A 288,358-nucleotide genomic window follows, 5' to 3' on the forward strand; every position below is an offset into this window, starting at 1 on the left:
ACTTCATGAAAATAAAAAATTTCTGCCCTGTGAAACGCACTGTCAGGAGAAAGAAAAGACCAGTCACAAAATGAGAGAAAATATTTGGTTTTTTTTTTCTATTTTAGAATTATTTTAATTTTATATTATGTTGTGAAATTTTTCTATATTATTTTTTTAAATTTATTTTTTTGTTCAAATACATTTGTCTCTGCCTTCCCCCTACCACTTTCCCCTGCCCCTCCCCTATCTCCCTCCCTCAATCCTTCCCCACTTTGGCTTTGTCCACGAGTCCTTGAAATATGTTCCTTGACTTAACCCTTCCCTTCCTTTTCCCTGCCCACCCCTCTCTCCTTCCCTCTTGACTCTGTTGGTTTCTTTTTTCTTTCAGTGTTGCTGGTCATATTTTCCTTGCATCTTTGCATTGTTGGTTAGGTTCCGTTTATAGGTGAGATCATATGGTATTTGTCTTTCACCCCCTGGCTTACTTCGCTTAGCATAATGCTCTCGAGTTCCATACATGCTGTTGCAAAGTGTAGTAGTTCTTTTTTTCTTTCTGCTGCGTAGTATTCCATTGTGTAAATGTACCATAATTTTTTGATCCAATCATCTACTGATGGACACTTAGGTTGCTTCCAACACTTGGCTATTGTAAATTGTGCTGCTATGAACACTGGGGTGCATAGGTTCTTTTGTATTGGCGTTTTGGTGTTCTTAGGGTATAGTCCCAGCAGGGGAATCACTGGATCAAAAGGCAGTTCCATTTTCAGCTTTCTGAGGACATTCCACACTGCTTTCCACAGTGGCTGCACCAGTCTGCATTCCCACCAACAGTGGACTAGGGTTCCCTTTTCTCCACAGCCTCGCCAGCACCTGTTGTTTGTGGATCTGTTTATGATGGCCATTCTGACCGGTGTGAGGTGGTACCTCATGGTGGTTTTGATCTGCATTTCTATGATGGCTAGTGATGCCGAGTATTTGAAAAAGACATACCTGATAAAGGACTGATATACAAAGTATACAAAGAATATTTAAAACTTAATAGTGGAAGAGAAAAAACCCCAAAATGGGACAAAAATCTTAGACACCTCACTAAAGAAAATAAACAGATGGTGAATAAGCATATGAAAAGATGCTCCACGTTGTATGTCACTAGGGAAATGCAAATGAAAACAACAGTGAGATACCCTACACACCGATTAGAATGGCCAAAATCTAGAACACAAAATCTAGAATTCTGTCAAAGATGTGTGGCAAAGGGACACCCATTCATTGCTGATGGGAATGCAAAATGGTATGATCACTTTGGAAGACTGTTTGGCAGTTTCTTACTACAAATAGTCTTAACATACCATCCAGCAATTGTTTGCCTTGGTATTTACCCAAAGGAATTTGAAAACTATGTCTACACTAAAATTTGCTCATGGATGTTTGTAGCAGCTTTATTCATAATTGTGCTGACTTGGAAGCCACCAAAATGTCCTTCAGATGGGCAGTGGTGATGGATAAATAAACTGTAGTATATCCAGACAATTGAATATTAATCAGTGCTAAATAGGAATGAGCCATCAAGCCATGAAAATACGTGGAGGAACTTTAAATGCATATTATTAAGTAAAAGAAGCTAACCTGAAAAAGCTATATACTGTATTATTCCAATTGTATGACATTTTCAAAAAGACAAAACAATGGATACAGTAATAAGATCAGTGGTTTCTAGGGGGAGAGATGTATAAGCAGAGCACGGAGAATTTTTAGGGCAGTGAAACTACTCCGTATAATACTGTAATGAATACATGACATTACACATTTGTCCAAACCAATAGAATTTGCAACTCATACAGTGAACTTTAATGTCAAATATAGATTTTGGGTGATTATGATGTCTCAATGTAGGTTCATCAATTGTTAACAAATGTACCACTCTGGTGCAGGATGTTGAAAATGGGGGAGGCTATGCATGTGGAGGCAGGAGGCATATGGGAAATCTCTGTACCTTCTGCTCAATTTTGTTATGAACTTAAAACTGCTTTAAAAAATAAAGTCTAGCTCTGACTGGTGTGCCTCAGTTGGTTGGGCAACATCCTGCAAAGTGAAAGGTCACCACCAGTTCGATTCCCGGTAAGGGCACATGCTTGCATTGCAGGTTCGGTCCCTGGTCAAGATACGTATGAGAGGCAACTGATTGATGTTTTGCTCTTACATCGATGTTTCTCTTATTCTCTTTCTTCCTGCCTTCCCCTCTTTCTCAAATAAATAAATAAATAAATAAATAAATAATAAAGTCTAATTTAAAAGCAGACAAAGACTTGACTTAGGGTGGTGAACACACAATATAGAGTACAGCTGATGTATAGTAGAATTGTGCACCTGAAACCTGTATAATTTTGTTAACCATTGTCACCCCAATAAATTCAAGTAAAAATAAATGAATAAATAAATAAACAAAACCAGACCAAGATATTACAAGGAAACTACAGCTTAACTATCTATCTCTCATAAACATAGATATATGAGGTTTTTTTTTTAAATTTGAGCAAATCAAATCCAACACAGTATATAAAAAGTATACTGCATTATGACCAAGTGGGGTTTAATACCAGGAATACATGGTTGTTTTAACATTTGAAAATCAATCATTGTAATTCACCATATTATCAAACTAATCAAGAAAAACTATATGATCATCTAAATTGATTTCAGTTATGCATTTGACAAAATCCAGCATCCATTTCTCATTAAAGAAAAAGAAACAAAAATAATCTCTTAGAAAATTAAAAATTGGGGGGTTTCCTCAATCTGATAAAGGGCACCTACATAAAATTACAGCTTATTTCATTTTTAAAGGTAAAAGACAGAATGTTTTCACACTAAGATCAGGAAAAAGGCAAGGATGCCTACTCCCACCATTTCTGTTTAACACTGCATTAGAGGGTCTAGCCAGGACAACAGGGCAAGAAAAAGAAATAAAAAGCAGACTGACCAAAAAAGAAGGAGTAAAACTATCTTTACTTGCACAAAATATGATTGTCTATGTAGAAAATTCTATGGAATCTACAAAAAGTTATTACATCTAATGAATTTAGCTAGATTGCAGGATAGATGCATGTTTAATAAAAATCAATTATATTTCTTTTTACTTATTTATTATTTTTATTTTTTAAAGTTAAAAAAAGATTTTATTTATTTATTTTCAGAGAGGGAAAAGGGATGGAGAAGAAAGGGAAGGAAACATCAATGTGTGGTTGCCTTTTGTGTGCCCCCCACTGGGAACCTGGCCAACAACCCGGGCATGTATGCACCCTAGACTGGGAATCGAACTGGCAACTCTTTGGTTCGCAGGCCTGCAGTCAATCCACTGAGCTACACCAGCCAGGGCTATTTTTTATTTTTTTAAATTTTATTTATTGATTTTACAGAGAGAGAGGAAAGGAAAGAGGGAGAGAGAAACATCAGTTTGTTGTCCCACTTATTGATGCATTCATTGGCTGATTCTTCTATGTGCCCTGACCAGGGATTGAACATGCAATCTTGGCATATCAGGATGACGCTCTAACTGAGCTATCCAACCAGGGCTGTATTTCTTTTTAAATTGTTTTTCAATTACACTTTACAATTCAATTACAATTACAGTTTACAATATTATTCTGTATTAGTTTCAGATGCATAGTCGTTAGACAACCGTGTACTTTACAGAGTGGTCCCCTGACTTTTCCCAGTACCATGCTGTTTTGATTACTATAGTCTTGTAGTATAGTTTGATATCAGGTAGTGAGATACCTCCCACTTTGTTCTTCTTTTCAAGAGTATTTCTATATAGTATCAATAGTTGGAAGTTGAAATTAAAAATACGCTGTAAAAAAGATGAAATACTTTGGGAAACATTTAGCCAAAACCTTTGTAGTGTATGCACTGACAGTTTTTTTTCTTTTTTGTAACGCAAATGCCTGACTTCAGCTTTGATTGCTGAGGCACCCATTTCAAAGATGCATCCACTTCAGAGACAGCTGTCTCCAGTAAACACAGTGCCAGCCACAGGACTGGATAAAAAAGCCAGGCGTCTTGCCCCTACCGCCAAGCCAGGCTCTTCTGTTTTAGAGATCTTGGTTGATTTCAATAGCTGACTATTTGGGCCACTTGTTTGTCGTCTCTTGCTGTGTTTTAAATTCCCGCTCTTATGTTTTAAATTCACCAATAAAGAGTGAGCCTGCAAAACCCTAGGCCTCCACCTTCAATCCCAGTAAGTGCAGAACTCCGGGACCATTTCTCTCTCTCCCTCTCCCTCCCTTCCTTTCTTTCTGTCTCTCTGTGTGTGTCTCTCTCTGACATCACTGTGTGGCCCTAGGTGTGCTGTGTCACTTCCAGGACTTGTAAGTAATAAACCTGTATTTAAAAAAAAGTTTCCTGATGGTAATTGTTGAAGAATATCTTGCGATCACAGTAAGAAACACAAGGGCCATTTCCAGGAGGAGGCCGGGTCGGGTCGGCCAGGCCCTAGATTGGGCCTCAGGCAGAGCTGCTCTGGACAGCCGCAGTGCGTCCCGCGCTGGGGTTGCTGGGCAGAGCTCTTTTAGGCGCTACGTCGCCATCTGCCATTGGCTGGAGGCCCTGCACGCTGGGGAAGTCCCGTGCCCCTACTCTCCCAGTCCTAGAGGAGCAAGGCGGCTCGCAGAGGGGAATGGTTTTCCTGAGACGTGGGACTTTCCCTACTAAAACCCGGGAGGCCCCGGGTAAACCAGGACAAATGGGGCGAGGCTGCACTGCGGATAGGCGTGGAGGGCTGGGCGGGATGCCTGTAGTTCCTAAATATTGCGTCTAGGAGGGGAGGAAGGGCAGGGTGTGTCCACTGAAACCAGGCTATTTATTTTTAATTGCAGAAATATGTGCCTACAGTGAAAAAACAGACAGCGAAACCGTCCAGCACCATCATCATCCAGATAACTCAGGCATCAGGGTGAGATTCTGGTTCACCTCAGGTCCTTAGTTCCCTTCCCCTTTATATGTTTATTTTTAGAGAGAGGGGAAGGGAGGGAGAGAAATATCAGTGTATGGTTGCCTCTCGCGCGCCCCCTACTGAGGAACCTGGCCGCAACCCAGGCATGCGCAATCTTGGGAATCGAACCAGCAACCCTTTGGTTGGCAGGCTGGCGGTCAATCCAGTGAGCCACACCAGCCAGGTCTACCTATTCCTTTAATAATGCCTATGCTGGTTAGAGAGAGGGAAAGGGAGATAAATCAGTTGCCTCTTGCTTGCTCCCAACTGAGGACATGGCCCACAACCAACGCGTGTGCCCTGACCGGGAATTGAACCCATGACCTTTTGGTTGGCAAGCTGACCAGGTTACTTATGTCCTAGCTGGAAGAAGGCAGCAGCAGCCTCCTCAGGCTTTCGGGCCTACACGCTGGCCCCTCCCACCCGCTCTTTAGGAGCAGCTACAGAGGTTTCTGATCAGTGTCTCTGCACAGCAGTCTTTGGTAGTTTCCACCTCACCCAGAATAAAAGCCCCGGTACCTTGCCCCTGTTTACTTCTCTGACCTCACTCCTATGATAGTTCTCACTACTCACCTCTCTAGAGCTCCACTGGTCTTCCTTCTTTCTACATGTCACATGCATGGGAGCCTTTATACTGGCTGTTCCCTGCTGCCTGGAACATTTTTCCTTGAGACCTCCTATCCTGGCCCCCAGTGGCTTCTACCCTCACTTCTTCCAACCATGTCTTCCAAGCTCAACTGTGACCTCCTTGGAGGTGCCTTCCTCTACCACCCCAGCTAAAACAGGCTCCTCCATCAACTCTCTTTTTACTTTATTTTTCTTCAGAGAAGAAAATATGTCATTTACTCTTTTATATATTTATTGTCTGCCTTCCCCATTAGAATATCAGCTTCTTGATGGAAGGAATTTATGCCTGGCACACAGTAGGTGCTCAATAAATGTTTCTCGAATGAATGGTGAACAAAGCAGGAGGATATAAGTAATAAAAAAGAGCGGTGGGGGCTGTGGGTCTTGGAGAAGGCATATCCACCTCAAACCATTCTCATTAGCGTACATGCACACACATACAATGTTGTGCCTGGACGACAAAACGTTTGGGCTGCCAGACTCTGTCAGATTTTTGTGAATATTAGAAAGCATTAACAAAAGTGCAGGATACATACCATTTGTCATCTTACTATGTGTGTTTGAAGCAGACTAAGGCCAGGAGCACAAACCTGCTCTTGAGTACACAAAGTTTGGCAGTGGAAGAGAGCCCACAGCATGGAGAACTGCCAGCGGATCTGGGCTTGTGTTAGGTGATTTGGAGACAGTTTAAGGAAGTGAGGTTTTGTTCTAGATTGAATACTATCTGGAAGATGGAAGATGGGGTAATTTTCCCAGCTGGTGTGGCTCAGTAGATTGCGTGCTGGCCTGCGAACCAAAGGGCTGCTGGTTTGATTCCCAGTCAGGGCACATGCCTGGGTTGTGGGCCAGGTCCCCGGTAGGGGGCACCTGAGAGGCAACCACACATTGATATTTTTCTCCCTTTCTCCGTCCCTTCCCCTCTCTCTAAAAATAAATAAATAAAATCTTGAAAAGAAGCTGGGGTAATTTTCTGATTGAGTATACTAATGCATCTTCTCTATAGAGGGGACAGGCTAGAGAGATGCTAAAGCTGTAATTGGTAAACAAAAAAAAAAAAGTAGCAGCCCCTCATATTAATCAGGTTGCGGGGTGTTAGGTTAATTTTTGTGATCCGGACAATGTTTATGTTTTGTCTGTGTTCAGACATTATTATCAAGTCATTTTAGTTGTCTTAATCTGTCACTGTCACAGAGTGACCTTGGCTGATGTTGATCTGTGAAATATTTATGTCCAGCAGGAGAACGCCAAGTTGTAACTGCGAATGCCAAGCCAGCCCCTGGAAGTCAGGGGGTTCTTTTCCCTTTGTCAGTAGATACTACAAAATTGCACTTCAGAAGGGTGGTATCAGCTTCTCAGCAGTGTATGACCGTGGCTGTGTCTTCACATTCTCTCCTATGTGTTAACACTCACACAGATATATTTCAATTTGGTAAGTGGTTTTCACTGAGATTTAATGGAATGGATCTTTGATTATTACATAATTATCACAGAGGTAAGAACTTCATATGCTTATTGCTCATACTCTTTTGTGAACTACCTTTTTATGTCCTTGTAGGGTTTTTTTTTTTATTGGAGAGTTCATTTCTTAGTGATTTGTAAGTTATATATATACACATATATTTAAGGATTAACCTATTGCCTGTTAGATGCATGTTTTCCTAGATTGCTATTGCTTTTTAATTCTGTTCATGGCATTGCCAAGGTTTAGTAGTCAAGTATATGTCTTTTCCATTATGCTGTTCAGTTTTTAGCCTTAATTTCCCCATATCCAGATTATTTGCCCATATTTTTATTTCATGCTTAAATAAGTTTACATTTTCCATGCTCAAACCTTCTGTTTGGAATTTATTTAATATGAAGTGCAGAGCAAACTTTTTATTTTCCCTCCTTCCAATACTTAGGTGGCCTTAACATGGACAAAGCTATTCCTTCCCCAACTGGCTCTTGCTTTCTTTTTACAGTACACCAAGCACACCTAATTTCTGCTTCTGCTTCGCTTATGTAGCATATCAATTTGTTCCCCAAAGTCCCAAGGCCAACTATATTTGTATTTTTATGCAAACACAGTAAATCTCTTATTTGCCTCTTTTCACCCTTTTCTCAAGAGTTTTGTAGTTTTCTTCTTCACATGGGTCCCAAACACTGCTTCTCCAGGTTATTCTTAGGTATTTTGTTACTGTTCTGAAGGGAATCTATTTCCTGTTATGTTTTTCTAACTGGTTAGTGAGGGAATGTTTAATCCTGCTACTTGTGCCTGTTAAGTCTCTTTGACTACCCATTGTCCTCTGCACTTTCCTATTAACATCTGCCTCTTTCCCTTCAGTGAATTTCTGGAAAGCAGACTTCTGTTTTCAGTACATGGTAAGTACTCAATAAAATTCTTTGTTTACAATGGGTAGTAATTGTTTACCCAGCCAAGACAGATATGCATCATATAGAACATCTGTGGCCCAGTGTAATTATTAATGGCACTATTTGTATTTTGGATAAATTATGTGATCACCCTAATTATAAGACAGGAATAATTTAGTTAAGGAGATAACCTGTGGCAATCAATGCACATACAATCAGTGGAGATTATTAGGGGACATGAACAGACATGTTTAATCTGATCATGAAAGCTGCTAGTAGCCTCAATGTAGAATTAGGTCTGCCTGTTAATGACTCCCTGCTACCCACCTCAAATACATTGTGAAATTTAACAAACTGTATCAAATTTATTATGAATTATTTCAATGTATAAAAGTTATAAAGTATTATAGTAGGTACTATTATAAGGAACAGCCATATTCCCAGCACCATCCAGCTTTATAAAATGCCACCAATGTAGTTGAAGCTGTGTAATGACCTCTTCCCAGTTGCTTCCCCATGTGGGCCCCATAGCTCATCCTGAACAGCACACACTACTGTTATACTCATGCATGGGTTTTCATACTCTTCATACATACGGATGTGGTTTTTCATGGTCTTGGTACATAGGTATGTAGTATTGTTTGTAGTTTTTAAACAGATCTTACACTTTTTGCTTACCATTGAGATTATACAGGTTGGTACATGCAATGGATACATTTTTACAGCTGTATAGGATTCCACTGTATGAGTTTATTACAATTTACTTACACCTGTTGGACAATAAATGCTTACATGAGTATTTTGTTCATTATAACCAAACCTCTTGGTAGACTGCTTTAAGTTCTAATAACTTGATTCTCTTGGTTTAACAAATAGTTAATAGTTCTATTTGTTTCTTGCTTTACTTCATGGCTAGAACTAGCAGAACAGGGCTAATGCTGATAATTGGCCACCTTAAGCTTCCAGTGTGTTGTTGGCTGATGGTCTGAGACTACCTTATCAAGGCAGTGTCTTTAAGTTACTAGGAATAGTTATCAAGTGTTTGCAAATGCCTTGCATCTATTTGACAGGATTTTGCCCATTTCACATTGAGGTGATTGATATTATACCATCACAAAGACAAATTGTACTTGGTCACGTTGTATTTGCAGTATGCCACTCGATTAGATTAATTTTCTTCAGGGTTATTCCACCTGTGTGTGCCCCACTTCCACACCCACCTCCCAACCCTTGCACCCCCTCTTCATTAAATGTGGGATTTCCCCCACATTTGATTTTTCAGAGAACCAGTTCTTTAGTTTATCAAGCAATTCTACTGTATTTCTGCTAATTTATTCATTTTAAAGCCTTGCTGGACTGACTCCCAGTCTCATCTCAGGCCACAACCCTTTGCTCAAACCCTGCCATAGCAGATAACTGGACTCCTGTTGCCTTAGATTACTTTCCCTCCCTTAACTCCCACACAGCCTTACAATTCAATCCAAGTGCCACTGACAATGGAAAGTCTTCCCTCGTCTTCTGCTCTGGATGCCCAGAGACCCCCTTTCTCCAGTCACAGAACCGACCAGTCTCCTCCCCTTGACTGGAAGCTCAGTGGCAGAGACAGGGTTGATTCATCTGTCTTTTCAGTCATGAGCAGGGCCAGACACAGACAAGTTCAAATTTTGAAAAACAAAGGAGAAAATGTCCAGTAGCCATTTGCATCAGGACCAAGGGATCAGGTTAAGGACACATCACTGCTTTCCTAGATCCACACCCTGTGACATGATCAAGGGGAAAATCTTTTAAGAAGCAGAGCCCCAGAGAATAAGAAAAACTGCACAAAGCAAGCAATACTTGGGGTTATTTTTCTGACTAAATTTTTATTATTTTTTTCTAAAGAACTGAGGTCCTTAGATTGGCTTTAAGGGCTGGATGGAATAAAAGCCACAAGAGACTATTGGGTGATCTGTGAACAGACTGGCAGACAGACAGGCAGACAACAAAACAAAGACAAAAAGATGGTAAGGCTGTTCTTCTGGAGAGCTTGTCAAATTATTTGAAATTTGTTAGGAATAAAGTAAAACATTAATCAAAAAATTTAAACTGAGCTCCCAGATTTGAGCTGTTGTAAAAACAGTACGTTGTGTTGAGTTCTCAGAACATTTCTTACAACTTACTGGTTTGTTCCCCTCAAGCAAGACACTTTTGTCTTTGGCTGCAATCTTTTAACGCTATCACCACCCCCAAGTGCAGATCCCATTCTAAAAAACTGACTTGCCTCAGTTCGTGGTGGCTCTCCCTCTCTCCCGACTACAGGAAAACCAACTTCAAAAGAGGGTGTGCACCAGTGGTGGTGGCAGAGATAGTTTTCTGGAGAGTCCATTTGGACCTTTTTTCTACATGTCTAGCATGCGCTCAAGGGTTTTTTCTTTTCTTTTAGTTTGAAAAAAACTCCACTGTGAAGAGTGAGTTATGAAGAGTGCTCTTTATTTGAAACCTCCACAACACAGACGCCAATCTTGTCTCGCATTGAATCATTAGCTGTGCACATCAACACATTCCAAGCACAAATTAAGAAATGCAAACAGAACAAAAAAATATATATATATATAATTTTTTCCCCTATCCAAAGGTTTCAAGTCTCAATGCAGCAAATCCTTCTGAACACAGACTCTGAGGAGCACACTGTTCAAACAGTTGGGACAAACAGGTCCCTGCAAAGGCTACTGCCTTTTTAACACATGGGCTGGGGATCATGGACGGCATGGAACAGGGAGAGGAGGTGAGAAAAAGGAGGGGGGAGAAAGAATGAGCAGGAGAAAGGGAACAGGTATGCACTGGAGGAGATTGGGGCAGCTGGGACACACACATGGTGAGTTGGTGGATTTCATTTATTGGTATCAACATTTTCTTTCTGGTTCATTTGTTTTTATTTCCCCCATTCCCAGGTCCAACAATGGTAGAAAAACCCCACAGTGGTGGGGGTGGGGCTTATTAGGCCAGCCCAAAGCCTTCAGAGCACTCCTGGATGGCCAATAGTAGCATGTGGCGGAGCTTCTCAAAGCTCTCATAGGCAGGCAGGTCCAACTGATTAAAACTAGGGAAAGAAGAAAGATCAGTACATAATGAAAAAATAACCAAATCCCTGGGTTCCCACAATGCCCACGTGACTTCTCCCTGAGGGAACCTACTCCTTGCTTCTTGTGGACTCCCAATCTTGTCCTAGCCCAGTTTGCCCTCTAATGTGGCCCCATTACTGGCCGTCAGGCATCTAAAACATAAATCTGACCCTGTCACTTCTTAAACACCATGGCCTTGTCTATGGGCTAGAATGCAAGCTCCAAGGAGCCATTCAGGGTCACTGGTGATTTGACTCCTGCCAAGTTCATTGCGACCTGCAACTCTAATTCCTTACTCCAGCCACACTGAGAGGCCGGGAATATATGTGCTCTCGTGTGGCAGTGTTCATCTGCACTGTCTCCCCGGCCTCAACTGTGAGTCTGGGCCAGCTTCACATCTCAGACATTAGCCTCTCCAAAAAAAATCAGTGAACTTGAGCTACCCCAGGACCAGGGTAGCCAGGGCCAGATTGAAGTTGCCAACCTTGGGTAGGTGCCTAAAAGTGGTATATATGCAAGCTCAACTTGAATGCTGAAAAGGAGAACAAACCCTCTTACCATGTGTGAGCTGAAGGCAGGCGATCTGTGGACCTGTCATCTCGATGGATCTGAAACTTCTGAATGCCATTCATGCCTTCAAGGGCAGCAAAGCCTTGCAGGGGCACCTTGGAAGTACCTGTGACAAACTGTAGGAACTTGGCACGGTCAGCTTGGTCAAAAGAACGCAATGCTCTCCAGAACCACTGGATCTGCAGGAAGGGACGTTAAGAAACCAGCATTAGATAGAGAGCTCCTACAAAAGGCGGGGGGATGGGACTTGGAATCTAGACAATTCTCTTTTGTGAGAAGGGCTTCAGTTCATTTATAGGATGAGCAAGAACATCACCTGAAAATGTGATCCAGAAGAATAAAGAGTTACATACAGGTAAGTGGTCATACGTAACGCCCTTCCCGTCAGAGTACTGGCTTATTTGGTAACATGCAAACTAGCACTGCTTAGGGATGAAGGGGGTGGGGGGAATGCTGGCAGCAGCTCACCTGAATAGAGTTGGACTGGTACTTGTGGTATTCAGTGTTGGATTTCAAATCATCAATGTCAATTGTAGGCAGTCCTGATATGAGCAGCTCTAACTCCTGCTCAGTGAAGATGGAAATGAGGCGCTTTGGAATGATCTCATAGAAGCCTTCTAAGAAAGCCGCCAGCTGTTTGCGGATGGCTCCTGGAGAGGGAACCAACATGCCATATGACATCTGAACTCACGTAACTGTTACAGGTCAGAGATCCCTCCAATCTAGCTCCTGTTGCTACTAGGATGGTGACTGGTCTGCCTGCCTCACCTGCCACTCTGTCTCTGGGCCCCCCATGGATGGTAGGTGAAGAGAAATATTTTTGGTTCAGTTTTTGGATTCCTTTTGTGCAAGGCATTTGTGACTGGCATAGGGGTAAGACAGAAAATAATGTCTATGAAATGAAGTGAGACCTGATCTCTTCCCATACTGAGCAACATGGGGGTCCAAGGGACATTTCCCCTACCTGTCATTCTCATCTGGCACACCAGGTGTACATACTCCTTCTTATTCTCCTCTGTTACCAAGATGTTGGCCCCATTGGGTTTGAGGTCACGAACTTCACAGACTCCAAACTCTTGGACCTAAAACACCCAAAATCGTATGTATCAGGCTTGGTCTAGGATGGGATTTACATAGATACCTGGGAACACACCCTACATTTTTTTACCATGTCCTGGGCAGAGAGACAAAGCAAGGTCATAAAAAAAGTGACTTTTCTCATGAGCTCGTAACTCCCTAATAGGAAAAGACCAAGGGTAAAAGAGGGGGAAAAGGCACAGCTAACATACGTAACACAACATAATCTTGATAGAAAACAATTTGGTGGAAGAGTTTACCGTAAAAACATTTTGTTTTCATGTATATCATTTTTCTACAAGGACCCTCCTTTGGGAATGAAGAATAGTGTAGCAGAGCATGCACTGGAGCATTGCTTTTTTATAAAGGGGGAAACTAGGAAACAGCCTGGATCGTTTCACAAATTCTGGGTTTTCTGTTTGTGATGTCTCATACAAATACCCACTGCTCTCTGCCAGATGGGAAATGGGGCACGGGGCTTTAAGAAGTCAAGATACTTCCTTAAAACCATGAGGTTATCCAATGCCAATTCAAGGGTGATCCTAGAACGGGTCTCCTAGGCTAGCTGCAATGTGCTGCAGTCAGGATTTCCTGACGTACCTCAGTGCTGAAGGTGAGGTCATAGCCTAGAGTGGAGACATCATTTTCCAGCAGATAAACCAGGCCCTGGTAGAAGTGGTAATCTTCGCTTTCCATATCTGTATATCTAGAAAAACACAGTTAGACAAGATCATGGGTTGGGATGGAGGAGAGGCGGCATAGAGGTGCAAACACAAAAAGGACCTGATTCCCAAGACTGACGACAGCCCCAAGACTGTGTCACATCCTCACCTGACAGACTTGCCCAAGATGTGTTTGTAGAAGGACCGAGTAAAGTAGCACTCTAGGAGGCGGTTGTCATATACAGCTTTGGCCACGATGCGTCCGACAAACTTGAAGTAGCTGAGGTGGTTGGGGTTGCAGTGGGAAGATGGATTGATGGTGTAGGTGACCCGGTCACCAGGTGAGGTACGGAACAAGGCATACATAGGGTTAAACATCTCCCGAGAGATGATCATATACCACTCCCGCAGGAGCCCTCCAGCATCCTGCCCTTCTTCTCCTTCAAACACTATATACCTGCGTAAGAGAGCAGAAACAGAGATGGGCAGAAAGCCCAGGACAAACCCACTCATTTACACAGCAGGACCCAAGTCAGCAAGTGATTGATGCTGTAGATAGGGAGTGCAAGGTCACAGGACAGAGGTGAATGCAGTGTCGGGACAGCCTGGAGGAGGGCTCTGGGACAAAAAGGGCATCACTAATAGAACACCAGTAGGAACGGTAGAGAGGCCTAAATGAGGTGTCATTTAGGGAAAGCAGGGGTCAAGTGGTGTCAGAGAGTACTGAGCACAGAGTGCAATGTCTATTAACGATTTGGTTGTGGAGGAGCAGGGCCCAGTCTGTCTCAGAAGTCCCTCTCACTTCCTGTGCGATTACATGGATAGCAAGTCCATGCCATGAGGGAGGGGAGGAATCAAGTTTCTCAATTTAGGGGCATTTAAACTGCTCCAGTAGGTCTATCATCTCATTGCTCCCATGACCTCTGGTATTACAAAGAGTCAATCTCCTCTAGGAAATTAAAAACACCAGAGAACAGCCCTGGCTGGTGTGGCTCAGTGGACTGAATGCCAGCCTGTGAACCGAAAGGTCATCAGTTCTATTCCCAGCCAGGGCACATGCCTGGGATGTGGGCCAGGTCCCCAGTGGGGGCGATCGACACATTGATGTTTCTCTCCCTCTTTCTCCCTCCCTTCCTCTCAGGTAAATAAAATCTTTAAACTAAAAAAAGCAAACAAACAAACAAAAAAAACGCAACAAAACCTCACCAGAGAGCAATTACCAATTCAGTGGGGGTCGACTAGTGGAAGTGTGGTCTCCCCCACCCCAAGGTACCCTTTGCCCAGCAGGCTTTCTGTTCCTTGTATAGCAACAGAAAAAATCTCGCTCTGCAAAGCCAGAAGGTCTATCTTTGTAAATGCCAAAGACTCTTCTGTCTGATACTTGTTGGGTAGCCTCAGCCAAAGGTTAGCCAGCCAGCCAACCAGCCAGCAGAAAACTAGTCTTATGAGACCCGGCTGAGAAGATGGGAGGCAGGTCAGTGAGATGATGTAAGCGAGATTCCAACTGTGAATTCCTACTGGGGAGAGCAGCACCTCCCTAAGTTCCCTTGTACATCTGGTGCCTGAATAAGCCTTCGCTATGACAGAGGAATGGACCCCACCCTCCCATCTTGTCTGTTTTCTGCTATGGGCTCTTACAAGCGATTCTTCATTTCTTCAGGGGATTTTCGATGGAGCTCACGGTAAGAGTCTTCAAACACATGGTCACGGCGGACATGCACAGCCATGTCTTCTTTCCGGAGCCCTTCGTCCAAACGCTCCAGCTCTTGGCGGAAATATCTTGGGAGGTAGGGAGGGAAGGAAAACAGGATTGGGGGTGGCGGAGCAAACTTCTGTTTGCCTGATTAGAATGAAGACTCACAATGATGCTTTCCCCACCCTCTAACCACTCTGATCCCTGCTCCCTACTTGTACCCCTTGCGAAATGCCCAGGAGTTGGGAGAGATATGTCATTCACTGCCAACTCTCAATTTTTCCCATCTCTGCCAAATAAGGGCTCACAGGGATTATGGCATAGAATTTCTGTAACAAGCAGGTAAGCATGTGCCAGTGCAAAGGAAGGAAGAGTAGAGAAGACAGGAATGTTGTGGAGGTCCCTTGAACCCTGCTGTTAGGTATACTATGGCTACATGTACTTCCTGTATTACCCCAAAGTATGGAATGGGACTTTAGTCTCTCCCTCCAATCCAGCACCCTCCCAAGGGTTGCCAGCGAGGGGAACTTCGGCTCCCTTCTCGAAGGGGAGATGTCACTTGGGAGAGTTCCCACCCCCACCAACATCCAGGGCACATACTTGCGCTTGACATCAAAGTCCAGGACACGAATGTAGTCTACCAGAACAGCAAAGGGCCCATCAGCGAGGTGGGTGGTGGACTGCCGTAGGATCTGGTTTAACACAGTGCGATGAGTCTCTGGGATGAGAAAGGACAGCAGGAATCAGCCATCATGGGTCCCAAAAGACTGGATGACAGCCATCCAGCCAGCAACTTTCTTGTTTCAGAAAAAAAAGGTAGCATGGTACACAAGGGCTTCCAGACAGTCCCTACCACACTAGCCTCACTCCCCCCACCCCTACACACGTGTGCACGTGCGCGAGCACCAGCTAAGGATAAAATGTATGAAATGGCCTTGTAAAAAAAATGAAGCCCTATACACCTGGGGGCCTAAGAGTTCCCTGTACCTGCAAAGCGAAGGAACTTCTGTGTGTCAGGGGGCAGGCTTGAGGAGATGTGCATAGATGAGGGCTCCCGGGAGAAGAATGGGTCAAGGGAGGAAGGAGTGGCTGGGGTCAAGGGGGCCGGGGAGAGTGGAGGAGGCTCGTCCTTGATGTGTGCCAGCTGGCTCTCACGGGTGTCTCGGACAGGAGGCTTGCTCTCCCGCTCTGTGGCATGGACCAGAAAGAAGGCCTCGACGGCAGGCTGTAGCACTGGGGGGCAATGATAGGGAGGTGATGTTTTACAAACTTCAACATATAAACCTCTTCTTCATAATCAAATTACAGAAGTACAATGTGGAAGAAGAAATAATGAAAACTTGTAGAAGAAATATAATGGTAGCATAGAAAAATGAAGCCAAAGAGGAGGTCAGAACTTCATTAAAGTCAAAGGAAAATGGGATAGGTAACCAGTTGTATAAAGATTCCCCTGGTCTAGAAAGTAAAAGATACCAGCCATGAGAAGAGAAGGAAAGTATTTTTTTTCTTTCTTTCTGACACAGGAGTCAGAGGGGGGGGGGGAACCCAAAACCCTCTCCTTTGAATTCTTGTTACAGAGACACTGATAAAGATGAGTGACACCTAGAGGAAGAAAATTTGGTGAGCAGAAGCAGCCCGGAAGCAGACTAGTGGGTTGGGACCTGGGCCCTCAGGCCGTGACTCACCTAGCACCGCATGCTGGTCATGGGATTCCTCCAGTTCCTTTAGACACTCTCCCAGCATGTCCCACAGCTCATCTAAGCTCAGCTGCTCACTGAGCAGGGGTAACTCAGGTGGCCTCTCTTCCTTCTCCTTCTCCCCCTGTGAGTTGCCATCTGAGCCTACAGGGCACACAGAGGAGAGAGTCAGAAAGCCTTCAAAGTTTTCTCTTCATTTAGATTTCCCCCAGACCAAACGCGCAGGCCATCAGACAAATCAAGTAGACCGGCCCACTGGCCCCTAAGTAATACTGAGTGACATCTGAAAGCAAGCTCTAGTCCTACACTGAATGGCATTTAAGTCTAAATAAGATAGATAGAATAAAAAAATTGGTTTCTTAGTTACACTAGCCACATTTCAAGTGCAGGCTGCCAAGCACCTGAAATGTGGCTAGTGCAAGTGAAATAGTGGCTATTGCAGGAAAGTTGTACCAGACAGTGCTGGTCTTCTTACTGCCTCATTAATTCCCAGTATACCTATGGATTATTAAATGATCTAGTATACTGGTAGCTCAAAAATGGATGTCCTATGACAACACCATCCCAAAGGAATGTGTTAAAGGGGTACCAAAATGTACCCTGATTGGTGTGGCTCAGTGGGTTGGCCATCATCTCGCAAACTGAAGGGTCGCTGGTTCAATTCTTGGTCAGGGCACATACCTGGGTTGCACGCCAGGTCCCCAGTTGGGGGAGTGCAAGAGGCAACAGACTGATGTTTCTCTTTCTTTCCCTCCATTCCCCTCTCTCTAAAAAAAATAAGATCTGTTTAAAAAAGGGGGTACCAAAAGGTATTCTATGTACAGTTAACTTTGAGAAATGCTGTTTATAACAGCATCCCCTGTGTGCTAAGTACTGCTCTAAGCACTATACATATGCATTAATTCATTCAGTCCTAACTGAATGCCCCTATTTTTAAAAAAAGATTTTTATGTATTTTTAGAGAGGAAGGGAGGGAGAAAGAGAACGAGAGAAACATCCATGTGAGAGAGATACACTGATCAGTTGCCTCTTGCACAACCACATATGGGGCCCTGGCCTGCAACCCAGGCATGTGCCCCGACTGGGAATTGAACAGGTGACCTTTCAGTTCGCAGGCTGGCACTCAATCCACTGAGCCACATCAGCCAGGGCTGAACACCCCTATTTTAAAGGAGTAAACTTAAGCACAGAGAAGTCTGCCTCAGGTCCCAGGGCTAGTAAACCAGGGAGCCAAGACTCAAATACATGTTGTCTCTATGCACATCATATCATAGTTTCTTTACTACAGGATTCACAATGTGTGCCACAAATCTGCACCGAGGGCGAGGTGGTTGACGATTAGTGATCTTGGTTAGTAAACGCCTATTAACACTGAGCTTATGTTATGATGAGAGCAGGGGCTCCAGCAAACATTCCATGAAGGCTGACTCTTCCTTTTGCTGGGCTTGAAACAAGAAGCAGTACTGACCAATGGACTGAGTGTCGTGGGTACTGGGAGATGGCTGGTCCACATCCATGGGTGACTCCTCCCTCCGGACAGATGCTTCTGACTGGCTTCCCTCCGACTGGATAAAAGGGAGACAAAGTCACTTAAAGGGTGCAACTCTGCATTCCTCAGGGACAGGCTAGGAGCCGGCCCTACTGCTTCTCACACATCCTAAGTTTAGAAAGAAGCTTTCCATATCCGGTCAGGAAACTCTGGTAGTTCTCTTAGCTCTCCAGGACAAAAGAACGACCTTCCCACAAAGTTTGCTGTCCTGAGCTAGCAAGCTCCCTCCCTGGATGCCTGCATTGCCTCCACTCCATTCCAGACCTGTATCTAGTCACACACCAGCCTCTTGCATACAGAATTCAAGGTTTCTGGGGACAGTTTAAATGTGTACACAAATATAAAGCCAAGATGGGCAGAAGGGAGGTTTGCTCTTTGTTCGCAAAAGGTAAAACAGGGGAATCAGTGCAACCTTTGATGGGTGGGATTATTAAAAAAAAAAAAAAAATTCTGTCCTATCAGCTGTGGGAAAGAGGCTGGGCAGGGAAGAGGCTGGACCAAAAAAAAAAAAAAACAAAAAAAAAAAACAAAAAAAAAAACAAAAAACAAACCAAAAAAAAAACAAACAAACCAAAAAACCAAACCAAACCAAACCAAACCAAAAAAAAAAAAAAAAAAAACCAAATAAAACCAAAACAAAAAACCAACCAAAAAAACCCAAAACGAAACCAAAACTCCAGAATAATAGCTCTCTATTTTCCCTTTCTACCTTGCTGGAGTCAAGGCTCTCAGGTTCTAGGCTGTTCCCAGCATGCTCAATGAAATGCTACTGTATAATAGGAATTACAGAAAGCAAAACCAGACCTCAGGATACCTTTTATCCTGGATCTTGGGAAGGTGACTTGTATGTTGCAAGGACAGGAAAACCATGAGAGTGCCACAGCATAAATACACGATGCCAGGCTTTTGCCAAAGCCACACTCTGTGCTGGGATCCCAACAATGAGCTGGCTACCTAGGAACCTGAAGGTTTCCTCCTAAAAGTACCCGAGTGCCTAAGTGCCAAAGGAGTATGAAGAACAGAGGCAGAGGCCAGGGTGGAGGGAACAGCCATAGCCGGAAGAGGCTGCGTGGGATGTGTACCAAGCTTGGGGGATTTTCAAGAGTAGAATTCCTAAGATGTCTCTAATGTACCTGAACTGTTCCATGAGACTGAAAAATCTTCAACCCACATCCCCTCAGAACCCAGACACTTAGCATAATGTAGTTTGCAAAAGCGCCATTGTTGACGGGATAGCTGGGAGTGGGGTATGATGGCCAAGCTTTAAAATCAAACCAAACCAAACCAAACCAAACCAAACCAAACCAAACCAAACCAAACCAACAAATCAATCAACAAACAATTAAAAAAAAAGAAACACCAACAGAAAGTAACCCTGTTGCCCAGAGCATTCATATAGCAAACTTAATGCAAAAGCATACAAGGTAAGGGCAGTGAAACCCCACTGATGATGTGGTGGGGGAGAGACAAATGAATGAGGGGCCACAGGCATCATGCTAACCGTTGCTGCTTGTTGCTGTCTCCGCGCCCTTTGACCCTCACGTACCATTTGTATAATGGCATCAGCCTCAGCCTCCAGCTGCCGAACAGCTGCCTGGATGCTGCTAGCTGAGCCTAAACCGGAGGAACCTGGGAGAAAGAAAGAAGGCAAGACATGAAATGTAAAAAGAGGGAATGCCCAATACTTTCCCATTTCCTGGGCTGCCACGGGGCATCTTGCTGAGGTCTCTGAGCTTTAGCTCAGGCAGCTTCAGAGTGCTTGTATCACGCACTAAGAGCTACTGTTACAGACAAGGGCAGGGGACATGGTGCTAGGCAGATGGATGGTGGCAGGTGACAGGATTTTGTGGGACAGGAAGAAAGAGGTAGGATTTGGCAGGCCATGATTGAGGCGACATGGCTGTAATGTTTTAGTCAGAAGTGATCAAGGAAACAGAAAGGAGGTACACTCAGTGAGTTAAAATCTTGTTTAGCAGAAGATCCGCCCTCAATTTCCTTGCCAGATTTCCACTCCCCCTTAATTCCTACTTGCACTAATGAATTTCCTATGCAGGCAGCTTGAGTGAGATACAGAATGCAGCCATCAATATTTTAAGAAAGATTCGTCACTTCCTTTTGGAAAGGTCAAACAGGAAGGAGACATGACATTAAGTCTTGCCCTCCGGGGACTCTGGGTTCTCCACCACCAACCCTGCCCCTCAACTGGACACTCCAATTTCATACCTAGCCTGCCTGTCTGCTTGGCTTTCTTGTTAGCTCGGCGTGTGTCGTCCCGGAGCTGGATGATGACCTGCAGTACTCTCAAGAAGAACTTCTGGGTAGATGTCTTGGATGTCAACATGGACATAGAAGGCAGCTGGAGCTCCCGGCCACCCAGAGGTCGCTTCTGAGATGCCACAATTACCACATTCTCAGCCATGTCAAACCTGGATAGTGTAGAGGTCGCTTGCGTATATTGACAGCATCAAAGCATAAACACTCAGCAAGCAGGGCTTTCTGGTGTCAATCAGAGGAGTAAGAAATCTCACAAGGAAATCTCGCAAGTAGGCAAAAACAAAAAAATAAGGTCAAATGTGTATAAGACAGATAAGAAAATCTGCCCAGAGAGAGGGGAAACCAGCAAGAGCCACCTTTCAGAATGTCCAAGATTCTAGTGCGACAGCCAGATGGGCAGCTACCACCCACCTGCTCTGCATTTTGCCTTTCAGCTTGGTGGTCTGTGGCTGTTCCTCAGGAAGGCCATCAGGAGAGAGGGTCTCACACTGGGCTCGCCGCTGCTGTTCCAGGTTGTATTCCCGTAGCTCGGCCAGAAGGGTACCTGGTAGGCAGAGGAGCCAGGAAGTGTTCAGAGACTTTGCTAGTGAAGCAACTGAAAGGGAAACCTTTCCAAGAAACCTGCCCAGGTCACCCTTTTTGCTCAGCTACAGAGAACCTGGAGCAAGCAGGAATTTTGCTTTGTGTGTCTTGCTGTGTGTGCTCTGGATCAATCAACCACCCAGGGACTATCAGTTTACCTGGCCTCAAGAATCTGTTGAAACTGCACAAAACACAGGTCAGTGCAGAGAGGAAAATGACCTGTTTTGGAGTCTGTATACCTTTTGAAATTCTGAGTTTTCTGTGGTGATTTTAGGCAAATTGCTTACCTATCTTAATAGGACTAATACTGCCTAACCTCACAAGGCTGCTTTGAGAATTAGGCGGTAACTATGGGGGAGTGCCTAGGTTGTTGCCTGGCCCATAGGTGTTGAGTAAATGGTAGCAGTCAAGGTCAGAGGCCTCTTCCAGAAGAACCTCACAATTCTGATGCGGCAAAGAATGCCTTGGGTCCTACAGTCCAGTCAACTCTCTTATCACCTTAGCTCCAGGGACATTTATGACAAGTAGATAACTAAACATGTAGCTGATATCTAGGGAGACCCATGATTGGGATGGGGATGGAAGAGAGCAAAGAGACTAAACAGAAAGATCTGGCTCTATTCCTTTATTCAATCACTTTATCACCTGTATTTTAGCTTTCTTCTTGGTAAGACGGGAAGGAAGACAACTGAAACTAGAGGATTTCCAAGTGTTCTTAGAATTTTTGTACCCTCAAAACTGCACAAAGGCAGATGGTATTATTTTAACTCTTAATTCCTGAGCCTGAACACAGTGTAGGCGCACCTCTGAGGCGCCAAAGCTGCCTCAGCAGGCTTGTCAAAAGGCTCTTGTAAGTGTCCAGAATGGAGAAACAAGAGGGCACTGCCAGTCCTATGCATGCTCATTTGCCTTTACCTACCATGTGCCAGGCACTCGGGATACAGAGAGGAGCCCAGTCTTGCTTTTTAAAAACTGAGCAGAACTAGATGGTAACCCAGTATTTTCAGTGCTATGACAGAAGAGAGCTTGGGGGCTATGCTATAGAAGCATAGGAATTTGATTCAGCTTGCAGATTCAAGACTTCCTGAAAGAGGTAATACGTAAGGGGAAGGTTTCAGAAAAAAACCTTCTGAAATGATGCTTTACCATTGTTATTACCTATTTGTTTACAAAGGGTATAACCCAGATGGCGGGCTCCATTCAGTAGCAGCTTGAGAACAGTGTCCCGAGTCCCAGGGTCCCCCCGAGAGAGCTGTAGTAACACATTGGCTGCATCCTCTAAGCCTTCTTCAGAACAAGAGTGGGATGTTAACACCTGGGAAAAAGAAGGGAAAAGGAGTAAACCCCAACTTCAGGATTAAAACCTTATCCACCCGTCTACCCTTTCTCCCCCAGCCTTGGGAGACAGGAAGAGCTTGGACTCACCTCCACAGAGAGCTGTAGCTGGTTTTCAGTGAGGCCCGATGATACCATCTTGAAGTCTGCACTGCTGCTGCCCCCATCACCCCCCTTCGCTGGAGATTTGCTGGCCTTAGTAGTAGCTTTGAGGAAACAGACGGAACACTGTAAGCCCCTGAGACTCAACATACCAAAGGCTTAAGCAGCAGAACCAAGGAATCATTGAACTGTTCAGGGCCTCAAAAAGGGAAAGTCGTTAGAATGAAGAACCACCCGCCAAAGCCAAATGATTTGGGATGCCAAGGACTCTTATACCTGTACCTTTTAAAGTGACAAAGAATCCCAGATGTTTTTCTCAATTGTTGCCCCACTATCAGAGTCCTCTCTCAAAGCCTCCTCTTCCAAACCTACGTCTCCATGTAGTTCATACTAGTCTGCTGCAGGACTCTTTCTCTTCGCTTCCTGGAACAGCCTGGCTACTTTATTCTAACATGATTCACATTGTATCCTGCTTGCTTTTCAACTCTTTCCTCTGAGAAATGGCTTCCTCAACCAGGCTGGAAAGGCTGGGAGTTCTTTGAAAACAAGAACCTTCTAGCTCTCTTCTTTTTGGTGCTTAGCCACATTCAATGAATGCCGGCTGGTCTTCACAGGAGAGTGTGTGTATGTGGGGGAGGGGAGAGGAGGAAGGAGGAGGAGAAAAAGAACTGGGATTGATGAGGACAAGACTGAACACCTTTGGGTCTCACAAACAAACCCAGCCGATCACTATCATTTAGGGAAGAATAACTGGATGGAGAGTGGGGGGTGAGATGGTATACACCCCCACAGCTCCCAGCCTGCATCCACACTTACTTGAAACAGTAGTGGTAGCAGTTGTGGGGGTAGTCACTGTGGTTGAGGCAGCTACGGTAACGGTGGAAATAGCCGTGGCACCAACCAGGGCTGGAGCAGAAGTGACAGGGGTGGTTGTAGCAGGGGGCGTGGGCATGTTGGAAGTGGCAGTGATGGTAGATGTGGTTGAGGTGGCTACAGTGGTAGAGGAAGTACCGCTGCCAGAATTAGCCTGTGTTTCCGACACTTTGTTTTCTGGGAGAGCAATTGAGATGAGAGAAAGGAGTCTGAGGAGTTTCTCAGTTAAGAGCGAGCTCCGGCGGATGACTGGGTGTGACAACATGTTCATGAGCTGCCCCAGTGGGGAGGCCTCCAGGCTGTATGGGGAGGATTCCCCCTCACTACCAGTGCTCACTGGCACTGACTTCACGGAGTTCTTGCCTTTCCGGCTGACATTCATGTTGTCCAGTTTCACCAGTAAGTCCCAGAAGTCTGTGCAAATGCCACTGCTAGTGGACTGTGAAGAACATGGGCTGCAGGCCTGCTTACTGCCCCTTTCCCGATCGCTCTCACAGTTTGTTTCTTTGGTCCGCTGCTGTGTGAAGTGGCTGGGAAACACCTGCAGGGAATAGAAGAACAAGTTTGGTCTAGGGGGTCTACATAGAAAATATGTCTTCCTGACAAGGAATAACAACTGGTTCCTAGGCTCTCCAATCCTTTGGACAGCTTTGGTAACATAGGAGAGCCGTCATACAGTTTTATCCAACTGATGGCAAAGCAGCCTAGAAAGAAACGAGGGCTTTGTAGGGAGAGACAATTAGCGAACTTTTTGAGCATCAATCTCTGTATTTACAAAATGGGAGGACACTTACACCACCTTGTGAAATTAAAGGAAATTAAAGGATATTATATATTTGGCGTAGTTCCTGGCACAAGGCAGGCCTTTAACAAATGGCAGCAATGCTTATTAAAAAGAGGACTAAACTAAGTTCTAGGTCCAGTCAGCTCCATCACTTACTAGCCACACGACAGAGCCACTAAAACTTTCTGTATCCCAGCTTCTTTATCTGTAAAATGGAAATAATACAGACTGCTGAAGGTTGTTTTGATGACTGAATGAGATAATGCATAAAAACTGTACAGTGAAAATTAAAAATCCACAAAGTTATTTACTGGACAATAGCAATTTCCAGAAATAATAATACAGGCTTTAGTAATGAGAGCTAATAAAGACTTGCTAGCTCCCTCAGAGTTCAGATTTCACGTAGACTGTTCCTTTAAGCTCCTCACCTTGGCCAATTGAATGAGTGTGTCCAGAACATGTCTGCAGACAACAGGAGCAGCCTGGGGGTGGATGTGGACAGTGGAGCCACTGCTTGCATGCTTCTCAGTATGTTTGCGCCCACCTGAACGCTGGATCTGGAATATATTAGTTCTGCATCCTAGGGCTGCATCCATGGATACTGAGAGCCAGGAAAGCTGGTTGGAGCTCTTAGACTCCATCTTGTGCAGCAGGTCCAAGGGCCGGTTCTCATGGCTGCTTGACCCACAGCTCTTGCTTGACTTTTTGCCCTTTTCTTCACTTGAGGATAGCTTGGGCGTTTCAATGCATAGCTCACTCTCACTGCTGCGCTGTAAGATGGACAGCAGGCTGCGTATGACCCAGTGGCGGGTCTGGGCATGGTAGCAGAGATTTCTCAGTACTCGGTGTAGACGACTAGTATTTAGCTTTGGTTCATCCACAAAAAGCAGGACCAGGAGACAAGACAGGGCTTCATGGTCCAGAAGGAGTCGTCCTCGGAGGCGGAGGAGAGTGTCCACGTTACTGCCAGAGGGCCTGGAAAAGAGCATAGTTTCTGGGTTAACACTTTAGCTAGAACTCTAGATCGGCCTCTGAGGAGGCTGGAGAATGGAGGGTGTCCAGTCCAAGGGCTCTCAACAGTAAATAAGAGTTGCCCTTGAGTTCCTACTATGTACCAGGCACTCTACAATGTCTATTAACAGCTTCTTCAAGTTACTGCTTGTAAAGACTAGAGAATCACCCATTTTTGAGATGAACAAGAGGCTCCAACAGGTTAATGACTTGCCCTACATCACACAACAACCAAGAAGGGAGTAGAGATTCTAGCCCAGGTCTGTATCATCAATTGGTAAAATCAGACTGCACCTACAGTCTTAGGAGATGATGCTCATTTCTGCATTCTCTAGACTATTGGGGTGGGGGGGGGGCGGGCTGCCTGCCTTACATAGGAACTGATCACTCCCTTCACATTTGACTCGACTCTACTTCAGCCTGGTTAATAACGAATTCCTCTCTATATCTGCAGCCTAGACACTACAGTCTCAAAGGCAAGTAGCTCATTGTTTTATTATTTGTATGGGAGGCAGGTGACTTTCCTTGTTGCAATCACAGCTAGTGCCAGCTTGGATTCCTTTGTGATTATGATCTATAGTAGCTACACTAAATCAAAAGTGTGGCTTTCTGAAGGGGGAGTCCAAAGATCTGGCTCCTCCACTTCAAGAAACACCCTAGAGACGTCATCCAGCCTCTCCACCTATAAATTATGGGAGATGGCCTAGTTGTAGATGTGATAGATCATATGGCAAGGTGATAAAAGACAAAGGTACCTGTTATGGCTGCTGCTACCCCCCATCTGGAAGGTACCACCCCTCTGTACTGCAAGGCGAGTATACTGGACCCCACGGTTGCCACTGAGGCGACTGGTGAAAGCTGGAAGAAAAGGAGGAGGAAACTGAAATTGGGAAGCAGGGTGGTGAGCTAGGTCCTGGTAATACCAAGGGGAACAACAGAGCCTCATGTGGCTGAGGTGTGACATTCCAGGGCCCATCCACTGCTTCCCCTCCATACCTGGGCTTCGGAGAATGGCAGAGAGTGCAGAGGTGCTGCTGTGCCCAAAGAGCCGCTCATGCATGAGCTGCCGCTGCCGGGCTTCCTGCTCTCGCCTCAGAGCTTGAGCCTCGGCTGCAATGTCAGGTGGCATCACAGCCAATACACTGTCCTCCATGTCCTCCAAGACACTGCGGCGCAGGTCTGAGGGCAGAGTCTGGATGAAGGTCACAGGGTCCATGGGGGTGTCTGAGCTGGCATTCTGTGCCAGTTCCCGTCGCTGCTGCTCAGCCCTCTGCTGTGCCAGCACCTTTGGAGCAGAAGAAGTCAATGGGGGAATACTTACGGCCAGGCAGCCTGGCCCCACCAGCTTCCCGCTCACATACTTCCTCCTGGATAGCTGGAGGCAGGGCGGCCAGGAACTCAGGGCTCACTTCGGTCACACCTGGATTTGCCACCACTGCAGGAGTTGAGCTATTTGTGGAGGGGGCAGTCCGGGTTGGCGGACGGATGCCTAGCTGGTTCTGCAGCACTTCCCGGCGAATGTCATCAGGCAGAGCAGCCAGAAAAGAGGGGTCTACACCTTCAGGGAGACTGATACCTGAAGGGAGATGCAAGATATGAAGGAACTCACACCTCTACTGATGTCTAAGATGTAAATGAAGTAAAGAAACCCATGGCCTTATTTGAGGAAACCAGCTTTCTATCCTCGCTGCATGCAGAGGACACACAGGACTCGCCCACCAACCCCAGGTTCAGAATAGCTCATTATGTGTCAGGTTCTGTGCGCACACTGTCACTTAACTTGCATCGAGACTCCACCATGTAGCTATTATCGCCTCCTCAGTATCAAGAAGATCAGACGGGTTAGGTAATGGCCCTCGGTGCTAAGGCAGGAGGTGGCGGAGGGGCACTTGAGCAAAAACCAGTCTGACTGCAAAGCCTGTGCTCATTCCATCACGTAGCGTCAGCATACCCTTACTGCCTCCTCTCCATCTGAATAGAACTATTTGACTGGTGGGCATTTCCACGCCAAGAGCTACAATAAGCCTAAACAGTTACTTCAAGATGGCCTGAGCACACATGTAGCTCACCTGCAAGGGGATCTTCCTCTTCACTGCTTGTTGAAGGCAGTGGCTCCTCTAGGATTCCCCGGGAATCTGCTCCAGAAATGGCCACAGCAGACTCTCTGGTGGAAGAACTCTCAGAGGACGCAGGAGTAGAGCTGAAGGAAATCATTTTCACATTGCTCTCTGTGTTATGTTTTCCCATTCATAAAGTACTCCTACAATACCCCCTTCTCACAGAAGTCAGGTTGATTTTCCCCAGTGCGCAAAGCACGTGCATCAGTTAAGAAGTATGAACATGGCTTGAAATACCCACCAACACATCTCGCCCTCCTCTTGCTCACACAATACTCACCCATTCTCAGGGGCCTGGGCAGGTTCCCCTGACCTATCACCCCTGCCTTGCACTTCTGTCACAACTGGTGGGGCATCCCCAGGAGTAGAGCTGCCTGCTGTGGGCTGCTCAGAACTGCCAGCTGCTGAGGTGTCACCCACAGCCTCCTCCAGGGTACAGGAAGCCAGGCTGCTGGTGTCCATGGGAGAGCCTTCCAGTTGACTGCTGACAGCTGTCAGTGCATCAGAATCTTCAGCTCTCTCTGGGGAAAGAGAGGCTAGGAGGAAGTCACATGGAGAGGTTAGATCTCTGCCTGGAATTAAGAAGCAGCCAGATTAGACTTCTCACTTCTCTACTTTTAACACCACACTAGCCTGATGTCCTCTCTCAATGCCACCTACTTTAAAAGGCTCAGCCCAAGTCCTTTCTATCATCTGTTGAACATTTATGGTGTTCCAGGCATGCCTATGACACACATTCCCTGGGCACACCAGGTAAGGGATCCAGTCACTTGTATATCTCCTGCAGGTACCAACTGTACATGCATGTTGGTTCTATTTATCTCAACAAACAAGGTCCCTTGAAGGGAAAGAACCCCTATATCTTAAGGTTTCTCCCCAGAGCACAATCATAGACAGCATGGTATAGAGCAGCAATGGCAAACAGGTTTAGTTTACCCTGTCAGAACACTGCTGAGAATTCTGAGGCCCCATTTGAGACCAATGGGAAATAGTGCCACGAGATAAATGTCTGCTGACATGGGAGAGAGAGCTGTATGTGTGGGTCATGTGCTTGCCATTCCTTGAACTACTGATGGAGAACAAGCTTTAGTCACATAAATCTGAATTTTAATCCCAGCTCACCCACTTAGTGGCCTTGGGCTAATTATTTCACTTCTAAGTTTCAATTTATTCATGGAGATAACACCATGTACTTTAGAGGGTTGTTTTGGAAGAAGTTAAATAATAAGCCCAGGAACAGAGTGATCACCTCAATAAACTGTTAACATAAATCACTAGAGGACACAGAAGAAATCTCAACTTTAGCTAAGAAAGTTAATGTGAGAGCTGAGATCCTACTACTTGAGGACTTGAGCTTCTACTATTTCATTGGAGAGAGGAAAGAGAAACTACAAGAATGTCTATTTTCCCCTCCTGTACTACCCCTTCCACCCCACCAAACCCTGAAACTACTCACTTATAGTGGGAGCTGGAGATAACTCCATTTGAGTTGTTTCCGTTTCTCCACTTGGCCGTGTAGAACCCAATTCCTCTGGTTCTACAGGCATCAACAGCTGTGCAGAGTTCCCCCCTTCTCCAGATGGGGACTGTAACTCTTGAGGAATTTCTCCCAAGGCTGGTGGGGGTGGGAGTGTTGGTTGCTGTTGTGAGGGCTGTAGAGTGACAAGGGTGTCCTTGGACTCAGATGTAGCTGCATCAGTTGAAGATGGGGTTGTTGGGTAGCTGTCAGGCATAGGAGTCCCATCTTTCTCGGAAAGAATGACAATAGGTGTGTTAAGGGGCAATGAGCCAAGGACCTGGAAAGCCACTCAATCAGCACATGTGGCTTGACAAGTATCCCACCCAGCTAGTGATACAGGGTTCCCCCTGACCACCAAATGCTCTTAAGGAACAGCTGGTGGCTGGTCTGGTATACCCAGTATAAGGGCTGAGGCACAGTGCTATCTTAGTCCCAAGAATTGGAGATTCCTTTGTAGATCCTAAAAATTAAATCCTTTCTGTGCCCCAGAAAGAAGAGGGAAAGTTAAAATCACTTTATATTTGCCCCACTCTATAAATATCACCTGCCCCCTTCCACCACCCTTTTCTTCCAGTCTTGATCAAAAAACATCTACAATTCTTCCGGATGGAAGCAACTTTGCAAAGACTAACTGTGAATATGCCACATACCAGGGAAAGTAGTAAGTTGTATAGTTATCTTCTAATTGGGGCCTAAAATCCCTACCCCACAACAATACAACTTACTACCTCACCCCGGCATAAGCAGAATCCTCTAGCAAGGGCGGTGGGCAAGAGGTCACATTATTGGATGACAGACCCTTTCAAAGACCTTTTGCTAAGATTAAGGGCACCAGGGCACCTACCCTCTTTCACTGCTTTAAAAAAAGATTGTGTAGGCTTTTGTACAATCATTTTCCAACTCAAGTGCCAAAGGAGACAGAAGGTATAGGGAAGTAGAAGTTCTGAGGAAATAGGGGTGGGGGAGACATACAATACCACATGGACCTCAGACTCACAAAATGGCTATTGATATTTAAAGGAATAGAAAGCATATGGCAGTAAGACCATTTAGCCCACAGAGCTACCTTCCCCAATAGCAGGTTGCTCAAGATAATGTTCCTACACTTTTAGATTCCACAGAACCATGAAATTTATATAGAAAGTAAAAAGTAAAAAGAGATAAGTTGAGTTAGCCACTTTTAGTTTAGTCAAGTAAGAAACAAAATCCCATCACCATCATTTCATAGAAATAATTTTGAAACTCAACCAGAAAGGACATAATTGCTATAAAAAATAGTCCTTTAAAAGTTGAATAAATTCAGCTTTCTGAAAAACTCATTAAACCTCCCTTATTTTGTTCATTTTCATTGCGGACTGGCATTTGGGGAACCACTGTCACCAAGTGTTCTCATGAAGCAGCACACCGTGGTAATCACCAAAGGGGACAGGACACATGGACTCACTACACATGCCATAAGGCAGCATAGTACAGTCAGAACGAGAAGTTGAACAGAGCACGTCGGAGGGGAAGTGTACCACCGTGGGAAAGACAGTAGACTGTATAGTTATCTCCAAGATGGGGTATGACCCTAAAACTATACAATCTACTACCTCATCCCACAGAGCACTGGTGTTCATCTTCAGCCCATGTGGGCCAGCTGCTTCGAAGGGTCAGGAGAAAGAACCAACCAAATAGCAAGAAGGGGAAGAGGAAGGGAGAGTTACCTGAGAGGTTCTGTTCAGTGGAGTCGTTTGTCTTAGATGCAGTACACTGCAAAGAAAGGGACAGACAATTGTGGGATTCTGCAAGCACGCAAGATAGAGGTCGACCGTAATCGTCACCACCCCCTACACATGCCATCTATGTATTCAATGACCGGAATGGAAGATGAGCACTTCAGTGTGCAAATGTCTTTCATTTCTCACACACATACTCATGTCTCATGTTCAAAGATGGCTTGGGGACAAGGGGGAAACTGCCAGGTAGCTGACTGAAGAATGAGAAGAAAGGATAGTAAAAACCACTTTAGAGCTGGGCTGGACATAGCACATGACCTGAACGCAACATGAGACCAGCAGAAATTTCTGAAAGTTTTACCTATATACATTTCCCTTCCCTGGGTTCATTTTTGTCTACTCCAGCTTTTTCAATCACATTCCAGGCTTGCTTATTTTCTATCCCTTTTCACATGTTTAAAACAATTATTACTGTTTATTAGGTAAAAGGTCTATACAAATGTGTTTGTTAGATAAGGCTTGTTATCATAACCAAACATTTCAATATCCTTATTTTTAATCTATTGGATATCCTAATTGCAGAGTGGGATATAATAAAGTGTTTAAAGTCTTTTAATTTCTTTGTATTTCTAATAGCTTTTACTCATGTATTTTAAAGCTATACTGTTCGAGGTTCTAGAAGTTTCAGAAAAAGGTAGGTAGATAGCTTCTTTCTAAACCAAAATCATGGTAGAGATTTTGAGAAAATGACATATGGTGATGGGGTTCTGGGTAGAAACGTTTTCTCTGCTCTGATGTCTAGGCAGATAAGGAACAGGGTTATCTTGGTAAGGCCCCCGGCCCCCCGCAACCTGCCACACACTTGGTAAGGCCGTCTACTGAGAGAAACAGAACTGAACCACCAAGAGCATGGTTGAGTCAAGGTCATTATTCTTGTCTAGCTGCAGCCACTGAAGGTAGAGAATACACAGTGTGACTGGTGAGTCAGGAGCCGCTCTGGTTCTGGATCATTTTCCCCAGCAAGACGTTAGAGAAATTATTTTCCCTCTGGGTTTGAATTCTCTCGCCGCTCCCCGCCACAACCATGTGAATATACAGCAACTTTGGAATGGATCGTTTCTCAGGTTCAACGTGAATGTTCAAGGATTTTTCAATGGCCCTTGGTGCCGTATGTATATCAAAATCATAGAAAGTTAAGGCAGACATAGCCAAAGACGAATCCTCCCAGCCCTTAGGAATCACCTGTGCACTCTGATCCCTGTTCTCCTTATCTTCTTTGCCTTTGTCAGTTATTTTTGTTTCTTCCTCAGCCAGTTGTTTCCTGCGTTTCTCCCGCCTTTCTTCCAGCTCCTCATCCCTCAGGAATTCCAGATGATTGACAATGGGCACTTTAACAACTGGATCAAAGAAGCAAAGATCAGGAGCTACTCAGGGGAGGTAGCGGGGAGAACCCAAGAGGGAGAGCTTGTGGCCACAGACAACCAAGGAAACAACTTTCCAGGTATTTCTTCCAGCATTGGAGGTCTCACTGCCTTGATAACCAAGCTGTTACCACACACCTGAAACACAGTCGTGCATACTCTCAGCATCGAGAACTTTACATTCTTCTGTCCAGCGGGTCAGGGCTGTGGGGATGCTGGACAAGGTCCCTGCAGAGGAACAAAGGAGAGTGAGACTCTGTCCTGCCATGCATCAACAGACCCCAAAATCGCACTATTTCCCTAACAGGACCCAGTAGCTATCACAAGGTATGGCATATCACAGGTACCCAGACATAAAGTTTTTGTTGCCTTTGGGGTAAGTCACTGAGTGGTTCTGGCTTGTATTATAAGATGGGGTTTTCTCCAGGCACTGTTCTGCTTTCCCTCAGCAGGGAAAAAGTAGAATCTGACAAAAGTGCACCCTCCCCTTTCACCACACACACTTGCCTGCTTGGCTGGTAGCTGTGCTCTGGTCATGGAAAAAGTCATCCAGCAGTTCATCGTCAGACCGGGCAATAATGTGGACGTCATCGTTACCCACCAGGAGGCGGGCTCGGCCACGGCTTTGTAAGGGAAGGCTGCTGCTCAGCTGAAGGATGTCAGCAGCAGCAGAGGGACCGAGCAACCTGTAGGGTGATGGCAGGGTGCCATGGTTATGATACATAGCAGTCCTGCAACTTGTTACTTTGAGGCCCTTTCTGTATCCTCTTGAAATGTGTAACACTATTAAGGGCTGATCATATTACACTAAGTCTTAGTTACTTTTGTAACTACTTCGTCACGTTTGCAAACTTTATTCTGCCTGAGGTTGCATATTACTACAGAGTCCGTGGAACAGAGTGTCACTGATGATGCCAGGCACTCTGTTACGATATAATGACTCCGTTACACACCCACTGTAGTTTGTACAATGACCATTATGACACCTGTATCCCTTTCTTTCACTTAAAGTTACTTTTAAGTAATTTTAGAAATGAAAGAAGCACTAAACACTAAGCCTTAGGGCATCAGTCCTGCTCTGCCTATATCCAAAGTTTTAAGTGCTTGGTATATGAGATGCTTAATGATTGCTGAATACACAGGACACTTAAGCAAAAGAACACCATTATATAATTTGGCATTCCCCAAAAGGCTGCACATATAGTCCACAAAGACATGCGACAAATATATTATTTGTGTGTGATGAGAGCATTAAGTGACGAACTGCTTCCCCTAGGTGGAGACAATGCTGAAGTCCAGTGAGCCCAAGAGCCTTTGTAACTCACCTCTGCAGTATGAGAGGAGGGTTGGGCTGGCGATTCCCAGGGTAGTGAACGTGAATGGTGTGGCCTGTATTGGCTGTCAGCTGCCTTAGGGTCCTCTGACTGCGCCCGATGCCCTGGGTAAGACGCGTTGTAGAGGAGCCACTGCCCAATGTCAGGGAACTGTGGTCTGCATGGCGTACCATCAGTGGGTGGGTGGTAGGGATATTTCCTGGGGATGGGGGGATGTCTGCTGCAAGGACAATATGCAAAGGGGTCAGTGCCAAAAAGAAATCTCTTCCATGGTTGTTCAAGCAAAACCATGTCTCCTGGGCCTTACTTCCTCACACGGAAACCTGAGCTTTGTCCTTTCTCCCTCATTCCCACACCTCATCTACATTCACTGATGCTACCATAGCTCATGCTACCATCTCTCACCTAGATACTGGAATAGCCTCCTAACTAGTACCTTCTCCCAATCCATTCTCCACACTATAGCCACAGTGATGCTTCTAGGCCCCTCAGAAACATGCTGCTCCCTCTGCCTTGAAGACTCTTCTCCCCTTCTTCACCTGCTCTTTTGTTCTTGGCTTAGATTTCACTTCCTCTAATTCTACAGATTGGCTTACTAACCTTTACTCTTTGTTTTCTTACCATACAATGGAGTTCCTGTTTATTTATAATTCCTAATAGACCATATGCTCCAATGAGGGAAAAGGGCTGTTTTCTTTTTTTCCACTAGTCTTCCCAGTATATAGGACACAGTAGGCACTCCTTAAATATTTGTTCAATTTGTTGAATTGACAGAGGCTCAACGTAAGGAAGACTGATGGAAATCACAAAAATGCAAAGAAAATCACAGAATAAAAGGTATCTTAATAACTATGTAATCCAACCCATTTTTTTTCCTTTTCCAACTTTTCATTTACAGGTGACAAACTGAGGCTCAAAGAGGTAAGAGACTACTTGGCCAAGACAACCCACCAGAACAGTTCAGTGTTTCCTGCTATATCATGCTTGTGATTTAGGGTCAAGACCTGCCTTCTCAAGACAGGCTGATTTTAAGAACTCGATGCTAAAAGGGAACTTTGACGTTGAAGGGGAAGGAAGGAGGAGATTCACTCTCTCCTCCGAAAGACGCATCCTTGATGAACAGAGTGAATGTGCTCAAATGTACTCCCCAATGCCAAGCTCAAAAGTGTCCATCCAAACTCTCAAGATCCAGTGTTACAGACATAGGGATTATTGATTGCCCCGTTACTGTAGCGTGCACATGGGTGCCTGACGTAGTCAGCCTTGATATTTCATTTTTTAAAAAATTCAAGCAAATCATCAAGCTGTCCAGGCTCTAAAATGGCTGCCTGTTTACTGAAGTGGAGAGAACAAGAGCAGCCTCTCAATTCTTTCTTCTAAGTATACATTTATCGAGAGAGATGGATTCAGATATCCCTTGCCCCAGGAAGTCGGCATAGGAAAAGAAGTGCTGTCTGTATTAGATTGATAGCTGCTGTTTCATTCACTGCTTGGCTTACCCTAGAGAAGGGTATAAGGATCAAGAGATAAAACCCAGCTGAGCCCCTGTATCTTACTAGCACTGGAGAACATGTTGTCAAACTCAATGATGAGATCATCCTCCCGGTCAAAGCGCTCAAATCGGACCAAGGGAGAAGCGTTCATATCAGGGTAATCCTCATCCAATTCCATTTCAGAGCCATCGTCGTCATCATCTTCATCTCCCTCTTCACCTTCATCATCCTCCTTAAGGGGAAAATAGGATATGGAGAATTGCTGGAGGTAAGGATTTTCTGAAGTCTGGTGTCATGGCCACATTTGCACATGAGGGAGAGAGGCGCTGAGGCTAGCAACCCAGACTGTTGGCTTTTTCCAGCTCTGTGTTCCCATGGAAGAGGTTGTCTGAACCAACCCCAAACACAGTCCCCCCTCACCTGATCATCTTCCTCATCTTCCTCCTCCTCCTCCTCTTCATCCTGACTATCATCCTCATCCTCGTTACTGCCACTGCTGTCCTCTTCCTGAGTGTGCTCCTCCTCATCCTCAGGGTCCAGGATATTCATGGAATCTAAAACAAAGGGAGCACATTGGAGGACTATACTGAGTAGCTAGAAAACAGGCTACTGTGTAGGCCAGCAGATTGAGTGGGAAGGCGATGTGGTATCTGACTCTAGGAGAGGAAGAACCAGGTCTGGGGTGATATACAGACTTAGTGAGCCAGCCCCAATTTCCTGAAAGTGCCAATCAGTGCATCAACACGCTGAGCAGGGTGGCTAAATGTGGAGGCTTGAGGAGCCATGGTCTAGGACTTGGCCAAGTCTGCTGGTGCCCCCTTGCCTTTCCAGCCCTACTTTGCTATTGACTGCATCCTGTTGGTAAGAGGGAATCTGGAGCGATGATAGCAGGTGGGTGAGAAGAAAGCGAACCAAGTAAGAAGTGACAAAATTTTTGGGCAAGCAGTAGTAACATGTTATTTGAAAAACTGGCTGAGGATAAAGTGGATGGTGTATGTCAGCGCATGCAGACAGATGCTTCCTTATTCTGCACATTTGGGCAGCTGCCTCCAGGAAAACCCTAGTGTAGTATCTGTCAGACGTGCAGGGCAAGAAGGGAGGCCTTTTTGGCCTCGGCACTCTCACCTTCTCGGTTGGCCTGCAAGGTGGAAGCTTGGCTGAGGTTGGAAGGAGCTTCATCCATCAGCACGTCCTCTTGTGATTCATCCTCTCCACTTCTGCTCACTGAAGGTTACAGAGCAGAGCCTTCACTGAACAACAGAGGACTTCCCTTTCCAGATTGGGTGTGCCTAAAGTAGCTACATACACCCAGCAGATATCCATTTTTTTTTTTTTGGATGAGGGAGAAGACCTGGGTTCTGCTGTTGACTAGCTACTTGAGCTTGGCCAGTTATTTTACCTGTCTGAGTCTCAGTTTCCTCATCTGTAAAATGGGATGATCACATCTGCCCTGCCAATTCCACTAATTGTGAAACCACAGAGAATAATGGGTGTGAAAAAGCCTTGTCAAATTTAAGAATACTTGTCTACTTCCATCAATCCTTTGATTTCCTTCGTCAGTAAAATAAAAACAAGTAACACATAGACCCTTGGAGCCAGGTGATAATAGGTTCCCTTTGCCGTTTTCCCTCTCAGTTGTAAAAAGGGCCACCCTAAGTTACTGACCACTCTTTTTACACTACTGAGACTCAGAGGCAGAAAGCCCCTGAATTTTGAACTGAAAGGAAAGCACTTTCTCGCCCTATAGCACTACAACCTTCTCTAGGCCTCCATGAATAATAAACAATGTGCCTGATGTTATCATCTATACTGTTGGCCACCCCCACCACCTCCCCCACATAGGCAACATTTCAGACCCACCACAGGTCTGTAGATGGATTGTGAGTTTCTCATCTGTAAGACAGTCAATATCAAGACAAGCAGCAATCTAGGCTGGCTATGAGCCCTTAGGCAGAGCTGAGCAAGCAGATGATGAGAAAAAGGGTCCTCCCAAGAGAGACTGAGGCAAAGGAAGAGGCTATACTCAGTTCTGGGGCTCTCACCTATAATTGTACTGTTCCCAGATCCGCCATCCCTCTCAAGCAACTCATCTATCAGGTCCTCCAGCTCATTCTCAACCTGGAGAGAAATAGAACATATATAGATGCACACAAGTCTGTATCATTATGCTAGCACTGAAACCCTAAAAAAAGCCAGCAAGGGAGCATGTATTTCTTAGTATAATGTGTGACAGAGGGTGTCATATAAATACCACACATTTGGTGATATTAAGAGCACAGAAACTACGATGTGCTGCCAATTCACACTCAGACTGTCCTTCAAATGGGTCCATCCCAGTTATCTGAGAGCAGGTTAGTCTTTATACCATCCAGGATACATGCAAATCTCCTTAGAGCTAGCAGCTTAGGACTGTAGGCCCCATTTCTTACCACTCCTGCCAGCTCCAGAAATTGCAATGCTTTCTTTAGGGTTGTTATAAGACCGCTCTTTGAATGCCCCAGTGAGACCTGATGTTATAGGCACAGCAGTAATGTTTAGGAGCTTCCATTAATACCAGAGCCAAGTAAAGCAAAGACCCTGGGCCCAAAGGGCTCAAAAGCTAGCTTTCTACATCAACAGTTCACCTGTCCTTAGTTTTCCTGTTGGGATTGATTCCGTATCATAGTACATTGCATCCTGACCCTACCCCCACCCATCATTTAATACAGTACAAATACATTTACTGAGCATATAGTAAGCACATCATCTGTGCTCCTCTACAAAGCAGACAGCATGGCAGCAAGGATCTAAAGTACTCACCCACCCACGTTACTTTGGGGGTCTAGTTCAGCGCCGCAAAAGGGGTATGCTGGGTGATCTGCCTCCCTACCTGCATCTCTTGTGAACTGAGCACCTCAGGCTGCCCAGCAATCACCACTGAGTCGGTTTCAGCCTCCCCATCCATGATATCCCCATCTGCCACCTCTGTCTGAGTGACATCATGATCCTCCTCCTGCACTTCTGCTTCCCCAGGCTCGCCTGAAACAATCAACCAACCAGCAAAATAATCAAAGGGTGCCTATGGGCAGGGCACCATGAGGCAAGCATGAAGACAATAAGGTTCCTTCCCTGGGCAAGTTTACGAGTTCTCAGAGAATAAATGAATGGGTGACAAAGGAAAAGACAAGGCTGCGTGTGAGGATTGCCAAATAAGGCTGCAATTTCAAGCAATTCTTTGTGGGGTAGATTCCCATGCCACTACGACAGATCTCTGGAAGGCCAGTAAGTTCCCAGGGAAACAATACCAAGCCAGAACAGCTGTGATGCCATGCCCATAAAATAACTATGTCCACCCGGCCAGTGCTCCTGTCCACTGGCTCTGATTCCCTACCTGGATCCTGTTGGTTGCTATTGGAGTCCTGAGAGGCTCCTTGAGCATCCTGCTCAGCCTTGCTCTTGTTAGAAGCACTCTTGCTCCCAAATAGGCTACTGGGCTGGTTCACAATCCGGGAAAGTGTTTCCAAAGGCTTCAGAGCAGCGTTGACTGTGTTGGCCATGTTGGGGCTGAGATAAAGGAAGACAACAAAGATGGACTGAACACACAAATCCACACTAAAAGGCAACAAAAGGCTCATCAGAGTACAAATGATCCCAAAAATAGGGCATGGAAGGTACAAGGTAAGCTCAGGACATACTGTTGCACTAGAAGTCTTTCAAAAGCAAGAAGGCTTAAAAAAAAAATTAATGTGGTCATTACCATAGGCCAAATTTGAGATAATTTGAGCAACAAAAAGAACAATGATCATAATTATAACACATTAAATATAAAAGGAACCTACAAGAATGCCACCTAATACAACGGAATGAAAATGAGAACACCATCACTTTGCAACCAGCAATGTAAACGATCCAGGCAAGGATCACCAATGAATGTTCAAACCATTGAGTTAAAAATCTTCAGGCCCTGGCTAGTGTGGCTCAGTGGGTTGAGTGCTGGACTGCGAACCAAAAGGTTGCTGGTTCGATGACTAGGTTGTGGGCCAGGTACCCACTTGGGGGTATGTGAGAGTCAGCCAATCGAGGTCTCTCTCACACATGGATGTTTCTTCTCTTTCTCCTGAAGTGTAAATAAAATCTTAAAAAAATATTCAGGGCACAGGGTATTCACATGATCTTCATAAGTTCAAAGCACCACCTCACAAATAACTTACTGATGCAAAGGTGGAAATCTAACCTTTAAGTATGTGATCAAACTTAGCATCAGCAATAATTGGACAAACTGGCATTAGATGTCTCCTGATGTGATACACTGAGAAGGGCAAACGTACTACTATGTACTGCTCTTGCCATAAAAACTTTAGGCTGATTCTAACCATAAGAAAGATTATGGGAGATTATTATAAGATATCTGGCTTTCTAGATTCTTCAAAATATTCAAGTATTAAAAAAAAAAACCCCAAATAACAAGAGACCTATGACAACCAAATGCAATGAATGATGCTCACTGATCAAAACCCTCTCCCCTAGGCTATGAAGATACACTTGGAATAATTGAGGATATCTGAATATGAAATATATATTTAGTACTATCATATTAAAAAAAACAGAATGATCACATTTCAATACACAACTTCTTTACAACCAAAAAATAGAACAGCACAGTAAAATAACAAAAACATGGTATTTTATTTGCAATGCATGCAACATAGTTAACATTTTAGTTATAAATGAGCTCTTAAGAAACCAGTTATAAAGACACTAAAAATCCAAGGGACTAGAAAAATAGAAAATGAAATAATACGAATGACAATTAAGAATTAAGAATATGATGACTGAACTGAACAATGACTAAAGAATAATTTCTTTGAAGCATCACACTGTCAAAGAACAAAAATGGTGTGTTGTATAGCCTGAACTCTCATAAATGAGTACTATCATATTAATGGTAAATTTCTTAGATGTGATGATGGTAACTGTAGCCACATAAGAGAACGTTTGTTCTTAGGAGAACATGCTAAAATATTCAGAGGTTAAGCATCAAGTAGTTTGTAACAAATTTCAAATGATTCAACTCACATTCACCTCTTGAAAAGGGTAGTGGAGAAGGTAACTAAAGCAAATAGGACAGAATGTTAACCATTGGTTAGTCTAGGTGAGACATATGGTGCTCCTTATACTACTGTGAGTGTAAAACTTTTAAATGTTTTTAAAAATGGATGAGGCTGTGTCAAAAGGACAAAGAAGTCAGCTTGAAGATGCCCCACGGGCCAAAGAACATGAAAAAGGATAACTGTAGTGATCGAAATAATTCAAGAATTGATTTTAAGAATCAATGAAAATTCACAAGTCCATAATCCTACTTAAAGATAGGAAACCAGAGAAAACTCACACACATCTGAGGTGGTGATTTAACCTATTTTTAAAATTTAACTCTGAAAATTGGTGACTTAAGGGAAAAAATGGAGTTTTTATTCTGCCTTTTCAGCAAGAACTGTATTTCACAATAACCAGACTTTCCTTCTTGAACTGGGGCTAATCACAGAAAAATCCTCACTAATAATGAAGAAGGAATGACAGAAATTAGAAAGTTAACACTGATAACTCCCAAAGAAATTAACTGATGCACGCAAGGATTATCAATGGGCATTAAGACTATTAGTAAGTATATGGTTGATAGGGAACTAGATATTTGTACAGTGCCAAAGAAATAACACAGATTACTTTCTAGTAAGAGGGGGTGAAATACAACAGTACAGTGATGATTATCATTCTACTCTAGTGGTCAATCTTATCATGATTAAAATGGTAGTTCAGAGGTCTTCCCATTATACAATAGGAGACATACATCATCTATGATATATCCTACCCAATAATGTTTAAATTGCTCCATTAAGCCTCTAGTTCTAAAAATAAGTTTACAGAGACAGAGTAAAGAAACAAGTTAAACTATACTGCAAGGTATCAAATACACCAAATCCAGAAGGTGAAACACCCTGCAGAACAGTAGGCCTGGTCACATCAACAAGTTAGTTGTCATGATCAGCAGCAATAAAATGAAGATTTAAAAAAATTAAATTAAGGATCTTTGTTAGAACAGAGATGCATAGGACAAAATCAGGTGTAATGCAAGGCCAATAACTAGATTCTGGTTTGCACAAAAATTTTTGAATAGAGATTTGGATAGGATAAAGCTTGATTTACACAGAAAGGTAGAGACTAGTAACTGAAAAAAACCTGAGAAAAACAAAACAAAAAACAAACCCACCCCAGGTTACACAATAGCATATATACTGTTTTATTTACATATGTGAAAAGTTCATTTGTTTTTTTTTCTGTAAGATGGCTCTAGTAGTGCTTAGTTGTCTTTAACTTCATTTGAAACAATTTTGTTAGATTTTATTGTGATAGCTGGTATATCAGCCTGCGTATAAAAAAAACTTAGCAAAATTGTTGAATTTTTGTGTAGCCATTTCAATACTGAAGATGGGAGAAAATAAGCAACATTTTAAGCATATTATATGCTTTATTATTTCAAGAAAGGTAAAAACACGACTGAAATGCAAAAGAGGATTTGTGCAGTGTACGGAGAAAGTGCTGTGACTGACTGAATGTGTCAAGAGTGGTATGCGAAGTTTCCTGGAGATTTCTCCTTGGGTGATGCTCCATGGTTGGATAGATGAGTTGAAATTGATAGTGATCAAATTGAGACATTAACTGAGAAAATCAACGTTATACCACATGGGAGACGGCCAACATACTCAAAATATCCAAATCAATACAGTTATTGGTAAGAATGAAAAAATGTGCATTTTACTTTATGAAAAAAAAATGGACTTTTTGGGCAACCCAATACAATTAACAGTGGTATCTGAGTGGTAGGAATATGGTGTCTATTTTTGCTCATTTATATTCTTATGATACACACAGAATCTTGCAATAAAAGGTTATTTTTAATTAAAGGGGGGGAAACTTAGAAAACAATTAATTAGTGATATAGTTCAACTCTTGAGTTTGCAGCAAATGAGAAAACTAACACCTAAAGAAAAGAAAGTGTCTTTCTTAAAAGCCCCAATACTAGAACTCAGGTTCCCACCTAAATCCAAACTCTTCCTTATCACACTGTTTGCTCATTACTCATCTGGCAAGAAAACATGACATATTAGGCAAATGGAGAAATAGGCAGCATGATTAAAGAGAAAGCAAAAGCCTGGGGCTGGGGCTTGGGAAGGATTTTACCTGGACAGGTCCAGGCTGTGAGGCACTCTGGCCAGGTCATTAACCAGTCCCTTCTTCAGGAAGAGTCGAATGATATTGTTCATGCCATTGTGCTGGGTCTTGGCCGTGGCACTGCTATAGAAGCTGGAGGTGGAGGGGCAGGACTCCATGATAGTACTGATGATACACATCACCGCCTGAAGCCTGGGAGAGAAGTTTGACACCTCTATCATTTGAATACAGCCTGCTCTTCAGCCATATTTTACTAACTTGCCTCAGATAACTGTCTTGTACACTGTTTCCTCCTAAAAGTAACAATTAAAGAGGTGATAACTCACTCCTTGGGTGGTAGTATTTTTTACTTCCTTTAAACATAGTTCGAAATATAAGACTGAATAATCAACCTCCTGCTTGATGAAAACAATCCTTTGTTTTCTCTAAGCTGTTTACCTATCTTTTCCAAATGTAATCAGTTTGAGAGGACCAGAGGATGTAGTGTTGGTATAACCAAAACTCTTGTTCAAACCAAGAAATCCCATGGGCCTAGAATGAAGTTATAAGGGGATGCTACTGGTTATCAGCAGTAGGTCAGGCATGAATTTTACCTGGCATGTTTCTCTGTACTCTCAGCCATAGCCAGTGCCCGTCCCAGGGCTGCTTTTACTTCATTCACAAGGGCCACCTGGGCATCTGTGCCACTCCCGGCAGCAGCAAGGCTTGCGAGGAATAGGCGGGCAAGGGCAGGTGTGTCCTTGTCTTCTGCATTCTGGGTATGCGGCAGGAGGTGGTCCAGAACAAAAGCTAGCACACTGCAGTCCTGAAAAGTCATTAATCATGACATTTACTCACAAGTACAATTATGCTATATTGTTTGCACATCAATGACGTGCACATACGCAGATGATCCTTGAAGTCACCTAGTCAGTGATTACCAGGTCCACTCCATAGGTGAGAAAAACAAGGCTTAAAGGTACAAGCTAAGTGGGTAGCAAATCCAGATTCTATGCTTCCAAATCTCATTCATTTCCTAGTAAACATTTTTTGTATCTTCTTTTGGATGTTACTTGGCATTTTTAAAGACATTTTTTATATGTGATATTTAAATAGAACTGTTAACAGCAGATCTATGAAAGAGTTAAGACAGTTCAATATTTTCCCCATCTAAGAGATGGGTAATATGAAGCCCAAAGAAATGTGGCCTTGCACAAAGAACTTAGTGAATGGCAAGGATTCAAATCTTGATTCCTAATCAAGTGCTATAATCCCTTCAGTATTCGATTAAATTGTAATATTACTTACATCTACAATGTGCCCAGGACCCTGGGCTAGAAATTGGCAGGGGATGAATGAAAAGCAGCACAGTCATAGATACGGATACCCAAAAACATTCAATGCAGGGTTACTTAAAATAGCAAGAGGCCCAACAGGTACGAAAATTAAGTCAGACCTTTTCCCTCTAACAATGATCTGTGCCCTGATACTTCCTTATCTTAAAAAGAAAACTTAGTTCTGTTGCCATTCAAGCAGATTTTGGATCAAAATGCTCTGATGATTTTGCAACTAGACAGAGATGATGGCTGCACAACTGAATGTACTAAATGCCACTATACTCTGCACTTTAAAATTGGAAAAAAAAAAACAAACTTTGTAATTTGGGAAAGCAATATGACCAAGTAAAAAGGATTTGGAACCAGAGATCTAGGTTTCAGTTTCTAGTCCTGCTACTCTGAAGTATGGCCTTGTGCAAGGTATTGATCTCTGAGCCTTTTCCCTTCTCTATTAAGGAGCAACACCAACAACCTTTCAGTGCTGAGGTGAGGATTACCAAGAGTATTTGCAATGCATTTCTGAATACCCAGAACCAATGGGTCACTTGACAGATATCAAGCAGATACTTAGCCAAGTTTGCATTTGTCTTATTCCACAAGTAATGCTTCTATACATTGTAACTACAACTCACGTAAGTGTCAAAAACTTTGAAATAAATGCCCAATGTATATTTAATAAATATACTCTACAAAGGACTTATAACTAGGACATAAAAAGAACTCAACAGAAAACAAAGAGACTGAAATACTTCACATCCAAATGGCCAACAAAGGGAAATTTTAACAACACAGTATCATTAAAAACCCACTAGAATGACTAAAAAAATATGAGGCACCTGCAGGTCTGAGCCACGGGTGAGCACAGGTCCTTGAAGGTGCACCACTGCAAACCAGACAGAAAGAAATTTTGGGGCACTGGGAGTGCCGGCTGGCAGGGTGTTTGGTTGGCTTTTCATGCGTGGTCTATAGTATCAGCTGCACCAGGAAGCGAGATGTTGAAGTCACAACCCAAACAGGTCAGACCAGAAAATAACATTGAGACTTCCAGTCAAGATGGAGGCATAGGTAAATACACTTTGCCTCCTCACACAACTACAGAAACAATTACATTTAGACTACAAAACAAATAATCACTCAGAGCTGTCAGAAAACCGAGCTGTATGGAAGTCTGACAACCAAGGACTTAAAGAAGCCACATTCATCCAGATGGATAGGAAGGGCTGAGAGGTGGAGAGGGGTGGAGAGAGGTGGAAAGGCGCAGAGCTGTGGGAGTGGAACAGAGAGGCGGCGGAATGGGTGGTCCCACATTCATATGTGGTGGATAAAAATCAGGAGGGATGCCTTGGGGAGCAAGGGATCCCAGCCTCAAACCAGACCACCCAGCAGCCCAGGAAGATAAATTCCCATAATTTCTGGCTGTAAGAACCAGTGTGGGTTGGGGCTGCAGAAGAAACAGGTGGGTTATCAGGAGACTCCTCTTAAAGGGCCTGCATCGGTTTGGACTTACGCAGACCCACCCCACCCCACCTGAGATTCAGTACTAGGGCAACAGCTGGAAGGGGACAAGTGGCATACGGGGAGAGAGTGAAGAGACTGGAAACAGGGAGAGTGCTGGGAGACAGCTTCCTCCTGGGAAAACCTCCAGAAGCCAGGCAGCGGCACTGTCCTCTCTCCAAGCCTTTCCCTCCGCCACAGAGCCACAAAGTGGTGAAATGGGTTGCTCCGCCCTGGTGGTCACTTAACGCTCCACCCCACACAATTTACAGGTCGGTTCTTCTACAATAGCCAACACTGCTAGGACAGGGAGTCAAAGCATCTCTACCTAATGCACAGAAACAAACACAGGGCGGCTGCCAAATTGAGAAGACAAAGAAATACAGCCCAATCGAAAGAACAAAACAAAACTCCAGAAAAAGAATTAAATGAAACAGAGATAACCAATCTATAAGATGCAGAGTTCAAAACAATGGTTATCAGGATGCTCAAAGAACTCATTTTAGGCAATATAAAAAAGACCCTAGAAGAAATGAAGGTTACATTAAGTAAAATAAAGAAAAATCTACAGGGAACCAACAGTGGATAGATGGAACTGAGTATCAAATTAACAATTTGGAACATAAGGAAGAAAATAGCATTTAATCAGAATAGCAAGAGAAAAAAGAATTAAAAAAAAAAAAAACAAACAAAACACAAGGACGCAACAAGAAACCTCTGAGACATCTCCAAATGTACCAACATCTGAATTATAGGGACGTCAGAAGGAAAAGAGGAAGAGCAAGAAATTGAAAACTTATTTGAAAAAATAATGAAAAAAAACTTCCCTAATTTGGTGAAGGAAATAGACATACAAGTCCAGAAAACACAGAGGGTCGCAAAAAAGATGGATGTCAAGAGGCCCACTCCAAGATATACCATAATTAAAATGCTAAAGGTTAAAGATAAAGAGAGAATCTTAAAAGCAGCAAGAGAAAAGCAGAAAGTTACCTATGAAGAAGTTCCCATAAGACTTTGCAGGCTAGAAGGGAATGGCAAGAAGTACTCAAAGTGATGAAAAGCAACGACCTACAACCTAGATTACTCTATCCAGCAAAGCTATCATTTAGAATGGAAGGGCAGATAAAGTGCTTTCCAGAAAAGGTAAAGCTAAAGGAGTTCATCATTACCAAGCCATTATTATATGAAATCGTAAAGAGACTTATTTAAGAAAAAGATGATGATCAAAACTATGAACACTAACATGGCAATAAATTTATAACTATCAACAACTGAATCCAAAAAAACAAACCAAACAACCAACCAGAACAGGAACAGAATCACAGATATGGAGATCACTTGGAGGGTTATCAGCTGGGGGCGGGGGAAGGGGGAGAATAGGGGAAAAGGTGCAGGGATTAAGAAACAAATTGGTAGGTACAGAATAGACAGGGGGATGTTAAGAATAGTATAGGAAATGTGAAGCAAAAGAACTTACATGCACAATCCATGGACATGAACTAAGGAGGGGGGAATTGCTGTAGGGAATGGGGGTACTGGGTGGAGAGGTGCAAAGGGGGAAAAATTGAGACAACTGTAATAGCATAATCAATAAAATCTATTCAAAATTATGAAAAATACTGAATGATGGCAAGGAGGTGAAATAATATGAACTTTCATCATCTGTGCTAGTGATAATATAAACTGACACAACCACTGAAAAACTTTCGGTATCATTCGATAAAGCTCAACAGACTAGCAATTCAAATCCTAGGCATATACCATCCAACAGAAATGCTTACACAATGGAATTCTATACAGCACTGAAAACAAACTAAAAGTACACACACACACAAAAGAATCCTGCAAACATATTAAGCAAAAGAAGCCAGACAGAAATGAGTATGCATTGTTAAGATTCCATTCACATAAAGTGCAAAGCCAACGTAAGACAACAGAACTCAAGACAATGGTGACATTATGGAAGCTCAAAGTAGAGAGGGAGATGTTAGAAGATTTGAGGGGGTAGCTTTTGTGGAATTTGTAATGTTTTACTTAATTTGGGTAGTGGTCATCCAAGAAAGAGCAAATGATAAATCACTTAGGGTTGTGTATTTTTATACACTTTAAAAACCGGAATTAAAGTAAAAATAGCTTAAAAATGACAACTACTTTCATAGATTGTGTCTGCAACATTATTGCTCCTGCTCCACTCTCAGATCCTTTACTGATTACTGTGACCCCCCAAAACAAAGTCTTCTTTATGAAAAAACCTCCTTGGGTACCCCTCCTTTTACATATATGGGAACATGAGATGGTTTTTAAAAGTGCTCTTGCACTTACAAAATCTAACCTGAAGGTAATTCTGTATTAGGACATATAAAATATGACTTTTATTACTAATACTGTTACATCTGGTATCTTTGCACAGGCTTGAGCACATCTGGAAGATAAACATTAATGTTTTTCAGTATTTGGTTTAATCTACTGTCCTCTAGACACCTTTACTTAGGTGACCCAAAGATAGCTCTCAAATTCTACATTTTCTCTTCAAAGTTTCCTCTTATAACATAAAAGGAATAAAAAAACATAAAATGTCTGAGCCCTTGATTTCACTTTCATCCCCCAAATCCAATTCTTATCCATTTCTACCGTTACAACATCTCTTCAATGAACTCCACCCACCCCACTGGCCTCCAAACTTCACCAAGATCCTGTATTAGGTTACTAGGTCAGATTTCTAATTTATTTCTCTGATTCCAGTCTTGCGTTTTTGAGTCTCTACTCTGCAGGCCAAGCAACTTTCTACAAAACAAATTAACAAACTGCATTCCCTGTAGTATGCCTAATGGCTTCACTTTATGAGAAAAAGGCCTTGCTCTTTAATGTGTCTTAAGAGGCCTCTGCCTCTCTCATCATTGGGTTAACATGCATGGGTTCCTAGCAAAGCATCTAACACATAGTAGGTCTCAAATGACAACAGTATAAAATCTTAAGCAGAAGCTGAAAATATTACCTCTTTGATCAGCTCAGACTGGCCCACAGTGTAGCTGTAGTTGGCAATCAGGGTAGCAATACCAACATAGGACCTCACCAACTCTGCCAGAAGACGGAGAATAGTGGAGGTGGGCATTAAAGGTTTGCTGCCCTTGCCTTTCTGTTTGCCTTCCTCTGAGGCCCGGTCCCCTTCTTTATCTTTCTTCCCATCTCGAGACTCCTCTGGAGTTGAAACTGTTGAGAAAGAGCCAAATAGTGGTTCGATTCCACACTGGAATATTGGCGAAATCAAGACTTAGGCAGAAAGAAAACCCCTTTTCCACTTAGGCCACTGGTACAAATTGACTGCCCTCCTCCCACTGCAGTGGAAGGACAGACAGGTAGGACGACTCAGGTCTCAGACATAGTCTGTGGATATAGTATATCAGGGAGCTTTGCCCACCTGTTCATACATCTCCTGCCATTTCCCTTCTCTTATTTACTTGTCTAGCTCAGCTAAAATGCTGATCGCCTCTATAAATGCTATCCTGTCTTATCCAGGCATACTGAGATGCTATTGTATCACGTGCCCACAATACCTTCTCCCAGTGTGTCTCCATTCCAGCAGTTACCTTGCATTGTAATGGCTGCAGGTTTCCCTCACTGGGCAACATTCTTTAAGGGCAGGAGCAAATCTGATTCATTTTGGTGTCTTCTATAGTTTGCTACACAAAGGGCCTAATGCTTCCCTTGGCTGATACTGCTATCACCCATGCTATATACTGCAGATGGGTGGTAAGTCCATCAAAGTGGGCTAACTATTATTTTACCAATTAATAGCCTTTTTGATTTATTTCCAGGGACTAGTCTGACATTAAGTACAATGTCTCCTAACTTAGATCTCAAAGATCTTACCTATCTAAGGAAAAGCTGCTCTTGAAAGTTGTCATTAGAATTGCTTCCACATGACATTTCTCTAATTCTTGGTGAGTAGCCAATGGGCTCTGCTGACACTGATGGAGGCAAAAATCCATCATGTAAACCTTAAAGCTAGAATACTGTCATTGGCACCAAAGCTCTATAAAACCAGCATGGAAGCCATCAAAATAAATATATGGGGTGGTTTAAAGAGTACAACTAAAGGATATTACCATAGCAACCATTACTGGGCTAGTTAAGTCACATTTCCATTAACTTTAGCATATAGAAGCCTTTTACTTAAAGAACACTGAGCTCAATGTTGAGAAAGTTCATTTAAACAACTAAACCTGACAATTATGCCTGTATCTCCCTACTCCCTGTCCAGAGCACCCAGTTACTTCCAGTAGTCCTCAAGAAATCAGAACAGAAGAGGGAGAAAAGCAAACTGTTACCTTCTCCTTGGGATGTCCCAGGTGTGGATGTCTCAGTGGAGGCACTATCTGCAGCAAAGACCTGACTCTATGGAAGAAGAAAATACCTGAGCCATTATTAATTTCAAAGACAGTTGTCCCAAATGGTAGGACTCCTTCCCAGGGTTGTGAGTGCTACATCACTGTCTGGCCAATCTTTTAACCTCCTGCCACCTGTCTCCCATACACCACAATCTCTGTGAAGTCATCATTATAAGTAGTGACTGGGAGATTGGGGGAAAAGGGGGAAGATAATGAAAAATGAATTAAGGAAACATTTCCAACACAAGGAGAGAACACACAATCCCAGGAACAGCCTAATTTTACCTTAATTTTTAGGCAACATGTACTGTACAGATACATCAAAATTAACACCTATGAAATTTCCCTGGCATAACCCTAAATACTGAGAACACACAAGACTTGGAAAGAGAGAAGGAAGATAGGAGGTTGGAACTGACTTACATTAATGGCAAAACCTGACTGTGTATCAAAGTCACTGCTCTGACGAGTAAGTGACCGGTACTGCTGGTATACATCATCGCCCATGTCTTGCAGGAGCTGGCCAACCTCTTGAGTCATACCCCCAGGTTTAGGATCAGATTTGTCTGCTAGAAAAACAAAACAAAACAAAACTTCTATAACTGTGCAATGTTAATGCCTATTTGGCAGCTTGGACAACTTCACCTCACGTTGCTACAACTGTTTGCATAGTCCTATTGCTAGGCTTTCACTCAAGAATGAGGAAAAATGTAGTACAATAAGTCCTCACTTAATGTTGTTGATAGGTTCTGTGAGTTTAAGCAAAAATGATGTTAATGCAACCAATTTTATCACAGGCAAATTGATATAAACAAGAGTCAAATTCCTAAGACATTTCATCAATCTTGTAACAAAATGACTTCATTCAAGGACCTGCTGTGTAACCAAGACAGCATGGTTGGAAGCTTCATTCTATCACTAACTAGTTGTGTGACCAGAGGCAATTTACCTAGTCTCCTCACTCTCCTTGGCTGTCACTACACTAAGCTTAAATGAACATACCTGGGTATTATGCCTAGTGCAGTGGGAAGGTCAATTAATGGTTACTATAGCTAAATATAGCTAAATTATTGTTTTTGTGGGGGGATATAGAAGGTTAGTTATATATAAAGATTCTGTGGTTGTAGAAGCTCGGAGTTCTATATAAGAGTGCTGTATGGATACAAACAACAAAGTAAATGGCTCACATTTTCTTGACTTACTAAAGGCAGTATTCATCAATTTTTGGCATCCTGTGGTACCTATCAAATAAGTGTGTCCTGAATAAAACCCAAAAGGATCTTACTGGAATGGAACCTTGGGTTCCAACCAATTCATTCATGAACTTCCCAGTACTTACAGGCAGCATCTTAACTAGGAATAAGGGTAGACTGAGATAGTGATCCCAAAGGTCAAGAAGTCTAGCTACATCTTCTAATATTGTTCCCAGCTCTTTGGGAAATAAAGATGTTTTGTTTCTGAGAGTGAAAATATAAGAGACCGCATGGTATTTTATTTTCCACCGGCTAACGAGATGGTATTAATCATTGTTCATTCTTCCTACTGAATAGGGTGTATTCTCATATGACAGAACTCTGGCGACCTCCTTATTCTTATCATTCAAGACTTCTTTCAGAAAATACTTATTCTAAGAAACTCTCCTACAGGCCCAACCTCCACTAGGTCAGGTGCCTTGCTCTGGGACTTGCAACTACTCTGCTATATGTCATGCTATATTACTATTAGCTTTTTTAGAGAAGGGTACTGTGTGGCTTATTCTTCTTGACTCCCAAAGCATGGGCACACAGTGAGTGCTCATGAGTTAGCTGAAGTGATCCAGGCAAAGTGTTCAGCCTCCTGTGGTGGGCTAGCTACATACCTTCCTCTGGAGCATGGTATGCAGCCAGGGCATTCAGCATGTCGTAGATCACTTCCTTGATAGTATCAGGAATAACAGGCAGAGGTGAGGGTTTCAAAGGGGTTGTTTTCACCAGCTGTACAGCATTAGGGCCTTTAATTCTAAGATTCTCAAATTCATCATCTGAAGCTAAGCCAAAGTTAGATAGAAAAATCAGTCAATAGTGAACTGGTACCTACCCTTGTTTACTGATACAAACTTAGAAGGGGGCTTACATAATATACAAGCCTGGGACAGGGGGCCATTTCCAATGATCAAATAGCCTATCAGAAATCTGACTTTTACCTTCCCTGAATCCCACAGGATTTACCAAATGGTAAAAAGAGTACAGGCTTTGTAGTTAGGGAGACTTTGTTTTTAAATCCAGTTATAGCACAGGATCAAGGCCAAATTACTGTCAACAAAGCTCAAATTTCTAATTCTTGAAATAGGAGGATTAAACGAGACCACACATGCCCAGCACAGGGTCAGGCACACTGAGGCTCTCAAAATAACTAGCCTCCCCTAACTTTTTATTAAAAATCCCCATAACCCTGTAGATATGTCTACCCACACCCAACACCAAGGATATTTTTCTACATAACCACAATACCATCGTTAACACCCCCAAAGTTTAACACGGATACAATTATATTATCTAGTATATAGTCAGTATTCAAATTTTTCCAAATCTCCTTTATTTGAATCCAAAATCCCATCAAGATTGATGGCAGATATCTCTCTCTAGTCTCCTTTTATCTAGGAGACCCTTGCATTTTTTCCCTCTAACTACATTAATATTTTTGAAGAATCTAGGCTGGTTTTCTTACAAGATGTCTCACAATTCATTTATATCACTACTTCCTCATAATTAAATATAGGCCAAACACTTCTGGCAAAAATATACTGATACTGTATACTTTATACTGTATCACAAGTCATTTGTCCATTTGTCCATTTGTTCCTCAATTATCATTCAATCTGTAAACCATCTACTGTATGTAAGCCCTGCTGCCACACTGAGATGAGTTCTTGGAAAGCAAGGACTAGAGTGGGTGAATCCTTGGTATCTCTCGCAGGGATTAACAAAGGGAAAGAGTGTAGAAGTTATGGAAGTACTTCTAAAAACTGACCCACATGATCAACCAGTCAATGTCCCAATACTTGCCTCAGTAGGCTTTCCAAGTTATAGATCTCTTCACAGAAAATCTCTGGAGTTACACTAGGCCACAGACTTCAATGTCTCCAGGGACAGGAGAAGGGGAAACTTACCAGTTCCTGAGCCACGAGGGGCTGGAAGGGCAATGCGGATACAGCAATTGGCCACTTCTGTGAAAATATCTGGATTGCGGCATGCAGCTGGCCCAAGGACACGAAGGATGTAGTTTATCTCCCGAGAGCCGAGGCTGCCAGACACAACACCAGAGGTAGTGCTACCAGCTCCACTTGTAGCTGCTGAGCGAACAACCTGGTGAAGAGAGGGAGAAACACTGCTGATTAATGACTACTTTCTAAAAATTCACTTGCATTCAAGGAAGTTTCCAAAAATTAAAATACTAACCAAGCTCTTCCTCCAAGACAGTGGATGGCAGCTTTAGATTTCTGGGAGAAAGATAAACTTGGTCTCTCAAGTCCTATCCCTTCCCGATTAAAAAATGTGGCTTGTAAAAGTTACAGCACTCAGCATATCCCAAAATGATCAATTATTAGACCAGATGGCATATGATCTTTAGAGAAATTGGGGAATGTATCTAGACCATTGATCATTCATCCAAATTAGGGCTCCCACATTTAAGTGCCAGCTTCTAATCTTCCCAAATGCTGTCCTAATTTTAAACCAGAATGGTTCAAGCTCTAAAAAATATGTAATATTGATATCCACTCAATTTAGAAGAACAAAATTAAACATTTTATTTATGCTTCAAAACCAATCATCAGTTTCAGATAATGATAGCCACAGGAGATATCAAACTATTTGTGGATTGTTTGCTTTGATACCACAGGGCTTAGATATCCATTATGGTTTTGCTCTTCTCACAAAATAACTTGTCAATCATGGAAAATACAAGAAAGTATAAAGAAAACAACTTCACATTGTATTTTCCATTATCTATTCCTTCAAGAACTATGTTCACAAAAATAAACATCTTTTGGAATCTTAATGCTTTCTCTTACCAAACCAGCCATGCTCTTTAGTTTGGCATATTAATCCCTATATCTTGCCTGTCAAGCTGCAATTATAAAGTAACTCTCCACCCTGGCCGGGTGGCTCAGTAGGTTAGAGTATCGTCCTAATACGCCAAGGTTGCAGGTTTGATTCCTGGTCAGGGCACATACAAGAATCAATCAATAAATGCATAAATGAGTGAGGGGAAAAAAAAATCAATGCTTTTCTCTCTCTCCCCCAAAAAATCAATTTAAAAACACACGAAACTCTCACTTTTTAAATTCAGAAAAGTGTAATTTCACTATAAAAATGTGTCACAATTTATTTATCCAGACTTCTCCCGGACATTAGATCTCTAGTTTCTTGTTATTACAAGCAAGTCTATAGTGAACATTCTTGTATATGTACCTTGGCATACTTGACTTTAGTTATAAATTCTTAGCCATAGAATTTCTAGGTCAAAGGATATCTTAAACTGACAGTACCAAATTGCCCTCCAATGTGGCTGCACCAATTTCCACTCCTACCAAAAGTAAGAGTATGCCTGGTTCTCCACACCCGTACCTGCAATGGATATTATCAAGCATTTACATTTTGCCAACTTGGTATGTTAAAATTGCCACTGACCTTCTTTTGCTCCCAACACCCCCAAGTATAATTTCCTTTAATTTTAGAGTTTTCTCTCATCCAACAAGAACTTGTATTTTCCCTTGCACTTTAAAAGTTGTGTAAACTTTTAACATTTAAACTATTTTGTTTTTCTTCCTTGTTGGGCTGTCTCCTGACCTTGGATCAGTACACATGCTGCCTTTAACAACTCTCCTCCTTTGGATTTTGCTCATGTCAGATGAAATCAAACAGGCTGGGTAAAAAAGAACTATGTGAAGAATGTGAGATGTACACTCATATATGTATATATGTATATGTATGTATGAAGTACCAGCTTTCTGGCAAACAAGTTAAAGAAATGTAACTTTTGAATCAATTTCTAGGAAGTTCCAAGAAAAATCTTAAATGTGACAAAGCTATGTGTAAAAATGCATACTGTAATATTTATTCATATGTGTGGGAAACAATGTTCCAAGAGAGGAAAGCAGAAGCGAAGTCTAGTAACATTCACATGACTGCTGACAATTAGCAGGAGGAAGCCTTACTAGTAAGATATTTGCTCCCTACCCCTCTATTTATGTCTTAATGATGTTATAAATGTTTTTATTTTTTCTAATTACTTTGTCATTTCTTCCACTGCCTAATAGGTTCCTAAGATAAACATGTCAGTCTCAATTTACTGATCTGCACAATGCGTATTTGTGTAAAGAGCTTATCAGTGTCTGGCAATCATAAACATTCCAAAAACTTCACTACTTTTATAACCCCAAAAGACAATGTTTGGAAAATGGCTCTTAGGTGAACACATGAGAAGTACTCCTACATGGGGATGATCTTTAAGATATGAACTTGGTGGAAGCTATTCTAATTCCTTATTAACTGTTTTTGGTTCATGAAACCTATACTGCTGGAGAGAACTTACCAGATAAGAGCTATTACTACAGTAAATTTAAGGGTAGAAAATCTATTTTCTAGTTCTTTTTTTCATGTCATTCTATGCGATTATCTACCATATCTGAACAAGCACCTAAGTATACACTGGGAAATTTTGCTGGGCAGGGCATATAGTCTACATATCTAGCTACAGACCCTAAGAAGAACCAAAAGTCTATCTGTTCTGAGACCAAGGAAAACAAAGGTATGATATAAAGCTAAAGCAGCATCTGACACCAAAAGACTCACCTTTTCCATGGTATGACGGAGGGTGCAGGGGTCCTCAATAATGTGTCTTAAGAGAAGGGTGACCAGGGGAGTAAACCCATTGAAGCCTGAGCTCTGGGTCAAATTCAAGATCATGCGGGTGCTCTTCAGCTCTGCAAACATCATGGCATATTTGTGGTCTCGGGTGAGCCTCAGACAGAGGCGAAGGGTGGCATGCAAAGTATCTGGGTCCACAGGGACTCCTAGCATGCTCACGCAGGCCCGGATTAAAACAGTCACCATATCCTCTGTCAGGCCCTGGATCAAGATGTCCCCCATTTTTGTTTCTTCCAGGCTTGTCTCCTTTTCGGCATTTGTACTCTCTGGAGCCAATGGTGTATCTACAAATGGGAAAGTAAGAGTTTAGACAGTTTAACTTGACATTTCCGCCCACATCTCTCCTTCCTAACTAACCAGTCAGGCACTTGGGCCCTGGGAGGAGAAACACACCAAACACCAATTCTAAGACCAGATGAAAACACATAAAAAGGAGGACTCTGTATCTTTAAGTCACCAAGCAATCTGACTGATAACAAATGACAACGAAATTAGCCAGAACTTAAGCCGTATAGGCACACTAGTTTCATGTAAAACACTCCTTGAAAGATTCAAAACTATGTCCATACCATTGGCTTTATTTTCTTTACGCTTGATATCCATTTCTTTGCTTTCTTCTAGTGTCTTCTCTAGTTCCTGTCCATTGTTGTTTTTAGAGTTTTTATTCAGCCGTGGTACCCTCAGAAGAGTTAGCATCACAGGGCGCCGGTTCCCGGTTTCTTCATTAACCTAATAATTAAAGCAGACCAAAATAGGAAAAAAGTATCTATGGGGGGGGGGCGCGGTATTAGAACTCCCAGGTAAACTGCTTCAACAGAAAGGAGCCCTGGCAATTTATACCATCCCTATTATTTAGAGAGAAAGCGTGAAAGTTCCCAGGAAGGAAAGAGGCATACACACGGCCCTAAATGAATTGTAAACTTTCTAATAGAGCAGACACCATCACTATCCATTCCCTAATCCTTGACTAAACAATTAAAATCATTCCCAGGTGGGACAGTATCAAATTGTCACAGACCCATGGTCTAGCTGATCACCATAGTAAGACTCAGTTCTCTGAAAACTATACCCAATTTAGTAGTGGTATGGTAATACTGCTTTTTATAACATGTCAGGACTGCTGGTTCAGGAAGAGGGAAACCGAAAAGCATATTTAGCTACTTCCTTTCTTTTTAATAAAGTTTACAGCACTGAATGAGCACGTACCTGAACCATCGTAGTGAACTGGACAGTGTATCTTCTTCTGCCTGCAGTGAAACGAACACTTGTCTCTCCAGACTTCCAGGCAGAATCAATAGTGCTATTGTTGCTTGCACTGTAACTACACCAACGCCCAGAGCGGTCATCAAACCAGCGCCAGTTGTTGTTGTTGGACTGTAAGTACTAAATATAAGAGCAAAAAATTTCTTTTTATTTTCTGCAAGGTTGGTTGTAAGAATAAATATTAACTTCATCAATGTTCATTGCTAAAGCTAATCCAGGAAAAAGAAATATATTCAACATTTAGTATATTTTGAGAAACAAGAGAGGTATTTTTGTATACATTAACCCTCCTATTCCTGAGCCTTTCCAGAGGCACAAAACCCTCTATACCCTTGTCCTGTGATTCCTCTGCTTTCCTTTTGTTTCCAACTCTTTTCCACAAAAGGGGAATATTATTTTAGATGTACTAGAACAAAATTTCTGTTTCTGAGAAGGTACTGAGGTAGCTGACACATGTGATCTTCATATAAGGAGCATTCCCTTTTGGAGGAATTGCTGTACACTCAGACCTTTATGTAACAGAAGAGCCACTCCTCTGGACTTTAACTTTTACTTCCAGGATATGCTCTTGGGCCCTTTAGCAAGATGTTCCATAAAAATAATTCTAACGCCTCATTCAGAAGAGAAGTCTAGCTACCAATATCCCTCAGGAGATTTATTCCTTGATCAGAGACCTTTACATTCTTTACCACTCTCTTATACTCTCTGCTGACCTACTCTTGCTTCAAGAAGTTAAGCAGTTGTGCCAACCATACACTATATTGTGTACCTTAGTCATTTGGGCTCTCCTTTTTGAGGAGATTGCTGTCTTTTCATAGAAATCAATCAGGAGCAACACTGGGGTGATCCACCTACAAATGGAGAAATGAATTACTCTGAGCAAGCCAGAAACCTATACACAACAAGGGAAAATTTTCTCTATTTCATCGGGCACCTCACAATTTTCAAACCACAAAAGGTACCCAAAATTTGTCCCATATATGCCCAAGAAAAACAGAAGTGGAACCAAGATACAGGGTCACTCACTTTGGGGTCTGGACTTCCTTTTGCTCCTTGGCGGCCTGTAGGCAGGGCTGAACCACTTCCAAGAGTTTGATTAGGACATTAAGGATGCCACTAGATTCAACCACCCAAGCACAAGGTAGCTTCAACTCCTGATTGATTAATCAAAGGAAAAATATAAAACAAATACCAACTTCTATCCAGTAATCACAAGGGCGAACATAGAATTAAGTTCAAATTCCACCTCTACATGTACCAGCTATGTGATCTGAGGTGAGTTAAACTTTCTATGCCTTTGTTTCCTCATGGATCAAAGGAATTAATAATTTCTCCCTCCAGGGTAATTGTGTTGATTAAATGAAGCTATACAGTCAAAATGCCCAACACAGTGCTTGACACATTAGTATGTGCTTATTATGGAAACTGTTAATAGTATTACTAATATCATTAAGGATTATGACCTAGGCTATACAGCGTTAACTATGCTGAAGTTGAAAAGCTTCTGATTGACACAGAATCTTTATAATCTTTCAAGGAAGATGGAATAATTAAACACAGCAACCCAGTAAAAGGTTCCCCCTACAGGGGCTATACTAAAATGTTACTTAGAACAGGAAATCACTGGAAGTAATTTAAATGTCCAACAATGGGAAATTTCTTAAATAAACTAGAAGATGACCAAAAGATGGAGTAATATATACATGACATGGAAAAATGTTCATAATATAATACAGAGAGAAAATACAACACTTTTAATAGTATGAAATGGGCTCTGTGGTGCAATGGATAGCGCATTGGACTTCTAGTGATAAAACAGTCTGATTCCAATTTTTTAAATACATAGAAGGACTAGAAGAATATATGGGACTGTTACTTGTGATATTCTCTTTATATTATAATGTTATGAGGGCCCCCTAGCATTCCATACTTTGCAACCTATCTATAATAAAAACCACCACTTCCGCCATTAAGGGAAAGCCCCCAAGGCTGCAGATTATACATAGTTTGACACATATATTGAACTTTTCTCCCAAGTTACTGTAAAGGGTTTACTCCAGTAAGTTCAGGTTTTACCATTAAACATGATGACAAAGAGTTATTTGTTCAAAATCAATTGCCTACTAGTTCCTATGTTGGCTGGAACAAAACATATCCTGGCCAAATTACTCTTTTCCCTCAATCTGTTGACTGACCAGATTTAAAAAACGAGCCAGATTAGCTCTGGCTGGTGCGGCTCAGTGGACTGAGTGCCGGCCTGCAAACCAAAGGGCTGCTGGTTCGATTCCCAGTCAGGGCACATGCCTGGGGTGCGGGCCAGGTCCCCAGTAGGGGGCGCGCAAGAGGAAACCACACATTGCTGTTTCTTGCCCTCTCTTTCTTGCTCCCTTCCCCTCTCTCTAAAAATAAATTAAAAAAAAAAAGATAAGTCAGATTCTATCTAATGCCTCTTACCCAATTCTCACCAGCTACCTCACTCTAGGTGCCATTGAGGTTTCCTCAGAGAGACCAAATGTATTCCACAACAGAACTACAATACCTTTTTTAATGACTACCCTCAAATCCTCTAAGACTCAATTCAATTAAGATTTGTTCTGAGAAGCCTGTCTTTCATCTAGAAGCAATGTGTATATGCCCTCCCCAAACTCATCATTTATGCCATTCATAAGCAGAATACTGTATTTTGCACTTGGTTATGTGCATTACAGCCTATTAGAAACTGTAGGCTCATGAAATGCAGAGACCATGCCTTACGTTTCTCTCTAACTTCTTCAACGTCTCAAATAATAGGTGTTCAATAATTCTCTGATGAATGAATCAGAGAGATGAAAAGATCAGAATCTTACCTCGAAAAGCAGTGTTAAAAGCAAGATTCTAGTAGCCAAATTGGATGCCTGGGGCAAGGTGGCCATCTGACTGATCCACTCTGACACAGTTTTTGTGTCGCTTGTTGTCAGAGGAAGAGCAGCTTTGATTAACACATCAGCAGCTTCCCACACCTAGAAAAGCAGAGTGGCCAAGTCAGATAACTGTAGATAGAGTATGATAAGGTTTATCATGACATTCTCAACCCTGTAAAATACCCCATCCTCAACACACTTGCCAAAGGAAGGTGGGTAAATAATAATGTATTTACTATTGATGTTTAATGTCTGTATCAGAAGAAGATGTATACTACTACAGGACAATCTCTAATGATTATTTTCTTAGGCTAGATTATAAGAAGCTTAAATTCTAAGTTAAAGGAAACAAATATTTAAAAAATTTCTGACACATATAGTCAAACCCACAGAGTCTACCAACTTACACTTCCATCAGTGATCTTTTTCTATATGCTGCCTCAGAATTAAAAACAGAAATCTAGAATGTTAGCTTGCCTGTTAAATTTCTTGCAATGAATTTTATATAATTGCTCTCTTAAGTTTTTAGTTTTCTTAAAATTGTTTCTATGTGCTTTTAATATTGATTAAAGATAACTAAACCTTGGTCATAGCTTATGAAAAAATGGCTTATCCAGTTTGTATTACTTTTATGCTTCCATACACTGAAGTTATGATTATTCATATCACTTTTTGATTTCTTTCTCTGCTTCTTGACTTTAATATGAATACATGAATAGTAAAAAATAGTAAAGAATGTATAACTGAAATATTAACTGGCTATCTGTGTGGGGATTTAGAGAATTTATTTCTTATCCTCGTTCTACAACCAGAATACATTAATTTCATAATGAGAAAAAACGCTGCTTAGAAAAGATAGCCCTAGCTGGTGTGGCTCAGTGGACTGAATGCTAACCTGTGAACCAAAGGGTCACCGGTTCGATTCCCAGTCAGGGTACACACCTGGGTTGTGGACCAGGTCCCCAGGGGGGGGTGCATGAGAGGCAACCACACATTGATGTTTCTCTCCCTCCTTTCCCCCGCCCCGAAAGAAAGGAAGGAAGGAAGGAAGGAAGAAAGGAAGAAAGAAAGGAAGGAAGAAAGAAAGAAAGAAAGAAAGAAGGAAGGAAGGAAGGAAGGAAGGAAAGAAGAAAAGAAAAGACAAGACGATAAACACCAGGTCACAACTATTCATCAGGATGGGGACTCATTTGTCAAAGTGGTTGTTGCATAAGGGGAGAAAAAAACCCCCCCACATTTATTGACTGTTAGTCCAGGGGGCCTAACTTGGTTCAGGAGTAAGACACATTTTGGACATTTAAGATGACTCTAAGAAGAAATGCCCAGAAATAGAAAGCTTTGGTTTTTCCTTTCAAAGACATTTTTGTGAAGTAGTTAATTTTACTTTTTGCAAGAACACTCTCAAAGAGCTACATTATCAAATCTAAAGAATTCAAAGAGAAAATACATTGAGATTGGGTAAAATACAAAAATATTTTTTTAAAGAAATCAGGTTTTGATAGATGGCAGGAAAACCACTTTATATACTCCCCTTTTTTGGCCCCTGGAGAGCTTACCTGATTGACTACTTGCTTCAGAATCATGTCTCGATAGTCTGCTCCATTACGTTTTATTGCTGTCATAATCAGGTCACACACCCGGTACACTGTGTCCGGCAGCTCATCAAGAAGGTGGAAGCAACCTGGTAACATGGTATCTGTGAAAGTGTGGAGCTCGTCTTGCTCCAATGGATCAGCGTCCTGGAACTTCTCTAGACATTTAGCCTCTTCTTCTTCTTGCTTTTCCCGAGCTTTCCGTTCCTCCTCCTCCTTCCGGCAAGCAACGTCCTGGAGGCAAGGAAGAGTGATAGCAGAGTTGAAGGAAGAAAGAAGAGGAAGACTCTAAGAATGTATTTGCCCTATGATATGAGTACCCTCTACCTTATCCTCAAGCAGGTGATATGCTCATTAGTGTGTGACACTGAGTATGAAGGCAGCCACAAAGGCTAAGGCAAGACAAGGAAAAGCAGAGGAGAAGGACACCTCTAATCCCCAAAGTATTGCCAATTTATTCACAGTATCCTACATTATACCCTACAAAATGATTTGCAGACATTCTCCTGGATTGTCTGCCAGTATAGCAAACAGAGCAACTGCTACCTAGAAAGAGATAGCCAAGTTTGGCCTAACAGGTACTACTAAGTACATTTTGAGCTTCCTATCTGACAATAAAGAGCAATGCCTCCTCTGTCCTGCTTAAGGCTTTAGGTCAATGCAATGTAGCTCAGTGATGGTGAGGTTGGGATAAATGAGTACTCCCATGTCTTTCTTTAGATTTTAATTTTATCAATTACTTTGCAATAGTGGCCAAATATTCATAGAAATGCTAAGATTAATGTGTCAGACCCTTTTGGATGCCCTATATTCTAGTTACCTCAGGTGACTCCGCCCTTTGATCCATTGGGATATCCTGTCCCAGGGACATGGCAATAGCTCTCATCATCTGGTCCTCTTCGGACATACTCAGGTCCTACAGAGTAACAACAGAAAATCCAGCAATATACATACCCCAACTCATAAGCAATCAAGACATCCTGTGCTCAAGCTTTGGAGAAGGGGCTCTGAATCCTGCTCTCTAGAATTAAACCCAACTAGGCTTACCTGGTGGTTGTGAGAACAGAGAAAAAAATATCACAATGAAAGTAAGTATAGGAAGGAGGCTTTAACGTGACCACTTTTTCTGCAACTTAGAAAAAAGTCTCTTCTATGGCTTTCTGACTGTGGATAATTTAAGAATTTTTCTGCAAATGAAGTCCAGTGATTTGCATGGCTGGGAGATAGGAAACTTCTGCTCATTACATTCTAGAGGTAGAAGAGTTATTGTGAAAAGAAAACATTGGTACAGAGAAGTCTGAAAATTAGAGGCAGTTTATAGAAGGGATGACCAGTGATGAAAGCACGAGAGGAGAAAAGTATGTCAGAAGCCAAACCAATGACCTAGAAGTTTAGAGCCCGTAAGCCAACTTACCCGAACAACTCCTCCCATGATCGGGGGAGGGTGGGTTAGAAGGTACTCTGTGGCCTGCTCCATGGTACTGGTGTTTAACAGGGCCTCCATGGCATGTTCCCTTGTGAAGCCCATGTCCATGAGCTGTAAGAAGAATGAAGGATCTCAGAGCCACAGCAAAAAAGAAACCCAAATGCATTTTAAAAAGAAAGAACCCTTTCAAGATGGAAACAAGTTTTTCTAACCTCATATGAACTGAGAACATGTGCAAGTTAAGACAGGTAACGTGAAGGGACCTATTTGGTGCTTCCACAGAATTTGAACATTAGAGCTACACATGAGGTAGATGATTCTCAAATTCCATCCTCTAAGAAAATGGGGTTAGATGGTTACTATCATTAACAAGATTATCCTAATTTGAAAATCACACATAAGCAAAAATTAGTTCCACTTTTCTGGAAAACAAACTGTCGACAGAACAAGAGCCTGAAAAAATAACCCAGGTTTTCTACCAACAGTAAATAATCATGAAATGTACAGAAAAGTTTGTACAAAAACTATATACCACAGCTTGACAACATCGATAAGCAAATTAGCATCCAGCAATAAAAGAATGACTAAGACATTAAAAATACCCATTTTCTTAATGACAGCAGTAGAATTCTACGTTATCACATGTTAACTATGTAAGAATTAGGCACAGAACTAATAAAAAAGAACAAAATAATTACCTTGTGTGGTGACATTATGAAATCCTTTTAAAAATATTTTGCTATATATATAAATTTTCTTAAAGTGAGCATTTATTACTGTTATAATAAAAAATGTAGCATGTATATATAGAAGACTTATTTGAACAGGATGCTGGACATAAGGAGAATACACATACATACAAATTCCTGGGGGAATATGCTAAATATTCTTTCAAGATCGAATTGTCAGGTTTATAAGTGCTCCCCCCAACCTTCCATCCCCCCATTGCTTCTAGCTTACAACTTTCAAAATGTGGTTTGTGTTTATTTAAAGATGAAAAAATAAACATTAAGGGAAAGAGTAAATTTAAGTCTATCTCCTGGCTAACAGGACCAGGCACTTAGTGGCATGTAAACTTAGAAAACACACAAGCATCGCATTCTATCAGGTGCAAAATCTGGGACCTGGAGCATCAAGCCAGCATTCTACCTGTTGCAGCTGTTGCTGATTGACTTGAGGATCTCGGCGGGAGCCACCTTCCTCTTGTCCTGTGTCCTCTTCTCCTCGAGACCCCTCCTTCTCTTTGCTTAGTCTCTCTCGAATTACAGGCTCTCCTCGGAGGATGTGGCACAGGATGGCCAGCATGGACTCAGCCATTCGCCCACCATATACCTTCAGGGGTTTCCGATTCCACAGGTTCTTGATGCAAGTAAATGCTGCCTATAAATCATTTGAAAAGATGTGTGAAAGTCTTTTTGCCTCACTTCAGAGTCCTGTGAGGAATAAGCCAAAGACCTATGGGGATAGTCCTTCCATTATCAGTTCCTGCCAACAAAATCCTAGGTCAGTAGGAAGGGGGCCTAAGGAAGCCCCATTAGGGGCATTTACTAACCTGGAAGCGCCAATCTGAAATTTAGAGTTCAAACTACAGAAAATTTTCAAATCATCTCTATCCCCAACTGTAATGCAGCCCTATCTGTGAGTAGAATCTAATGGCTTTCCAATAATCATGTTATTTCGTTAAGGAGGACAGAACAGAATGGGAGCTACCTAATCAGCACGAGAAATTCCCCTTGGTTTTAGAATGCCGAATACTCACTTTCTGAGTTACCACAAGGAAACGAAGGGCACTGAATTGTGGAAAGTTCTGGACACTCCCGGGCAATTTGGCAGGCAGTGAATGTGGAGATTCAAGCACCGTGGTGGGATTCACCATCTTCTCCACCAGCATAAGCCAGGCATCTAGGAATTCTCCTGTGCCATCAGGTAAGTCTGAATGTTCTAATCCTTCAGCAACAGGAACTTTGCCACCCATGGAGAGAGCCCAATTGAAAGTTCTAAATTCAGGCAAGAAAAAGTAGGGACAAGAGAACATTAGTATTTTAAATGGGGTGGTGGTGGAAAGGACATTTGATAGATTCCCAGTCTTTATATTGGCACTACATGTCCCTCCTCTTGGAGCTCCTGCTTCCATTCTGTCTGTTATATATTAGCTTTACCTTTTGTTGGTCTTAACTCTAGCTTTATTGAGATACTGTTGACATATAACATGTAAGCTTAAAACGCAGAATGTCATAATTTGATGCACATACATACTGCAAAATGATTACCATTTCTAGGATTACTTTTTAAAGCCAAAACAAACAAAAATGTGAAACTTAGCTTAAAATTCTGACCAAGAGAAGCAAAACAATTATATTCAGAAAAACAACAGAAAAGGACAAGCCCATTAGAAAAATATGTACCAAGCACTGGAAACCAAATGAGGGAAAGTGAAGACCCTTGCAAACATTTCTAAGAAAGGCTGAAAATCCCACACCCTCCCAGAAAGATGGAGACAAATATGACTAGTGCTTAGAATGTGAAAGAGTAAAACCAACGGGTCTCTATGTATCCCACTGTCACGGGATAGGTGACTTAGAAAACTGTGCGCTGCTAAGACACACGGAAAAGACCAAACTCCAAGAAATGCTTCTCGGTGAAGCAACTTGATCCTTACTCAAAAAGAGCATTGTGGCCTCCAGAGCAGAGAAATTTCTGCAGCATGAGATGGTAGGGATACTTCCTCTCATCAAACAGCATTGGGGATGTAAAACCAACTGAACAGATGAAGAATGTTAGCCTGAAAGTGGGAAAAAGAAAAAAAAATTACTATTTTTGGAGGCATACACAGGAACGATGGAAAATTTGTGTGGAAGCCAAGGGTAAAATTTAAACATTGTACTGAAATGACTGGCAGACTGACTGGAATGCAGGTGGGTGGTTAGACTGCTTAATAAAATTTCTAAAGTTTCTATGTAGGTTCCCACCTACTAAAACTACAAGGTTATTGAAATGCAATTTGATTATAATGCTTTAAAGATCTCTATATTCTAGACTAAGCAGTACCAAAACAAGTACCTTAAACTGTATTTGGGTAACAGAGTAAACAATGGACCACCAAATCCTCTAATTTAGTGGTTCACTCGCCATTTAAGTAGAGAAGGAATCAATTTGATTCTGTATCTTAAGCAGAACCTCACCTGAAGCGGGGAGTAGGTGTATATGGTGGAGGCTGCCAAGACAAGCCCTTTGTGAGGAGCTTAGTGAGGGCTGAGGCTGTTGATCGAGCAGCAGGCGTTGGTGCTGTGGTGGTACTGGCAGCATGATGGCTCCTTCTCTGGCGGACAGGAGACCCCACACAAAGTTTAACAAGGAGTCCAAAAAGCTCAGCAAGTGCTCGGCCTAATCTGGAAGAGGCTAGAATCCAGAAGTTAGAATAAGGCTGACAGTATTCTCGGAATTAGTTTTATTTATAACAGACACATTGTCATCAATAGATTTTTATGGCTGACCACTTCCACACAACACCTAGGAAACACTTGGACTTGTCTCTACACATGATAATCCAAAAAGGAAGTTCCACAGGGAATAAACGCCTCTTTTAAGGGCAGGAGACAGAGAAGTGTCTTGGTATGCAATATACAGGGTACTGCAGAAATAACACCGGCTTGAGTGTGGTTGGTAGGGTAATAATATGGGTGTAATAATTCATAGTTTTAATTTGAACATTTCACCTAAAATGTCATAGGGTGTGCTTGAGTGTGATGTTACAGAATTACATGCTTATGATTTTGTAATAAAAGAATCTGTAATAAAAAAGGGTGTTATTTGTGCCAGACCCTCTATAGCACATGTGGAAAGTCAAAACAAGGTAAGCATTCACACTGTTAGAAGAGGTATAAACTGAAACCACCTCTGTAGAGAGCAATATAGCAGGAAGAACTACTTAAGTAAATGACACATTTAACTGGGTTATGAAGTCACTTAAAATGCCTACAGAAAACTTTAAAAATGGCAAAAATGTCAATGACCTAGACCAGAAAAGATTACATATACTGTATATTGTCCCATCACAGCATTACATATATAGGCCCCAAAGGAAAAAAGGTTGCTAGGAAAAGCATAAAAAATTTTAAGTGGCTTTCTTAAGGTGTTAGGAAGGTTATAAATATTTCAAATTTTCATTTTTGGAAGATGCTTTTTGGTATATATCAGTGATTTTCAACCACCGTGCCACAAGAATTTAAAACACACAATGCCTGACTGTTTAGGAGCACTGACCTCTTTTCCCTTAGACTGTCAAATAAAAAAAATGACAACAGCAAAACAACAATAGCTGTCCAGTGTGACTGAATCAAAATCATACTTTTTTTTTTTTGGTCAGATCAGCAAAATATTTATTTTTTGGTGTGCTGCAGAATGATGGTAAGTAGTTTATGTATGCCATGAGATGGAAAAGGTTGAAAATCACTAGTATATATTGCTGAACCAAAAAAAGCAGAATCCAAATAAACACGTAAAAGGAAATGTATAGAAAAAAGAAAATATGGATAAATACAGTGGCTCAAAGTTAGTCAACAGGGACAGCAACCACAAAGAAACAGACACCAAAAGCACCAGCTGGACCTACACAGAAAACCCAAAAGGTTCCAAAGTCATAGTAGAGTAAGAGGTCTAACAAAGAAAGGGGAGATACCCATGAGCTATCTTCTCTATTTTCCTTTGATTTGGGGTAGTAGTGGTAGGCTTTCAAATTAAAATGAAAGTGGAATTAAACAAATTAGAACAGAATGTAAAATTTAAGGCTTTTTAAGATAACAAATAGAAATGCCAAAGGCCATTTTTTGCTTGCTTTTGGGCAGAGCTCTAGATTCCCAGGAGTGACGTCTTCTTTCCTCTACATTAAGGGCCAGAAACTGGCAAATACTGAGGAAGATAAAAATAGACCCCCCAAACTGATATTACATTTAGGGGCAAAAGATGGCAAAGACAAATTAGTGTGCATCTTTAATGTGGTCTTGTATCATGTTAATGTAATCTCCCGAGTTGCCAAAGTGACTTTATTAAAACACAAATTAACCACATCACTTGCTATGTTTAAGGGACAGGGAAAGGAAGAGGAGACTGTGAAACAGCAAGACAGGTAACTGGAAAACAGGAGAGCTTAACATCACAAAAATCAAGAAAAGAGCATTTCGAGAAGGAGGTGGTAGGTCAACTGTCATGCTCTAAAGAAGTGACAAGGGGAACGAAACACATACAATAAATTTAGCAACAAGGAGGTTGTAGGTACTGTTGTAAGACAGTGGAACTGGTGGAAGCAGAAGCTTTGCAGTCAAACAATGAATAGGAGGAAAGGAATTAAATAGGAAGGGAGCAGATTCAGGAAGTGATTCTCTTACCTCTGTATCCCTAGCAGTTAGTACAGAGCCTGTTGCATAGTAGACACTCAATAAAGTACACCTAAAAATGAGCCACCAAAGCTTTCAACTTCCTGAAAGAAACTACGCAGCCATACCAACTTAATTTATTTCATGATTGGTTAAGGCTGTGAAAGCCAGGAAAGGGAGTAGCAAAGAGTCACTCACCTGACAATAAAGGCTTGATTTGCTTAATTCTGGCAGCCATGGCAGGTGTGATTTTAGATTTGCCCTTAGAGTCTGAAGCAGTAGGTTCATCTGTCTCCATAGGAGCCAATGTGTCACCATCAAGCCCAATGCCTTCCAACAAGCCCTGTGTAGAAGCATCCATACTTCCAGCTGCTGCATCCTGTTCCCCATCTGTACACATAAGAGGGGAACAATAAGACCATGCTGAGCCAGCACTTACCTGGAACCATTCCTTGTGCTGAAGAGTCCCAAGAAAAAGCTACCTATGGTGCTTGTTACTCTTTAAATGTCTTCGACTTCCTAAATCTAAAAACAAAACACACAAAAAAATCCAAAACTGTACTGATACACCCTTCTCCTTGGAGCCCTTTATAGCTAATACTGATATCTTTCAATGAGAATTTATGAACAACTTTAACCCAGGGCTACTCTGGAAGGCTGTAGGCACTGTATGACGCAGGGGGTACCATTCACATAGACTACAATGTGCATGGGTGCCCCCATATGGTCAAGGAGCATGCCCTGCTATAATTTTGTATCTTGTTAGCAAACTCAAATTGGACATCATTGGAAATGTAGAAATACATTTCCTAAATCGTAGCATTTAAGATTTTTGTATATAAATGTGAGATACATATCTTTATTTTTGGTGTGTGTGTTCTAAGATGCAAGAATTGGCTTTAAGCACACATTATAACACACATCATCTAATTTTCTGGAAAACCCTTGTGAAAATGGAATCATTTTTGTTCAATGTGTAAAAAAGCACTGCTTTGTTCAATGGGAAAAAAATATATCTGGATTGTTAGTTGAGGCAATTCTTTGACAGCGATCTAATTTTGTTCTAAGTTCTTAGTAAATTATTCTTTCTTTGAGTTAAATTTGATATATTTTGACTAAATTTAATATTTTAATTTTTGGTTTGGTCCATTTTCTCCAAAATTAAACTTGTTAGAGGTGTGATATATTTTATTAATTCTGTTCCCATTTCTATACTGTCACATCAGTCCTTATTTTTTTTCACAAGTTATGTCTGCTCTCTTATTAATCTTTACCTTTAGTAATTTCAGTACAATTTTTAAGCATATCTGATAGGTTCTTATACGTAAAATTATCTCATTTTAATGGTTTATCAAAAGTATTTCTTCCCCAATGCAGAATATAGGAGGAAAAAAATACTTTCTAAAAAAGCTGCTTTTATTAATTTTAGGTTTGTCAGAGTCAGAAAATTGTGCATAATTTTTGCTTATTGAAATTTGGAATTTTTATTATGGAAAAACATTTAAAAGCTATGTTCTAAAATAGCACTGTTCAACAGAAATAAAACGGGAGCCACATATATTTTAAATATTCTATTATCCACATTAAAATGTAAAAAGAAACAGGTACACTTCTAAAATATACTGTTTAATCCAATATAATGAAAACTGTTACTTCATCATGTAATCAAATATAAATCATTAAGATTTTACATTTTATACTAAATATTTTTAAAAGGTAATCTATTTTATACTTTATAGCACATCTCCATCAAGACATTAAATTGTCATTAAAATAACTCATCTATGTTTATATTTCATACAATTTAGTTGAAAAAAGATTCACATACCTAAGTTGTTCCATACTTAAAAGTCTTCCAACAACTGAGTAATAGCTGTTATATTTAAATTAATAAAAATTAAAAATTCAGTTTTCTCCACCCAGCCTATGACCTCATGTTTACTACTTCTGCTACAACTTTATTTCCAAGTAAGGTTATATTCTAAGGTGCTGGGGGAGCACATTTCAACCGATAACACTTTCCCCTTAAGAAAAAAAGAAAAAGATAAGGAGGCACTGAGGGTGAAAAAGGAAGAGGAAGGAGGGTGGGAGAGAATCAGGGAGGAAGAAAAAAGTTGTTTTTTAGTTGTATTAGCCACATTAAAGGATCCAAGAGTCACACATGGCTAGTGGCTATCATACTGGACAATAAGGTTCTAAAATGTCCCATAGCCACTTGAAATAATTATTTACCATTTTTAACCTATAAAATTAAACTCCTGAAAAATAAGGACACAAAAAAATTAAAGTCCTATCATACCCTTTGATACAGTAATTTATAGGAATTAATCTTAGACTTGCATAAAACTATATACAGTGATGTTTATTTTTCAAATTAGTACATTAGAAACTTAACAGGGAATAATTAATTCATTGTACCTTTACATGGCGAGAAAAAATACGGATAATTTTTCTTTCTACCACGTCTTCTAATTCTTACAATTATGTGTATATATTTTTATACAAAAATGAGTAAAAAGTCGAAAGGAAAAAAGTTGAGGACTATAGATGATAGAGAGCTAACTAACTTTCAAAACAGACCTATAAAGACAGATAGAACTTAAGAGAATGACTGAGATTTTAGTTTCTTGGAGTTACCTGATCTTTTTCCGCCCTGGGTCGTACCTGCCTTCTCATCCTTTGGAACCAGTTTCTGCATGTCTGCCTGGCCAAATTCACACCCAGATGGTAGGCTGCAACAAGAGAAACAGTAAGCCAAAACACTTGGATAGTTCATCTCTTATGTTGTGCTTGGTCTCTAACCTGCTTGGCTGACACTAACCCTTCCTGTAGCAGGTAAGTTAACCTAATAAAGACATCTGCAATGATTGAATTCCTGAGGTAGCACTCACCATGGTTTCCAACTCAACTTTTTAAACCTGGCTAACAGGGCCAAACTTTAAAAACCCACCATGGTGACACACCATAATTGGGATATCAAATCAAAGATGACTTTTGTGCCCTGGTTGGTGTGGCTCAGTGGACTGAGTGCCGGCCTATGAACCAAAGAGTCACCAGTCCAATTCCTAGTCAGGGCACATGCCTGGGTTGCGGGCCAGGTCCCCAGTAGGGGGTGTACGAGAGGCAACCACACACTGGTCTTTCCCTCCCTTTCTCCCTCCCATCCCCTCTCTTAAAATAAATAAATAACACCTTAAAAAAGAAAAAAGATAACTTTCATAATCAAGTTCCTAGGCTGGTAAGTGGGAAGGACAATGCTACGGATTGAATGTGCTCCCCCGCCCCCAAAATTTGTATGTGAAATCCTAATGCCGGATGTGATGGTGTTAATAGGGAAGGCCTTTGGGAGGTGCTTAAGTCATGAGAGTGGAGCCCTCACAAATGGGACTACTGTCTTTAATTCCTGCCATGCAAGGACACAGTAAGTCTATGACCTGGAAGGGCAACCCTCATCCAACCATGAAGTCTGGCACCATGATCTCAGACTTCCAGCCTCCAGAACACTGAGCAATACATTTCTGCTGTTGATAAGAACCCAGTCTGTGGTTATTTTGTTACAGCAGCTAGAATGGACTAACACAAGGAAGCCTCCTTTCTATTCTTAACTAAAGCCAATATTCCATGTTCACTGAGCTTAGTTTTTCTGTTAGGAAAGAAAACAGGTAACAAAAGAGATGATCACTCCCTTACCTGTTTGGGGTACACAGGGAGAGGAGGACAGTGCTTTCCCACACTAGGGAACAATATAGCTGGCTCAGCTTGCTCAGAACACTCAGACCCAACTGAGAGCCCCACTGGTTTACGGAGATGGAACGAATTTCACTCTGCAACCAAAGTTAAAAAAAAGTTAATCTTTGGAATGCCCTTTGAATAATTATATTCAAAATCAAATTTTAGCTGTTTAAAAAGGGTGAGGCATTCTATTTTCCTTTCCATGTTCTTTTCACAGTTGTCTTATTTCATCAAAATTTCCAATTACTATCACAGTTCCACATGTTATTCTCTTACAATATTAATAATCTGCCTCTAACATATCTTCTCATTGCTTTCTGTAAAGTTAAAGACAGGAGTCATTGGCAACTCTGTTTTTCTAAATCAAAGAAACAGTTTTATAGATTTATCGACAGCTTTCTAATTTTTTTTGGTGGTTGTGGGCATGCTATTTCCCTCTTATTTCTTTATTTCAATAAGTAGATTTATTTAATTCCTTGAATTAAACATTCCAATTTTATTTCTCATTTAATAAAAAAGTAATAAAAATAAATTCCTAAGCTTTGTCAAGTAGACTATTTTCTAAATAGTTTATAACTGCTTTTCATTTGATTTGATTCAATGAATATACTCCTGCTCAACAGCATAAAACAGGACTGATAAAATATTATACCATTAATCTTTAGAATTGATTACTTGAGAACAAAAGGTAGTGAAACTGTGAGCACACAAATAAACCCACCTTTTGGAACCAAAAGAGGAACCTCACATGGATTGCAGGCATAGGGTTTGACTTTTAGGAAATCTTTAGTAGTCTGTTAATTACCATTGACTTAAATGTTCTGTGGTCAAACTTCCTTCTTGCCATCCCATTATCAGGCCTTCATGCATTTGTAGAAAGGTTAGGAAGTAATAGCCCAGATGAGCACCCCATTGAGGCTTGCCTGCTAAAAAGGTTAACTATATATCTCAGTTGGCCTATATGAATGCTACATATCTATCTGTTATTAATACCAACCTCTTTTACTCTCAAGAAGGTCCAAATCACAAAACAAATTATATGATCACTCAACTTCTAATGAAAAAAAAATACTTAGGGAAAGTGAAACTAGACAGCACCTTGAAGCATAAACCTAAGTCACCCATAGGAAAAATCTCCCCCTAGGGCTGCTCTTTCAGTAGCTAGCCCAGGTAGAATTGCTAGGTATAGTAAAGTACCAGATATACGCCCTAGGTATTTCACTGGCTTTAAAACAACATGTTCACCCCTACGATAACTCTTACCTGTCCAACTCTGCAAGTATGAACAAACATCATGATGTAGGCGTGCGCAGCAGTGAGTGCATGTAGCAGAGGGGTGGCCTGAGCTGAGAGGGTAGCATCAGCAACATTGCCAGCACAAGCCAGCTCTCGCAACAGCACTGAGCCCCCAGGAGATTCAATTGGGCGGTGTAAGGGCTCCAAAGAGGAGAGGATGGAGTCCAACTGAAGGAGACCCTCCTGAAGGACTTTGGGTTCATGTGACAGTGTCTAAAACAAGAAGAATAATTAAAGCATTACTGTACAACGAACTTCATATTCTTCACGTCTTTAACAGTAATAAAAAGAATTAGAAGACAAATCTCACAATTTCAGACTTGGTCATGGTCTCTTACTCGGTAAATGATGAAGCCAAATGTGAATGCAGGTATACATACCTCAACACCTCCTTCTAAAACAACACATTACTTTTCTCAAAAGACAGACTTTCAAATGTGATAAGCCAATCATATTTAAAAGCTTGTGATGGCCAAATAAGAGTACTGTTGTAGAAAGAACTCCATGCTGTAAGATGAATTCCAAACTGTGCTCAAGAGGGCGCTATATTAGGCAAGGTTCCAAAACATGGAAGGTAAACCACTATTACAAATGTTCTTTTCTTCCCACAATAAGAAAAACTACTCTAGGACAGGCATCAGCTAATCAATTTATTTGTTTTATGAGACAATTCAAGGATTATATGGCCTTTGTAATTTCTTTTTGAGTCCTATCACTTGTCATTTAAAGATGTGAGAACTTAAGTGTATTTCCCATGGCTTTAAATAAATCTATCCACTCCCACATAGTATCTTAGAAGTAGGATAAAGATCAAGCAGCTTTTCCATTTTCTTAGTTATGAAATAGCACTTAATTAAACATTTACAAAAAGGTAAAATGAAATATTAAATGCAGACATGCTATAATTATGGATCGATCCACAATTTTAATGGAAAATAAAGCAGAAATTACATATTACAGCACAACCCACCTAATAAAAGAGCTTCATAGATTTAATGCAATCCCTATAAAAATCCCAATGGTGTTTTTTAAAAAGAAATAGAAAAATCTCTCTTTAAATTCATATAAGAACCTTAAGGGACCCTGAATGAGATGTAACTACCTTGAAAAAGAACTAAGTTGGAGGTTTCACACTTCCTGATTTCCAAAATTATCACCACAAAGCTACAGTAATCAAAAGTGTGCTTCTGACATAAAGGCAGACATCAAGGCCAGTGGAATAGAAAAGAAAGCACATAAATAAACTCTCATGTATACGGTTGAACGATTTCTGACAAGGGTGCAATAGGGAAAAGGACAGACCTTTTCAACAGTGTTAGGAAAACTGGGTATTGACAGGCAAAAGAATGAAGTTCTATACTATATAAAAAATTAACTCAAAATAGACCAAAGACCTAAGTTTAAGAGCTAAAACCATGAAACACCTAGAAGAAGCTGTAGGATAGGTAAAAGCTGCACAACACTGGATTTGGCAATGATTTCTTAGATATGACACCAAAAGCACAGGCAACAAAAGTAAAAAAAGATAAACCAGATTGCTTCAAAATTAAAACCTTTTGTGCACCAAACTAAACTATCAACAGAATGAAAAGGTAACCCACAGAATGGGAGAAAATATTTGCAAATCATTTATCTGATAAGGGACTAATATAAAAAATTACAATTCAACAACAAAAAACAACCCCATTAAACAATGGACAAAGGACCTAAACAAACATTTCTCCAAAGAAGATACTCAGCCAATAAGCAAATGAAAAGATGCTCAACATCATTAATTAGGGAGAAACAAATCAAAACCATGAGATCTCATTTCACACCTGCTAGTTTGGCTACTATCAAAAGCCCAGAAAAAAGTTAAGTATTGGTGAGGATGTGAAGAAATCGGAATCCTTGCGTATTGCTGGTTGAAGCATGAAATGTGGTGCTGCTGTGGAAAACAATACATATAGTTCCTCAAAAAATTAGAACGAAAACTACCATATAATTCAGAAATCCTACTTCTGAGTATATAACCAAAACAACTGAAAGTGGGGTCTCAAATATGATCTCACTTATTATGTTAAAGTAGTCAAACTTATAGAACTAGAGAATAGAACGATAGCTGCCAGGGACTGGAGGGAAACATGGAGATATTAGTCAAAGGATATAAACTTGCAGTTGTAAGATGAATAACTGCTGGGGAGCTAATGTACAGCATGGTGACTATAGTTAATAATAATGTTATCATATACTTCAAATTTGCTAAAAGTAGATCTTAAGTGTTCTCACCACAGACAAAAGCAGAGCCTTGAAATATTTACACACCCATGTTCATAGCAGTATTAATTCATTAATAAGAGCCAAGAGGTGGAAGCAACCCAAATGTTTACAAATGAATTAATATCCACAAACTATCAGATACTGAGTTCCAAACAACGGTTCTAAGGAAGCTCAATGAGCTCAGTGAGCTCGGAGAGAATTACCAAAACCTACAGGGAAACTATGAGAAACTTACTGCAAACTATATGAGCATGAAAAAGGACATAGAAACTATCAATAAGAGACAAGAGGAAATGAAGAATACAATTTCTCAATTAAAGAACACGGTAGAAGGAATCCAAAGCAGGCTAGATGAAGCTGAGGACCGAATCAGCTAGCTGGAGGACAAGGTAGAAAAAAGCCCCCAGAAAGAGCAAGAAAATGAAGAGACTCAAAAAGAATGAAGAGGCATTGAGGGAAATGCAGGACAACCTGAAACATATTAATATCCATATAATCCCTATTATACCAGAAGGAGAGGAGGAGGAGGAAGGGATAGAGAACCTGTTTGAAAAAGTAATGATGGAAAACTTCCCTAATTGGAGGAGAGAAAAAGTCACACAAGTCCAGGAAGCATAGAGGGTCCCATTCAAGAGGAACCCAATGAGGCCCACTCCAAGACACATCATCATTAAAATGGCAAATAGCAAAGACAAACAGAGAATCCTAAAGCAAGTAAGGGAGAAAGAAGTAGTAACATACAAGGGAGCCCCAATACGGCTAGCAGCTGACTTCTCAACACAAACACTGCAAGCCAGAAGGGCAAGAAATATTCCAAGTCATGAAAAGCAAAGGTCTGCAACCAAGACAGGTCTATCCAGCAAGGCTCTCCATTAAAATGGAAGGTGAAATAAGGAGTTTCCCAGACAAAAGAAGGCTAAAAGAACACACCTCCACCAAACCAGCACTGCAAAATATGCTAAAGGGACTGCTTTAAGATGAAGAAAGTTTCTATGAATACCCAGTTCCTTTCACAGTCGCCAAGACTTGATATTACCAGTATTTTTAATACTCATTAATCTGATTGGGACAATGATGTTATTTTAATTGTTCCTTCATTATTTGTTGAAACTAAACTTGTTTTAGTATATTTCTTGTCTATTTCTATTTTTTTTTTTTTTAAAAAAAGCTTTAAATGACTTTTTGGTATTCTTTATCCATTTATTGATTAAAGGTGTGTATAACTCTATTCCCTCCCCCCCCAAAAACAAACAAACCCTATTAACCATATTTTAGATGTGTTGCAAGTACTCTTCTATTCTATTCCTTGTCCTTTAACTTTTTAAATATATATATAACTATATATTTAGATGTTTAATATAGTCATATTGTCAATATTTATAGCTTCTGGGTTTGAACATTTTACTGCAGGTCATGAAAAATATTACTTCTATTTTCTTCTAAAACTCCTTAGATTCTACATATTGATTTTTAACTCACCTGAATATTTCTTGTATAATGTGTGAAATAGGGCTCTATATTTGTTTTATTTCAAGTAATAGTGGTGCATATCTGTGGAAGAAGCCTTATTTTCCCCATTGATTTGGAATATCAACTTAATCATATATTATATTGTTAGATATATACGTTTGACTCTAGAATGCTCATTATATTTCACTGATCTACTTGATTATTTCTGTTCTGGTGTCATGTTGTTTTAACTGCTGAGACTTTATAATGGTTTTAACTTTTTTATTATTTTATAATTAACTTTGACTTCTAAGAAAATAAATAAAATCAATCTGCATTTAAAAAAATGTGGTTTATATAAGAATGGAGTAAACTCAGCCTTAAAAAGGAAATTATGGCATATACTACAACATGGGTGAATCTTAAATTATGCTAAGCAAAATAAGCCAGACACAGAAAGACAAACACCTTCTGAAGTGCATTTTACAGGAGGTACTGAGAACAGTGAAATTCATAGAGATGGAAAATAGAATGGTGGTTACCAGGAGCTGGGAGGGAGAGGGGGATGGGGAGTTGCTTAATGAGTATAGAATTTCAGTTTTCCAAGATGAAAGGAGTTCTGTAGATGGGCTGCACCACAACGTGAATATACTTAACACTACTGAACTATATACTTAAAAATGATTTAAGTGGTAAATACATGTTATGTGTAGTTTTCCACTTTTATAATAAACAAACTTCACATTTTGGCAAAATTTCAGCAATAAACTACAGGTGAACTGTGCTTAAAATTCATGACTATAAAGTTTGAAAAAGGAAAATAAAAGGCTAAATAATACCAGATTGTGTTAAAAGCATCCATGGCAAAGGATGACATACTAATAAAGCCCAGTTCCAAAGCTTTCTTGAAGATGGTCCCTTCCAATAAACTTAAAAGTTAGAACTATATACCTAACTCCAGGAACAAATAACAAATACTTCAACTTTTTCATGAGAAATAATGTGGCACACTATTTATTAGTCATAAAATTCATTTGTAGTACATAACAAATTTCATGACTATTTTTTAGTTGAAGGTAAAGGGAAACCACAGTAGTAACATAGATAAAAGTGTTGCAATAGACTTCTAAAAAGAAGTGAAAATGTTCAGCCAGATGTTTCTTACCAATATGGATTTGCAGACACCTGCAACAGCCTGACAGGCTGCAGATGTGGGAAAGTCAATGGGCAGATTGGGAAGACCCAAAATGGTAACCAAAGGCAAAAGTCCTTTTTGATTCACAAATTCCTGGCAGTGATCATCTGTTGTATTGTTGCTCAGAATAGATTCCACAAATTTCATCTAGATAAGAAAAAATTTTAAAATAGTTAGAGCTTGACACTTGGAACTAAAAGACCAGGACAGGTGCAAAATCAGTACTTTCTAGAATACTAAAACCACAGGTAAGTAGGGAGAGAGAGATATAGACCCTAAACATTCAGAAAATAAAAAATAATTACAACTTCTTCCCAATTTACCTTTTTGGTCACAAGTCATATAATTTGAGAGCACAGAGAGGTTAAATGACCTGCTCAGGGCCACACAATAAACTAGCGGCAGAATCAAGTCTAATTTCTTAATTTCCTCATTGAGTGTTCCTTGCATGATAATGTGTTGCCTCTCCCCTAAAGCAAACATTATGGATACTTTTCCTCAAATATGCTCATAATGCAAATTAAGCCTAGAACTCTGCAAGAGAGATTTGGACCAAATAAAGCATTTTGTAAGTGTAAGAAAGGAAAATGTGGGCAACACCATATGGGCACAAGAGAAACCATCTCTGGAAGTCTTGGAAGTGCTTAATGGGCTAGAACAAATGCTAAGTGGGCTTCCCCTTACAGGTAAACAATTCTGAGAAAATTCAAACTCTTCACTTTTCCCTGCGAGACACACAGAAAGTTAAAAAAAAAAAAGGCCACATTAATTTTTAAAAATAAGTCAATGGAAAAAAGGGCAAGTAACAGCGAAAAATATATGTGGACACATTCGAGGAACATAATACTGAACTGGTCTAACAAATCTCATTCTTCTGTTTGGATCCCAACAGGAAGGCAGGGAATGGTAACAACCAACAGAAAATTGGGAATATCCAAAAAAGGAAGAATGTTGGCGAGTTTTTGGCAAACCAGTCTCAAAGAACAAGGTTTGTACATCTTTTCACACTTCTCTGCATTTTAAAGGCCCTAGTTAAATAAAAACATAGAAATCACTGGACTAACATCACACATTTCCCAGAAAAATCACAAACCTTTACTCATTTGGCCCCTACCATAAATCTTACCACATTAAGGATGTAATCCATGAGTGGAATAGGAATACGTTCCTCTGTACCAACAACCCTGTTAAAGGAGAAAAGAGTGAGTTACACAGAAATTCACAATACCAGTGCAAGAGAACAAAGTGAGGGAAGAGAAACAACATGAAATTCTAGGAACTTCTCTACATAAGACTTAAAGCCTTTAGTATGCATATTACCCTATTTTAGGCAAGCTACCATAGGAGGAATTTATCAATATGAAAATATTGAAAATAAGTTCAAGTAAGAGACTATTTAAAAATTTGCTTGAAGAAGCTACCATATTTTCCTGTGTATAATGTACTTCTTTGCCCAAATTTTTGAGGGAAAAATAAGGATGCACATTATACATGGGCAGTACTAATTCTGTACCATTATAAATGTTTTTTAATTCTTTTATTTATGCTTATGTGTTACAAGTATAACTCTAGAAAACAGTAACAATATCCGTATGCAAAAATAATACCCTGGAATATGATAATCGGTTTCGTCTCTAAATATAAATAAATAAATAAATGAATGAATTAAAAAATTAAAGATTTTTTTTCCTGGAAGTTTTAGCCAAAAGCATGGTTGTGCATTTTACATGGGAGCACATTATACACGGCAAAATATGGTAGATAAAGAAACAAATTCACAAACTTCTTACCAAGCTGTTGCATCAGGTTTGAAGTTAGAGAATAGGAAATGGAATTTAATTTTGCTAAAAATCCCATGCTTAGATTGACAAACCATTCAGAACAGTCAAAGCTGGTCAAAGATGAAGCCAACATCCAAGGCTTCCTTCTCTAACAATTGGTGCTTTTGTCACAACAGTTCTGAACTATCCAAAAATTGCAATCAGGTCTTTTGTTTCAGATACTTCAATGCTGCACTCCACAAGAAAAGGCTGCAATAATGCCATAGCCACAGAAAATGCAGCCTTTAGCCCAGTGGCTATCTTAGAATTTGCAAGGAATAAACAGGGGGGAAACACCCACAATCTACCTCAAAGATAAACCCCTAGGTAGAGACAAAACTTGAGTCAAATAAGGAGTACTCTGGCTATATATGCCCTTGGAACATATTTTGGGGGAAAAGGTAGAGATGGAAGAAGGGTAAAGTAGTTGGAAAGAGAAGGCCAAAAAAGTTGGCAAGAAGCTAGTAGTTCTCATCTCTGAACAAGATAAAATGTGAATAAAAGGTTTACCAGCCACAAAGACATTTGGCAGCCAAATCTAAACTAAACTAGGCAAAACGAGTTGAAAGGCATCACAAACGGCTCCACTGATGAAATATCCAGAGCTAGGGTTTGGGTAGGATGTTGTGAACATGCTCAGCGAGGAATGTGAGAAGGAACTTTGTACAAAGGGAGAACCCAAAACCCAGGAGTGAAATGATTCCATGGGAAAAATGCAAGCCTTTCTTTAACTGTACGTTCCCTCTGCAGAACCACTGTAGTATTCCCTGTTACTTATGCCAATATATCTACCCAAGTTGGGTTGCACCTCCTTGCAAAGAATCCAGAGATCCATCTCCACAGCTAAAGGGCACAGGTGTGGCTTTAGCCTATTGAGACACCTGCCCCTTTGCTGAAGCCATATATAATGGCAAAGAGCCAAAGTATTACCATAAAATAGAACTCAGGTACTTCCTTCATTTGCTAAATGGAAGTTCGAGAGGAGAACAAGAGAGAACACAAACCAACAGTTTTTAATCCAACTCCAGGAACAAATTAGTTCAGAAACCACTTTTCTTCCTCCTCTCAACTTTTGGCTTCCAGGCTCAGGATGTCATATAGGAATAGGAAGAAATGATCAGCTCTCTCCAGTAGAAAACCCCCTACCAATCAGCTTTAAGAAAAGTCTTTCTAATCTTAACCTTGTGTCAAACTTTGACTCAGCATTTTGAAACAAGACAAGACTGTATTCCCAAAATGAACGAAACACTTTACCTTAACTGTCAAATTAAACTTCCTGTCATTTACCTCTCTCCGAAACATGGACACATTCCCAAACTCAATTTTACTCTGGCCAGTTTTACATGTGTTATTTATGGTGCTGAAGCCCTTAATCAGAAATAAAGTAGGATCCAATTGAGTGTCATAGTACAGTGTATAATACAACTGACCTCACTGGGTTTTTTGAAGAGGTGAATAGGGGAACTAGGTGTCTTCCAGCTCTTGAGGAAACACAGCTGCCTTTAAAGCCCAGATAGCTGCTAATCACATTCCCAAGACTACAAGGATTTATATAACCTCTCTCTCTCTCAAGTTGCTTGGGATAAGATTAGGTTAGATCATGCAAAGTAAAAAGAGTTGACTTTTTACTTTTACACACACACACACACACACACACACACACACACACGTAACACCAATTAAAACTCCTGTTAATTACTGGCAAGTATATTCATTCCTAGCAGTACAGTTTTGCTGAGATCAAATGATTTAGAAGGCAGAAGAGGCCAAAGGACAAGTATTTAGAACCATTTGTAATAAATGCCTTCAACTGTATTGTTAAAAGAACTCTATGCATGTGGGGAATTCAGTGGTGCCTAAGTTTCCTTATTCCAGATCTCTAGCAAAGAACCATTGTGTCTCAAGGTCAAATACAAACATCATTTTCAAATATTAGCTGTAGATTTTGGGGGGAAAAAGGGATAAGAACACTGTCTTAGCCTGGGGGAAAAAAGGAAACTCGGAAGTCGACAGGAGAATGGATAAACACTGCAGTATATTCATATAATAGAATACTACTCAACAACTAAAAGGATGCTCACAACAACATGAATCTCAAAAACATAATGAGCAACAGAAACTAGGTAAATTAAAGTACAGATGTCATGTTATACACATTTAAGACTCCAGTTATCCTATTTATATGATATTCTAGTATAGGCTAACTTATTTCATGATAGAAACAAGGTTAGCTTCCTCCTTTTAGGGTGGGGGAACAGAAAACTTAAAATCTGTGCAGTTTACTGTATAGAAATTATACCTAAATAAAAACATTGGAAAAATGTACTCATATGTATTTCAGGCACTGGAAAACAGACTAGGGCGTGGGAGACAGGAATTTGTTTGAGAGTCCCACTGAAGAATTTTGTGTTTGCGGGCAAATACAAATAAATAAGACTTTTGGGGAAGGGCTGGCATACACTGCAAATTTTTCTAAGCCTCTTCCTATAGAGGTAGACAGCATATAGGAACTCCTACCATAACAGCTGCCTGGGATAACCCTTTAATATATTTTATCTTTCAAAATGGAGGTTGATTTATTAGATAGCTTCTTGCTTTTCCTTCCAGCCCTAATAATTCATGTCGTGACCCAACTGAGATTTCTAAAGGTGGCAGAAGTGGAAAAGTATCTACGTATAAACATTTGCGAAACTTTTAGGTATGTTATGTGAATAAGGTACTGACAAACATCCAGACCATGCAGAATAGAGAAAAACATCGATACTATGGAACAGCAACTATTAGAGTCCTTTGCAGCTTAAAAGCTACATAAAATTAACACTCTGGTAGAGTATTAATGCTGTGGTCTAGAGTTTTTTCCCTATCTCTTCGTTCTCATTCATGTTTCATTAGGGCCAGATCTCTTGGCACTTAAGACTCAGGAAAATCATTAATGTAATGCTCTTGATTCATTTCATCAACCCACTAAGTAAACATTTACTGACTGATTATCTACTATATATAAAGTGACTGACATACACTGTCCCTGAATATATACAAAGTGACTGAGATACACTGTTGAATGAGACACTGTTCCTGCCCTGAAGGAGCATACAGATTAGTGGAAGGAAACTATTAGAATACATGAGTAATTTTAATAAAACTGCTGGGAGATTACAAAAGACCCACTTCCTATTTGGAGGTAAAAGGAAAAGCTCCTTTAAGAATGAGGCATCTGAGCTGGCAGTGCAGAATTTAGTAGATTAAAAAGAAGATAATTAGGGATAGAGTTTGGCAGATTAAAAAGAAGATAATTGAGGGGTAGGGGATAAATACGGATGGAACACAGAACACATGATATTCCCCCAAAATCATTGAGAGTGAAGACATGGAAGGCTTGAGAAAATGCCAATATACCATGAGATTTGAAATCTGGGCATGTTAGATCTAAGGTATCTGCAAGATATCCAGGTAGAAAAGAAGTTGTATGTAGATGAAAGTACACAGCTTGACTCAAAACCAGCACCTGCCCCCATCATGTTTAAGAAATCTTTCCTTTACTTGTAGCAAGGAAAGGGCACCCTATCCCAATGGGCTGGCTGAGAGTCAAGGGTATGGCAAGGAAGCACTAAGATTCTGACTCCTTTGCAAATAGTCTTGCTTTCTTTTAGAGTGCTCCTGTTCCAGAAACATTTTAATCAAAACAGAAGATGCCACTAGAATGAAGGTAAAGTCGCCCACTCAGACAAGGGTAAGATGTCTACTCAATAAGGCAATGTATTTAGTTAATGTCTCTCTTCCAAACATACATACAAACAAACAAACACACCTCATACCAACAGGCTCAATACTATCACTATCCAGAGCGCCAATAGGGCAACAATGGTTTTGAAGTCTAGGCCTTTACTCCAACTGTCTATTCCACACAGTCTTCTCTTAGTCCCAAGCTCAAACCCATTCATATTCATGCCCAAAATGCTCCTGCTTCTTTCAGAACTACTTACCTATATACCAAAAGAACACTACTAAATGAATGAATGCATTGTTGTCCAGAGAGATAACACCTACTTCTAGCAAGAAGGCTATACCTTGAATTAAGTTATACCTTCAATATCAGGTAGACTATCCACTACAAGCCAGCAGTCTTTAAAGCCCACCCTCATCTCACTATCTAGACAGCCATTCTGAATGTTAAAAAACCCCTCAAATAAATAGAAAATAAAGAAAATCTACTATGCCTAGTTATATCATACAGTACATTCCAAAACCTTCAGATTTATCTGGAATAAACAGATAGTGATCAAACAAAAACAAAGTCCAACCAACAACACATCCCCATAACTCTTAAGGATTTCTTAGGAGACAGGCTTAAAAATGCACCGTGTTTCATATGTGCTCACTGATAAAAATAATCAAACAGTCAATGATGTGGAATACTAAATCAACAAAAAGAAAGTAATACCTCTGAGGAAAGTCCGCTAACTTGGTATACTGAATTGATTCAATTTCATGAACAGTTTTAATAAAGATAGCTTGCTAAGGTGACCAATACAATTAAATACCAAAACACAAATGACACACAAAGGTCAAAGAATTTAAACCCTATAGACTCTCAGGGCCAGAAGAACCTTATAATGAATGATCTAATCCAACTCCCTCACCTTTATAGATGAAAACAACATGCCCAAGATCACAAGGCTAGCGAACCTATCTTGCAAACACTCACTGCTGATTAGGCTCGGTTTCATTCTGCTGGGCAGAATTAAAGCTCTGCATGGCCTGTACTTCCTCTTCCTCCTCATCCTCACTAGAGGCCTCTTCTGCAGCATGATTAGACCTTGGGGGAGGAGCAGTGGCAGTGCCATCTGCCTTCTGGATTGATGGCTTCTGACAGATGTATTTAGGGTCTCTCCCAAGGTTACAGATTTCTTCAAGTAACTGAAAGGTATAGGAAATAAGATTACTTATTAGTAATTATGGAGTGGGAAGGGTGACTAACAGTTTTTGGACCATTTTCTATGTGCTATACACAGAAGTGCCAAAACACTGTATGTCTGTTATATGTACTATTCCTGAAATGTAGTCACTAAGCCCATTTTACAAACCAGGGAAGTGAAGTTCTGTGAAGTTAAATAACTTGGTCAGGGTCACATGGCTGTTAAGTGACTGACTTATCTGACTCCATGTCCTAATTCACCAGGAACTCATATATTAGTTTCAACAATCCTGATAGGGAACTGGCAGGGCTAGTAAATGTGGGGGAAAAAATCAAGAAAGAAAGATGAGGGAGGGTAATATGCTTTTACAAACAGAAGCTAAGTCTTGGCAACTCATTACCATATTTCTGCCTTGTATAATGCACTCCCGTGTATAATGTGTACCCATGGTTTTGTATGCATTATACATGGGATTATTATAGCCATGGTATGTAACCATCATACCCATGTATAATGCGCATCCTTATTTTTCCCTCAAAAAATTGGGCAATAAAGTGCACATTACACATGGCAAAAATATGGTAATATTCTATACAGGATGGGGCAAAAGTAGGTTTACAGTTGTTTGTATGGAAAACAATGCAATAAATAATAATACAAAAATAAACTGTTTTGCATACTTATAAGTGTAAATCTACTTTTGCCCCACCTCATATAAGAAAGCAATACTGACTTTTTTCAACAGGGGATGGGCAAAGGACCAACCCAAGGACATGGAGAAAATGAGGCAGACATAGTCCTCTTATAGGCAAAGTCTAAGAATCCAAATAATCTCCACTAGGCCAAGCTTTTTTCTAACCTCCCCCCTTACTGTTGTCTCATGCCCAAGGTCACAACCTTTTATCACTTCCCACCTTAATGATCGCAGTCGTTGCATCCGTTTTGAGGGTGGGCTGATGTCTCATGAGCTCATCAACAGCACTCCCCAGGTTGGATGCAGTATCCCCTTAAAACAAAACAAACAAACAAACAAACAAAAAACGGTTAGAATGACTGAAGAAAATAGAGCTTGAGCTATTTTTCTATGCCAATATAAGGAGGAAAGAAGAAAATGAGCTGGCTGTTGCAATTTTCTAATGTTATGCTTTCTCAAATGAATTCACACCTACTACAGCAACCAAGTCACTGGGGAGGAGGATGGAATTGTTATCAGGTTAACAAACTTATTTTATAATATCATGTATGTAACATTCTACCCTGGCAATCTCTATCAAGATCTGCACTACTGCTACAGAGTAAAGAGAGAGAAAAGAAAAAGGCACAACCATTAACCCCCTGACTCCTCCAGGAAACAATGATAACAGGTAGAATGCTACAGTGGCAGCTGGAAGCTTAAAAGTATTTTTGAAACTGGATTCTTTCTGGAACCCTATCTTCTTTCTATTCTTCAATGATCTAGTCTCAAATACACTGAGAACGAAATCTATTCATTTGTAACTATTTTAGGAACTTGGATATTAGAACAGAAGATTACCAAGATCAACACCTTGAAACTCCATATCTCCTTTTGCTACATACTAGATAGTGGACCTGGAAATCTGCTGCTAACACTCATTTCTCACCAGCACCATAATGATAGATTTAACAGTGAACTGTTGAGGAGCATGGAAATATTATGAGCAGAAACTAAGAATGAAGTGTTCCTTTCTATCTGCAGTTCAATGTATGGTGATATTTCCCATTAAGCTTAAGCACACCTAGCCAGAGAAATGATGTGAGGTCAAGGAAGGGTTTCCTTGCCAACTAGTAACTTTTAATCATCTAAAATCTTGGCACAATAGCAAACCAATTGTTTTTTAAAAAGATTTTATTTATTTTCATTTCTTTATTTTTATATAGAGGGTAAGGGAAGGAGAAAGAGAGGGAGAGAAACATCAATGTGTGGTTGCTTCTCATGCAACCCCTACTGGAGACCTGGCCTGCACCCGGGCATGTGCCCTGACTGGGAATCGAACCAAAGACCCTTTGGTTCGCAGGCTGGCACTCAATCCACTGAGCCACACCAGTCACGGCAGCAAACCAATTATTTATTTTAAGATAAATCCTGGTGACTTACCAAGGGGATCAGAACTCCTCCTCCTCCGCATAGCTGGGAGGTAATCTGGAGACAGAAGAACCTTGAAGAGACGTTCAAAAGGCTGACACTGTACAAATGACTGAAGACCTCGTGCATTCAAGCAGAGTGCACTGAATACATTTGGGAGGGAACCAAGGACTTCACGGGTAGCAGGAACCTAGAGAGAACGTAAAGTGAGTCTGAAGACATATAAAGAGGTCAGGTGTAGATGCTAAGAAAACTTTGGCTAGGGGTATAACAAAGAGTTAGAAGGGATATTGATCAGGTCCCAATTAGTTTCAATACTACATATAGAAAACATGAAGTAAGATTCTCATTCCGTAAGACCACTTTTCAAGTATATGTTTGTGAGAGACTGAGAGAGAGAGAGAGAGAGAGAGAGAGAGAGAGAGAGAGAAAGAGAAAGAAGAGACTGAGATTTGCGGGGAGGGGTATACATGGAATATTCTTTACAGAACAGTAGAAAGGACTCACATCTTTGATAAGTAGTGCATGCAGCATGACATCTGTCAATCCGTTGTCCTGGAGTGAGGAGAGCAGTGATGGTTCTTGAAATACAAACACAGTCACCACTTCAGTAGCTTAAAAAAACAAAACAGAACAGAAATATGAGAAACTGATTCTTCACAGGTAAAAGCAAAACTCCAAAGGCTTAAATAAAAAAAACCACAAACACACTAAATGCACAATTGACATTCTTGTTCCTACCATGAAATGAAAGTTGCTAATACTACTCATCAGAGATTAATTATTGTTAAGAATTTAGTGACTACCCTTAAGATTTTTACGAGCAATGTATAGGCATGACAACTATAGTAAATAATATATTAGTGAATATCAGAAATATGCTAACAGATTTTAGGTGTTCTCATCACATTAAAAAAAGGTAACTATATGAAGAGAGATGTTAATTAGCTTGACTATAGAAATCATTTCACTATGTATATCAGATCATGTTGTACCCCTTAAATACATACATTTTATTTAAAAACATAAAAGTTAGGATTTTACAGGCATATTTTTACACAAATGAGGTTGTATTTATTGTTATATAACATTTATATTTCCGTCACTACAACTCATTTAATTTGAATGACTGCATATTATTCCACTAAATACATGTATTGCCATGTATATAAATCAGGACAAAATTGTGAGAATTGATAAACCAAATAAATATCCATTTCTGTCAGTTTAAGCAGGAAAGAAATCTAAGATGAACCAGGGGATGATGTTCTGGGTGAAAGTTAACACAAACTTAATTGATAAAAATAGACAAAATGTGGGCTGGGTTGGGGTAGGTAGAGAGATTGAGCAAAAAAAGAGAGTGAAAACTCATGGACAACAGTGTGGTAACTGCTGGGGGCAGGGAGGAGTGGAGGGAAGTGATGGAGGGTATGAGGGGGGATAAATGGTGATGGATGGAGACTTGACTTGGAATGGTGAACACACAATACAGTACAGATGATGTGTTGTAGAATCACGCACCTGAAACCCATATAATTTTGTTAACCAGTGTCATCCCAATAAATTCAATAAAAAGGAAAAAAAAATCACTAAAAAAAGGAAAATCCAAGGGTAAAGAGAAAATAAATATTCCAACAAAGGAACAAGAAAAAGTTCAACATCATTGTTATCTACAATATGCAATATCAGAAGACAATGGAAAAACATCAGAAAAATTTTGAAAGAAAAGGAAGTGGAACACCTTAAGAATTATGCAAAGATGTACTCTAACAAAATTAATGACTCAAGGAGAGGGAAAGTCTAGGGCTACTATAAAAGAAAAGAAAACGGTGAGAAAGGAGTGAAGAAAAAAGACAGGTCCTTTTTTGTCCAGTTTGGCAGAAGACATAGTAAGAATTTTAAGTTTAGGTGTCAATAAAACAGTATAGAGATAACCATTCTAAAAAAGAATAAGAAAATTAATATAAAATTCAGAATATGAAAAAAATTTACGTAAAACATAAGACTTTAGGAAAATGAAAAACACACTGGAGATCACTAAATCTGTTCAATGTATAAAGTTCTTCCTTTGAGATAAAAAGACACAATACCTTAATAAATCACTCTGCTGAAAACAACTAAAAGCTGAATATTTGAAACATCTTTTAAAATGTGAAGAGCAGACAAAATAAATTATAGTAAAGGTCCAAACTAAGTTAAAATGGGAATTCAGAGCTTCAGGCTTTTGTCTTTAGGGTGTTTTACCTAACCAAGTGACCTTCATTTTTAAGACCAGTTAGGGCACTGGAATAGGACATAAAAGCACAGGACATACCTCCACTGACTAGGAAATCCAGTAAAAACGGAGTCTGTTTATATTACAGATGGCAGTACATCAATCACATGTAATGGAGCCTGCTGGAGAGTTGTTGCTTTCCACCCCATGACTGGGTTACTCCTAATAAAGGATGGGACTTAAGAGTCAACCTAATTCGAGAGTTGACTGCAGTCGTGTTGGCACTGGAGTGCTCCTCAATAAAGGTATGCCCATTGTTCATATCTTTATAGACTCTTGGGTAGTAGCTAATGGCTCATTGCTTTTTTTTCTGGTCAAAGGGCTCAAAATAGTTGTCACATTCAGGATCATACCCTATGTGGAGCCTTCCACATTGGGAATAAATTGCTGATCAGGCTTGGCATATTATAATTAAAGTCTCTAATGTCTCAACTCATGCCAAGGCTGCCACAGAGGAAGCTAATTTTTATGCCATAGCTGATTAGCTCGCTCAGGCTTTTTAAATTAAGTTCAGATATTACTCTCTGCCCAGGGCTCAATGGGTTCATCAAACTTCCAGTCATTAGTCTCTGGACCTTTAAAACTTGGACTAAATGCCATGGCATCCCCATGCCTCTAGCTCTAGTCCAAACTCAATGTGATCTTTGCACCCTGTCCTGCCATTGGCATAATGACTAACAGGAATCCATACAAAGGGTTGAACGCACCTTCTCTAACTGGCAAATTCATTTGATTGAGCCACTGCCCCCTCACAAAGATTGTTATATAAGTCTGCTCTTGGTTTATAGAGAAGATAAGAAGTCTGATCCTTCCTATCATGCTACTGCCATCGCCACTATTATAGGCCTCACTAAATAAATGTTAGTCCTCTTTGGGCTTCCAGATAACACTGACTTGGACCAGGGTACACATTATTCTGTTCATTCAGTCTGGGTGTAAGCCGTTAAAAACAAAGCATCACTTAGAACTTCCAATTTGTCTGTCTGCAGACAGTAGGCCTAATAGAGACATAATGGCCTCCTCAAGGATGCTGACTTAAGCTTACAAAATGGACAATGGTCTCCCTAAGTGGGTCTCCTTTTGCCCACTTTCTTAGTTATCCTGAACTCTCAACCTTTTAAGTCATAAGACATCCTAACGAAATGCAACTACGACTTCTCTATTCCCTTTTCTAGCTACAAAAGGAGACACTTCCCATGTAAGAATCTATGATACCAAACAGAAATCCTCCTCATTTAAAGATGTCTCCACTTTTTGATTCTGATACAATGTGTGATAGATCAGTGCCTGTACTGAAAGTAGAGAGTAAAACTGACTCACTGAAAATTGAGGGCCCTCACCCTCCCAAACAAACTGTTCTGTATGCTACAAGAAAGGTCTCTATCAAAGCCCTTTCTCAATATGACAGTTTAAAATTTCACTAATTGGAGGTCTCTCTCTGCATGAAATGGAGGTCTTAGTGCCTGCCTGGTCCCCTGCCTACAACTTTATGGTTCTTCCACAGGGGAAGGAAGTTCTTAAATTAGTTCCCAGTACCAACATTCTTAAACAGGATGGTAGTTCTGGATCCACCCTATTAGAGAGATATTGAATGGGGAGCCACTACTAGATCTGGGATAACAATGCCTGTGACTCCCATAATAAATGAGCACTTACAGCATGAAAAGACCAACAGACCACAGGTCTGAAAATATTATGGAACATTTTGGCTCTGGTTGGCCTTGGCAATGCCTCATTTGGCTCATGGCTTGGGCCTGGGATTCTACAGCTCCAGTTCAATGTCAAACTCCTTGGGTTCCTTTGGCCCATACTATGACCTCACCTGTTTGGGGTATTCAAATCAATCTACAATTCTCCACAGGAAATTACTCTATAACCCCTGGAGAAAAACGGAATACTGATCTTCAGTCACTTTTATAATAATTTCTCAAATGCATGAAACTTTCCATCAAAGTTTTGGAGCCAGGCCAGGACTCCCATCAACCCAGCATCCTTGATGACAATTATAGCACAATTGATCATCCAGCCTCAATGCTGACACCCCCAAATGTTAACTGCCTTTACTGTTGCCACCACATCACTCATCACAACTCCACAGCACCATCAACTGACTTCCCCTCATCTGAGTGACAGTCCCACGTATCACTCTCCATTATTCCACCATCACTACCCACATTTCTTATCTTCCTTGACCTGATGGACAATATTCCTGTAACAGTAACAGAAAATGTCACCAGAGTGCTAAACCCCCAACAACGTTATCAGGTACCCTAGGTCATGCAACCACTTATACAAATAACTTGCTTCCTTGGGGGTGTTCAATATTTGTAATGACTACTTGTCATCCTCTCTGGTTAACTGGTCCACAATATTCATGAGAGTTCTAGTATCAGCTAGACTAGGAATAGAGTAAAAGCAGACTTAAAGGGATTAAAATGTGGCAGGGCTAAAACAGAAGACAAGAGAGAAGAAAAGGCAGTTGGGAAGTTAAAAGGAATATAGTTGGACAGGTATCAATAAGTGTGGTAGCAGAGCCAGAGATAGGATCAGGGAAGGATGAAAATTGTTTTTAAATCTTCACCCTCATGAGGACATTTTTTCATTGCTTTTAGAGAGAGAAAGGAAAGGAGAGACAGAAACATCAATGTGAAAGAAAAGCGTTGATTGGTTGTCTTCCTTCCGTACGTGCCTGGACCAGGGACCGAACCCACAACCTTTCAATTACAGGATGATGCCGCTCCAACCAACTGAGCCACACTGACCAGAGTTGGATGAAAATCTTTATTTGGTGGGTTTCAGCATGGAATTGTTGCAGTAAGCACCTGGTACTTCCTTACTGACTTGCTTGTCCTAGCCTCCCCAACCAACTGAGAGTCTACACTATGATTTCCCCTTCTGAGACTATTTTGCTCTCACACGCCTGGCCTGATATAATTTGGGCAGTAGAAACTCCACTCTCCAAGCCCCTTGGGCTACTAGTTCTCCTGTCACACAACACCTGCTCAGAAAGGTCATATACTCTATTACACAAATTACTCCTTTCTAACCCCAACGTCCTGACCTGTTCCTATAAATATTTAACACCCAAGGCACTCTAGATCTAACTAGAAAGTCTAGCTCTCTTTCACCAAGTCTTAACACAAAAGGGAGCAATGGGCTATCTTTTTACCTATTATACTGGGCCTCATCACCTCTGGTATAACAGGCATAAGTTTAGGTATTTTCAGTTCTGTAAGAGACTCATCTCATAGAGGCTACTCAGGCAATGGCACAACTCCTAGCTGATCACATAAATCATAAACCAAACAGCTCAGGCTGTAGAAGCCCTTAATGAGGGACAAAGCAGTCTAGCTGCTCTGACAGTTGGTAACAGATTGGCGTTAAACTAGCCACCTGTATGTCAAGGTAGAGTTTGTACCTTAAAGAGGACCTCCTGCTGCATTTGGCTCAATAATACAGGAAAGATAGACACAATAGTTCAACAAATAAAGCAAAAAACTGAAACAGCCAATTATATTACTAAAATACCCCAAGAGATTCTCAGACCCTCTCTACTAATTTCTTTTCTTGGCCATCTCCTTTTGCCCGGGGCAAAAGGCTCTACATTATTATATATGGACCTAAAATAGTAATTGCTGGCCTAATTATTTGCTTTGGCTTTGCAAATTTGGTCTCTCTGAAGTACAAACTTTTTAATAAGAAACCTGGGAAGTACTATACTAATTCAAATGTCAGCGATGAATTAAGACTCTAGATAAGGAATTTTTGACTTCCACTGACTTTTGTTTTAGTGCTTTCAGTCTCATTTCCCATTTCCTACATCATCCTGAGAGGGCTCACCTGCTTTCCATCCCTAAGCCACAAGCACTTATGTCCTCCTGCAGTCTCTTTTAAACTTCCTTTTTATATATATATAAAAAAAGGCCTGTGCACTTGTCTCTCTCTGTTAGGGACTTTCTTCCAGACAAATCATTCTTTTGTCCTCCTTGACCTGAAACGTCAGCAGTATAACAAATCTTTTTTTTTTTTAATTCATCCCAAAGGAATACTGTTAGGAGTGTTGCCATCTGAACCTAACCTTGGGAAGGAGCCTCCCTTCCCTATGTCAAGGTGGAGTTGCTATAACACAAGGGAATACTTCCTCAATGTGATAAAGAGGAATAAGACCTTCAACTCAAAACCTTCTGCTAACCTCAAACTTACTGGTGATATACTAAATGCTTTGCCCCATCAACAACAAAGCAAAGACATTCATTTTCACTACTTCCATTTAGCCCTGTATCAGAAATCTTTGCCAATTTATTAACATAACAACAAAAAGATTATAAGTGAAAATATTATAAAGAAGCAAAACTGTCTATTTGCAGATGATAAGACTATGTAGACTATCTTAAGACATCAACAAAACAATTATGAAGTACTAAGTGAATTCAGCAATGTCACAGGATACAAAGTTAATATACTAAAATCTTATTGTTTCAGCAAGGAAGTATCTAAATTGTGGTAATCAAAACTACTCCCTCCAGACACCCCAAAGTATTTAAAAACGTCTACTACTGGTACAAGGTAGTTTCCCTATTTCTACATCTCCCACTAAATTCCTTTACAGTTTTAAGGAATATTCTAAAAACCAATGCAGTACGCGTACTGCCCTGAATATGTGTGTCACTGAATAAATGCCAGTTAATAAAAATGAGCAATACTGGAAGTAGTGCCAATATCAAATTCCAAATGATTGCAAAGTACCCACAGCATCTTAAACTGCATTTTCTTTCATCAAGCAGCAATGAGAAACAATTTTCTATAGCTGGCAGGTCTGACATTCAGCTTCGAGAATGGAAACCATTCTAACTGGATTTTCCAGACCAAGGTTAGGGACTAACCACTCAATATAGACAGACACATTTCTTGTCACACTTGCAGTGTAAGTGTAGCACAAGAAGCCAAATGTACACTACTACTTGTTACAAATGATTCACAATACATTGCTTATAGAAGGTATATTTGGCATTTAAGAAATGGATATTTGAAACTGAATTCTGACCTTTCTATATTTCATCACCAACTAGAAAGACACATAACCACACAGTGGACAAATGTAGATAGTAAATCCTGTAAGGATAGAAAACACAGAGAACTCTGCCAGGTTATTCCAACTTGCTGTAACAAAATATCAATTCTACTTACCTAGGAGAAAAAGTGATGGGCCATAGTATTCTGCATTGCTGATGATGTGTTTCAGGGAGGTAGGCAGAGAACCATCCATCACTAAGACAAAGGGGAACATTAAGGAGAATATGATCAGTGCAGTAGTATTTTGATAGGTGGGGATGATGAAGCAATACATTATATGTAACAGTCTGTGGTAAACAATTTTGTGTTAATTCCAATCTAACAGCTTTACTTGTCTATCCTCTCCATCTCCTATTATTTATTCCTTGTCCACACAATAGCCTTTCACTGGGAGTCAAAGAATAAAATACAGACACAGAGAGTTGGAAGTGAGTACAGAGCCAAAAGCTGGAAAAGGAAAAACAGGTGAAATTGTTATGAAAATTGCTAAATGATCCTTAGGTTTGGGGAAAGTGACACTACAACAACTAAAAACTATTCAAGATGGCACGGCCTTTTCCTAAGCCTGCCCTGTAAAACAAGAGTAGCTTCAGAAGGCACAAAAAGAACCAATCTTTGAGAGAGTCAAACATATTTCAAGAAGGTATCTAGAATCAAATACCATGTCTTATGCCATCTGAGAAAGCTGGGTCTTGAATGGCCTTCTTGAGGAAATTCAACATGGATTTGAGGAGCGCTGCTCGTTGTGGAATACACTGGACTCCTGACAAGGGAGAAAGAGGATTACTTTATATTCACCATTAGACAAAGGTAAGCAGGCACATAAAACAAATTTTTATAGAGACCCATATAACACTACAGCAACACTAACAGACATGTGAAGTGAAACTTCTGGATGTTAGAAAGAATACTTACCTAACCTTTAACACTGAAAAAAATACATCATCAAGGACTGAATAAAACTAATACTAAAGTTAAAATCCCAAAGTAAAAGAAAAATGACCAAGTAAAAAGATTAACTCTGATCCTCAGTTCCTGTTTTACATATTACGTACCCTCCAACATGGCTGTTGTGATAAAATAATCTATGTATGATCTTTAGAAAGCTATAACATGCTATGAAATATTAATATGAGAAAACAAATGCCAGAATGGCAAAGTAACACGCTAGTCATAATAAGCAAGCCTTCAAATGTACCACTCAAGCTCCCCGCAGAGCACCTTCTTCACTAGTAATTCAGTGTGAAAGACTGTGTATCTCTGTGTCTACATACCAGGACGGGGGCCAGGGCAGATAGCACTGCTGCTGGAACTCGTTGCCCTTAATTCAACATCTAGGCGGTGCTCCATAGAGGTGGATGATCCGGGACTATTTTCCATAGTCACATCTGCAACTAAGTAAAAGTTACGATAAAAAAAAAACAAAAACCTAGTTAAGAATAAAAGTTACCACCAAAAGAAAGATTGTTGGAGAAAATTTTTTTCTGTTAAGGTGAGATGAATGATATCAAAATGGAGAAGAATTAGAATACTGAAATCCAATGTGAAAATGCTGCCTTTCCACAAATAGAAAAGTATCTAACAACATTCGTTATTCAAGACATGAAAATTAAAAACAATCAAAAAGGAAGTCCATCAATTCTTCTCAACTACAAAATTTGGGAGGAAAACAGGTGGTTTAAGTAAAACATGCAATTTCATATACTACTGGTGAGTAATAGACTGTAGGTAGAGCTTGTTGGGAGGATAACTTAGTAAATACAAAAAGCATTAAGAAGTTAATGCTCGATATACTTCTATGAAAGGATGTCTATGATACAGTGAAAAAAATGTTGACTATGTTAATAGTCTCATCTTTCCATTTAAAAAACTATATACTTAAGGAAAAATACAGTAAAAAAACTATTTATGTCAACGTGTAAATGCATATGCATTAAAAAACTGGGGGAAAAAAACCACACCAAAATAGTACCTATGGTGGGTAGGGAGTGAGCATTCGTTTTCACTTGATAGACTTGAATAGAGTAATTTTGATTAATGGAATACAAAATACACAATTACTGCTTACAACTTATAAAATATAATAAAGCTCCATTAGTGATAGACCATTGTTTACATTTTAAAACACTTTCTTCCCACCTTTTTTATATACAAACATACATAAATGTGCCTACTTCTATACAGGAAGTACAAACTCAGGGTTTTATAACCTGATTTTCATTGAATATAAAATTTTCTGAACAAGAACATCAGAATCATGTGGATTGGTTGTTAAAAATTCAGATTTCCTGCTCTTCACTTGCAAACTTAATGAATTACTATATTTTGCAGTGTATAATGCACTCCTGTATATAAGTGTGTACCCATGTTTTTGGCCCAAACCTTCATGGAAAATAATCTTTTGCTTTAATTTTTCAATTTATTTATTTATTTTAAAAACAAAACTGATTATCATATTCCAGGGTATTGTTCAGCATATGGATATCGTTACTGCTTTCTAGTTACACTTCTAATGTATAAGCATAAATAAAAGAATTAAAAACATTTATATGGATACGGAATTAGTACTACCCATGTATAATGCTCATCCTTATTTTTCCCTCAAAAATTTGGGCAAAGAAGTGCATTATACATGGCAAAATATGGTAATAAGCACTGTAGATAGGGGTCTAAATCTTTAGCAATCACTTTTCACTTATTCCTATGCTTACTAAAGTTTGATAACCACTGATTTATAATGAACAGTGATTCTTTAAATAGTTTTCTATGCTGCACCATTTAAATCTCACACTCTGGAATCTTACCCATTAACTCAAACACCATCTTGCTCAGTAATAGACTAGAGACAGAAATTGGGTAAAGGGGCTTCTAGGGACAGCAATGCACACAGGTAATTATGTTCAGGAAAAAAGGGACGGTGACCTATGGATATTTAATGTCAAGAATGAAAGCATCGTAAATTCTAATAACTTTACTATAATAGATACATGTAATGATAACTTGGATCATCAAGTTAAGATTAAATTCTGAGAACGCTATTTTGGGTAATTTTTTATTTTTGGTAATATGATTATGAACTACGCATGTAGGTGCAGGGAGGTTTAAAAAAAGTTATACATGATGCAGATTAAGAATATTTGGTCTTCTAGCTTTCTCATTTAATGGTTTAAAAGTTGTTCCCTATTAAACAACTTGTTCATCACCTCTCCTTTCCCTTCTCGAAATAGCCAGATAGTTTTGCAAGGCCCCATTTTAGAGTCTACCTTTTCCTTATCTTTCCCAAACACATTTTAAACACCTACACTTTATCAGGCATTGCTAGATATACAGTAATGAAAAAAAAAAAGTACCCTGATCTTGTGGAGCTTACATTTTAGTGGGAATAAGAAGATAGGAACTAATACTTAAGAAAGCAGCTATTAAGTCTTGAAATCAAAACAGGTTTAGCATTACAGAGTGACTATAAGACTCGACAGCAGTCTTACCATCTGTACCATCTGCTTCACCTTCCTTCTCTGTTCCCAACAACTTGTGTCTGCCTCCCTTTTCTAATTATCCTCATGAAAATGTGCAAATAATAGATGTTGAAAAACTGTTTCGTTTTGTTTTGAAAATGTATACTCAAGTCAGTTGTGCACTTCAGAATTTATAAGGAAGAATAAAAATTGGGGTTGGATGACAGCTAAATATTAAGCACAAAAATATTGACTTAGTAACTGTTAATTACCATCCATATCAGTTTCCATTTCTTCTCCTTCTTGTGTAGTACTGGGTCTCTGGATCTTTGGCTTGATCACAAAGGGACATTCTTTTCGGCACAAATCTACTTCATGCTATGATCAAGGGAAAAGTAGTAAGAAAATCCTACATATATACCAGGGATTTAAAAATAATTATAATGTCACATGCAGATAAAAAAATGGTTTCTAAAACAGAAGAGGAATAAGATGGCTCTTTAGGGTTTATAAGGGTAGTTCCTAGGCTCAGGTCTCACTGGGTATAAGTCCACACAAAGTGCTCCTTGTATAATAATACCTCAAGTCTATAAATGAAGATAGAAAGTCCACTATGGGATTGAAATGCTGCCATATCTAGGTTGGTGATGAGGTCAACCACTCTGACAGCTCTGGTAACAAACGTAATCTGGTCTTGTTCATCGCCAAGAAACTTTATGACCTATCAGGGAGAGAAAGAGAGGCAAAACCAATCAAACAAAGAGACACAAAGCTGTAAATAATGTAATCTTTTGTAAACATGCACTCTAGAGTCTCCGGGAGGCATTGGGTACAGGAGGGAAAAACACGTGTTTGAATTTTGACGCTTGCCAAATGATAAGATAGCTCTACCACTTCTGGGACTCAGACTCCTGAGGTAATGGGGACATACGTTACTTTCCAAAATTAAATAAAATATTCAGAAGAAAAAAAAGCTGATGCCCAGTGCCCAATACCTAGTAAAGCTTATTAACAGAACAACTTACAACATACCTTTATGTATATTTTCTTCAGTGTCACACCTAAGGTCACAGGATGTAGCAATGCCTTCACTACTCCTGAGGCCTACTATCACACCATCTGGACTAGGGTCAATTCTTAGTAATGGAGATAGTTGCTCTTAAAAGTTGTTAATGAGATAACTAGAAGGCTAAACTATAAAATTTAAGTATGACATTTTCTAGTTAAGCTTTCTTATGCTATTTGCACTCACTGTGAACCATTTCAAACTTGCAACTTTACCCTTCTCTTAGCTGATCCCCCCACCACGTATTTTTTTTAAAAAGTACAGCACCTTCAGTAAGGCTTCCATCATTCCACAGGAGACCAAGGCTTCACCACCAGCATCATAGCTGGCCAGATGGTATAAAAAAGAGAAGAGAGCAGTGGCAAACTGGTGGGGGTATGGATCCATGGAAGGATCTATAAAGGTGGTTGGGAGAGGGAGAGAAAGAATAAGTTCAGATTGGTATTAAGCTGACAGAACGGTAAACAAAGGCAGACAAGTAAAGGGTGGGATTCCTCTTGTTACCTAAGATTAAGAACCACAAAAATTTACCAATCATGGCCTGGATACAGTTCCGTACAAGTACAGGCAAAAATCCATGATAAGATGCAGTTCCAGTACAGTCAATAATACTGCTGAGTTTGGGAGTTCTCTCCAAGTGTACAATTGATGTTAATGTTCGTAAAGAAGCAGCTTTAATCTCCTATGAAAACAGAAGGTAAACATGGTATGTGTTTTAAATAAGTAGATGACTAAAACAAATTGATAACACTCAAACTCTAAAAATTTAGGTCATTCTACTAGTAACTGCTTGGGGAAGGTGGAACTCTGTTGAAATGGTACCTTTGTAGCTAAACATCCAGAGGAAGAAGTAAAAGGGCCAAGATTCTCTCTTGGGGTTCATTCTAAACCCCTGGGAAACATCAAAAGGCAAATAAATACATACGAGTCTAAAATACACAGGAGAATATTAATACTTACCATAAGCTGCTTATCTGTTATCTGAAGGACATCTACCAACTCCTCTATCAACCCATTATATAAGATACTATTTGCTGACTCCTGCAAGGCATTGGAATACACTGCAAAAGGAGAAATAAACACTTTAGGCAAGAAGGCAGTGGTCAAGCCACTGCCCAGTGACATCCGTTTGGCCCCTACTGGTTCTGGGTAAGATTTCCCTTCAAACCAGCACTGGAGGACAGAATCTCTGCATTCTAGAGGATTAGATCAAATGTGATGATAAGCTCTAAATACCCATCCAAAGAACAGATTCTCCTATTAATGGTATTGGTTGTCTTGACCAAGGATTTTGGGAATGGAAGTATGAAGAGAGAATAAAGAGTTAATTTTTAACAACATCACTACTTGATATCATAACTCTATGATGCCTTGGACACAGACTTCCACTTTAGTTTCTTCATATACTTGTTTTCACTGGAAACACAAGCTGTAAAGAACAGAATTTATGGACTATTGCAGAAAAAGCCAGAATCTTATATGACATTGGAGTAAAACTTGAGAATGCATGTAATGCATCTCCCCACACAGAGATAAGACTGGACCAGTCTCCTGAAGTGCAAACTAGTGGGATTAAGTACTTTTGGTTTTCAACAAACATTTCCTGAGCACTAACACATCAAAAGTTATGCTAGGTATGAGTACAATGAGAAGAGTAGGAATTTCACTTCAAGGAACCCATATTTTAAAAGAGCAGATGAGTAATAACACAATGAAAGTGATTATATTAACAGCAGATATCATTTTATACCTTCTAAGTGCCTAGCCTGTACTAGTTACTTTACAGGCTTTTGTTTAACTCTTGTATCGGCCTATAAAATACAAGGTCTGTCCAGAAAAAGTTCAGCCATTGTTAATATAATGAGAATGGCTTGCACGATATCTACGTAACCTGGTAGCAAGGAGGGTGGAGTGGAATGCACATGCATGAACAATAAGGACTTTGAGTGAGCCTGTGTACTGTGTGACTGTCACATTAAAAATGACTGAGTGAGTAGAGCTATGAATCTGCATCAAATTTTGTGTTAAGCTTGAACATTCCTCTGTGGAAACTATTCGGATGATTCAGAAGGCCGCAGCTATGGGCAACTGGTGATTGGCAGCTTTATCACAACAATGCGCCTGCTCATGCGTCACATTTCACACAGTTTCTTAGTGAAACATTAATCACCCAGGTGACTCAGCGCCCCCTACAGCCCAGATTTGGTGCTCTGAGACTTCTGGCTTTTCCTAAAACTAAATTCACCTTTTGAAAGGGAAGAGATTTCAGACCACTGATGAGATTCACAAAAATATGACCAGGAAGCTGATGGCAATTGGGAGAATTGTGTTAGGTCCCAAGATGCCTACACTTTGAAGGGGACTGAAGTGTCATTGTCCTATGTACAATGTTTCTCGTGTCTCTATTTTTCATATTACATGGCTGGATACCTTCTGGACAGACCTTATAAATATTGTCCCAATATTAAATGAGGAAACTAAACCCGAAAAGGTAAACATGTGGCAAATAATTTGCAGAGTCAAGGTGAAAGCCCAGGATTGATTCCAAAACCAATGTACTTTCTACTCTACCCTCCTACAGTAAAAGTAAAATGCACAGTAGTGAACTACCTAACAAATAGTTTCTGATATATTTCAAAATTAAACTCCTTAAGGGCACAGAAGAGGAAGATAAAATGGCAACAGGAGGGCCAGGGGAGACGACTACCTGAAAACTCAAAAAAGATCGAAATCAAAATTGAACCCATGTAGTGTATCAATAACCATCTGATCCAACATTAAGGAACTTAGGAATGGTAAATACGGTGAACATTAGGAATGCTAGCAATTTTACAATTTAACTTGCCACCCAGGTAACTACAAAAAGTCTCACAGCAACAAAGACAGATCAAGTTCAAAGGAAATCAAGTCTAAATTCCCCAATTGGGGCCTGTTAATTATAGTGTTGTTTTCTTACCTAATATAGATATTGCATGCAGCCTAGCCTGAACAGCTTGCAATCGCTTCCTGTGATTAGAAAAGCCATGGGCCAGCCGTATGTGTGTAAATAACAGCATCTGTAGAGACATAAGACCTAAATTAGAAAATCAACAGAAAAGGCGACTATGCTTTCTGAGGGTTAAATCATACCTATCGATCTATTTGTAAAATGTTTACCGTTGCTATTTGTTAAGGTTCCAAAGAGAACAGTTCTACTCTGAGGTTAGCTGACAAAATGGGAGCGAGAAAACAGAAGCACACAGAATTCTATTATCCTGACATAAGCCAACGGTTAGTCAACTAACTGGAGACATTTGGCAAGAGTTCTGATTGTTATGAATCAAATTAAGTATTTTATCACCATCACAATGAGCAGAAAAAAAAATAATACAACTTGAATCTTTTCTCCTCTGGTATCCAAAGTGTTGCGCTACCACCACTTAACTGTCATACAAACCCTTGAAAGTGTTGGCCTCATAAAAAAAAAAAAATGAAGCAACTAAGGCTCAGGGAGGCTAATTTGACATGGTCTGATTACATTTTTTTTCTAATATGGTGTCTCCCAGTCAATTATATATCATTAATCTCTATGAATATCATCCACACTCTTTAATATTTTTAGGATATATCATACCTGTTTATCCTTGGGAATGCTGTACATTTTGGTAAGAGATTCCATGATTTCAGAAGGGCTTTCTGAAATCTACATTAGAAAAAAAATAGTTAGGAACAAAAAGTAAACCAAATGTTAAGAAACTGTCAGTAGTCAAAGATTCCTCTTACCTTGTCAAGTTGCTCTATGTGAATATAATGTAGTGTGTTACTAGTTGTCTGAAATTAAAAAGATAGGAGAGTTGTTAGGAGTCATGATATACCTTAGCTCTCCCTGACATAAGACTGCAAGAGCTGTCTGAAAACCAAGATGTCACCCTAGGTTGAAGCCTGACTGAGTGCTCCTAAAATCAAGTTAATTTTAGAGTCTCCCAAAATACCCAATTTATATACTGACTATTCTCAAGGAAACCTTCTTTGAAACTAGTAGCATGAAAATATAATGCACATAACCAGACACATTTCATATTCTTCACTGTCCCCTTTTAACCTTTATTGCCTTAATCCCCACAGCCTCTGTATTTATAGCAAAGACTGAATCTGCACTGTTTTCAAGGTGCCATTAATCTAGAAAGTTTATTTTTGTTATTCTATATTGCAGGCAAAAAAAAAATTGTATTCACTAGACCACTTCTAAGCCAAACTGAATTTTAGTATCTCCTCAAAGAATATGGAATGACCAGATAATTGAAGCAGGACCCTGGTAAGAAATATACAGACTTCTTTGTAGTCTGGCTTAAGTAGAGAAATTCGAGCCATCGCTATCCAGACTATTATACTGCATGTTGGAACTGAGACTGAGAAAAATATACAAGTTATAGCAGTGCCCCATATAAAGAGTCCTGCTTTGGTAGCTCCAACGTAAGATCCAAACCTATCAGAGCTGGGCGGGCATACAATGAATACTTATTCTTGAGAAGCTATTAGGTATGTTTAGCTTGGGAAGGCAGCAATGTAGCTCAAAACCATTCCCTCATTTAACTGAGGAGTTCTAGAAAAGTTAACCCCAGTTACAGTAGATCACAGACTCTATCAGAACAAGTCTGATTGAGACTCACCCTTTTCTCGATTTTGACCTCGGCCCCAGGGTCTGCATAGAATTCAAAGTGTAGTGTAGTTGCACTGGGTGGGTATTTCTGTGTATAAAGCACATGAAAGAATCAGATACCATTTTCTCCCAAGTCTTCCCTCAAAGTCCTAGCCACCTGTGCAACTTATAATGAGCAATGTAGTCAGCAGCTACAGTGCCTTCACTCCTTATCTTAGCAGAGCTCAGATGTCTTAAAACAACACAGAATCATGACGATGGAGTCCAGAACTCCAAAAGCTTTCATATTTCTCAATTTTAAGTTACCAAGTTGCCCTTTCTTTCAAGAAATCAATTTAGACTGTAGGTATTCTCAAGAGGGAAAAGAGGGGCAAGGTCTGCTAAGCAGTAATGAATAAAGAATCCAAGAAAGGATGGAAGACAAGTAAAAGGGTCTATGCACCAGCTCAACAATGGAAAATAAACATTCTTATGGAAACCTTAGTGTGTACAGCTGCCTTTTGAAATATTTTTTATCCAAACTATCCTCATGCGTATACCTTCACAATTCTTCATTACTCCCTTTCATACCATTTTATAAACACTTCTCATAATATCCACCTGCTTTTCTGTATAGGCAGATACCAAATCAATATAATTCAGACCCTGACAACAAATCTTTAACTCTAGCAAAGCAACATGAAAAACAAAGTAAGATCACAACAGCATGTCCATTAAAATGTATCCTTGAAAAAAACCATGCTCTGGCCAGGTAGCTCAGTTGGTTAGAGTATCACCCCTCTATGCCAAAGTTGCGGGTTCAATGCCCCAGTCATGGCACATACAAGAATCAACCAATGAATGCATTAATAAGTGGAACAACAAGTTGGTGTTTCTCTTTCCCCATTCCTCTCTCTAAAATCAATAAATAAAACTTTTTTTTTTAACAAAGAAAGAAACCAATAGCAGTGGTTGTCTCTGGGGATGGAGAATTATTGTATACACCTTTATACTTAGAATTTTAAAAACATGTTTATGTATTCCTTTCAAAGTACACATATTTTTCAAAGTCTCATAACATGCCAAATATCAATAAATAAAAAGGTATGTGATTTCTTAACATAGGCAGGGACCAAAATGGGTAATAGACATCATGCAATCTCAGCACAATGTATCTTACTATTTTGACATGGTGCAAAAAACAAACTTCTTATGCATAAGGAGGCTCAGAATTAACCAACTAAGATGAAAACTTTGAATTCCAAACTAAATACACTATAAGATTTATGTAGTTTTGATTATTAAGCAGACAACACTCACCTCCCATATTATCCAATATTCATTAATATAATGCACACTAAATAAAATATACCAGCTAAGATGGGGAAGTAATTTGTTCTAATTTGTCATTTTCTGTGACCAAAAAAAAGGTCACTCTCCAAGGGGAAAAAGGCTTGCTAAAATTCACTAAATTTCATCACAGCCATTTGTTCTATACACGACAAACTGACAAAAGCACTTCTGTTGGAAATTATAGTTGCTTCTAGGCACAGAATTTTATAACAGATCCAGCTGTGCATTGTGGTTCCACAGTAACTTATCAAACCAGAGGGTAGATGGTCTAAGCTCATAATGGGTGAAAGGTACGAGCAAGACAGGGCATGAGGGGTAAACATGGAAAGCACACAGAACATGTTAAGTTCTTAACCCTAATGGTAGAAGTGTTTTTTAAATAGCCATTTTTAAATCATGCCAGACTGTCCAGAGCTCTGACAGTTCCAGTGAGAGAATGCAAGCAAATGCACTTTCAGGGATTTTTCATCATTTTCAAACTTTCATCCAATGCAGTTTTCTATGAAAGAGCTGGGTATCAAAAGACACTGTGCTTCAGATTATTCATCTATTGCCAACACACAGGGCCCAAGCATTTCTAGACAAGGCTTACTCTGTCTCAATTGGTCTTAGGTTTCTAACTTGAAGTAGCAACTTTATATACCATATATTCACTGTAAAGTAAGGCTTAAAGTGAGCATACACAGTTATGCCAAAGACACTCACATCTCAAAGAGTGACTTACCATCATATGCAAGTCTCTGCAACATTCTGCAAGTCCGAAGCCATTCTCCTTTCCACCCCAGCTCTTGGAAAATAAAAAAAAAAAACTGTTTAAACAGTGCTTAAGGCTTTGTTTAAAACATTTAAGAGTATGTAGCCATCTGTAACACAGTGTTGAGAAGACATATAATGTGAAAGTCAAATAAAAAGAGAGAGCATATGAAAGCAAAGACTTAAGACTTAAGCCAAGATGGTCTGCCTATTGGTAATTTCTCCCAAGAGACCAGTTTCACTGTTCTGTGAGGATATTACTGGGAGAACATAAGTGGCTATTGCAAGCAATTCCATTCTATATGCCTGCTGTCCTTCTTGCTGACAGGTGAAATCTTGTCCCATCAGACCCTTAGTACTATACTCAGCCTGCTCACTTCCCTCACTAGGGTGAAATCACATGACCTCCAGGTTCCTCAATTTTTTATAAGAGACAAGTTGCAAAGCAAAAGATTCTGCATTACTCACCACTTCTGCCACCACAAAGTCAAAAAACTCATTAAAAAGTACTAGTCCATAAAGTAATGGGAGAGAATGGCTCAACTATACTCTATTATTGGCTTCCAAATCTCAACCTTATAACTAGCCTGCATTTTTAACAAGTTTTGAGCTGACAATTTTATTTTATTTTTTTGCCTAATTTGTAACTCTTCCAAGGGTAAATTGGATATCAGTTGAAAACATTTAAGAATAAACGCATTAGTCCCTGTTTTCTGGGAGAAGACATACAATTGGGATAAATAACCAACTGAAAAGCTTGGGAAGAAAAGCTGGGGAGTGAAATGCTTTGGAGAATAAAGGATTTTTTATTTGTGGGAATCTGGAAGGCCAAGGATACACACATTCTCAGAAAAGATCTGAGACAGTCCAAGTTCACACACCTCTGGCTGCCCATCAGACTCTGCACAAGCCATAAGTGAAGACTAAGGCAGAGCTGTAAACTTTTAGTTGAGTACTGAAATTGAAGACACCAAAATACACACAGAGTCCACCTGCAAAGGCTGTTTTTTTGTTTGCATTTTTATTTTTGGTTCTAGGAGTTTAAAGCAAATCACTAGTAAACCACTAAGCTAACAGAACAGAGACTTCAATGACAACATAAAACAACGAATTATGAAATCAGATCAGAAAAGTCTAAACAAACAACAAGCCATAGCAACAAACTCTGGGAAGGGGTGACAACCTAATTTCCAGAGTGACATTATAGGAGTAAAAAAATAAATTAGAGCAACATGAGACTTGACATAGGCAAGATTAAGATGTCTCTTGCTCCCTACCCCTACCTAACAATTTGGCATCCATCCAGACAAAAATGCTTTTGTGTAAATTGTAGAATCCAACATCATATGTCAAAAGATCCATGATAAGCACATGTAGACTTTGGTCCCAGTTGTGGACCCTGCAGTGGCCTGTGAACTGGCCACAGCCACTCTCAGCAGCTGTTTGAGAGCTCCAGCAGAACAGCCTTAAACAATCACCCATGAGTAATAAAAGTGAAAGCACAAAAGCATCAAAAATACTAAGGGCTAAAATAATATGTTAATGAATCCACAATGTAAAAAGAAGTTATACCAAAATAAATAAATAAATAAAATGGAGAGGAAGTGTAGAAAGAGGGTAGAGTTTTGTATGTAAAGTTATCAGCTTAAAATGAACTGTTATGATATTTTACATAAAGCTCATGGAAACCACAAAGCAACAATCTAGGCTAGGTACACAAAAAATATAGAGAAGGAAATCAAAGCATATTACTAGGGAAAACCATCAATTCACAAAGGAAGGCTGAAAGAAAGGACAAAGGAAATACAAAACAGCCACAAAACTATTACTAAAATGACATTACTAAGTCCATGGCTATCAATAATTACTCTAAATGTATTGACAGATGAGCTGATATTTCCAATCAAAAGGCACAGAGTGGCTGGATTGATTTAAAACCCCCCGAGGTATCATTGGCAAATATGCTCTCTCATATGGTCAGTTCCCATTTCATTTTGGTGATGGTTTCTTTAGCTGTGCAGGAGCCTTTTAATTTGATGTAGTCCTATTTGTTTATTTTTTTCCTTTGTTTCCCTTGCTGTAGGAGATACAGAGGCAGAAATATGGTTACATGGGATTTCTGAAATTTTACTGCCTGTTTTCCTCTAGGACTTTTATGGTGTCACAATGTATACTTAGGTCTTTTATTCATTTTGAGTTTATTCTGGCGTATGGTCTAAGTTAGCAGTCTAGTTTCATTTCCCCCCTCCATATATGACTACAGTTCTCACAATACCATTTATTTAAGAGGCTATTTTTACTCCACTGCATCCTCCTGCTCCTTTGTCAAATATTAATTGAATATGGAGACATAGGATTATTTCTGGGCTTTCGATTCTGTTCCACTGCCAGTAACAGACTGTTTTGATGACAGTGGCCTTGTAATATAGTTTGGTATCAGGTATTGCGATTCCTCCTACTTTGTTGCTCTTTCTCAAGATTTCTGAGGGCATTCGGGATCTTTTCTGGTTCCATATAAATTTTTGAAACATTTGCTCCAGACCTGTGAAATATACCATTGGTATTTTAATAGGAATTGCACCAAATCTATAGATTGCTTTGGGTATGGGCATTTTAATGATGTTAATTCTTCCAATCCATGAACATGGTATATGCTTCCATTTATCTGTATCTTTCTTAATTTCTTCAGTGTTCTATAGTTTTCTGAGTATAGGTCTTTTACCACTTTGGTTAAGTTTATTCCTAGGTACTTTATTTTTCTTGTTGCTATAGTAAATGGGATTTCCCCCCTAGTTTCTTTTTCTGACATTTCATTATTGGTGTACAAAAATGTCCTCCAAAATATATGAAGAACTCATATGACTCAATACCATGAAGAAAAACAATCCAGTTAAAAAAATGGATGAAGGACCTGAATACACACTTCTCCAAGGGAGACATACAGATGGCCCATAGACGTATGGAAAGATGCTCAACATCACTAGCCATCAGAAAGATGCAAATTAAAGCCACAATGAGATACCATTTCACACTGGTCAGAATGGCCATCATAAACAAACAAGTGCTGGTGAGGTTGTGGAGAGAAGGGAACCCTAGTACACTGTTGGTGGGAATGCAGACTGGTGCAGCCACTGTGGAAAACAGTATGAAAGTTCCTCAAAAATTAAAAATGGAACTGTCTTTTGACCCAGTATTCCGCTGCTTGGAATATACCCTAAGAATCCCACATCACTAATTCAAAAGAACTTATGCACCCCTATGTTCACAGCAGCACTATTTACATAGCCAAGTGCTAGGAACAGCCTAAACGCCCATCTGTAGATGAATGGATCAAAAATTGCGGTACATTTACACAATAGAATCCTACGCAGCAGAAAGAACACCTATCTTTTGCAACAGCATGAAACTGGAGAATATTATGCTAAATGAAATAAGCCAGTCTGTGAAAGACAACTACCATATGATATCACCTGTAAGAGAAACCTTATGAACAAAAATAAACAAGCAAAACAGAACCAGACGCTTGGAAACATGAAACAGATTGACAGCAAGCAGAGCGGAGTGGAGAGGGAGATAATGGTGGAAAGAAAGGGAAGGGACTAGTCAAAGAACATGTATAAATGACCCATGGACATGGACAAGGGCATGGAGACTGACTGTGAGAGTGGTGGGTGGGCTGGGTGGAGGAGGGAAAAGGGGAAAAAATGGGATAACTGTAATAGAATAAAAAATGTACAAAAAACCCGACTATATGCTGGCTACAAGAGATGTATTTCAGCTTTAAGGACACACACAGGTCAAAGGAATAGAAAATGATATCTTGTGCAAGTGGAAACAGAACGAGCAGGGGTGCTATACTTAGACAAGATAAGACTTTCAACATTTGTAAAAACAAAGAACATCATTATTCAATGATAAAGGGGTCAATTCATCATGAGGATATAGCAAAATATGTATGCACCCAACATTGACATACCTAAATATATTAAGCAAATACTAACAGACCTCAAGGGACAAATAGACGATCCAGCAATAGGGGATGTTAATACCTCACTTTCAACAATGGATAATTGACCAGACAAAAAAACCAGTAAGGAAACACCAGGCTTGAACTATACTTTATACCAATGGACCTACCAAACATATACAGATTTCATCCACCAACAGCAAAATACACACTCTTCTCAAACGCACATGGAACATTTCCCCAGATATAATATGATAGGTCACAAAACAAAGTCTTAGCTCATTTAAGACCAAAATTACACCAAGTACGAAAGATATGAAACCAGAAATCAGTAACAGGAGAAAAACTGGAAAATTCACAAACATGTAAATCAAACAATATGTTCCTAAACAACCAATGGGTCAAACTGAGAAATCAAAAGGGAACATAAGAAAACATCTTGAGACAAATGAAAAAGGAAATAATGTATGGGATGCACCAAAAGCAATCCTAAGAGGGAATTTTATAGGAATAAGTACCTACATTAAGAAACAAGAAAGGCAGGAGGGGTGGGGGGCGGAAACAACAAGGAAGACCTCAAATAAACAACCTAACTTTATACCTGAAGGAACTAGGAAAAGAACTAAGCCCAAAGTTAGTAGAAGGAAGTTATGAAATAACAAAGATAACAAAGATCAGACCATAAATGAAATAGAGACCGCAAAAAATAGAAAAGATCAATGAAAATAAGCTGTTTTTTTAAAAAACGATAAACAAAATAGAGAAAAATTTAACTATGCCAAGAAAAAAGCGAAGTCAAATAAAATGAGAAAGAAAAGACATTACAATTCATATCACAGAGATACAAAGGTTCTAAGAGACAACTATGAATGAATTGCCCACAAACTGGATAACAGTCAATAAATTGGATAACCTAGGATAACTGGATAAATCCCTAGAGATATATGACCTACCAAGACTGAACCATGAAGAATTAGAAAATATAAGTATATTTATATTTAAAATATAAATATAAATCAGTAATCAAAATACACTCCCAAAAAGCACAGAGCCAGATGGTTTTCCTGGTGAATTGTACCATATATTTAAAGAAGAATTAATATCAATTCTTCTCAAGTTCTTACCAAAAAATAAAAGAGGAAGGAATACTTCTAAACTTATTTTACGAGGCTAGAATTCCTGTGATACCAAAGCCAGAAAGGACAGTGAAAGAAAACTATAGGACAATATCCCTCATGAAAATAAGATGTAAAAAACATTATTAAAAAAAACAACAACACACTAGCAACCTGATTGAACAGGAAAATTAAAGGATCACAAACCATGACCAAGTGGGATTTATCCCTGGGATACAAGGATGGTTCAACATAAACAAATCAATAAATGTGATACACACATTACTAGATGGAAAGACAAAAATCACGTGATCTTGACATATACAAAAAGTATTTAACAAAATTCAACATCATTTCATGATAAAAACTAAAAATAGAGGTACGAAAGAAACACACATCAACATAAGAAAAGCCACATATGACAAGTCTACAGCTAACACCATACTCAACAGTTAAAGACTGAAAGATTTCCCTCTAAGACTAGAACAAGACAAGGGTACCCACTTTTACCTCTCCTATTCAACGTAGTTCTGCAAGTCCTACCCAGAGTAATTATGCAAGAAAAACAAATAAAAGGTATCCAATGAGGAAAGGAGTAAGTAAACTGTCTGTTTGCAAATAAAATAATTGTGTATAGAAAACCCTAAAGATTACCAAAAACCTGTTAGAATAAATTCAGTGAAGTTGTAGTATACAAAATTAACACACAGAAATCAGTCACATTTCTATACACTACCAATGAGCTATGTGAAAAAAAATAAAGGAAATAAGCCTATTTATAACAGTATCAAAAACAGTAAAATTCTTAGAAATAAATTTTACCAAGGTGGTAAAAGATCTGTACACAGCCAACTATTGGGTTAGCCAAAAAGTTTGTTTAGTTTTTTTTTAACCCTGTATGATAGCTCTAGTAGTGCTTAGTTGTCTTTAAATTCATTTGAAACAATTTTAGTAGATTGTATTATGAGAGCCGTCATATGAACATGCATTAAAAAAAAAAAAGAAATTGGTGAATTTTTGTGTAGCCATTTTAATACTGAAGATGGAAGAAAATATGCAACATTTTTGGCATATTATGATTTATTATTTCAAGAAAGGTAAAAACACAACCGAAACCTAAAAAACATTTGTGTAGTGTATGGAGAAGGTGCTGTGACTGATCGAATGTGTCAAAAGTGGTTTGTGAAGTTTAATGCTTGGAGATGTCTGATTGGTCAATGCTCCATGGTTGGGTAGACCAGTTGAAGTTGATAGCAATCAAATTGAGACATTAATTGAGAACAATCAACATAATAGCATGCAGAAGATAGCTGACATACTCACAATATCCAATATCCAAATCAAAAATGTTATAGATGACAATGAAAACCGCTTCTATTATTTTATGGGAAAAACCGGATGTTTTGGCCAACCCAATATAAATCACTAATGAAAGAAATTAAATATACAAACCAATGGTCGGATATCCAGTGTTTATGAATTGGAAGAATACTGTTAAAATGTCCATATTATCCATAGCCATCTACAGATTCAATGTAATTGCTATAAAATGCAAATGACATTTTCCACAGAAACAGAAAGAAATCCTGAGAAAAAACAAAAAACCTGAAGATAGGCATCACACTTCCTGTTACCAAACATAGCTACAAAGCCACCATAATCAAAACAGTATGGTATTGGCATAAAAACAAATAATCCAATGGAACAGAATCAAGACCCCAGAAATAAACCCTCACATATATGGTCAACTAATACTTGAAAGGGAGCCAAGAATGATCAATGAGGAAAACATAGTATCTTCAATACATGGTGCTTAGAAAACTGGAATAACTACATGCATAAAAAATGAAATTGGACTCTTACACGACTCAAAAGAAAACAAACAAAATTAACTTCAAGTGGATTAAAAACTTCACCAGAGCCCTGACCAGTGTGGCTCAGTTGGTTAGCCATCCTCCCACAAAGCAAAAGACTATTTGTTCAATTCCGGGTCAGGGCACATGCCTATGCTGCAGGTTTGGTCTCTGGCTGGGGCACATACGAGAAGCAATTGATCAGTGTTTCTCTCCCACACTGATACTTCTCTCTCTCTCTTTCTTTCTCCTCTCACCTCTCTCTAAAAATAAATTAAAAAAAAAAAGATTTTGACATAGAACCCGAAACTCTAAAACTTCTAAAAGAAAACATAGATGGTTTAGGTAACAAATTTTTTGGATATGACACCAAAAACCCTAGCAACAAAGGCAAATATAAATAATTGAGACTACAAACTAAAAGCTTCTGCATAGAAAAAAATCAATAAAATGAAAATGTAACCTATGTAATAGGAGAAAGTAACTGCAAACCAAATAACTGATAAGGAATTACTATGCAAAAAATAAGAAACACACACAACTCAAAAACAAAAAATATGATTAAAAAAATGGACAGAAGAATCAAGATGACGGAGGAGTGAATGGAAGTCACACTGATCTCCCAGGACCAATCTGGAATTACAACTAAACTGTGGAGAAATCACGTGGAACAAACAACTGAACAATAGCGAGAACACATAAATTTTTTATTTGCAGCCACTAGCCCTTTACTCTGGCAAATACGGCGGCAGAGTGGGCTAGAGACACCTGAGGACAGACTGTGGAAGGAGGTTTTGGGGAGACAACTGAGAGTACCGGCAGGATCCTGGTGCTAACATCTCCTCCATGCGGCACCAGCCATCTTGCTAAGGCAGACCACTGTGCCCAGCAGCAGCAGCATGAGTGGACCCCATAACTCCACTCACAGGAAAGATTCTGCCCCGCCCTGTGGTGCCTAAGCCTGACTGCTGAGTGCAGAAGGACTAGATTAACAGCTGAAGGAGATAGCCACAGACAGTAGATTACTGGAAGTCTCAAACAGACTGCCTAAGATCAGACAGGATCAACATCTAACATAATTAGAGGCAGATCCAGAAAGGAATAAAAGCAGTCTCCTACCACAGTTCACACCACAAAGTCAGGTATTCAAGAGAGATCAATTTAAGAAGCAGAGACAAAAAAGAAGAGTCTCACAAACAAAATGAAATACAGGCAAGTAAACTATGAGATACTGAGTTCAAAACAATGGTTCTAAGGAAGCTCAATGAGCTCAGTGAGCTCAGAGAGAACTACCAAAAACTACAAGGAAACTATGAGGAACGTACTGCAAACTATATCAGCATGAAAAAGGACACAGAAATTATCAATAAGAGACAAGAAGAAATGAAGAATACAATTTCTGAATTGAGGAACACAATAGAAGGAATCAAAAGCAGGCTAGATGAAGCAAAAGAATGAATCAGCGAGTGGGGGGATAAAGTAGAAAAAGTTCCCAGGAAGAGCAAGAAAATGAAAAAAGACTCAAAAAGAAGGAAGAGGCGTTGAGGGAAATGCAGGACAACCTGAAACGTAATAATATCCGTATACTAGGGATACCAGAAGGAGAAGAGGAGGAGGAAGGGATAGAGAACCTGTTTGAAAAAGTCATGATGGAAAATTTCCCTAATTGGAGGAGAGAAAAAGTCACACAAATCCAGGAAGCACAGAGGGTCCCATTCAAGAGGAACCCAATGAGGCCCACTCCAAGATACATCATTAAAATGGCAAATAGCAAAGACAAACAGAGAATCCTAAAGGAAGCAAGGGAGAAAGAGGTAGTAACATACAAGGGAGCCCTGATACAGCCAGCAGCTGACTTCTCAACAGAAACACTGCAAGCCAGAAGGGAATGGCAAGAAATACTCCAAGTCCTGAAAAGCAAGGGCCTGCAACCAAGACTGCTCTACCCAGCAAGGCTCTCAATTCAAATGGAAGGCAAAATAAGGAGTTTCCTAGACAAAAGAAGGCTAAAAGAATACACCTCTATCAAACCAGCACTGCAAGATATGCTAAAGGGACTGCTTTAAGAAGATGAAGAAAAAGAGTCTATGAATACCCAGTTCCTCTCACAGTCCCCAATACTTGATATTACCAATATTTTAATACTTATTAATCTGATTGTGACAATGATGTTATTATGCTACCTTATTAATTGTTGAAACTAAACCTGTTTTTGTCTATTTCTTGCCTTCTTATATTATTTTTAAAAAGCTTTAAATGACTGGTATTCTTTATTTTTTGATTAAAGGTTTGTAGAATTTTTTTTCTTTAAAAAACCTATTAACCCTTGTTTCGATGTGTTGCAGATACTTTCCTATTCTATTACTTGTCCTTTAACTTTTTTTATATGTATATTACTGTACAGTCTTAAATTTTTAATATAGTCATATTGTCAATATTTTATTTATAGCTTCTGGGTTTGAATATGTTACTTCAGGGTAAGAAAAATATTATTTCGAATTTTCTCCGTAAACTCCTCAGATTTTACATATTGATTTTTGGTTTGTAGGCCGACACTCAGTCCACTGAGCCACACCAGCCAGGGCTCGATTTTTAACTCACCTGAATATTTCTTGTATAATGTGTGACATAGGGCTCTACATTCGTTTTATTTCAAGTAATAGTGGTCCATGCACCTTATTTGTTGAATGATCCTTATTTTCCCCATTGTCTTGAAATATCAATTTAATCATCTATTACATGGTAAGACAGATATATACGTTTGTTTCTAGAATGTTCATTATATTTCATTGATCTACTCGATTATTTCTGTGCTGGTGTCATGTTTTAATTGCTGAGACTTTATAATGGATTTAAATTTTTTAATATTTAATAATGGATTTTGACATTGAAAAAATAAAATGAAACTACGTTTAAAACACACACACACACACACACACACACACACAGAAGGAACCAGTGAAAAGGCAAAGATTTAAGACACCAGAATATTATGTTTCTCTTCTATAACACTCAGAACAAATTACTTGATTTCTTTGCTGTTTACCTCAAAATTGAGCCCATAAACAAAACTGAGATGGTGCTTGCAGCATCTTTCCAAAAATTCAATGAGACAAGAATGTGTGAAGCAGAAGGTCCTACATTCAGTAAGAACTTAATAAAAAATATTTGTTGCTAAGGCCAAATATTGATTCATTATTCACAGTGGCAATGAGAAACATTACATAAACTGAGATAATCATATAATGTCACAATATGACAGCATTTAAAATATTCACAAATAGCCGTGGCTGGTGTGGCTCAGTAGATTGAGTGTGGGCCTGCGAACCAAAGGTCTCTGGTTCAATTTCCAGTCAGGGCACATGCCTGGGTTGCAGGCGAAGTCCCCAGAGGGGTGCATGAGAGGCAACCACACATTGATGTTTCTCTCCCTCTTTGTCCCTCCCTTCCCCTCTCTAAAAATAAATAATGTCTTTAAAAATATATTTATAAAAAATATTCACATACAAAATATAACATTAATTTCTTCTTGGATGGCATTAGTTTTATTCCCGAAAAGACCATACTCACCCCAAACAACATAAAAACATAGAGTTGTACTTTCTTTCATTGCTTTTAGCTTCATGCTTTTAATATTCAACTTAATACATCTCAATTTTACTTTGATGAGGCAGGATCTACCTTAAATGATCTTGCAAATAGCTAGCCAGTTTTTATAATATCATTTATTCAATAATTTCCCTTTTTTCTGCTAATCTGAAATGCCATCTTTCCTATAAATTCTATTATGTGTTGGTTCTCTTTCTAAAAACTTTCAACTGGTCAATTCCACTGTTATTACCATACTATTTTAATTTCTACTGCTTTATTTTAAAAAGTTTTAATACTTAATAGGAAAAGTACTTCCTCATTATGTTTACAATATTTTCTTGGCTATTGAGAAGACTTCAAGTGAAGAAACATGGAATTTGCTGAAAACCTTAAGGGTAAAGCAAATTAACCCTTGATGCCACATAGAAGAAAGGGCCATTCAATCCAAGGAACTCAATTTGCAAGGCAGAATAAGCTTGAAAAGGCTACATCTTCACAACTTTCCTTTTGTTGTCGCAGTTGTTTTTAGAATACTTCTACTATTATTATTTTTCCACAAAATCTCTTTCCATATTTTGTGATCTAATAAAAATCAAGTACCTACAATTAGAAAGTTGTGGTAAGCTGGGATCCTTAAAAGAACATGTTCAAGCTAAACTCGATTCATGAAAGTCTCTGATGTTGTGACGTTTATGAAATATTACCATAATAGTAAACACAAAGAAACATTTCTGACAAAATTATGTAAAGTTGATAACAGAAAACACTGATGTTATTATGGTAAGTAGGATATAAAATTATATATATCATACGCATTTAGATATGTAAAGAAATATTTGTAAAATGAAGACTAAGTGTACCAAAACACTAAGAGTATACACATTATGATAAATTTTCTTATATATAGTTTTTAATTTTTAAAATGCTGGGCACAGATTTTTAATATGAAGAAAAGTTTGTTTTGCAGCCAACAAGATAAATCTATGGAGTGTTAGAGATTCTAGGGTACTTATTAGTCAGTACTACTTAGAATAACTAGTTGTCCTTTTTATTATGGATGTAATCTGCTTTCTCAACTACCATGTGAACTTTTTAAAGAAAAGAATATGTTTTATGCTATGTTCAGTACAGGGTTGGTCATATACATCTTGAATGGTATCAACTGGAAGGTTTGCATGTGGATTCAGAACTAGGTCTCAGGCTGGCACTCACATTTAGAATAAAAACCATACTCAAGCAACTTCAAATATCTAAGGCAAAACAGCTGATTCACCCTGGCTGGTGTGGCTCAGTGGATTGAGTGCTGGCCTGCAAACCAAAGGGTCACCGGTTTGATTCCCAGTCAGGACATATGCTTGAATTGTGATCCAGGCCCCCAGTAGAGGGTGCGTGAGAGGCAACCACACACTGATGTTTCTCTCCCTCTTTGTCCCTCTCTTCCCTTCTCTCTAAAGATAAATAAATAAAATCTTAAAAAAACTCAGCAGATATAATAACATTTCACATTTTATCAGTGAGAAAAAGCCCACTGGTTTAATCTCAAATAATATAACTCTGAGGCTCACTGTCTGCACCTATACCCAATACTGCTACCATATGGTCCTGGCAATTAAGTAGACACTCAATAAATAACTACTAACATCAATAATGTCAGAAAGGCATATTTGACACCACGTCACTAGATGAGATTTGCTAAAAAAAATAAGAATTCAGACATCAGGAAAAAGACCCAATGTTCTTTGAGATGGAACTACAGTGGAACTTCATTTCTTGAACTTAATTCATTCCAGAAGACTGTTCGAGAAACAATTTATTAGAAAACCGAATCTCTTGTCTGTCACCTGAGAGATATCTGACTGATCATACAGGTATCAGCACTAATGGGTTCTCATGTTGAAACCGAAGTTTTGTTCAACAACCGAGTCACTTTTCTTTGAACAACATGGTTGAGAACCAAATTATTTGAGATGGGAGACGTTCTAAGAACCAAAGTTAGACTGTATAAGAATTTGTTAAAATTCTGTAACTTTACCCCAGTAGGACAGATAAGACCAGTTGTTCTCCAAGTGTGGCCCCAGGACCAGCAGCCTTCATATCACCTGGAAACTTGTTAGCAATGCATATTACCAGTCCCTGCCCTAAGCCTACTGAACCAAACTGGAAGGGATGTGAGCAGGGGAGGGAGATCAATCTATGCTTTAATAAAGTGATTCTGGTGCATGCCAAAGTTTGAGAATCTGTGTACTAGACCTTAACAAAAACCAACCAACTGGCTTTTAATGGATTCAACTAGTTTTCCTGAAGAACTTCCCCTACATTTACAGTTCGTATTTACTGTCAGCCCACACCACTGGGTTGAGTCACTAAAACTTCCATGAGAAAAGATTCCATATACAAGTAATTTTTCATGAAGATGAAAACATGCTATTAAACACTTTTAAAAGCCATAAAATACTTTTTCTGAACCACTTTTGAAAAACACTATGTACACAAATGCAACAAAGAAAACTAATATTAAGGAATAACATACTTTTAACAGATGACAAAGGGCTAATGTATCCAATAGTTTTTATAGTTCAAAAACACTAAAGCAGTAGAAAAGTGGGTAAAATATATGAGCTGACAATTCACAAGAGCAAATCCTAATGGTCAAACGTGAAAAGATGCTCAAATTCATTATTCATCACCTAAGTGCCAATTAAAGTAACAAAGATCTCTGGGATTCTATCATAGAGTCAAAAGTATCAGTATGTAAGGGCATATATACCAGATTACTAAATGTAGAAATCATTGTTCATAACAGGAAAAACATGAATATGAGTTACTAGAGAAATACCTGAATTATGGAATATCCTAACTGTGGAGTGTGTAGCCATTAAAAGAAAATGACTTACAGCTATACAAAGTGACTTAGAAGTTACTTTTTTAAACAAAGTATTAAATAAGAAATTGAGATGTAAGTATCTTGTATTTATAATTTAATGACAAAAATACCCTAAACATGTCACTATAATATAAAGATAAAAATACATACAAAAAGTTACTTTTTAGGTTGTAGGAAGATGATCCAGGGGGAGAAAAAAGCCTGCACTGAAAAAAGTCATGTGATCATATGTATGTATTTATATAAAATAATGTATACAATTGAAAAAGAAAGTAAAAATAAGAGAATGTCACATAATTTATGTGCTCATAGCCATCTTCAATGATAGCTCCCATTTATTAAGTACTTTTGACATGATCAGCATTAAACCTAGGAGTTTTATTTATGACCATGTTTAGTTTAATTCTAAGAACAATGAGGTACATATCAAAACCCCCAATTTACAGATATATAGGCTGAGACTTAATGACTTGTTGACAGAACTAGGACTGATTCCTAAACCTAGGTTCTTAACTACATGCAAGTGAATGTATTTGTTTGTTGCACAGAGCAGAGATAAACAAAAGAAATTAAGATTCGGGAAGGTTTTTAAATAATCAAGAGACATGAACCAAAATGTCTATAATGACCACTGTTACAAGAACCAAAGTTACATATCAAAAGGTAGACGTAGGGTAAAGCAGCCCACATCAACAAGTTATATTTTTATAGAAATTTTACAGTTTAGAGAAAATGTCTTAAAATTATAAATTTTCTTTTATTGATTCTAGAGAGGGGTAAGGACAGAGAAACAGAGGGAGAGAAATGTCAATGGGAAAGAGAAACACTGGTTGCCCACGCACACGCCCTTGAAGACCAAACCCACAACCCAGATATGTGCCCTGACCTGGAACCACACCTGCAACCATTTGGTTTGCAGAATGACTCCCAACCAACTGAGCCACATTGGCCAGGGTAACGTTTTAAAATTTTAATTGGGGGGCTATTAGTAATGGCAGCTATTATTACTAAACACCTAGCATATTATCTCTAACCTTCAAAAATCTGTAAGATTCTTTTACTTGTAACAGCAAAGAATCAAGCACAAAATAAATTTGCAAAACCAGTAATGTACTGCACCCGTCAAGATTCTAAATTGTCCAGGACTAGAAAGCAACCTTCAATCTATAGCTTCTATGTCAGCCCAATTCAGAACACAAAGAAGTAAATCTATCAAAGTTAAAAGGAGTCCAAAATAAGAAGGAACATAACAGTAAACTTTTAAGCAATTCTTCCTGGTGATAGAATGATCCAAGGGAAAAAAAGAAGACGATAATCCTGACTTACAAAACAACAAAAGAAATATTGCACACTTTGCATGTATGTGTCATGTAAAAGTACAGCCTGCATCTTAATTTTTAGTTTCTAAGTGGTCAGAACGTTTAATTTAATTACATATGACCTATATGAAATAACAAAATAAATTAACAAACATAAGAGAAACAGACTCATAGATGCAGAGAACAGACTGATGGCTGCCAGAGGGGAGAGGGATTGGGGGGTTGGGTGAAAAAGATATAGGGATTAAGAAGTACAAATTGGAAGTTACAAAACAGACATGGGGGTGCAAAGTAGAGCTTAGGGAATATATTCATTAATATAATCAATATTATTAATAATTAATATTATTAATAACTACATACGGTGTGAGGTGGGTGCAAGGCTTATCATGGGATCACTTATAAATGTCTGACCATTAAAGTTGTACACCTTAAACTAACAATATTGAATGTCAACTGTAAATAAAAAAATTAAATAAAGAACTCCGAATATTTTAATAAAATATATATAAAAGAATTCCTACCCTCAGGTATTAAGGATTACATATAATAGGTATTAAATCAGGTAACAACTAAACTACAGTACATACAAATAACAGTCACTAGAAATACATCTGCAAAGAGTCATTAACAATTCTCACATTTAATTATACAAGTAATATATATTATGACTATAAAATATTTGTAGAGAACAAAAAAGTAAAATTTACCCAGCTTATCCCCAAATTCAATTCCCTTTGTCTACAATTAGATATGTAACTCACAGGACTTTATTAATATAGTTTTACTTTTGGACTTTTGAAAAACTGTAATTGGGGATCTTCAACTAGCTTTTTTTGCTAAGGGATCATTTCATTGCTATCTTTCAGGGTCATACATAGGCTTATGGCATGTTAAGTATAATGTTTCAAAATTTTTACCAAACAATGGTACCCTGAGTAAAATCATGCATACATTTTCCTGCCCATTCCAATTTGCTTATAACGTAATTTCAAATGAAAAGTGATGCCAAATGACCCTACAAAAGGGTATTAATACACCAACAGTCTGTAAGTACCTGTTTCCCCACAACCTAGCCAATCTACCTCACTTTAATGTACATTTCCCCTGCGTACTCCTAGTGCAATCTTTTCATGGTTTAGTGGCCAATTTAGAGAGAGGGAAAGGGAGCGGGAAAGAGAGGGAGAGAAATATCAATGTGTGGTTGCCGGTCACAAGCCCCCAACTGTGGACCTGGCCCACAACCTAGGCATGTGACCTGAATGGGAATTGAACCAGTGACCCTTCGGTGCGCAGGCCAGCATTCAATCCACTGAGCCATATCAGGTGGGGCTTAGTGGCCAATTAAAAAAAAAAATTGTATTCTTCTGCGAATTGTCTACTTACGTGCTTTTGCATATTTTTCTACTGGGTTACTTACATTTTTGTTCATTTGTAGAAGTTACTTACATATTATTCCTTTGTTGTATATACTGCAATTTTTTTTCAGTTTAAGAAGTCATCTTTTATTTACAATTATGTTATACAGAAGTTTTAATATTTTTACGTGCTAAAATATCAATTTTTAAAATAGCCTCTAGGTTTCTTCACTTTCTTAAAAAATAGTTCCTCACGAATGATGTTATAAGTTGCCTACATTTACCTCTAAATATGTTTCTAGGATTTATGTGAATAATGTGAAGAAATGATCTAAACACATTTTTCCCCTCAGCCAACTGCTCCACTGTTTTGATCTTCAGAAAAATAAGGCTTACTATTTCATTCTGCAGACATACGTGCCTATTCCAGTGCTAATTAAAGAACTTAAAATTACTATGGCTTCATATTTTATTTGGTACAGCAAATGACCCTGACTCTTAATCACAGTGTTTTCTCAGATACTTTTGTGCATTTCCGCTTTCAGTTGATGCTATTAACAGGCCTACACTTAACCAATCTGACAGATTCACTGCATTCTCCAAGCCTTCTGTAAAGCATATTGGCTGATGCAGCCTGTGCAGGCAGTCCTTTGCTCCCACCAGCTATCTGTATGTGTGCTAAGACAGGCATATTTGTCCCCAAGCTCATTTATGACAACTATGTATTATAATTATGTAACTTAAATACTATGTAATTATATAAACTGAAAAGGGAATTATTTTATAAAAAGTAAGCTGAATACTTTGCAGAGTCTAAAAGGCAAGGTGCTACAGTAAAAATACTGTCAAATTAGGGAAAAGAGATTCAGGGGCAAATTACAAAAATGTATAATTCTGCATTCAGGTTCCTTTACAAACTAAAGTCTTTACACTGTTCCTCTACTTTAAAGAAATCACAGATAATAGTTGTAGTTTATATAAGATAACAGACTGTCTCTTACTCAAATTCAAGTCCTTGGTTATACACTAGAAAGACAGGTAAGGGAATTGACACTTGTGTGTTTTAGTTTTCAAAAAAATGGTATGCATTAATCACTTTTTCAAAAAAGGTCCTGCTTTAACAAGATTTTAAAAATTAACCTAGCAATTACTGGCCCTAACTTCATCAAAGAGAGCCTCTACCATACTACTGAGTCTTTGCATGAGAAGATGACACCTGTCTCTGTTGACAAATTTAGGTCATCTTTTAGATCTGTAAGTAAAGGTTTAATTTTATCAGATCTTAAATATTGCTGGTTAGGTTTATTTTCTTTTACTTATTTATATAAACCATCTGACCCACTATTGCCATTTGCATTGCTTTCTCTTTGCCAAAGTTAACGCTTTTTACTGATATCTATCCTTTTATTTCTGTTTTCTCAAAACTAGATTTTGCTTTTGTGTATACATTTTTAAGTTTCAGAAGTGGTACTGAACAATAAATATTTTTTTAACTCTCCCCCCTCCCACTCAGGACTTTTATTCCATAGTATGCATGCACCATATTTTACTTTTCAATCTACTAATAATGGACACCTAGATTGCCTCCAACCTCAACCTACCACAGTGATGCAATATTCTCACAGATGCCACTTTATGGAATACTGTGATTATCTTTGGGATACATACCCAGGAGTACCAGTCTACACCCTTATCCACAATACATAGGGTTCCTATAGCCTCAGATGCCTGGGTAGCACTTACCATAATACAGTTTTCTAATTTCTGCTCATCTGATACAGCTTGTTTTATTTGTATTTCTATAATTATTGAGTATGAGCATCTATTCAACAAGCTGAATTCTGGGTGTGTGAATTATCTATTCATATCCTTTGTCTGTTTACCCTTGTCGATTTGGAGGCACTCCTTGGATATTCTACGTTAACAGTTCCTTGTCAGTTTTAAAACATTGCTTAAAAACCTCTCAATCTATTACCAGTCTGTTAACTTTTGTCTTTGACGGTGCTGCTTGATGTTGTCCCCAGATTAGCTGCTATTCCATCAATTGTTTGAATGTTACACGTCCATGACAAAATGAGGTTGCACCAGAATGTTATTCAACCACATCAGTAAGTACACCGTTCAACTGAGTATTTTTCTTCATGAACAAAGTAGTGTGCTGATTTACATTCCAGTGCAAGCACCTTGAGAGTTGCACTTGCGAGTTATGACATCTTCCACTGAAAAGTCTTCATTTTGTATTATAAAATTCAAGTTTTTACCATATGGTTTATGCATTGGCATTTTTAAGAATTCCCTCTTCTCCAGTAGATCACAATATATAACCTTCACATTATCTTCTCTTAAATTTAGCTTTACCCAATATGGATATTTTAGAGACTCTATGTTTGTTGATGCTATAAATAGGGTATTTTTTCTAAGTTGGTTATTACTAATGTATAGAGGAGCTATTTGTTTCTGTATATTACTTGCTTACTTGGTTACTTCACTGTACTTTCATTAGTTCTAATAATTTTATATTGTCTCCCCAGAAAACCAAGATTCTCAATCCCATCACCTATAAATAACGAGTTTCATTTTCTTATTTGTAATCATCATTTCTTTCTTTCTTCTTGTTGTGTTGGTTAGGACCTCTACTAAAAATTAAGTGGCAAAAGTTAATAGGCGGCATTTTTGTGTGACCTTTGAATCAATGGAAATGCTTTAGTTTTTCCATTATGACTTTTAGTAAATAATTTATAAACTTAAAAGTTTCTTTTCCAAGTTTCCTACAAGTTTATATTAGTTTTTATTAATGTGCTGAATTTTATCACATGTTTTTGAAGCATCTATTGAGATACGGTTTCTTTATCCTTTTAACTGTTACTTGGGGATCCAATATTGAACTGTCTTACATTTTTTTAATAGCAAAATATTTACAACATGTTAAGGGAAGAGGTTGCAAACCTTTTTGTACATTTGTAAATGCAAGAATATGCTGAAATCTTAAAGGAAGCATCATTTGGATGAATTACAGGTGGTTAATACTCTCTTTATACTTTCCTATATGTCCTAGAGAATTTTCACAATATGTGTTACATTTGTAATCATACAAAAATATTTTTAAGTAATCATGCACTTAGTAACAGCTTGAAACTTGAGGTATTATTTGTGAGTTAACTATTAATCAACTTTTTAAAATCGGCCTTATCAATTTTCTTCCAAGAAAGCTCTCTGGCAATGGCTACCTCTCTCAAACCTGAGTATGTATTATCAATTTGCCTCTAGGAACACTGGACAATAGTTTGGTTGGGCTAAACGTCTACGAGAGCTTTTGCCTTTAATTATAATCACTACCACCACAAACCAATTACTGAGCAGAGCACCAAGTACCTTAAATTTTTTTACCCTGAAACTACTCTTATGGTAGATATACTAAATTCCTGGGTGAAAACTCCTATCAGAGCTAATAAGCAGGGCCAGGACACAAATTCAGATATTTTATTGTACCATATTTCCTTCCAAAGTAGAATCTGATTCTGAACTTTCTTTGCAGAGAAAGTTGCCATTTTTTAAACAAAGAGAGATTCTGCTTTGTGAGCAGAGATTTGTTAAATCCCTTAAAATTACTCCATTATTTGAGAATACTTCTTAGGTTTTTTTTGGGACCTAGCTAAGTGGATTCTAATAGTTCTACTCAGTTAGACTAGTAAAGCTAACTTAGAGACTCCTATACATTTTGACAATGCAAGAAACACCTGTGAAAAGGTACTTCATGGTCCAATTTTTGTGTCCTTCCAATTCTTCTTCGGCCATGACTCACCTCTGCCAAATGTTGCAACCGGGTTAGCAGTGGGGTTCTCTTGTCAGATCCAAGGCGTGTGATGTAATTTGATCTTTTGCTAAATACATACAGAAGGTTGAGGACTGCCAGCACCACTTGCATATCAGAGGAAGCCAATAAAGTTGTCAAATGCTACAGGGGACAAAAAAAAGGGCAAGTTCATGGCATCAAGCATGCCAGGTCTTGAAAACTTAAAATGCCAATGTAGATTTGTCGACATTTACAAAGCTATCAAGAACTTTAAGAATACATACAAAAAACATCCATAACTACTTGAGTACCTACAACACAAGAGACTTACAATCTGGCAGTAAGCCAGAAAGTCCAATAAAAGTTATAATATTGAACAGTTCAAAATTGCACAGGTGTCTCCACAGGAAAAAACAGATTACAAAAAAAAAAAAAAATCCCAAATGTGGTAATTTAATACATAGTGGAACTCAAGAACACTTCCCAACTACATTAAAAATATTGTAAAAGATAATTTCATGCTCCTTCTGTATTCTCTATGACACATAAAACTGGAATTAATTAAAACACAGGACCCTTCATATAGAAGCTAAAGATATCAACACCTGGTAGCATGAGTGTTACAGTACAGTGTATGTAACAGTATATACTGTACAGTCCAAACAGTGTCTATTTTGGTTTTTTAATACAATCAAAACTCACCAATATATTGAAGCATTTGGTCAGCATTAAAATCAGTAGTATGTACCACATTTTGCCACGTATAATGCATTCCTGTGCATAATGCGCCCCCACATTCTGGTGCGCATTATGCACAGGATTATTATACTCCATGGTATGTAATTATTATACCCATGTATAATGTGCATCCTTGTTTTTACCTCAAAAATTTGGGCAAAAAGTGCATATTATACACAGCAAAAATATGGTAATGCAACGGAAAATGAACCCAGGTATTTCCCATTGCTGATTATCCCAAAGGCCATGGACTTTCGATTGCAGCTAATATGTTTCATCTTCAACAGACTGCTTATCCATTCCCTACTTAAAACTCTGGGTGCTAGGTATTCAGTTCAGTTGTTCCACTTCTTTTCCTAAGCTATTTCTTTCTGCTTGTTCTGATTCTGTTTTGTTTTTTTAAACTAGAGACTTAGGACAATTAACAAACAACCTTGGGCACCTAAACAATAGTGATAGAAAAGTCTAAAGCTAGGTTAAGGAAAAAGAGTTTCTTCTCATAGTGATTTTGACTAATTCAAAAGCTCATGAATTCCTGTGCCCACTTTATAGTGATTTTTAACCAATTCAAAAGCTCACAGATTCCTATGCCCACTGTTATATTGCTGTGCACAGGATATTCCTATGTAATATCCTGTGACATTAATAGTTTTAAAGTAATTTGAGGCTGCTCTAATAACATGGGACAAAGATCAACTCCTGCAAATTCCCAAGAATGCTTCAATACATGTACTACAGTCTCATTAGTTTCTTGAATCTTAAAAGGTACGGTGATTGTATAGAATTCTCCCATCGATCCTGTGAAGAGAGTCTATATCCCAGAAACATTCTACTATTGCCTTTGACATGGAAAATCTCAGAGTTCCATAATGAAAAGGAAAGAAGTAATTCTCAGAGAGAAATAGCAATTTCCTTATTTCTGGACATGAACAGTTCTAGTTAAGAACAGACCACCAAGGCCTGAACCTCTCCTACCTCTATGGAACTGTACAGATGCCGGGAAAAGCTGTACTCAATGAGTAAGGCTGTGAAGTTCAACACAGCTAAGAGAAGCATTTTCAGTTGTTCTCTTTCTGGACGATCACACACAAGCATCCACGACATATTCTCCACTGTCTGTCCAGCATCTGCCAGAATTCCATCAAAGCGGTCCAACAGATCCACCCAGTGATATAACTCACACTGGAGAACAAGAAAGAAGATGATTAAGAATAAGGTGTTTGTGTGGGTGCATTGTCATAATGAATTGCTGCACATGACACCTAGACAAATTCACTTCCCATCTTTGCTTCTCAACCCCCACCCATCAATAAATAAACCCATATGAGAGTGTATTTTGAGCTATGTGGACATGAATTTATTGTTATATCCAAAGTCTCTCTCTCTATATAGATACTAACACCAGTAGATGCCACAAAATCCCCTTTGCTAATCTTCAGAGGGAGAATTCTGGTTACCTTCTGATGTCTACAAACACAGGGACTCTCCCCACCAGAAACCATTTCATTTGAAGTTCTCATTTGTAGTTAAAAAAGATTCTTTTAAACTAAAAGTAAAAATCCTAAGACTATTTCAAACTTGTACCGTCAGGAATTTTGCAGTTGAGATTCTTTATCATCACCCATGTAAATGTTCCTCTTCCTCAGCTAGCAAAATTTTCCTCTCATTTCTTTTCTTTCAGAATTTCCTTGGCAACCATTCACAGGCTAAAAGTGACTGAACTAAAGCTGTACTAGACATACACTAAATGCTTATTAAGCAATTGCTTAATGAGGTACCTCATTATGGTTCCTCTTTCCAAATCAGAGCATAAAAAAAGATGTACTAGTCCAGGAAGCCCTGTCTTTTGAGAGTGTGGGTTCACATACCTTTCCAATGTTCCATGTTTTGATCTGCTGCAGTTCCAAGAGGAGTTGCTCATCGTTACAAACTTTGAGTTTGTCTATTAAGGCTCTGCAGTCTGCAGGCTGAGAAAAACAGATACTCACAAAGGGTGTTTTGGAATATAAGGGAGGCACAAAACAGGAAAATAAATCCTTACGCCAATACACTCACAACTATAACTTTTGATAGAATAACTACTTAAGAAAAGTGGAAATTTACCAGATGATCCCTTGGGATTAAAATGGAAATCTTGTAATGAAACAATTTGTCTGCATTTTCAAAACCCAGATGAACAAAAGATGTATAGACAAACTACTTGGAAGGATACAGACAACAGACTAAAGGAACCAAGCTAAACATCAATGAAAACAAAATGAAGAAATCTGTACCACAGTGTGAAAGTGAACCAGAATGTCTGATAAGGAATGGTGAACCAGAGGAACACTGAAAAGCCCTAGTGAATTCACTAAATGCGAAGATTAGCATTAGCTGTATTTTTCTGTAACATAAAACCCTCCAGTTATAGGAGGGCAAAGAGCTTCTGAACTTCAGGATCCCCATTCCCATATATTCCAGCTCTCTTTTACTGATGAAAGAGCCTATCTGTCAGGTAAACAAGGTGTGGATTGAAAATTTATAGTAAAGTTTCTGAAAGTGAAGCAGGGGAGAGAGACTGGGACAGAGAAGCCTCCTATTAATGGATGGCAGGTGGAAGTGCTTCCATTTGCACTCCAATTCTGCAAAAGCAGTAGAGTATCCTGGAATGAGCCTAGATTTGGAACCAAACACATCTGGGTTCAGTTTTTACTTTGAAGTTTACTATGTTGTTTGTTTATGAGCAAGTTCAACCTCTAAGCCACAGTTTTCTTACCAGGAAAACAGACCTAATGAATACCTCAGAAATATGAAGCTCAAATATTTGCCACATACATAAAGTGCTTATCTCATGTAATAGGAGCTTAAATATTGTGAGACAGAATACTATTACAAAGAGCATGGGCTTTGGAATTAGGGAGCTGGTAAGCTACCTCTTTGAATCTCACTCAGTATCCTCTTCTGCAAAATGAACAGACATAATCTATTTATCCAGCAATGCTGCTCTGAGATTTAAACCAGGAATATTTTTAGCACTCAAAATAGAACATGGAACAATAAGGGCTTAAAGGTAATGGTTTTCTTTAAGCTAAGTCCCCAAACTTTTCTTCCTCTAAAGTGAGCATTATTAAAGAGCTACCTCAAATTTTTGTGGTAATAATGTATATGTAGAGTGCCTAGCAAAAAAAAATCTTTCCCTAAACCAGGCATGCATTTTTTCTTCCTCTTCTTGAAGTCATATAGTTGAGGGGAGGTAGTAAGCAGTTGAAACTGGAAACATGGGAGCCTGAACCATCTGCTCATGAAGTTCACTTATGCCTAGTATCAAATATATCACTTCAATTCTAATGGAATGCAGCTATGCAGATCCAATTTTATGAATCTGTGGGTTAAATAACACCCAGTTCATAATAAACATTTGGGTCTTGTAATCACTTATTTTATATATATATATATATTTTTTATATATATATATATAAAATATATATATATAAAATAATCAGGCATCCAATCTTTATCAAGGTCCTGTATCAAGCCAGAAGCTGCTTTTTTGAATGCTAGAATAGTTGTTGGCAGAGGATAGCATGGATAAAACTGTAGTGGTCTTAGCTGTGACTCTCCTATATGGGTTTGCCAGAGGCAACCACATAACATCTTGCATCTAGCATAGCATGGCATTACATAGCATATTGGCTGACACCTAAGCCAGACATCTGGATCTACTAGGTCATAACGTCCATATAGAAGGGCATCTTGCAACATAGTCTGAACCTTTTGCGGTCTTTTCTAGATCCTCACTTCACTATCACTTTAAATGTGATCCAGTAAATGGCTCAAAACTGCATACTCAAACGTGGTATGTTAGCACCAAAATCCAAAGAGGCACCCCATACACTGTTCCTTTCTCTTCATGGCATGTGGTACAAGGTACAACAACATGTTGCTCACTTTAGGAGGGAAATCTTAACACTACCCAGACCTCTCCACGCTTGGAAACTTTCCTGATGTGGCAGGCACCTTAAACTTCAAAGGCACCCTCTGGAACACATATGTTTAAGGCATCTAAGTTGCTTGTGTTTTCTGTTCACAAGATCCAGATACAAAAACATCATGGCATCAATTTAACATGCTACCATGATGCTCTCTTTTATCAGGAGTATCTGAGTGCCTCTGGACCTTACAGTTTACAGAATGCACCAGGGATGAAAGTTTATCTTTAGGATCTTGTCTCTGCTATGTAAATGCAAACTGAGTGTGAATTTCCTTACTCATGGTAATGTAAAAGAAAGCACTCGCCAGTTTGATGGCTGCATACCAACTGCCACGGTTAATACTGGACTTGCTCCTATAAAGATATCAAATCAAGGGGAAAAATCCTTTGCACAGCTGCTGATACACAAAGTGATTAATAAATATCTTTCTTATGTAACCATTACGGAAAACAGTGTGGAGGCACCTCGAAAGATTAAAAAAAAAACAGAACTACTCCATGATCCAGCAATTGCACTTCTGGGTACTTTTATCCGATAAAAATGAAAATACTAAGTCAAAATAATATATGCACCGCTATGTTCACTGCAGTATTACTTACCATAGCCAAGATATAGAAACAATCTAAGTGTCCACCGATGGACAAATGGATAAAAAAGATTTGACATACAATGAAATACTACTCAGCCATAAATGATATCTTGCCGTTTGTGACAACATGCTATGCTTAACTGAAATAAGTCTAAGTGTCCACTGATAGACAAATGGATAAAAAAGATTTGGGGTGTGCCTGTCTGTGTGTGCATATTACTAGTCAACCATAAATTAAATCTTGCCATTTGTGACAACATGCTAAGTGAAATAAGTCAGAGAGATAAAGACAAATACTATATGATCTCACTTACATATGGAATTTTAAAACTAAAAAGCTATTCAAAACCCAAGCTCATAGATACAGAGAACAGACTGGTTGCTGCCAGAGGTGGGGAGTGGATGAAATGGGTAAAGGAGTCAAAGGTAAAAAATTAAAATTTAATTTAAAAACATAAATGTCATGCCCTGACTGGTATGGCTGAGTGGGTTGGATGTCTTCCTGCAAAGTGAAGGGTCACCAGTTCAATTTCCAGTCAGGGCACATGCCTGGATTGCAGGCCAGGTCCCCAGCTGGGGTCGTGCGAGAGGCAACCGATTGATGTGTCTCTCACACATCGATATTTCTCTCCCTCTCTTCCCCTCTCTCTAAAAATAAATAAATAAATAAATAAATAAATAAATAAATAAAAAATAGAAATAAACACATAAATGTCTTTCTTAAAAGTAATACCTAGTATTGACCACAGCAAGGAGAAACTGGGTATGCTGCTAGAGAAAGTAGACATTTTCAAGTCTTAAAAACATACATGATCAATGATCTAAAAATTCCACTTTGAGTTTATCCTAAGTAATTTGCTAGTAGCTAGCAAATGTTCTGAACCAGGAATTTATATACAGCTGTGACTCAAAGAACAAATCCTAAAAATCCACAAGAGAAAAGCAAAAAATTTTAACTTGCATTTCTCTGATTATCTACAAAGTTTAATCATTCTGAAATGGCTATATACATTTTGTCATTGGGATATTTCTCTTTCCTACTGATTTAGCTACTAAAGTATTAACTACATTGGGTTACAAATATTTTCCTGAGCTTGTTATGTGTCTTTTTATTTTGGATATAGTACTTCACATTTCCATTATTTGTATAGTTTTTTAAGAAGCTTTCTTTCTATTCTTCAGTTTCCAAAAATATTTGAATATGTAATTGTCAAAAACTCTAGATGCCAGAGCACGTCAAAAACAAAATCAAAAGGGAATGAAATATTTGCAACAAATATGAAAAATGAATATATCCACTATGACATTAAATAAGAAACAAACTGACATAGGATCAATAAATTTGGAAATATATGTATTAAAGCATGCAAATTAGAACAGTGAAATATTTCTTCACCACCTAGTAACAAAAATTTAAGATACTCTATAATGCTGGAGAGGGTATGGGAAGACAGCACCTTTCACACTCATTAGTATAATACTGAGTGAAAAGGTCAAGGCAACTACCCATTCAACAATCTTTTAAAGACTGGAAGAAATACAGCAAAATGTTAATAGTGATATCTGTAAGTAATACTTGCTAGGTAGGTAGTTTTTTTTAAAAAACCAAGTGGCCTGTATTTAGAAAATGAACTGATTATGTACCAGATACTTTGCTAAGCAACTGCCTCACATCAATGAGGGAGGAATTATCAACTCTGTTTTACAGATGTGGAAACCCAGGTAAGTTAAGGAACTCTCAGTCACAAAGATCTGGTAAGACTCAAACCCATGTCTAATTCCAAAGCTTGTGCTCCTTAAACTACACAGCACGAGGGTCTGTAAGAGCATCATAACAATTCAATACTTTCTTAACCTCAAACAATTTAGGCTAGCTGACAGGGTATTAGACTGAAGCTGGGATTTCTACTGCTGACATGGCCAACCAATACACAGGTTAAGCTGAAATCTATGATTAAGGGTGGGAGATGGGATGGGGAGGAAAGAATCAGTAGTACAGAAAGCTAAAACACTGGTCTTTCAAGAAATCCAGTAAGAAACATGTTACTACTTTAATTTTCTAGAAAACAAAATTCAGAAATGTCCTACAAGTATGGAAAGAATTTTAACCCACATCTGCTCTTTCCATTATACCACATAGCCTTTCAATGCATAGAAAACAGCAGCCAAAAAGCCTATTCAGGTATATACAGCTACAAACTGTAAAGGGTTTACTTTTCACTGGCCACTAGCTTATTCACTTTGTTAATCAAGGAAAGTTCAAAAGAAAATTTGACTGCTTCAAAACAAGTTACTCATTTACTGCACTTTGTATGTATAAGTGATGATATATTTGGAAGACCAGTATGGGTGAAAAGATTCCAAGGATTTTTTCTGAAATGAAAACAACTGAGCGAACTTTTAGATACTTACAGCCTCAGTAGGTGTCTTTTTCAGTTTAGTCCTGTCTACTTTCATGTTTTCGATTTTCTATTTTATGATCTGAAAAAGTAAATCCCAAAATAAGTGAGAATTAAAGTTGCAATCTTGAACTCTACAGGTTTGGACATAGACAATGTAGAATGAAAAGCATGCAAAATGCTTAAGGTACAAATTCTGGAGTTACAATGCCATGCCAATGGAGAGGCACAGCTATGAGGTTTGGGCGGGGGACGGTAAAGAATCTCTCCAGACAAAACTGGCCCACATCCATATGTTGCAAAAGTCTATAATCAATTTAAGCCAAAATTAAACATCATTTTTTTTTTTACAAACCTCTTATACTCATAAATGGCAATAAAGTTCAGTGTTTTCAACACTTTAGGATAGAAAATTCACCATATCCCTGCAGCTTTCTGGAATACTTAGAAATTCCATTTCTGGGAATTTAGCCAAAGAAAACCAGAAGGATGTACACAAATACTTAACCACCAGAATCCATACTGAATGTCCATGTATTATAGTGAAAAATTGGAAAGGATCATATGCCTAAAACATAATTGTTTTAAAACAAAACATTACACAACTGTTAAAAAATATTGCACACAATTATATAACAGCACACAAAGATGTTCATGGTGAAATAAAAAGTTACAAAACAGAATGAACAGTATAAACCTATGTCTAAAGAATATAGCTAGAAATGCATCAAAATGTTAAATAACTCATTGCTAACCAAAAGGATTATATTTGATTGTTTTATCTATGCATCTCTGTATCTTTTACTGTTTTAACCAATAAAAATATATTAATTCTATTATAAAAACAAAGGCAATACAATACTCTAATTTTTTAATTAGAAAATGAGGACTAAGACTCACTAGAAATGTCCTGAGCACAGAACTAAGGCCATGTAACTTGGAAGGCTCACACGTGAATGAACAATAGCTTAATTAGACCCATAGTATAATCTAGGTGATCTTTGATGGCAGACAGGTGCTTCAAGATGTTCTGGCCAAGGCTAAGGAAGAAATGAATGTTTCTCCTATTAGCAACTAGGACACATGAAGAGAGGTAGCGGTGAACTGCAAACTCTTTACACACCAAAGATTCTGTTGCCAATAACATATTTGGTATACAGCAGTCACTGGAGGCCAATCTCCTTCCCCCAAGAAGGCTGTCATAATATAAAGATGACCAAGCAAAAGTATAAATTTTAGGCAACTTTTGGCCTAGATTTAGTCCAACATACTCAGTACTGTGGAAATAACATATGTTTTCCTGTGTTGCTGGCATCCATTCAATCAATGGGCATTCAGCAACAGTTGGAGAAAATCCAGAATATGTTCTAATGTTTCTAGAGATCATTCCTGAAGGAAAAAAAAGATGTTTTCCTTTTATGGTTCACATTTAAGGTACGTGATGCCAGAATGCTTTATAAAAAATTACCTCAGCATCTAACAGAAAATGAACAAAATGCTTGCTTCCAATAACTTCCAAATATCTAAAATGAGGCCAACAGGATTCTGGCAACAATCCAATCCATGCGATGGAACTATAAGTGAGTTTTTTATACACTTACTTACTTTCAGTCTTGTTTTTTCTCATACACATTACTTAGAGCAAACATTTGCTGGGAGGCTACTGACTCTGCTGCATGCAACACCATACAACCCAAATCGCTGAATGCTTTCCCTCTAAAGTTAGGAACAAGGTAAGGCGGCTCATTTTCACCACTTTTTTCAACATGTATTGAAAGTTCTAGCCACTGCAACAAGGTAAGAAAAGGAAATATCATGTATATACATCAGAAAGATAAACAGTCCTTATTTGCAGAAGACAAAAGATTATCTAAGTAGAAATCCCAAGGAATCTATAAAAACTTCCCAGAACTAATAAGTAATCTCAGCAAATTTGCAGGATACAAGATAAACATACACAAATCAATCACAATTCTATGTACTGGCAATGGAGATGTTGACCCTAAACTTAAAAGTACAACAGGACTCACAACTGCACAAAAAAACTGAAATACTTATGTTTATGGAAAGGTAAAGGACTGCCACAGCTAAAGCAATCTTGAAAAAGAAAAGGGAGGAATCACTCTATCCAATTTTAAGATTTGTTATACGAAGTCTGTCCAGAGAAAGTCCAGCCATTGTCAATGTAATGAGAACTCTTTGCACGACACTGATGTAACCTGGTAGCCAAGGAGAGTGGACTGGAATGCGCATGTGTGAACGACAACTTCACTGTAATAGTCAGTGGGGTTGGTAGACACCTTTGAGTGAGGCATGTGTACTGTACAGCCATTGCATTCAAAATGACTGAGTAGAGCAACAAACTGGCATCAAATTTTGCGTTAAGCTTGAACATTCTTCTGTGGAAACTATTTGGATGATTCAGAAGCCCACAGCTATGGGCAACTGGTAATCGCCAGCTTCATCATAACAACGCGCCTGTTCGTGCATCATGACTCATGCAGTTTTTTGGCAAAACATCAAATCATCCAGGCGACTCAGCCCTCATACAGCCTAGATGTGGCACCCTGCAAATTCTGGCTTTTCCTAAAATGAAAATCACCTTTGAAAGGGAAGAGATTTCAGACCACTGACGAGATTTTGGAAAATACAACAGGACAGCTGATGGTGATTTGGAGAACTGTGTGAGGTTCCAAGGTGCCTACTTTGAAGGGGACTGAGGCATCATTGTCCTATATATAATGTCTTTTATATCTTTATCTTGTTCGATAAATGTATTTTTTATATTACATGGCCGGATACCTTCTGGACAGACCTCATATGTATCTGTATCTATATCCAGATATATCTACAGTAATCATGTCTGTATATATAGTATTGGAGGAGGTATACACACATAGTGTACCAGAAACCCCTACAAATAGACCCAACTCATTTTTGACAAAGGAAAAACAACTCAATCAAAGATTGTTTCATTAACAAATGGTGCAAGAGCAAGTAGACATCTATAGGCAAAAAAATGCACTTTAGACTAAGTCTCATACTTTATATAAAAATTAATTCAAAAGAAATCGTGTGACGAAGATGTAGAGAGTCTACAGCCATACCACCCTGAATGCGCCCGATCACGTCTGAAGATGTAGAAAAAAGAAAACCCTTGTATACTTGTTGGTGAGGATGTACACTAGTGCAGCCACTATGGAAAACAGTATGGAGGTTCTTCAAAAAGTTAAAAAAATATGATCTAGCAATTCCACTCCTGGGTATTTATCCAAAAGAAATGAGATCATTAACTTGAAAAGACATATGCACCCCCATGTTTATTACAGCAGTATTTAGAATAGCTAAGACACAGAAAATGTGACACACAGAGAGAAAATGGAATACTATTCAACCATAAAAAATAAGAAAACCTTGCCATCTGCAACAACACAGATGGGAATTATGCTATGTACAATAAGTCACACAGAGGGAAAGACAAATATTGTTATGATCTCACTTCTATATGGAATCACAAAATAAATAAATAAAACAAAAAAAGTCCAAAACTCACAGATACAGAAAACAGATCAGTAGTTGCCAAAAGTAGCGGTGGGTGAAATGGGTGAAGGTAGTCAAAAGGTTAAACTGCCAGTTTTACTGAATTATGTTGTATACCTGAAATTAGTATAACGTTGTATGTAATTATATCTCAATTTAAAAAAAGCAAAGTAAAAAAAAAGAATCATGGACCTAAATGTAAAACTATAAAACTTACCAGAAAAAATTAGAAAAACACATATAGTATCTAGAATATATAAAGAACTCTCAAAACTCAAGAGGGGTCAGGAATCAAGATGGCGGAGGAATGAGTGGAAGTCACACTGACCTCCTCCCAGGACCAACTGGAATTACAACAAAATTGTGGAGAAATCACTTGGAACAAACAACTGAACAACAGCGAGAGGAACCTTTTAACCTCGGAGACAGAAGAATCAGCTTTAGTGCAATCTAACTGGTAAGGAGTGCAGTATAGACCTGAGAAGGCAGATGGAGTGCCCACGGGTGGCAGCGCCAGAAGGACATTGAAACAGCCAGTTGGATCCCCCTGAGAAGAGTGGGGTCTAAACCACAAGTGGGGATCTCTAGCCCACAGCACCACAGCCCAAAAAGTACAGATAACAGCCAGCTGTGAAAAGCGGCAGGGTTGCTCTCTGCCAGAGACAGGTGGCTGGAGATGGAAAGAACTGTTTAAAGGGCCAATGCATAAATTTGTATTTGCAGCCACTTACACCCTGGTCTCCGGCAAAAGCGGGTGCAGAGTGGGATAGAGACGCCTGAGGAGAGACTGGGGAAAGAGGTTTTGGGGAGAGAACTGAGAGAATGGATGGCAGGATCTTGGTGCTGAATCATCTCCCATGTGGCAGCAGCCATCTTGCTCAGGCAGAGACCACTCCTCTGAGCAGCACCAGTGTCAAAGGACCCAATAGCCCTGCCTCCAGGAGGGACTCTGCCCTGCCCTGAGCTGTCTAAGGTGGCCTGCTGAGTGCAGAGTGAATAGATTAACAGCCGAAGGAGACAGCCACAAACAGTAGATTCCTGGAAGTCTAGAACAGACTGTCTAAGATCAGACAGGGTCAACATCTGACATCAGAGGCAGATCCAGAAAGTGAAAACAGCGGTCTCAAACCATAGAAGTTCACATCACAAAGTCAGGAACTCAGGACAGATCAACTTAAGAATCAGAAGTAAAAGAGGAGTCTCACAAATGATGGGAAGACAAAGAAATATGCCCGACTCAAAGGGAAAGGAAGAATCCCCACAAAGAGAACTAAATGAAATAGAGGCAAGTAAACTATCAGGTATTGAGTTCCAAACAACGGTCCTAAGGAAGCTCAATGAGCTCAGAGAGAATTACCAAAAACTACATGGAAACTATGAGAAACTTACTGCAAACTATATCAGCATGAAAAAGGACACAGAAACTATCAATGAGACGAGAGGAAATGAAGAATACAATTTCTGAATTGAAGAACACAGTAGAAGGAATCAAAAGCAGGCTAGATGAAGCTGAGGACCAAATCAGCGAACTAGAAGACAAGGTAGAAAAAAGCTCCCAGAAAGAGCAAGAAAATGAAGAGAGACTCAAAAAGAATGAAGAGGCATTGAGGGAAATGCAGGACAACCTGAAACATATTAATATCTGTATAATCCCAATTATACCAGAAGGAGAGGAGGAGGAGGAAGGGATAGAGAACCTGTTTGAAAAAGTCATGATGGAAAACTTCCCTAATTGGAGAAGAGAAAAAGTCACACCAGTCCAGGAAGGACAGAGGGTCCCATTCAAGACGAACACAATGAGGCCCACTCCAAGACACATCATCATTAAAATGGCAAATAGGAAAGACAAACACAGAATCCTAAAGCAAGCAAGAGAGAAAGAGGTAGTAACATACAAGGGAGACCCAATATGGCTAGCAGCTGACTTCTCAACAGAAACACTGCAAGCCAAAAGGGAATGGAAAGAAATATTCCAAGTCATGAAAAGCAAAGGCCTGCAACCAAGACTGCTCTATCCAGCAAGGCTCTTCATTAAAATAGAAGGTGAAATAGCGAGTTTTCCCAGACAAAAGAAGGCTGAAAGAATACACCTCCACCAAATCAGCACTACAAAATATGCTAAAGGGACTGCTTTAAGATGAAGAAAAAGTTTCTATGAATAACCAGTTCCTTTCAGAGCTGCCAATACTTGATATTACCAATATTTTTAATACTCATTAATCTGATTGTGACAATGATGTTATTTTCATTCTTCCTTTACTATTTGTTGAAACTAAACCAGTTTTAGTATATTTCTTTCCTATTTCTATTATTTTTTTAAAAAAGTTTTAAATGACTTTTTGGTATTCTTTATCCATTTATTGATTAAAGGTTTGTAGAACCCCCCCCAAAAAACCTATTAACCATATTTTAGATGTGTTGCAAATACTTTCCTATTCTATTCCCTGTCTTTTAACTTTTTTTACATGTATATTACTATATAGTTAAATGTTTAATATAGTCATATTTCAATATTTACTCTATAGCCTCTGAGTTTGAATATTTTACTTCAGGTCATGAAAAATATTAGTTCTATTTTCTTCTAAAACTCCTTAGATTCTACATATTGATTTTTAACTCACCAGAATATTTCTGGTATAATGTATGAAATAGGGCTCTATATTTGTTTTATTTCAAGTAATAGTGGTCCATGCACCTTATTTGTGGAGTAAGCCTTATTTTACCCATTGATATGAAATATCAAGTTAATCATATATTATATTGTTAGACAGATATATATGTTTGTCTCTAGAATGCTCATTTCATTGATCTACTTGATTATTTCTGTGCTGGTGTCATGTTGGTTTAATTGCTGAGACTTTATAATGGTTTTAAATTTTTAAAATATTTTATTATTAACCTTGACATTTAAAAAATAAATAAAATCAATCTGCATCTGAGAGAGAGAGAGAGAGAGAGAGAGAGAGAGGGAACTCCTACCTTTCGACAACATAGACGGAACTGGAGAATATTAAGCTAAGTGAAATAAGCCAGTTGACAAAGACAAATACCATATGACCTCACCTATAAGTGGGTTCTATTCAACAAAATAAACTAACAAAATAAACCACAGGCACGGAAACATGGAGCAGAGTGAAAGTGATCAGAGGAAATGGGGAAAGAGGACAATAGTGGAAAGAAGGGGAAGGGACTAGACAAAGAACATGTATGAATGACCCCTGGACATGGACAACAGAGTGGGAACTGACTGTGACAGTGGGGGGTGGGGGTGGGATGGGTGGAGGGGGTAAAAGGGTAAGAAATTGAGACAACTGTAATAGAATAAACATGATTTATAAATTTAAAAAAAAATTAAAATAAAAATCTTGAAAAAAAAAACCCTCAACAGTAAAGAAAAAATCCTCCAAAACACGAGCACTGAGTAACCTGTGCAAATAAACTGACAACTTTTTTATTGGTTTAAAAAAATGTAAATGAGATAATCTGTACACCATCACACAAATGTCTAAATAAAGCTGTTTTAACCTAGGATTCTGTACTCATAAACGGTCTGGGTTGAAAACAATAGACCTTGGCTTAGAAGTGATTTATTTAGAAGAGTAACAGCTCATGGAACCAACAGGAAGGCTTAGACATTCAGTAAAGAAGAGGAATCAAGGATGCTATGCAGCCTGGAACTACAGCAAAGGACGCCCCACAGACACAGCTGGGTGTACCCACACTGTCAACCTCAGATTCTGGATGTCTAGAAGATACTGCTAATAGCAGAATTATTTCTAAATGGTCTCAGGTTATTTGTTTTAGGTATCAGTGACTCTAGATGCAAAGAGCCTGGAGTGTGAGCATCTGATTGGTCAAGGATAGGTTCCTTTTCCTAACTGTAGAGGTTCTAGGACAGCCAAGTGCATTTGGCTTTTTCAATTTCCACAGTGTTTTGGTTTCAAACACCTCATAAACACATTGAGATAAGCACCTAATTAATAAATCAAGCCAAAACAAATGAAGAAATACACATACCCCCATAACAAGTGCATTGTTAACCTGATTTCTATAACTTTGTTGCAAGAAACATCTATAGATTTAAAAGGAAAGCTGTTACTGTCCATTAGACATCAATTAAGAAAATTCAGAAGTTTGTTTGTTTCTAGTTACTCTATTTTTAAGCTGGTTTCACAGTGGGAAGGGAGAATGTTTTTTAGTATCCTTTACAAGCCACACAATACTTAGGCTGGTGTTTCCCAGAGCATTTCAGAGCATCTTATTCTGTGAAGGAAGACAAGGTTCCCATAATTTGGGAAAGGTTACGAATGGAATTTCTCTTCCTCTAGCACAGTCACACAGCTGACTGACAGTACTAATGGTTCCAAGAAATTTTGGGTAAAGGAAACTTATCAGGGCAAAGAAACATTTTTTTCAAGTGACATCTACTGACAGTCCACCAATTTAAGTACCCGAAAGAATACAATTTGAGACACGCTACCCAGGGACTTCATAATAAGTCTTTCATACAATCCTCACAACTCAAGCCAAGTTTTGTCCTCATTTACAGATAGAAAACGGAGGCTCAGAAATTATGTACCTTGCCTGGTTAGTGAATGTTGGCACCAAGACTGAAATCCAGGCTTTTCTGACCCCCCAATCCATGCTTTAATAACATGGTGTTCACTTTATTTACTATTTTTATTACTACAGTAAATGCCTGCAGATGAAAATATAAACTTGTGACAGGTTCTACATTGTTAGATTCTATGGTTCAAAAAATTACTGCAAGAGAGGAAACTGGGGCACAAGGTGAGAAGTTGAGATATTCTCAATTTACAAATGATGGTAATAGTAACTATGGAATGACTTCCATATAATACTTAGAAACTAAACAAGTGAAAATCCTATTACATAAAAAGTCTCTAACAAAAAGAAGTCAGCACTAAACAAATCCCTGAAAATGAATTACTGACTTTGCTGGGTCAGACCAGAACTCTGCACCAAGCAATCTCTACATGTAATAAACATTTTTTCTTTAACTAAGGTTAGAAAGATGATCAAATTTAAGGAAACTAAGAAATTATTATGAACCACCATCCATTGCTATTACCATGACTTCCATTTATTTAACTATTTTTTTTCACTTCCTCATTCTTCATAACTTCATTTACCTTTGAGGTTTAAATCTTGGTTTTGTAGGGTTTATAGCAAATCAAATGTGTACAATTAAGATAAACTGAGGAAAGTTGCTCTTTAAAGGGTAACTCATCACCTCCAGGTGATCAAATTTACAATGACTTTCAATACTGTACCAACTTAAGGGCAGAGGGCACCTGCAGTTTCCAAATCTGGCACAAGAGCAGTTGAGTATAATGGTAGACTAGCCTGACTATTCAAAGTATAATAGAAGGATCAGTACCACTGACACCACCTGGGGGTTATTAAAAATGCAGAATCTTACCAAAAAACTACTAGAACTGATAAATGAATTCGGTAAAGTAGTAGCATACAAAATAAATATCCAGAAATCAGTTGCATGTATATACACCAGTAGTGGACTATCAGAAAGGAAAACTAAGAAAACAATCCCATTTACAATTGCTTCAACCACCCCCCCACCACTGAAAACCTGGGAATAAATTTGACGAAAAACGTAAAAGACCTGTACTCAGAAAATTGTAAGACACCAAAGAAACTGAATACAAATAAGTGGAAGCATATAGCATGTTCACAGACAGAATTAACATCATTAAAATGTCCACACTATCCAAAGCAATCCATAGATTCAATGGAATTTCTATCAAGGTACCAGTGGCGTATTTCACAGATCTCAAATATTCCAAAAATTTATATGGAACCACAAAAGATCCCGAATAGCCACAGTAATCCCAAGAAAGAAGTTGGAGGAATCACACTACCTGATATCACACTATACCAGAAGGCCATGGTAATCAAAACAGAATGATACTGGCATAAAAACAGTCATAGAGCCCTAGCTGGTATGACTTAGTGGATTGAGTGCCGGCCTGCAAACCAAAGGGTTGCTGGTTAGATTCCCAGTCAGGGAACATGCCTGAGTTGCAGGCCAGGTCCCCAGTAGGGGGTGCACAAGAGGCAACCACACATTGATGCTTCGCACCCTCTCTTTCTCCTTCCTTTCCCATCTCTCTAAAAAATAAATAAATAAAATCTTTTAAAAAAAAAAAACCCAGACATATAGACCACTGAATAGGATAGAGCGTCCAGAAATAAACGCCTACCTTTATGGTCAAGTAACATTTGACACAGGAGGCAAGAACATACAGTGGGATAAAGATAGTGTATTCAATAAATAATGTTGGGAAAATTGGACAGATACATGCTAAAAAAATGAAACTAGACCACCTTCTGACACCATACACAGGAATAAACTCAAATGGATTAAAGACTTAAATGTCAAGACCTGAAATCATAAAAATCCTAAGAAAACACGGGCAGTAAAATTTTGGACATTTCAAGTAGCAATATGTTTTCTGATATATCTCTTCGGGCTATGGAAACAAAAGAAAAAATAAACAAATGGGACTATATAAAACTAAAAAGTTTTTGCACAGCAAAGGAAATCATTAACAAAATAAAAAGACAACCCACTGAATATGAGAACATTTTTGCCAATGATACATCTGATAAGGGGTTAATATATAACTTTAGAAAGAACTTATAAAACTCAATGTCAACCCCCCCCCCCAAAAAACCACATCAAATCAATCCAATTTAAAAATGGGCAAAGGACCAGAATAGATATTTCTCCAAAGAGGACATACAGATGACCGACAGACATATGAAAAGGTGGTCATCATTACTAATAACCAGAGAAATTCATACTAAAACCACAATGAGATATCATTTCACATCTGTCACAATGGCTATAATCAATAAATCAACAAACAACTGCTGGCAAGGATGTGGAGAAGAGGGAACCCTTGTACATTGCTGGTGTGAATGCAGATTGGCGCAGCCACGGTGGAAAGCAATATGGAGTTACCCCCCCAAAATTAAAAATGGAACTGCCTTATGACCCAGAGATTAAACTTCCAGGAATATATCCAAAGGGACCTGAAACACTAATTCAAAAGAATATATGCACCCCTATGTCCATTGCAATGTTAGTTACAATAGCCAATATATGGAAACAACCAGTTTCCATTAGTAAATAAATGAATAAGAAAGCTGTGGTACATCTACACAATGGCACACTATTCAGCTGTAAAAAAAGGAAATCTTTCCCTTTGCCACAGCATGGAAGGACCTGGAGAGCATTATACTAAGTGAAATAAGCCAGTCAGCGAAAGACAAACATCATATGATTTCACTTATATGTGGAATCTAATGAATAAAATAAACTAACAAAAAACATAAAAACAGACACACAGATGCAGAGAACAGATTAATAGCTTTTAGAGGAGAAGGTGTAAGCGAGTTAAGGGAAAAAGGTGAAGGGATTAAGGAAAAAAAAAAAACTTCAGAGAGAGAACAGTATGGTGATTACCAGAGGGAAAAAGGGGTGGGGGAGGTACGAGAGGGTAAAGGGGGGATGAATGGTGATAAATGGAGCCTTGACTTGGGGTGGTGAATACACAATACAATATATAGATTATGTATTACAGAATTTACCCCTGAAACCTATAATTTTAATAATTAACATCGCTCCAATAAATTCAATAAAAATGTAAAAGAAAACCCAACATATCCACATTACTATTATAAGAGCAAGAAATAATAATTCCGACTTCTGGCCAAGATGGAGATGTAGGTAGAGATACATCTCCACAACAAAAAGGACAAAAACAAATTTAAAAACAAAAAATAACCAGAACTGCCAGAAAATCGAACTGTATGGAAGTCCAAAAACCAAGGAGCTAAAAAAGAAACATTCATCCAGACAGGCAGGAGTGGCAGCGAAGGTGGAGAGGGACACGCGGCAAGGCAGCAGCTGGAGGCCCAGGCGGGCGAGGTGGTGGCTGGCGGACCAGGCGGTCCCACATTTGCGTGTGGATAAACCAGAGGAACAGCTGGGAAGGAAGAGAGACCACACATTCCAGGGTTCCAGTGCGGGAAAAGAAAGCCTCAAAACCTCTGGCTATAAAAAACTATGGGGATTGCAGTGGCAGGAGAAACTCCCAGCCTCACAGGGGAGTCTGTTGGAGAGACCCAGAGGGTCCTAGAATGTACACAAACCCACCCACCTAGGAATCAGCACCAGAAGGGCCCAATTTGCTTCTGGGTAGCAGGGGAAGTGACTGAAAGCCAGCTGAGAGCTGAGCAAGCAGCAGTGTTTCCTCTCAGACCCCTTCCCTACAGACAGTGTCACGACTCAGCCACATGGGCTGCACCGCCCTGGCAAATACGTAGGCTCTGCCCCTTGCAACGAATTCCAAGGTGCATTGAGAGAAAAGAATATGGCCCAAATGGAAGAATAGATCAAAACTCCAAAAATAGTACTAAGCAATGAACACATAGCCAACCTTTCAGATGCACAATTCAAAACACTGGTAATCAGGATGCTCACAGAAATGGTTGAGTATGGTTGCAAAATAAAGGAAAAAAGTGAAGGCTATGCAAAGTGAAATAAAGAAAAATATACAGGGAACCAACAGTAAAGGGAAGGAAACCGGGACTTAAATCAATGACTGGGAGCAGAAGGAATAGATAAAACATTCAACTAGAACAGAATGAAGAAACAGGAATTCAAACAAAATAAGGAGAGGCTTAGGAACCTCTGGGACAACTTTAAACAATCCAACATCCGAATCATAGGGGTGCCAGAAGGAGAAGACAAAGAGCAAGAAATTGAAAACTTATTTGAAAAAAATAATGAAGGAGAACTCCCCCAATCTGGCAAAGGAAACAGACTTGCAGGAGATCCAGGAAGCTCAGAGAGTCCCAAAGAAATTGGACCCAAGGAAGCACACACCAAAGCACATCATAATTACATTACCCCAGATTAAAGATAAGGAGAGAATCTTAAAAGCAGCAAGACAAAAGGAGAGTTACCTACAAAGGAGTTCCCATAAGACTATCAGCTGATTTCTCAAAAGAAACCTTGCAGGTAAGAAGGGAATGGAAAGAAGTATTCAAAGTCATGAAAGACAGGGACCTACATCTAAGATTACTCTATCCAGCACAGCTATCATTTAGAATGGGCAGATAAAGTGCTTCCCACATAATGTCAAGTTAAAGGAGTTTATCAGCACCAAGCCCATATTATATGAAATGTTAAAGGGACTTATCTAATAAAAAGATGAAGATCAGAAACTATGAACAGTAAAATGATAACAAACTCACAACTATCAACAACTGAACCTAAAACAAAAACAGAAACATACTAAGCAAACAACTAGAACAGGAACAGAATCACAGAAATGGAGATGGAGGGGTGAGAATGGGGGAAAAGATACAGGGAATAAGCATCATAAACAGTAGGTACATAATAGACAGGGAAAAGTTAAGAATAGTATAGGAAATGGAGAAGCCAAATAACTTAAATGTACGACCCATGAACATGAACTAAGGTGGGGGGGGAGCATACTGGTAGGGAGTGAAGGGGGGAGGAGATTAAAGGGGAAAGAAAAAAATTGGGACCACTGTAATAACATAATCAATAAAATATATATAAAAAGAAATAATTCCTTACCATACTCAAATATCCAGTGAGTGTTCTCATTTTTGTCCCAAATCATTCTGTACAGTTATTGTTCAAATTAGACTCTAAATAAGTTCCATTCTTTGCAATTGGTTGATGTGTCTCTTAAATTCTTATAATTCAGAGGCATTTCTTCAATCTTTATTTTTTCCTTGCAATTTATTTGTCAAAGAAGCTGGACTGTTTGTCGTATAGATTACGGTTATATTTCACATTTTTTTATTGCCCCTGTATTTTGTTACATTGGTAATTAAAGTCAGAGGCCAGAAAAAAATAAAAATGCAGAATCTCAGGCCCTATGCAAACCTGAGGAATCAATCTGTATTTTAGTAAGATCTTCTGGTGATTCATAGATTAAAGTTTGAGAAGCACCAGGTCAGAATACAGGCTGAGAATCAGAAAAATCTAGGTTGGAATCATTGCTGTATCACATACTGTATGACCACGGACAAATCAGCCCCTTTGTATTTGTTTCCTCAACTGTGAAATAGGGATAATTGATCTCCTCACTTCCATACTTTCATCCAACCCATTCTCCAGAGAACAGCACAAGTAATCTTAAAACATAAATCAGCTCACATTACTTCCTTGCTTAAAAACTTTCAACGGTTTCCCTAGAACCATATCCAAGCTCTAACCATGACCCCTGCGGGCCTGGCACGATTTGGCTCCTGAAACTCTCTCCAATCTCCTCTCTTCACAAACACATTAGTCTTTCTGTTTAGTTTCTGGGACACTGTAAGTTCTTTCTGGCCTCTAGACCTTTACGAGTGCTATTCCTCTGGAATGCTTCTGCCCCACACTCCCGTTCTTCCCACAGCCAGTTCTTGAGGAACTGACTTTAAAGTAAGACCCCAAATGGCTCCCCATGGCAGCCTACCTAAAGCTGGTCTAACTGTTATTCTTCTATTACAGTACTCTGCTTTTTTCTCTCATAGCAAGTATCAATGAATATAACCGGGTTTGATTTTCCACAGTGTTAAGCTCTTAGCATCTAGTACAACATCTTACACATGATAGGTTCACATATCTTTGAGGAATGGAGTTCAGGAAAGAAGTATGCCTTGAGGGAAAAAACCTGTGATTGTCAGCATATAGACAATACTTAAAGCCATAGTCCTGGAGAACAGCTTACAGAGAAGGAGGAAAGGCGTAAAGAAGAAGGAAGAGAAAAAGGAAATAATAAGAAGAACTTTCTTATGTACTCTAACATTTAAAGGTAAGGCAAAGAAGAGGCCAATGACGTAGAAGCAAAACTAATTCATGGTATCACAAAAGACAAAAGATAGCAAGACTGACCTATTGTGTCAAAAGTCAGTATGAGATATGTCCACTGAAACTGGAAGTATAGGTAACTTGGGAAGCAATAGTTTCAGTGGGGCGGTGCCAAAGGAAAACAGACTGGAGTGAGTCAGGGAATCAATGGGCAATATACATGGCATGTGTAGAAAACTCTTAGCGAAAGTCACACAAACTCAGCAAAAGTCTGGCTGTGAATGCAAGCAGAGAATTATGGGGTCATTGAAAGGTAGAGGAGAAAGGAGGGGAAGAGAAGATAATGGAAGGAAAATCCCTGAAAGTTGAGTGTAGGGGACCATTTAGCCCCTCACTACTTCATCTTAACATAATGAACACTTACATGTGTTTTGAATAGCATAGATACTACCTAGAATTAGGACAATCCTCTGCGTAACCTATTAATTAGATCAATCCTCTGCCTAATCCATTAATCTATTGATTGAGTGTCCATCCCTCTGTGCTTACATTGTACCCTGTACCTATCACTTCCCTGACTATTAACGAGAAAATGTCTGCCACTCGGTGGGGAAGCAAGCAAGCAAACAAAAAAAACCACCCAAGAAAGAAGAAATATACATTATCAGTGGTTGCCTCTAGGTGGCAGGATAACATAGTTTTATTTTTGCTTCATGCTTTTCAAATCCTTCCAAATTTTCTATAATCACGCACCCATTTATAACCATAATTTTTCTTTTGTACAGTTTTTCTTAAGGTAGAAAACAGTGACCCCCTCCTGAGCCAAAGAGCATACATCAAATTAAGAACAGTATCATCTAAACAAACGCTTTGCATTGCCTGCTGCCAACTCTTAGAGCTTCCTTCCTATGTCTTCTACTGTTTAATCCTGGTGTTAGCATTCAATATTTTTTGAATGCTAGGTTAGGTAATGCACACATGTATGGGAGTGTGGATGAATCAAAGTCAGTATAAAATTCCCACTGTAATCATGGGAAAGTATTATAGCAGTTTTTAACCAAAAATGCTTAGGAAACACTAAATTCCAAGGTGCCACAGGTAAAATACTTGATTTTTGCCTTGCAGTGAATGATTCCCTTTGCCTGTCTGCAGTCTCTTAAAGTAAATTCAAGGGAGAACTGTCTGGACCAGCCATCATTTCAGGAAGCAGCAAGCTGAATCTTGAAACTCAGCCTGCTATTCATTATTTGATTACAGAAGCACAGACACTGCATTAACTGATTGATTTGTTCAAAGGGATACCACCTGAGTGCCAGGCCCTTCCACCTAATGTTTTATTTTTTATATTAATATCCACCCAACAAACATTCTGAGACTCATTTTTTTTTATAACAGCTAACATTTACTGACCATTATGCATTATCTCTTATTCTTACAAAAAGTTGGAGATTAAGTTTACTGAGGTCAAGAGTAGCCACATACCCAGTAAATGGTAGAACCTGGATTCAAACCAAATTTGCTCCACAACTCCAAAGTACATAAAATGTCTCTATGCACAGTTCACCCCACCACCCCCACCTACTACAGACACCAATATCCCTATCCCTGACCTCATGAAACATGACCCAGAGGATTTGCCAACCTAAAGTTTATTGGACCCGAATAATAAGATATACTAATAAAGCAACTAATAGAGTATACAGATGTTGAACTATGTTGTACACTTGAAAAATATGTTAACCAATAAATTTAATTTTTAAAAAACTACATGAAGAAAAAAAGCACTCCATAGTAACTGTTCAATAAACGCTTGCTGCTGTTAAGGAAAATACATACTCAATAATAATAAAGCAACTGAGGAATAACCTTTACTCATTCAAGACAAATCTAGAAATTACCTGCAGAAATATCTTGACAGATTCTATCTTTCAAAATCTGAAAACACCATACCTTAGGTAAGTGCATATGCTTGCTTTGCTCTTGGTGCTTTTTCTGCACTTCAGTATACTCAAAGAAAATAAGGGCAGAAATACCAAGGAGGAATCTGATACCTCAACACTGACTGTGGAAGTAGGAATGGTGTCAGAACACATCTCCTACACATCCTCTACCATACTATCCTGGGAAGCTGCAGATCCGTTAAGTTATCCTTCTGGTCATTACTCCCAATTACTTAAGAGAAACTGGCATCAAAAGAATTTGGCATCAAACTAGGGCTCACCAAATTTGTAGGTCACTCTTGCCAGCAGAAAGAAAATGGCAGCATGCCAAGGAGCCCTTAGCATTCCCAACAAAAAATAAGAACAGCAATGACAGTGTCAAAGTTATGCAAATTAAAGAGTAGAGAAAGACTCCCTGTCTACACATTTTTAAATGATGCTCTGGAATAATCCTAGTCTACACTTTAAGAATGATCTGTGTCTCCCATCCTGTTCCTTAATTGGCGTTTTCACCAATTAAGTTATTATGGTGTTTTCAGATTTTGACTGGATTTCGTACAAAAGATTGCACCAATGACTGGTTATTCCCTATCTCATCACATCCAATTTCAAAGATGCAAGGTCTTTTTCAGTCTTGCCCTCCTGTAACAGAAAATTAAGACACCAACTTTAAATACTCTTTATTCAAATGTCAAGAACTTAACCACAAAAAAAGCCTGCTGCTATCTAATAGGCAAACTTCACCCAGAAGGGCCTCAGGCAGCATTAACTGAATTCAGGAAAATAGATTCAACAGAAGTCAAGTTACTTAAAAATAATTTACTTTAAAAAAATTAAATCTGGCCTCAGCCGGTGTAGCTTAGTTGGTTGGAGGGTTGTCCAGCAAACCAAAAAGTCAAGGGTTTGATTCGTGGTCAGGACACATGCCCAGGTTGTGGGTTCATTGCCTAGCTGTGGTGCCTCCAAGAGGCAATGTTTCTCTCTCACATCAATGATTCTCTCCCTCTCTCCTCCTTTGCCCCTCTCGCTAGCATCAATAAAAGAAAAAAATCAAATATGGAGTTCTCAACCTTGGCTGTGCAAAACCAACCAAGACAACTTATTTTTTTAAAAATTTCATTTATTTATTTTTAGAGAGAGGGGAAGGGAAGGAGAAAGTGAGGGAGAGAAACATCAATGTGTGGTTGCCTTTTGTACACCCCCAACCGGGGACCTGGCCTGCAACCCAGTCATGTGCCCTGACTGGGAATCAAACCAGAGACCCTTTGGTTTGCAGGCTGGCACTCAGTCCACTGAGCCATACCAGCCAGGGCCACCCAAGACTTATTTTGAAAACTAAAAATGTCTGGCCATACAAATACCTGACCCAGTAGATATGAGGCGGGAACTTTCCTTGTTTTCCAAGCACTGTTAAGTGATTTAGCTGCACAGCCAGACTTGAGACACTTTGTTAGATGTTAATTATGCTTTGCCAATTTGTTACTCACTAAGGAATTTGTTTTAAAGTAACGAGGGAGGGAGTAGGGTCTAAATAAAATAAGAATAGCCATGTGTTGATAACTGCTGAAGCTAGGTTACAGATACACGGGGTTTTGTTAAACTATTTTCTAACTTTTGTGTATGTTTGAAAATCTCATATAAATTTAAAACATTTTAAATTAAGACTTTATCTTGCCGGATCCCTCCATTCCATCCTCCACATTGCTGCCAGAGCACTCTCCCTCAAACTCAAAACCTACCTACATCATCAAGGGCAAACTCCTTACCTAACCCAGCATACAAGACCTCTAGGATGTAGTCCCTTGTTTACTTCTCTTACCACAGCCATGTCATTACATAATATTCCCCTCCACTCCCCACATGCTTTAACCACATCAAGCTTTTTATAGTTTCCCTAACATTCAAGACTTTGATACATTGACTCGAATTGCTCTCTCTGCTGAAATAGCTGCTCTCTGCATATCCCCTAGGGCTCAGTTAAATGTCACCTCCTCTATGAAACTACTTCAGATATCCCCTCCCCAAGTAAAATCAACAACACTCTCCTTTGCACCTCCACTGTACCCTGCATATACCCCCAAATCAACACACTTCTACTTATTTACATGTCTGTCTTCCCCACTAAAGTGAGTTCTACACGAATGGGGCTGTGCTTATTTATCTGTGCATTCCTGTCACTGGCACAGAAACTGTCATTTAGTATATTAATAAATAATTGCCCAGTAAATGTTTAATGAAGCTAAAAAATCCAAGTCCCATTAAACTCTTTTGGTGAAATCTTCAACTGAGAAAAACCTATTTATACAATTCACTCAGTCTGCATCGTTCCATTCAAAAAATACTACATAAATGAATATACTATATTCAGGGTGCTGCAATGGGTGCTATAAATTAGCTGGATATACAGCAATGTAAAAAAATATATATTAGTAAAGAAGATCGTAAGCAATGGAAATATTAAAAAAAATAAAACCCTAGTACATGAAAATGCACAATTACATCTTCCTAATGGCCAAAACAAAGCTGAAAAACAATGAATTACAGCAAGATCAACACAGTAAATAAATACTTATATAACATTGGCTATAATCCTCTTGTTTTCTTTTAATTGATTTTTAGAGATTAAAGTTGAATAAAGCAGAAAACACCTTTGGCATAAGAGAATCAATTAGCCCAGCTTTCATCTTTGGTCATAGCGCCTTAGTCTAAAACATATATATATACACTAGAAAATATAAGACAATACAGCAATTTGGACATCCTCTTAACAACACGTGAAGAAATCTAAAGATATATTGATATATTGAGGGATCAGCACAAAATTCCTGAAAATCTATGAGAAATCTTTCCACGTGCTGTTATTTTCTGGGAAGATAACTGATAGCTTTCACTGGTTTCTTAAAGAGATCCATGACTTGAAAAACATTAGGAACCATCACCCCACAAAAATATCTCTAAGACACTGTGTGCCTAGCCAGTACAATATTTTCACTTTCATTTATGAAACACAGGTGTATGGTATTTCCCCTAAAGCCACACAACAGGCTGTCATATAATATAGTACAGGAAACCAATGAAAAAAATTCCAAACCTTTTGGATTATGCAGCATCAATTTTGTCATATTCCCAAGTTTTCAAAGAAATATGCAGCATCTCTAAACATTAAACCTCCTCTAGTCCGATATCCTGAATAAAGGTAGAAAAGGCACAAACCTTCTATAGAAAAGTTAGATTAGGTATATTTCTAAATAAGATAGGTTTTAATGCCTTAAAATATTCTGACAAAAGATACACTGTATCTGTATGGGGGGAGAAAGAGAGACCTCTATAATGTATTTATTTGTTACCATACATGCTGATTTTTTTTAAAGACACCCTGCAAACCAAAGGGCCACTGGTTCAATTCCCAGTCAGGACACGTGCCTTGGTTGTGGGCCAGGTCCCCAGTAAAGGGTGTGAGAGAGGCAACCACACATTGATGTTTCTCTCCCTCTCTTTCTCCCTCCCTTCCCCTCTGTCTAAAAATAAAAATAAATAAAATCTAAAACAAAACAAAACAAAAGACACAGATTAAGGAATACTACTAGAAGAAAGTAAAAACGAAGCAGAGGACAACAGTATATGGAGAGGCCTGGGAGTCAGAAAGAACTGGGCTTAAATTCTATTTACTAGCTATATGATCTTAGACAACTTACTATACCACTGAGTCAGTAACCTCTATATAATAAACACAGTCTATCCAAAGGACTGTGCCTGGCAAAGAGTAAGCCATACTATTTCTTTTAACTGCAGATTTATGTAAGGGCAGCAATTTTATGATCTCTCTGCCTCTCTTTCTCACACATACATACAACATGCTCACACACACACTGAAAAGCCAAAAAGAGCTCATCTTTTCAAACCTACTACACATTATCTGTATATGAAGGAGAACATCAAGGACATAATAATCTCTAGACTTAGCCTTAAGTACTGACATGATTTGAAAAGTTAAACTTTGATGATGCTCCAGGCCTCATTCTTAAGTCAGTTATAAACAGTCTACTAAATAACGCTTGGTTGGGCCATGCCACTTAGCAATCAAAGATTTTAAGTGTATCTCAATTATTTTGAGATGGTTCAAATTAATTTGGAAGGAACAGAGACAAAGATTCTTTCATATGGTTTAAAAAACAAGTTATTTATATCAATTATTAACATGATAGCAAGCTCCTTTCAGTATAAAAATAATTCTAACTTCAAAGGCTTCTTACAAGAATCAAATTAGCTCATTATTTTTTAAAAAAAAGCTTTAAAACAAAGCATTTAGAAAAAAGATCATTGCCCCACCCGGTGTGGCTCACTGGACTGAGTGCCAGCCTGAGAAACCAAAGGGTTACCTGCTTGATTCCCAGTCAGGGCATGTACTTGAGTTGTGGGCCAGGTCCCCAGTAGGGGGAGCTCAAGAGGCAACCACACACTGATGTTTCTCTCCCTTTCTCCCTCCCTTCCCCTCTCTCTAAAAGTAAATTTTAAAAATCTTTAAAAAAAAAAAGAAAGAAAAAAGATGGCCCAACCTATAACAACCTATATCAGAGCCATAACAACTGGCTCTGAGTAAATTTAACAGTACCATACATAGCCTGTCACATAATCATTTCCAATGTTTTTTCTCTTAATATTTTATTTATCTATTTTTAGAAAGAGGGAAAGTGAGGGAGAAAGAGAGGGAGAGAAACACTGATGTGAGAGAAACATCAATAGATTGCCTCCCATCCCCAACCAGGGACCCAACCCACAACCCAGGCATGTGCCCTGACTGGGAATCAAACTGATGACCTTTCACTTTGCAGAACTAATCCCAACCAACTGAGACACACTGGTTAGTCAGAGCACAAATTGTTTTTTAAATAATCAAACAATGTAAACAATCAGCTGCTTTAAAATATTTATATCTTTAACATGAGAAGTATTAACTTACTACAAAAGAACAGTTTTCAAAGGTAGTCTAGTCCCCTGACACCAACTGACTTTGTGACCTTAGGACAGTCTGGGACTGAAACATACATAAAATGGGAATATAATTACCAAGATCCCTTGGAACACTGTCTATAACACTGCCTTCAGTTCAAGATAAATGCTAAGTATTAAATAGAACCAATCTGAATTATTCTCAAAATTAAAGAGCCAAAAGCAACCAAGCCAGTTTTCTACTGGGCACAAATTCCAACTTCTTTTTAAAACGAACTACACTTTTCCAAATAATTCACTTTTAAGCTGAGTACATTTTGAAAGATCAAATTAAGTTTTCCCAAGATGAAAAATAGGAGCTTTTGGTTAACCATCTGGATGAAAATAAAAGCACATACCTACTTCACACAATTATTCAAACATAAAAAGCTAAACTATAAAAGTATTAGCAGATAATATAGGAAGTTATTCTTGGAATCTTTCCAAGTAAGATATGCAATCTAGAAACCATAAAAGAAAGAAAATAGCGGGCAGATTTGACTACATAAAAATTTCAAACCATAAACAGAAAATATTTGCAATAGGATGAAGAAAGGATTAGTATTCCTACTATACAAAAAAAGTCTCAAAACTCAATTAGGACAAATAATTTGACCGAGAGGGCATGAATGTGCAATTTTCGGAAGATATAAATTTGCTCACCCTGACTAGTAATTACAAAAATGCTAATCAAAGCAAGGACATGCTATTTCTCACTGATCAGACTGGATAAAATTAAAAACAGTATCTTGTCTTGGCAGATACAGGTGGAGAAAAGGGCGCTCACAAACATTACTGCTGGGAAGGAAAATTCAATACTATATATCACCTTCAGTACCTATCAAAAATTTAAATGACCCAGAATGAATCGTACTTCTAAGGCCCAACAAAAGGGAATGATTATATTAAGTCCATGCTTTGGGATACAATACAAACACTAAAAAGAATGGAGTTGAGCTGTATGTTCTAACATTTTAATTTGAAAGTTTTACAAGCAGGAAATTCAGTCCCATCTACAGGCTTATGGCATCCACAAACATGCATGAAAACAGAGCCAAATCGAACTGTCTCATCAAAAAGCTCCAAATTGACCTCATGCTGAAAAGTAATAATCATATTCTAAAGGGCAAAGAAAGGGAGCTTTCTATGGACTTTTGACTTGATCATTTACTCTTCTACTCTCTTAAATTTTCCCCATTTGGGGAGAACTTTCTTATTAGAAAAGGGTCACTTATTCTGGACTTCCATGGATGATGACATCTGCTGGCACATTCAGAAACAGAGGTAACCATTTTTAAAAGATTTCTCTTTAGTACAGTAGAAATGGACTAGGTAACCTGGGTTCAATGCCTAATTCTACCACTAACCAGCCATGTTACCTTGGACAAGTCATTTCCCCTAATCTAGGCCTATAAAATATGGAGTTTGATATGGATAATATCAAATATAAGATCTTATCCAACACTTCTCTTGGACATGGAGAAGACTACTATTTTGCTGCACTAGAGGTAGAGATCTGAATTCACCCATGCAAAGTCTGCCTTTACTTTTAAGAAGCAAAAATATAATGCTCTGTGTAAAAGGCTGTCTTCAAGGTAGATAAGGAAATTTGAGGAGCAGAGATTAGGTCAACAGACAGCAAGGTACTCCAGGCAAGAGAAGTCAAACTAGCCTCTGCGAAAAATATGGCAGCAGATATAGGTATAAGGAGAGAGTCATCTACGGCAATGGCACTGGATCTATTCAGGTTTATGCTCTTCACTATTACTAAAGTATCAATCAAGGCTTACCCTGAGGCGTGGTATACTGTAAATCAACATGGATTTATATACTAAACACACCACAATGAATAATTGTGGACAGTATCAAAAGACTTACATGTTTGCATTTGGGGTCTAGAAATTTATTAAGGAAATAAACATGGATGTTACAAAGATTTCTCTATTAGAAGGTTACTCTGCTTCTTTCTTTTATTCAACATTTATTTACCAAATGCCTTACTGTGTGTTAGGAAGTACTGTTTAAGGTAATGAAAAAACTAGGACTTAAAGGTCTGAACACAGGGAATTAGTTAACAAATTATAAATCATGCACACAATAGAATATAATGCAGCAACTAAAAACACTATAGAAGTATACATTATGACAGAGAACAGGGGTCAATATATTAAGCGGGAACAGCAAACTTAAAAATACCATTTCTATATTAGCTCAGAGAAACAGCTAAAAAAAGGGCAATTTGGGGGGAAATGAGAAAGTTTGAATATGGACTGGATATTAGATATTAAGAAAAAGAATAAATTCCCTAGGTGTGATACTACTATTGTGGTTTTATAGGTGCTTATTCTTAAAACATGCATGCTGAAGGATTTAAGGATGAAGTTTCTTTATATACTTCCAGAAAAGTTAAATACACATATAAATCAAATATAGTGAATTCTTGACAGTTGTTGCATATAGCTGATACACCAAATGTTCCTGTGCTATTCTTTCAGCATTCTTGTTTGAAAATTTCCATAATATATTGGGCCCCGGCTGGTGTTGCTCAGTAGATTGAGTGCCGGCCTGCGAACCAAAGGGTCACCAGCTTGATTCCCAGTTTAGGGCATGTGCCTGGGTTGTGGCCAGGTCCCCAGTAGGGGGCATGTGAGAGGCAACCACACATGGATATTTCTCTCTTTCTCCTTCTCTTCCCTCTCTCTAAAAATAAATAGAATCTTTATAAATAAAAGTTGCTAAGTGAAATAAGCCAGGCGGTGAAAGACAAATGATCTCACCTATAAGAACTTAATCAACAAAATAAACAAGCAAGCAAACTAGAACAAGAAACATTGAAATAAAGAACAAACTGACAGTAACCAGAGGGGAGGGGTCATCCAGGAACATGTATAAAGGACACATGGACAAAGCCAAAGGAAGGTAGGATGAAGGGCAGGAGGTGGGAGGAAGTGGTGAGGGGAAAGTGGATACAACTATACTTGAACAACAATTAAAAAAAAAAAGAATATGAATGATGAAGAAAGCAAAAAAAAGTTGGAAGGTAATGAATTACATTAAAAATTATTTTGAAAAATGTTTATGCTACACAGGTATAAAGCTTTGGAAGAACATACTGTATACCAAATGTTAATAATATTTATCTTTGAATGATGATAATTTCAGATTTCTGTAATTACCTGTATTTTTCAATAAGCAATGTATACTTCTATAATCATGAAAAACATTACAAAACAAAGTCAAGAAAGTGTTTTCAAACAAGACTTAAAATGGAATGAACAAATGATTAAAGTCTCATTCCCAAAGCATTCTTATTAAATGATTTTACAAACTCTAAAGTAGTATGCAAATTTAATATTACACAAGAGATAACAGATTGTTGTGTGGACATCACATAGTTTTTGAATTTCTACTTACATGAGTATTTTATACCATTCTCACGGTATAAAAATCCAAGCAATTCACGGTAATGATTGCAGAGAGGAAGGGAACACTGGGTTAAAGTATTACTAAAATGTACTTCCCCTTTACCTCTATTACCCCCTCCCTAAAAGACTTGAGGCAAAAATTAGTGTTAAAAAAAATCATCAATTCGGGGAGGGGATAGGAAAAAGGTTTTTATTTCATTATTCTCTGTACTCTTCAGTGTATTTTAAATTTCTCAAACAGAAATGTAAACATTGCAGAACAACCTCAATTTCCTCTTGACCACTTCTCCCCCCAAAATATATATGTACCTGTTAAAAAAAAAAACCGACAGAAATAGCATCATATAAGCTATACTATCTTGTAACTTGCCAAAATTATCTCCAAAATAGCAGTATTAATTTATATCACTTGTGGTCATTATTTAAGACCAGATTCTTCCCTATATTTCTGCCAGGACTTGATATTTCCTTTTTTTTTTTTTTGCCACTCTATGGTTAAAAGAGATCTCATTTTAATTTACATTTCCAAAGTTTAGTCTGAGTACCTTGTCATTAGACATTTTTAGTTCCTATTCTGGGAAAAGCACTTCCAAAGTTTTCTAAATGTTACTCTTATCATTAAGATGAGAACACATAAACCAAAATGTTAATTGTGACTGAATATGCCATAGGAGTGGGAATCTTTTCCCTAAATAAAAACACATTTTCTAGGTTCTTCCCAACCTAATTCAGTAACAGAAACTAAAAAATGATGATAAAGTAGGCAAAAATAATCCTTTTAGATTAAGAGGTGTAAGTTTCAGGGTACTCTACTACTGGAGTACATAACACACTTCAGGAGTTCATAAAATCTAGCTCAAAGAAGTTAACACATCTAAAGTACAAATCTTGTGAGGAACTGAAACAATGGTTGAGACATTTGGGATACAGCTAGCTAGTTTCAGTTGTACAGCATTTTTGTGTCCGTGATGTATTTTTCATCTGCTGTAACTTTGTTCACTCCTCCTGTTACTGTACTGATTAATCCCTTTGAGTGTGGTTTACGAGTCTCCCTCCCATAGTAGGCCACGCTGCCCTCCATTCTGCACTTGCTTATCTTTGTATTCCCAGTATCTGGCAGTACTGAGTATGTCCTCAAATACTTATTGAGTGAATAAGTTATCATCATCTCCATTTAAAGGATGAGGAAACAAGCCCAGTGATGAAGTAATTTGCCACAAGTAACAGCACTATTAAGTATTTATTTTACATAAATTACAATGGCTTTATCTTTGTAGGGCACTCTACAATTTAAACATTTAAAAATACATCATTTTACTTTAATACTCACAACACCCTATGAAGTAGGCTTTTTGATTACCATTTTATAGATGAGAATGCAAATTCAATGATAAGCCCTAGGCTCACTCAAATCCTAGTTTGTATGAAGTACAGCTGTCTCTTTAAATACTTGACAGATCAGCCCTGGCTGGTGTGGCTCAGTGGATTGAGCGCTGGCCTGCAAATCAAAGAGTCCTGGTTTGATTCCCATGCCTGGGTTACAGGCCAGGTCCCTAGTGGGGGGCACACAAGAGGCAAGCACACATTGATATTTCTCTTTCTCCCTCTCTTCCCCTGTCTAAAAATAAATACATATATATTTTTTTAAAAACTTGATAACTGGGTTTAGGAGCTTCTATCTTTATGTAGCATACATCTGGGCAGATGGTAGAGGGGAACAGAGAAGGCGGAAGGAAGACAGTTAAAGCAACAGGACAGAAGCTACAGAGCAGGTATAGGTGCATCTAAAGACCATAAACTGAATTGTAGTGTCAACCACATGTACCACTTTGAAATCTAATCTTGGCCCAAAGGTTTTTCTTGTTATTACCCTGTATTCACAGAAGACAATTGCAGGCTTTCTCACATATCAGTAGTCTCAAAGGCCAGGGAGGGATATAGAGCTAAGGAGAACTTTGAGAAACAATAGGTTACATTATGCTTGGACAAAGCAGAGGAAGAAATGATAACACAAAGGAAAAGGTTAAGGAACTTTAAACATGATCTCACTTAGTCCTTAATTGGACTGTGAGTTTCTCAAGGGCAGAGACCAACTCTTTCATTTTATGTTCTTAGCTCTCATAGTACTTAGAAACACTCAGTAACTACTTGTTGAATGAATAAAGAGAGGTACGATGCGAGATGGAAAAAGACAGTAACAAATGGTTTCCAACTTATTAAGCATTTACTATGTGTCTTATTGCTATACAGTTTAGATAATATGTATTAAAAGGAATAATATTTACCTCTTTTCTAGCCTTCTATATATGATGCCAAAAAAGTATGTTAATAGTGGTGATACAAATGACTACTAGGAAGATTCATTATGGGTTACTAAGGTTACAACAGAACCTTGAACAGAACAAACTTGAACAATGGGGGTGGGGCTGTGTAGCTGGAAGGAAATCAGGGCAACCAATGTAGTGCACATCACCACAGAACTGGGTAAGACCCTTCATAGGGTATGAATGTGACTCCCAAGGCCTGACAGACAAAGTGAAAAAAACTACTCTGATGGAACATTCAGTTATCACTGGCCAGGGTCTTAACTCCCAAATGACCAAAGAACAAACCCCATTCCTTCCCACCATTGATAACCCCAACTCAGACCTGAAGGGTCCAGACACGCTTTGCTAACTGGCCATCACTTCACCACCATAATTGCCCATCTCTGAGCTGTTGGAGGCATTAAGGAAAATGGTGTGTTAAAGAAATTACCACTACTAATTACCTACAGTGTACTAACACCTTAAATTTTCTCATTTAATCCCAATAACCCCAATGAATAAGGTATTTTCCCCACAAGAGGAAACTGATAGGTTAGGTTACTTGCCTAAAGTGATAAACTACTAAGTGACCAGAAAAATTTTAAAGTCAAGCATTTTCTTGCCCTTCTTTTATAAATTATATCACTGAGTAACCTTATAATATTATTCCAGCTAATAAAATAAAATGATGGAGTTAGAATGTCACCATTTTGACACTTTCAATGAATTAACAGACCTAAGCTTTGGACAACAATGGCTGTTAACATCCAAAAAATATTCACAACATCATTAAAACCTGATGAATATTATGAATGAACAAAGCATTGCTAATATTCTTGCCAAAGGGAATGAACCTAAATTTATAAAGCCTCTGGGTCCAGCTGTTGATCTGCAGAAAATACAGATGACAGATGAACATGTTGAACTGTACTGAGTATACAATCAGAAAAATTCAGTCTTTGGCAAACTACAGGTCAAATTGCCTGAGTTCTTTAACAGATATAATATAGGGAAAAGAAAAGCAAAAGAAAGGAAGCTACAGATATTTAAAAGACAAATAAAATTTTAAAAGATGGACAAAATATACCAGACTATACAGGGATGCACACTTGGATAATAAAACCATAAGACTGCAAAACAGTGATTACTATAAAGTCAGAATAGCAGATACTTTCCAAAGGAGGGAGGATGCTGTGATTGGGATGGGCACATGGAAGGACTTCTAGGGTGACAAGCAGAGTTTTATTTCTTGATTTGGGTAGCAGCTACAAAAATGTTCACCTTAAAATAATTTATTAAATTATAAATTTGTCTCAAGGTGGTTTTCCATATTTGTATTCTATTTTTTTGCAATAAAAGAAAAGCATTTTAATCACTTGAAAGCTGCTTACATGCAGCATGATTCCATTTGTATGAAATGCCCGGAATAGACGAATCTACAGAGACATAAAGTAGATTAGTGGTTGCCAAGCACTGCAGGTTGGGAGAGAGAAGGGAAGTGACTACTAATGGGTACTGAGTTTCTTTTGACGGGTGATGAAAGTGTTCTAAACTTGATGTGGTAATGGTTGTACAACTGGGAACAACTAAAATCCAATGTATACTTTAAATGGCTACATTGTGCGGTACTTGAATTGTATCTCAAGAAAGCTGTTGAAAAGTCTTAAGACACCCCAGTTAAGCCAAGACACACTTTTAAAATACAGACAGGAGTGGAACTTGAGAATCTGAATTTCTGACAAATTCCCAGGTGATACTGCTGATACTGATCTGGGTGCCATTTTTTTTGAAAACCACTTTAACAAAAGATTTCAAAACTGCTTGTAGATGCAGGTAGTACTAAATAGCACTAAACAGTCAAGTATTTTTACTCAGGGACTGAGAAAGTAGTCCAGAAAAAAAAAAAACAGTTAACACTCTGCCATACATTGTTCTAGTCTGGTGGTTCCTCTGATCACCAACAACAGTATCTCCTGGGAAATTGTTGGAAGTGTAAATTCTCAGCCCCTGCCCCCTCACCCAACTTACAGAATCAGAAAATATGGGGATGGAGTTCAGTAATCTGTGTTTTAGCAAGCCCTCTAGGTGACTGTGATACCTAAAGTTTTAGAACCACTGTTCTAAGCATTTTATATGCATTAACTCAGGTATACTTTTTGAAAACCCTATGAGGTAGGCTAGGTTTACCATTTTACAGGTTAAGAATTGTGGCACAGAGGTCAAATAATTCACACAAGATGACATAGGTGGTAAAAAATAGAGTCAGAATTTGAATCCAGGGATTCTGGCTACAGTGTTCATCATCACTATGCTAAAAGGTACTTCCACCTATAAAAACTCAACAGGCAGAATAATAAAGAATTAATAGTGGAAGTAAAAAATGAAAAAGCAAAGAACAGGAGAAATATGCCTCACTATAAAGACAGGCAAGTAAGAAAATAATCGCAGCAAATAATAAAAGCATTAAAGCAATCTTCCAAAAGTGTTCCAAAATATAAGCAACCACCAAGTACAATACACCCAAGTATTACCAGAGCAATCATCTCTAGTATCTAATTATAAAGACTTTAAACCTGGGTTATGCTAAAGATGGTACATAAATTCATGGCAGCGAGTTCACACTTATAAATCTTTAAAATCTAAATGATTATACTAAAAGATCATTCAATCATTTGCATCTCCCCACTCCTAGTCCCTTTCAGTTACTACTTAAAGATTATCAAAAGGAAAAATCATTTTTCTCAACACCTAAGATTACAGTCAGAATCTCAAGGTTGAAAAAGAATTTTCACATTCATCTAGTCCAACCAGCAATCCAGACTGGATCAATCTATAATCCAATCTCCGTTTAATGATACATTCATGAGAGGCTAAAACAAATTTCAACTTTCTGTAAAATCACATTCTGGGATCAATCCATGTCACTACTATTCTTTTAAAAACCAAATGGTTAAAAACATTTTTAGGGAACTAAAAGTTTAAAATGCTCAGGTTAACAGCCCAAACAAAACCTAAAGTTGCTTTACCCATAGAGAGCCACTCCTTCACTATCTGAAAGCACTGCTATAACCAGAAGACCAAGCTGGTTAACAAGTACATCAAGTTTTAGCAACTCAACCACTATGACACATCAAATGAGAGGGCTTCCAAAGAATTATCCCTGACACTAACATATAAACATCTGGTAACTAGTTATTGAGAAAACGAGTTAGAGAACAATACGGCAAAACTCTCTGAACCCAAGTGCTTATGACTATGACCCTTCCAGGTGGTGAGATCACTGTAGCCTAATATGGTTACATCTGCACATTAGATTGTAACATCTTAATCTCACTGCAGGAAAAGTAACATGGAATGTAAAGAGCACATATTTTCAGAGCAACCAAGTTTGGCATTTCAATAATATTTTGAACCCATGGTTTAAAAGACACAAAAAAAGAAAAAAACCCAACAGCATTTCCATTGTAAACCTGTAGCTGTTAAAAACTCTGGAAATAATTCAATAATAAAATGCCCACTATGTGCAAAACTCTTCCCCCCAAATCTACAGTTATCCTACTTTCACAAACTCCAGATTAGAAGTGACCTGTTCAAACTTCCTAACTACAGAAAACTCAGAACAGGGGTAAATATCTCATCACCATACCCAATGTGCTTGAAATTTTTTTTTAAATGAATGGATTTCACTGCATTTCCCAAGAAATCACTTCTTTAATACTTACTCTATTTTCAACTAGTGATCTGATTTTTCCACTAATGAACAAAGAACTGAAAAGTCTGAACTTCATTATCCACAGCAATGAATTCACAATAATATTCCACCTAGTAACTCCAAAACTTTTATTCATGACCTCTACACCCTCTCTACCCCTCCAACTTGGAATTACCCTCATTATATAGGTAGGCATAAATGGCCTTGCTCTGCCTCATTTGTGCTTAAGTTAAAATCTGGCTGGAGTCTGTGTCCAGCTTTCATTCTCCGGTTTTGACTGTAGAAAAGACACTAGATCCCACAATGGCTAATGCTACACAAGGAAAGAAATGAACAGTTTAAAGGACTTTATGCTGGGTGCAGGGACATCATTTCCAGAAGAAATAAAATTAAAAACAACAGGAAAACTACAGTTGTGTAGAACAGCTGAAAATAAGGATATAAGTGGAAGCTCTCAAAAACTCTTTAGTTTCGCCATTTCAAAAAGTGTATCACAGCCAGAGGAACTCATCACTAAATCTCATTAGCTAAGAAGTTATGGGTCAAAGTAGCTGAGATACCAACATCAAAAGAATAAAAAGCAATATTATGACATAGTATAAAAATAACTAAACCACCTAAGGAAATTGAAACCATAATGAAAAACCCCAAAGGCACAATCAGGTCATTATCTAGGAAACATTAGCTTCTTCCACAAGGAGGCCTACTTTTCATGTGGAGCAGTAAGCAGGGCCAAGACATGGAACTGAAGTCAGGTATCAATTAAATCAGACTCTGCCACAGAAAAAAGAATCCGTGACTAGTTATTTTGGGATAGTGCCTAGGCCAGCAGTATCAACTCCAACTGGGATACAGGAGATTACTGCCATTGTTCCATTATAATGGGGTCCTCCAGGGTCTTTAACTTAGCAAGAATGAGTTAGATACCACTACTGAGATATAATCACCAAATGTGGGGGAAATCTATAGGACAAGTTTTTCAACAAATAAACCAGAAGGAAAAAGCAAAAAAAAAAAAAAAAAGAAAAAAGAAAAAAAAGAAAAAAAAAAGGTGATAACCTGCAGGTTAAAATAGAGTTAAGGGATATATCAATACTTTGTGATAGACTTTTCTTCAGATCCTAACTCAGACTGCAAAATTTGAACACTAGCTTCATATTTGGTATTTTAAAAAACATTAATTTTTTTGAGTTGTGATTTTTTTTAGGTTATATCTAGAGTCCTTATTTTTTAGAGAGATATATATTTGCAAATAAAAATATGACCATAGGGGTTTATTTCAAAATAGTTGGGGGGCAGTGGGTAGAACTATAAATAGAATGGCTACAAGTTGGTAAATGTTAAAAGCTGGTAATAGGTACACGGGGGGATCATTATACCACCCAATTTTGTGTGTGTGTGAAATTTTCCATAGCTCTTTATAACAGAACTAGTTAGACATATCTTGCAATTTTATTTTTTGAATGATGCTTAAGGTGAATTAAAAAATTATGTACAGACAGAATTCATTCGAACAGTTTAATTCAGTAATAAGCTCCACTTAAACGCAAGAACCAACTAGTGCCATTTCAGATCAATGTTAGAAATCAGAGTAACTCAATTACAGAATGGCAATACATACACCCCCAACATCTCCATTTTGGGAATTGAAGTGCAAATACTATCCACAAAGATTTAGAAAAACTAACCTAAAATCACAGCCACTCATACTCATCCTGATGGGAAATACCAACACTGCTCCAACAGTTTTCTGAACCTTCCTGACCAAGTTGTCTGCTGGTTCCTCTGGAGTGCTGACACACTCAGGTCAGACTACTGAAGTACCTACAAAAAAAGGTGGGGGGGGAGATACACAAACATTATTTAGGGTGTAGGAGAGTTAACTATTATTATATCAATGTTCAAACATAATCACAGTTATTATTTCTTAAGCAATCGCCCTCACATAGCAATTTGCATTTTTTAAGACCTGCTTTGAGCACTGAAAAGAATTCAGAAAGAACAGCTAAAACAATTCTTCTAATCTGACAACACCTCCTGAAAACTCTACTCAGTTCTCAACACAAATGAAATTATAGGTGATAGTGATTATTCTATAAACAATTTTTATCCTCACTATAAATTGACACCATGGTAGCATTTATTATTTTTGGTGAAAAATATTTGCACACAAAAAATTTTCACCTTTATACATCAATTTTGGCCACACTGGGAGACCAATTATAAACACTCTAGAAACTCAGGTTGAACTTTGCCACTGAATAAAAGTTTTTAACTAGTAATTCCACTTCTTCCTCTCTTCTGAGAGATCTACCTAGAATAAGTTAAACCTTTTAGGCCACACCTAGACTGTCATTCCCAGAGTTGTTCTAGTTCTCAATGACCAGAGTCAAATTAAGGTTAAGTTCTGATCATTGCTGATCCACTGTAAAGAACACCAAAGCAATATCTCAAAACAAAGTGATCCCCTGACCTTCAATGAAAAAAAAGAGGAAAATTCTATTATCCCCAAAGTACTTAAAATGAAATAAACCTTAAAGCTCCAAACTAGTGTCCACACTAGTTTGTTAATTACTGGATGGTTACCCATTGTAAATTTTTACTCCTAGGTAAACTTTTCACCATCATATTCCTATTTCAAACCCCATCACCCACCAAGATAATTAAAAAACTCACTTTAATATTGGTCTAATCAAAATATAACAATGAAAACTATCTCCATATTAAACCCAGTCACTTGTACTTAGAAATATTAGAAAACATAAAATATCAAAAGAATAACAGAAGGTAGTAAACATATTAAAAAACTGGAAGTAATTCCCTTTGAAGAAGCAGCCTGGTATCTCAAACCACCTTTCTAAACTCTCTCAGAGAGAAATGATCCTGTCCAAGTAAGATCAAACAGCAGATCCCCACACTGATCTGAGGGACCAAAGAAGGTAGGGGAAAAGCACTATGAACACTTGAAAACTAGCTAGCAAAAGTTCCCCTGATCACTATGAAAAGGATGGCACCAAATCTCATCTAGGATGAATGACAGGACAGACTGCCTTTGAAGGAGTAGGGGGGAAGAGACAAGGGATGAGGTACCCCTACTAAAAGACAGAACACCTAGGGGGGTGTATTTGAGAGGAACATTACTGCTGGTGGTTATTCCAGAATAATGATTTTGCACTAACATTCCTTGACTAGGTTAACACAGGTGGGAATCACATCCAAACTTTGGGAACCACTGCAGATAAGAATTTGGCTTATGAAGAGGGGGAAAAAATACAAAAATGATAGGACTGGCATGAAAAATTTACAGTTAAAGAAATAGAATCTCTTATTCTTTCCTAGGTCATAAAACTAACCACATGACACAGATGCATCTCACAATTCAGTCTTACACCAAGGAAAAATAACCACAATTTATTGTGTGCCTACCATAAGCTAGGCACTTTACAAAATGTCTAATTCTAGCAACTACAAGTGCTATATCCCCATTATCCAGATGAAAAAAACCAAGAGTCTGAAAAGTAATTTGCCCATGGTCACAAAGTTATCATGAACCCAAAGCACACAGTATTTCCACCATACTAGGCTGCTTCCCTTTGACTGGGGAATGTTGGTGTCTCCTCAGTCTAGGCAACATCAGGAACAAAACAATGACCATGTAATCTAAAAAAGAAACAAATGATAGGCAACTAATTGCCTATAGTAATGATGACATGAGGAGTACAAAAAAGTAGAACATGGCAATGATTAAGAGGCAGGAGATAACCTATCAAAGCTATTTTATTTTGCATCATGGGGTGGGGGGGAATATAGTGGAGCCTGACAGTAAAGTATCTTTTCTCCAGGGAATTCAGCTCCTGGAAAAAAAAAAAAAGAGTACAGGGAGCAAGGATTAAGAAGTCAATAACATGTAAGAGGTGGTCAGAAGCAAAGGATTTCCACAGACCAAGAGGTCACAGGACCTCAGAACTGGCAGGGAAAAGGGGCGGTCCCCAAGTTTGTGCGGGGGATGGAAGAGGTTTGTAGAGTGCAGAAGGACAAAAATTTGGTTTACCGGAGTATTACCCTCTACAGATTTTTAGTTTGTTTGTGGGGCGGGGGTGCTGTAATGAGGAAGACTAATGGCATCTAGAATGAAGAGGTCACGAAGACTGCAACCATCCAACCACCAACCCATTCACTGTTCCGCCTGAGTGGTTGAACAGCATGCAGAGCTGGAGAAACTGGTGCCCTGTGCTTCGATCAGGGTCATAATGCGTGAAGACCCAAGGAAATGGAAGGCTACTATGGCTCCATCCATAAAGATGGAGTAAATGAAGGGAAAAGGAAAGATTCTATTCAACGCCTGCGTCAAGACAACCAATGGAAGAGAGAAACCAGATGGGATAGGGGCCTTGGGTTAAGCTCTTCCTTATGAGAACTGGGCAAGAGATGATTCGGAAAAGCTTTGCCTCCTTCTCTTAAATATCCACGTAGATGTAGAAGATTCAATGGGACCATACAATTAGGAGAGAAGTGGGAGGAGTACATCAGAAGCAAAAAGCCTGACCCCTTAGTCAAAGACCATGGGAGTCGGGGAAGTACAGTCCACCTTAAGAAAAACTAGGTGATTGATCTGCGCGACCGCAGTGCTGGAGAACGGACGCGAGCCAGCAAGAAGGTACTGGGGGAAGGAACCAGTCGTTGTAGGTTAGTACTCCTCTCCCTCACTGCCTAATCTAACCCCCCACCCCACACCCCACGAACTCCAGGACTCCCACCCTCCACCCTTCCCAACCCGCCCACTGCGGCGGCGACAACGGAGGCGTTGACTGACTGGTGGGGCAAAGGCGGGCCCACACGCGGCTGAGGCCCGGGAAATGGTGTCGGCTCATCCGATTAGAGCCGGGGTAGTCTTGGCCTCAGGTTCGGTTTATCAGTACCTCGGCGTCCCGCCAATCGTCACCTCCATAACGTCGGGTACGTGAGAGGCGTCATAAAAGCGGACAGCCAACACCTTAGTCTCGGGTCCTGGCCGGACAGACATCAGCTTCCGCCGCCATCTTAACAAGCAAGCGGACCGACCCTAGTCACTGCCCCCCCCACCCCCAAGCTACCTCCGCCACCGCCAACGGATCCCACGAGGACGTAACCCCACTCCCGCGAGAACTCATCGGCTAAGACCAGCACGAGCCGAAGACGCTGCCGTTGCCTCCAAGGCTGCTGCAGTCCGTAGCCAAACGGCGGCTGCCTCTGCGCGATCCCGCGAGAACCTCTACCGGACGGGAAAAGCCAGAGCCCAGCCCTTCCCAGACCCCTCCTCCCACCAAAGCCAAATTACGGCTCTGCTTTCACCCTACTCGAAGCGAAAAGCAAATGACGCACAACCCCACGAAGCGTCGAGGGGCGGAGTCAACCTGCCGCCATTGGCTCCCGCATGCGCTGTGACAACTATCGCGATATTACGTTTCGGTCTCTGAGAGACCTTCGAAATCACCGCAGGATGCCGCCCGCGCCTCGCCTTTCGGAAACAGGGGTTCTCGCGAGACCGGGTTCACGCTCCTAAAAAGGAGAGAGGCGGGGCTTCATAAAAATGACTGTGAGTTTTTCGGGGGAAGGGAGGAACCTCCTGTCCTGCAGGGATCTTGCCTACCACGAGGTTTCCGACCCACTGCGGTGCTGGCTGCCAAACCTCGCGATGACACAGCTCAGCGCCAAATCTCGGCCATGTCCTGAAAACTGCCTCCGCCCCCGATCTAAGGTGTCTAGAGCCTAGCGCTTGAGGAAAATTTAAAAAGTCAACCTGTTTATTCTCACGCTTCTGGGCAGAGCTGTACCAATTAGCCAAACTCCATTCTGGAAGAGGAGTAATGGGTCCCCCATTGTTACCTGCCTCCAGGAATCACATATTATCCTGGATTAACACATAAAAGACGTTCAATCTCACAATCAGCACGAAAATGCAAATGAAAACAATGACATAACATTTTTGCCCATTATATCGGGGAAAAAAATTTTTAAGGTTGATAATATCCAGACTCCTTCCCTCGCCGCACTGCAGGCTAACCTGAATCCATCTTAATCTAACCAAAGGGTCACATCGCTAGTTCTAGCTACTAAGCCACTAATTTTAACTCCTGAGGTTTTACCTTGGAATAACTAACAGATCCAATAAAGTGGTGTTCTCCAAACAAAGGAGTCTGCCCTCAAAGGAAAATTGAAGCTTCCTGGGGGTGGGGGGGGCAATGTGCATGCTTGTAGCTTTTAATATGGCAGTTTTCCACGTCTAGGCAACAATGTTTCTCCAATAAATCTTGGGATACAATCTGGCTCTAATTGTGGGCTTTCTATTCTGATATATTGTTCTGTCGATTGTAATTTAAATACTATTACTTTAGAGTACATTTTAATATGTGGTAATATAAATACCCCCATTTTTACTTATATTTTCTTGGTTATTCTTAACCATCTTTTTTTTCCAGATGAACTTTAGAATCATATTAAGTTCCAAAAACTTAGTATATTTATTGACATTGCACCAACTGTATAAAGCATCATAGGAAAATGGACATCGCTACAAAATTGAGCTTTCTTATCCAGAAGCATGTATCCCTTCTCCATGTATGCAAACGTTCTTTTATTATATTCCTCAATAAAGTTTTGTAGTTTACTTCTAGGTATTTTTGTTTTTATTGCTCTTGCAAATAAGGCTTCCTCTAGTATTAAATTTTTAAAATGCTTATTGCTTATAGATAGGAAGTCTATTGATATTTGCCTATTTACTTTTGTAATCCAGCAAATAAAGAATACGTTCAACTTCGGTAGTGATCTGGGAAATGCAAATGAAAACAATGACATACCATCTTTTTGCCCTTTAAATTGGTCAAATTACAAAGATTGATAATAATTTGTGTTGGCACAATTGTGGAAAAATGGGCACTAGCACAACATTGGAGATTGTAAATTAACATAGCCTTTTGGGATGGCAATTTGGACAAATCTATCAAAATGCATATACACTTTGACCCAGCGATTACTCTTCTAAGAATTTCTCCTACAGAAATACTCGTACATGTGCATGAAACATATACAAATCCATTCATTATAGTATTGCTTGTAATAGCCCCCTCCCCCAAAAGGGAAACAAGCTAATGTACATCAATCCGGAAATGGTTAAATAAACTGTAGTACAATCATACAATGCAGCTGTTTGTACATAAGACAAATTGAGATTCCCTGATATAGGAAGATCTACAAGGCATATTAAGTTTTTAAAAAGCAATTTGCCGAAATGAATATGTATTTGAGTGTTATAGTACCATTTAGATCCCAAAACAGACACATACAATGCCTAGTAGTTACCCGCGAAGCCTGCCCTCCCGCCCCTCACCTTCCCCCTCCCCAGAGGCCGCCTTCCTCGAACCCGTGAGAGAAACGCCGAAGGCCCAGCCTGTACTCCCTCTCTAGAGCCACTTGGCCACGGCTAATGCCGGTACCTCGCATCCCCACTGTCGGCCGCTGTCTCGCCGCGATGCCGGCCGCTGAGCCGCTGTCCCGCTGCCCCAGAAGATGCAGCTAGCTCTCCGCTGGCGCCGTCCGAGGCCTGGGGGAGGGGAGAGAAGGCGGGGTGGAGGGAGTACTAGGGCAGGCCGCCGGGCCCCTTCACCAGCCTCTCCTGCAGGCTCCCCAATGCCGCCACCTCCGTGCCTCCGCACAGAGTCCCGTGGGAACAAACCCAACGAGGAGCCCACGATGGCCGCGCGAGCAGAGCCCGCCCCCCAACCCGGTGTGGGGGGAAGACGCTCACCTCGGCGGCAATAGCTCCGCGGGGCCCGCAGGAGCGTGCAGGGTCCGGGGCCCTGCTTCAGCCCCGCTCCCCTCGCTCGCCCTCCGAGGAAAGCCTCCCCCCTCCGGCGCTGCTCACACTCGATCTGAGGCTCCACCCCCGTGTAGAGAAGCCCGCCCCAACCCCTGGGGAGGGCCCTCCCTCCGTGGTGAAGCCGGGTCCCTAACCCCCGACCGCGCCTGAGCTACTCCTAGTCCAGCAAACTCAACCATAAAGGATTGTGGGGTCTCTAAGGAATTGAGATTTGATTCCAAGCACGATGGAAGCCGCTGAAGGGCAACAGGATTTGATTTACGTTTAAAAATTAACAATCTTTCCAAATGCCTTGTGAAGAATGGGGGGCAAGAGGGCAAGCGGGGACACGGTGTGGATGAAGGGCAGGAGACAATTTGGGCGCTGACCACAGTGAGGCAAAGCCTTAGAACACTTACTTCAGGCACATAGTAAGCCCTCAATAAACATTCTTTCTCTTTCTCCTTGGTATTATTTGGGATGGCAATGCGATTGACAAAGACCTGTGAATGCAGAGGAATAAAATTCATCTGGTAGGAGACACCCCTAACTATTAAGTGTGCTTCATCTGTGGTGTACGATGAGATTGCAGGGTGAAAGGAGAGGGGAGCTCTACTTGCAACTCCAGATACTTCAGTAAGGTTTGAATTGTAAACAAAAAGCATGTATTAACTCAATATTTTAAAGTATAAAGACAAAAGCACTATCCAAAGTACTCTTGAGTCACAGAGGAGATACAACTGTTATTTTACCCTTCAGTTCTAGACTCATTGTCCTCCAGAACAATGACTCATGCCTCAAATTGAGAATCTGATGAATGGATCCACTGTTGGCCAAACATATATTTACACATAGAATTTTTGTGTATAATCTCATTTTTATGGAAGCCCCTTTAAGATAGATTGACCCATTAAGTATTCTTACAATGTTATTAATGGGTGAATGTTATTCCATTGTAATGCTAATCATTTATTTAACCAAAAACTCCATGTTTATGTCTTTTTTATTATAAGATATGTAGACATTAACTTTGATATAACTAAATAATTGCATATTTCTAAGATTTTTCTCAAGGAGAAATATGTAGAAATGGAACAGGTAGGGCCAAAACGTCACAGGCTCTTCAGAGCAGTTGTAACAATATACAGTCCTACCAGAAATATATGAGAATCCCAGTTTACTTGGATATCCCATACCCTCACCAATATTGTTACTATATTTTTCAAAAAACCTTTCAATTTAATAAGGCCTTTGGTTATAATTTCAATTTCTCATAGCATCTGCACTCATTCTAAAAATCCATAGTCTCTACTATTAATTTTAATCCCTATGTTTCTACTGTGAATTCCTAGGCCCCATAAAGTCTGGTTCCCCAACTCCTATTTCTACAGCCCCACATAGCCCACAACCATAGTTTTAATTTCAGCCTTCAGCAGCCTTTAGTCCTCTTGCCAACTACACTTCTTTTACGGTCCTAATTCCAATGAACATCCTCCTACAAACACACTCACACATGCATGTTTTTTCTATTTTTCTTATTGTGGAATATTCAGAAAATATATGAAAGCATAAACAAAATACCAAAAGCAAAAAAAAATTGTAATCCCACCACCTAGAGAGGACCACTATTAATATTTTGATTTTATGTCCTTCCAACATTTTTCTATGCATTATATACAGGGTCCAGCAGAAGTAACATCTGATTGAGTGTAGTTGGTAGGATAATAATATGGGTGTAATAATTTATAGTTTTAATTTGAACATTTTACCTAAAATGTCATATGGTGTGCTTGAGTGTGATATTGTTATGTTACAGAATCACATGCTTATGATTTTGTAATAAAAGGTTTTGTAATAAAAAGAGGTGTTATTTGTGCCGCACCCTGTATGTATTTATAATTCTAAGTAAAAGTATTATCATAGCATGATATTTAATAACATAGTGAATATTGTCATGTCATTAAATATTTGTCTATAGCATAATTTTAATGGCAATATGAATAATTCTTTAACAGGTAATTAGCTTTTTGTCTTTTATTTAAGAAATGTTTTCCTAATTACACATGAATGAATACATTGTTATAAAACACAAGACAGATAAATTTCAAGTTCCTCTTACATTCCTATGCACATATAGAAATACGTAGCTTCATTTTGTGTTTTTTACTTTTAAAAATATAAATGCCATCCTATTTATGTATTGTTCTGTTAATTGCTTTATTCACCTGGCTTGAAGATCTTTCCATGTTAGTCTGTGTAAATCTCATTCATTTTATGTCCTGAATAGTAGTAGTCCAACGAATGAGTATACTATAGTTAACTATTGATATAGTGATATAGTCACCTATTGATAAATACGTATTGTTTTCAGTGCTTTATTTTTAGTTTTACTATTAACAGTGCTGCAGCCCTGACCAGTGTGACTTCTGGTCTGGCCGTGAGAGGTTGGGGGCATGCAAGAGGCAACTGATGGACGTTTTCTGTCACACATCAATGTTTCTCTCCCTCTCTTTTTCTCTCCCTTTCCCTCTCTCTAAAAATAAATAAATAAAATATCTTTTTTAAAAAACAGTGCTGCAGTGAAAATCCTTGTATATGCTTTTTATGCATTTGCTAAAATATTTATGTAAGATAAATACAGAGAAGTGAGATAAATGGCTCAAGGACAGCACATTTTGAAATTTTAACATGTAATGACAAATTGCCATGTAGGAAGATTCAGTTTACACCACCACCAGCAGTGAATAACAATAACCATTTTCCTAAATTTTTATCCATACTGGGTATAATCGATCATTTGAATCTTTTGCCAATGTGGTGCGTGGAAATGTTGTATCATTATTTGCATTTCTCTGATTTTTAGTGAGGTTAAGGAATATTTTCCAGTGTTTTTTGGCTATTTGCTCATGTTGTTTCATGACTTGCCTGTTTATATCTTTCATCCATTTTCCAATTGGATTGTTTGGCTTCTTATTATTGAATTCTGTAGTCTGGAAACAAATCTTTGTTACATGTGTGGGAAATTTTTTTGCAGACTTTTATTTTTAAACTTTGCTTATGGGGCTCTTTTTGGGTATAGATGTTTTAAATGTTGATGTATTCAAATGTATCAGTCATTTCTTGATGGCTTTTGCAGTTGAATCCTGCATCACAAGGCCTTTCTCCACCAAGATTAGAAACATTGTTCTGTATTTTCTTGTAACATTTTAGAATTGTTTATCTTTAGCTGTTTAATTTTCTGAAATTACTTTAGGTAAACATTTTTCTAAGTCATTATATATTCTAACAATGTTATGGTTAATAGGTGAATATTATTTCATTGTAACACTAATTACTTTGTATTTTTCTAGGGCCCTAAACATTTAGTGAACAGATCATTGTTTCCCTGTATCAAAAACCAAATTCCTTCAATAGTCCTAAAGTCCATACCAGCACCAATCCCACAGGTTTTTAAGCACTTGAACTTTCAATTATTACTTCCTATCTGCTAGGATAAGCACTTCTGTCTTTTTTTCCTCACAAATTTCTGGACCATTCTTGTGCATTTTCTTTCAGATAACTTTTAAACTAGCTTCTAAAGCTCTATAAGAATTCCCACTGAGATTTTGATTGCATAAATTTATTTCATCAAATGGTGTAGGATATTTTATTCAAAAAACCAGTCTTCTATGGCCATACATTCTGTTTTTTTCCCTAATTGTCTACTCTTATAAGCAATTCTGTAAAGGACATTTAGAAAAATCTTTACTCACCAATCTGATTATTTAACTACAATAAATTTTAATAAGGCAAAGCATACTCATGTTTTTGGGAGGTTGGTAGGTATTGCCCAATGTATTTTGAAGGTTTTAGCAGTTTACATTTCCATGGGTGTATGGGTGTGTCATTTCCCTACTCACCTGCATGACTGAGTAATTAGTGGGGTTGAACCTTTGAAAATTTGATAGGCAACATATCTCATTGTCTTGCTAAAGTAATGTATTTTATACAGATGTCCCCAACTTACAATGGTTCAACTTACCCCCTTTTGGTAATGGTTCAACTTGCCACCTTTTAACTTTAAGGTGGTATAAAGCAATACACATTTGGTAGAAACCATACTTTGAATTTTGATCTTTTCCCGGGCTAATTTAGGTGTGTAGTACAATACTCTCCAGTGATGCTGGGTAGCAACAGAGGAACCTCAGCTCCCAGTCAGCCTCCTAATCACGAGGATAACAATGGATACTCTACAATGTAACATTGCCAGTGTTTTTTGGATATTTTGTTCTGAGCACATTTAAGGTAGACTAGGTTAAGCTTCGCTGTTTGGTAGGTTAGGTGTATTAAATGCTTTTTACACTTAACAGTATTCTCTACTTATGTTTATTGGATATGACCCCACTGTAAATAGAGGAGCATCTGTATTTGTTTTCTATTGTTACATAATAAATTACCACAAATTTAGCACTTTAAAACAACACATTATTGCCTCACAGTTCTATAGGTCAGAAGTCCTGGAGGGCTTGGCTGAGTTCTCTGCTGAGGATCTTACAATGCCATAATCAAGGTGTCCCCGGACTTAGCTTTTATCTGGAGACTCAGGAAGAATCCGCTTCTGAGTTCCTTCAGGTTGTCGTCAGGATTCAATTCGTTGCTCTTGTAAGACTGAGATCCCCATGCTCTTAGCTTCTAGAGGCCGCCCACAATTTTCCTCATGTGTCCTCTTCCATCTTAAAGCCAGTAATGGCACACTGAATCTCTCTTTTGCTTGGAATTTCTCTGACTTTTCTTTTTGCCATTAGGCTGAGAAAACTCTCTGGTTTTAAAAGGTTTGTGTAATTAGAGGAAGACCATTGGAATAATCCAGAATAATCTCCCTATTTTAAGGGCAACTTTAATTGTATCTGCAAAATCTATTTTGCTACATAATGTAACAATTTCAGGCAAGATATCACAACCACAGTCTGGAAATTAAGGTGGCAAATTGGGGGTTGGAGGGAGTGGGTATGTTAGGATTCTGCCTACCATTGATTCATTTTCCCTTTCCCAAACTACAGGTATCATTTTGGTTGTTAAAGATTCAAACATCACAGAAGTACTGTAATCAGAGCAAAACATGAAAGATGCCTTTCACCATCCTTCCCCTTATTACCATGCCTGTTTAGAAGGAGCTCTTTATATTTTTTGTGCACACTGGGACATCTTTTTGTAACTGGACACTCTACTTACCTTTTTATCAGTTCTAATAATTTTTCTATTCTCTTTGGTTTTCCAGGTGGATAATGATATCATCTGCAAATGATTTCTCCTCTTTTATTATATTTGTAATTTCTATATATATTTGACATATTGTGTTTTATTGAATTTCTGGAAAAATGTTAAAGAGTAAAGACAACAATGAGTATCTTTGTCTTTTTCCTGGTTTTAATGAAACTGCTAGTGTAATGTTTCCCAAACTGATATTCTGGGTGATAATAGATTTTTGTCTATTATAAATACTTTCAAACATACAGCAAAGTTTAAGAAATTTTATAGTGAAGACTTACATACCCACAACATAGTTTTTACCATTAACATTCTGCTATACTTGCTTTATCACATCGCTGTCATTCATCTATCTATCCATCCATTGAACCATCTTATATTTTCGATGCATTTCTCTCTTTCTATTTTAACTCGAGTATAGAGGTTTCTCTGCTTTGTTGATATTTTCAAAGAACTGTTTCTTAGATTTATTTCCCTGTTCTGCCATTTTTTCTATTCTCTACTTTAATAAATTATTACTTTCAACTTTTATATTTATTAAATCTTCTAGTTCTGTTTTGCTGGGGTTTTTTTTTTGTAATGGCTTATGTTAAATGTGTGGTTTATTCATTTTCATTCTTCCTTATTTACTTCTAAAATCATTTAAATTTTTAAATTACTTTCTGTGTTTGACCTTAACATGTAGTGCTTTCATTCTCATTGATTTCTAGTCTAAAATTTTGGTTTTGATTTCTTCTTAGACTCTGAGTTATTTAAAAGTGTTATTTGATTTTTGAAGTAACTAACTTTTTGGGGGGCTGCTTTTGTGGTTAGGAGTTAGTTGTATTGTGATCCAATAATGTGACTTTTATGATTTCTAATATTGAAACTGTATTGTACTTCCCCTTGTAACTCAGTACATGATCAAATTTTGCAAGGGTTGTACAGACTTTTTTTTTAAATTAGTTTAAGAGGCACAACTTACCTGCTTTTCTAATTTCTATATTTTAATGGAATATTGTTTGGTTTGTATGTTTATGACAAGATATTCTTGGTAGATGGTATCTTTTATGAGTATCTCACTTTATCTTATTTAAAACCTTTTGTCTCAAATAATACTAATATTTCTAATGTCCATGCTGTCACTTATCTGTGTGTGTGTATTCTGATTACAATATGCCAGACAAATTGATAAATTATTCAAATAAACAACTGTTAGTATGGTATATATTCTTCAGATCTTTTTCTATCTATACATTGATACATATGTATTATAATACAGATTTTTTAAGCTATTAAAAAGGGGGTGAATCATGCTATATATGTTTTACAGCTTGCTTTTCTGACTTAATGTTCTCTTGACATTCCTTCTATGTCAGTGTGTATACATCTATCTTATTGTTTTTAACTAATCTCTGGAGCTGGCATTTATACAAAGTGCCTGGCCTATCATTATCTTAAAAAAAAATCAGCCCTGGCTGGTATGGCTCAGTGGATTGAACACTGGACTGAGAAGCAAGGGGTTGCTGGTTCGATTCCCAGTTGGGGCACATGCCTGGGTTGCAGGCCAGGTCCCCAGTGAGGGGCGTGTGAGAGGCAACCACACATTGATGTTTCTCTCCCTCTCTTCCTCTCTTCCCCTCTCTCTAAAAATAAATAAATAAAATCTTTTAAAAAAATCAAATATCACTTCAGGGAAGCCTTCCCTGCTTCCCCACAAACTGGATCAGGGCACGCTGTAATACATTTCCTTCATATTCTGCTATTTTCCTCCCTAGGCACCCAAGAAAATTGTACAATTGCATGTGTGATTAATGTCTGCCCTCCCCAGATACACACCCCTTACACTCTACACTGGATAATGAGTTCCTCAAGAGCCAGACCATGTCTATTTTGTTTATATCTGTACCCCAGCACCTCACACAGTGTCTGGCAATTGTGCCTGTTCAATAAATACTTTTTGAAGGAATGAGTGAATGAATAAACAACTCTATGAGGCAAGTATTGCAATTATGCCCACTTTACAGGTTGCAAAGTTATGCAGATTTAAGTACCAGTAATAGTCAGCTATAAGAAACCCCATGAGGATCCTCAGAAATAAGTGGATGAGGTAACAATAGATTATGATTTACCTTATTTTTAATTAGTTGCATACTGTAGATGATCCTTTGAATTGTTACTAAGTTTTTGTTATTAATGAGTGTAAAAATGAACATCCTTGTAAATAGCTTTCTTTGCATATGAAAGTAGTTCTTTAAGACATATGCCTGGAAATGAAATTGCTGCAATGAGTATGCACATTCTACAATCGGATAGATGTTGCCAACTTGTCCTCCAAAAGAGATTATACAAATTTTTACTATTAGTACCAGAGTATGAGAGTGTTTCTCCCCATACCCTTGCCAAAGCTGTGTATTTTCACTTTTCTTCTTTTCTAATCTATTACAAAGTGATACTTCATTTTAATGTTTTTGATCTTTTGTGAAATCAAGCACCTTTTGTTTTTTCTATTTTCAAATGTGTTGCCTGTTTGCATTGCCTGCTCATGTTTTTACTGAGTTTAATATTTTCTTATTGATTTGGAATACCTCTTTCTATATTGTGCATGATAACTCTTTGCTTACCTGTCCCAGATATTTTCCTCAGTTTGTTATTTATCTTTTAACCTTGTAAATTTGTTTCTTAAAATACACAAGTTTAAAATATTTTATATAATCAAATTACTGATCATTGCTGATCAAATGCATTACTGAGCATTTATAATAGCTGGCTTATATGCTGTACTTTGAAAAGTTTTCCCTACTTCAAGGTTATAAAACTTTTTCTCCATGGTATCTATTTGCAGTTTTATGGTTTTAATTTCTGCACTTAAATACTTGTGCCATATGAGTTTTATTTTATCATGTTTAACTAAAAAAAAATTTATTGTTCAAATACATTTGTCTCTATTTTACCACCATCGCTTTCCCCTGCCCACCCCCCCACCACCTCCCACCCTCAATCCTTCCGTACTTTGGCTTTGTTCAGGGTCCTTTTTACATGTTCCTTGACTTGACCCTTCCCCTTCTTTACCCTGTTACCTCCCTACTTCCTCCCCTGTGTTACTGTTGGTTTGTTTTTTCTTTCAATGGTGCTGGTTATATTTTTCTTGCTTGTTTGTTTTGTTGATTAGATTCCAATTATAGGTGAGATCATATGGTATTTGTCTTTCACCCCCTGGCTTATTTCACATAGCTTAATGCTCTCCAGTTCCATCTGTGCTGTCGCAAAGGGCAGGAGTTTCTTCTTTCTTTCTGCTGTGTAGTATTCCATTGTGTAAATATACCATACTTTTTGATCCGCTCATTTACTGAATGGCACTTAGGTTACTTCCAGTACTTGGCTCTTGTAAATTGTGCTGCTATGAACATTGGGGTGCATAGGTTCTTTTGAATTGGTATTTGGGGATTCTCAGGGTATAATCCCAGCAGCGGAATTGATAGGTCAAAGGACAGTTCAATTTTTAGCTTTTTCAGGAAATTCCAAACTGTTTTCCACAGTGGCTGCACCAGTCTGCATTCCCACCAACAGTGCACTAGGGTTCCTTTTTCTGCACAACCTCGCCAGCACTTGGTGTTTGTTGATTTGTTTATGATGGTTGTTCTGACCAGTGTGAGGTGGGATCTCATTGTGGTTTTAATTTGCAACTTTCTGATGGCTAGTGATGTTGTGCATCTTTTCATACGTCTCTGGGTCCTCTGTATGTCCTCCCTGCAGAAGCATCTGTTCAGGTCCTTTGCCCATTTTTTAATTGGATTGTTTGTCTTCCTGGAGTGGAGTCGTGTGAGTTCATTACATATTCTGGAGATCGAACCCTTGTCCAAGGTATCATTGGCAAATATATTTTCCCATACCGTTGGTTCCCTTTTCATTTTGCTGATGTTTTCTTTAGCCATGCGGAAGCTTCCTATTTTGATGAAGTGCCATTTGTTCATTCTTTCCTTTACATCCCTTGCTCTAGGGGACATATCAGTGAAACTATTGCTGCGTGGAATGTCTGAGAGTTTCCTGCCTATGTTCTGCTCTAGGACTTTTATGGTGTCGCGACTTATATTTAAGTCTTTTATCCATCTTGAGTTTATTTTTGTGTATGGTGTCAGTTGGTGGCCAGATTTCAATTTTTTGTATGTAGCTGTCCAAACCTCCCAACACCATTTGTTGACAAGGCTCTTCGTACTCCATTTTCTGCTTCTGCCCCCTTTGTCAAATATTAATTGACCATAGAGACATGGGTTTATTTCTGGTCTCTCTATTCTGTTATATTGATCTATGGGTCTGTTCTTATGCCAGTACTAGACTATTTTGATGACAGTGAACTTGTAATATAGTTTGATGTCAGGTATTGTGATCCCTCCTACTCTGTTCTTCTTCCTCAAAATTGCTGCAGCTATTTGGGGTCGTTTATGGTTCCATATAAAATTTTGAAATGTTTGTTCTATATGTGTAAAATATGTCATTGGTATTTTAATGGGGATTGTGTTGAATCTATAAAGTGCTTTGGGTAGTATGGACATTTTGGTAGTGTTAATTCTTCCAATCCATGAAGACGGTATATGCTACCATTTATTTGTGTCTTTCGTCAGTGTTGTGCAGTTTTCTGAGCACAGGTCTTTTACCTCCTTGGTTAGGTTTATTCCTAGGTACTTTATTTTTCTTGTTGCTATAGCAGATGGGTTTTTTTATTCCTGATTTCTCATTCTGATATTTCATTGAGGTGTACAAAAAATGCCTTTGATTTCTGAATATTGACTTTGTATCCCGCTGTTTTGCCAAGTTCACTTATTGACTATTTCAAAAAGCTACTCGAGTTTTATTTTGATGACAGTACAAATATAGGTTTCCAACTTTAATTTTTCCCAGTAGCCATCCAATTGTTCCTATATAATTATTGAATAGTTGATATTTTACTCATTCATTTGAAATGCCCCTTTTATTAAATACTAACCTCCCAGATATTTTGGAATCCATTTCCAGAATCTTCTGTTCTATTTTGTAATGGCTATAGAGTGCAAGCTCTGGAGACAGGTTACCTGGGTTTATATCCAGCTCAGCTATTTACAGTTTCTGCATTTGTAAAATGGGGACAACAGTACCCACATCATAGGGTTCTGAATTCTAGATAAGTTTATTTATGTACAATTATTAGAACAGTCCCTGGCACATAAGAAGTACTAGTATTTTTGTAATACTTATTATTAAAAATTTTATAATTGTTTTATCATTTTAATAGTACATGATCACATTATCTGCATATAATATTTTATCACCTTTTTAAAAGAGTTATTTTTAAACAAGTTGAATAATTTTAAAATGATCCATAACAAATATATGTATACTCTATCCTTATATTTCATCCAAATTAGGCATCTCAACTCTAGGCAGTTAGAGGGGGAGAGTAGAAGAAAGAAGTGAGGAATAATACTATCCCCATTAACAGATAATAATATTGTCTACACAGACAATTCCAAATAATACACACACACACACACACACACACACACACACACACACACCTAGAACTAATAAGTGAATTTAGCAAGATTGCAGAACAAAAGGTCAACACTCAAAAATTAATCACATTTTTATATACTAGCAATGAACAATACAATACTATTTACAATAACTCCAAAAAATGAAATACTTATATAAAAAAATCTAACAAAACATGTGCAGGATCTATGTGCTGAAAACTACAAAACGCTGATGAAAGAAATCTCTGAAGACTTAAAATCCCCAGAGAAATAACCATGTTTTTGGACTGGACCACTCAATGTATCAAAGATGTCAGTTCTCCTTTAACTGAACTATAGAGCTAATGGAATTCCTATCAAAATCTCAGCAAGATTTTTTTTTGTAGGTACAGATGAGTTGACTCTAAAATTTATATAAAAAGGCAAAAGAAGTAGAATAGCCAAAGTGATTTTGAAAAGATTAATAAAGTTGGGGGAATCACACCACCTAATGTTAAGACTTACTATATAGTACAGTAATCAAGACAGTATGGTATTGGCAAAAGAATATACATATAGACCAATGCAACAGAATAGAGAATGCATAAATAAACCCACACAAATATGTTCAATTGATTTTTGACAAATGTGCAAAGAGTTTAATGGAAAAATGATAACAAATAGTATTGGAGCAATTGGACATTCATATATTAGAAACCTTGACCAAAACAAACCTCACATCTTATCTAGTAATCAACTCAAAATGGATTGTACATCTAAATGTAAATCATAAAATTATAACATTTTTAGAAGAAAATATAGGGAAATATCTGGAACTCTTTATATTGCTGTTTGATATGCAAAATGCTACAGCCATCCTGGGAAAGCTAGGCAAATCCGTATAAAGTTAAATGTACACTTACCATATGACCCAGCAATCCCAGTCCGAGTTATATCCTCTAGAGAAGCAAAAACTTGTGTTCACACAAGACCTGTACATAAAAGCTTAAGGTGTTTTATTCATAAGCACCAAAACCTGGAAACAATCCAAATATTCTTTAGGGATGAATGGCTAAACAGCCTCTGATACACCCATCCAATACTACTCAGCAATAAAAAGTAATGAATGTGCAACAACTTGGATGAGTCTCAAAGGCATTACATTGAGTGAAAGAAGATGATCTCAAAATATTACATACTGCATGCTTCTGTTTATATGACATTTTTGAAAGAACAAAAATACAGTTCTTTTTGTTCTTATAGGAGAACAGATCAGTAGTTAGTGGGGAGAGGGTATGACTTCAAAGCAATATCATGATGAAGCTTTATGAGGTGACTGAACTGTTCTATATCCTGATTGTGGTGGTGGTTACACAAATCTTTGCATGTGTTAAAATTCATGGTACTATATACACAAAAATAGAATTTACTGTATGTTAAATATACAAAAAATGATGGTAGAATTAGAATGATAACTGCAGCTTTGTTTATCCATTTGTATCCTTACATTTTTTTCCTGGGAATTCTAAGCTCTCTATAAAATACCATAAGTATAGATAGACCTCTGTACCCAAACTAGTTAACACTGTCATGGCCTACAAGGTACATCAATCAGAATTCTTTCAGTTGCAAAAAACAGCAAAGCCAAAACAAAGTGGATCAAGTTGGACCAATAAGGCTACTTTATTACCTCAGATATAGAGGGATTCAAAAGTAGGTAATTCAGTAGCTTGGCAATATGATTAAGAACCCAGTTTCCCTCCACCCTGTTCCACTGTCCTCAGCCTGTTGGTCCTTCACCTTATGATCCCAAGACGGCTGCATCCACTCGGGCATCATATGGTCATACAATGACATCAAGAGGCTGGAAGAAAGAGCATACATGTCATGTGTCCTCAATTAAGATAAGAGAAATTTTCCCAGGTTCCCAAGTAGACATCCTCTCTTATGTCAATGGCTAGAAATCATGTCTCTTGGCAGTGCCTAAATCAACCATTTGGCAAGGGAAATGGAATTACCATGATTAGTTAGCTCAGACCAGTGTCACTTAACAGTGTGGTCCGTGGACTGGTGCTAGTCTACCAGCTGTTGGTTACCAGTCCATGACAAAGTGCAGAAATTGAGATTAAATATTTAGAAACTTTTATATTGAGTTGACTGAGTAATTGTTATGTTTTTGAATATAATAAAAATTTGGGGCTGATATTTTGTAGGTCTTCATTTGAGAATCTCAGCTCCTGTGATGCACAAGGTCACCCTAAATATCAACAAAAATGGGGGCTCTTTTAGGGAGGAAGAAAGTGAAGGATGGCTGTTGGGTAGGGTACCAACAGTGTGAGCCATGCAAAAAATGATGGGACTAATGTTGCTCCTAGATACCCTGGAAAGTTCCAGACAAGAACAGAATTTGGGTTCAACACTATAGAGCAAGCTCTCTTTTTGGCTTCACTTGCGCACTCACTCACAGTGCTACCACTCCCAGAGGGCAGAGTCTCAAGCAGTCAGGCGACGACGATGTTGTGCCTTTACTGAGAAGCCACACCCAAAAACCTGTTTCCCAGCTGGCCCAGTACTACCTGTGTTTTTTTCTGAAACCAGAGACTCCTCCTTAGAAGGTTATAATTGGCCTACATCTGCCATTCTTGCTCACAACAGCAAAGACAAATGAGAACAAAAAAGTCCACTAGACATGCCAAATTTGGCACATCCAGTCAGCTGGTCACAATCACTGACTGACTGTAGCCTATGACAGGGGCTTTCAAACATTTTGAGCGCAATTCACATAGTAAGAAACATATTTGACATCACAACTCAGTATACATGCAACTGTACACACGCCCACATACACATCTGAAAACAAGGTTTCACAAAACAGCATTTACTGTATATAATGCACTCTAGTTTTTAAAACATATTCATTATTTTAATTTTTAAAATGTTGTTTTTGTCCCACTAAATTAATTTCACAGCCCACCAATGAGTTATGACCTGCAGTTTGGAAAGGAGTGCCCTTAAGGGAGGAGATGTAATGGTTCTCAATTCCAGAGGCCATTAGAGTGGCCACCAGTAGCTTTGCATGAGATATGGCTCCTTCTGCCTCTACTACCAAGACTTATACCATCTACCAGGATAATGCTTCTGCAACCTTATCATTTTTTCTCATAAGCTTCCCTGACCTCAGAGCTCTGGCCTTCTGAATCAGCTGCCTTAGCAGTGAGAAGGCCAGAGGCGCTTCAGGCTGTTCATGGAGCCCGAGTTACCTTAGCAACACTTGGCTGTAATTGACTCCTGCTGTCACCTGCTCCAGCTTAGCTTGCCCCTCCACACTTCGGGCTGTGGCCCCCTTTTTTCGTGTTTTTCATAACAATTTCTGCATCCTTCTTACATAGACAGATGTCTTCTCATCCCTTCCCTCTTGATGGATGGTCAGATTCTTGGCATGTACCTCCCTGGCTCTGTCCACATTGCCAAATACTCACTCTGGCATGATTAAATACTCATGGAGATGGATGATTTGAATTTCTTTCATATAACTATCTCTAATCCTGGTCAATTTAATTCAGAGATCACAAACTCAAATATAGGCAGGGGCTGGGCATATCACACAAAAGCCAGGTGGGGACTGTGCCCCTCTACAAAAGAAGTAATGGCTACTCCGTCCAGGTGATTTTGCCATATGGAAATGCACATCCACAAATCCAGAATCTATCAACTTATCCAGAGAAACCGTAAAATCTGGGTTTTTATATTAACTCTATTTTATATGCTGACAAGTAATTTAAAAAATATTTTTAAAAATTCTAATGGGGCAAATCAAACACATCTATGGACTGGATCTGTTCAGCAGGCTACCAGTTTGCAAGCTGTTTCAAGCTCTCTTTTATCCTCTGTCTTGCATTTGGATTTGATGTCTTTTGCCATCTGCTCTCCCCCAAAGCCCACAAAATACAAGACAAAACAAACAAACCATCCTCATCAATAACAGGCTTGACTTAGCCCTAGAGTTTTCTCCCTCCCTGGTGGTCACAGTAATCAGGCTAGACTCTTAAAAGATGTTCATGGGGTGAAACCAGTAAGTTCCACTCTTTCTACTGGGCACTGGAACACCCATTTCTACATATTACTGCTTTCTAGTTTGTTCAAGGCATGAGTAAGGATATGAAGCTAGCCCCTGGAGAAAGCCCTAGAAAGGGGAGCAAGCCCTTCTCTTGATTCTTCCCCTTTGTCTGTATTTATTAGTTACGTGATGTTTTACTTTCTAGCATTCCCATCTGTACAGGATCTGCCCTTTCAGAAGTATTAGAAAGAGAACTTCCAAGCTCTCTGGATAGCTCAGTTGGTTAGAGCGTCGTCCGGATTCAACAAGTGTGGCAGTTTGATCCTTTCCATGGTCAGGGCACATACAAGAATCAACCAATGGATGCATAAATACGTGGAACAACAAATCGAAGTTTCTTTCTCCCTCTCCCCCCGCTCTCCCTCTCTCCCTTCCTCTCTTTCTAAAATCAATACACATAACCTTGTGTGAGGATTTAAAAACATTTTTAAATAAATAAACAAATAAAGGTTTTTTTGAAGATTCAGTTTTGGTATATTCCCCTAGGGTGTTTTCCACTTCTTCTAGGTCTTTAAAATGATTTGCATAGAGTTGTACAAAGAAGTCTTTTATGATGTTTAAAATGTCCTCTTACTATGGCTATGTCCAGCTTTTGTATATTTGTCCTTTCTCCTCTTCTTGATTATGTTATGGCTTACAGTTTTGTTTTCCACAGAATCGGCTCATCTATTTATTAGTTCTACTGTTATCTAAGACCTTTATTTGAACTTTTCTCTTTGTTAAATCTTTCCTTCTATTCCCTTTACATTTATTTTTTTTCTTTCTCTATTTTTTTGAGTTAGATGCTTATTTTTTCTTTTTCCCTCATTTTTAATGTAAGTATTTTAAGGCTGTGAACTTTCCCCTGACCACTACTTTATTTGTATCCATAGATTCTGATATGTAGACATCATCATTATTGCCTAGAAATTCAGCAATCTTGGTTTGAGTTTCCCCTTTGACCTGAGAGTTGTTTAATAGAGAGTTTTGAACATATTCAGATGGAAGATCCATTTTACATTGATTTCTAGTCCACCTGTGATCAGAAAACATTGTATTCCACTTTTGAAATTTACTGAGATTTTCTTCTTGGCTTAATATTGATTTTGTTGTTTTGGTTTTCTGGTTTGTTGTTTTTGTTGTTGATTTGATCTGTCTTGGAATGAGAAAGATGAGTTAAATTTCTCCTATTTTTAGTGTATTTCAATCTATTCTCTAATTCTCCTTGTAACTTTTAACATTTCAGCTTTGTGAAGGTTGCTGTTATTTGGTACAAAAATAGTCATAACTCTATATCCTCATTGTGAATCATGGTCTTTTTGCCTTGATTAGTGCTTTTTTATAATAAGCTCTTTATTTTGGAATAATTTTATATTTACAGAACAGTTGCAAAGACATACCCATCACCTAGTTGCCCATCATGTAAATACATAACTTCTTTTCCAAAACTAAGAGATTAGCATTGGTACATTGCTATTAAATAAACACCAGACTTTATTCAGATTTTAGCTCTTTTTTTTCCTGTTTCAGGATCCATCCGAGGATCCCCCATTGCATTTAGTCATCATATCTGCTCCAATCTGTGACTGTTCCTCAGTCTTTCCTTGTTTACAAGGACCCTGACAGTTAATTCATACCTTTCGTTCTGAGGTTTTACCTTGTCGGATAATTAAGATTGCAAGTCCTGCTTTATTTATTGGCATTTGATTAGTATACCTTTGCTCTTTCTTATATTTTTTAACATTTCTGAATAGATTTGTTTTAGTTGACTCTCTTGAATACAGCTGTTGGGTTTTGCTCAGTGATCCAATGGAAAATGTTTTTCTTTAAATAAGTGAGCTAAGACCATTTATGCTTACTGATACAAAAGATGTTTTGGTGTTAATACAGTCATATTATTTTAAGATTTTTTTCTCATTTAGTTATATATTTACATATTAAAAGCATTTTACTATGTAGTCTATTTTGTTTGTTTTTTAGTTATCCTGACATTTAGAAAAGTTTTTATTTTGGTCTAGTGATTAATTTTAGGTATCTTACTTTTATTACTTTTTTTCTAGTTGTTTATTGCTAATGTAAAGAAATACTCTTGAAGCTCTGGCCAGGTAGTTCAGTTGGCTAGAGCATTGCTCCAATACCCCAAGGTTGCAGATTCAATCCCCAGTCAGGGCACATACAAGAATCAACCAACAAATGTATAAATAAGTAGAATGACAAATCAATATTTCTCTCTCTCTTCTTTCCTCTCTGTCTCTCTTTCCCTAAAATCAATCAATAAAAAAACGTTTTAAAAAAGAAAGAACTTCCCATCACCCCCTGTGCCCCTTTTGCCTCTTCCCTAAAAGGACTGATTGGTGAGATTTCAAAATGTAATTGAGGGTGTATTGCTCAGCCCCTGCTGAGCCACCTGCTTTCTACTTTTCAGAGCTCCCTTGCATATAGCATGTTTATGTTTTCCCCTTTGCCTTCCATGTGGTCAGTCCCACTAGAGAGAACTCAGCTGGGTGAGGGGTTTCTGTACAGATCCATCTGTTCCCACAGGAAGGTGCAAAAGTCTAGGCTTGGGAAGAAAAATTTGAAAACCTGATTCAGGCTGCAGGCCACAGACCCATTCTCTAAACCAATCTTGTCAACAATAAATCTCAATATTCTGATCACTCTTTGACTCCCGTGTCTATTTCTTCCCCCCACCCCAGGGTGTCTCTTTCCTTCTCCCTCTCTGTTCCTTGTTAGGATGTTGTCAAACTCATTTTCTTGCTTTGTTTTATTTTATTTTTTAATTAATTAATTTTTTTCAAATACATTTGTCTCCGCCTTCCCCACACCACTTTCCCCTGCCCCCCCCTTCCCCCTCTCCCTCCCTCAATCCTTCCCCACTTTGGCTTTGTCCACGAGTCTTTGCTATATGTTCCTTGACTTGCCCCTTCCCTTCCTTTTCCCCCGCACACCCCTCCCTCTATTTCTTAATTAGTTCAGAATTTAGAGGAGATAGTGGTGCGATCATATGACCTTTAGAGAGACCCCCATAATGTATGGGTTGAAAAACACTGAGAAATGGAAACAATGACTGACATTTGCCATCTAGAGTAACATTTGAGGGAGTCTGTTCTCTTTGTGGGAAAGTGGTGGCTGGTATGCACAGGTGTTGCAGCTGTCTTTTTTCCCCCCATAAGGGCACATTGGCCATGTGCATCACTGACTTTGGGAGTTTATATTATGATTGGTGTCTGTTGCACTCAATTGCTTTTAACAGACAGCAGCTTTAGAAAGCACAGGCCTCATACATTTTTGACTTTACAACTGTGGCTGGTCTTTAAAAGCAGGTGCACCCAAGTGGACCCCAGTAAAAACAGACTGTGCGTGCTTTTGTGGTTGAGACAGGAATTAGAGTGTCAGCAAAATAATATTTTGGTCCTGGTTAAGGTTTACCTCAAAACAGCTTCAATAATCAGGCTTTTTCAATACCAGAGGGCCGAAAAAACTTTGCTCCCCTTTTCCTATTTCTCAGCCAGGACTATAGGCTGGGGCTTTTAACTGCAAAAGTAGCTAAATTCCATGTGAACCACAAATTCCTAGAGAGTGAGGTTATGTATTTTATATTTATTAGGTAACATTCTATCATTGCTGTTCCTCTACCTGGATTTGAATTGCATCCTGTTCCAGAGACAAGGAAAAATCTATGGGGGAGCCTTCTTGAATTTTTGTGGTACATCCGCAGACTCCTAGACTCACTCCTCCTCTGCTCCAACCACCATCTTCATATGGTCTCAGGTTTGCTATGGATTTATTAACTACACGAGACAGAACTATGACTTTGGATTTTAAAGACCCAGACTATGAGTTTAACCTAGGAAGGCAGGTGAATTTTATCAAGATACAGATAAAGAAATGGTAGCCCTCACCATACATAGGATATAGCATATTTTGTATTGCAGTGGAGAAACATTTTAAAATTATTAAAATTCTAAAGCTCAACAACAACAACAGAAGCTTTAACGACCACCTTCTATAAGAACGGTTTGCTCACATAATCAAGGAGGTACTGGATTTATTTCAAAATAATGCTTCATACTAATTTATTTGTGAGTGATATGACATGATGTCTGAGAAATGCTGAAATATATTCCAGAAAAATGTGTGAATAGATGAGTTAAAATTAGCAAAGTGTGGATAATTGTTGAAGCTGAGTAATTCATTGTATTATTCATAGGGGTTCGCTATAGGGTTCTTTCTGATTTTCTGTATGTTTGAATATTCCCATAATAAAACATTAGAAAAATAAAAATAAGCCATGGTTTTATTTACAATAGCCAAATTCTGGAAACAGCCTAAGTGCTCATCAGTAAATGAGTGGATCAAAAAACCGGTACATTTACACAATGGAATACTATGCAGCAGAAAGAAAGAAGGAACTCCTACCTTTTGCAACAGCACGGATGGAACTGGAGAGTATTATGTTAAATGAAATAAACCAGGTGGCAAAAGACAAATGCCATACAATCTGACCTATAACAAGAAACTAATGAACAAAACAAACAAACAAGCAAAATAGAAACAGAAGCATGGAAATAAAGAACAAATTGACGTTGATCAGAGGGGAGGGGTGAAGGACATAAGGGAGGAAAGAAGGGGAAGGGTCTAGTTAAAGAACAAGTATAAATGACCCATGGACATGGACAACAGGGTGGGGATTGACTGTGGGGGTGGGGGAATGGGGGGGGGCAAGGGAGAGCAATGGCGGGAGATTGGGACAATTGTAATAGAACAAGAATGAAAAAAAGGGCAGTGGGAGAGTGAAAGAAAAAAATCCAAGAAGAATCCACTTAAGCTGGTCAAAGAGGGCTTTTCTTAAGAAAATGTGATCTTGGAGAACTAGTCAAACAGATAAAAGGGAAAAAGAAGATACACTCAAATCTAAAGATTCTTAAAAATGGCCCTGGTCAGGTAGCTCAGCTGGTTAGAAGTTCATCTGGATACACCAAGGTTGCCGGTTCAATCCCTAGTCAAGACACATACAGGAAGCAACCAATGAATGCATAAATAAGTGGAACAACAAAACGATGTTTTTCTTTCACCTTCCTCTCTCTCTCTAAAATCAATAAATAAAAATTTTTAAAAACCAGCATTAAGAAAGATTTTTTAAAAATGTTACTAAACACAGGGAGATATTGTAATTGTTACTAGGTCAGAGAGGTTGTCCAGATCCCAAAGAAATCAAGGAGACATGGGGAGAAGAGGGGAAAAAAATGCACTGGAATTACTCTACCAGTGAGAATCCAGAACTACAATGCTCTGAGCAGGTATTCAAATATAAAGTTATTCTCAGAAAGCTGACTTTAGAGAGCCTGTATTTAGAGCAAATGGGAAAAAAATCACGCAGTAGGCAAAACACAATACTCCCCCAAAGATATTCATACACTAATCCCTAGAACCTGTGAATATGATATATTAAATGACAAAAAGGGACTTTGCAGATACAACTACAGGTACAGACTTAAAAATAGGGGGATTATCCTGGATTTTCCATGTAGGCCCAATCTAATAGCATGAGCCCTTAAAAGTAGAGAACCTACCGTGGCTGGCAGCAAGAGAGATATGGCAGGAAGTCAGAGGGATTCCAAGTGTAAAATGTAGGGGCCACCTTCAGCTGACAGCCAACAAGAAAACATGGCCTTCAGATCTATTAATGGAAAGAAGTAGGTTTTAACAACAATCTGAAAGAGTTGGGAAGCAGATTCTTTGGAGAGCCTCTCAGTAAGAGCTTAGCTGGCCAATACCTTGCTTATGGCCTTGTGAAACCTGGAGCAGAGAAACCAGTTGAGCCAATCTGGACTGCTGGCCTACAGAAGAACGAGACAAGAAATCTGTATTGTTCAGCCTTGAAATTTATACTAATTTGTTAAAACAGCAATAGAAAACTACTATATACCATAATCTTAAGTAGGTATAAAACCTTGGACAGATTTATAAAAGGGAGACTAAAAGGACAATTGTAAAATACTTCAGGTATTTAAGATGTGCTTCTAGACAACGCAATTATGGGTGGGGAAGCTGGTATGACATGTTCTCGTGGGCACAAGCTCAGAATATGCATGGGGTTAAGACTCGAAGAAAAAGAAACAGGGGAGATGAGACAAACAACAGAGCAACCAGGCAAGACAATAGTAGACTGAGTTAAGCCTAGAATAGATACTGATTTTAATGGGAGAACACCTCCTGGTGAAATTATGAGGTTAAGGTAGGTAAAAATTGTTGGACCATGGATGCTTTTGCTAGATCCAGAATTTCTCTCCTTCCCTAGTCTTATTCCCTAGTCTTATATAATTGACATATAACATCATATTAGTCCAAGGTGTACATCGTAACAATTTGATATATGTATATATTGCAAAATGATCGCCATAATAGGTTTAATTAACTAGAATGTTTTGAGTGTATCTTTTTCACTGTGATGGACCTCACAAGACAAAATATTGAAGAGTTTGTTACAAAAACAAGTGGCTGCATCTGAAAACAAAATTAAAGAAAAAGTGGTTGGGGGAAGGCAGAGACAAATGTATTTGGAAAAATAAATTAATTTAAAAAAATTAAAGAAAAAGGAAAGAACCTACTACAATTCAAAAAGTAGTAACTCTTGTATCAGACACTGCTAAATGTCCTTGAATATATGTTCTTACCTTCTTTCAAAGTAATTATCTTTTAGGTATGCACATACCTGTCCAGGTAAAGGCTGCGTTTCCCATTCTCCATTGCAGCTAGGTGTTACTAAATAGTAGCCAATGAAATGTGACTGAAAATGATGTGTACAACTTTTGGATCCAGTCCTTAATGTGAGAGCCCTTCCCTTCTTCATCCCACTGGCTAAAACGGGAGCCATTTTGTAACACATGGATGGGAGCACCATTCTGGTGACGACAGATTGAATTTCTGGATAACCTCATAGAACAGCTACCATACAGTCCTGGACGGCCTTCTTCCGGTCTATTACATCTGAGGGAAATACATGTTGTTTCATTTAAGCCTCTGTTAGTTTAGGTCTCTGTTACAAGCAGCTAGACCTGTATCCTAACTAATACAGCCATGCACACATTAAAGAAGGAAAGGTAACCAACCTATGAAGCAGATTAAAATGTGAAAAATTTAGCTGAGCTTCTAGATCACGATAGTGACTTAAGCATTTGCTAAAACCCACCATCAGGCCTGTCTCAAATACCTAGAAATATAGTATAAAATATTTCCAGTCTTTTTATTGTAAAAAAACCCTCAAATATATAGAAAAGTTCAAATTAGTACAATGAATACCATTATGCCCCCCACTCAGTTTCAGCTGTTAACATTTCCCCATATTTGCTTTATCCATCTATCTATCTATCTATCTATCTATCTATCTATCTATCTATCTATCTATCTGGCTGTCTGGCTATCTATCTATTCATCTGAAAGTGAGTTGACTTAACATCATCCTTAAACTTCAAAGCACATCTTAAAAGGACAGTCTCCTATTTAACTGCAAAGCCTTTATCACACCTAAGGAAATGAATGATAATATCCTCACAGTAATATTTTAATGTTATTTTATATCAGGTCATACTAAGGTTTCCCTAGTTGTGCTCAAAATGTCTTTTCATAGTTTGTTTGTTTGTTTGTTTTTTTAAATTCAGAGTTCAGCCCTGACCTGTATGGCTCAGTTGGTTGGGCGTCATCCTGCAAAGTAAAAAGTCACTGGTTTGGTTTCTGGTCAGGGCACATGCCTGGGTTTCAGGTTCGGTCCCTGGTTGAGGTGCATTGAAGAGGCAACTGACTGATGTTTTTCTCTCACACATCGATGTTTCTCTCCCTGTCTTTCTCCCTCCCTTCCCCTCTCTTTAAAAAATAAATGAATGAATGAATGAATGAATGAATAAAATCTTTTTTAAAATCCAGTATTCAGTCAAGTTTCATGCATTGCACTTCATGTCTTTTTAGTTTGTTTGAATTTGAAATGGTTGTTCCATGTTTTTATAAAACATTTTTTAAGTTAAAAATGGACATCTGAGCTTGAAAACAAAAACAAAAAAGGAGCTCTCCAGGAGTTAGAAACAGAGAGAGACCCCCTAAAGGTGAGATGGACATGCCTGTATGCTACAAGGGAGCCAGGACTGGCACAGGCTGTAGGGGCTGGAGTTTCCTGCTGAAACGGAGAAGCCAAGAAAGGCCCTACCTGAGTCAGCAAATCAGCCTAGAGCAAGCAACACTTCACAGAGGAGCACGAAAACCAAAATGATGTATTGAGTCTTACCCATTAGGCAGACAAATACTTTAAAATCTGACTATTGCAAGTGTTGGGAAAATGTGGGGAAACAGGCACATTCCTATACTGCTGGTTGGAACATCAACTACTTCAACCAATTTGGAGAACAATTTGTCAAAATGATGTCCAAAAAATAAAATGTGGTGATGTTATACAATGGAATATTGCACAGAAATGGTGCTAGATCACCATATATGGGTCTCGAAAATATAATACTGACTAAAAATGATACAATTATGTAAATAGATAGGCACAAGAATGTCATATACAGTTTATGGATGTAAATATGCTCATAAAGCATAAAAATGGATAAGAATACACTTCAGACCATAGTGGTTGCCTCAGAGGGGAATATGCTCAGAGGGGCAATGCAGGTGATGGTTAAATGGAAAGTCAGCTATATCTCTAATATCTTTTAATTGCAGGAAGCAGATATGTCAAAATATCTACAATTCTGGGTGAGGGGAATGTGGGGTTTTGTTACAATATTTTGTTACAATATATTGTACTTCTGTATAGTTTCGCATCTCTCATAATTAAAAAAAGAAGAAACTCAATTCTCTGAGCCTGCTTCAGAGAAAGCAAGCCATAAGAATGGACAGAAAGAACTGTTTCTGCATTAGTGAAGTGATATTTAAGGCCTGGAAAAGTCAAAGGCTTTTCTTGAGGGTAGCAAACCCAAGGCAGATGAATTTTTCCTCAACAGGACCCAAGAAGACAAGCTTCTGAATGCCTGTTTTAGGGATCTGCTGAGGGTAATTCATGACGTAAAATAAATGAAAGAGTGGGGAAACCACCTGAAGAGGCAGGCTTCATACAACCAAGAAACTCCAGAGCAAGAGGCAGTAGAATTTAAACTGAGAAGTTATGGGCCCTAAACAACAAGCACCTTCTAACTTGCCTACTGTTGAGGCTGCAAGAAAGACGATTTCCTCTTTCACTCACATTTTCTATGTTTACTTTTCTTTCCACCAGATATTATTGTCTGTGGTATAAGCTCTACTTTCTTAGAGCAGTGTGAGGCTGGACTGTATTATGCACTAGTTTTTAGCAATATAAGTTTGCTTGAGATAATTGCTTCAGGGACTGAGGTTTTGTTGTGACTAAGAATTTTTTCTTTTTCCTCTTTCCCCTCTGTGGCGGGTAGAGGAAGCCCAAGTAGTGCTGGGAACGCTCCCCCCTTCCTCTCCCTCCAGGCACCTCCCCTCACCTTTACACTGCGTGTGATCTCCAACACAGGACACTAAATGGCCCAGGCTTGGATATGGCTCGTGGACATCAGGACATTCAGTCTCAGTAGGAAAATGCCAAGAAGCAAGCTGGACAAAAGAAGAAACACAGACATGACCAAAAGGCTCCTGCCAAAGCTGCCTTAATACACACCTGCACTGTCTGTAGGACACAAATGCCAGACCCTAGGACATTCAAGCAGCACTTAGAGAGCAAGCATCCTAAGACTCCTCTTCCTCCAGGATTGGCTGATGTTCAGGCATAAAGTTGTTTACAGCTGAATTCATGACCCCTTTGACTCTTCTACTTTCTCAGACCTTAGCTAACAAACCTGCAGCTGCTTTTCTAACAAACTATTGATCAGCAAAACTAAAGGGGCTACAGAAACAGTCATTTTTATGCTGTTCTCTTTTGGGCTTCATGCAAAGACAATTCTGTATAAATGTACCATTAACTTTGATTTGGAAATCTGAAAATCAGTCAGTCCATCCTTGTTATAAAAAAAAATTTTACAAATGTGATTATATTGATGTTCATATTGTATAAAATAACTCATGTAATAAAGTAGGACTTTGACTTTACAACATCACAGGAAAAAAAGAAAATTTTCTTTTAAATAACTTTATAATAATATAGAAGCATTGTAGAAAATTAAACAATATAAACAGTGGAAATATAATAAATAAACGAGTAAAATTCCTACTACCCAGAAATCACCACTGTAAGACCCTAGTGCATAACCTGCAGGATCTCTCTCTCTTCCCCCCTCTGTCTGCCTATACATGATTTTGTTTCATTACCAAATTGAGATGTTACTACCCATACTGTTCTGTAGCCTGGTTTTTTTTTCAGTCATCAACCTCTATTTTGCTATGTCAGTAAATTTTTATCTCATTTAACAGCCAGATCATATTCATATTTCCCCAAATGATCTAAAAATGTCCCTTACAGTTGCTTCATCTACAGCAGTACTCAATCCAGACCATGCATTGCATCTGGTTCTTATGTGCCTTAAGTCTGTTTTAATCTAGCACAGACACCATTTTTAATGATACTGATTTGCTGAAGATACCGGGCCAAGTGTTCTGCAGAATGTTTCACTTACTGGGTTTGTCTGGTTGTTTCTTTGCATTATTTTCTTCTAAGTTTTGTACATGTGGCATTGGTGCCAGGAAAATCTTGTGTCCAATTAACTTTTTGAACTCTTAGACAGTGGGACATATGAGAATCTTGGGGTTGGATTAATTCTTTTTTGGAGGTCCTGCATGAACTTCACCTATTTCAGTGGATGGCTGTCCAGGTTCCAGTTGCCAAAGGAACCTCCATAATTTTAGCACCTCAGAGAGAGTCCCTTATAGCTGAGAGTCAGCAAAACAGAAATCAGGGAGGAAATACTTGTGGACTTAAATGTCTTTGAAGTTTTGAAATTTATTTTCCTCCAAGGAATTTCACATTGTTCAAATTTTAGACATTATATATATATATATATATATATATATATATATATATATATATATATATATAAAATTTGGGATATTTTTATGCTATCATTTGGGCTGAACACACAACTTCTTTTTATTTTATTTATTTATTTTTTTAGAGAAGGGAAGGGAGGGAGAAAGAGAGGGAGAGAAACATTTATGTGTGGTTGCCTCTCGCGTGTCCCCTACTGGGGACCTGGCCTGCAACCCAGGCATGTGCCCTACACTGGAAATCGAACCGATGACCCTTTGGTTCGCAGGCCAGTGCTCAATCCACTGAAGCCACACCAGCTAGGGCTGAACACATAACTTCTGGTCAACCATTATTGGACAATGTGGCCAAACATAATTTAGGATGGGGAATACAATACGGATATACTTTATAGCCTAGGATGTAGCAAGGAACTTGGAGTTAAGTTGATTAATGTTCTGTTTTGATCCACTTAGAACCCTCTGGAGACAAAGCAGAAGTGCCCGAAGTTGGTCCTAAGAGGAGCAGTGGTTGGCAGTGAATGAATGGTCTCATGAAGGTGGAACCTGGACTGCCCTTTTGAACTCTAGTCTCCTACCCCTAATGCAGGCAGCCACATTCCCAAAAGATCATGAGGTTGGCTATTAAACCCAATAGGTTAAGATAACAAAAATTTTGAGGAGTACTAGGGGGAGCATGATCTCCTTTGTTATAAGCTGAATTGTGTCCCGCCTTCTTCATATGTTGAATCCCTAACCCTCAGTACCTCAGAATGTGACTGTATTTGGAGATAGAGCCTTTCAAGATGAGATTAAGTTAAATCAAGAAGAGGCTATTAAAGGGGCTCTACTCCAATCTGACCAGTGTCTTTATAAGTAGAGGAGAGTAAGACACAGGAAAAGACACCAGGAGCCTGTTTGTCCAGAGGGCTGACTCTGTGAAGAGGCAGCAAGAGGGTATCCACGTGCAAGCCAAGGAGAGAGGCCTTCGAGGAAACTGACCCTGAAGACACCTTGATCTTGGACTTTCAGCCTCCAGAACTGTGAGAAAATAAATTCCTGCTGTTTAAGCCCCCCACTCCAGCATTTTGTTATGGTAGCCTGAGAAGACTAATGCATCCCTCTTCCTGTGCTCCTGCCTGTCTACAAAGTAGAAATGTTTCCCCTTTTAGAATTATAGACATCACCTGAGGGGTTTTAAATCCATACTGATGTTTGGGCCCCACACCACAGAGATTCTTATCCAGTTGGTGTGGGCTAGGGCCTGAGTATCAGGTGATTCTAAACTATAATCAAAGCTGAGAACCGCTGGGATAAGAGGTCATCCAAGAGTTGTGTGGTATAGCAGCTGAAGGTGATTGATACCAGGGCTTCACCAACAAAGCAGGAGAATTGTAAGAATCCAGCCGCCCCACAAAACTTTTAGGGAAAGTTGGTCCTATTACTGGGAATTTGGACCCTATTAACTACACAGTGTAAATTGCTTTCTCAGCATTCAGTGATTCTACTAAGCTACCATTATGCACACAGGTGCCAGTTTTTAGGGTCTGGGAATAAATCATACTATAAATCAAGATAAAGGGGGAAGAGGTTCTTTCAGCCTTTAGCAGGAAACTGAAAGAAAGCCACACCCAGTAACCTCCTTACAAATTTGAACTCCTGGCCCTAAATTGGGCAGTCACTCACAAATTTCAGAATTTTGTATTTGAGGTGGCTGTTGAAACGTGAACTGACACGCACATAGTGCTTTTAGATTCGTTGGAGACGCTGCCCCCCACTGTGGTCATATGCCTGCATGCCGCACCACTGCACGGCCACAGTTCACACATGGCAAATAGATGGTAAAGCACTAAAGTTCTTTAATGTTTTTAAACTCGATTTTTAATTTACATACAATAAAAATCACTATTATCAGCGCACAGTTCTATGGGTTTAGACAGAGTCTAGAGTGACATAATCACCACCACAATCAAGAAATAGAATAGTTTCATCGCACTCCAAAATCCCCTTACCAGCACATACATCCCTGACATGCAGATACTCTTCATCTATCCCCACGAGCCCCAGAAGCTTAGGGCCTCTGTGGACATTTTTGGCACAACACCCAATGCAGCCCACTTTTGACCCTCCTGAGCAGGGCACAACAGATGGATATAAGAGGAAAAGGTGAGTCCTGGCAGTCATCAGAGAAGGGATGGCCCCATGGTCTTCCCAGACAGATCCACATGGCTGAAATTCAAAGTTTCAGCGAGGGGTGGCCCTATCTTGGTCAGGGTTCAAGGCATTGCTAGTGCTTATCATTTAAGGCTAGATTCTGTAAGCAGAGCTTAGAGAGAGAACCAATAGCTTACCAGATTTCAAATGTACCAAGATAAACTTTGAAAGCCTTCCTGCCAGCACACAGTGGAGGAGCAGGCTCAATAAGAGGCAGGTATTGCATCATCTCAAAAAAGACACTCTTACAATCAATTAAACTTCTTACATTTGAATATTCAGTTCTCACCAAAGCACATTTAAAATCCCAATTTCAAAACAATGTGTTCACAGAGATCAGGTCTACTATATAAAGGACACCATGAAACTAATTATTTCTAGAAACATTATGAAGTTTTTTTGCCAGGGCAAAATCTCTTTAAAAGGGGCTTTCCAGCATTGCTCAGAACATAAGTACTTGCTGATACTAAACTAGATACTGTGGGACAATGATGGGTACACCTACTGTTTCTAATTTTAGTATTTATAACAGAATGGACATTTACAAAGAATCCCCTTCAACTCTCCCTCAAGACAAAGAAAGCCCTTTGGGACTTCTCAGAAGTAGGACAAATTCCTGAAGGAGATACAGCTGTGTATCAGTCCGGATCCTTGATTTCAAGAAAGAGAATTGAACTCTGGATGATCTAGGTAGAAAAATAATTCGTTAAAAGGATATCGGGCAGCTCCTGGAATCAGCAGGTGGGCTGAAGAGGCAGGTTTGCAGGCAGGAACAAAACTCAAAGCACGTCGCAAAACTGGTCTGGTGAGGAACCTACTGCAGCACCTCTGAGCACTCCAAACGCAGCTTTCACTGCTGTGGCCCTGCCCTGCAGAGACCTCTATCTTGCTGTGAATGGTAGTGCTGTGAGATAGGGAGAGGCGGGGGGGGGGGGGAGAAGGAAGGGAGGGGGAGAGAGAGAGAGAGAGAGAGAGAGAGAGAGAGAGAGACTCTGCTTGAGTCCCTAATTATTTGTCTCTATCTCCTAAGACAAAGTCTAGGAAGGCTGGTCTAGGTTATTGTGCCAGCACCCTAGGAGTGAGGCTAAATGTGGCATTCTTGGGAGGCGAGCTTTGTCTCCTTCCAAGAATCATGAGATGGGGAAGTCCCTAACCAGAGGAAGTGGGTTCAAATGCACACCCAAAAAGAGTAGCAAAAGACCCAACACAGGCTGACGGTTGGGGGCTACTTGGTATCATGCGGCACCGAGTTAGTCATTACTACCTCATTTGGGGACAGAATAGAGGGCTCTGAGCTGAGGAAAATGATCAGAGAAAGAAACATGGGCTCTTTCCCTCAGGGCCTTAATATTTAACTGCAAGATTTGAGGGAAGTACTGGCTGGGGGTGGGGCTATACTGGGAGCTTCAGAGCTTCGTACAAGGCAGAGAAAGCAACAGGTGTTGTCCTCAGAATGCACCTTCCTTGTCTAGAGACCCTGGCATGATGACTTGGGTGATCTAGAAGCGAGTGGGTAGTGGTAGTATAGGTAGGGGGAGAGAATTAGAGTACTTTTCTCAACAAGCCATTGTCTTTGATCCTTTGATGGAATGCACCTAAACGTACCTGGGGACAAAATCAGGCACCACAGTATATTTCCTGATTGCAGCTATTTGATTCCAAAGATACAAAGCCTATGTATAACAACTCTAGGGAATTTCTGCTCTAAAATTCTCAGTGTACAAACTCTCTTCTAGTTTTACATTTGCTGACAACAGTACTTCAATTAGTTCAGGACTGAGACCCTGTCCCTGGGGAGACCCACAACCAGAGGGGCTTAACTGACTTTTATTAAATATATTTGGGATGCTCAGGCCTTATCAGAAAAGACAGTGAAACCTGTATGAGGCATTCTTGGCACACATCTAAAATTCCACCAGGATGAATGAATGCCATCAGGATGAATTAATGCAACAGGTTTTGCCACTGTTTTTTGGTGTTTGGAATACACTCGGCTGCTCACTGATCTCTGATTTGAAATGAGTGAGAGAGGAAAGACTACAGGAAACATCATTCAGTTTTGGTATTCTTAGTAGTAGCTGGTAAGGTAACCACTAATGCTTCGCAGCATAAAAAAAGAAAAAAGACAGGATAAGGGGCCTGGATACTGCTGTGAAATCTAGGGCTGCCCAGTGAGCCATCACTAGACAGCTACCTCCTAGCATGTGGTAAGAAAATTTGAGTCCCTCTACTGTGTACAAAGTATAGTCGGAAAGTAGGGCAAGTCTGGATAAAGTGATCTACCAAAATAACTTATTGCTCATAAAGGAATTGGTTAGGAACACTACCCCCACATACCCCAGGGTAGGCAGGGAACAATTTCTCCACACCCAGAAGAGAAGGCAAGAACAAATCCTTTGAGGGATTCAGCTTTGTATGAAATTGAGGGAAACAACACCTAACCATCAGAGAGTGAGGGATTGGGGTGGCGAATCTCAGTGGGGAGACGGAGGTTGTCGTTTATCAAGCTGCCTACCCTGTGCAGCACCCTTTGAACCAAACTGTCCATATGTGGGGAATCTGGAAATAGGCGGGTAAAGGAGACAATGTTGCTTGTTTGCCTGAATCAATTTCTCCCTCTTTTTCCTTTCTGGCACTGTCCTGAAGTAGTCATATACTTAGGGAAGGGCCTCTATCCCAGCTCTGTGTTGGGGTGATGTTGGAATCTTGAATAGTCAATGCCCATCACTGATGGGCTTATCCTCCTCCCAGTGATTGGTTTATGTATAGGTATGTGACCCAATCCTAGGACCTGAGGGGAAGTCTACTGAGGGACTTTTGGGAATATTTTCCCCAGCAATAAAAGAAGATGTATAGGGGGAAACTCCCCTCTTAACAGGATGTTGCTGTGTCTTCATGCACTGCTGGAACTGCTATAGTCACCTTGCAACCAGGAAGAAAGATCTGCTGTCAGTAGAAGGCAAAAAAAAAGAAAAAGAAAAAAAAGGCCCCTGTGCCTTTGATGATGTCATTTGATAACTGACTGAATCAACCCTGAAACCTCCGCATAGGAATTTTTGAACCAGTTCTAGAAAGTGACCCATTCTTTTTTCTCTTGGAAAGGGCAGTGGGATACGGAGTGAGTTTTCCTTGTGCAAGAACAAAGATTTTTTTTTTTGACCAGGAAAATAGTGTAGTAGGTTATGAAAGCTCAAGTTGTGACACACACATTGTGGCAAGAAGTCCTTCTAAGGGGTAGGCCAAGATCCTGAAAAATGAAAACATTTATCGGTTTTTCAAGGTAATGGAGACCAGCCACTGGGTGTAGTTATACAGATGGTCCGTGGCCTGAGGAGGGCCAGGTTAATGATCAGTATTGTCAGAAGCACTGATTTGGAGCAGAACCCAGGATCATGGCCAGGGGCTAAGTCTCAAGGGTGTCCATCCCATGAATGGAAGCATTGCCTTACTTGTGCTTTGAGATCTTGCCACATGACCATCTAGATGAGAAGAGTTGTTCTACTTGTACCCCAGGACCTCAGCTTTTCACTGGTCTCCTGTTACAAGAATGGAAATAAGATCCTGTCTGGGCCCTGAGACCTTGTGCCAAGTCATCTATCCAATGCCGAGGACCCTTAGCTATGGCACCTGAAGGGGTGCTTTCAGGTCACTCTTGACATCGACTGGTGTCAGACAGGAGCTCCTATATCTTCACTTTGAGACAAGGACTGAGACATGTTAACACATCAGTTGCTATGGACAGAGGGGGCATACATACTGTTATATACTTGACAACTGAAATAATCAACTTTACAACAAAAAGCAGTGGAACATGGGTTCTAAAATTATATAACTGGACTTGACTATAAGGCAATCATCCAAATCTAGAATCATAATTGCTGTACTTACATTATCACCAAAGGAAAAATACAAAATTAAAATATGTTAGGAAGAATTTATGGACAACTGAGAATGGTTGACCCCTCACAGACAATGGACCCTAGGTTGAGAAACATTAGTTTCTTTTTTAAAAATTTTTTTAAATTTAATTTTTATTGTATTTTATCTTTTTTAATGTTCAAATACATTTGTCTCCGTTTTACCGCCATCACTTTCCCCTGCCCCACCCACCCCCATCTCCCACCCTCAATCCTTCCCCACTTTGGATTTGACCACGGGTCCTTTATACATGTTCCTTGATTTGACCCTGCCCCTTCTTTTCCCCGTTATCACCCTCCCACCTGCCCTCTCATTACTGTCAGTTTGTTTTTTCTTTCATTGGTGCTGGTTAAATTTTTCTCACTTCTCTGTTCTGTTGATTAGGTTCCACTTATAGCTGAGATCATATAGTATTTGTCTTTAACCCCTTGGCTCATTTCACTTAGCATAATGCTCTCCAGTTCCATCCATGCTGTCGCGAAGGGCAGGAGTTCCTTCTTTCTTTCTAGTGCATAGTATTCCATTGTGTAAATGTATCATACTTTTTTTTTTAACTTTTCATAGTTAGCAGTCCTTTTATTCTACCATACTTTTTGATCCATTCATTTACTAATGGGTACTTGGCTCTTGTAAATTGTGCTGCTATGAACATTGGGGTGCATAGGTTCTTTTGAATTGGTATTTGGGGATTCTCAGGGTATAATCCCAGCAGCGGAATTGATGGGTCAAAAGACAGTTCAATTTTTAGCTTTTCCAGGAAATTCCACGCTGTTTTCCACAGTGGCTGCACCAGTCTGCATTCCCACCAACAGTGCACTAGGGTTCCTTTTTCGCCACAATCTCACCAGAACTTGGTGTTTGTTGATTTGTTTATGGTGGCTGTTCTGACCAGTGTGAGGTGGGATCTCATTGTGGTTTTAATTTGCAACTTTCTGATGGCTAGTGATGTTGTGCATCTTTTCATACGTCTCTGGGTCCTCTGTATGTCCTCCCTGCAGAAGCATCTGTTCAGGTCCTTTGCCCATTTTTTAATTGGATTGTTTGTCTTCCTGGAGTGGAGTCGTGTGAGTTCATTACATATTCTGGAGATCGAACCCTTGTCCAAGGTATCATTGGCAAATATATTTTCCCATACCGTTGGTTCCCTTTTCATTTTGCTGATGTTTTCTTTAGCCATGCGGAAGCTTCCTATTTTGATGAAGTGCCATTTGTTCATTCTTTCCTTTACATCCCTTGCTCTAGGGGACATATCAGTGAAACTATTGCTGCGTGGAATGTCTGAGAGTTTCCTGCCTATGTTCTGCTCTAGGACTTTTATGGTGTCGCGACTTATATTTAAGTCTTTTATCCATCTTGAGTTTATTTTTGTGTATGGTGTCAGTTGGTGGCCAGATTTCAATTTTTTGTATGTAGCTGTCCAAACCTCCCAACACCATTTGTTGACAAGGCTCTTCGTACTCCATTTTCTGCTTCTGCCCCCTTTGTCAAATATTAATTGACCATAGAGTCATGGATTTATTTCTGGGCTCTCTATTCTGTTCCATTGATCTATGGGTCTGTTCTTATGCCAGTACTAGACTATTTTGATGACAGTGAACTTGTAATATAGTTTGATGTCAGGTATTGTGATCCCTCCTACTTTGTTCTTCTTCCTCAAAATTGCTGCAGCTATTTGGGGTCGTTTATGATTCCATATAAATTTTTGAAATGTTTGTTCTATATGTGTAAAATATGTCATTGGTATTTTAATGGGGATTGTGTTGAATCTATAAAGTGCTTTGGGTAGTATGGACATTTTGATAATGTTAATTCTTCCAATCCATGAACACAGTCTATGCTACCATTTATTTGTGTCTTCCTTAATTTTTTTCTTCAGTGTTGTGTAATTTTCTGAGCACAGGTCTTTTACCTCCTTGGTTAGGTTTATTCCTAGGTACTTTTTCTTGTTGCTATAGCAAATGGGATATTTTTCCTGATTTCTTATTCTGATAGTTCATTGTTGGTGTGCAAAAATGCCTCCAATTTCTGGATATTGACTTTGTACCCCACTGTTTTGCAAAACTCACTTATTAGGTTGAGTAGTTTTTTGGTGGAGTCTATAGGGTTTTCAATGTACACTATCATGTCATCTGCAAACACTGACAGTTTTACTTCCTCCTTTCCCCAGCTACTCTCTCAGTTCTCTCCCCAAAGCCCCCTTCCCCAGTGTCTCCTCAAGCGTCTCTAGCCCATTCTGCTCCTGCCTTTGCTGGAGCCCAGGGTAAGTGGCTGCAAATAAAAATTTATGTGTTGGCTGTTTGTTTATTTATTTATTTAGGTAGGAGTTCCTTATTTCTTTCTTTTTTTAAATGCATATTGATTTCATTTATTTATTTGCTTTAAATGTCAAAATCCATTATAAAATATTTTAAAAATTAAATCCATTATAAAGTCTCAGCAATTAAAACAACATGACACCAGCACAGAAATAATCAAGTAGATCAATGAAATATAATGAGCATTCTAGAAACAAACATATGTGTCTAATAATGTAATATATGATTAAACTGATATTTCAAATCAACAGGGAAAATAAGGCTTATTCAACAAATGAGGTGTATGGACCACTATTACTTGAAATAAAACTAATATAGATCCCTATTTCACACATTGTACAAAAAATATTCAGGAGAGTTAAAAATCGATATGTGAAATCTAAGGAGTTTCAGGAGAAAATATGAAATAATATTTTTCTTACCCTGAAGTAAATATTCAAACCCAGAAGTTATAAAGTAAAATATTGACAATATGACTGTATTAAACATTTACAACTATACAGTAATATACATATAAAAAAAGTTAAAGAACAAGTAATAGAATAGGAAAGTATTTGCAACACATCTAAAAAAGGGATAATAGTTTTTTGGTTTTTTGTTTGTTTTGTTTTAGGGAAAAAAATTCTACAAACATTTAATCAAAAAATGGATAAAGAATACCAAAAAGTCATTTAAAGCTTTTTAAAAATAATATAAGAAGGCAAGAAATAGACAAAAACAGGTTTAGTTTCAGCGAATAATAAAGTAACACTTAAAGTAACACTACATTGTCACAATCAGGTTAATCAGTATTAAAAATATTGGTAATATCAAGTATTGGTGACTGTGAGAGGAACTGGGTATTCATAGACTCTTTTTCTTTATCTTCTTAAAGCAGTCCCTTTAGCATATTTTACAATGCTGGTTTGGAGGAGGTGTATTCTTTTAGTCTTCTTTTGTCTGGGAAACTCCTTATTTCGCCTTTTATTTCCATTGAGAGCCTTGCTGGGTAGAGCAGTCTTGGTTTCAGGCCTTTGTTTTTCATTACTTGGAATATTTTTTGCCATTCCCTTCTGGCTTATAGGGTTTCTGTTGAGAAGTCAGCTGCTAGCCATATTGGGGCTGCATTATAAGTTACTACCCCTTTCTCCCTTGCTGCCTTTAGGATTCTCTGTTTGTTTATGATTATTTGTCATTTTAATGATGATATGTCCTTGGAGTGGGCCTCCTTGGGTTCCTCTTGAATGGGACCCTCTGTGCTTCCTGGACCTGTGTGACTTTTTCTCTCCTCCAATTAGGGAAGTTTTCCATCATGACTTTTTCAAACAGGTTCTCTCTCCCTTCCTCCTCTTCTTCTTATTCTGGTATCCATATTATACGGGTATTATTACATTTCAGGTTGTCCTGCATTTCCCTCAACACCTCTTCATTCTTTTTGAGTCTTTTTTCATTTTCTTGCTCTTTCTGGGAGCTTTTTTCTACCTTGTCCTCCAGCTCGCTGATTCGGTCCTCAGCTTCGTCTATCCTGCTTTTGATTCTTTCTACTGTGTTCTTCAATTCAGAAATTGTATTCTTGATTTCCTCTTGTCTCATATTGATACTTTCTATGTCCTTTTTCATGCTGATATAGTTTGCAGTAAGTTCCTCGTAGTTTCCTTGTAGTTTTTGGTAATTCTCTCTGAGCTCACGGAGAGAATAACTCTTGTTTGGAACTCAATATCTGATAGTTTAGTTGCCTCTCTTTCATTTAGTTCTCTTTCTGAGGATTCCTCCTTTCCCTCCAACTAGGGGTATTTCTTTGTCTTCCCATTATTTGCGAGACTCTTTGTTTTTGCTTCTGCTTCTTAAATTGATCTGTCTTGATTTCCTAACTTTGTGGTGTGAACTTCTATCTGTGTTGGATAGACAGGTTTAAAAGGCTCTTTGGGTCTCCAGCTGCCTGTGTCTGGCAGAGAGCAACCCTGCCGCTTTTTACAGCTGATTTTTATCTGTGTACCTTTTGGACTCTGGTGCTGCAGGCTGGAGATCCCCACTTATGGTTTAGACCCTGCTCTTCTCAGGGGATCTAAATGGCCGTTTTAATATCCTTCTGGTGCTGCCACCTGTGGGCGCCTCGCCCGCCTTCTCAAGTCTCCACCACACTCCTTACCACTCAGGTTGTGCTAAAGCTGATTCTTCTGTCTTTCTGAGGTTATAAGGATCCTCTCTTGCTATTGTTCAGTTGTTTTTTCCAGGTGATTTCTCCACAATTTAGTTGTAATTCCAGCTTGGTCCTGGGAGGAGGTCAGTGTGGCTTCCATTCACTCCTCCGCCATCTTAAGGTCTCTCAAGAAACATTAGTTTCTGATAATCTAAGCAGGGATTATCAATATGAAAAGAAATAATCAGGGTTTTCTAATTGTGTGGCATGAGGGTGACAATTAAAGACTTAATCCAATGTTTCGTATCTACAGTATACCTAAAAATCACCCAGAATGTTTTGGAAAATGTAGATTCCTAGCCCTGTTCCCAGTAATTCTGATTCAGTAGATCAAGGGTAAGGCCTAGTAGTCTGCATTTTAAGCAAGTGATTCTAATTCAGGCCTATTACATAACATGTTTTCAGAAATACTGAACCTGACAAGAAGAAGTTGGCCATTAAAATGATACAGTTCCAAGAATAGGAGTTTTCCCCAATAACTATCTTCTGTGGGACTAAGGGGGACAACAAGCTAGAAAAATTCTCCAAGGACAGACCCACAGGTGAGAGTAGATAGATTGGTTGATTAAGGAATGATAGCAGGGAAGGGAATCTTTGCTACCCTAGTAGAGTCTGGACTTTGGACTGGTACTGATTGCTATATGGTATTTCCTTTTCCTTTTCTCTAGTGTCAGTTTCAGTTATCAGGTTTTCCTTACACTATTGTGCAGGTAAATTGGAGATCAGTTAAATGGATCATTTAGTCATAATTTGCCTAACTATGATGGCTGTATCACTTAAAAAGTACAGCTAAAAGTAATTGGAAATCCACCTAAGCTTATGTAAGCAAACTTTTTTTTTCCACAGTGGGATGTGTTTTACTGAGATGCGTTGGAAGACCACAGGGAGCAGGGGATGCGCAGCGGGGAGCTTTCCAGGAGCGGCAACAGGATGGAGGCCTCGGGAATCCCGCAGCCGGTGGCTCAACGCCCCCAGCCGCCCCAGAGAGCCCTCCGGACTGTAACTCAGATACAACAAGCTTGGGCGGGGGGGTGGGGGGACCTTCCACGACACTGAAATGCAGCAGAGACAGAGGCACCGAAGGCCCCTCTTCCGTAGGGACCCCACACTGAGGCACGCGTACATGAACAGAGATACACAGGAGCGAGAAACCTTGAAATCGTACTTGTCACTCTCTTGGCCACCACTGCGACATACATCCCCACACCCCCACCTCTGCACACAATACAGGGAAAGTGGCCAGCCCCCCAAACCTCCAACACGTTAGTCGTGAGTCCAAGGCCAGAGGAAATAACAAGATCTGCACTGTGACTCAGCTTCACCAGGGATGAGTCAGGGGAGCAGGACCTGTACCCTCGCATACGGGTCTTCAGGGCGCTGCTGGGAGCGCAGGGCTGAGCTCTAAAGCCCGGGGTCTAATTGAGCTCCTCAAAACAGGGCAGTCTCTGAGGGGGAGATCAGTCTCATTGGCTTTGAGGCAAGAGGATTAAGGTGGGAGGGGCAGGAAGGTGGCTGAAGAAAAGTGGGGGCTGTGGCTGTAGAGGGTAAGGATGAGAGAGGCTCGAGGCAGATCAGTAGCCAGTCAGGCATCTAGTGAGGGAAGGCGGGTAATGGAAAGGAGTTAAAAGAGGAAAGAGAAAGCAGAGCACATGGTTCTAAAAAATGTAGATATGTCCAGCAGTGCTCCTATCCCCTCTCCTGCACACTCAGCCCCTACTTGTTGCCCCACACGGCAGGCTTGGAGTACACAGGTGTCGGGAGGAAGCGGCTGGACTTCATGTAGGCAGAGATCTTCTTCAGACCCTCAAAGCAGACCAAGAAGTCCTTCAGGTTTGGGAACGCATCCAGGCACTTGGGCTCGAACATACACAGTGTATCTAGGATGTCATAAGCCAGGAAGTCCACATACATGAGCTTGTCCCCTGCAAACCAAGACCTCTTCCCCAGGAACTGGGAGAACAGCTTCATCTCTTCAGAGAGCATGGTCAAAATGTCAGGCTTCAGTTTCTCAAAGTCAGGGCTGTAGCAGATCCGGGCCGTGTACATTCGGATGTCCATAATCTCGTTCTCCAAAATGTCCATGCGAATCTTCTCCTCCTCCATCTCTCCACACAGGTTGTGCTTGCGTGCGATGTAGCGAGGGATGGCGTTGCTCTGGGTGAGCTTTTGAGTCCCGTCAATTAGGTAGGGCAGACTGGGGAAGTCCAGGCCCAGCTTGAACTTGTCGCTTAGCCACTGGCTTCTGTCAAAGTCTGGAGCATCCCCCATTGTGTACCTCTTCTCTTCATAGCTGGAGTCTGTGTATTCCAGGAGCAGGTGGATGGCGTGAGCCAGCCCACGGATGTTCCAGTAATCCAAACTCATGGCCATGATCAGCGTTTTGTGGCTTCAGGGCACAACAGCCAAGCCTGGTTCTAAGTTCATCCAGGGCCTGTGTAGGGCGCAAAGGAGCCTCGCAAACATTTTTTATTTTAAGAGTTTTACTGAGGTGCAATTAATATGTAATAAATTGAGGATATTTAGAGTGCACAATTTGATGTTTCAGTGAAATATATATGTATATATATTCAATGAAACCATCATGTCAATCAATGTAATGAATATATTAATCACCACTTAAAATTTCCCTTTGACTCTTTGTAATCCCTCCCACCTACCCTTTCCCCCCTGCCCACACCCCCATACAACCACTGCTCTTCTTTTCATCAGTATAAATTAATTTGCACTTTTTATATCTTTATATAAACTGTGTCATGCAGTATATAGTCTTTTTAAGGGGGGACACGTGGTCTGGCTTCTTTACTCAGCACACTTTGAGATTCATCCATGATGTTGTATCAGTAGATCACTCATTTTTATTGCTGATTAGAATTACATTGTATCATAATTTGTTCATCCATTCACTTGTTGATAGGCTTTTGTATTGTTTCCAGTTTGAGACCATTAAACATAAAATGACTATAACTTTACAATTGTTTTTGGCAACTACATCTTAGCGTTGACCCACATTGAGTTTGCTGTCAACTAAAACCCAATTCTCTTTAACATGCAAATTCTGTCCCATCCCGTAATGGAAAAAAAAAAAAAAAAACACAAAACCCTTTGAGAAGATACTGGGACAGTGCTTCAGTGTTTTTGTGGCTATCAATAGATGACTTCCCAAACCTACTTTTTTTTCCTGTGTTCTTTTTAAAATATTTTATTGTGTATGCTATTACAGTTACCCTACTTCCCCCCCTTGGCCCCCCTCCACCCAGCCCAGCCTTCACTTCCATAATCAGTCCCTTTACTGTTGTCCATGTCCACAAGTCCTTCTTTATGTTCTTTGACTAATCCCTTCACCTTCTTTTAATCAGTCTTCACCTCCCCTCTCCCCTCTTACAGCTGTCAGTCTGTTCCATGAGTCTATGACTCTGATTCTATTTTGCTCACTAGTTTATTTTGTTCATTATATTCCTCTTATAAGTGAGATCATATGGTATTTGTCTTTCGCTGACTGGCTTATTTCATTTAGCATAATGCTCTCCAGTTCCATCCATACTGTCACAAAGGGTAGGAGTTCCTTCTTTTCTGCTGTGTAGTATTCCATTGTGTAGATGTACCACAGCTTTTTTATCCACTAATCTACTGATGGGCACCTAGGCTGCTTTCAGATCTTGGCTATTGTATTGTGTTGCCCAAAAAATTCATTTGTTTTTTTCCGTAATGTGGCTCTAGTAGTGCTTAGTGGTCTTTAACTTCATTTGCAACAATTTTGTTGGAATGTGTTGCAACAGCCGTCATATCAGTGTGCTTATCAAAATTCATGAATTTTTGTGTAGCCGTTTTAATATTGAAGATGGAAGAAAATATGCAACATTTTTGGTGTATTATACTTTATTTTTCAAGAAAGGTGAAAACACAACTGAAATGCAAAAAATATAAATAAGATTTGTTCAGTGTATGGAGAAGGTACTGTGACTCATCAAACATGTCAAAAGTGGTTTGCAAAGTTTTGTGCTGGAGATTTCTCACTGGAAAATGATGCTTCATGGTTGGGAGAACAGTTGAAGTTGATAGCGATCAAACTGAGGTATTAATTGAGAACAATCAACATTATACCACAGGGGAGAAAGCCGACATACTCAAAATACCCAAATCAATAAAGATATTGGTGAAAATGAAAAAATGTATCTTTTTTTTATGGAAAAAACTAAACAAAACTTTTTTGCCAACCCAATAAATTGCACTGCTATGAACATTGGAGTGCATAGGTTCTTCTGAGTTGGTGATTCAGGATTCTTAGGATATACTCTGAGCAGTGGAATTGCTGGGTGAGAAGGCAGTTCCATTTTTAGTTTTTTGAGGAAATGTCATACTGTTTCCCACAGTGGCTGCATCAGTCTGCATTCACATCAAGAGTACATGAGGGTTCCCTTTTCTCCAAATCTCTGCCAACATTTGTCGTTTGTTGATTTATAAATGATGGCCATTCTGACAGGTGTGAGTGATATCTCATTGTGGTTTTAATTGCCATTTCTCTGATGGCTAGTGATGCTGAGCATCCTTTGATATGTCTATTGGCCATCTGTATGTCCTCCTTGGAGAAGTGCCTATTCAGGTCCATTGCCCATTTTTTAGTTGGATTGTTTGTCTTCCTGGTGTTGAGTCAGATGAGTTCTTTATATATTTTGGAGATTAAACTCTTGTCCATTGTATCATTGGCAAGTATGTTCTCCCATACAGCTGGTTCTCTTTTCATTTTGATGATGGTTTCTTTAGCTTTTAAAATTTGATGTAGTCCTATGTGTTTATTTTTCCTTTATTTTCCTTGCCGTAGGAGATATATCTTTAAAAATATTGCTATGTGAGATATCTGGACTTTTACTGTCTATGTTTTCCTCTAGGATTTTTGTGGCATCATGACTTATATTTATGTCTTTTGTCCATTTTGAGTTTATTCTTGTGTATGGTGTAAGTTGCTGGCCTAGTTTCATATTTTTTTGCATGTACCAATCCAATTCTCCCAACAGTATTTATTGAAGAGACTGTCTTTACTCCATTGTATGCTCTTGCCTTCTTTGTCAAATATTAATTGACCATAAAGACATGGGTTTTCCTATGCTCTTATTTTTTCCATGGATCCATGGACCTGGGCAACTGTGCTCTTGATTTTTATTAACGATGTCACCATCTACTTGGGCTAGATCCTAAAAAACAACACTCAGAGTATATAACATATAAATGTAATTATTTATATAGGATTCTATATACACACAGATATTTGTGTCTTAAATGTCAGAGGATGCTACATACTAGATTCTTTTTTATGGGAGAATATTTTTATCTGCCCCCCCCCCAAAAAAAAATCAGTGTTGAAAGTGATCACAATTCCCAAGCCAAAGGTGGAAAGGGGAGAGAAAGAAGAATCCAGATAGATACCAGAATAACATGGATATTTGGAACAAAGCAAGAAAAAATGGCTATGGGGTAACTCCCAGCTCTGGAAGTTTCTTCAGGTGCCCCCCTCCATCCCTCCAACACCCAGCTAGCTCCTCTGACTATGGCCAACTTGTAGCACACCCTCATCACCATCAAGGATGGCATGCAATGAAGCCGAGTGGGCAACATCCTCAACCGCTTTAAACAGAAGGCATTTGGTCTTGTGGTCATGAAGTGTCTTCAGGCCTCTCAGGTACGCCTGAAGTGGTACTACATTGACCTGAAAGACTACCTATTCTACCCCAAGCTGGTGAAATACATGAATGTGAAGTACATTAACTCAGGGTCTGCTGTTGACTTGGTCTGGGAGGGGCTGAATGTGGGAAAGACGAAGAGAATGATGCTTGGGGAGACCAATCTAGCAGATTCTAGACCAGGTACCATTCGGGGAGACTTTTGCATTCAAGTTGACAGGAACATCATTCACAGCAGTAATTCAGTAAGAAGTGCTGAACAATTTACAATAGCCAAGTGTTGGAAGCAACCTAAATGCCCATCAGTGGATGATTGGATCAAAAAATTATGGTACATTTACACAATGGAATACTATGCAGCAGAAAAAAAAGAACTACTACACTTCGCGACAGCATGGATGGAACTAGAGAGCATTATGCTAAGCGAAATAAGCCAGGGGGCGAAAGACAAATACCATATGATCTCACCTATAAGCGGAACCTAACCAACAAAACAAAGATGCAAGGAAAATAAGACCAGCAACACTGAAAGAAAAAGAAACCAACAGAAACAAGATGGAAGGAGGGAGGGGTGGGCGGGGAAAAAGGAAGGGAAGGGGCAAGTCAAGGAACATATAGCAAGGACTCATGGACAAAGCCAAAGTGGGGAAGGATTGAGGGAGGGGGAGAGGGGAGGGGGCAGGGGAAAGTGGTGGGGGGAAGGCGGAGACAAATGTATCTGGAAAAATAAATTAATTAATTAAATAAAAAATAAAAGAAGTGCTGAGAGAGAAATCAGACCATGGTTTAAACCCAAAGAATTCATTGACTACAAGGCTTGTTCTTTTGACTGGATCTGTGAACAAGGGTTGGGCAAAGCATCAGTCACCTTCTGCTCTACTTGGATGTGTCCCTAGACACAGCTCTTCATTCCATTGACTTGGAAGCAATAAGATCAATCTTTCTTTTCTATAGCATATTTACCAATAAAGCCTTTGGAAACTAAAAAAAAAAAAAAAAAAAAAGGCTATAAATATTCTTGTACAAATCTTTGTGTGAAAATATGCTTTAATTTTTCTAGGGTAAATTCCTAGGAGAATGGTTCAATCACATGGCAAATATATATTTAACGTTTTAAAATTAAATTTATTGTAATGACATCAGTTAATAAAACTACATAGCTTTCAGGTGTACAATTCTTTCCCCCTTTAAAAAATTTTTTAAAAAGATTTTATTTATTTTTAGAGAGAGGAAGGGAGAGAGAGAAACATCAATGTGTGGCTGCCTCTCACATGTCCCCCACAGGGGACCTGGCTCGCAACCCAGGCATATGGCCCGACTGGGAATTGAACCAGTGACCTTCTGGTTCGCAGGCCAGTGCTCAATTCACTGAGCCACACTAGCTGGGGCTGTGTCTATGAGGGTTTTCTTGTCTTGTTTGTTTATTTGTTGCTTATTTGTTGCTTTCAGTTTCATATTCCACATATGAGTGAAATCATATGGTTCTTGAATTTTTCTGTATGACTTATTTCACTTAGCATGATATTCTCAAGATCCATCCATGTTGTCGCAAATGGCATTGTTTACTTTTTCTTATGGCTGAGTAGTATTCCATTGTATATCTGTACCACATAACTATGCAATCATCTACTGAGGGACACTTTGGTTGTTTCCATATCTTGGCCACTGTGAATAATGCTGTAATGAACATAGGGGTTCAATTATCTTTGTGAATAAATGTTTTCAAATATTTTGTGCAGATATGCTGAAGAGGGGTTGCTGATTCTGTGAGGAAGCTCCATACTGTTTTCCATAGTGGCTATATCATTTTATATTCCATGAGCAGTGTACGAGAGTTCCAGTTCCTCTGTATTCTCCAACAATTGGTTTGGTTAACCTTTTTAATTTTAGCCATTTTAATAAGGGAGTAGCATTATCTCATTGTGGTTTGAATTTGCATTTCCCTAATGAGTAATGATGTTGAGTATCTTTTTATGTGCTTATTGCAATCCATATATGTCCTGTGGTAAGGTGTCTGCTCAAATCTTTTGCCTGTTTTTTATTTTAATTGTATCTGTTTCTTATTATTGAGTTTTGAGAGCTCTTTATAGATTCTGGGCTCAAGTACTTTATCAAACATATGATTTGCAAATATTTGCTCCCATTCTGTTGCTGTATTTTCATTCTCTTAACAGTACCTGTCAATGAGCAGAACACTTTATTTTCATGATGTAAAAAAAAAACACCTAGAATTTTGACACATTGTTAGTTAGAATGCCTGATAGAAACTATAACTTGATAAGGAAACAATAATTAAAGATAAGAACATTTTGTTATATCATATAAAAAGTTCTGAGCCCTGGGAAAATTGCTCAGTTTGTTAGAGAGCTGTTTCAATACGACAAAGTTGTGGGTTTGGTCTCTGGTTAGGGCACATACGAGAATCAACCAATGAATGCATAAATAAATAGAACAACAAATTGTTTCTCTCTCTCAAAATCAATCAATAAATTTTTTAATTAAAAAATAAAAAGTTCTGAAGTAGTATGGCTCCAGCGTTTGTTAATTTAGGTGCTCCACAATGTCCTCATGAAACCAAATTCTTTTTATTTTTCTGCTCTGTCATCCTAGGCCTACTGGCTTTCCTTTCAGGCTAGTCCCCCAAAAGTTGCAGGATGGCTGCTGAAGTTCTGTGTATCATGTTTAGACATGCAACATCAAAGTGAAGAAACTAAACTGTCTTTTCTATGTGTCTCTCAGACTGAGGAAACCTTTTTTGGAAGACCCTCCACAGACTTTTCCCCATAAGGCATGACCATCCATAAACTAGCATTAAATCCCTCAGGTCAAGTGTTGGCATACTACCACCAGTGTGCCAAATCCAGCCTGCTGCATGCTTTTGTACAACCTGTGAGCTAACAATGGTTTTTACATTTTTAAAGGAATGAAAAAGTCAAAAGAAGAATAACATTTTGTGACGTGAAAATTATGAAAAATTCAAATTTCAATGTCCTAAGAACTTCCATTTTCGACTTGGAGAGGAGAGAGCTAGAAAGATGTCACTCCTGCCCTAATGAGAAAAAAAAAAAACTGAATAGAGTGCAAATTAAGGACTCTTCATGAACCTTTCAGAGTACCGAGGTCACAAGTCAAATGACCTGGGGCGAGACAAGCTCCGCAGGGAGACACAGGACCTGGACATTTGCTTCCCTGGGGCAGGCACTGCTAGATGCCATATAAGAGAGTAAGACCTTTAAACTCGAAATTTTGATGGATTGCTGGAGGCAATTGTTGAAGTGTGAGCTAGCATAAGAGCAGTGATCTCCTGGGAGCTGAGTGACAGGGACATTCTCAACTTCATGCTGCATTTTCCTCCAGGAATCCACCCACTTCAGGCTATCATAAAAGAATGGGGAGAAAGCTCATTTTCTCTTGTTGTTGCTGAAGGGGGGAGGGGAACTGCAGCCATTGCAAAATCCAAAATCCATCAAGACTTTTCCTCCTATCTCTTTAATGGAACAGTTTAATCTGCAATGGAAAAGAATCCTGTGGAAGGTCCTGATAGGGGACTCACAACTGAGATTTTTAGGGGATTGAAATAAATCTGTGCCCCTTCACTAAGCACTGGTCTCCTTTTGAGTAGTACATCTTGCTTTGCTCTGGTGGAGACTGAATACCTAACCCTAGGAACACGACCTTAGCTGCTTATCATTAATTTTTATTTCTACCGAGCAATAAAATATGGTGTTCCCACAAGTATTCCATAATGAAAGGAAAGTAAATACAAGAATTCACTCAAGCAGATCCTGGAGGGACAAGTAAGTTGCATGAACAGGAGGCTCACATTCCTTGGATCCCATATGTATGGGATCATGAAGAATTACCTATGGCCAAATTATAGAGGAATAATAAAAAACTATTTGGCCTAGTTTACTGATTGTTCCATGACGTGTTTGCTATTACCATTTAGAGGTAGACTGCCACAGTGTTCCAGTTCTACTCAGTGAAGGCAGTGGTAAAGCAACATCTTATCAATGAGCAGAACTTTAAGCAATAAAACTGATAGTACACTTTGTTAGGAAGGAAAGATAAAGGCGTGGATCTACACTGAATCACAGACAATTTCTAATGGTTTAGCTGGAGGGATGGGAACTGGAAAGGAACAAGTTTGGAAGTATAATTGGCATAGAGATCTGGGGAAGAAGCATGCACCCATAACCCTCAAAATGGTCCCAGAGTTTGGGACTGTTTATTTAACCTAAGAATACTCACCAAAGGCCCCTACTACAGAAGAGGCTCTAAATGATCAGGTGGACAAGATGACTCATCCTATGAATATCACTCAACCTCCCTCTCCAGCCACCCAGTGTTTGCTCAACAGACTCTTGAACAAAGGACCAGCTCCTCCTTATAAGGCTGAATTGGTCTTTGCTGACTGACATTTTATTAAACCCGATTGCTTGTCATAAGCTCCCAGTGAAGGATTATTGCTCAAGAGGACAAACCAACTACACAGTGGCATGTTGATTATACTCTGCCCCTTAGCTTGTGGAAGAGGCAGTGACTTATTATATCTGTAATGTCTATTCTGGAAATGGACTTACCTTCCTTGCCCACTATTGTTCTGCAAATCTCACTGTCCATGGGCTTATTGGATACATCATTAACCATTATGATATCACATAGAACACTGTTCTGACCAAGAAAATCATCTTACAGCAGAAAAAGTCAGGCAATGACCTGCTATTCACTGGTTTTACCACATATCCCATTACCCAAAGAAACTAGCCTTATAGAATGAGAAGGGTAATAGTAGTTGGGAGACTACAACCAGTTGGGAGACACCACCTTGCTAAATTGGGATATCATTCTACAATAACTGATAAATATGTGGTGGTTTTATTGCATAGCTAGAACTCATGGATCCAGGAATCAAGAGGTTGAAAGAGGAGTGATTACTCTCACAATTACACATAATGAATCACTTGTAAACATTCTGCTTCCTGTCTTTGTGACTCCTAACTCTTCCAGGTTAGGTTTTTAATACTGTGACTTCTGGCCAGGATGGACGCATAAGTAGATACAGTTTCCCCCCGTCACACAAACAAAGGACAACAACAAATTTAAAAACAAAAAACAACCAGAACTGCCAGAAAATCAAACTGCATGGAAGTCTGACAACCAAGTAGCTAAAGAAGAAACATTCATCCAGACAGGTAGGAAGGGCAGAGATGGGCAGCCATGGTGGACAAGCTGCATGGCAAGGCGGCAGCTGGCAGACCAGACCATCCCACACTTGCGTGTGGATAAACCATGAGGAACAGCTGGAGAGTTAGACAGACCACACAACCTAGGGTTCCACTGCATGAAAAGAAAGCCTCAAAACCTCTGAAGGTAAAAACCTGTGGGGGTTGCAGCGACAGAAGAAACTCCCAGCCTCACAAGAGAATCCATTAGAGAGACCCACGGGATGCTAGAACATATACAAACCCACCCACCTGGGAATAAGCACTAGAAGGGCCTAATTTGCTTTTAGGTAGCGAGTAAAGTCACTGAAAGCTAGCTGAGAGCTGAGCAAGAGGCATTGTAACCTATCAGGCTCCTCCCCCACGCACAGAGTCACAACGCTGCAATGTGGATTGCCCCACCCTGGCAAATACCTGAGACTCCACCCCTCCTTACATAACAGCCACACTGAGACAAAGAAATATGGCCCAAATGAAAGAACAGATCAAAGCTCCAAAATTAGAACTAAGCGATGAACAGATAGCCTACCTATCAGATGCACAGTTCAAAACACTGGTGATCTGGATGCTCACTGAATTGGCTGAGTATGGTCACAAAATGGAGGAAAAAGTGAAGGCTATGCAAAGTGAAACGAAGAAAAATATACAGGGAACCAACAGGGAAGGGAAGGAAACGAGGGCTCAAATCAACCATTTGGAGATAAACAAGGAAGGAAGAGATAAACCTTCAACCAGAACAGAATGAAGAAACGAGAATTCAAAAAACAAAAAAATGAGAAGAGGATTAGGAACCTCCAGGACAACTTTAAACATTCCAACATCTGAATCGTAGGGGTGCCAGAAGGAGAAGAGGAAGAGCAAGAAATTGAACACTTATTTGAAAAAAGGATGAAGGAGAACTTCCCTCATCTGGCCAAGGAAATAGACTTCCAGGAGATCCAGGAAGCTCAGAGAGTCCCAAAGAAGTTGGACCCAAGGAAGCACGCACCAAGGCACATCATAATTACATTACCCCAGATTAAAGATAAGGAGAGAATCTTAAAAACAGCAGGAGAAAAGGAGACCTTCGCTACCTACAAGGGAGTGCCCATGAGACTATCAGTTGATTTCTCAAAAGAAACCTTGCAGGCAAGAAGGGGCTGGCAAGAAGTATTCAAAGTCATGAAAGACAGGGATCTACATCCAGGATTACTCTATCCAGCACAGCTATCATTTAGAATGGAAGGACAGATAAAGTGCTTCCCAGATAAGGTCAAGTTAAGGGAGTTCATCATCACCAAGCCCTTGTTATATGAAATGTTAAACGGACTTACCTAAGAAAAAGATGAATATCAGGAACTATGAACAGTAAAGTGACAACAAACTCACAACTATCAACGACTGAACCTAAAAAAAAAAAACCAGAAAGAAAAACAAAAACAAACTAAGCAAACAGCTAGAACAGGAACAGAATCACAGAAATGGAGATCAGAGGGGATGGGGAGGGTGAAGAATGGGGGAAAAGGTGCAGGGAATGAGCAGCATAAACAGTAGGTACAAAATAGACAGGTGGAGGTTAAGAATAGTATAGCAAATGGAGAAGCCGAAGAACTTATGTGTATAGTCCATGGACATGAACTACGGGGCGGCAGGGGAGGTAGGGGGATGCTGGGCAGAGAGGTGGTGCAGGGTGGAGGGGAATAAAGGGGAAAAAATGAGATAAGTGTAATTGCATAATCAAAAAATATATATTAAAAATAAAGTTTTACTATGGTACATTTACACAATGGAATACTATGCAGCAGAAAGAAAAAAAGAACTACTAAACTTCACAACAGCATGGATGGAACTGGAGAGCATCATGCTAAGCGAAATAAGCCTGGGGGCGAAAGACAAATACCATATGATCTCACCTATTAGTGGAACCTAACCAACAAAACAAAGTTGCAAGGAAAATAAGACCAGCAACACTGAAAGGAAAAGAAATGAACAGAGACAAGAGGGATGGAGGGAGGGGGGAACGGGGGAAAAGGAAGGGAATGGGAGGGTCGGGTATTGTGTAGCAAGGTCTCATGGACAAAACCAAAGGGGAAGGATTGAAGGAGGGAGGGGGGAGGGGGCAGGGGAAGGTGGTGGTGGGAAGGCAGAGACAAATGTATTTGAAAAAATTTAAAAAATGTGAATAATAAATGAAGAAATTCAAGGTTAAAAAAATAAAGTGTATGTCGTGATCCAAAAAAAAAATACAGTTTTATTTTTTTAAAGATATTATTTATTTATTTTTAGAACGAGGGGAAGGGAGGGAGAAAGAGAGAGAAACATCAATTTTTCTGTGTGGTTGCCTCTCGCATGCCCCTTACTGGGGACCTGGTCCACAACCCAGGCACGCGTCCTGAGTGGGAATCAAACCAGCGACCCTTTGGTTCACAGGCCAGTGCTCAATCCACTAAGCCACACCAGCCAGAGCTAAAAAATAAATAAATAAAGTGTTAAATACTGAAAAGAAGAATGTTTCCCCTGAGGTATTACTTGACAACAGGTACTTTATCATATGAAACTTCCATGTCATTGGAGAGACAGGACAGAAAAAATGGAGTTACTGATTAGGCTGGGATGATTGACTCTATCAAGGGGAAATAGAGCTGCTGCCACCCAGTGGGACAGGGATCAGTATGGATGGCACCATATCCTGGGGCACTTCCTGCTACTACCATGGCCAGAAGTACAAGGTAGTGGAATACTAAAGTAACTCCATATAGGCAGGACCACCAAGGGCTCAAAATTTAGAATGGGAAGTGGGGGAGGGAGGTCATAAATACATTGAAGAAAGAAATTGAAGAAGATACAAGTGGAAGCACATACCGTGCTCATCGATAGGAAGAAGTAACATCATTACAATATCCATACTACCCAAAGCAATCTATAGATTCAACACGATTCCTATCAAGATTCCAATTACATATTTCACTGAACTAGAACAAATATTTCAAAAATTTATATGGAACCACAAAAGGCTCCACATAGCAACAGTTATCCTGAGAAAGAAGAACAAAGTTGGAGGAATCATGTGACCCAATATGAAACTATATTATAAAGTCATAGTAATCAAAACAGCCTTGTACTGACATAAAAACAGATACATAGATCAGTGGAACAGAATAGAGAGCCCAGAAATAAACCCACACCTTTATAGTCAATTAATATTTGACAGAGGAAACAAACACATACAATCAGCTAAAGATAGTTTATTCAATAAAAGGTGTTGGGAAAATTGGCCAGATACATGCAGAAAAATGAAACTGGTCCACCTTCTTATGCCACACACAAGAATAAGTTCAAAATGGATCAAAGTCTTAAATGTTACACCTAAAACCATAAAAATCCTAGAAGAAAACATAGGCAATAAAATCTCAGACATTGCTCATAGCATTTTTTTTCCCCGATATATCTCCCCAGGGATGGGAGACAAAAGAAAAAATAAACAAATGGGACTACATCAAACTCAAAAGTTTTTGCACAACAAAGGAAACTATCAACAAAATAAAAAGACAGTCCACTGAAAGGGCAAATATATTCACCGATGCATCTGACAAGGGGTTAGTATCCAAAATTTATAAAGAACTTTTAAAACTCAACACCAAGCAAAACAAAACAAAACAAACCCCAAACAATTCAATGAAAAAATGGGCAAAGGACCTGAATAGACATTTCTCCAAAGAGGACATAAAGATGCTCAACAGACATATAAAAAGATTCTCAACATCACTAATCAGCAGAGAAATGCAAATTAAAACTACAAGGAAATATCACTGATTCAAAACACTAATTTGAAGGAACATAAGCATCCCTGTGTTCATTGCAGTGTCCTTTACAATTGCCAAGATATGAAAGCAGCCCAAGGGTACATTGATAGATGAGTGGATAAAACAACTATGGGACATTCACACAGTGGAATACTACTCGGCCATAAAAAAGAAAATTTTATCCTTTGTGACAGCATAGATGGACCTGGAGAACATTATGCTAAGTGAAAAAAACCAGTCATGGAAAGACAAGTACTATATGATTACACTCGTGTCTGGAATCTAATGAACAAACTGAACTAACAAGCAAAACAGAGACCGACTCATAGATAAGAGAGCACGCTGAGAGCTTTGAGGGGGTGTTTAGAGGTTGGAGGGATTCAGCAAAAAGGAAAAAGAAGGAAAAAGGACTCATGAACATAGACAACAGTGTGGTAATTGCAGGGTGGGGAAGGATGTATAAGGGAGATAAGTGGTAATGGAAAATACAATAAAAATAAAAAACAACAAATGAACAAACAGAAATAAATACCAGTCACAGCCTCCTGACTGGTTGTAGAAATAAAGATTTCCACTTGCATATCCTTGCTTTTTGTGTTACACACATGTATGTATATCTATAAATGTTTTTTATCGAATTTATGACATTGATTCATAAAATTATATATGTTTCAGATGTACAGTTCTATAATACATCATCTATATATTGTATTGTGTGTTCTCCACCCCAAGTCAAGGCTCCTTCCATCATCATTTATCCCCCCTTTACCCTCTTCTACCTTCACCCCTCAACCCCCTTTCCCTCTAGCAATCACCATACTGTTGCCTGTGTCTATGAGGTTTTTTTAGTGTAATAACATAAAAATAGGAAAATATTGCTGAAAAATATCTCAACAATGGCATCCTGTCCAAGTGACTACCTAGATCTTAGAAGTTGGCCTGGTTCTTGACCTTTCTGAGGTTCTGTTGTTCAGGTTTTTTTCTTTGATTCTATGAGTTATATCATTCTTCGTCCAGTAAATTCCTTTTATTCTTTTGTTAGAGTAAGTCAGATTTCATTGCTTGCAATTAAAGAACCCTAACCAATACCTCACGCACTGCTTAATGAAAAAGGCAAGTCACAAAACAGTATGGAGAATGGAGGACTGGGTACATGCTCCAGTATCCTGATTCTACTCCAAATATTTGAGAAATGATTTATTTTTAAAAAGAAATAGCTGGGGGTGGACAGGGAAGAGGAGACCAATGGGAGAAAATTGAGAAAACTGTAATAGAACAAGAGTTTTTTTTTTAAAAAGAATGAACATTACAAATGGCCAAAAAAAAAAAAAATAGAAATACATTGCTTGAAAACTAGAAGAGGTACTTCCAATAGATCTAGAATTATGAGGAACCTGTGAAAGAGGGAAGACAAATGTGATTGGAAGGACAAAGGAAACCAAAATTCGAATCACACAAGCAGGCAAAAAAAAAAAGAAAGAAAGAAAGAAAAAAGAAAAGAAAAAAAGAAAAGCTACAAAAGGTGAAGGCCTCTTGGAGGAGGGGGTATTCCAAGATTAGAGATAATAGAAACTTTTAGCAAGAGAGCCAAGGGTGATTACTTGAAGGATGAAACAAGGGCAGCTGTGTGAGAAGTCCTTGGGCTGCAGAAGCAAGGGCTCTTGGAAGGCAAGGAGTCCTCATACCCTCCTTATAAAAGGAATATACCTTACAGACTACCTATAAATGCAGTCTGTCCAGCAGCAAGTACTGAGTACAGTCCCTGGTTAACATAATATAACACTCATGCAAAGTTAAAGTCAGCATATCAGATGATTCCATCTATTTGATCTTTGTGAAAAAGAAAACACACCAAATCTATTTATAGAGAATGAATATATATTTTATATGTATAAAAGAGGTCTGGAAGAATAGATAGCGATCAGTTAACAATGTTTATTCCTTAGAGGTGATCAGAGAACTACTTCCACTTTTTGCTTTATGGAGTTATTATTATTATTTAGATTTTTTAGAATAGCATGTATTCTTTTTAAGTTCTCTCATTAATTTTTCTTATATAATTATTTTATTGAGATATTATTCATATCCAAAATAAATTGTCCCTTTAAGGTATACAATTCATTGTTCTTTGGTGTATTCACAAAGTTGTGCAACCATCACCAACACCTAATTCTAGGTATCAAATGTTCCAGAATATTTTCTTTATCCCATGAAGGACCTCCATGCCTCTTAACAGTTATTCCCCATTCCTCCTCCCACTAGCCTCTGGCAACTGCTTCTCTCCATGGATTTGCCTCTTCTTAACATCTCAAATAAATGAAATCACACAATACTCATATGTGGCTTTTTAAAAAATTGTTGTTCAGTTACAGTTGTCCTACCTTTTTCCCCATTGCTCTCCCCTGTTATGTCCCCTTCCACTCCCCAGTCAATCCCCCCTCATTGTCCATGCCCATGAGGCCTCTATTTGTGTTCTTTTGTTTCCTCCTTCCCCTTCTTTTTTAAAAATTTGTTTCATATTTTAATTATTTAAAAATATTATTTAATATATTTTATTGATTATGCTATTACAGTTGTCCCATTTTTCTCTCCTTTATTCTCTTCTGCCCTGCATCCCCCCTCCTACCAGCATTGCCCCACTCCTCTTAGTTCGTGTCCATGGGTTGTACATATAAGTTCTTTGGCTTCTCCATTTCCTATACTATTCTTAACATCCCCTTGCCTATTTTGTATTTTGTACCTACGATTTATGCTTCTTATTCCCTGTACTTTTTCCCCTATTCTCCCTGCCATCCCCTCTCCTCTAATCTCCATTTCTGTGATTCTGTTCCTGTTCTAGCTGTTTGCTTAGTTTGTTTTTGTTTTTCTTTCTGGTTTTTTTTTTTTAGGTTCAGTCGTTGATAGTTGTGAGTTTGTTGTCACTTTACTGTTCATAGTTCCTGATATTCATCTTTTTCTTAGGTAAGTCCGTTTAACATTTCATATAACAAGGGCTTGGTGATGATGAACTCCCTTAACTTGACCTTATCTGGGAAGCACTTTATCTGTCCTTCCATTCTAAATGATAGCTGTGCTGGATAGAGTAATCCTGGATGTAGATCCCTGTCTTTCATGACTTTGAATACTTCTTGCCAGCCCCTTCTTGCCTGCAAGGTTTCTTTTGAGAAATCAACTGATAGTCTCATGGGCACTCCCTTGTAGGTAGCGAAGGTCTCCTTTTCTCCTGCTGTTTTTAAGATTCTCTCCTTATCTTTAATCTGGGGTAATGTAATTATGATGTGCCTTGGTGCGTGCTTCCTTGGGTCCAACTTCTTTGGGACTCTCTGAGCTTCCTGGATCTCCTGGAAGTCTATTTCCTTGGCCAGATGAGGGAAGTTCTCCTTCATCCTTTTTTCAAATAAGTGTTCAATTTCTTGCTCTTCCTCTTCTCCTTCTGGCACCCCTACGATTCAGATGTTGGAACGTTTAAAGTTGTCCTGGAGGTTCCTAATCCTCTTCTCATTTTTTTTTTTTTTGAATTCTCGTTTCTTCATTCTGTTCTGGTTGAAGGTTTATCTCTTCCTTCCTTGTTTATCTCCAAATGGTTGATTTGAGCCCTCGTTTCCTTCCCTTCCCTGTTGGTTCCCTGTATATTTTTCTTCGTTTCACTTTGCATAGCCTTCACTTTTTCCTCCATTTTGTGACCATACTCAGCCAATTCAGTGAGCATCCAGATCACCAGTGTTTTGAACTGTGCATCTGATAGGTAGGCTATCTGTTCATCGCTTAGTTCTAATTTTGGAGCTTTGATCTGTTCTTTCATTTGGACCATATTTCTTTGTCTCAGCACACCTGTTACATTCAAAGGAGTGAAATCTTAGGTATTTGCCAGGGTGGGGCAACCCACGAGGCTGTGCTGTGGTGCTGTATGTGGGAAAGGCATCCAAGAGGGAAAAATTTTGATTGCTGGGCTCTCAGCCAGCTTTCAGTCATTCCCCCGTTACCCACAAGCAAATTCGGTTCTTTTGGTGCTGATTCCTGTGTGGGTGGGTTTGTGTACATTCTAGGACCCTGTGGGGCCTCTCCAATGAACTCTCCTGTGAGGCTGGGATTCTTTCCCGCTCCTGCATCCCCCACAGGTTTTTACCACCAGAGGTTTTAAGACTTTCTTTTCCCGCACTGGAACCCTGGATTGCGTGGTCTATTTTGCTCCCCAGCTCTGCCTCCCAGTCTATCTGCACGCAAATGTGGGCTGACTGGTCCGCCACCCATCCGCTTTCCTGCCACCTACACCTCCATCTTGACTGGAAGCCGCTCCTTCCCCATCTTTGCCCTGTTATCCCCCACCCCTCTTACCTCTGGTTACTATCAGTTTGTTCTTTATTTCCAAGTCTCTGGTTCTATTTTGCTGATTTGTTTGCTTTGTTGATTAGGTTCTATTCATAGGTGATATCATATGGTATTTGTCTTTTCACTGCCTGGGTTATTTCACTTAGCATAATGCTCTCTAGTTCCTTCTATGCTGTAGCAAAGGGCAAGAGCTCCTTTCTTTTTGCCGTGTAGTATTACATTGTGTAAATGTTCATAGTTTTTTGAACCACTCATTTATTGATAGACACTTCAGTTTCTTCCAGCACTTGGCTATTGTATATTGTGCTGCTATTGGGGTGCACAGGCTCTTTTGAATTGGTGTTTCGGGGTCCTTAGGGTATAATCCCAGCAGTATAATTGCTGAGTCAAATGGCGGTTCCATCTTTACTTTTTTGAAGAAATTGCATACTGTTTTCTACAGTGGCTGCACTATTCTGCATTCCCACCAACAGTGTACCAGGGTTCCCTTGGCTTTTCTTTTTTAAAGATTTTGTTTATTTATTTTTTTAGAGAGACGGGAAAGGAGGGAGAAAGAGAGGGAGGGAAACATCAATGTGTGGTTACCTCTCGTACGCTCCCAGCTGGGAACCTGGCCTGCAGCCCAGGCATGTGCCCTGACTGGGAATCGAACTGGTGATCCTTTGTTTTGCAGGCCAGCACTCAACATACTGTGCTATACCAGCCAGGGATCCCTTGGCTTTTTTTTATTGGCTTCTTTGACTTAGCAGTTTTCAAGATTTATCTATGTTGTGCCATGTATCGGTACTTTATCCTTTTTTATGGGTGAATAATATCCAACTGTACGGATACACTACAATTTGTTTATAAATTTAATTGATGAACATTTGAGTTCTTTCCACTTTGGGGCTATTATAAATAATGTTGCTATGAACATGTGTGTACAAGCAATTATGTGGACATATTTTCACTTTTTTGAGTATACACTGAGGTGTGGAATTTCTGGGTCATATGGTAACTTTATGTTTCACTATTTAAGGAATTGCCAAACTGCTTTCCAAAGCAGTTACACCATTTACATTCCCACTACTAATGTATGATGGCTCTGATTTCTCCATGTCCTCACGAACATTTGTCATTGTCCAATGTATTTATTTTTTTAATTAAAATAATTGATAGACACCTTTTGGGAGGACTTCGGGAACCATGCTGGATACACAAATGTGGGCTTCCAGACACCAAGTTTGTAAATATAACCCTGTCTCTGGACACAGATAACTGGACTGAGAGTGGTCATCTGATCCAAACAGAACTAATAAGCCATTTCCCTGTAGCCTTTGGAATTGAGACTCTTTCCAGTCTCAGTTTGACAGCTTTCTTAAACAAAGGAGATGGAAACTCTACAGCTGTTGGTAATCATTTCTCACCCTGTAGACCAGTAAGGAGCAAGAATCAATGGGCAGTAAGTGAGAGAGGAATGTAGCAAACATGTATAGAGAAACAGAGATTAGATATGGAAAGAGAGAACTTCCTGGGTGTTTGAGACTTTGATTGCTTCCTGAGGCCCAGTTTCTTCCTGCCTTTGGATTTTTCAAGCCACTCATATCTTTATAAAACATTCCCTTTCTTGAATAAGCTAATCTGATTCTGTTTCTGTTACTTGCAACCAAAAAACATGAACTAATACAGGAAAATAAAACACAAAAATGATAAAAGGGGGGCTTTATAAAACAAAACCAACAGGCAGCCTCTTTAGATAACCAAGAACAGGAAAATACATCATTGTTTTTCTTTCCTTCTCTCTCTAGATACACCCCATTCTCCTGTTTCTTTCTGCAAATCAGATTCTTCCTGTCTCTCAGAGCCCTGCTGCTCCACCATAGTTTCAATCTGCAGGTTTACAATGCTAGGGACTCTCAACCTGACTCTACATGACTTCTATATGACCTCTCTGTTCAAATGCCTAGAGCTATCTTCTGTACCAGTCCCCCAGAATCCCATTTCCAGTTCTCAGAATAACCTAATTGGCTTAGTTTGCGGTATGTATCTAGCACTGGTTCAAAGACCTGTGGTCAGATGTTTGAGGCCTCCTTTCCCAGCCTGTGCACAGTGAAATTTCTCTGCGAAGAAAGATTGGGCATGGAGGAAATGGGGAATGCAGATTGGTGCAGCCACTGAGGAAAGTAGTATGGAGTTACCTCAAAAAATTAAAAATAGAGCTGCCTTATGACCCAGTGATTCCACTTCTGGAAATATAGCCTAAGAAACCCAAAACACTAATTTGAAGGAATATATGCACCCCTATGTTCATTGCAGCATTATTTACAATAACCAATATTTGGAAACAGCCAAGGGTCCATCCGTAGATGAGTATATAAAGCAACTATGATATATTTACACAACGGAATACTACTTGGCTGTAAAAATGAAGAAAATTTTACCCTTTGTGATAGCATGTATCGACCTGGAGAACATTATGCTAAGTGAACCAAGCCAGTCAGAGAAAGACAAATACTGTATGATTTTAATCATACATGGAATCTAATGAACAAACTGAACTAACAAGCAAAGTTGTGACAGACTCATAGATAGAGACCAGGCTGACAGCTCTTGGGAGGGGGTTGGGGGTGAAGGAATAGAGAAAGAAAGAAAAAGGACTCATGGACAGGGACAACAATGGGGTGATTGTGGAGGAGGGAGGGGAGGGGGACATAGGAGGATAAATAGTAATGGAAAAAATACAATAAAGAAAAAGAAAATAAGTCCTGGCTGGTGTGGCTTAGTGGATTGAGCATTGGTCTGTGAACCAAAAGGTCACCAGTTTGATTCCCAGTCAGGGCATATGCCTGGGTTGAGGGCCAGGTCCCTCTTTAGGGACATGCGAGAGGAAACCAGATGGATGTTTCTCCTATACATCAATGACTCCCTCTTTATTTCTTCCTTCCCCTCTCTAAAAAATAAATTAAAAATCTTAATAAAAAGAAAAAATAAGAAATTAAAAACAAAAAATTAAAGTGTATACCTTCTGAGTCCCTGCACATCTGGGAATATTTTTTTCAGCCTTCATATAAGAGTGACAGATTGGTGAGATATAGAATTCTCAGATCACAACCTTGGTTTCCCATAAAACTCTATAGAGAGTGGTCAATGGTCTTCTCACATTTTGTGGTGTAGAAGACAAATCTGAGAGTGACCTGATTTTTGTCCCTTTGTGGTTAACCTGCTTTTTTCTTTCTGGATTCTTACAGAATTTCTTTTATTACTCAGGAAATTCTTTGATGTTGTTTTACTTTTGAGTCATTATCATAAACTTTTTATTTTTTTAGATTATAGAAGAATTTCTTTAGCCTTTATTCTCAATAATGGACTTGGTTTACAGCAGTATCTGCTGTACTGTTCACTATCTCCACTGTGTTTTCAAATTTGATAATCATGTTTTTTTATCTGAAAGTAAGCTTAGATTATTCCCTCTTCAAAGATGGAATGTCCTCTCAAATCTCAATGAGAATATTTCAAAAGTAAACATTTCCTCAGAATGGTCTCTTATCTTAAATTTCTAAGACTTTACACAAGCTAATTACTTGTCTCTGACTGTTCATTCTGAAGGGAGTGGGGCTGTGTTTGTCTGTTACTGACATTAGAGATAGGTTGCCTCTGAGATGGTATGACATATTTGTCTAAGATGGTATCTTAGACAAAGGGTAGAAGAGGATGTTTATGTTTTCTATAGTTTTATTTTGCTATATTTGGGGAACTCAATTGGAACATGAAGAGTACAGAATGGGCTACTAAAAAGTAGTCACATGCCAGAAAGATTAACGTATTTTGCCGTGTATAAAGTACATCCATGTTTGGGGCCCAAACTTTCAGAAAAAAAAACTTAGTTTAATTTTTTAATTCAATTATTTATTTATATATATTTAGATATTTGTTTTTGTATTATAAAGGGATTTTACCATTTAATTTTGAACATATTATGGTACGAGAATTTTTTTTTTAATTTATTTATTGCCCTGGCTAGTGTGGCTCAGTAGATTGAGCACCAGCCTGCAACCCAAGGTGTCTCTGGTTCGATTCCCAGTCAGGGCACATGCTTGGGTTGTGGGCCAGGTCCCCGGTGGTGGGGAGGGCTTGCAAGAAGCAACCACACATTGATGTTTCTCTCCCTCTCTTTCTTCCTCCCTTCCCCTCTGTCTAAAAATAAATAAAATCTTTTTAAAAAGAAAAAAATTATATTTATTGATTATGCTATTACAATTGTTCTGATATTTCTCTCTTTGCCCCCCACAACCCAGCACCACCTACTCCCTCAGGCAATCCACCGACAATTGCTCATGTCCATGGGTCATGCGAGTAAGATCTTTGGCTACTCCATTTTCTATACTGTACTTTACAGCCCCATGGTTATTCTGTAACTATCTATTTGTACTTCTTTTTTGTTGTTGTTGTTGTTGATTAGTTACAGTTGTCCCTGTTTTTCCCTCCATTGCTCTACTCTGCCCTGTCCAACGCCCACTCCCAGAGACAATCCCCACCCCATTGTCCTTGTCCATAGGTCCTTTATACATGTTCCTTGATTTGACCCTTCTCCTACTTTCCCCTCATTATCCCTCTCTCCACTTCCCTCTGGTCACTATCAGTTTGTTATTTCCATGTCTCTGATTCTTTTTTGCTCATTTGTTTGTTTTGTTGATTAAGTTCCACTTATAGGTGAGATCATATGGTATTTCTCTTTCACTGCCTGGCTTATTTCACTTAGCATAATACTCTCCAGTTCTATACATGATGTCTCAAAGGTTAGGAGTTCTTTCTTTCTATTGCGTAGTATTCCTTTGCGTAAATGTACCATAGTTTTTTGATCCACTCATTTACTGATGGACACTTAGGCTGTTTCCAGCACTTGGCTGTTGTAAACAACACTGATATGAACATATAGGTGCATAGGTTTTTTTGAATTGGTTTTTCAGGATTCTTAGAGTATAATCCTAGCAGTGGAATCCATGGATCGAAAGACAGTTCTATTTTCAGATTCTTGAGGAAATTACACTCTGTTTTTCAGAGTGGCTGCACCAGTCGGCATTCCCACAGTATACTAGCATTCCCTTTTCTCCACAACCTCTCACCACTTGGTGTTTGTTGATTTGTTGATGATAGCAGTTCTGACCAGTGTGAGGTGGTGTCTCATTGTGATTTTAATTTGCATCTCTCGGATGGCTAGTGATGTTGTACATCTTTTCATATGTATATGGACCCTCTGTATGTCCCCCTTGCAGAAGTGTCTGCTCAGGTTCTTTGCCCATTTTCTTTTACTAAAGCTTTTATTTATTTATTTGTACAGAGAGGTGAAGGGAGGGAGACAAAGAGGGAGAGAAACATCAAAGTGTGGTTGCCTCTTGCACGCCACCGCCCCCCCACTGGGGACCTGGCCCCCAACCCAGGCATGTGCCCTGACTGGGAATCGAACTGGCGACCCTTTGGTTCACAGGCTGGTGCTCAATCCACTGAGCCACACCAGCCAGAGCCCTTTGCCCATTTTTAAAACATTTTTAAATCATGTTTATTCTATTACAGTTGTCTCAATTTTTCCCCCTTTACCCCCCTCCACCCATCCCATCCCTACCCCCCACTTCCAAAGTCAATTCCCACTTTGTTGTCCATGTCTGTGGGTCATTCATACATGTTCTTTGTCTAGTCCCTTCCCCTTCTTTCTACCACTGTCCTCCTTCCCCATCCCCTCTAGTCATTTTCAGTCTGCTCCATGTTTCCGTACCTGTGGTTTATTTTGTTTGTTAGTTTATTTTGTTGAATAGATTCCACTTAAAGGTGAGATAATATGATATTTGTCTTTCACCAACTGACTTATTTCACTTAGCATAATATTCTCCAGTTCCATCCATTTTGTCACAAAAGGTAGGAGTTTCATCTTTCTTTCTTTCTTTTCTTTCTCTCTTTCTTTCTTCCTTCCTTTCTTTCTCTTTCTCTTTCTTTCTTTAATGCAGATAGATTTTATTTATTTATTTATTTTTTAAATGTCAAATTATAAAATATTTAAAATTTTAAACCATTATAAAGTTTCAACAATTAAAACAACATGACACCTTTGCCCATTTTTTAATTAGATTGTTTGTCTTCCTTGTGTGGAGTCATGTTTGTTCTTTATAGATTTTGGAGATGAAACCCTTGTCCAAGGTATCACTGGCAATTATATTTTCTCATATGTTTGGTTCCCTTTTTATTTTGCTCATGTTTTCCTTAAGCTGTGCAGAAGCTTTTAAATTTGATGTAGTCCCATTTGTTTATATTTCCTTTATATCCCTTGCCCTAGAGGACATATTGTTGAAAATATTGATGTGTGGGATATCTGAAATTTTCCTGCCTATATTCTCCTCTAAGGCTTTTATGGTGTTACATCTTATATTTAAGTCTTTTATACATCTTGAGTTTATTTTTGTGTATGGTTTAAGTTGGTGGTCTAGTTTCATTTTTTTTTTGCATGTACTTGTCCAGATCTCTCAATACCATTTTTGAAGAGACTATTTTTACCCCATTTTATGCTCCTATCTCCTTTGTTAAATATTAATTGCCCATAGAGACTTGGGTTTATTTCCAGGCTCTCTATTTTGTTCCATTGATCCATGTGTCTGTTTTTGTGCCAGTACCAGACTATTTTGATTACAGTGGCTTTTTAATATAGTTTGATATCAGATATTGTGATCCCTCCTACTTTGTTCTTCTTTCTCAAAATTGCTGAGGCTATTCAGGGTCATTCATGGTTCCATATACATTTTTTAAATATTTGTGAAATATGTCATTGGTATTTTAATAGAAATTGCACGGAATCTATAGACTGCTTTGGGTATAGGCATTTTAATGATGTTAATTCTTCCAATCCATGAATATGGTATATGCTTCCATTTATTTGTATCTTCCTTAATTTCTTTCTTCAGTGTTTTACAGTTTTCTGAATATAGGTCTTTTACCACCTTGGTTAAGTTTATTCCTAGGAACTTTATTTTTCTTATTGTTATAGTAAATGAATTTTTTAATACACATTTCTGTTTCTGATATTTCATTGTTGATGTAGAAAAATGCCTTTGATTTCTGAATATTGACTTTGTATCCCACTGTTCTGCCAAATTCACTCATTAGGTCAAGAGGTTTTTCAGCGGGGTCTTTAGGGATTTCTACGTACACTATCCTGTCATCTGCAAACAACGACTGTTTTACTTTCTCCTTTCCAGTTTGCATGCCTTTCTTTTCTTTTTTTGGTCTGATCCCTGTGACTAGAACTTGCAACACTATGTTGAATAGTAGTGGTGAAAGTGGACACCCTTGTCTTGTGACTGATCTTAGGGGGAAAAATTTTAGATTTTGACTGTTGAGGATGATGTTGGCTGTAGGTTTTTCATATATGGCCTTTATTATGTTTAGGTATGTTCCCTCTAGTTCCACTTTCCTGAGTGTGGTGTGTGTTTTTTTTTATCTTATAGGGTGCAGGGTTTTTTTCAAATGCTTTTTCATCATCTATTGATATAATCATGTGATTATTGTTTTTCATTTTGTTTATATGATGTATTATGTTTATTGATTTGTGAATATTGAACCATCCTTGCATCCTTGGGATGAATCCCACTTGGTCATGGTGGATGATCTTTTTAATGTATTGCTGGATCTCGTTTGCCAATGTTTTGTTGATGATTTTAGCATCTATGTCCATCAGCTATATTGGCCTGTAGTTTTCTTTCTTTGTTGTATCTTTATCTGGTTTTGGAATTAGGATGATGCTGGTCTCGTAAAAAGAGTTTTGGAGTCTTCTTTCTTCTTGGAATTTTTGGAGTAGTTTGAGCAGGATAGGGGTTAGCTCTTCCCTAAATGTTTTGTAAAATTCTCCTGTGAAGCTTTCCAGTCCTGGGCTTTTGTGTGCCAGGAGTTTTTTGATTTCTGCTTCAATTTCACTAGTTGTTATTGGTCTATTCAGGCTTTCTGCTTCTTCTTGATTCTGTTTTGGAAGATCATGTGTTTCTTCAAATGCGCCCATTTTGTCCAGGTTTTCAAATTTTTTAGCATATATTTGTTTGTAGTAATTTCTTATAATCCTATGTATTTCTGTAGTATCAGGAGTAATTTCTCCTCTTTTGTTTCTCATTGTATTTATTTGGGTCTTCTCTCTGTTTTTCTTGATGAATCTGGTTAAGGTTTGACAATTTTATTTACCTTTGCAAAGAATAAGCTCCTGGATTTATTGATCTTTTGAATTGTTCTTTTAGTCTCTATTTCATTTAATTTTGCTCTGATCTTATTTCCTTCCATCCACTCGCTCTGGGATTTGTTTGTTGTTGTTCCTCCAGTTCTTGTAATTCTAGAGTTAGGTTGTTTAGTTGGAGTTTTTCTATCTTTTTTAGGTTGGCCTGTATTACTATGAACTTCCCACTCAGGACTGCCTTTTCTGTGTCCTATAGGTTTTGGACTGTTGTGTGTTCATGTTCATTTGTTTCCAGAAACTTTTTGATTTCTTCTTTGATCTCATGATTGACCCATTCATTGTTTAATAGCATATTATATAGTCTCCATGAATTTGACTGTTTTGGGTTTTTTCCCTTGAGGTTGGTTTCTAGTTTCAAGCCATTGTGATCTGAGAAAATGCGTGATATGATTTCAGTTTTCTTGAATTTGCGGAGGACACATTTTTGTGTCCTATCATGTGGTCTATCTCTGAGAATGTTCCATGTGCAATTAAAAAATGTATATTTTGTATAAAGAACTCACTCGACTCTACTCCAAGAAGACAAACGATCCAATCAAAAAATGGGCAAAGGACCTGGGCAGATGCTTTCCTAAGGAGGAGATACAGAGGGCCCAGAGGCATTTGAAAGGATGCTCAGCATCACTAGCCATCAGAGAAATGCAGATCAAAACCACCATGAGGTACCACCTCACACCGGTCAGAATGGCCATCATAAACAGATCCACAAACAACAGGTGCTGGCGAGGCTGTGGAGAAAAGGGAACCCTAGTCCACTGTTGATGGGAATGCAGACTGGTGCAACCACTATGGAAAGTAGTGTGGAATGTCCTCAAAAAGCTGAAAATGGAACTGCCTTTTGATCCAGCGATTCCCCTGCTGGGACTATACCCTGAGAACACCAAAACGCCAATACAAAAGAACCTATGCACCCCAATGTTCATAGCAGCACAATTTACAATAGCCAAGTGTTGGAAGCAACCTAAATGCCCATTAGTAGATGATTGGATCAAAAAATTATGGTACATTTACACAATGGAATACTACGCAGCAGAAAGAAAAAAAGAAGTACTAAACTTTGCGACAGCATGGATGGAACTGGAGAGCATCATGCTAAGCGAAATAAGCCAAGGGGCGAAAGACAAATACCATATGATCTCACCTATAAGCGGAACCTAACCAACAATGCAAAGATGCAAGGAAAATATGACCAGCAACAATGAAAGGAAAAGAAATCAACAGAGACAAGAGGGAAGGGGAGGGCAGGGAAAGGAAGGGAAGGGGAAAGTCAAGGAACATATAGCAAGGACTCATGGACAAAACCAAAGGGGAAGAGCTGAGGGAGGGAAGGTGGGAGGGGGCAAGGGAAAGAGGTGGGGAGAAAGGTTCTGTATGTATCAGTTTAGTCCATTTGATCTAGGGTATTGTTTAGTGCTACAATATCCTTGTTGATTCTTTGTGTGAAAAATATATCTATTGTTGACAGTGGGGTGTTAAAATTCCCTAATATAAGTGTGTTGCTATTTCTTTCTTGAAGTCCTCCAAGATCTTCCTTGTATATTTGGGTGCTCTTATGTTGGGTGCATACATATTTACAATGTTTATGTCTTCTTGAAGGACTCTTCCCTTGAGTATTATGAAATGTCCTTCTGTATCTCTTTTTATGGACCTTTCTTTGACATCGATTTTTTCTGATATAAGTATTGCTACATCGGCTCCTTATTCCTGTCCATTTGCTTGGAATATTGTTTTTCAACCCTTCACTTCTGGTTTGTGTAGGTCTCTTGTTCTGAGGTGGGTCTCTTGTAAGCAGCATATATGCTGACTGTGTTTTCTTATCAATTCAGCTACTCTATGTCTTTTGATTGGAGCATTTAATCTATTTACATTGAAGGTTATTATTGACAGGTACTTAGTCATTTTTCCCCTTTGTACCTGTTTTCCTCTTTCTCTCACTCTTCTTCTTCATCTTCTAAAAGCAGTCTCTTTAGCATCTTTTCCAATGCTTGTTTGGTGGAGGTGTATTCTTTTTGCCTTCTTTTGTCTAAGAAACTGTTTTGACTTCCATTTTAAATAAGAGCCTTGCTGGGTAGAGTACTTTGGTTGCAGGCCTTTGCTTTTCATGACTTGGAATATTTCTTGCCATTCCCTTCTGGCTTGTAGTGTTTCTGATGAGAAATCAGCTGCTAGCCTTATCGGAGCTCCCTTGCAGGTTATGATCTGTTTCTCCCTTGCTGTCTTTGAGATTCTCTTTTTGCCTTTAAATTTTGCCATTTTAATTATGATGTGTCTTTGAGTGGGTCTCTTTGGCTGGGACCCTCTGTGCTTCCTGGACTTGTATGACTTTTTCTCTCATCAAGTTAGGGAAGTTTTCTGCCATTACTTTTTCAAACAGGTTTTCTATCCCTTGCTCTTCTTCTCCTCCTCTGGTATCTTTATTATATAGATATTATTATATTTCATGTTGTCTTGTATTTATTTCCTCTATTCCCTCTTTTTTCATTTGTTTTTGTTCTGCCTGGGAATTTTTTTCTACCTTTTCCCCCAGCTCCCTGATTCAGTCCCATGTTTCATCTAACCTGTTTTTAATTCCTTCTACTGTGTTCTTCATTTCAGAAATTGTATTCTTCATTTCCTCTTGTCTCTTATTGATAGTTCCTATGTCCTTTTTCATGTTGGTGTAGTTCTAAGTAAGTTACTTGAAGCTCCCCTTGAGTTCTCTGAAGTTCTCACTGAGCTCCTTGAGCATCTTTATAACCATTATTTTGAACTCAATGTCTGATAGTTTGGTTCCCTCAATTTTATTTCGCGTTTTTTCTCAGGATTCCTCCTTTCTTTTTGATTGGGGATTGTTTCTCTGTCTCCCCATTTTATGTGACTCTTCTTATTTTACTCTGCTTTTTAGATTTATCTGCTCTGACTCCCTGTCTCTGCAGTGTGATCTTCTGTGGTAGGAGACCTGTGGGACTCAGTGGTGTAATTCCCCTTGTTTACCTGCACTTGATGCTCTTATGCTGCCCTTTATGCTTTTTATGTGGTTGTAATTGGGTTTTGGTTGTTGTTGGGTCATTCTTTGGTGGGTTCTTCCCTCTGGCTGGGTGACTAAGAGTCACTCCGCCCTCTATGTCCTATATACTGTTGTACAGGTGCTGCCAGAACAAAACCAGACTGCCCAGGAGACGGACCCACACCCGCAAAGATATTCCCCACCCACAATTGCACTATCCACAGCCAATGTGTCAATAGTAATAAAGGAGTGAAGAGATTAAAACTATTATAAGAAATGAAAAATGAATATGAGATGACTAACTGAAAGAAAAGAGATTTTGCGAGGGTAGAGGGAGGGTCAATAATTAGAGTAGGGAATAGAGACACGGCTAAGTGGGAAATAAAATAAAATTTATGTTGTAACTAAAAAAAGGAGGAGGGGAGGTGGAATGGAGTAAGAGAAGAGAAGCATGTAGTATTAGGTTAAAACTAAAATTTAAAGAAAATATATATATTTGTATATATCTAGTGAGAAAAAACATACAACAAATTTATATATATATATATGTGTATATATATATATATATCTCCCTAATTGCAGAAAATCTCCCCCACAGAGATATCAACAACCAATGAGCTAAGATTTATATAGGTGGAATGGGAATACGAGGGCACAAGGAAAGAAAGAAGAGCTTAAGAGATGTCTAGAGGAAAGAGAAGTTAATTTGAGAGGATAGAGGGAGAAAGAATACTAAGACTGTGGGATGAAAACCTAGCTAAGACAGAGAAAAATTAACATTTAAAACAAAAAAAAGGGAAGGGCAGGAGGAAGGCAAAATGGAGTAGGAGAGGGGAAGAGTGAAATTTGAGATTTGAAATACAAAAATAGTCACTATCTAGATATAAGATTGAAGAACTGTAACAACAACCAGTTTATTCCCTACCTATGACTGAAGATTGATAACAGTGGATAAAATAAGGGTATTTTAAGAATGGGCAAAAGAGAGTGCAATGGCTGATGACAATCACAAATGGTTTTGAGAGGCTGGAGTGGGAGAAATAGTAATAGTGTGGGATAGAAACAAGTCGTAGCAAGAGAAAAATAGAGTTAAAAACATACGGAGGAGGAAGGAGGTAGTGTGGAGTGAGAGAAAGGAAGAGCAATATATGAGATTTGAAGTAAATTTTATTATAAAACCTGGTTCCATATTATGTCCAAATTTGAAAGATCTGAAATAAATGTTAAAAAGCTTTCCAGGAGAGAAGATATTGTCTTGTTGTGCCTGTTTCTGTTTTCATTCCTCTGCTGGGTTTAGTAAATCGGGCCGAGCAGCTGTGCAGCACCTAGTGTCTGGTGAAAGGCCTTTTTCTTTTTTCCCCTCAGGAAATGTACACAGGAGCAGGAAACTCCTGGGCCTGACCTCGCCGCTCTGCGCAGCCTGTAATCCCTCAGGTGGGGGTTGGGTTCGCCTGACGGTGAAGGGCTCTGGCTGACTAGAGCAAATCGCAGGCACTCAGCTCCGGCCTTCCAGACCGGAGCCTGCCGCTCTCACCGGAGGTTTGGCTGAATTGTGCACTCTGCTCTGCCCTCGGCTTGCAAGCGGTGTTGGGTCCAGTCCTCCCGCTCCTTCAGTGTATTCTGTGCCTCTGAGTGTTTTGGTTCGCAAAGCTACTGCATCCCGCCCGCACGCACAGGCCTGAGCCCCCGGGTCCCTGCCAAGCCTCCGGTATGCCTCAGCTCCCCTTTTAAATGAGTTTCTCTATGTCCCCCACGCTATAGTGAGGGTACCTGTGGGTCCTGCTTTTCACGCTCTCCTCCCCAAAAATCACGCAGTCTCACGTTCAGGGCTGGCCACCTGCTTTCATGGCCTTTGACAATTTTAGATAGAGTTTCTCTCTGAATGCCTCTCGATGGTGCTGATCCACTCAGCTCTACTATAGCACAAGGCAGTGACAGCGTGGGGTCCCTGCTCCCTGCAGACGTCTTCAGCCTCTGGCCTGCCTGTTCCTGTCATGCTGCTTTTGGAGCCTGCGCCTCCCAGGCCTTCTCTAGCCACTCCAGTAGTTTGCAGGCCCTGAGCCAATGTACAGCCACCCCAACTCTGTGCAGCCAGCAGTGCTGGGCTGGGCAGGGGTGGTGGTCCACCTAGAAGGCCCAGATCATCAGCTCTCAGCCTGCCTAGGAAGCCTGGGCCATCACCAAGGGCGCCCAGCAACTGGCTGATTCCTGCATACTTCTGCACACTCCCCACACTCTCTTCTATGTATGCTCTCACTCACAGATGATTTCACTCACTCTCCGCTCTGTATTCTGACTTCAAAACAAGTCCTTGTCTGAGAGCAGATGAACGGAGCTGCCTGCTACTCTGCACCCATCTTGTATATCCTATTTGTACTTCTTAATCCCCTCACCTTTTCACCTGCTCTCCCTCTCCTATCTCCAATTTGGCAACCATCTGGTAACTAACTTTTTTTCTCTTGTTGCTTTTAAGATTCTCTCTTTATTTTTCAACTTTGGCCTTTCGATTGTGACTCTTTGCCTCCATCTTATTTGGGACTCTCTGTGCTTCCTGGGCTTGCATGTTTATTTCCTTCACCAAATTGGGGATGTTTTCTTTCACTGTTTTTTCAGAAGTTTTCTAATTTTTTGATCTTTCTCTTCTTCTGGCACCCTTATGATGTGAATGTTGCACCTTTTGAAGGTATCCCAGAGGCTGTTTGTACTATCCTTATTTTTTTTTAAATTCTTTTTTCTCCTCATTATTCTTCATGGTTGTTTTTTTGCTTCCTTATGTTCCAGATCATTGATTTGATCCTCAGCTTCATCCACTCTCCTGTTGTTTCCCTGTAAATTATTCTTTATTTCAATTAGTGTATCCTTTGTTTATGACTGGGTCTTTTTTATGCTGCTGAGGTCCTCACTAAGTTCCTTGAGCATCCTTATAACCAGTGTTTTGAACTCTGCATCTGATAGATTACTTATCTCCATTTCGTTTAGCTCTTTTTCTGGAGCTTTGATCTGTTCTTTCATTTGGGCCATATTTCTTTGTCTCCTTGTGTTGGCAGCCTCCCTGTGTTTGTTTCTATGTATTAGGTAGAGCTTCTTTGACTCCATGTCTTGGAAGCGTGGCCTAATGTAGTAGGTGGCTTGTACGGTCCAGTGGCACAACCTCCTGTATCATCCAAGCTGGGTACTCGAGGTATGCCCTTTGTGTGGGCTGAACACACCTTTCTCTTATAGTTGAGCCTTGGTTGCTGTTGGCAGGTAACTGGGAGGGAGTTACCAAGGCCAGTCAACTGCAAGAATTGGCTGTGACCTCTGACCAGCAACCGCTACCATCCAAGAGGATCTCCTGTGCAGGGGCAGGGTGGTCATGCTCTGATGTTGTGTGTAGCTGTCCACGGAGTATGCTGGCCCTGAGGTTTACCATGTAGTACAGGCCAGGTGTAGCCCCAACCTGTGTTTTGCCCTGGGCACCCTACCTGAGCTATAAGGCAATCCGAGATGGCTGCTACTTGTGCTGGTCTTGGAGATTGCCAGGAAAACCAAGCTGTGAATCTAATCTGGCTGCTCCTAGGGCTCACTGAAACACGCTATTGTTTGTTTGATAGGATTTAGGAGCCAAGATCAGTCATTAATATGGAAAATCAGCATGGATAGGACTATAAATTGGGTGGGGCAGAGCCTCTGGGGATCTCCAAGACCAGTCAAGCAGTGTTAGCAAGGTTGATAGAGTCTCAGATATGGCACCAGCTTGCTGGTCTGTGGGGGGAGGGTTTAGCAAAGGGATAATAGCCTCTGCTAGCCTTGATGCCAGACACTTCAGTTTCTCCCTGTATGCCACTGGTGCCTTTTAGGCTGCTTCCCCAGTGCTGGAGCTCAGAGGGAGTAAGTCTGAGTAGGTGAGTCCATGTGTGAGCACTTAAAAAGGAATTGCTTGGGGATCCAGAAGTTTCTTCCACCAACTCAATCCCTGCTGGTTTTTGCACTCAGAAATTGTGGGGACTTATCTTCCCTGCACTGGAATCCTGGGCTGGGGGTCCTGGTCTGTGTCTGGGACTCCTCATTCCCTAGATATCCCTCCTGAGTTTTTATCCACATGAGTGTGGGATCAGCCCATTCTGTGAATGCATCCCTCTTACCAGTCTGGATAGATGTGGTTTCTTTCATTCCATAGTTTTCAGACTTCCATTCAACTCAATTTTGTAGTTGTCAGTCTTCTATTCAGCTTGATTTCTGATGTTCCTGAGTGATGGTTGTTCTATATTGTAGTTGTAATTTTGATGTGGTTTTGTGAAGAAGTGAGCCATGTCTGCCTATGCCACCATCTTGACTGGAAGTAGCCTACAAGAAATTTTATGTAACAAATAATTACAAAACACAAGAGCAGATACAAGGTATTTCAGGTACTACCCATGTGTAATGTACATCCTTATTTTTCCATCAAAAATTTGGTGCAAAACCTGTGTATTATACACAGCAAAATAAGGTAACTGTTTTGTAAATGATCAGCTTCCCTCCCAACTATTCCATGTACTCTTTGGGGGAACGTTCTTCTTACTTGTTAGATGAGCCCCTATTTTGTCTGAGGTGAATTGTAGATTACTCACTGCTTTTGTCTAACTGTCTTATAAATGTTTTAAAGTTTCTAATTTATTAATTGTTTACTCATAAAGACTTTTTCTTATTTTTATAGTTCTTCATTTGTTTCAACAGGATTATGAAAGGAAAGAACTTAAACATGTGCTGAAATCATTATCTCTTCTGTATACTCAAGTGCTTAGTATATTGATGTCTCTTACTTTGAAATGCATCAAAAAGTAATATGTGGATTTGGAAGATGGCATCCCAGTAGGTGGAAGCTGAGCCCATGTGCTTGTAGCCCCATCATGGATTTTCAGATGATCTTCCTACAAGTGACCTGATCAGTGGAATCTCAGCTGATATGAATTTTTGAAGCCAAGAAGTACAGAGGATGCTTTGCATTGTCCACACCTGTTCAACAGCATAGAAGATGTGGTGAGTGGTGTGATTCTCAGTCAGCCAGCTGAAGGAAAGAACCCACCAAAGAATAACCCAACAACAACCAAAACCCAAATACAACAAGAGAGCCCAGATAGACATCATGAAGGGCATCCCAAGAGCATCCAGCGCAGGAGATCAAGGAAACTCCACCATGGACTCCCACATGTCTCCTACCACAGGTCATCCCATGAAGACAGGGGGTCAAAGAAGATCAATCTAATATGGAGAAATAAACAAGAAGAGTCACCTAAAATGGGGAGACAAAGAAACAATCTCCAATGAAAAGGAAAGGAGGGTCCCCTGGAAAGAGTGCTAAATGAAATTAAGGCAATCAATCTATCAGACATAGAGTTCAAAAGTAATGATTATAAGGATGCTCAAGGAACTCAGTAGGGACTACAAGCAACTCTATGGAAGCTTCAAGGAACGTACTGGGAAATACATTAGCATGAAAAAGGATATAGAAACTATCAATCAGAGCCAGGAGGAAATGAAGAATACAATATCTGAAATAAAGAATACACTAGAAGGAATTAAAAGCACACTAGATGAAGCAGAGGATTGAATCAGTGAACTGGAGGACAAGATAAAAAAAAACACCCTCAGGGAGAGCAACAAAACAAAAAAAGACTCAGAAAGAATGAATTAGTTTGAGGGAGCTACAGGACAACATGAAACGTAATAATATTCGCATCAGAGGGATACCAGAAGGAGAAGAAAAGAAGCAAAGAATAAAAAGCATGTTTAAAAAAGCAATGATAGAAAACTTTCCTAAATTGGTGAGGGAAAACATTACACAAGTCCAAGAAGCACAGAGGGTCCCAATGAAGATGAACCAAAGAGGCCCAGTCCAAGACACATCATAATTAAAACGGCAAAATTTAAAGACAAAGAGAGAATCTTAAAGGCAGCAAGTAAGAAATAGCTAGTAACATACAAGGGAGCTCTGATAAGGCTAGCAGCTGATTTCTCAACAGAAACACTACAAGCTAGAAAGGAATGGCAAGAAATATTCCAAGTCATGAAAAGCAAAGGCCTGCAACCAAAGTACTCTACCCAGCAAGGCTCTCCTTTAAAATGGGAGGAAAAATAAGGAGTTTCCAGATCAAAAAAAGGTCTAACAGTGTACATCTCCACCAAACCAGTATTGCAAGAGATGCTAAAGAGACTGCTTTTAGAAGATGAAGAAAAAGTGAAAGAAAGAGAGGAACACAGGTAAAAAGGTAAAAATGGCAATGAATAATTATTTATCAATAATAACCTTCAATATAAATAGATTAAATGCTCCAATCAAAAGACATAGAGTAGCTGAATGGATAAGAAAGCACAATCTGCATATATGCTGCTTACAAGAGACCCACTTCAGAACAAAAGATCTATACAGGCTGAAAGTGAAGGGATGGAAAAAATTATTTCAAGCAAATGTACATAAAAAGAAAGCTGAGGTAGCAATACTTACATCAGACAAAATAGATTTCAGAACAAAGGCTCTAACAAGAGGTAAACAAGGTCACTACATAATACTTAAGGGAGTAGTACAACAAGAGAATATAATCCTTGTAAATATATATGCACCCAACATAGGAACACTTAAATATATAAGGAAAACGTTGGAGGATTTCAATAAAGACATCAAAAGCAATGCAGTCATTGTAGGGGATTTTAACACCCAACTGTCAACAATGGACAGATCTTCCAAACAAAGAATCAACAAGGATATTGTGGCATTGAATGACACTGTATATCAAATGGACTTGATTGATATACACAGGACATTTCACCACAAGAAGGAAAATATACCTTCTTTTCAAATGCACATGCAATATTTTCTTTTTTTAATTAATTAATTATTTATTTTTTCAAATACATTTGTCTCTGCCTTTCCCCTACCACTTTCCCTTGCCCCATCCCCCCTCCCTCCCTCACTCCTTCCTCTTTGGTTTTGTCCATGAGAACTTGCTATATATGTTCCTTGACTTTCCCCTTCCCTTCCTTTTCCCCCCACCCCCTGCTCCTTCCCTCTTGTCTCTGTTGGTTTCTTTTTCTTTCAGTGTTGCTGATCTTATTTTCCTTGCATCTTTGTATTGTTTGTTAGGTTCCACTTATAGGTGAGATCATATGGTATTTGTCTTTCGCCCCCTGGCTTATTTCGCTTAGCATAAACATGCAATATTTTCAAAGATAGATCACATGGTAGGACACAAAACAAGCCTCAATAAATTCAAGAAAATTGAAATCATATCAAGCATCTCCTCGAAACACTATTGAAACTAGAAACCATCCTCAAGGAAAGAACTCAAAAACATTAAAATATTAGAGACTCAATAACGTGTTATTAAATAATGAATGGGTTAACAGTGAGATCAAGGAAGAAATCAAAGAAGTATCTGGAAATAAATGAACATGAACACCCAACAACCCAAAACTTATGGGACACAGATGAGGCAGTCCTGAGAAAGAAGTTCATAGCAATACATTCCTACAAAAGAAGACAGAAAAATCTCAAATAAACAACCTAACCCTACATCTACAAGAACTAGAAAAACAACAACAAAGCCAAGAGCAAGTACGTGGAAGAAAATAATCAAGATCAGAGCAGAATTAAATGACATAAAGGCAAAAAGCAATTCAAAGGATCAATGAATAAGCCTTATTTTCCCCATTGGTTTGAAATATTAGTTTAATCATATATTACATTGTTTGACAGATATATATGTTTGTTTCTAGAATGCTCCTTTTATTTCATTGATTTACTTGATTATATCTGTGTTGGTGTCATGTTGTTTTAATTGCTGAGACTTTATAATGGATTTAATTTTTTTAATACTTTATAATGGATTTTGACATTAAATAAATCTGCATTTTTCAAAAAAAAAAAAAGGGAATCCTACCTTTTGTGACATCATAGATGGAACTGGAGAGTATTATGCTAAGTGAAATAAGCCAGTCGGTGAAAGAAAAATACCATATGATCTCACCTATAAGTGGAATCTATTCGACAAAATAAACCACAGGCATGGAAACATGGGGCAGACTGAAAGTGACCAGAGCGGGTGGGGAAGGGGGACAATGGTGGAAAGAAGGGGAAGGGACTAGACAAAGAACATGTATGAATGACCCATGGACATGGACAACAGTGTGGGAATTGACTGTGGGAGTGGGGGGGGGATGGGTGAAAGAGGGCAGAGAGGGAAAACTGAGACAACTGTAATAGAATAAACATGATTTTTAAAAATAAATAAATAAAAGAGAAAAAATGAGTAAAGGACTGGAATAGACACTTCTCCAAGGAAAACATACAGATGGCCCATAGACATTTGACAGGATGCTCAACATCACTAGCCATCAGAGAGATGCAAATTAAAACCACATTGAGATATCACCTCACACCTGTCAGAATAGCAATCATTAATAAATCAACAAACAAGTGCTGGTAAGGATGCGGAGAAAAGCTAACTCTCGTGCACTGTTGGTCAGAATGCAAACTGGTACAATCACTGTGGAAAAGAGTATGGGATTTCCTCAAAAAATTAAAAATGGAACTTCCTTTTGACCCAGTATTCCACTGCTGGGATTATACTCTAAAAATCCCAAAACATCAATTCAAAAGGACTTAATGGACCCCAGTGTTCATAGCAGCACTATTTATAATAGCCAAGTGCTGGGATTGTAAATAGTGCTGGAAATAGCCTAAGTGCCCATCTGTAAATGAGTGGATCAAAAAACAGTGGTACATTTACACAATGGAATACTCTGCAGCAGAAATAAAGAAAGCTACTACCCTTCGCGACAGCATGGTTGGAACTGGAGAATATTATGCTAAGTGAAATAAGCCAGGAGGTGAAAGACAAATGCCATATGATCTCACCTATAAGAGGAATCTAATGAAAAAAATAGACAAATGAGCAAAATAGAACCAGAGGCATGGAAACATTGAACAGACTGACAGTGACTAGAGGGGATGGGGGAGGGGGATAACGGTGGAAATAAGGGGAAGGATATAGTCAAAGAATATGTATGAATGACCCATGGATATGGACAACAGTGTGGGGATTGGCTATGGAAGCAGTGGATGGGCTGGTCGGGGGAGTGCTGAGCGGGGAAAATTTGGACAACTGTAATAGAATAATAATAAAAAATTTAAAAAATAATATGGTTTGATGGATATATGTGATAAAACAAATATAGCTAAATATTAATTATAGAATATTGAGTGTTCAATCTATAATTCTTATAATTTTTCTCTATGTTTGAAAAATCACAAAAAAATGTTGGAAAATTATTTTCAAACTGGAAATTGATTCTTAGCCTTGTTTCACCATTTGTTAGGAGAACATCTTCAGGTAATTTTTACAAGGAGGTAATGTGGATATTGTTTTTTGAGCTTATGAGTACCTTTTGCCTTTTCAAGGACTTCTCTCCTTGGGTTATCCCCTCTCTTGCATAACAGTATTTCCCTTTCAAATAGATTGACATACTCTAGTTTCTCCAACCTTAAAAATCCTTCTTTGATTCTTTATCCAGACACTTTTCCTCCTAAGGCATGTCATAACTTGTCTTGTTCACAGATAAATTCCTAGAGCTTAGAACAATGCCTAACGTATATTAATCATTTAGTAACTATTTGTAGAATGAATGAATCTCTCTGTTGTCCTTTATAGACACACTTTTCAAAATGGTTGTCTATATTTTTCTTTATTACTACCACCTCTTGACTTCCCTTTATTCAGCCCATTCAAATTGGTCTTCTACTCTCATAACTCAACTGAAACTGCTCTTGTCAGTATGACAAGTGAAGTCCATGTTGTCAAATCCAATGGCCACCTTGCTGACTTCTAATTCCTGCTTTCATCAGGATTTGGCACAGTCTACCACTCCTTTTTTGAAATGTTTTCCTTCCTAGCTCTGTGATACCACAATCACAGAAGACTTGTAGGTTTGTCCCTCTGTCACCTCTGTCACTGGTTCCCCATTCTCATACTTCTTTTTTTAATCCCCACTCGAGGACATATTCACCAATTTTGAGAGAGAGAGAGAGAGAGAGAGAGAGAGAGATTGATCAGCTGCTTCCTCCGTCCCTGGAACACACCCCGATGGGGGATGGAACCTGCAACTCAGGCACATGCCTTGACCGGAGAGCGAACTGCGCGCGCGCGCGCGTGCGTGCGTGCGTGCGTGCGTGCGTGTGTGTGTACAATGCTCCAACCGACTGAGCCATTCCACCAGGGCTTCTCATACTTCTTTTTTGACTTTTCTTCCTCTACATTTTGGAGCTCTTTAGGACTTGGCCTTGGCCCTTCTTTCTCTACATGCTCTCCCTAAGTGATTTTGTCTAGTCTCCTGACTTAAATCTGAAGATTCATAATTTAAAGTCTCTAGCCAAAATCATTCCTCCATGCTCTACATTTATACATACAACTGCCTACATGATATTTTTGCTAGGATGTAGCACAGATCTTTCAAATTTAACATGTCCAAATGAAAATGCTGCTTTCCTCTCCCCTCCCTATGAAACCCATCTCTGCTCCATTTTTCCTGCTCTGAGTATAGCCATTATGGTTCTCTTTTGGGTACTGTCTCCATGGTATATCTTTTTCTATTCTTGTGCTGTCAACCTATGTGTGTATTTGAGTTAATGTTTGTTTTTTGTAACAGTAGATAATTGGGTCATATTATTATTTCATCGATTTTGCCAATCTTTGCTTTTTGTATTGGGGTGTTCAATCCATTTACGTTTAAGGTAATTATTGATAAGGTAGGATTTCACTGTTATGCTCTGCATGTCGTTCATGTTCCTCTATTATTTCCTTATTTTTATTTCTTTATTTCTTTTAGAGAGAGGGGAAGGGAGGGAGAAAGAGAGGGAGAGAAACACCAATGTGTGGCCTTCCACATCCCCCCCCCCCACTGGGGACCTAGCCCGCAACCCAGGCATGTGCCCTGATTAGGAATCGAACCAGCAACCCTTTGATTAGCAGGCCAGCACTCAGTCCATTGAGCCACACCAGCCAGGGTGCCTTATTTTTGTTAAATAAATGTTTTCTTATATACCATTTTAATTCTCTTATTATTTCTTTTACTATATTTCTGAGGCACATTCTTAATGATTGTTCTGGGGATTAGACTCTGGGGATCACATTTTTCACATCTCTACTTGAAACAATTGAGTTTGGTTTGATTCCAGCTTAATTTCAATAATATACAAAAACTATGCTCTGATATATCACTGTTTCCCCTCCCCTGTGTACCATTGTTGTTGTACAAATTACATGTTTATAAGATGTAAAACCAATAATTGTAGACATCACTTGAATTTACTGTTTGTTATGCTATGTATGTTTTAATATATTTTAATGAATCTCCTTTTTTTTTTTTTTTTGCCAGTTACTTCATGTGGAGGATACTGGTAGTCAGGGTGAACTTTGCAATTTACTCCATAGTTGCAGAATATTGACATAGTATTGCGTCAGAGTTAGAGGAAGGTTGAACATTACTCAGATTTTCGAACAGGAGCCAGGTGTAGTAATTGATGAAACTTTGAGATGCTCCTCATTTTGGAGGGAGAATAAGTTTATTTTCAGTTGTAGGGACTTTAGCTGTTTTATGTTAGGTGGGAGCAGTTTGGGGCACAGAGTGAAAACATGTGAAGAAAGGTGTATGCAGACTTCGAGCAAAGTGGAAGACTTCAATGGGTGTTTAATATTGGGGGCAATATCTAACATTAGAACACCTTTTCTATGCAAGGATTACCTCCTGCCATGACTTTTAGTAAGAGACAGGGCTCTAGGGTTCTCCCGTAGGATGCTTTCATCACAATGTTAAGTCTTAAAGAGGGTGATGTAGGGGCACAGAGAATGTGGAGAAATTATTTACAGAAGTGACAGTAGCATCAAGAGTCCATTTAAAGTGGTGGCACCCCAAGAGTGGACTTCATACCAGACTTCCTATGAAGTGATTTTAGATATGCAATCAATTATCATTATTCATGGATCCTGTATTTGTGAATTTACTTACTCTCTAAAACTTATTTGTAATCCTAAAATCAATACTCATGGTACTCACAGTCATTTGCAGACATACATGTAAGCAGAATGGGAAAAAATTTGAGTTGTCTAATGTGCATGTTTACAGTTGAGGTCAAACAAGGTTACATTCTGCCTTCTTATTTGAAGTCTTATACTGTAAACAAATGTTCTTTCTGGGGTATATTTACTGCTACATTTTTCACATTTTTGTGCTTTTTATTGGTGATTTCACTGCTTAAAATCGTACCCAAGCATAGTGCTGAAGTGCTGTCTAGTGTTTCTAAGCACAAGAAGGCTGTGATGTGATGTGACTTATAGAAAAATTATGTGCATTAGGTGAGCTTGTGCTGTTGGCTATGAGCTCAATGTTAATGCATCAATGATATATATTAAACAAGGTACCGTTAAACAGAAACATACATGAAGAGATTTCGCTGAAGAGGATATATGGATGGCACATAGCATATAAAAAGACATTCAAAATCATTAGCCACTCTTAAAATTCTGAAAGGAGTCTCCTCTCAGGTTGCTTCAGAATCCTCTCTAAGTTCTTGCTCCACATTGAAGAAAACAAAACTATTACTCATAGAAAATGAATTGTGAGTGTGGTTTATATAGGAAAAATAAAGCAGAAGGCCAATTAGTGGATACACAAAGAAAAGCCCTTGGTCTTTAATAAATATTGGTGAATAAATGTACATTGACATATTTTCACATAAAATAAATATTTTAATACATTAATGTGTCATTTCTCTGATTCCCTGCTTTACTGACTTTTCCTGTTAGCTATCTGACTACAGTTGTAATTACATCAGGTAAGAGAGCTTCTGTTCTATCAAACCCCTCTTTAGAAATCTTGTCTTAATATGCAAGGTTTTCGATAATTTTGTACCTATATTCTTTATCTCCCTATAAACTTTGATATTTTATATAGCTGCTGCCCCAGAGGCTTAGAGTTCTTCTCTCATAGAACACATAGACAAATTAATGGTGTATTAGTCATCACATCATATCATTTTGAGCTTTGGGAGAACTAATATGATTTACAAATAGACAAGAATACTTGAGTAGCGTGTCCATGGGAACCGTGTGATGATTATGCACCTCATCCCCTTTCCTTTTGTTCCCTTTACAGTTTAGGTTGCTGCTCAGCACAAACATCCTGGAATTGGCTCTAAAATGTGTCATCATCATCTGGGAAGAGCCTCCATTTTGGGCTTCTGTGGAATATTTTATTTTGTAATTTTTTTAAAATACAGAAAGTACAAAGAATAGTGTAACAGATACCCATACATCCAGGATTAATGGTCGTTAACATTTTATTACATCTACCTCCAATTGGTGTTTTGAGAAGCAATTTTAAAAGCAATTAAGCAATGAAGTCAAAGTATCCTTTGTCCACCCATCCTCAATGCTGACACAATCCACCCAGACATAAACACTACTGTGAATTTAGTGTTCATGTTTTAATGATACATATGTTTATGTCCTTATAAAGTATTGTACTGTGCACTTTTTGATTTTATAAAAGTAGTTTCAGACTATACATACATAAATAATACATATTTTTTCATAATATGTGTGTATATTTATAATAGATATTATATTGCAACTTGATTATTTCACCCAATTGTTGATAATACATATAGATCCAGTTCATTTTTTTAGCTACTGTGTAGTATTTAATTGTAGGAGTATACCACATTTTATTTATCCATTCACTTTCTGAAGAACATTTACACATTATTCAATTTTACACAATTGCGATTCTGCAATGAACATCTTAGTACATTATCCTTGTGCATGTGTTGCAGAATTTCTCTAGGGAAAATAACTGGTAGTGAAATTACTGTGAAATATGGTAACTACACCTTTTATATTATTAAATGCTCACCAAAATGGTTGTTTTGATTTACATTTCCATGAGCAGTACATGAAGCTTTCTGTTGTTCTCATATCCTGTATCAGAAGACTTAACAATTTTTGTCAAGGTGATGAATGTGAAATGGTTTTTCATTATTTTTTTTTTTGCAAAGGATAAGGGCTTTTGTTTTATTTTTTTATTGTTCAAATACATTTGTCTCCATTTTCCCACCACCGCTTTCCCCTGCCCTACCCTTTTGTTGATTAGGTTCCACTTATAGATGAGATCATATGTTTTTCATTATTTTAATTTATATTTTCTTGATATTTAGTGAGGTTGAGGATCTTTTCATTTGGTTTTCTTTCCTTTTACATAATACCATTTTCATATATTTCATACTTCTTTCTCTATTGAGTTTTTAAATCATTTTTAACTTTGAATTACAGTTGACATACATTATTATGTTAGTCTCAGATGTACACTCCAGTGATTAGACATTACATAACTTAATAAGTTATGATCCTGACAAATCTTGCACCCATCTGACACCATACATAGTTATTAGACTATTACTGACTACATTTCTTATGCTGTACTTTACATCCCCATGTCTATTCTGTAACAACCAATTTGTACTTCTTAATCCTCTCACCTTTTTTGCTTATTTCCCCAATCCCCCTCCCATCTGGCAACTGTCAAAATGTTCTCTGTATCTACAATTCTGTTTCTGTTATGCTTGTTCATTTATTTTGTTTTTTAGTTGCAACTGTTAATAGATATGTATTTATTGTCATTTTATTGTTCATATTCTTCTTCTTCCTCCTCCTCCTTCCCCTCCTCCCCTCCTCCTCCTTCTTCTTCTTCCTTTTTCCTCTTCTTCTCCTTCCTCTTCTCCTCCTCCTCCTCCTTCTCCTTCTCCTTCTTCTTCTTCTCCTCTTCCTCCTCCTCCTCCCCCTCCTCCTTCTTCACCTTTTAACATTTCTTGTAATACTGGTTGGGTGGTGATGAGCTTCTTTAGCTTTTTCTTGTCTGGGAAGCTCTTTATCTGTCCTTTGATTCTAAATGATAGCCTTGCTAGGTAGAGTAACCTAGGCTGTAGGTCCTTGCTTTTCATCACTTTGAATATTTCTTGCCAATCCCTTCTAGTCTGCAAAGTTTCTTTGGAGAAATCAGCTGACAGTCTTATGGGAGCTCCCTTGTAGGCAACTAACTGTTTTTCTCTTGCTGCTTTTTGTTTGTCTTTTTTTTTACTGCATTGAGGAAATTCTTTTTTTTTTTAAAGATTTTATTTATTTACTTTTAGAGAGAGGGGGAAGGTCAGAGAAAGAGAGGGCGAGAAACATAGATGTGAGAGAAAAACATTGATTGGTTGCCTCTCATAGTCACCCCAACCAGGGACTGAACCCATAACCTAGGCATTTGCACCGACTGGGAATTGAACCAGCAACCTTTTGCTTTGCAGGACAATGTCCAACCAACTGTGCCACACTGGTCAGGGCATGGGGATTCTTTATACCATATTTGTTTGTTATATGTGTTACAAATATTGTTTACCAGACTGACGTCTGTCTTATAAATTTGTTTATAGTGCTCTCACTTTAAAGAAGTTTTAATAAAGTCAGACTGATCCTTCTCCTTTATGATCTGGGCTTTTGTAACTTGATTAAGAAAATCTTTTACTCTAAGGTCATATTATATCTTCATATATTTTCTTTTAATACATTTTTTAAAATGCTTCTCAATTCAGAGTTTTAATTCATTTAGAAGTGTTCTTTGTGTAAGATACAAGGAAGTGATCTAATTTTATTTTTCCCATGTAAAAATATGTTATTCCAACATAATTAATTAAATATTCTTTCCTTTCCCTGGTGTCTGAAGGGCCACTTATGTACTATTCTAAGTTCCATGAACCCATTTCTGGGTTTTCTGTTCCAGTAGTTAATTTGGTTATTTCTCTCCAGACTCACACTGTTGCGGTTACTATAGTTTTAAAATAAATCTTAATACCTGGTAAAACAAGTCACTTTTCCCCTCATTCTTTCTCAGAACTGAACTTTTTCTTCTTCTTTTTTTATTCTTCAAATACATTTTCTCCATTTTCCTGCCGCCACTTTCCCCCGTTCCACCCACCCCCACCTCCCACCCTCAATCCTTCCACACTTTGGCTTTGTCCATGGGTCCTTTGTACATATTCCTTGACTTGACCATTCCCCTTATTTTCCTATTACACCTCTCTCTCCCCTCCTCTGGTTACTGTCAGTTTGTTCTTAATTTCAATGTCGCTGGTTATGTTTTGCTTGCTTCTTTGTTTCGTTGATTAGGTTCCACTTATAGGTGAGATCATATGGTATTTGTCTTTCTCTGCTTTGCTTATTTCACTTAGAATAATGCTCCCAGGTTCCATCTTTGCTGTCGCGAAGGGTGGTAGCTTTTTCTTTCTTTCTGCTGCATAGTATTCCATTGTGTAAATGTACCATACTTTTTGATCCACTCATTTATTAATGGGTATATAGGTTGTTTCCAGCACTTGGCTACTGTAAATTGTGCTTCTATAAACATTGGGATACGTAGGTTCTTCTGAATTGGTGTTTTGGGATTTTTAGGTTATAATCCCAGCACTGGAATCATTGGGTCAAAAGGCAGTTCCATTTTTAGCTTTTAGAGGAAATTCCAAACGATTTTTCCACAGTGGCCACACCAGTCTGCATCCCCACCAACAGTGTACTAAGGTGCCCTTTTCTCTACAGCCTCACCAGCACTTGTTGTTTATTGATTTGTTTATGACTGCCATTCTGACTGGTGTGAAGTGGTACCTCACTGTGGTTTTAATTTGTAACTCTTTGACAGCTAGAGATCTTAAGCATCCTTTCACATATCTCTGGGCCCTCTGTATGTTCTCTTTGGAGAAGTGTCTGTTCAGGTCCTTTGCCCATTTTTTTAATTGGATAGTTTGTCTTCCTGGAGTGCAGTCATAAGAGTTCTTTATATATTTTGGAGATCAAACCACTGTCTGAGGTATCATTGACAAATATATTTTCCCATACAGTTGGTTTCCTTTTCATTTTGCTGATGTTTTCTTTAGCCATGCAGAAGCTTCTTATTTTGACAAAGTCCCATTTGTTTATTCTTTCCTTTATATCCATTGCTCTAGGGGACATATTGGTAAAAATATTGCTGCATGGAATATCTGAGAGTCTCTTGCCTATGTTCTGCTCTAGGAGTTTCATGGTGTTGTGCCTTACATTTAAGTCTTTTATCCATCTTGTGTTTATTTTTATTATTGTGTAAATTGGTGGTTGAATTTCAATTTTTTGCATGTAGCTGTCCAAACCTCCCAACACCATTTGTTCATGAGGCTATTTTTACTCCATTTGAGGCTTCTGCGCCCTTTGTCAAATATTAATGGACCATAGAAACATGGATTTATTTCTGGGCTCTCTATTCTGTTCCATTGATCTATGTGTTTGTTCTTATGCCAGTACTAGCCTGTTTTGATGACAGTGAATTTGTAATATAGTTTGATGTCAGGTATTGTGATCCCTCCTACCTTGTTATTCTTTCTCAAAATTACTGCAGCTATTCAGGATTGTTTATGGTTCCATGTAAATTTTTGAAATGTTTGTTCTGTATCTGCAAAATACATCATTGGTATTTTAATGGGGATTGTGTTGAATCTATAAATCACTTTGGGTAGTTTGGGCATTCTGATAATGTTAATTCTTCCAATCCATGGACACATTATATGCTTCCATTTACTTGTGTCTTACTTAACTTCTTTCTTCACTGTTGTATTGTTTTCTGAGTACAGGTCTTTTACCTCCTTGGTTAAGTTTATTCCTTGATACTTTATTTTTCTTGCTGCTATAGAAAATGGAATTTTTCACTCAGTTCTGATTCTGATATTGCATTGTTGGTGTACAAAAATTCCTTCAATTTCTGAATATTGACTTTGTACCCCACTGTATTGCCAAATTCACTTATTAAGTTGAGTAGTTTTTTGGTGGAGTCTATAGGGTTTTCTATGTAATCTATTATGTCATCTGCAAACAATGACAGTTTTACTTTCTCCTTTCCAATTCAGAAATTTCCTTTTTATTTCTTCTTCTTGTCTGATCACTGTGGCTAGGACTTCCAATACTATGTTGAATAGAAGTGGTGAAAGTGGACAACCTTGTCTTGTTCCCAATCTTAGTGGGAAAGCTTTTAGTTTTTGAGCGTTGAGTATGATATTGGCTGTAGGTTCTTCATATATGGCCTTTATTATGTTGAGGTATGCCACCTATACTCCCACTTTGTGGAGTGTTTTATCATAAATGGATGCTGAACCTTATCAAATTCTTTTTCTGCATCTATTGATGTTACCATGTGTTTTTTGTCTTTCCTTTTGTTTATGTAATGTATTACGTTTATTGGTCTGCAAATATTGAACCATTCTTGCATCCCTGGGATGAATCCCACTTGATCATGGTGGATGATCTTTTTAATATATTGCTGGATGCGGTTTGCCAATATTTTGTTGAGGATTTTAATGTCTATGTTCATCAGCGATATAGGCCTATAGTTTTCTTTCTTTGTTGTATCTTTATCTTGTTTTGGGATTAGGATGATGCTGGCCTCATAAAAAGAATTTGGGAGTCTTCTTTCTTCTTGGATTTTTTTGGAATAGTCTGTGAAGGACAGGAGTTAGCTTTTCCTTTAATGGTTTATAAAATTATCCTGTGAAACTATCTGGTCCAGGGCTTTTGTGCACTGGGAGATTTTTGATTACTGCTTCAAATTCCCCAGCTGTTATCGTTCTGTTCAGGCTTTCTGCTTCTTTTTCACTGAGTGTTGGAAGGTTATATTTTTCTAGAAATTCGTCCATTTCACCCACTTTTTCAAATTTCTTGGCATATAATTGTTCATACTAATTCCTTACAATCCTTTGTATTTCTGTAGTATCAGTTTTAATTTATTCTTTTTCATTTCTGATATTATTTATTAGACTCCTCATTTTTTTCTTCATGAGTCTGCTCAAAGGCTTGTTGATTTTCTTTATCTTTTCAAAGAACCAGCTCCTGGATTTGTTGATCCTGTGAATTGTCTTTTAGTCTCTATGTCATTCAATTGTGCTCTGAAGTTGACTATTTCCTTCCTTCTACTTGCTCTGGGCTTTGTTTGTTGTTGTTTCTACAGTTCTTGAAACTGTAGGGTTAGGTCATTTATTTGAAATGTTTCTATCTTTTTTAGGTAGGCCTGTATTGTTATGAACTTCCCTCTCAGGGCTGCCTTTGCAGTATTGCATAGGTTTTGGACTGTTGTCTGTTCATTTTGATTTGTTTCTAGAATCTTTTTTATTTCTTCTTTGATCTCATTCTTGACCCATTCATTCTTTAATAGCATACTATTCAGTCTCCATGTGTTTGAATTTTTTTGAATTTTTACCTTGAGATTGGTTCCTAGTTTCAAGCCCTTGTGGTCCAAGAAAATGCTTGGTATTGTTTCAATTATTTTGAATTTGTTGAGTCTTGTTTTGTGTCCTATCATGTGGTCTATCTTTGAAAATGTTCCATGTGCATTTGAAAAGAATGTGTATTTTGCTTCTTTGGGATGAAAAGTTATATATATATAGTTATATATATATCTATATATATCGAAATATATCGATATATATAGATATATATATATAGTTATTGATATTTTTTTCAGTTAAGTCCATTTGATCTAATGTGTTGTTCATTTCCACTTATCCTTGTTGATATTTTGTTTGGAAGATCTATCCATTGTTGACACTGAGGCGTTAAAATCCCCTACTATCACTGTGTTGCTGTTTATATCTTTCTTAAAGTCCTCCAAGATTTTCCTTATATATTTTGGTGTTCCTATGTTGGGTGCATACAGGATTTCAATGTTTATGTCTTCTTGATGGATTCTTCCTTTGAGTATTATTAAGTGTCCTTCTGTGTCTCTTTTTATGAACAGTCTTTTGAAATTTATTTGGTCTGATAGAAGTATTGCTACCACTGCTTTTTTTCCTGACCTTTTGTTTGGAATATCTTTTCCATCCCTTTACTTTCAGTCTGTGTAGGTCCTTAGTTCTGAAGTGGGTCTCTTGTAGGCCGCATATGTGTGGGTCATGTTTTCTAATCCATTCAGCTTCCCTATGTTTTTTGATTGGAGCATTTAATCCATTTACATTTAAAGTTATTTTTTATAGGTACTTATTCATTTCTTCCCTTTGTACCTGTGGTTGTCTCTTTCTCACTCTTTTTCTTCATCTTAAAGCAGTCCCTTTAGCATATCTTGCATTGCTGGTTTCATGGAAGTGTATTCTCTCAGCCTTCTTTTGTCTGGGAAACTCCTTATTTCGCCTTCCATTTTAGTGGAGAGCCTTGCTGGATAGAGCGGTCTTTGTTGCAGGCCTTTGCTTTTCATGACTTGGAATATTTCTTGCCAACCCCTTCTGGCCTGCAGTGTTTCTGTTGAGAAGTCAGCTGCTAGCTGTATCGGGGCTCCCTTTTCTGTTACTACCTCTTTCTCCCTTGCTTGTTTTAGGATTCTCTGTTTGTCTTTGCTATTTGCTATTTCAATGATGACGTGTCTTGGAGTGGGCCTCACTGGGTTCTTCTTGAATGGGACCCATCGTGCATCCTGGACTTGTGTGACTTTTTCTTTCCTCCAATTAGAGAAGTTTTCCCTCAGTATTTGTCAAACAGGTTCTCTATATTTTCCTCCTCTTCTTCTCCTTGTGGTATCCCTATTATACAGATATTAATATGTTTCGGGTTGTCCTGCATTTCCCTCAATGCCTCTTCATTCATTTGGAATCTTTTTTTCATTTTCTTACTCTTTCTGGGAGCTTTTTTTCTACTTTATCCTCCAGCTTGCTGATTTGATCCTCTGCTTCATCTAGCCTGCTTTTGATTCCTTCTACTGTATTCTTCAATTCAGAAATTGTATTCTTCATTTTGCTCATCTGTTATTGATAGTTTCTATGTCCTTTTTCATGGTGATATAGTTTGCAGTAAGTTCTTCGTAGTTTCCCTGTAGTTTTTTGTAATTCTCTCTGAGCTCACTGAGCTCATTGAGCTTCCTTAGAAGCATTTTTTTGAACTCAGTATCTGATAGTTTACTTGCCTCTATTTCATTTCATTCTCTTCCTGGAGATTTCTCCTTTCCCTTTGATTGGGGATATTTCTTTATCTTCCCATTGTTTGTGAGACTCTTCTATTTTGCTTCTCCTTCTTAAATTGATCTGTGTTGACTTCCTGACTTCATGGTATGAACTTCTCTGGCAGGAGACCTCTGTTTTTTCTTTTTGGATCTGCCTCTTATAATGTAAGATGTTGACCCTGTCTGACCTTAGGCTGTCTGTTTGAGACTTCCAGGAATCTACTATCTGTGGCTGTCTCCTTCAGCTGTCAATCTAGTCACTCTGCACTCAGCAGTCAGGCTTAGGCACCACAGGACAGGGCAGAGTCCCTCCTGAGGGCAGGGTTATTGGGTCCTCTCCTGCTGTTGCCACTCAGGGGAGTAGTCTATCTGAGCCAGATGGCTGCTGCTGTACGGGGGATGAATCAGCACTGGGATCCTGCTGGCCACTCTCTCAGTTCTTTCCCCAAAGTCTCCTTCCCCAGTCTCTCCTCAGGCATCTCTAGCCCACTCTGCTCTTGTCTTTGCCAGAGACCAGGGTAAGTAGCTGCAAATAAAAATTTATGTGTTGGCCCTTTAAAAGGCTCTTTTCATCTTCAGCTGCCCATCTCTGGCAGAAAACAACTCTGCCATTTTTCGCAGCTGGTTGTTATCTGTGTATTTTCTGGGCTCTGGTGCTTTAGGCTAGAGAATCCTGCTTACGGTTTAGACCCCGGTCTTTTCTGGGGGATACAACTGGTCATTCAAATATCCCTCTGGTACTTCCACCCATGGGCACCCCACCAGCTTTCTCGAGTATCTACCACACTCCTTACCAGTTAGGTTGTGCTCATGCTGATTCTTCTCTCTGTCCGAAGTTAATGGACCTTTCTCGTTATTGTATGTGGTGGATATACAATATCCACCACATACAATACATATATGGTGGAGAAGGAGCCTTTCTCGTTATTGTTCAGTTGTTTGTTCCAGGTGATTTCTCCATCATTTAGTTTTAAGTCCAGATTGATCCTGGGAGGAGGCCAGTGTGACTTCCATTCACTCCTCTGCCATCTTGATTTCTCTTAATCTGTCTTTAACACCTTCAATTTCTTTATCTCTGGTTGTTGTTTTTGGAATGAACTATTCCTATATACCTTTTAATTCACTAATTATGTTTTCTAGTGTGTCTAATCCAATGTTTAACTCATGTATTAAGATTTTATTTTAATCAATGACTATTGTTTAACACTGCAGGCTACTAAAAATATGTTAGCAGTTGTAACAAATAAAAGACTTGCCAAAGACCTTAAAAGAAAAATCTGGTAATATAGATGTCCATAAATGGGATTGAAAAGCTTCAGCATACTCCTGGGAATCTAGAAGGCCAAGTACATGCCCAGGGTTGTAAGCATACACATGAAATATCTGAGGAGGCCGTTATATATCACCTCTTACTGGCATTGAAAAGATACAGAAGAAGGAAGTAAAGGATAGTTAGAGTTTTAACTGTCAGTGTTGAAGTCATGCCCCAACGCATACAAATCCCCTTGGCAGATAATTGAACACTTATTTTTACAATGAATTTATGAAAACTTCTTTTTAATCATTAGTGGGCCACTAAGCTAAATGAGAAGGAGCCATATCAAAGAATGCTAACTTTACAGAATTAGTCCAGGAAAGTCACTTAACAAACGAAAAGCAACAACAGCAGCAGCAACAATTACAAGAACAAACTCTGGAAAGAAGGGCACCAGATTTTCAGAGCTGCCACATTGTATTATTTAAAGTGTTAAGTTTAAAACAAAAAATTATGAGACACAAAGAAACAGGAAAGTGTGGCCTATATACAGGAGGAAAAACCCATTAACCTGAAGGAGCCCAGATATTGGACTTACAAGACAAATGTTTTAAGTCAGACATTACAAATATGTCCAAAGAGCTAAAGTAAATTTGCCTAGAGAGTTAAAGTGAAATGTGAGAACAATGCCTCATTAACTAGAGATTATCAGTAAGAAAGATTGATAACAAGGAAGCACATAGATATTCTTGCATTTAATAATGATATAATAACTAAAATGAAAAATTCACTACAGAGCCTTAATAGCTGATTTGTGTTGGCAAAAGAACACATCAGCATATTTGAATATAAGTCAACTTAGGTTATCCACTCTGAAGGAAAGAAAGGAGAATGAAGAAAAATTAATAGAGCCTCATGAGCCTGTGGGACACCATCAGGTGTAACAACCACCATATACATAATGATAATGACTACCTAATTATCAGACAAAATACACTTTAAGACATAAATTATTATTATTAGAGATAAATAAAGACATTTTATAATAATGAAAAGATCAACCACAACGCCACAACAATTATAAATATACATGTACTTAAATGACTTTTTGGTATTCTTTACCCATTTATTTATTTTTTAATTTATTTACTTTTTAAATACATTTGTCTCTGCCTCCCCCCCACCTCTTTCCCTTGCCCCCTCCCTCCTTCCCTCCCTCAGCTCTTCCCCTTTGGTTTTGTCCATGAGTCCTTGCTATATGTTCCTTGACTTTCCCTTTCCCTTCTCTTTCCCTGCCCCCCCTTCTTTACCCATTTATTGATTAAAAGTTTGTAGAACTTTTTTCCTAAAAAAAAAGAAACAAGAAACAAAAAACCTATTAACCATATTTTAGATGCGTTGCAAATACTTTTCTATTCTATTCCTTGTTCTTTAACTTTTTTTACATGTATGTTATATATAGTTAAATGTTTAATGTAGTCATATTATCAATATTTATACCTTCTGGGGTTGAATATTTTACTTCAGGTCATGAAAAATATTAGTACTATTTTCTTCTAAAACTCCTTAGATTCTACATATTGATTTTTAACTCACCTGAATATTTCTCATATAATGTGTGAAATAGGGCTCTATATTTGTTTTATTTCAAGTAATCGTGGTCCATGCACCTTATTTGTGGAATAAGCCTTATTTTACCCATTGATTTGAAATATCAACTTAATCATACATATATTAACCAGATATCTACATTTGTCTCTAGAATGCTCATTATATTTTCATTGATCTACTTGATTATTTCTGTGCTGGTGTCATGTTGGTTTAATTGCTGAGAGTTTATAATGGTTTTAAATTTTAAAAAATATTTTATAATTAACTTTGACATTTAAAAAAATAAATAAAATCAATCTACATTTTAGAAAGAAAGTGAGATGGAACTCCTACCTTTTGCAACAGCATGGATGGAAGTGGAGAATGTTAAGCTAAGTGAAATAAGCTAGTTGATGAAAGACAATTATCATATGACCTCACCTATAAGTGGACTCTATTCAACAAAATAAACTAATAAACAAAACAAACCACAGGCACGGAAACATGGAGCAGACTGAAACTGACCAGAAGGGAGGGGGAAAGAGGGCAATGGTGGAAAGAAGGGAAGGGACTAGACAAAGAACATGTATGAATGACCCGTGGACATGGACAACAGAGTGGGAATTGACTGTGGGAGTCGGGGGTGGGGGTGAGATGGGTGGAGGGGGTAAAGGGGTGAAAATTGAGACAACTGTAATAGAATAAACATGATTTATAAATAAAATAATAAAAATAAAAAGATTATGAAAATAAAAACATATAAAGCAAATATATATATATACACACACACACACACACACACACACACACACACGTACTTAACAAGTCCCAAAATACATGAGGTGAAAAATGAAAGAACCACTGGGCTAGTCTGTTCTATGTGTGTACACCTAAATCACTACCACTTCAAACTTGCATACTTATTTCAGACTCATTATCTTGTCTACTGCATTGATTTCTACTTTTGGCTATCTACTGTTTGTTAATTGTTCCACTATTTTTCTAGTTACTCTGGTTAAATACATAAGAATCTTTTTAAAAAAAAAAAGAATTGAAAGGCAAAAAGATCTGAAAATAATAATTGGAGACTTCATTATCTTACTTTCAGTAATGGATATAACTCTTAGGAAGATCAACAAGGAAATAAAAAAATTTGCACAACACTATAAATTAAATAATCTTAGTACATCCATAGAACATTTCCCAGAACAACAGTAAACTATAATTTCTTTTCAAATGCATATGTAGCATTCTCCAGGATAGACCATATGTTAAACCATGAAACAAGCCTCAATAGATTTAAGAGGCTTAAAATCATACATGTTCTTTGACCACAAGGGATGACATTAGCAGACAGTAAGAGAAGGAAATTTTGGAAATTTACAAATATATGAAAATTAAGCAATGCACTCCTAAGTAATAGAGAAGTGGTCACAAGGAAAATTAGGAAACACTTTGATATTAAAAAGAGAAAATACCAAAATATATCTGATGCAGCTGAATAGTACTAAGAGGGAAATTTATAGCTATAAATGCCTATATTGAAAAAGAAGAAAGATCTTAAACTAATAACTTCATTTTCTACCTTAAGAAACTAAGTAGGAAAGAGCAAACTAAACCTAAAGCAAGCAGAAAAGGGGATATAATAAGGACTAGAGTAGAAATAAGTGAAATAAAGACTAGAGAAACAATAAAAATATTAACAAAACCAAAAATTGGTTCATTAAGATCAACAATACTGACAAAGCTTTAAGTAGACTGACAAAAAAAAAAAGAGAGAGAGAGAGAGATGACAAATTAGTAAAATTGGAAATGAAATTAAGGTCATCACTACCAACCTTAAGTAAATAAACAGGGTTATAAATGAATGATATGAACATATGCAAACAAATTTAATAACCTATACAAAATAAGCAAATTTGTAGAAAAATACAAACTACTGAACCTGACTCAAGAAGAAGAAGAAAATATGAATAAACCTATAACAAATATAAGAAATTGAATTAGTTATGAAACAAACTCCCTACAATGAAAAGTCCAGGGCCAGATGTCATCACTGGTGAATTCATTCAAAGGTTTAAAGAAGATTAACAAAGTGGAATGACATAATCAAAATGGCAAAATAAGAGTTTTCTACCACCTTCCTGCTCAAAACACTTACTTTAACAATTGTCCACAGATGAGAGAGGCTTTGTAAAAGGGAGGGATCAAATGGAGAAGTTCCAGCACACCACTGGAGAAAAAATAAGTTGAAGTTATCAGCTCAGAATAGACTATTATACCTATGAAATTTTTATGAAAGCCTTATGGTAACCAAAAAGCACGAAACCACAGTAGATATACAAATGCTAAACAGAAAGGAATTTAAGCACAACACTATGAAAAATCACAAATTCACAAAAGAAAACAGGAAGAGAGAAAGAAAGGTACAAAGGAAGTACCAAAAAGCCATAAACCAGTAAGATGAGATTAGTAAGTAATACCTATCAATAATTATTTTAATGTAAATGGACTAAATTCTCTAATACAAAGGCAATGTAATTGAATGGGTACAAACCATATGCTGTCTACAAAAGGCTCACATCGACTGTAGGGACCCACATAGGATTAAAATGAAGGGATAGAAAAAGCTATTCTATGAAAATGAAAATCAGGAGAGCAGGGGTAGCTATACATACACCAGACAAAACAGACTTTTACTCAACACCTATAACAACAAAGAACATCATTGTATGATGATAAAGAGGACAATTCATCATGAGCATTAACAATTGTAAGTATGTATGCAAACAACATTGGAGCCCCTCAATATATAAAGCAGATCTAAAGGGAAAAATAGATAAAAATACAATAATAGTATTGGATTTCCTTTTTTCCATTTCTATTTTTATTTTTCAATTACAGTTTACTTTCAATATTATTTTGTATTGATTTCAGGTATATAGCATATTGGTTAGACAATCGTATACTTTACAAAGTGTTTTCCCCTGATATTTCCAGTACCCACCTGGAAACATCATAATTATTGCAATATTATTGACTACATTACCAATGCTCCACTTTACATCCCAGTACCTATATTGTAACTACCAATTTGTACTTCTTAATGCCTTCACCTTTTTCACCCAGCCCCCCAAACCCCAGCCCCTCTGGTAACCGCGAGTCTGTTCTCTGTGTTTATGAGTTTGCTTCAATCTTGTTTGTTCATTTATTTTGTTCTTTAGATTCCACATATAAGTGAAATAATATGGTATCATTCTTTCCCTGTCTGACTTATTTCAATTAACATAATACCCTCTAGGTCCATTCGTCTGTCGCAAATGGTAATGTTTCATCCTTTTTATGGCCAAATAATATTCTATTATACATGTGCACCATGACTTTTTAAAAATATTTTTTTATTTATTTTTAGAGACGGGAAGGGAGAAAGGGAGGGAGAGAAACATCAATGTGTGGTTGCCTCTCACATGCCCCAAACTGGGAACCTGGCCTGCAACCCAGACATGTGCCCTACACTGGGAATCAAACCAGGAAACCTTTGGTTCACAAGCCAGCACTCAATCCAGTGAGCCACACCAGCCAGGACTGCACCATGACTTTTTTTTATCCACTTGTCTATACATGAGCACTCGGTTTGCTTCCATAACTTCACTATTGTGAATAACACTGCAATGAACATAAGGTGAATATATACTTTCAAATTTGTGGTTTTGGTTTCTTCAGATAAGTACCCAGAAGAAGAATGGCTGGGTCATAAGGCAGTACTATTTTCAATTTTAAAGAATCTCCATACTGTTTTCTATAGTGGCTGCACCAGTCTGCATTCCCACCAAGAATGCACAAGGGTTTTCTTTTCTCCACATCCTTGCTAACATTTATTGTTTGTGGATTTATTGATGACAGACATCCTGGCAGGTGTGAGGTGATATCTCACTGTGGTTTTAATTTGCATTTATCTGATGATTAGTGATTTTGAGCATCTTTTCATATGTTTTTTGGCCATCTGTATGTTGTCTTTGGAAGAGTGTCTATTCAGGTCATCTGCCCATTTTTAAATTGGATTATTTGTTTGTTTTTTTCAGTGTTGAGTTTTATGCATCCTTTATAAATTTGGGATATTAACCCATTATCAGGTGAATCGCTGGGGAATATGTTCTCTCATTCAGTAGGCTGTCTTTTCATTTTGTTGATGGTTCCCTTTGCTGTCCAAAAACACTTCAATTTAAAGTAGTCCCATTTGTTTATTTTTTTTATTTTGTTTCCCTTGCCTGAGGAGGTACAGCAAAAAAAAATATTGCTAAGAGAAATGTCAGAGAGTTTTCTTCTGCCTATGTTTTCTTCTAGGAGTTTTATGTTTTCAAGTTATACATTAGAGTGTTTAATCTACTTTGAGTTTATTCTTGCATATGCTGTAAGAAGGTTTTCTACTTTCATTTTTTGCATATATCTGTCTGATTTTGCCATCACCATTTATTGAATAGACTAACTTTACTCCATTTCATGTTCTTGCCTCCTTTATTATATATTAATTTACTGTATAGGTGTGAGTTTATTTCTGGGTTTCCTGTTCTGTTCCATTAATTTATATATCTGTTTTTATGTTAGTACCATGCTGTTTTGATTACTATGATCTTAGAGTATAGTTTGATATCAGGTAGCATGATACCTCCAACTTTGTTCTTCTTTCTCAAGATTGCTGAGGCTATTTGGTGTCTTTTGTGGTTCCACATTTTTTTTTTGCATTATTTGGCCTAGTTCTATGAAATATGCCATTAGTATTTTGATAGAAATTGCCTTGAATCTATAGATTGCTTTGATGTATGGACATTTTAATTATGTAAATTCTTCCTATTCATGAGCACAGTGTATGCTCCCATTTATTTGTGTCCTCTTTAATTTCTTTCTCCAATGTCTTATAATTTTCCAAGTACAGGTCTTTTACCTCCTTTTACCTATTACTCCTAGGTATTTATTTTTTAAAGTATTTGTAAATGGGATTGTTGTCTTAGTTTTCCTTTCTAGTAGTTCATTACTGATGTAGAAAAATGCAACCTATTTCTGAATGTTTATTTTGTATCCTGCTACTTTTCTGAATTCATTTATCAGTTCTACTAGTTTTTTGGTGGAATCTTTAGGGTTCTCTATATACAGTATCATATCATCTGCAAATAAAAAGTTTTACTTCTTCCTTTCCAATTTGGATCTCCTTTATTTCTTTTTCTTGTCTGATTGCTATGTCTAGGACTTCAAGTACTAATATGAAGAATGAGTTCTGAAAGCATATATTCTTGTCTTATTTCTGATCTTAAGGGAAACACTTGTAGTTTTTTTCATTGAGTATGATGTTGGCTGTAGGTGTGTCATATATGGCCTTTATTATATTTAGGTATGTTCCCTCTTTTTCCACTCTGCTGACTGTTTTTTATCATAAATGGGCCCTGGACTTTATCAAATTCTTTTCCTCTATCTATTAATATGATCGTATGATTTTTATCCTTCATTATGTGGTGGATTACTGTCATTTATCCATTTCCTCCATTTTGTCCAGTTTGTTGGCATATGAGGAAGGACCCCCCCAAAAAAACAGAAATTTATTTATTAAAAATTGTGTATTTATTCTTACATGTTTAAACTTCAGTCACCTTCCAGGTACTTCCCATTTGATGCAATACACCTATTGAGACATTTTTTCCGCTGCTCAAAACAGTTTTTGAACTCATCACTTTTGATGCCTTTTAGTGCTTCTGCCATTTTTGTTTCACCTTCTCCACATCAGCAAAACATTTTCTTTTGAGGATTTTTTCATCCAGGGAAACAAACAAAAAAAAACTTGTTCAAAGCAAGATTGGGTGAATAGCAAAGGTGGGGTATGGGGATAATGACGTTTTTTGTTAAGAACTGCTGAACACTCAGCACAGTGTGGGCAGGTGTGCTCCTAAAACCCATCATGAAATGGACAGACATATTGAAAGAATCTTCAAAAAAAATTCACTGAAGCCAAACAGCCTCTCACAATAACACCTGCTGGTACACTGATACAGATGGGTTCCTAGAACAGTCACATAGCGGGGGAACCCTCTACTACAAGCAGCCTGACCTCTAGAAGATAATTCTGTTTTTGGGGGGTCCCCCTCATACAGCTGTTTGTAATATTTTCTTATAATTCTTGTATTTTTGTGTTATCAGTTGTTACTTCTCCTTTTTCATTTCTGAATTTATTGAGTCCTCTCTCCTTTTTCTTGATGAATCTGGTTAAATGTTTATCAAGGTCCTTTTTCTTTTCAAAGAATGAGCTCTTGGTTTTATTGATAATTTGTATTCTTTAGACTATATTTCATTTATATTCACTCTAATTTTTTAAAGATTTTATTTATTCTTAGAGAGAGGGAGAAAGAAAGGGAGAGACATACTTATGTGTGAGAGAAACATCAATTGATTGCCTCTTGCATGCTCCCAACCACACGTACCCTAACCAGGGAGCAGCCTGCAACCCAGGCATGTGCCCTGACCAGGAATCAAATCAGCAACCCTTTGTCTGGTGGGGACAATGCTCAACCAACTGAGCCACACCAGTCAAGGCTTCACTCTAATTTTTATTATATCTTTTCTTCTCCTTACTTTGGGCGTTGTTTGCTCTCCTTTTTCTAGTTCTTTCAGGTGTAAGTTTATATTGTTCATTTAAGGTTTTTCTTGTTGTTGTTATTTTTTTTTTTGAGGTAGGTATGCAATGCTATGAATTTCTCTCTTAGGACTGCTTTCACTTTGTCCAATCTATTTTGTTTTATTGTGTTTTCACTTTCACTTGTCTCAAGGTATATTTTGATTTCTTCTTTGATTTCATTGTTAACACACGCATTGTTTAGTAACATGTCATTCATCCTCATGTGTTTTTTTTTTCAGATTTTTTTCTTCTAATTTATTTCTAGTTTCATACCATTGTGGTCAGAGATAATGCTTGGTATGATTTCAATGTTCTTAAATCTATTGAGACTTGTTTTGTTTCCTAATATGTGGTCTATCCTAGAAAATGTTCTATGTATACTTGAAAAGAATGTGTACTCTGCTGTTTTGGGACTAAATGCTCTGAAAATATCAATTCAATCTATTTGATCTAGTGTGTCATTAAAGACCACAATTTGCCTTTTGCTTTGTTGTCTGGACATCAACTATCCATTGATGTCAGTAGAGTGTTAAAGTCCCTGACTATGACCGTATTACTTTCAACCTCTCCTTTTATGTTTATCAAGATTTGTTCATATGTTGGGTGCATAAATGTTTATAAGGCTTATATCCTCTTGTTGACAATGCAATTTATTCTTACGTAATATCCTTATTTGCCTCTTATATAGCCTTGTTTTAAAGTCTATTTTGTCTAATATAAGTATTACCACTGGAGTTGTTTTCCTTTGCATTAATTTTCTGTTTCCATCCTTTTACTTTCAGTCTGTGTGTATCTTTTGTTCTGAGATGAGTCTGTTGTAGACAGCATATATATGGGTCTTGTTTTCTTATCCATTCAGCCACCCTATGTTTTTATTGGAGTATTTAATACATTTACATTTAGAGTGATTATTGATAGGTATGTATTTATTGCCATTGTATCCCTTGTAACTATTTTCCTTTGTTTTTTTTCTTTCTTATTCCTAGAGAATACCCTTTAACATTTCTTGTAATTCTGGTTTTATGGTAATGAAACCAGAATTTTTCTTGTTTGGAAAGCTCTTTATTTCATTTTCAATTTTAAATGATACACTTACTGGTTAGAATAGTTCTTACTTTTCATTAATTTGAATATTTTGTGTCAACCCCTTCTGGCCTGAAAGTTTAAGTCATTTGTGAGCACACCTGAGCATTTGTGTGGCTTTCTAAATTCTTCATATAAGTGTCTGCTTTTTGAAAGCCTCTTTCCTTTACCTCTTTGAGCAAGGTATCTTTGAGTTCTTTAAACATATTTATAATGGCCACTTTGAAATTGTGGTGTATTAAATCTGATATCCGGCCCCTCTCACAGGCAATTTCTATTGTCTGATTTTTTTCCTTTGTATGGTCACATTTTCCTGTTTCTTTGTACATCTCACATTTTTTGATGTTGTAAAGTGGACATTTTACGTAGTATCTTGTAGCAACTCTGGATACTGATTCCCCTCTCCTTTCTCCAGTGCTTGTTTTTGTGGCTATTTGTGCATTTATTTATTTACTTATTTATTTTTTACTGGCTTGGCTAAACAACTTAAGTGAAGGCTATTTCCCCCACAGTGTGAAAATTTTGGTGTTGTTACTCAGGGTTCTCAGGCTCAGGCATGTGCCCAGTCCCTATGGGATGGCAAGGCTTTTAATATAATTGTTTTGACTCTTTCCCAGCCCTTTCTGTTAAGCTATCTACCTCATTTTATATCACACACAGTTGTCAGTCTCCACTAATTACTGAATAATTGCTCTATTATGTTTGACAATGTCCTGGGCCTAATTTCTCCATTGTCAGGCCCAGTCACTTTTTTATAGGGGTAGTTTTTGAGGCCAGATTTTGAGGCTTGTTATGATCCCAGCAGGGCTCTTCTTAGCTATAGTATTATTTCCCTGGTTCTGTTTAGAGAACTAGCTGGCCTATGATTTAGCTAGTTGTTCTTAATTAAGAGGAGCTATTGTTTTCAAAAGTGCTCTTATGCTTGAATTTCCCCTGTTTCAAATAAAGTCAGTGATGTTGGGGAGAGCTCTGGAGCTCTTTTTTTGTGTACAGCCTCTATTCCTACGAAAAAACTCAGAGCCACTAATCTGAGTGCTGAGGAGGGCAGTAGACTCTTGTCTTCTCAGTGTGGAATCTTTCCCCTATGAGTGGGTTTGGATAGGGTTAATTGGGCCACCTGTATTCCTGGCCTGTTATGGCTTGAGTAGAGCCTCTGCCCTATGAGTATGGAGCTGGATGGAAGAAGAAAGCACAATGCCTCTTGATTGCACTCACCACAAATTTAGTCTCTTCAACTCAGATTTGAAAGGGATAAGAAAGGTTGCCCTTCCAGCCAAGGTATGGTAATTGTTGTATGAGTGCTGAGGAGAGAAGGAGCTCCACCTTCTTGGCTACACCCACCGAGTATAAAGCCTCCTTCAAACTGAGTAGGGGAGGGAGGAAATATGGAGCGGGTCAATGCTTAAAAGCCACAGATTGTCATTGTTCTTACCAAGTGTTAATAGATTTCTTTTTCTTGAATGAATGGTTCTTCCTTTTATGTATTACCTTAGGACAATTTCCAGGGATTTTAAATGGTTGTTTTTAAAAATCATTTTCACCAGTTTTGTTTGTATGCTAGGTCAGGAGTTCATGGAGCTCCTTACACTGCCATCCGGCAACTGGATTCTTTGTCTTGGCAATAGTTTTTTTTTAAGATGCAAGGAGCTCAAAATGTTTAAAAGCTGAGTCAGTAGAAAGGGAGAGGCTGAAGATATAAGAGGGAGAGAGGTAGCTGACCGATGAAGTTTCCTGATGAGGTCACAGGAAACAGGACACAGAACACTAGTAGAAAGATTATTCAGTGGAAAAAAGGGCAACTCTTTCACTGTGACAGAAGGGAAGGAGTGAAGGAAAGATAGGTGGGGATGTTCATGAGTTTTTAGGTAGTTTATGACAAGAAATTGAGGACATTGCTGTATGGTGTCTCCTATTTTCAATGCCCTAGGAGATGAGGTAAGGGTAAAGGTCAGGTGGAGATGTGCAAAGGCTGAGGAGAATGGGGGGTTGGCAAAACGTTTGTGGAAGATTTGGGATAGAATTTCTCTCTGCCTTCAGAGGGAGATGCTCAGAATCATGTGCATAAATAGGCTTTTCAATGTTTCATGATATCACAGACGAATTTCGGTCCTGGATATTTGCTGAGCTGGCTACAAGATCAACTCCTCTGGAATTTCAGTCCAGGACAAATGTCCATTTAGACATGTCTCTGTGCCTCTTTTTTCCCCCAGAAAATGGAAACTTGGGAATTCTGCCACCCCCACCCGTTTCTGCTACAGCTGTCAGGAAGCTTAGGGGCAAACTGAGGCCCCATACTCTCTGAGGCGCCTGCTTACATACATTCCCTTGACTTCCTTCCTTTCAGAGGTCTTTGTTCTGTTTTTATCCCCACAGGATTGGCCCTACCCTCAGTTTTAACCTTTATGGAGCAGGGGGAGGGACTGCCATCTTTAGCTTAGGGTGTAAGAGTGCACACTCCAAGGACTCAGAGGCTGCCTGTGAGGCCCTGGAAAATCATTCACGCTCGCTCAGCCTCAGTCTCCCCATCTGCAGCGCGGGGACGACAGCACCTCCTATTTCATAGGAGGCGTTTGTGGGAATTAAATGAGACTTTATGTAAGGCGTTTGGCACCACACTTGGGTCTGAGCAATTGCTCAGTAATTCTAACGATCACAGTTACCATCCAATCTTCCTTACTCTGCACCAGTGATTTGCAGGGAGGGATTTTCTCAAATTCTCACCACAGTCCTGGGCCACAGAGGGCATCTCCCATTGTGCAGATGGGAAAAGTGAGTCAGAGCACTTGAGTGATTTGCCTGCACCCCCTCCTTCGGGGACGGTCAAAGCTGGGATTGGAACCCATGTCTGTGTGTCCGTCTCTCCTCTGCACGTACCACACTGTCACTCTGGGTTACCAGGGTCAGGTTAGGCAGGAACTCCAAGCTCGACAGCTTGGTGAGGGTGGCCACGTGACATGGGTGATTTGTCTGTGCTTGTCCACTCATCTCTCAGAGGGGGCGGGTAGGCCAGGTCAGTGGTACTCCCACCTGGCCAGACAGCACATTCATCTGAAAACTGGTCAGGAACAGATCCTTGGGCTGCTCCCCAACCTACCGAACTGCACTCCAGAGGGTAGGGCCGAGGAATCTGAATTTCTAACATAGTGATTCTGATGTAGCCAGTCTGGCCTTCAAACACCTCTAGTTGGAATCTGAGCAAGGCTGACAGCCAGGACATCTCTCAGTCCCACGGTGCTTGAGATGATATCGTCAAGGACATCCTGCACTTCATACTGTCCTCCCACTGCCCTTCCATTCTCACTGGTGATTCCAGAGGAAGGCCCAATCTGGCCCGTGTGGCTTCCACAACCCTTAGTGGAATAAATAGGGAAAGTCACAGAGCAACTCATTCCATCACCCTTCATTTACACTTATGTACTGATTCATTCATGCAGTTCCTTATATTACTGTACATTCACCCACTCTTTTCTTTACTCACTGATTTCCTTTTTCACCCACATTCACTCTCTGTGTCCGTCAGAATGCTCCCAAAAACAGATGGGACGCTCGTTGGGTAATGTGAAGATAAACTAGTAAGGCGTAATTTTCAGAGGTGAGAACAGGGTTAAGGAAACCCACAAGGGTCGGGTATATCCCCAAGAACTGCATCAATGGACAGCCATTTCCACCCCAAGAATGGAGGGATGAAGAGGAGGGAGCAGTTGTAAGAAAGTGGCCAGATTTATATCCATGGAGGAGGGAACTTGGGAACTTGGACACATCTAAAGCACAACCCAGTAGATAGGGAAGCATGGGAATAAATAGCCCAAACTCTCACACTGACCAACCCCCATGCAAACCAATGTCTCTTGTTGGCAGAACAAGGGAGCCCAGACGATGCAATCAACAAAAGTCAGCCCTCCTGGGGCACAGAATGGGATGGACATGGGTGGGCAAAAGGTCTAGAGGAACAAATGAGGAGGAACACACGAGACCCCAACTCAGCCCCAGGCTGCACTTGCTCTTGCTTGTGCTGGCCCACATCAAGATCTGTGACGAGGGTGTGCAGTACATGGTGGCCTAAGCGCAACACTGCAGAAAGAGTCACAGTTTACTATCTCAGGAACATCCACGGCACGCCCCACTCCGTCTATCTATGATGGCACAATGAGAGTGAACGCAACACAAGAGGCTGCAGCAAGGATGACTGTAGCCTCTCAGCCCAGGGAAAGTAGGTCCAGGAAGCCTTCCCCTGTCCTCCCCTGCCCGCAGGCAGGTCACCATGCCCTGAGCTCTGTCTCTCCCAGTACTGGTCCATCTCTGACTCCATGGCATGAGCCCCTTCTATCCAGCCAAGCATTATGGGTTCTACACATTATGGGTGCTGGCTCCACAAAGAGACGCATTCTCCCCAGGGTTCGCCCTGTGCCTGGGCATGTTAGCACAGGTCCTTGCTGGGGGGAATCGCTTGGGGATGGGACAAGCGGGGGGTGGAGTGCAGGACGGAGGGAGCACCCTCTTTCGGTGGACACTTGTGCGCAGTCCCGGCGCCATCTGCTTCCACCTGTGCGGCCTCATTTAATCTTCCCGGCAGCTCGGTGGGCTGGGCAGTACTGTCACGAGTTTCCGGATGGGGAGGCTGAGGCCCCGACAGGAGCAGAGAGCAGCCCCAGGTCACACACAGCTGGAGCCAGGACTGAAAACCAGGCCTTCCTGCCAGCCCCTCAGCATCCCCCACTGCAGAGGTGGTGGTGCCACAGGCAAGGCACCTCACCAGAAGCCGCATCCTCGTGGCCAGCCTCCTCTCCAAGGGGACTCTGACCTCTGACTCTCACCTCTCTCACTCCTTAGAGCAGAGTCAGAGGCCACCAGAGGCATCCACCTCACCTCGCGGCACCACCTGCAGCCAGGGGTCTCTTGGTTGGGACTGGCCACGGCCTGCCTCCCCCAACACAAGCGTGAGCATGTGCACACATCACCGGGCCCAGCCTTCACGCTCATGGGCACAGTGCACTGTGCACTTTCCCATTGACTGTCACCCACATCAGTCACAGCAGCTCTCACCTACTGTGTGCCAGGGAGTGCTCCGGGCGCTCCCCATCCACTGTCTGATCTCCACTCACAGGGACCAGGAGATCCAAGGCCAGAGAGGGGAGGGACGCATCCCAGGCACATGGGGACTGTGTAAGGGAGCTGGAGCACTTTAACCCCATCACCTACCTCCCAGTCAAGGGCTCCTTCCACCAGAGCACACTGACTGCGGACTCAGAATCCACCATTAGAATGTGTGTGCACAATGTCCACATTTGTACATACAAATGTGTGCCTGTATCTACGCATTTGTGCAGATGTTCCTCACACACCACCTGTGACTAACATGCCTACAGGCAGAAGGAGAGTGAATCCCTTGCTCATCGGGGCTCCCACAGGCCTGCGTGGTGTCTCTCGGTGCTGTCATTGCTTCCTTCACTGCACTGATTGTGTCTTGAGAACGGGATGCCCTGGCACTCAGTACAGGGTCATGAACACAGTCCTTACTAATGCACGTTTGTTGAATACATGTGCATGTCTCAGTGAGTTGAGTGAGTATCTGTGACAGATAGGGATGCTGCATTGAGCCCCTGGAGAGCACCAACTGGAAAATCAAAGCACAAGCCTGTAGAGTTTTGGAGCAAAAGCCTTGCCCTTTGTCCAGTAACTATTCCTTTTGAGAAACAATTCCTGGCACCTGATGGTTAATTTAACAAAATTAAATTACTGGCCCCTGTAGACTTTGAATGCCTAACCACGTGACCCCAAATGACTATGCAACATAAGCTGCATGGCAATCCTGGCCTTGGTGTCACGTGATCCACTACGCCATAAAGTTGGGGAGGCAGTAACAATACTCCATCACCAAAGGGTGGTGGTATAACCGAAATCACTGTGGAGCAGGTCCTAAAAGCACAAGTGAGTTATGGGAGGCTCACTCTCCCATAGCACTTGCTCCTGCCACATCGCTTTCCCTCCCTCAGCTCACACATAGGTCCTTGTGGCAAGGTCCCAATAACAAGCTTACTGAAGAAGGCAGAAAACCCAGGAGCATGGTTTGCAGATGGCGTTGCATGGTAGGCAGGAACTAGCTGTAGTTGACAGCTGTTGTGTTACAGGCCCATTCAGGTGTGACTCTGATGGGAAATGAGGAAGGGAAATCTTCCTAGGAGGCCAAAATCAGAGACATGCATCTGGTTTATCTCTTTATCCACAAAGTGACCTGGCCCGGGGCACTGATCAACACCAATTAACATTCTCAGACTGGAAAGGAATGAGATTGGAGAACTGATAGCAATAACAATAATGCAACACAATATTTAAAGAACACATATTAGGTGCAAGGCTGTAGGGTAAGTGGAGGCAGTCTGGCTCCCTCACCCAGATGCATGGGTAACTGGAGGGAGCAGCTTCTCACAACCTTCAAGGAGTCTGATGAAGCAGTGTTCTCACGGCCTTGAGCCTGGGTGTGATAAACTGCCCTGTAGCCTTGAGTAGGCTCCCATGCTCAGCTTATGTTAGGTTACTTCACTTTCTGGCCTGCAGCCTGCTTTTTAGGGGGCTAGAACTTGAGGGACAGGAGCTTTGTATGAGGCAGGGAGTCAGGGCGTCCACTTGGATAGGGGCTTATGGCCTGTGTGACTCCCAAATAAAGGCATGTCAAGCATCCCCATGGCTCCATGAATCTTCTCCTGTCTGCCGGAGCCCTCAGTGGACCTGCCCAGCCTAGAGAGGCTGCAACACAAAGGCACAGTCTAGTTTCTTCATCTACAAATATAGGAGGAGTGAGTGGACAGATCTCTCAGGATGGGCTGAGTGTGAGAATATTTGTGTCCCATCTAAATGTTTACCAAAAGGAGCACAATAAACCACCCTGTGGAAATCTGTCAATACACCAATGCTCATTTGATGAGCCAATGAAATTGCCATAGTAGAAGGGGCAGGTGTTACAGAGGGGTTCAGCATAGATTTACCTTCACTTGGGTTGCCTAGGCTACCAACACTGTTGAGTGCTCCGTTTTTCCACAGCAGAAACCCCACATGTCACCATTCCCTGGGGAGACCAGCAAGTTCTTGGGTGACAGAAGAACTACACTGGACCCTTTGCATCATGGAGTGGGCATCAATTTATTCTTTCTGAAGTAATCACATATTCTTGAATGAATTTGTCTTCCCTGCCTGCAGTGCTTCTTACCAGCACCATCATCCTTGGATTTTCTAGTTAATTTATACCCTTTATACACCATTTAAATATCCCACACAATATGGCTGGAGCATCAGGAAAAGACTAAAGATTAGACTGTTGGAAAAGAAATATAAAAGCAATGTTTCAAAGACCTGTATTACAGGTGCTTCATCAGTTTGTAAGACATGAGTCTGAAATAGCTAGCAGCTTGGTTCTTGAAAGATCTCTGAATCATGTGCAGTTATTTGGGAGAGTGGGTCAGGACCCTGTCATGAGACAGGTAGAACGGAAAAACCAGTCACAATGTTTTCTCTGGCAACAAATGAGATGTGGAAGTCAGGAGAAACTGAAGTGTGCCAAATGGGTGATGCCAGTCAAAAGGCAACATGGCACAGAATGTGAGTATTCCGACCAGGTCTCAGAGATGTGGCATAATCTGTATGTGAAAAGGGGGTTTTGAATTTATGCAGAATGGAAAGTAGACTATGGTGAATACATGAATAAAAATAATGCAAAGTGACAAGCAACAACGATCATAACTAATAACATTATACACCTGAGTTACCAGACAAAAGAGAAGCATAAAGTGGACCATTCTTCTTTGACTGGTGTTTGGTACAGTCTCATTTCTAAATCATGCATCGTCTATAGCTTATAAGAGCAAGAATTAAAATATTAGTTTATACATAAAAAAGATATATCCATCACAATATACTTAGACACCACTGAAATATCCCATAAAAAAATTTTTTTTCTGGTCAAGGAACACATTTCACAATTGTCGAGGTAAGACAATGGTATAATGGCTATTGGCTTCCCTGTTCTTATATTCATATTCTCTCTCTCTCCACACCCCCAGGACTTATTCTACTTTGCTTATTCAGTCCAAGTGTAATAACATTAGTCTATGGCTTGTGCTCTTGTGGGGTGTTGGGTAATCACCCCCAAACAACATTCTCAAGGTGTTTGCCCATGGTAGAGAGTAGAGATAGAGATAGAGATAGAAGCTAGAGAGTAATGAGTGGTCGAGACAATGTTCTTGTTTTTAAATATTTCAGTGAGGTATAATTACATAGCATCAAATTCAGCTGCTTTAAGTATACAATTTAATAAATTTTAGCTTGTTTATGGCATTGTACACCATCACTACAATGCACTTTTGCAATATTTTCATCACCCTAAAAACATCACTTGTATCCATTTTCAATCACTCCCTGTCCTATGGCCATCTCTAGAAAACCACAAATCTATTTTCTATACCTCTAGATATGCCTTCTTGTGGGTGGAGAGTTTACATATAAATGGCACCATACAAGATGTGTTCTTTTGTCTTTGGTTTTTTTCACTGAGCATAAAGTTTTTGAGATTTTTTTCATGCTGTAGCATATATCAGTCCTTGGTTATGTTTTTATTATTGAATCATATTTCATCAAATGTACCATATTTTTTAAAGACATTCACCAGTTGAATGACATTTGGGTTGTTTCTACTTTTTGGTATTCTGAATAATGCTGCTGTGAACATCCAAGCATAAGCCTTTGTGTAGACATATGTTTCCATGTCTCTTGGGTAGGTACATAGCAGTGGAATTGCTGGGTCACATGGTAAATTTAATTTTGACATTATAAGAAACTGAAGGAATGGTTTTTTGTTTTGTTGTTTTCAACTTCAAGAGATTTCAACATGTTTAAAGGCCAAGTCAAAGAAAGGAAAAGTCTGAAGATACAGGAGAGAGGGAGAGGGGGAGCTGATAGATCAAGTTCCTTAGAAGATAGAGGGAAACTGGGCAAAGAACTCTGGTGGAAATATTAGTTGAGAAGAAAAAGGGCTCCTCTTCCACTGTGACAAGAGGGAAAGAGCAAGAGTGTTCAGGGGGGGGGTACATGAATTTGCAGGTAGTTTGTGGCAAGGAATTGAGAACATGGCTGTCTGGGGCCTTCTAGTTCAAGTGCAGTGGGAGGTGAAGCAAGGGTAAAGGAAGGGGAAGGCGTAGGAGGGCTGAGGAAGAAAGGATTTGGCAAAGGTGCTGTGGAGTCTTGGAGAACTGAGCAGGGAGACAGGATTGCCAGACAGCATAGAGGACTCAGTAGAGGTTGGGGACCATGGCTTTTTAGTGGCTCCCGTCTGAGCAATCCTATGAGATGGGGAATGACATAAAGAAGCGGTGTAGTCATCCAGGGTTGGGCTGCGATGGAAGGACAACAAAACATATGATTGAGGACGTTATGGGCTAGAGAACGGCAGACTGGGCACATTTCCACTTCTCAGGGGAGAGGCAAGTGTCAGTTAAGTTGAGGAGATGAAAGATCGGTCAGTGAGGAAGCTGAAGACTGAAGTGAACATTCATATTTTGGCTGCTCAGCATTCACACACTCTTGCTATTTAGTAAGAACCCAAGACAAGTTTGGAGGCAGGGCCCTCCCATGAGCTACTGAAACCAGGGAGGGGGGCACGTATTTCTTCTCGCTCTACCCTGGCAGCCGGTGCCTGGGCATGTGACCTCAGCATGGCAAATCACATGATCCTGCCTGGGACTTTGAATGTTGAGGGAGTGATAAAAGATGTGCAGGGTTAATTAGTGATATTTCAAGGCAGCTACCGCAGAGTCAAAAATCTGACAGGATGGAAATAGTATCAAGAAACAGCAGGATACAGTTGTAGTGACAGGTGTTGGTTGGCAATGGGGGCAAAGCCTCATCCCATCAGACCAGTCCTGCAGCAAAATCTTTGCCATGTCGTGTCATTGTCACCCTTGGCTCCTGACCCCGCCTGGTTCTCCAGGCTTCTCCTGGATCACATGGATTACCTGACGCTCTTTCCTGTTAGCAGACTCCACATCTCAACTTACACATACTGACTTACACATACAAGTTTATTTGCTGTGCATGCAAAATCTACTCCAAGTCCAGCGGCTTTTGAAGACAGCCCCTTTCCACGCGGTAAGTCAGGGATACAGGCTGATGTCTTGTGCCTGTCTAATCTAGCATCTGAGGCCTCGCCACTTACCAGAGCAGAGAAGAGAGAGCAGGAGGATTGAGCACCAGTTCTCAAATGCACAGCTCTTTGGCCAGAACTAGCCACATGGCCCCATCTAACTGTGAGAGGAATGGGAAAGGTGGAGGTTGAGCAAACAGTAGTGACCCTGCCACACCTTTCAATCATTTCATGTTCTGCTACAGTTAACCCAAGTCGTCACTGGTGTTCCCATTCAAGTACCCTGACTAGTAAAGGATACAGGGCTTAAAAAGGTGTGTCTCTAAAAAAAAATTTGTTATAAAGTGATACATGCATTTTATAAAACTTTGAATAGTCCATAAACATGTGACGTAGAAGGTGAAAAGTCCCTCACGATCCCACATCCCCCAAGATAACCACGATCAATAGTTTGTTATACAGTGTTTCTCTGTGTATTTTCATGCTAATAGTAATATGTTATCAAAAATAGGATCATTCTGTAGTTACTATTTTGCCAGGGTTTTCTTAACACTATGTATTTGACATTGTTCCAAGTTATATAAATCTATACTTTTCTTGTTTTCCACCATTTTTATTTTTAATAATTTTTACCCCCCACCAAGGATATGCTTCTTTAAATTGATTCGAGAGAAAGAGAGAGAAGGAAACATCGATCGGTTGCCTCCCATATGCACCCTGACCAAGGATCGAACCCACAACCTAAGTATGTGCCCTGACCGGGAATAGAACCTGCAACATTTTGGTGTACAGGATGATGCTCCAGCCAGCTGAGTCACCCAGCCAGGGCCTAATAATTTTTAATTACACAAGCACTAGAAGAGTAGGTTATACTTTAAATTTTTTTAAAGCTTTAAGGTGAAGCTGAAGTTCCTTTTGACCACCTCCTAATTATAATTTCTTCCCTTCTTTTTCAAGTGTTTGAATGACTGCATAGTATTCCGTTTCATGACTCCAACATAATTTACTTGAGAAAGTCCCTATCAGTGCACAATCAGCTTTTCCTTTTTATTGGGTGTTACATGCAAATATTTTTCCAAGTTTATCCTTTGACTTTATTTACAGTGTCATTCAGTAAAGTTAAGTTTTCATACAGTTAAATTTATCTTCATATTGTTACTTGGGAAAAAGTGAGGGGCAGAAAAGTATATACAGTATATTACCCTTTGTGTAAGAAAGGAAGGAATAGGAATAAATATTTATATCTGCTCATACTGGCGCAGGGAAACATCAGATAATAAAAAGTTAATACTGGTTATCTGTAGGATTCAAGGGAGAACAGGTAGATGGGAACAAGGTGTAGGCAATATATCTTGGTGTACACCTGTTTATATAGTTTTGATTTTTAAACTATGTACATTAGATTTCCTGTTGCTATTATAAAATATTACCACACACTTAGTGGCTTAGAACAACATGGACTTATTACCTGATGCTTCTGGAAGTCAGGAGTCTAAAACGAGGCTGAAGGAACTGCAATCAAAGACTGCTTTCCTTCCGGAGACTTTAGGGGCGAATTCAGTTCCTTGCCGTTTCCAGCTTTGGCTCATGGTCCCTTCTCCATCGACAAGGCCAGCAGCACAGCACCTTTAAATCTCTTTCTCTCCCTGACCTCTGTGTGTCGTCATATCTTTCTCCAACTCTGACCTCCTTCCTCCCTTGTGATTACATTGATCCTACACAAATAACCAGGTAATCTCTCTGTGTCAAGGTTTTTAGTCCATTTGTTTTTAGTGCTGACTAATATTCCAAACTATGGTTGTAACACATTTCCGATATCCATTCAACTGTCTATGAGCATTTGGGTTGTTTCCAGGGTTTTCTTGTGAATGAATAAAGTATGAGTGGATTTTGAACATTAATATTTTTCATACATCTAGAATTAATTTTGCCGTAAAAAATGGAATAGGGATCCAACTTTATTTTTTGCCAAACCAGAAGCCAATTACCCCGACACCATTTATTGTATAATCCATCTTTCGCCAATGAATTAAAATATCATCTTTCAATATGTTAAATTCTCCATAGATCACATGTTTTTTTCTGAGCTTTCAATAGTGTTCCATTCATCTAGTTGTCAGTTTTGAACCAGTACTACTGTATTTAATTCCCACAGCCTTACAATGTGTCAGTAAATGGTAACACCGGTTGGTACTCACCACTCTTCTCTTCCAGGATGTTCCTGGTTATTTCTAGATGTTTATTCATCTGTGTATCTTCTATGCTAATAATCATGTTCTAAAGCAGGGTTGTCCAACCTTTTGGCGACTCTGGGCCACACTGGAAGACAAAGTGTTGTCTTGGGCCACATATTAAATAAGTTGTGACACATAATCACACACAAAAAAACAATTTCATAATGTTTTAAGGAAATTTACGATTTTGAGTTGGGCTGCACTCACAGCCAGCATGGGCTGTGTGCGACGCACGGACCGCAGGTTGCACACCCCTGTGAGGGATAGAATTTAGAAATTTAATGTGAATTAAAATTACTTAGGTTGCCTTAAATTCACAAATTAAATTGAATCTGGCCACTCAGGACCTAAATATGTCTTTTTGTTCATTCAAAGATTTTACATCCTATAGGGGTGCTTGTTAACTATAGAGTGAGGTTTTCAGAGGGTGCAGTGGAAAGGTTATGGAGGAAGAGAGGCAGTTCAACGTTGGCTTAAGGTAGGGAAAGCACAGAGTTGTGTGCAATACAGGAGAGAAGAGATGATTAGAAGAGTTTATATAAAAGATGGTTGCTATACTGGTTATCTATAGCTGAGTAAAAACTAACCACAAACTTAGCATCCTAAAACATTTATTCATCTCATGGTTTCTGTGGGCTTAGCTGGGTGAAGGTCCTCTGGTGGATCCTGTTTCAGGGTCTCTCACAAGGCTGCAGTCCAGGTGTTGGCCGGGGCTAGGGTCTCCTCTGAGGGTTTGATAGAGGAAGGACCCACTTCCAAGATCGCCTCGTCGTTGCCAGATTTTCAGTTCCTCCAGGACTGTTGGACTGAGAGACTCAGTTCTTGGCTAAATGCTGGCCTTCCCTTACTTGACACATGGACTGCCCCAACATGGCAACTTACTTCATCAAAGCCAGCAAGGGGAGAGTCTACTAGCAAGGTGGAAGTCCCAGGTTTATGGAGCCAAATCCCTAAGTGACATCCTACCACCTTTGCCCCATTCTGTCGGTTCGAAGTAAGTCCCTAGGTCAGCCCGCACTCAAAGGAAGGGTGTGAATACCGAGGCAGGGATCATTAAGGGGTCATCTTAGGGACTGCCTGCCACAGTTATTGGGAAAGGTAGGCTACGGTAGGTTTGGTAGCATTAGCTAACTCAGTTTGCCAGAGGAATGTCCGAGAAGCCCGCTGGCACATGGGGATAAGCAGGGACACGGGTCTACATGGTTTTCCTATAACCTACGTCGATTGCATTTCCAAGAGAATTGTGGTCTCTGATGGGAGACTCCAGACTCATTGGCCAGGTAAATAATAACTGTTTCCATGTGTGTAGCACTTCAGGCTCTACACATATGCTTTGGGAGCCATTAATTTGATTCTAATAACAACCCTGTGAGGTAGCCAGGCAAGGAAACTAAGGTTCACAGAGGCTACATGATCCCCTGACATCTCGCAAGCAATGGGTGGCAGAGCCGAGACCTGAGCCTCAGTCTTCAAATTCCTAGCCTGTTTCTCCAGTGCTTTTCCCCTTCAATGGCCTCTCCTACCCTTTTCCTCCCTCTCGGGGTTCTTACTGTGACTCAGTTATTACTAGCTAGTCAGTCCTCCTCACTGCACCTTCAGGATTACTCTAAGGTCAGAGATGATGTTTGTAAATCTCCCAGCCCACCGTATGGCACACAGCAAGTTCTCACTAAAGGGCAGCTATTAGCCGTTATTATTGCTTCTACCCTTCCAGGCCAGCCTCATTGCTACTCGTCTTCAGTGCGGCTCCTTCCCTTGAATCTCTGTGGTCCCACATTCCAAGGTGCAACTTGCTCTCGAAAGACAAATACCCAGCCACGTTTACAAGCAGACATTGCCCATCTCCCAACACTCCAACAGAGCATTTGGTAGTCAGCCGTGTACTTTTTCTACTTATTGTAAACAGTTTTCTGTAAAACAGGATGCCTGTTACACAGGTAGCAGCCTCATATATCTCGTGTTTACCACGTCTCTTGGTTGCACCAATTCTCTTGTGCTTGATTTAATCTCCTGCTGTTTTATACGGTAACATGCTACAGGCTCGAAGCCTAGGAGCAATAAGCTATACCATACAGCCTAGGTATGGATCAGGTGTACCACCTAGGTTTGTGTAAGTGCCCTCTATGATGTTTGCGTAATGATGAAATTGCCTAAAGATGCATTTCTCAGAATATATTCCTTCATTAAGTGGCGCCTGGCTATATATATATGTGTGTATATATATGTATATATATATAATATACGTTATATATTACTATGTTATGTTTATTTTTAACAGAGAGCACTCTGTCGGGACAGGCATTCTAGCCCTCGGCCCTCCAGGGCCAAACTCCACCCTTCCTTTCAAAACCTGGCCCCCACCAGGTCCCTCCTGTAGCCAGGCCACTGTCCTCCCAGCTGCTCTTGCCCCGCCCCCTTGCGGAAGCCAAGATCCGATTTGCACCTGAGCCTCTACACCTCCCTTTTCATTGCGGAGCCTGACACACCTATTTAAGTCAAACCCTTGCTGCTGATTAGGTGCCTAAACTTAGGAAGATCGCTTCTCCTCCAGGAGCCGCACTTTTTCAGAGATGAAACGGGATAATAATTTCCACATTAAGGGGCTGTGCTGAGTGTTAAAAGGTTATGGAGGCAGAGTCCTGAGCAAACAACAGGAGTTCTGAAATGTTTAAGCTCCGTCCCCTGTCCCCCCACCCCATTCCTCCTGGTGTCCGCACAGCACAAGGTCACAGTTGGTGTTCAGAATATGATTTCTTCTCTCTCTCTTCTGCCTTGACGGTTGCTACTTTAACACTCTGGTTTGAGGCACAACTCCACCTGTTATCCAAAGGGAATGTTGGGAAAGGCTGAGACAGAGTGGAACGTGATTGAAGTTGATCAGAGTTGAAGCCCCACCGTGACCTTATTTAGCTGTGTGGCTTTGGCAAGTGACAGAAGCCTCCCTGCGCCTCAGGTTACTTACATCTAAGGGGGAGGGCCAATAACAGCACCTACTTCAGTGAGCACTGGCACTTTCTATGCCCCACTGCCCTTCTTCCCATCCACCTCGCTCCACCTCCCAGCTCACCACTAGGCTGGTTGGGCCTCACCCTGCGATAGCTGCCCCGAGCCACGCCCCCTCCCAGAGAAACCACACCCCGAAGCAGATAGGAACCTGCCAGGCAACTACTGACGTCACGCAAGCCCTTCTGTGCCCGAGTGCGCAAGGACAGAGCTGAACCCAAATTTCATTCCTTATTCAACCATTCATGCACCAGAATGCGTGCAATGAATATTCTCTGACTTTCCTCTGGGACTGGCCAGATGTCGAGCTTTGCTGGAGACAGAGGCTCTGCCCTTCGGGAGCTTCCGATCTGATAGGAGAGAGAAGCCTAGACATCAATTCCACATGGGGCAGGGCTAGAGGGAGGCTCTGGGGGCCGAGGGAACCCAGAGACAAGAGCAAGGTAGGTTACTTGGATGCAATGACACTTGAGGTGAGTTCATCCGGTTTGGGGAGTTGCCGTGAAGGGCCTTCCTTGCAGACCACATTGCCAAACAAAACAAAGCACCTAGACGAGAGAGAGCTGGGTACGTTGTAGGAAGCAGTGGTAGTTAGTTGAGTAGTCAAAGCACAGGGTGTCAGACCAAGAGTGGCAAGAGAGGTGGCTTGAGAGGTTTGGTGAGGCCGGAACAGTGGGTGGCCCTAATTGCCCAACAAGGAGCCAGAACTTTATCTTTGGGGTGGGGGATGGGAGAGGGGAGTGGTCTTTGGAGTGAGGAGTGTTGAGGGTGGAGCAGGGCAGTGGCAGAGGATGAGGAACGAACTGGATCTGAGAGACGGAAAAGAGAATTGCCTGCACTTGGTGAGGGATTGGCTGTGAGGAGAGAAGCAGAGTTTGGGCCGCCCGTGAGGCAGAGGACACAGAGGAAACTAAGGCCCAAGTGCCAAGGGGGTGATTGAGGCAAAGATAGTGGCAGGATGAACTCTTGAGTGCTGCCTCATTGCTACTCATCTTCAGTGTCGGAATCAGTGTGGGGTAGAAGGGGCAGAAACACTACTCTGGAGGAGGAGGGACTCAGGCTAAGACTCACTGTGTGACCTTGAGCCCTCCAGTCTTTAGGTTTCCACCTGATAAATCGGGAGAAAACAATGCTAATTGCGGGGAATGAATCACATAAAAGAATGTGCAGGAAGTGCTTAGCCCGCGGATGATTTGAAGGGGCAGACCTGGGGCAGGTGGGTTTGGTCCAGGGCGGAGCGAGGCTGGGCTGTCCTTTGTGCAACGGCATTGCCATTGGTAGGATGACACACATAGTTGCAGAAGGAGGTGTGTGGGGAGGGGCCGCGTGTCCCGAACACAGGCCTGCTGGTTTTCAGTGGGGCCAAAGGCCGAGGAAGTCAAATCAATTTTACCCTGGGAGCGCCCTCCTTTGGCAGTTGGCAGTGAGGGGTTTCTCTGAGCTGTGAACCCTAGTCTTCCACTTCCTCAGGAAGTGGCCAGGCCTGGGAGGCCCGAGGCCTCTGGGTTCTGATCTTGAGTCAGCACCTCAGGTGCTGAGCGGCCCTGAGTCAGTTCAAACCCACGCGGGGTCCCAGGTTTGCCATGTGAGCAGCAATGACCATAAAAGCATGTCTGTCTGTGGAGAGGTGGATGACATGTTTCCAAAGGACCTCTCCAGGTTTACTCTGCCTCAGTTCTATGACCTTGAGCCCTTTTTAAAAACATCTAGTCCTGCCTCTGTCTCTGACTTCCTGTGTGGTCTTGAGCCAGCTACCGAACCTCTCTGGATCTATTTTCACATCTGGAACATCAGGAGATTGGGCCGGAGAGTCTCCAGCGTCCAATGATTCTCCCTGGAGGACGCTCACCCTCATCTCCAGCCGAATGCCTCAGACCAATCAGAGGAAAATGAGGCACTGGTCGAAGACGACCCCCACCCTCGCCACCTTCCAAATCTTCTGTCTTTCCCCACTGCCCTCCCCTCCCTACTGCCAGGAGCTTGTAGCACTGGCTCACTTGCCAAACTTGTTTCTATGACAACGGTTACAAATAACTCAGATGCAGACGAAGATTTTAACCCAAGAGCTGCTGGGCCAACGGCTTCTTCCTCCCGCTCCACACCCAACTGAAGGAACAATCGGACAAATTCTTTGAGATCAAGTCACTTCCCTGCTCACAAGCCTGCCTTGGTTCCTCAGGGTCACAAGACTAAGTCCTAGTGTCCGAGGCCCTCCTAAAACCTGATTCAGATCTTTCCAATCACATTTCCCACTTGCTCCCAGTAAAAAGGGATCACTCCAATTTTGAGCACCTACTGTCTGCCAAGCCCTGTGTTAGGTGCTTGATATACAGGAGCTAAGGGAACCTTCCCAGAACTCTATCAGATAGACAGTATTATTCCCATTGTGTAGAGGAGAAGATTGAGGCCCATGGATGTGACTTGAGTAAGGAGGTCAGAGAGTCAGAATTGAAACTCAATTTCATCATAATTCCCAATCCAGGCTTTTCCACTGCCAATGGCTCCCAAAAGTTGGTCTACACGCTTGGGGCTTATCCAAATAACCCGGGGCTGTTAAAAATTCATATTCTAACTTCCATTCAACAAGCCGGAATGCATCTGTCTCGTCTAACTCCTGACACCCGGTAAAATAAGAGTATAGGAATCGAGTGTCTAAACTCACATCTCCAAACAAACTGGAGGAGGTCCCATCAGTGGGGAAGAGGCTTCAACAACTTCCTGGCAAGCAGAAAGGGGCTGAAGGGACGCTAACTGAGAAAGCAGGGCCCCGAAAGGCAGAGGCCCGGTCCACACGTGGGAGGGGATCTGAGTGAAGGACACTGGCGTGCCTGCAAAATCCTGGTGAGGCTGTGGCACAGAAGAGGTATCCTGATGGTGGGAGTGAGATGTGGAGACCCCGACAGGGAGAGAATTTAAAGTACTTGTTGGAACACTTGACTGTCCCACCCTCCCTCTGCCATCGTCTGTGCTCATGGGTAGAAATTACAACAGCCAAGCAAGATGCAACGTGCTCTCCAAAGAAGTCAAACAGTCTCAGAACAAAGCCTTCACTTTCTGGACTCACGAGTCCTCCAGCAGAATGCGCAGGTCCCCGCCCAGTCACCTTGAAGGGAAGGCTAGTAGTGAACTTGATAGACCCCTGCCCCTTACGCAGGCTCCCAGCCAATCAACTTTTTATTGGGTTCTTCTTAATTCAATGAGCGGAGACGTTTGAATATTTGTGGAAATGTCTGATTAGGTTTATGAACAAACTGATAAAGCGAATGGGAAAGATTAAGGCTGGACACGTTTCAAGGGGAAAACCAAGCAATTACTAAACTCAGGAACACAAAAAAAGGTAAAAGAAATCCAGGTAATTATATTACAGTTGTTGGCCCTGTAGCAACTGCTGACTTATTAGGAACTGGGATATA

At 39.2% G+C, this 288,358-nt stretch overlaps 2 protein-coding genes and 3 pseudogenes across 11 annotated transcripts; 3 read left to right on the plus strand and 2 right to left on the minus strand.

Annotated features, from left to right (window-relative positions):
* Positions 1–10,423: 10,423 nt before the first annotated feature.
* HUWE1 (HECT, UBA and WWE domain containing E3 ubiquitin protein ligase 1) lies at positions 10,424–171,357 on the minus strand. 10 transcript variants are annotated; one of them, XM_054565717.1, is made up of 85 exons: positions 171,245–171,357; positions 170,934–171,040; positions 165,150–165,285; positions 132,684–132,752; positions 127,580–127,678; positions 126,687–126,893; positions 124,983–125,135; positions 105,065–105,127; positions 103,019–103,096; positions 102,132–102,179; positions 101,983–102,051; positions 101,326–101,425; positions 99,330–99,430; positions 98,901–99,051; positions 98,637–98,764; positions 97,884–98,024; positions 97,576–97,681; positions 95,123–95,242; positions 94,510–94,611; positions 93,963–94,043; positions 87,008–87,114; positions 86,513–86,690; positions 85,311–85,402; positions 84,186–84,397; positions 78,787–78,844; positions 77,631–77,807; positions 72,725–72,970; positions 71,420–71,553; positions 70,367–70,461; positions 67,928–68,119; positions 65,540–65,756; positions 65,017–65,139; positions 64,117–64,354; positions 63,507–63,737; positions 62,346–62,468; positions 61,752–61,847; positions 60,896–61,165; positions 59,286–59,438; positions 57,466–57,593; positions 57,209–57,290; positions 56,383–56,559; positions 55,746–55,905; positions 55,102–55,460; positions 52,416–52,611; positions 51,126–51,293; positions 49,691–49,836; positions 49,208–49,274; positions 47,875–48,089; positions 42,663–42,874; positions 42,079–42,261; positions 38,234–38,406; positions 37,733–37,881; positions 36,906–36,981; positions 35,989–36,087; positions 35,284–35,417; positions 34,927–35,095; positions 33,362–33,590; positions 32,544–32,722; positions 32,175–32,264; positions 31,858–32,012; positions 30,604–30,649; positions 28,835–29,122; positions 27,659–27,950; positions 27,331–27,461; positions 26,623–26,837; positions 26,258–26,546; positions 26,017–26,119; positions 24,679–25,225; positions 23,410–24,007; positions 22,582–22,697; positions 22,315–22,471; positions 20,986–21,118; positions 20,524–20,726; positions 19,802–19,929; positions 18,220–18,316; positions 16,740–16,895; positions 16,042–16,287; positions 15,655–15,772; positions 15,000–15,140; positions 13,531–13,818; positions 13,300–13,405; positions 12,587–12,704; positions 12,091–12,272; positions 11,611–11,801; positions 10,424–11,030 (listed from the first exon to the last, which is right to left on the minus strand). In XM_054565717.1, the coding sequence occupies exons 4-85, from the start codon at positions 132,726–132,728 to the stop codon at positions 10,928–10,930; spliced, it is 13,272 nt and encodes a 4,423-aa protein (XP_054421692.1). In that variant the 5' UTR covers positions 132,729–132,752; positions 165,150–165,285; positions 170,934–171,040; positions 171,245–171,357; the 3' UTR covers positions 10,424–10,927. The 10 variants fall into 10 exon arrangements, with proteins under 10 accessions (XP_054421692.1, XP_054421695.1, XP_054421694.1 ...); XM_054565720.1 differs by lacking the exons at positions 170,934–171,040; positions 171,245–171,357 and adding an exon at positions 168,555–168,826 and having other exon boundaries at positions 95,123–95,236; XM_054565719.1 differs by lacking the exons at positions 170,934–171,040; positions 171,245–171,357 and adding an exon at positions 168,555–168,826 and having other exon boundaries at positions 49,691–49,833.
* A 24,303-nt stretch (positions 171,358–195,660) lies between these two features.
* LOC129064547 (zinc finger protein 706-like) lies at positions 195,661–195,891 on the plus strand (annotated as a pseudogene).
* Positions 195,892–209,231: 13,340 nt separating this feature from the next.
* Positions 209,232–210,082, minus strand: LOC129064549 (glutathione S-transferase Mu 1-like). Its single transcript, XM_054565691.1, has one exon. The coding sequence runs from the start codon at positions 210,071–210,073 to the stop codon at positions 209,417–209,419; it is 657 nt and encodes a 218-aa protein (XP_054421666.1). The 5' UTR covers positions 210,074–210,082; the 3' UTR covers positions 209,232–209,416.
* A 3,163-nt stretch (positions 210,083–213,245) lies between these two features.
* LOC129064573 (nucleoside diphosphate kinase B-like) lies at positions 213,246–214,274 on the plus strand (annotated as a pseudogene).
* A 62,639-nt stretch (positions 214,275–276,913) lies between these two features.
* Positions 276,914–277,432, plus strand: LOC129064574 (single-stranded DNA-binding protein, mitochondrial-like; annotated as a pseudogene).
* Positions 277,433–288,358: the final 10,926 nt, after the last annotated feature.

Source organism: Pteronotus mesoamericanus, unplaced genomic scaffold, assembly GCF_021234165.1.
Source record: "Pteronotus mesoamericanus isolate MK-2021 breed Mesoamerican mustached bat unplaced genomic scaffold, CSHL_Meso_final contig_166, whole genome shotgun sequence".
NCBI lineage: Eukaryota > Metazoa > Chordata > Mammalia > Chiroptera > Mormoopidae > Pteronotus > Pteronotus mesoamericanus.

Bases quoted from the DNA above. Each gene is read 5' to 3' on its own strand.
- HUWE1 (XM_054565717.1), bottom strand. From the start codon at position 132,728: ATGAAAGTAGACAGGACTAAACTGAAAAAGACACCTACTGAGGCT. The intron at 42,875-47,874 runs GTAATATTTTCA...ATGACTTTTCAG, and splicing joins AGTCTGAGCTGATCAAAGAG to GACTGCAGTGTGCTAGCTTT. The intron at 15,773-16,041 runs GTACAGGGAACT...TTCTCATCCCAG, and splicing joins GAAGTTCCTTCGCTTTGCAG to AGACTCATCGCACTGTGTTA.
- LOC129064549 (XM_054565691.1), bottom strand. From the start codon at position 210,073: ATGGCCATGAGTTTGGATTACTGGAACATCCGTGGGCTGGCTCACGCC.